Below are 288,358 nucleotides of genomic sequence, written 5' to 3'. Positions count from 1 at the left end.
GGTACAAATGAAAAGTAGCAATAAGCAATACTAAATAAAAAAAAATCTAAGAAAAAAATGTCAAGGTTGTAGCTTAGAAAGACAAGGAGATATGAAAGAGAAATTAAAGAACTACAAAGAGACAGTATTTAGAGAGATGGTAACAAGAACTTTCCAGACTCTAAAAAACAGAATGAGAAGAAATGTTTACTCAGACACTGAAACAAAATTATAGAGCGCTATAATAAATTTTAATTAACAGATCACACTTTATTAAAATTATGAAAAAGTCCTGTGCAAGAGATGGTTAAGAGAGTAAAGAAATAAGCCATAGAATGGGAGAGAATATGGGCAAAACATCATACATCCACTAAAGAACAAGGCATCATTAGGATGGCTAAATCTTCCAAACTGACAATACCAAGTGTTAGCAGGAATTTGGAGTGGTAGGATCTTCTCTCTCTCTCTCTCTCTCTCTCTCTCTCTCTCTCTCTCTCTTTCCCTCCCTCTTTCTCTCTCTCTCATAACTAATTAGAAGAAAAATGGTACATCGCTTTAGAAAGATAAAACTGAATATAATTTTTACTCAACTGACTAGAAAGCCTATATGTGCACAAAACATCTACAGCTACAGTATTCCTGTTCACAGCCACTCAAATAAAACATACAAGATGCCCCTCAATACATGGATAGGTAAACACATTGCAAGTTTGGCTTTAAAACATCAAGAGAAAATAGGGAAAGTGGTTAAATTGAAGTAACCCAATTGATGTCTTATCATATGGCTTTAAAATTATTTCTAATAATATGTAAAGATTATGAAGCAAGGATCAAAATATTTATTAAGATGAAAATTCAGGTTATAAAAGTAACCATAAATTACAACAATGTTTTTTTCAAGTCTTTAAGAGAAATGTTTAGAAAAATTACACAAAAAGCTATCAATGCAAGTCATACTATCAGTGATTGGTATTATTATTTTTCTTATATTACAAAAATTCCTCTCATGGACAGAGGTGGGGCATGAATCGAATAGTATTCCGTATTCACCAGCATCATATCTCTCTTCAATTCTTCTTTCAGTTGTCTCATGGGAAGAGAACCTTATCAATGAACATGTCTCCCAAGAAACATAATGCATCAATGATTCCACATAGAACCTAGTGCCAAAAAGAGGAAATTGCCCAAGACTGTTTATCAAGTGCTTTGCATTTCTGTTATTGACTAAGATTGCTGTGGATTTCACTGTATATAATAAAAGCCCATGTATTCAAGGGAAGTGTTATCACACTTACTCCTCAGGATAACCTGCCAAGGGGGAAATGTATCAAAAATTTCAGATGACAAAATGGGGAATATAAATATCTTGACCAGTCATACAATCAGATAAAACCCTAATTCAAATGAAGCAAAGTGACTCTCAATCCATTACTCGAAGCTCATACATGAGATGAGCGGTCAGGGGAAGTAAAATAGCTTAAGTGCCTTATGTGTGGTCATTATTCAATCTTTTAGTACTATTTTTTCCTTTCAGAAGTCATCAACTGTACTTTTATTAACATGGCTCCAAGAATAGCTAGAGAGAGAGGTAACATATTGAATAGATGCTTTTGCAATAAGGTAGAAATAGCCCTACTTGTCTTTGTCCCTGTCCTCTCACGAGATTCCATGTAATGGATAATTTTTCATCCATGATTCTAGAGGCAAGGAGAGGGTACAGTATCCAAGGCTGAATCTGAAGTTTGAACAGTACTTTTTATTCTCTAGTAGACCACTGGACCATAGCATGAATCCCTTGCAATGTCCTCTTCTGTTTCAGCCAGAGAATTACTTAGCAATCTAGCCTTCAATAAATTCCTAGCAGCACAAAATGGCCTTTTAAATCAATAATTTAATATTTCTATGTAGACTTGAAGTATGTGCATTCATACAAAGATTTTGTGTACTGGCTTTAGTTTTACATACAATTTAAATATTCCATGGAGGAAGAGGAACGCATTAATTTGTACGTCTCAACCTATTTTCTAACCTAATTGGTGGCACGTAATGTAGTATGTTTCTATTTATGCTGAATGATATACATAATGACTATTTATAATATTTCTCAAAAGAACTCATAAGAGAAAAAAATCGTTCTTAAGTTTCAAGTTTTCCTTATCAGCCTCCTGTAGAGCCCACACAATTCCCTCTAAATGCAATTATTTCACAAGTGTATGTTGCAATAACCAGTTAAAAGTAGTACACAAGTTGTTATTAGTGAGCCAGAGAAAGATAAAGGCCCAGAGCAGCCATCAGCCTCCTTTGTTTCTCTGCAATCAGGCCCTCCATATCCCAGGTAACAATGACAGGAAAATTTCTCTGCCATCACTGCCAGGTCTCCCTCAGAGGCTCTTCCATTCACAATAAAGTCCCCATCCTCAGAGGCATCTATATAGTAGCTTGCAGAGTTCAGGTGGAGGTAATCTGGGGCTTCCCACACCTTCCGTATGCACCTCCCATTATTCCTGCATAGGTGAACACTGCATACCTCAGCCGCTCTGGTCACATTGACTATGTAACTCCCCAAATCAGAACTCACAAAGCGCTTCACTTTTGTACAGTTGGCCTGGAAAAGTAAAAACATATGAGTTTTAGTGCCTCTTCTGCTACTGAGCTGAAATTCTAGACCCATTAGGTAGCTCTTTGGATATGACTGAAACCAGACCTGCTTGGTTTCAGCGGGTGAACTCTTAGGCTCCTGGACACCATAATCATGGCTTCCAGATCCGAAAAGAAGAGAAGATCAGGGACAAGAAATAGAGAATAGTTGAAGTCTAGCAACTGAACAGGCAAATGATCCCCAGAGGACCCACGTAAAAGTATAAATTAGAGGAAGACAATGTCTTTCTCCTTCAAGCTTACATGTTAACAAGTGTGAAAGGAAAGAGACAAATTCAAATAAGAAATTATGCCAAAGCTGGTGGACTTTATCTACTTATCAGATATGTGGCACTTTTTATGGTTATGTCAGAATCTGAACATCCAACTGTAGCCTTAGGAATGTTCTTGTCAATTGCGCTTCAACATTACCTTTGCTATGCTTGTATATACAGCTGGAATTCAAGAAAACTTAAAAAATGGCTGTGTGTGTGTGAGTGTGTGCACGTGAATGCGTGTGCACATCCTATCATGTGTTCTAAACTGACCCCAACTACCTCAAGCATACTAATTCATGATGAAGTGTTTCTCATAAGTCTCATGGGGAAGGAAGTCAGGAATTGAGCTTCTCAGTATTTATATTATTCATATAGGTAGACAAAAGCATATCACTTAATGAATATGTCTTTATAGCAATAAATCGAACTGGTGACACTAAAAACAGTGTCTGATTATTGTGGACTGGTAAAAATTTGATTTAATATTATAATTCAAGACAAGATGTGCTATACTGTACAGACACACAAGAACATCTGGAAACACACAAAACTTTGTGATTAATATGGATTATGGAAAATAAGAAAGATTCCTTGGAATATACAATATTCCCGCTGAGTGAAATTTAAGAGACAAATTTTGCTTTAAATCCTATTAATTTTAAGATAATTTCTCTAGAAAAATAACTTCAATGTAATGGCCAATATCCATCTGTCTCTGCTTCTCAAGTAGGATATGATTCATTTCATGTTGTGGTTCAATAAAAGGGCTCCAGTGTCCAATTATCTTTGGTAAATGCCATTTCCACCACTAGCTAGCCTACATCACTCTTACTCTGTTTAATTTCTTTTCTTGTGTCCCCTGTCTATAAATGAAAATGTTAGTCCTTCATATGACCAGCAATCGAGCAAAACCTAGACAGCCACAGAAGATCTCTTAGCTGCTTTCTTAGGTAGCATAAAGCAAATATACAGTCAATATCAGTGTTATAATTACAACATTTATAAAAGAAACTACATGTGTGGGGTTCCATCTATGTAGTTGGCACTGATTTGGATTTTGGTCCTAAAACTGGTTTGCTGTGGGGGTCATACGTCTTTGATTAGAGTAAACTCTATAGGATAATAAAGCAAGTACTTATATAAGTAATCAAAACACCTTCAAGATCCTGCCTTACCTCAGAGGATGTTAAGTTCATATCTCCCCAAATTACAATGCCTGCAGCTCCCAGGGCAGCACTTTCTCCTATGGTACTAATTAGATCTTGCTAGATGGAAGAGAAATCAGTTCACCATTAATTTTAATATAAATCAACCCATCAGTGATTAGAATTACAGGACATGCTTATGTACTCCACAGAAATTATTCTTTACTTTCTTACAGTAATACAAATCGCGGTTCAACTCTATAATCTATCATCATATGTAACAGCATAGAATTTTTCTTCAAAAATCTAAAGAAAAATTGACATTTTGTCATGCAGAATGTTATATTGATATAAGTAGACTGTAAAATAGTCATCAGAAGTTATTTATTTAAAATTGATTAGAGCATATACACATAAACTACCTATATGTACATATCCACAAACAGAACACTAATGTTTTTTCCTTCAAATACAATCATCTTAGTCACTTTTCTTATCTGTTTTTCAATATGACCCAACCTCCACAGTGACTAAGAGAGGCTACAATCATTTTGATTCCCAAACCAGATAAAATGATTCTGATTCATATTTGATTTCTAAAATCAAGTATGTTTAATTTTGAAGTAGTTGGTTTACTATGCTTTAGGACACAGCTAACAATGGCAAAGCCACCATTATTTTTCCTAATATGGTTAAGATAAACAAAACAAGATTTCAGCAAGAGGATTTGGGAATTTTCATTTTAAAGGTTATTGTGCATGAGTGTGTGTGTGTGTGTTTAAAGGTTATCATGAATCTAGAGTATTTTAGGGATTCCTAAAATACTCTGAGTGTGCATACCTGCTTATCTACTTTATTAGATAATGATATATTCTCCTTGCCTTTAGGATACAAAATGTGTGTCTCCTTTACTACAAAAAAAAATGAATTTCTCCCAGGTAGAAATGGTAATTTAGTAGAAAACAAGAGCAAAAACTTTAAATAGTACTGTGTCTTGGCCACTTCATCATAATGTCAATATTGAGAGGTGAATTTCCTTTTCTAGCACTTCTGTGGTTCACTACTCAAATTAAAGGTTTACATTTCCAATTTTTAAACTTCTTTTTTTTCTGGCTATTGTTCTGGTAATTTTCAAAAGGTGGAGAGCTTTGCGGTTAAATTGATTTTCCACTCAGGTTCACATCTCTTTTCATTTCCCAGGATCATAGTGCTGGCTGAGAAATGGAAGGTCTGTTGAGGTCCAAATGACATGCTGTAAATGAAAGGATTTTGAAATTTGTCAATGGTCTGATGAAAGGAACTGGAGGAAAAGGAGGAGAAGAGAAAAAGTCTACTCAGACTGCAGACCCAACAGTCTGTATCTATCAACTCTACAAAGGCAGGAGGGAGCAGAAATTCTCCCTCAGACCATTGATCCAGACTCAGCAAATGCGGAAGCTACCATTGTTGTGATGAACAAGAGGCCCACTGTGGGGTGCTGAGTCTTACTAATGAGCTTCCTTCACATCTTACCAAGAGGAACACTGGTTAATTACAAGAATAAAATCTTAACTCTCCAGTGGGGAAGATCTCTTCATCATCACCATCATCATCATTGTTGTCGTCATCATCATCCTCACTCTCATCATCAGTGTTGTCATTATTATTACTTGGCAGTAACTGAGTTTGAACTCTAGGCTTTCCACCCTTGCTGGTACTCTGCCTGGGCTTAGATTGGTTATTTTTGAGAGAAGGTCTTGCAAACATTTCTGCCCCGGCTTTCCTTAAACGCCTATGTTCCTGACTAAGAAGAATTATAGGGTGAGCCAATAACATCTTGGTAATGTTAACTATTTCATAAAGCCCGTATTCTGCATTTATATGTAGGTAGAATAGGTAATTTCCATATAGAATGATGCATTAACTGCTCCAGTGTTTGTTGTTTCCCTCAGGATATAGCTAATGTTTAAAATTCTTAGGTATCCTATGGCTAAATTCAAGTCTTTGGTACTGTTAAGAAGTGATGCCATACCACGTATATTTCTTTAGTACCTTAAATTTTTGTATGCCTTTTCTCACTTGCAATTCAAAAGCTTCTGCTAGGGCAGATAAAGAAGGTAATACAGTCTATTTTTCATATTAAGGTCTTGAATTCCCATGAGAACTGCTACTTACTGAACCCTTTTCCTAATCTGACTGTGCGTACTCTTAAAACACAGGCATTTCTGAGAAAAGTCAGATATGAAAGCCCTCAAGTCATTTAAATTGGTTAAAAGTGAAAGTCCAATTTTTCTAAATTTCTGTGGCAAATTTTTATGGTGGATAGAATTCAAGGATGTATTCCCTGGTCTGCTAAAACAATTGGAAAATACGTTGTCTTCCACAAGAATATTAAGAAGGAAATGATGCACAAACTTGTTTCTTCTTTCCTCTGACAGAAGAAAGGCATGTCAGCGGCTATCACTACTTTATAAACAAGCTGACCTAAGGTTTGCAGAATGTACTCTGTCCCTTAAAGTGACTTATTTCTTGCAAAAGCAAATTTTTATCACTAAAAAAAAGAGAGAGAGAAGTCATTTGAACTCTATGAAAGAAAAGAAGACTCACAGACAAAGGGTGTAATTAACTCTCAATGCTGGAGTCAAGATTTAAATACTTTTTTAAAAAATTCTAGGCCAAGTGCCAGTGGCTTACACATCCAATTCTAGATAGTTGGGAAGCTTGAAATGAGAAATTGTGGTTCAAAGTCGGTCTTAGCAGAAAAAAATTCATGAGACCCCCTTCACAACTCATAGCTGAGATTCATGGCATGTACCCATTATTCCAAGCCATGTGGGAAGCTGATATTGAAAGGATCATGGTTTCAAGCCAGCCTGGGCACAAAAATCCAGAAGACTATCTCAATGGAGGAAAGCTGGACACAGTGGTGAGCACTTATCCCACCAACTACCTGAACCTACAGAGGACAGTTTACGGTCGAGGCACACATAGAGGCCTGAAGACAGACTTTATTCTAAAAATAATCAACAAAGGCCAGCACCCATGGCTCCTGCCTGTAATCCTAGCTACTCAGGAGGCTGAGATCTCAGGATCATGGTTCAAAGCCAGCCCAAGCAGGAAAGTCAAAGAGACTCTTAACTCCACCTAAATTACCCCCAAAAAACAAAACTGGAGCTGTGACTCACATGGTAGAGTGCTAGCTTTAAGCAAAACAATTGCAGGGAAAATGTCCAGGTCCTGAATTTAGGACCCAAGATCAGCACACACAAAACTAAAACAGCAAAGAAACAGGGCAGGAGATATAATTTAGTAGATTGTCAGCCTAGCAAGCTTAAGGCCCTAAGTTCAAAGTTCAGTACTACCACAAAGGAATAAAATATCCAGACAGTACTGGTTGCCTATCATTCTTCAATTCCATGTGGCTGACTTTTGGTGTAGTATTGAATGTCACATCACAGGGAAGGTGCATCTTTCCTCATGAATAGTGTCAGAGGTCACATTTTGCACACCCTACAGGTGCACTATTTTCCTCTCTGCTGACCAGCCTCATGTCTGTGTGCTTTTGCAAATACCCACTGGTCACAATGAAGTCTACACCCATGGGCTGCATAAGCTGCTCTTTAGGATGCCTAGTACTCAGAAGGGCTGTGCTTCTGTTTTATCACAGGCTGGTAGAATGGTGGGGGAAACAAAGAAGGTATGGTTGTTAAAAATATATTTAACTTACAGTGTAATATATATCTTCAGATGCTACTGCATTATAAATTTAAAAAGCCTGAACAAATTTCAAGTCTTATCAATGTAGGAAATTTACATGCAATTATCTAAGTCCAAAGATTAGAAGGTCCATTACTTTGACAGAAATTTTATATGCTGAAGTGGCTTGAGTAGAAAGGAGAAAGAAAATCTGGTTGCGCATTTGCTAACTTCAATGTATGGTGTTTATGAAGTCTAGGGTAGTATGTATTAGTTCACTAAGAGTAAACAAGCAGAATAAATTTTTTTATTTGAGAGTTTTAACATAATATCTCGAATCTATCTACTTACAATTTAAGAATTGAATTTAGGCTGGGCGTTGGGGGCTCACTCCTATAATCCTAGCTACACAGGAGGCTGAGATCTGAGGATCATGGTTCAAAGCCAGCCTGGGCAGGAATGTCTGTAAGAATCTCACAAAACCAGAAGTGGCACTGTTGCTCAAGTAATAGAGCACTAGCCTTGTGTTAAAAGAGCTGAGGGACAGTGCCCATGCCCAGAGTTCAAGCCCCACAACTGCCAAAAAAAAAAAAGAAAAAGAAAAAAGAATTTAGAAACCCACACTCATCTACCAATATTCCATCAGCGTGCCCATAAAGGCTACAATAATCCAGATGGCTTATGAGTCCCATGTACTTTTGTAAAAAAATTAAAAACATAAATAAATGTGATAAAATCACAAACATGAAATATGCTATCTTAGTCATTTTTAATGGAGAACTAGGTAGCATTAAAGATACTGACATTGTACTCCTCTACAGGTTTTATGAAAGCCCTTATTATTCATTTAAAAGAAGACCCTTATTTCCTTTCTTGTTTGATAGTGAGGACAAAACAACAATATTTTTCATCGAACTTTCACATGCTGGAATGAAGAACTCCACTTTAAAATAGCCTCTCTGATTTTCTAACCTGCCCACTACCAACCACTTCAACATTATACAAGAGCCCTATTTGCTCAATTTAAAGATGTGCAATCAAAGTTAGAGAGCAGAAAGTAATTGCTGGTATCACACATTAACCCCTTCCTGCCTTTTTATGATCTTCAGATGGAAAGTAATGATTATGACTAACATTTGACTATTAAAACTCAATTTTGCAGTACAGCATAGTGGTACATGCCTGTAATTCCTACACCCAGGAGACTGAAGCAAGAGGATGGAGAGTAGAAGGTCAGCCTGGGCTATATAGTTCTTATCTCAGCAACAATCAGTTTGCAGCAATATGCTAGCAGGAACTCTACACAACAGCCCATTAAGGGTTCATTCATCAAAAAAGTATAAGTAACAAAGAAAGGTCCCCTTTCAGAATCCTCCAGAATTAAGTAAGGTGTTTCTTACCTTAGAAAGAAAAAATAAAGGTTCTTCTCTGTATCCCAGCCTTGTGTAAACAAATACAGGCAGGGCATATTCATGGGATGTCATGGTAGAAATTCTCAGGGATTCGTGTACCCGAAATTTTGAGAATCGCAAAATAGTCTCACTGTCTCCAAAGGATCTCTTGACACCAATAGACGGATATAACGCAGTACTGCTGTTCCAAAGCCAAGATAGCTCATTGTTCCTCAAAACTTCCTCTTCTGGGCATGATCCAGTATAATTGGGAGCATAAACATTGTAATTGTGGCAATCTGGATATAAATAATAACCCCAAAGACCCTTAGGACGACTCTTAATTCCCATTTCAATAGTTTCCTTCATGAAAGCCTTAGCACTTTTTTCAAAGGTTGCTCTAGCTAAGTATTCCATATCAGTAGCTGATAAATTCTCTTGCATATCAGCAATGAGCTTCCTTGATTTCTGTCTGTAGACATCTTTCATGTTCCAGTTCCTGGCCCACTGCGGACGCCAGTATTCCCAGTCAATGACTGCTAGTCCACTGAAATCTTCAGTAGGAATGTAATGCTTAATGTCTTGATCAGCTTTTTCCAGATGGACTTGTAAGCTTATATTTTGGGGGAGACCTCCATTAATGGGAATCCCTTGTGATGTATACCACGGATAATATCCTAATCTGTTGACATAAAATATAGTGACATTTTGGCCTCTGGCATTGGCCAGTGGACTTCCAATTACTTGAAACATTTTCAAGTTCAAACTTAAATTATATTTGATCAAGCATTGATCTGTTGGAGCATTCCAAGCTGCAATGAAAGGTTTTCTTTGATAAATTGGAAGTCGAGCAGGTTTTAGAGAAGAGATAGACTTCAGAACAAAAAGCATGAGCAGCCATGCCATAAAGTGTATTGGTTGAACAAAACAAAGTCTTAATTGTCCTTCAGGTAATAGTTTCATGATAGGGCAACAAAACTTATGTTTAGTATGCCCTCAGAGACCTGTGGAGAGATTTGATTTTCTATTAGTGATTATTCTAAGGAAAAAGATTCAAACATTGAATGCATGTCATTATTACATTTCAAAAGTCCATTTGACATAAAATTTAAAGAGAGCTATAAATAAAGTGACATACAAAAAAGGTAGTGATTAGCCTTCTATCCAGAGGTAAGTATGAAATTTAATGAATGTTTATGGAGTACCAAACCCATGGTCCTTACCTACGAGGAACTCATTTGTGATAATTAAGCAAGGCTTATCACTGACGGCTCAATACAATTTTTTTTGCAACCACCACACAAAGAAATGATTGTGTTATAAATCAGCAAATCCATTCTGCCAGCTTGGTCTTAATTTAGATCACAACTCTAAACTCGTGGGCACTTGGTGTGATCCTTTATACCAGTGCAACAAGGGTACTGACCTTTAAGATTAGAGCAAATATTCAGAGAGATTCCTAGGAGCATCAACTCCTAAACTGACATCAATTCATATTCTCCTTAAACTGTGAGGATTTAAATAGATACCCTAAAGGTCATAATCCATAAGAATTCAGTAGAAGCAATGTTTTATTTCCAATCCCTTAAAAAGTATGATAAAGTGATCATTTATGGCTAATAATAAAAATATACTCACACCTATTTATCAGAAACAAATCAGAATCACTGAAGTCAAATACAAGAGAACTAATTGTTAATCTACATTCTAATAAAACGTATTAGAGCAATACAAATAAAGACACCTTTTTATTTCTGATTGATTTCTTCTCTTCTGAAATATCAGTGCTCACTGATTTTTTTTTATTTGTGAACATACTGTACAGAGGGGTTACAATTACATGGGCAGGATAATGCACACATTTCTTACCAAGCATTGCAGCCTCCTCCTTTGTTTACCCTTCACATCCCTTCCCAGCCTCCCCCCTCCCCCCCCAATCCCACCCAATCCTTCTCCCCCCCCCCAAAGTTGTAAAGTTCGTATTGGACATGACAACTTGTACTTCTCATTGTTGTAACAGGTCCACCTGTATCCTTAAACGATTTGTTTTTCCCCATCTCCTCCACAAGTTATACTGACATCAAATATAGTGAAAGCAGGGGTTATACTGTGGGGGAGGGACACACAAAGCAACAAAGAAATAATCTTATAAATGCATTAGAAACACATGCATGAAAGAAAAAAACATTAAAATACATATCTAAGGGTTCATTTTCCTAACATCACATTATCTGACCTTTTCCGCTTGACTCAAACATATACTAGATATTGCAAATAAGGGAAACCATGGGACCTATGTTTCTTTGGGCCTGGCTTACTTCACTTAATATAATTTTTTCCAAGCCTTTCCATTTCCTAACAAATGGGGCAATGTCATTCTTTCTGATGGAGGCATAGAATTCCATTGTGTATATATACCACATTTTCTTGATCCATTCATCTACTGAGGGGCATCTGGGTTGGTTCCATATCTTAGCTATGGTAAATAAGGCTACAATAAACATAGTCGTGCTGGTAGCTTTAGTGTGGTCTTGTTTGTAAACATTTGGGTAAATGCCCAAAAGTGGGATTGCTGGGTCATAGGGGAGTTCTATGTGAAGTCTTTTGAGGAACCTCCATACTGCTTTCCAAAGTGGTTGAACAAGTTTACATTCCCACCAACAATGAAGTAAGGTTCCTTTCTGTCCACATCCCCTCCAGCATCTGTTGTTGTTAAAGTTCTTGATTTTTGCCATTCTAACTGGGGTGAGGTGGTATCTCAATGTTGTTTTGATTTGCATTTCTTTTATGGCTAGGGATGTTGAGTGCTCACTGATTTTGCTTTATGTTCTCCAGATGAAACAGAATATTTGACAGTCTCATACATATATAAAAACAGAACTAAGTAATTTGAAGAGATGGGTTGCGTTGGTGTAGATGTGGGGGTGAATGAAGGAAAAGATAACACTGACCAAGATGTGTTGTACTCATAAATTGACATGTTGAATTACATAACTTTTTAAAGACAAATAACAAATTTAATATTAAAAAGTAAATAAGATTTTTAAAAATTAAAAAGAAATAATAAGGTAAGCTCCTCTATTGGATGTTCCTACAATTTTTATTAAAAACTAAAAAACCTATGGTTTTGTGATATAATTAAGTCCCATCATTCATCATTAGATACAAATGTTTCCTTAACTATTTCAAGTCATTATCAAAGAATACTAGAGTCTCTCCATTTGAACAAATTTTAGGACTACAATATAAATATGGCAGTTCAAAATTGCATCCTTGCCAGTCTTAAAACTAAGCTTAAGTTTTGCAAATATATGAAAGTATCTATTTCAGGGTCACTTCTGTGAATGGAAAATTTATGTCATCCAAGGTAAAAGGCTATATTTTCATGAAACAAAAACAGTTCGTATTTTAGACTAAATCTAAAAGGAGATATAAGTCATATAAAATATATTTTTGTCTTTGTCATATTTTTGTTTTAGGATTTAGAATTTCTTGCATCCAAGATCGACAGCTTTCTGCAAAAGCATACAAAGTCTTAGGACCTGAGTGGTACACTATTCTGAAACCTGACAAGCAAAAGCCCTTTTCAGGAAATAAGGACTTCATTCTCTTAATTGAAGAGAACACCACCAACCAGAGCTTTGTAATAGAGCACTCTATTCTGGCACATAAATATGAAGAGTTAAACATGTGTGGAATAAGTAATTATGGGAAAGGAAATCTAACAGTGGTTAATGACTTGGTAGGAATTCTGTAGGAATACTGATTATAGTCTTGGAGAAATTGATTAGTATTATGCACTACACAACAGATTGCACAATACCAGTATATTGTTTGTTCCAGCTAAAAAATATGCCATAGAGTAAAAGTTCTTCTCTGGCTGTAAATATGGCAAAACTCTAGTTAAAAGACCAAAATATTTGGAGGCATTAAATAATGGGAAAAGATGCCTTGGTAAGGCTTTTTCATTTCTTGTCTATATTATTGTTAGTGATTTATCCAATGTCTAAGAACAACTAAGGAAAACAGTCAGCTCATCAATTTCAGATCACTTGGATTTGCTTAACCACTGTTACTTAATTGCATAATCTAGTTACACAAACCCTGTAACTCAAAAGCCATAAAAACAACTTATAATCTCCTGTTGTAGTTTTGAGAGAGCATTCTAATACAGTATAGAAATTACAAACTGATTAAATCATAAATCTTGGGTTGGACTATGTACCCCTGCAATAAGTGTTTTGGAATGTCTATCTCAAAAGCCATTGCAATTCAACCAGATAAACATCAGTTCTTAACTCAGTCAATGCATTGTCTTAAAGAAATATAGATTCTTGAAGAATGGGATACATAATTGTTTTTCAAATTCACATTTTATTAGGGAATATGGAATTGTTTCATGTGAGTCTATCCTAAATATTAGAACTGGGCTTGGTGCTTGGGAAAGATGATTTATTCTGAGAAAAAGATAACTAGAGATTGGTAGACAATCACAATATCTGCAATTCTATTATATGCAGAAAAAAGTCAAAGAGTGTGCTAACCCAAGGAGACTGGGGCTTTAAAACACAAGTAATTAGGTAATTAATCCTAGCTACTCAAGAGGTAGGCTTAAAGCCAGCTGGTGCAAGAAAATCCCTAAGACTCTTCTCTCCAATTAACCATTAGAAAATCAGAAGTAGAGCTATGGGTCAAAGTGGTAGAGAGCCTTCAATGAAAGAGCTCTGAGGGACAGCACGCAGGCCTTGATTTCAAGCCCCACAACTGACACAAAAAATGTAATTATAGATGTAGATGTGTGCATAGATATACGTACATATATCTTTACTGAATTTTTAATGCAGTTCCCAAAGAAGAATCAATTAACAAGTTTATTGCTAAAAAATTTTGCATATTACTCTCAAAAAAGTAATGAAGACTGTACATTGAATATCTACACATGAATTTTTGTTTTTGAAGTTCTCCCAACTTCCTCCAGGTAACAATTTTTAATTCTTTCCTAGTTACTACTTAACTGTTGACTAATAATCAGTCCTAATCCATCCATCAACCAGGTGAATTGTAATTTATATGCAAGGGAGAAATCAATCATGTAACTAAGCTTCCTTGAATGTTATATAGTAAAATCACGTTCATCTGTAAGTATATCAAATAGCAGTGACTTTAGTATGTATCCCACCTAAATAGAAAAACTCCAAAGGCTATGAAACAAACTTGGTCAACCAGTATCATTCGAATTCTAAGTAAGAAGGATGCTGCTAAAAGAAACTACAAAACATCTGCCAAAAAATTGATTAACTACTTGTAGAAAACTAAAGCTAGATCCTTATATATCACCCTGCACCAGAATCAACTCCAAATGGATCAAAGACCTCGAGGTCAAAGCAGACACTGAAAACATTACAGGATGGAATAGGAGAAACCCTAGGTCTCCTTGGCACAGGCCGAAATATTCTGAATAGAGATCCAGAAGCACAACAAATCAAAGAAAGGTTGGACAAATGGGATTGCATGAAATTGCAGAGCTTCTACTTGGCAAAGGACATAGCTAGCAAGATCAATAGAAAGCCCATGGATTGGGAGAAGATCTTCACTAGCCATACAACAGACAAGGGTCTCATATCTAAAATATACCTGGAACTCAAAAAATTAAATCCCCCTACAACAAATCTCAAAGAAACAACTGCCCAATAAGTAAAGTGGGCTAAAGACTTAAGGAGAAACTTCTCTGAAGGAGAAAGAAGGATGGCCAATAGACACATGAAGAAATGCTCAACCTCTCTAGCCATAAAGAAATGCAAATCAAAACAACATTGAGATACCACCTTACCCCAGTTAGACTGGCTATAATCAAGAACTCTAATAACAACAGATGCTGGAGGGGATGTGGACAGAAGGGAACCTTACTTCATTGTTGGTAGGAGTGTAAACTTGTTCAACCACTTTGGAAAGTAGTATGGAGGTTTCTCAAAAGACTCCACATAGAGCTCCCCTATGACCCAGCAATCCCACTTTTGGGCATTTACCCAAATGTTTACAAACAAGACCACACTAAAGCTATCAGCACGACTACGTTTATTGTAGCCTTATTTACCATAGCTAAGATATGGAACCAACCCAGATGCCCCTCAGTAGATGAATGGATCAAGAAAATGTGGTATATATACACAATGGAATTCTATGCCTCCATCAGAAAGAATGACATTGCCTCATTTGTTAGGAAATGGAAAGACCTGGAAAAAATTATATTAAGTGAAGTAAGCCAGGTCCAAAGAAACATAGGTCCCATGGTTTCCCTTATTTGTAAAAACTAGTATATGTCTGAGTCAAGCAGAAAAGGTCAGATAAGGTGATGTTAGGAAATGAACCCTAAGATATGTATTCAAATGTTTTTTTTCTTTCATGTGATTGTTTCTAACACATTTACAAGATGATTTCTTTGTTGCTTTGTATGTCCCTCCTCCACGGTATAACCCCTGCTTTCACTGTATTTGATGTTGTTATAATTTGTGGAGGGGAAGGGAAAAAACAAATCGTTTAAATAGGGATACAGGTGGACCCATTGCAACAATGAGACATACAAGTCATTATGTCAAAAACGAACTTTACAACTTTGGTGGAGGGGAGGAGGGTTGGGGAGGGGGGTGGGGGGAGGATGGGAAATCAACAAAAATAAAAAATTAAAAAAATTAAAAAATAAATTACTCATTACCTTGCTCATGTAATTGTTACCCCTCTGTACAGTATTTTCACAATAAAAATTATTTTTTTTAATTTTATTTTATTTGTGAACATACTGTACAGAGGGGTTACAATTACATGGGCAGGATAATGCACACATTTCTTACCAAGCATTGCAGCCTCCTCCTTTGTTTACCCTTCACATACCTTCCCAGCCTCCCCCCTCCCAATCCCAATCCCAATCCCAATCCCAATCCTCCCCCCCCTTACCCCCCCCCCCCGCACCAACGTTGTAAAGCTCGTTTTGGACATGACAACTTGTACTTCTCATTGTTGCAACAGGTCCACCTGTATCCTTAAACGACTTGTTTTTCCCCATTTCCTCCACAAGTTATACTGACATCAAATATAGTGAAAGCAGGGGTTATACTGTGGGGGAGGGACACACAAAGCAACAAAGAAATAATATTATAAATGCGTTAGAAACACATGCATGAAAGAAAAAAAACATTAAAATACATATCTAAGGGTTCATTTTCTTAACATCACATTATCTGTCCTTTTCTGCTTGACTCATACATATACTAGATATTGCAAATAAGGGAAACCATGGGACCTATGTTTCTTTGGGCCTGGCTTACTTCACTTAATATAATTTTTTCCAAGTTTTTCCATTTCCTAACAAATGGGGCAATGTCATTCTTTCTGATGGAGGCATAGAATTCCATTGTGTATATATACCACATTTTCTTGATCCATTCATCTACTGAGGGGCATCTGGGTTGGTTCCATATCTTAGCTATGGTAAATAAGGCTGCAATAAACATAGTTGTGCTGGTAGCTTTAGTGTGGTCTTGTTTGTAAACATTTGAGTAAATGCCCAAAAGTGGGATTGCTGGGTCATAGGGGAGCTCTATGTGAAGTCTCAAGCTGATTCAAAACTTTGGCAAAGTAGCAGGGTATAAAATTAACCCCCAAAAATCAATGGCTTTCCTGTATGCCAACAATGAGAAAAGTGTGGCTGAAATTAGGAAAGCAACTCCATTTGTAATAGCCCCACAAAAAATAAAATACCTAGGAATTAACTTAACCAAAGAAGTGAAGGACCTCTATGATGAAAACTTTAAAATCTTGAAAAAGGAAATCAACACAGAACTTAAAAAATGGCAAAACCTCCCATGCTCCTGGATTGGAAAGATCAACATCGTGAAAATGGCAATATTTCCCAAGGCTATCTACAAATTCAACGCGATACCTATCAAAATTGCAACCTCATTCTTCAAGGAAATAGAAGAGGCAATCCAAAAATTCATATGGAACAATAAAAGACCCCGAATAGCAAAAACGCTCCTCAATGGAAAGAACACTGCTGGAGGAATATCAATACCAAATTTCAAACTCTACTATAAAGCCATAGTAATCAAAACAGCTTGGTATTGGCATAAGAACAGACCTCAGGACCAATGGAATAGAATTGAAAAACCAGAAATGAACCTACAGACCTATAGTTATCTAATCTTTGATAAGGGAGCTAAAACAATAGAATGGAAGAAAGACAGCCTCTTTAGTAAATGGTGCTGGCAAAATTGCTTAACTACTTGTAGAAAACTAAAGCTAGATCCTTATATATCACCCTGCACCAGAATCAATTCCAAATGGATCAAAGACCTCGAAGTCAAAGCAGACACTCTGAAAACATTACAGGATGGAATAGGAGAAACCCTAGGTCTCCTTGGCTCAGGCCGAAATTTTCTGAATAGAGACCCGGAAACACAACAAATCAAAGGAAGGTTGGACAAATGGGATTGCATAAAGTTGCAGAGCTTCTGCATGGCAGAGGACATAGCTAGCAAGATCAATAGAAAGCCCACGGATTGGGAGAAGATCTTCACTAGCCATACAACGGACAAGGGTCTCATATCTAAAATATACTTGGAACTCAAAAAATTAAATCCTCCAACAACAAATCCTCAAAGAAACAACTGCCCAATAAATAAGTGGGCAAAAGACTTAAAGAGAAACTTCTCTGAAGAAGAAAGAAGGATGGCCAATAGACACATGAAGAAATGCTCAACATCCCTAGACATAAAAGAAATGCAAATCAAAACAACATTGAGATACCACCTCACTCGAGTTAGAATGGCAAAATCAAGAACTCTAATAACAACAGATGCTGGAGGGGATATGGACAGAAGGGAACCCTACTTCATTGTTGGTGGGAATGTAAACTTGTTCAACCACTTTGGAAAGCGGTATGGAGGTTCCTTAAAAAATTATTTTAAAGAAAAGAAAGCCCTCATTACTGCTTTCAGAGGACAAGAGTAAGCAATTAATAAATGTGATACAATGGTCATTCAGTGTAAAAAAAAAAATCTACCAAAAGCCTCTGGGCCAGCCAGCTGCGGGCCACAGGGGCCAGGCAGCTCAGCAGGGGTCTTGCTCACTGTTTCACTTTTCACTTTCTTGTTTGCCTGATGGGATATTCCTTTTGTAGCAAAACTTTTGTAGCAAAAAAAATCTTTAGACACCCAGAGTTTGATTGCAGTGGGTCACTTGAGGTAAAGTGTGTGCTGTGACCCTAAATCTCTGTTTGGTCAGACACACGTAGCTAGATTACCTGTGAGATGTTGCCATCTGGGTGGAGCAATAAGGCAAAAGGCAAACATAAAGAGAATCCAAATCGGAAAACACTCCCTCTTCGCAGATGATGCCATCCTATACCTAGAGAATCCCACTATATCCTATACCCAGAGACTCCACTCCCAAGTGACTTGACCTGATCCAAAACTTTGGCAAAAGTAGCAGGGTATAAAGTCAATCCACAAAAATCAGTAGCTGTCCTCTACACCAACAATGAGAAGAAAGAGGCTGAAATTAGGAAAGCAATTCCATTTGCAATATCCTTAAAAAATAAAGTAAAAAAAAATAACTAGAAATCAATGTAACCAAAGATGTGAAGGACCTCTCCAATGAAAACTTTATAAATCTGAAAAAGGAAATTAAAGCAGACCTCAGGAAGTGGAATAACCTTCCATGTTCCTGAATTGGGAGGATTAACATGGTGAAAATGGCGATATTGCCAAACTCTATTATCCATCAATATGACAACTTCTTTCTTTAATGAAATAGAAGAAACAATCCAAAAATTCTTATGGAACAACGAAAGACCCCAAATAGCAAAAACAATCCTTAGCAGGAAGAACAATGCTGGAGAAATTTCAATACCGAACTTCAAACTCTACTACAAAGTCATAGTACTCAGAACAATATTGGCACAAGAAGAGTGTTGAGGACCAATAGAATAGGTTTGAAGTCCCAGAAATGAACCCTCAGACCTACAGCTACCTAATGTTTGACAAGGGAGACAAAAAAAAAAAGGATGGAAGAAAGACAGCCTCTTCAATAAATGGTGCTGGCAGAATTGGCTAAACACATATAGAAAATTAAAGTTAAAACTCTGCACCAGAATCAACTCCAAATGGATCAAAGACCTCAAAGTAAAAGCAGATACTTTGAAAATCTTACAAGAAAGAATAGGAGAAACACTAGGGCTCCTTGACACAAATCAAAATTTTCTTAAAAGATCCAGGAACACAACAATTCAAAGAAAGGCTGGATAAATGGGATTGCATTAAACTGCAGAGCTTCTGCACAGCAAAGGACATAGCTAGCAAAATATATCAAAACCCCATAGGCTGGGAGAAGATCTTTATCACCCATAAAACAGACAAGGATCTCATATCTAAAATATACTTACAACTCAAGAAATTAAATTCCCCCAAAACAAACCCCCAAAGAAACAACTACCCCATTAATAAGTGGGCTAAAGACTTAAAGAGAGACTTCTCTGAAGAAGAAATATGAATGGCCAAGAGACACATGAAGAATTGCTCAACATCTCTGGCTATAAAAGAAATGCAAATCAAAACAACATTGAGATTCCACCTCACCCCAGTTACAATGGCTATAATCAAGAAATCTAACAACAACAAATGCTGGCCGGGTGTGACCAAATGGGAACGTTACTACACTGTTGTGGAAGTGCAAACTTTTTGAACCACTCTGGAAAGCAGTGCGGAGGTTCCTCAAAAGACTACAGATAGAGCTCCTCTATGAACCAGCAATCCCATTCACCCAAATGACCATTAACAAGGCCCCACTAAAGCCACCAGTACGACGATGTTCATCGCAGCATTACTTACCATCACCAAGATATCGAACCAACCCAAATGCTCCTGAGTAGATGAATGGATCAAGAAAATGTAGTATATAAACACAATGGAATTCTATGCTTCCATCAGAAAGATTAACATTGTTCCATTCATAAGGAAATGGAAAGACTTGGAAAAAATTATATTAAATGAAGTAAGCCAGACCCAAAGAAAAGTAGGTCGTATGATCTCCCTCATTTGTAAGAACTGGCATTTGTATATGATATTCTTAATAGGAGCTCTCAATAACCCAAGTGCTTAGAACTATATATAATGAAGCAAATTAACAGGAACTCCAACTTACGGAAACAAGAGATTCTCATTAGACCTTGTATGTAGTTCGTTCTTTTTTCTCTATTTTTTTCTTTCTCTGTTTCTATTAGTTTTTTTTTGTAACTCGTGTTTTGCATAATAGACAATGCAATATGTGGAAAGGAAAAGGCATCACAGAAACAGCAGGACAACAGATGAACCACAGCAACATTGATATGCTCTTGACATGTGGGATATAAATATTATAACGGGGGTGGGGGGGCGGAATAGGGAGGAATAAGTGGGGGACGCAAGAAATAGGGAGGAGTAAGTCGGAGATAAGGAGGGATGAGGTCACAATGATTGAAAACAAATGTACTTGCTGTGCACCTGCTGGCTCACGCCTGTAATCCTAGCTATTCAGGAGGGTGAGATCTGAGGGTCACAGTTCAAAGCCAACCTGGGCAGGAAAGTCTGTGAGACTCTTATCTCCAATAAACTACTAGAAAACCAGAAGTGGTGCTGTGGCTCAAGCGGTAGAGCTCTTGCCTTGAGCTGAAAAATGCAGGGACAGTGCCCAAGCCCAGAGTTCAAGCCCCACGACCGACCAAGTAAATAAATAAATACACACAAATGTACTTATTGCCTTAACTATGCAAAACATATGAGAGTTATAAAAACAAAAGCATTTTTAAACAGATGGGAACAGAGGCAAGGTTGTTTGCTTGTTTTTTAATATAAAACTGCTGTTTTTTAACATGAGACTACTTTAATATGACATGTTTGGGGAAAAGAAAATGCATTTGCTGGTTACACAAGACCTGAGAATGAGTCTGAGATATCTAGTTTTTACTGCCTAAATTATCTTATTAAACTGTAAGTTTTCAAATATTTCACTTCATCTCTGATAGACAGCTACCAAACTACATGGCTTTCCCATCACAAGACTTCTTGACTTTAACCTTTTCTTTCACAAATGCATTCTAAAATTTAAGGATTAGCTTTCTAATCTCAATTTGATATTTACTCTCTCTCTCTTTTGGGGGGGGGGGGTCCTGAACTCTGGTCCTGGGCACTTTCCCTTAGCTCTTCAGCTCAAGGCAAGCGCTCTACCACTGAGCCACCTTCCCAGCCTCTCTCTCTCTCTCTATTTTGCACACAGTTCATTGCATGCATGGTTATGTATGTATCCCCTTCCCCAAACAAGTGATTTTTTCTTTTCTGAAGAGCCTATTAAATACCATATCTAATTTTACAGTCACTTTATTAGTATTTGGGAAGAAATTTTTAATTGTAATTATATAAACAAACTCCCTTTATGTTTCCTAAAAACTGAAATGTCCATTCTTCATAGCAGTCTTCTCATATTTTAATCATAGGAAGCATAATAATGCTAGAGAAAGTTACTAAACACATTTCATTAAAGATCATGCAAAAATAATATTTGAAATGCACTTATACCATAGTATAAAACATTTATTCCTGTAACATTAACTTGAGGTAATCTACAGAATTCTCCATTATAATCATATTAAAACTATGGTCCTCTCAGCGAGCCATATGTTCCTATGACTCGTTTGTAATTACTTAACTAATCTCTGTGGAGTGGAATTTTTATGTGCAACACATTTTCATCTCAGTTAAGTATTAAATTATGTCAATCCAACATATTACACAAAGCATCTTTTCAGAGAAACTGTGTGTAGAAAAGAAAAAGTTTTAAAAGAGCCTTTAAAGTTTAAAAAAAGTGCCAAATATAAATTTATAATACAATTTAATTGATAACATCACTGGGATTGACAAACATTTTTTACAGTGCTGAGTTCATACAAGCAAGCTCACATTTTCAAAGTCACTACACTTGAGGAATAAAGTTAGGCTAGAAAAGAAACTGAAATACTCAAAACAATGAAAATCAGTTTTCTTTTAATTATTTAAAAAAACCTATTTTCAAAACAATCTTTTGATTTTTTCAAACAGGAAAAAATTCCATACTTACCTTTGCTTTTGTTTGTTGCTGGTCCTAGAGTCACCTGATGCAAAGCAGAGGCTGAGCAGAAAGGATGCCCGGCTGAGTCTGGGAACCTGTCATTACTGAGTGACTCAGTCATCCCTGCTAAACTGGAGGCTTGCATTAAATCTCTTTATAACCAAAGTCAGACTCCCTTAAAAGCATCTTAGCATAAGTGACCATTCCTTTCTGAAAATACCTAATTTAACTTCACTGACTTAAGGAAAAAAAAAATTGAGACTTCAGTTGGAAATCAGAGATGTAAAGAAGACTAAGTACCCAAGATTTCCAGATTAAAGAAAAAAGATAGTCAAGTACTTCATATTTTTAAAATAGATTCTAATATGCTAATATGGATGATAGTGGAATAATTGCCTCTTACTGGGGAATTAAATATCATTCCAAGGAAAAAATAAATTAGCAGTTTACTAGAACCAATGGCTCAAGATGGCGAGCTAAATACCTCTATTTACCTATTATGCCATTTCAGCACATATTAGCTAGATACAATATAAAGCTGAGAGCAGGAAAGGTTCTGAAGATCAGAGAACAGGTGAAGTAGGCAAAAGAAATGTTAGAAAAAACAAAAGAACAAACAAACATATAGTAAAAAGTCATAACACTTTTTTAGAAATGGAAAGAGCGAGCTGGCTAATTATTGAGGGTAATCCATTAGGATATCTGCAGAAACAGATAGACAATTCAGCTTTCCAGGAATATGTGGACTGTACAGATATCTCACCTCTGAATGTTTAAATAGCTCTTCCTATGAAGGATCAGTTAGTATACTGGACCAAACACAAAAGCACAACTAAATGAACAGTCTTCCTGGTGGACACACAAGGGATAAACAAGAATAAGCTATTGAACTCTTGGGAGAATTACGTTCTTCTCCCATGACACTTTTCTCCTTACTGTCATAATTATAGTGGTTCCTAACAACCTGCCTCTTTGCCACTCACATACTCAGGATGGAATCTTACTTGTCCATAAGCCAGGACCCCTTTCAAAGTGTCCACTCTCCCATGCAGCACAAGAATTCGGTTTGGTAAGTATTCTGAAACAAATATCAAATCCCTATGACAGATTGTTCAGTCTCTCCTGTTCTTCATATATATATTTGTATATATGATCAAGAATTATCAAATATTTAGTACTGAACAACAGTATTAAAGAGAATGAATTAGCAAAGGGAAGAAATGGACTTCCGAGAAAATGAAATAGTATGAAATATGTCACAGCAACAACAATATAAAAGAAAACTAGAGCCAACAATGATGGCAAACCCTCTAATCCCAGGACTAGGGAGACAGAAATAGGAAGATTGTGAGTTCGAGTTCCTGGCTCAGAAAACCAAAAATGTAATCAATTAATTAAATATTAAAATAACATTTTCAGGGAGATTGAAGAAACTGGTGATTCTACATACAAAAACAAGGCTACTGCCAAACAAGGCTATTGTTTCAAAGCATTCTTTTAAATAGTAAGAAGTAACTAAACCTTGGAGAATGAACTAGCATTCTTGGAGAGGGAGGAGTGAACAAATCTATAGTACAAAGCAAAACAAACAAACAAAAAAACCTTCAGAAAGACACACAGAGTTCTGCTGTAAAAGAAACAGGAGCTACTTAATACAAGTGTCATAAGGATAGAGAAAATGAAATTGTTTGTAAAAATACTGAAAGAAATATTAAAAAAAGATTGTGAGCCATAAAGCTTTGTAAAGAATATCTTCAAATATAAAAATAAACATGACATTTCACAGATTTAAGAGGATCCAAAAGTACACAATCAAATTCTATTTGTGAAAGGGGATGTACATTTTCTCTGGTTAAAAAGATGAACAAAATTAGTAGATGATCAAAAGTTTATGCTTAAATAAAGGGTGCCGTGATATTTGAACAATTAATGGGAGGTAAGAAAGAATATTGCCATCAGCAATAGGCAAATGGTCATTGGTTGGGTAATTCCATGCAGAGATGAGCCCTCTTTTTTCTAACAGCCCTACTTATCTTAGAAGTTTATTTCACATCAAAAGTAATTCACATCAAAAGATAGCTTTCTTACAGATGAGGCCTCTGTTTACTTTCTCTCAGAAATGTTACTTAAGCATAAATTTTAATTTTTAATTTTAATTTGTTTTTAAATTTAATTTTAAATTTTAATTTTTTATTTAAGAAAAATGGAGATATGGGTTTATATATAGTAACTTCAATGAGACAGTAGACTAATTGTATGGTCTTAAAGCCCCAACTTGCACAAGTAAAAATAAATTACCAAAAACCTGAATGTTTTACACAATGTTTTAATTTGAGCAAATTATTTTTTATTTTTCTGGTCCTGGGGCTTGAACACAGGGCCTGGGCACTGTCCCGGAACCTCTTTCTGCTCAAGGACTAATAATGCTCTTCTATTCGAGCCACAGCACCACCCCTGGCTTTATTGTGTAGTTTATTGGAGGTAAGAGTCTCACATCAAAGCTGGCTTCCAACTACCATCCTCAGATCTCAGTTTCCTGAGTAGCTAGGATTACAGGCATGAGCCACTGGTGCTGAGCAGATTATTTTTACAAACTAAAATTTGAAAAATCCACCATTAGAAATGTATCAGTCTCTTCCATTTTGGCTTCTATATTTCCCATTATAATCTAAGTGAAATAAAATTTAATATTTTATTTTAAAAACTATTTACTGTTTTCCCCTGTGTATTTGTTATAATTTCCCATTTTGTTCACTGACTTCAATTTGTCTTTTGTTCTCATTATTTTGAGACACTACAAGTTTCAATAGTTAACTAATGTAAATTCTATTTTCAATAAATTCATTGATGATTAGAAATATTTGAGAATGCCTCTTCAGTCATTGCATCTGTTTTCTTCTTAAAATGGTGATAATATTTAATGATATTTGACTTATTTTACTTTACTGGAATATTTTATCAAACTCCTAATGTAAGAATGGTTGAAGAACTTATCATGTATGTAAGGATAGAAGGAATCATTTTGTTTTGTTTTTTACTTTCAGTGACTTTAAGGCAACTGTACCAATTATAAAAATCTTCTCAGGGGGCTGGGAAGGTGGCTCAGTGGTAGAGCACTTGCCTTGCATGCCTGAGGCCCTGGGTTCGATTCCTCAGCTCCACATAAGCAAAAAGAAAAAAGCCGGAAGTGGCGCTGTGGCTCAAGTGGTAGAGCGCTAGCCTTGAGCTGAAGAGCTGAGGGACAGCGCCCAGGCCCAGAGTTCAGGCCCCACGACAGAACTCCCCCCCAAAAAAATCTTCTCAGGAGGCTGAGATCTGTGAATCACAGTTCAAAGCCAACACAGGCAGAAAAGTCCGTGAGACTCTTATCTCCAATTAACTACCATAAAACTGGAAGTGGCACTGGGCTCAAGTGGTAGAATGTTCAACTTGAGCTGAAGAGCTCAGGGACAGTGCCTAGGCCCAGAGTTCAAGCCTCGCAACCAACAACAAAAAAAAAAAATCTTCATGCTTGGATATAAGAATCTTATTCCTAAGAACCACATGGTTATCTCAATAGACGCAGAAAAAGCATTCGACAAGATCCAACACCCCTTCCTGATGAAGGTTTTGGAAAAATTAGGAATCCATGGAACATTCCTCAATACAATAAAGGCTGTATATGACAAACCTACAGCCAGCATTATACTCAATGGTGAAAAACTAAAGCCATTTCCCCTTAACTCAGGAACAAGACAAGGATGCCCACTCTCTCCACTTCTCTTCAATCTAGTATTAGAATGCCTAGCTACAGCAATAAGACAAGATGCAGACATAAAGGGGATCCAAATAGGGAAAGAAGAAATAAAACTCTCCCTCTTTGCAGATGACATGATCTTATATTTAAAGAATCCCATAGACTCCACTCCCAAATTACTCAAGCTGATTCAAAACTTTGGCAAAGTAGCAGGGTATAAAATTAACCCCAAAAAATCAATGGCTTTCCTGTATGCCAACAATGAGAAAAGTGTGGCTGAAATTAGGAAAGCAACTCCATTTGTAATAGCCCCACAAAAAATAAAATACCTAGGAATTAACTTAACCAAAGAAGTGAAGGACCTCTATGATGAAAACTTTAAAATCTTGAAAAAGGAAATCAACACAGAACTTAAAAAATGGCAAAACCTCCCATGCTCCTGGATTGGAAAGATTAACATCGTGAAAATGGCAATACTTCCCAAGGCTATCTACAAATTCAACTCAATACCTATCAAAATTCCACCCTCATTCTTCAAGGAAATAGAAGAGGCAATCCAAAAATTCATATGGAACAATAAAAGACCCCGAATAGTAAAAACGCTCCTCAACGGAAAGAACACTGCTGGAGGAATATCAATACCAAATTTCAAACTCTACTATAAAGCCATAGTAATCAAAACAACTTGGTATTGGCATAAGAACAGACCTCAGGACCAATGGAATAGAATTGAAAACCCAGAAATGAACCTACAGACCTATAGCCATCTAATCTTTGATAAGGGAGCTAAAATAATAGAATGGAAGACAGACAGCCTCTTCAGTAAATGGTGCTGGCAAAACTGGTTAACTACATGTAGAAAACTAAATAGAAAACTAAAGCTAGATCCTTATATATCACCCTGCACCAGAATCAACTCCAAATGGATCAAAGACCTTGAACTCAAAGCAGACACTCTGAAAACATTACAGGATGGAATAGGAGAAACCCTGGGTCTCCTTGGCTCAGGCCGAAATTTTCTGAATAGAGACCCGGAAACACAACAAATCAAAGAAAGGTTGGACAAATGGGATTGCATAAGGTTGCAGAGCTTCTGCAGGGCAAATGACATAGCTAGCAAGATCAATAGAAAGCCCACGGATTGGGAGAAGATCTTTACTAGCCATACAACGGACAAGGGTCTCATATCTAAAATATACTTGGAACTCAAAAAATTAAACCACCCAACAACAAATCCTCAAAGAAACAACTGCCCAATAAGTAAGTGGGCGAAAGACTTAAAGAGAAGCTTCTCTGAAGAAGAAAGAAGGATGGCCAATAGACACATGAAGAAATGTTCAACATCCCTAGCCATAAAAGAAATGCAAATCAAAACAACATTGAGATATCACCTCACTCCAGTTAGAACAGCAAAAATCAAGAACTCTAACAACAACAGATGCTGGAGGGGATGTGGACAGAAAGGAACCTTACTTCACTGTTGGTGGGAATGTAAACTTGTTCAACCACTTTGGAAAGCAGTATGGAGGTTCCTCAAAAGACTTCACATAGAACTCCCCTATGACCCAGCAATCCCACTTTTGGGCATTTACCCAAATGTTTACAAACAAGACCACACTAAAGCTACCAGCACGACTATGTTTATTGCAGCATTATTTACCATAGCTAAGATATGGAACCAACCCAGATGCCCCTCAGTAGATGAATGGATCAAGAAAATGTGGTATATATACACAATGGAATTCTATGCCTCCATCAGAAAGAATGACATTGCCCCATTTGTTAGGAAATGGAAAGGCTTGGAAAAAATTATATTAAGTGAAGTAAGCCAGGCCCAAAGAAACATAGGTCCCATGGTTTCCCTTATTTGCAATATCTAGTATAGGTATGAGTCAAGCGGAAAAAGTCAGAGAATGTGATGTTAGGAAAACGAACCCTCAAATATGTATTTTAATGTTTTTGTTTCTTTCATGCATGTGTTTCTAACGAATTTATAAGATTATTTCTTTGTTGCTTTGTATGTCCCTCCCCCACAGTGTAACCCCCGCTTTCACTATATTTGATGTCAGTATAACATGTGGAGGAGACGGGGACAAACAAGTCGTTTAAGGATTCAGGTGGACCTGTTGCAACAATGAGAAGTACAAAATGTCATGTCAAAACCAGCTTTACAATGTCAGAGTGGGGGGGTGAGGGGGGGTTTGATTGGGTGGGAGGGAGGGGGGAGGCTGGGAAGGGAGGTGAAGGGTAAACAAAGGAGGAGGCTGCAATGCTTGGTAAGAAATGTATGCATTATCCTGCCCATGTAATTGTAACCCCTCTGTACAGTATGTTCTCAAATAAAATTAAATTAAATTAAAAAAAAAAAAGAATCTTATTCCTGCTATTGCAGCTTTGGTGCAACAGGTCAACAAAATAGCCTTCAATTTCGTTTATTACATCCCATCACTCCTTTAGATTTTATCTTTCCTGCAAATAATGAAAGAATAATTCATGTGGAAAAACAAATAACTCAAAATATAAATCTGAATGCAATATCTATGCCAGCATGAGGTGCATATCATATAGCAATGTTTGAAGGCTGTTTCAAATACCTTCTGTAACTTAAGGAGACAAGTAACAGGTAATATATTATAATTCCTTTGTAAAAGATGGTGTTCTGGATCAAGGCAAGAATCCATGTGAATTTTCAAGTGGATTACCATACACTGAGGACTGATAAGTTGCCTAGGTGCAATGTGTTTCTGTAAATCCAGTATTCCCAAAGAATTTCCAACATACCTTTCATTGTATAGGTGTCTAATGGGGCTTATGACATTGATGAGCCAGTTGAATATCCAAGGTAACTTTGGGTAAAGTTAAGTCCTGTAAAAAAAATGTAAAAAGTAACTTTTATCTCTATAAACTATTCTAGAGTTATTTGTATTGTTTAGGGATTCACAATTACCAAGAAGTATAGAAAGCTCTTTTTTTCTTCCAGTTCTGGAGCTTGAACTCAAGGCCTGGGCATTGTCCTTGAGCTCTTCTGCTTAAGGCTAGTTCTCTACCACTTTGAGCCACAGCACCACTTCCAGTTTTCTAATGGTTAATTGGAGATAAGAGTCTCATGGACTTTCCTGGCTGGGCTGGCCTTGAGCCTCTGTCTTCAGAGCTTAGCCTCCTGAGTAGCTGGGATTAGAGGCATGAGCCACCAGCACCCAGATATTTTCTTTTGATTCACTTTTCTTATTCCAAGAACTTCCCCCAGTAACTTACTCCTCTTGACATATGGTCATTTCACAAAAAGGCCACACTGTTTAACCCACTATAAAATTTCTGGTGCTTTATCATACTTTCTAATTCCTTATATACTATTTATTTGATTTATTAATGTTCATTTCTCCAAATAATTTAAGATCCCCAAGAACAAGTATATTAAAATCCATATCCTTATTGCTTAGCATGAAGTAAACATCCAATAAGTAATTGCTCTATCAATGAGTGGAATCAACAATTGTATTTTATTTTTTACTTTAACATGAATATCCTAGGATGTTTGAAGGAAAAGGAAAAGGAGTCAACAGTTTATAGTCTTCAGTATTTCAGGACAAAACTGGAATAAGAATAGGAAATAAAAAATCTTTAGCAGAATTCCAGATAAATTCATTCCAAGAAACACTTGTGAGTTGAAGTCAGTGTCAGGAGCTTTGTTCTTTTGACTCAACAGATCCGGAGAGCGATATTGGCAGGAGTCTCCGTGCCAGCCATAGTAGCAGTGACAACCAAATCCATTCTTCATGTCTGTGATTGTTTTCAGTTTACTTTGTTTTGAAGTGACAAACCTGAAGCTCTTGTTTGGCATGAACTTTTTATTGCTGTTTCCAGGCATGTGCAGATAACAGGAGGCTTCGAGGGTTTTTCGAACACATCTCCCATGATTGTTACAGAGACTTTCACTGCAGAGTTCTGCCGCAGACGTGACATTCACAGCATAGGAACCCAATGGACCTTGAACGGATTGCTGCACTGACAGGCAGGTATCCTGTAGGAAAACAGACATCACCTGAAGGCACTTTCCAAATGTGATTTTGTTATCCAGGAGGTATGAAAGATTAAAGTTTCCGTCAGAACTGCTGACAGCAAAGGCTCTTTCAGTGATTTGATGTTTTAAATGAGGATAGGTCTGTACCCATGCACCTGGATGATGAGACATACCATTGACCAGATTATGATACAACCGTTATCTCATCATTTCCAGGGGAAGATGATCCTGTACTATCCTATTAGAGAATGTTCTTGACTGCCTACAGGAAATATGTAGCAGCTTTTTAAAATAACCATAAATATGGAATAGCATTTGGAAACATTAACTTCTATTGTGGAATGTTTTTAATGTTGATGTAGGATATATGTTATCATTAGGATGCCTTTCTCCAACACTGGAAAGTCATCCTGTTCTCCTTCCCACCTCTAGTTGGTGAGTTTTCCGTGCTTACTGTATTTTACTAGGTATATATGTATCCCTAATATGTGTGTGTGTGTGTGTGTGTAATTATGGAAATTGGTTTTAAACATTAATGTAAGTGCATATTATATGGGATATATTCTACACACCTTAATTTTAAACATATCATATTAAATGTTGATCATGGATACATACATGTAGCTCTGTTTCCTTCCCTTTAACTGCTAGTATTTCATAATGAAAATATACTGTAATTTACCAACCATCCTATTTGTAAGTTAAAATATAAAAGATCACTATCGACAGCTAAATGCCTAAGTCATTTGTACAAGGATTCAGAATGCACTGATAGTATCTTTAGGAAAGTCTAAAGTCTGATATTGAGCATTTCATTGATATATTAACATATCTTCAGTTCTTACACTTTACTTATGTTCTCAAATGTAGTGCTTCTATGGGACACTCTGGATAAAATGACATTGTCAGCTAATCCTGAAAAGTCAGGTTGTCTTAGTAGATTTCTGCCTTGATCTACATAAAAAGAATCATGACAAAAACTATGAAGATTAATTAGTAAGTTGGGTTCTCATTGGCATAGAAAGTATTCTATCAATATCAACATGAGTAAATAACAAAACCAATTAACTTACAACAGTGGAGCATTTTTCCAGTGAAAGGAGACCTCAGAACTATGAATCCATGTATTAAAAGTTTGGGAGATTCAAATGGAAAATCCTTAAGTAGCATAAATCTCTTAATGACAGCTAGTTGACCAAGGTAGTCCATTGGGAAATAGCAAGTCTAGAATGTGCTGTGCACAACATCATTTGTGCCAAGCATTTTCAGTCTGGGCTAGCCTCATGCTACACTTAGAAGTAAATGCTATTCTTAGTCAGGAAAAGACTACACACACACACACACACACACACACACACACACACACGTATATTCTATATATGAAGAAAGCATAAATTTGTTTATAAAAGTTGTAACTAAAAGTTCTAGTTTTATACATATTTAAAATATTTTCCCAAGTAAAAATTTAGTCGAAGAATTAATTTTAATATAATGCCACATAAATTTGAAAAGTTAGTTAAAATACTACATATAGACTGGCACTGGTGGCCCATGTCTATTATCCTAGCTACTCAGGAAGCTGAGGACTGAGAATTAATATGCAAAGCCATCTATCTGTACAGGAAAGTCTGTGAGACTCTTAGCTCCAATTAACCACCAGAAAACCAGAAGTGGAGTTGTGGCTCAAAGTGGTGAAGCACTGGCCTTGAGCAAAAGAATTCTGGGATAGTTCCCAGTCCCTGAATTCAAACCCCATGGCTGACAAATAATAGACAACCAAAACCAAAACCTACGTATAAAAATGTATTGATAACAACCAGAGTAGTTTTAACATTAACTCCTTTGTTAAATGTCATAACGAGTTAAGTGAATCCACCCTTTTGTAATTTTGTAATTTCACATTCTTTTACTTTGTTACCTATATATCATGACATGCAGCCTACTAAAGTTCCTGAGTAGTAAATACAATTTTAGTGTGAAGTTTTAGATGGAGACATTAGAATTCAGGCCCCAAATCACACCATTAGCCTGTAATATTCAGTTTCTCGTTTCAGGTTGCCTGGTTGGAGACTCCGCTTTCTCCACTCTCTAATAACCAACATGGCTGGTATACAAGAGGTGCTCACACTATTGTAGTCTCTGTTCTCTGAAGCTCACTAAAGTCAAAGGCACAGGTAATCAGAGATAGTTGTAAGGGCTTTATATTCTATCTGGAATGTATGGAGAATGCTGAGAGGAATAGTGGCTTACCTTTGAAGCAGAATATTCATATCCTCCCCATAATATTACTCCCGCTGCCCCCAGTGCAGCACTTTCACCAATTGTATGCACCAAGTCCTCCTGGAAAAGCAAGTATTAGATATCATTTATCATAAGTCATTCATGAGGCTCAGACTCTCAGCTATGATAAACAGCACAATAGTATTGCCACCTTTGTTCTTGAAGTGAAGGTCTATGGCAGAATTTAGAAAGGTGATTGTGTCGATGCATTTTTAACTTGCTTGGTACAGATACATAAGATTACAGGCAAGTTTGTGAACATTGAGACTTATTTCTTCACCCATTTCCTTTGAAGATCAATTGTAATTGCTTGGATTATTATAATCTATTGCATCAATTATTTTCTACTATTGGTATTGGTGGTATTTTTTCTTACCTATTGTAGACACTCAATAATAATTGGATTGGATATGTTTGAATAACTTAGTCTTTTCCCCAAACAGGATTTGAAAAGTGACACAATTTGAGAAATCTGTCACTTGAGGAATATCATACTGAGGATACTTTGGTACCCACAACTAATCTCTTAAAGTATTCAGTGTAGCAGCTTTTGGGGAAAAAAATTATTTGCCACACTTCACCAAAAGGTAGAATTAGGAGCAATTGTATGAAATTATCCAGAGGCAAAGTAAAATTCAACATGTTCAAGAAATTTCTAGGAATAAATATTACCAAAATAGTAGTTTCCCTTCTGATACAGGAAGTACCCCTATCCAAAATTGCTAAATTAGAGACCAATATGGAAGTTCAGGCTTCAGAGGGAGATGAAGAGGAAGCTGTTGATATTGCTCAAACATTTTGCCATTGTGCTATGACAGTTTCTCCCCTAAACTTAACAAATAAAAAGTTCCTTTTCATTAAGAGTAATCTTGCAAGGACAAAAATGTCTGATTTCATCAGTGATATTTGAGCCAAATAGAATTCATTTTGAAATAGTTTAGTAATAATTGCTACAACTTTTAAAGGCTCTTACCTCAAGCATAAGCGGTCAAAGGTAATGAATTGAGTATGATCCAATAGATAGACTACTTACATACTGAGAAATGAAATTGAATTGTGGACTGTCACATATAGAGAAAGATTTAAGGATTTTCTTATGTAGCCACCTGTTAATGATGGCACCTTTACAATAGTCCAACGAATACTTAAAAACTTCCATTATTTTAAAATTCACTTTTTCCATGTAAGTTCATCCTTACATCTCTGAGTCTCCTACATTGAGATTACAGATAATATCTGTTTATATAACCTACATTTAATCTTTCAACAATAACTGCTAGAACACATTTTTCCACATAAGGAAATATCAGACAAAACCTATGCCATCTTGCCAGGTATCAGTGGCTCACGCCTGTAATCCTAGCTACTCAGGTGGCTGAGATCTGAGGATCAAGCTTCCAAGCCAGGCCGGACAGAAAAATTGCCATGAGACTTTTATCTCCAATTAACCACTCAAAAACTGGAAGTAGTGCTATGGCTCAAGTTGTAGAGTGCTAGCCTTGAGCTCAGACGCAACAGAGCCCAGGCCCAGAGTTCCAGCTCCACAACTGATAGCAAAAAACAAAAACACCTATGCCATCTTTTCAGTTAGTCTAATAAAGGGAAACAGAAAAATGCAATACAATGTACTTGGTTGATAATTTACTTTTAAAAAATCTCTATATTTGTATGTTTATGATTTGGAAAATTGCTGCTGTAGCTGATAGCTAAAATTAATCTATATGTTATTTTAAGCCAAGTTTTATAATTATTCTTTTTTTAATTGTGAAAATAACATACAGAGGGGTTACAGTTACATGAGCAAGGTAATGAGTATATTTCTTATCAAGCATTGTAGACTCCTCCTTTGTTTCCCCTTCCCACCCCTTCCCAATTCCCTCTTCTCCTCTCTCATCCCCCCCTCCCCCTGCCCCATGCCAAAGTTGTAAAGTTCATTTTTCCACATAAAGACTTGTACATCTCATTGTTGCAATGGGTCTACCTGTATCCTATTAAAACAATTTGTTTTTTCCCTTCCCCTCCACAAATTGTACCAACATCAAATACAGTGAATATTATAATTATTCTTAAAAAAAAATTGTGAATTCTAAGCTAGCAAGATTCATTATCCAAACTCTGGATGCTGTCTAATTGTCAATGATTGAGAACTTCAGAATTGGTTTGACATTTGAAGAAACATAGTACATCTTTTTTTTTTTTTTTTTGTCTTTTGTGGGCCTGAACTCTGGGCCTGGGCACTGTCCCTCAGCTCTTCAGCTGTAGACTAGCACTCTACCGCTTGAGCCTCAGCCCCACGTATGGCTTTTTCTGCTTATGTGGTGCTGAGGAATTGAACCGAGGGCCTCATGCATGCAAGGCAAGCACTCTACCACTGAGCCACCTTCCCAGCCCCACACAGTGCATCCTTTTAACAATAAAATAACCTGTTATCAAGGAGAAATAAATATCTTGAACACTTCTTTCTGTATTTCCTATATCATTCAACTAAATTTTCTTTTTTTTTTTTCTTACCTCTGACAGAACTTCAATACTATGCAAATAAAATGGCCTGGAAAAAATAAAAACTGGCAAAACATAGTCATGTCTAGCCATTTCAGCAATTCTCATGGCTTCCCTGACTCGATGATGAACAAATCTCAGTGCATTTAAACTTGACTTTAGTACTTTACTCAAGTATATTGAAGGATAAAGTGCTGTGCTTTTCTCCCACAGCCATAGGAGCTGGTCATTGCGGAGAATTTCATCTTCTGGACAACTACCTGTGTAGGTCGCTGGATTTATTATGTAATCGTAATTGTAGCAGTCCGGATAGAGATAAAAGCCCCATAAACTTTTGGGTCTCATTTCTGATGCGAGGGCAAGGGTAACATTCATAAAACTCTTGCCAGCACTTTCAAATTCCTGTCGGGCAGCTGTTCTCACTTCTGAATCCGACCAATCGGGATGCTGGCGTCTGGTGAGGGCTAGGGAGTGGTTCTTGAATACTATTCTATTGCCCCAATTCCTATCCCACTGGGGCTTCCAGTTTTCCCAGTCAATGACAATCAGTCCTTCGGACCACCACGAAGGAATAGCTTTTGCAATGTCATTGGCAGCTTTCTGAAGGTGTTCAAAAAGGCTCGTGTTCTGTGGTATCCCTCCATTAAAGGATTTTCCGTTTTGAGAGAAATAAGGATAATATCCCAATTCATTTGGATAAAATATGGTAACAGTTGATCCACTTTGTGTCTCTAAAGGGTTTGATATAATGTTAAATACGTCAAGATTCATATTCACATTGAAGAAATTCTTGCAGTATATTGTTGAGGCAGCCCAGAAAATGTTGAAAGGCTGATCGTTGATCACTGGAGGCATTGCTGGTTTGAAGACTGATTGAGCGGCCATGATAAATAACAGTAGCTCTCCTAACCACGGGACCCATGGGTTACCCATAGCTGGTAAGTTTCAGCATTCCAGCAACCTGCCAAAAATAAGAAAAAAGAGCACATGATGTAGTCAGACAGATGTCTTTAATTTTCAGATACATAATGAATAAACCAAATATTTCAAAGACTTACAAGTTTTATTAATATGGTGACTTTATTTGTCGCTCCATCTCAACACAAGAAGAAATAAAAAGAGATGTTGCCCCTCTTTGCAATGTGAATAAAAAGCCCAGTGAACAAAATCTATAAAAAGTTTCATCCAGAAACAAACCTGCTATACAAATTCTACCTGCTACTTTTTCTGAAGTAATATTCTGTAACCACATACACAACTCAAATTATCGTGCAAAGAAAAGCCTTTGGCTAAAAGCTGAACTAGGAAAAAGAGTCTGAATGGATTGCTATACCTTCTTATTAATCACTCCAAGAGTGACTTCCCTGTCAGGAATTAACAAATGCTGACATTTTCAAACAAATATTAAATGAAAGAATATCAAATTGTACTATCAGAAAGTGATATTTTGTATATAATTTGAAGCACACTGGCCTGAGAGATTTGATTGTTCTTAAAACAGCGAAGTTACCCTTGGAATAGCATAGGATGAAGCAGAAACAGAGATGTCAATTATCTGCTGTTGGCTATGGATTTGGGTATTATCTTCTCTTGGCTACATAAATAAGTCCTAAAACCTATTAGCTATTTAAGTCCATTATTTTCCCATGAAGAAATTGAACTCTATTTTCAGCAATTAAACTCTAAATAAAACTTGGCTGTCTAATCCCTTCTACCTAGTCAGTTGGGACAAAAACTGCCACAGAATTCTCCCAGAATCTAAGGGTTATCTAATAGTTGATGCATTCTAGCCAATAAGATCTCAGCCTAAAAGCAATATGGCTGAAGTTCTCTATATCAAAGCTATTTTCTCATGTATTGTACATTTTAAAAATAAGGGAATCACAGGTTTTATTTGGATGTAATTAAGTTCAGGCTTTGTTTAGGAGGTATGCTTTACTTTGTATGTAATTATTGCTATCTTTATTTAAATTATCTTTATTAAAAGTGAAAGGAAAATAAACATTAACCAAAATCATGTTCATAAAATTATAGGCTCTCTGTATAGTGGCTTCTTAGATCAACAAATGTGAATAATTTGCTGTTGCATCCATTAGGTGCTATTGTTGTAATAGTTGGATTTGTGTGTAATTTGTATTATTTGACATATTAGCAGAAAGTGGCTTTCTTCCCAGCCCTCTCTACAAACTTTGAAATTCTGTCCATAAGAGACGCAAGGAATTACTGCCATCTGGTGGTAACAATGAATGGTGACCTAAGAGAATCATCTAATTTCAAGGCATTTGTTTTTCAGGGCATTTTGTTGAATATTGTTATCATACACGATTAGACTTCTACATAAGAGCTTCTTCTGAGAGCTTTGGAGTTGGGAAATGTGAGGCTAAACCTTTTTTCAGAAAACCAGGATAAAAGGAAGGCATACGAGTTTTCAAGTTACCACTTGCAATGATAGTTACTCAGATAAAAACAGGCTCTGGTAGTGAGGTGATTGACTATTTACTGGGATAATTCTCACTAAAGACCCAAGTTCCTTGACAATATGAAGAGAATTTACACATGCCAGGCCAAAAGTAAGCCCTTACTTCCAATTCACTCAGCACTTACTAGTACATGACCAGCAGAGGGCCCTTCACATCTACTGTAGGCCAGTATGGCAGGACTTTATTCTCTTAGTTGACTTCTTTCTCAGAACTTGAAAAATTAAGTTTTGGAGATTTAGGTAGCCATTTTTTTTGAAAGTTATCCTTGAAGCAGTAATAGGCTAGTTCTGAAATCTCTCCCTGGTGCTCCTCCAGCATCTTCTGTGATGCACAAATCAGAAGAGAGAATGGCACAACTTCCATGTAGGATGGGAAGGTATAAGAATAATCACAGCAATACATGCCCAAAACTTCCCATGCTATTAACTGATCAATGATCATTTAGCCACGTTAAGGCTCACATCAAAGCACTTCTACTTTACTTCACCCAATATAGTTACTGAAAGGTATATACTTAATAGTACCCAAGTATACACACCAAGAAGTTCCAGTGAATCAGTTTCTGTGCCCAGGTTGAGAGCCCAGGCTCTCAAACTAATTGCCTTATTTTATTTTAAGGTGTTTTAGGGGACTTTAGTGGTCTTGTTACTCATTTAGCTATTATTTCACTCCTGTTCAAGGATCATTTCTCCTACCTAGTAACAAGGTATTTCTTTCATTCTAAGATGATTTTCATTCTAAGATGATTCCAGGATTCTTTTTTTTTTAATTTTATCTCTCTGTTTGCCTCCAATTAACACAGACTAGTTAGCAAATCACCAGCAACTGATATCACTTTTTTTTTCTCTGTAGATTAACCTGGTTTTGCCATTTTGGATAAATAGAATCCTAAGTTATATTACCTTTTGTGACTTGTGACTTTCATTTAACACAATGTTTTCAAGGCTCATGCTTGTTGTATTAACATTTCATTCCTTTTCCTGAAAAAGAAATTAACACAACAGAATATTATTCTATGTGTGTACTATGTATGTGCTTATCCATTCATAGGATAATAAGAATTTGGGTCATTTCCTCTTTGGGCTACCGTAAATTATACTCGTATGAATAGCATTGCGTACATTTTTGTACAGACACGTTCTCATTTCTGTCGAGCATATACTTAGGAATGGGATCACTAAGTCATACGTTAATTACTAAGTCGTATGATAATTGTATGTGTAAGCAGATGTTAGCTTCTCCTTACTGAGAAGTAACTGAGTTCTTTTTTAACGTAAAAGGAGCAAGGATTATGGATCATATTTTCGGAGGTTTCATGGATTTTCAACCCATGGTCATCTGGCTCTGGTGCTTTGTATCTGTGGTGGCACAGTTGGCTTTGGGTTACAGCAGCCTACAGAGAAGACCTGGTAGCCTGACGGTAGACAGGAGGCAAAGAGAGACCACAGAGGCTGGGATACTAATATCCCCTTACAAGGCACACCTTCAACCTCCTAGCTAACTGCCCCTCACTTCCTGAGGATTCTACTGCTTCTTAACAGCAACTCGATTGTTCAACACGTGGGCTCTGGGGCTAGAGCATCAGAACACCTGAATTTTAACCCTAGTTCCATTGCCTCTTGCATCTGTGTTCTTAGGAAAGTTATGTCTGAGTTTCTTTATAAATAGAATCAACGACATCTGGCGTGACAGTAAACTAGTTGAATGATAATTTGGAAGGTTCTTAGCATATTTAACATACCACATAAATGTTTATTCTTTTAAATCAATTTATATATCTTTTAACTTAATAATTTTGTGAGTTCTTAAAGTAGAGAGGTGAAAGGAGCCTTCTCCCCTGTGCTGTTTCAGCTCTACTAATCATTTCCTGTTCTCCCTTGGTCTATAACTTTCACTGTTAAGTCATTTAAACTATTGCTTTTTACCTTTGCCTTTAGTGCCTTATAAATAGTTCTGATCTTTACCTTGAAAAAGTTCAAAGTTCACCTAAAAACAAGTTGTTGGGTTGTTGTTGGTCTTTTCCCAGATATTGATGAGCTTTTCGTTGGAGAAAGAAATAAATGTTCAGGTTTCATACCCTATTTTACTCACCTCAGGAAAGATACTTAGAAAGAAGGCCTCAGCAAGTACAGGGGGCTATTGTGTGAAGACTCATCTTAAAAATGTCAAGGAGGCTGAGGAATGGTGGAAAGAATGTAGTTCAAAGACGTTATATTAGCTTCCCATGGCTGCTGTAACAAAGTCACACAAATTTGTGGCTTAAAATATTAGGAATTTATTTTCTGAGAGCCTGGATGCAAAACAACTTTCTGTAGAGGCTTTTTGTCCTTTCAGCATAGTTTACAAATATTTGGCTTGTTGTTTTCTTAAAACAAACCCTTGGGGAAGGTTTAATTTCTGGGCACTATGCTATTAACAAAGCGTCCTATCCTATGTCTCTGTCACCTCCGCACTCAAGGAATCAGTGTTATTCTATTCCAGTTTGGTTAAAGATCTCCTGTTTGTATGGATCCCATTGTGATTCAGAATCATGACTCTTTCAAAGTAACTTACACATTCCACTAGGAACAAATCTGACTAACCTAGGCATATTTATAACTGAGCAATCCATAACCATAGCTAGCTCCTATGTCCTGAAATTCTGAATGTTATCAACCCAAACCCAGCTACTTTGAATCTCAGATCCTATTACTGTGAAAAATGCTTGGAATATTATAACAGCAAAATATAGAGTCTTTTCTAGCAAATAAATCAAATTGTTCTTAAGTAATAAAAGACAAAAATAAATTACATTTGCTGAGAGCTTCCTGTGTGCGGGCTCTATTTGCATTAAGGAATTTGGACCAGGCCAGGTTTGGAATATTGCATAAAGTCTTCTATGTGTCTTAAATAGTACAAGTATTATTAAAACACACATACACACAGACACACACAGACACACACACATGCAAGGTTTCAAGGAGCTATTTACTATTTATTCTTTTATATAGATAAGCCACTTTTTCCATATAGCACATTACCAATATTCTATTATCACTTTATATAAAGATAACAAAAACTGTATTCCAAACTTGCCAACTCCATGAAAGGCATTGTAGTATAGATCCTCCTCAGTCCTTGAAATTAATTCAACAAGTTGGTCACTACAAGCTATATAAACAAATTGTTACCTAGAATAAACAGGCTATAAGTTATAATTCATTCTTTTAAAAACATCCTGATATTCCATTGGACATAGAGCTCATAAATAGTCATGTTTTCAGGTAGATATAATTTATATAAATGAAAATTTTTTGTACCAAGTTTCAAGAGAAAGCTGCAGGTAATAAGGACTACTGGAATTTGGTTTGTAGTTAATGAATGGTACAACAGGAAGATCATTAGATAATATGTCAGAAGACCTCTGTTCTAATACCAGCTCCATAAACTTCAAGATTCTTAATTTTTCTATGCCTTGAAATGGTTGATGGTAACATGCTCCCTCACTTCCTTCATATTCTATATCTATATGAAAGAATGTTTATGAAACATATATGAATTAACTAAATAAAAACTGTTTCCCATTCCCCCTTTCATTAGTGCCATGCCTTCAAGATTCCTTGTGTGTATGTGTGTGTGTGTGTGTGTGTGTGTGTGTGTGTGTCCAAGGTTTACATTTTCTCATTTATTGATGCTATAACAAGCACCATAAGTAATTCTTATAAGAGTGACTATAATTTTTCATGGATGTCAGTGGTCTGCTGGGGATATTCATTAGGTTACAAAAGGATGAAAACTAGCAGCATGAGCTTACACTGCCTAAAGAATGACCTTGAATAGTGTCTTAAAACAGTATTTTAAATAAGGAAATTGATGAGCAGAAGTAATAAAGTAGCACAGGGTTTAAAGGGTTCATTGGTGGCTGCACTGTAATCAGGAAAATTCCTGGTTCTCACATAAAATGTTCCTGATATTTATCAATGAATGGTTAACTTTGTAACAAAAGCCAAGTATAAGGATCTGTGTACCCACCAAACATTTCACGCTCAAAGATAATTCAGTAACCTCAGCGAACAGTGTGTACTTTTCCATCTAGATTCAGAACATTTTACTAACTTCACAATATGTGAAAAGACACAGTGGTACAGAGAGATAGAACAACTTCTCTGGTGTAAGAAGCAGAATCCAGATCTATTTTAGATCCAAGAATTTTTAAAGTCTAATTTCATATTTTAATAACCCATATTCTTTGTGCTTTATCAACAATGTGTACTTTTCCATCTAAATTGAGAACATTTTACTAAATCTACAATATGTTGATAGCCATAGTGGTAACCAAAAGATAGAACAACTTCTATCTTCTGCTTCTAAAAAGCAGAATTTCAATCTCTTTTCCATGTGAGAATTTTAAAAGCCTAATTTAGTATGTTTAACAACCCATATTCCCTGTATATCTGGAGGAAGATTCATGAAAACATTATGCTTGGAGAGTAGAAGTGTTCTTGAGCTCAATTCGCTAGTTTCATAATTTAATTAATCTAAAAAATTCCTCTGGACAGAATTGCTATAGAAAATGAAACCAGTAACTCACAAAATAGTTCATTGAGTAAATATTGATTGCAAATGACATAATCTATTCTACCTAGTGGGGGTTCAAGGAATAAGAACTGTAGCTTCTTCCTCAGGAAGACCAATGGGGGTGGGAGGGTGGAGAGGGAGTAAAAGTTCACACCACACTAACTGGAGTTCTCAGGATCTCTCTTAGTGCCATGACTCATCATAGTAAAATGAAAAGGCAAAGTTTATTCTCTCTTTCTATGGCAATTACCCCCTCAACACCCACTTAACAAACACAAAACTCTTCATGAAGAAATGAAGATGTCTGTGATTCCAGCTCATTGAGGAAAATTGCCCTTCCTAATCTGGGAAAAGGAACAGAAAGGGGATATTGTTTGGAATTGGAGAGAGGGGTGGCTGGGTCCCAGCAACTAGATTCTCAAGGTTGTTAGACAGGTTTCATTCCTACCAAGAAACCCAACAGAGGACAGGACATTTGAAAAGGAATACATTAAGAAAGATTCTATACAAGCCACAAGCCAGATTACTTTCAAATAGGCAACATAATTTGAATATCTGGCATGAGAATGAAGCAACAAAAATAAACTTCAAGAAGCCCTTCCTTCTTACCTTCCTCCTTACAGGATGAACTTCATAATGCCCAGGAAATGTGAGCAATAACAATCAATTGCTGTCTAGTAATTAATATTATATATGCCAAAGAGAGAATTCAGAGTAAATACTGTGTCAAGAAAAGTGGTGCAACTTTTTTATCCTGTAACTTCTACCCTTTATAGTTAACACATTTCTGATACGTACTAAAACAGAGAAAGTGCTAGAGTTTTCTTTAGAAGCAAATGTCATCCTGTTTCCTGAATAATAAGACTTTTTGATTATTATTATTTTAGCATTTCTTAACTGGAACATGTCTTAAAACTAATGCATGTTTTTAATATACTATATATTTTTTCTTTGCTTTAAAAATCAAAGCTTTAAACTAATTAAAGCTTTAAAAATCAGAAAGTAGGGGCTGGGAAGGTGGCTCGGTAGTAGAGTGCTTGCCTTGCACTCATAAGGCCCTCGGTTGGATTCCTTAGCACCACATGAACAGAAAAAGCCAGAAGTGGTGCTGTGGCTCAAGTGGTAGGGTGCTATCCTTGAGCTAAGGAGCTGAGGGACAGCACCCAGGCCCAGAGTTCAGGCCCCATGACTGACAAAAAACAAAAAACAAAAAAATCCGAAAGTATCCTAGTTTTCTGAATTGAAATAAGAGGGGAGAAAAGGCATCAATGGAAGAATTGATTATTTTAGTTGAAGCAAAATAGGAGTAGTTAATAAAGCATAGTAAAGAGATATGTGGAGGGTGAGATATGAGAAAAAAATTATTATGGATGCAGGAGGACCCGAGCATTATTGACAAACAACCATCTAACACAGCTTTCAACAAAAATTATTGTCGAGTATTTATTTGGATGATGTGCACATTTGTATTAATGAAAAAGATTTGAAAAGGAACAAATTCCTTTACTCATTGGTTTCTACAGGGCCAAGGCAATGCAATCATTACATGGGAAGTATATTCATTAATCAAAATTGCAAATAAAAAGATGAAGCATGTCTCTGTTGTAGGCATTATAGTTGGCCTTTTGGACCCTGGAATTTTTGCAGTTTGCAACTACTTACATTTTAAATGTAACCCAGCAAATGAAAACCAAAGCATATGTGGTTTGCAAATTAAATATAATTCAATTGAATGTAATCTAGCACTTTCTTTTGTAGGTTGGCATCCAGCTGAGATTGCCTTAATCTAGCTCAGTTCAATGAACTTCAAGAAGCAAAAGGAGGTAGAGATATGTTTGTACACAGGAAATGAAGCAGTATAGCACATTACAGAAGTTTTTTGTGGTTATTTGTTTGTTTGTTGGCTGGTCCTGGGGCTTGAACTCAGGGTCTACACGCTATCCCTGAGCCTCTCTGTGCTCAAAGCCAGAACTCTACCACTGAGTCACAGTGCCACTTCCAGCTTTTTCTGAGTAGTCTACTGGAGGTAAGAGTCTCATGGACTTTCCTGCCCTTGGCTGACTTCAAACTGTGATCCTCAGATCTCAGCTACATTAACAGTTTTAATGAGATACTTCAGCATATAACACTTCTCTTGATCCTCCTGTCATTGTGATGTAAGTATCATCATTCTCATTTTGAAGATGGCAAAACTGAATCTAAGGAGTTAGCCTCCCTTAGATAAGGCTAATCAAATAAGCAAATAAGTAGAAAATTTAGTGCAGATCATCAGAATCCCAATTCATATACTATTCTCTAATCTAAATATCAAATACTCTAATCCCAGTAAGAGTTTGTTGAAAGAAATAAACTTGTCTGATTTTTAACATTGTTTATGGAAAGAATATTAAAACAGCTAAGCAAGTATCATTTATCCAAGTGGTTTACTTTAGGAAAATCCCATTTCTTCATTGCTTGGTTCTATGTAAGGGACTCTAACACAATTCACTGGCTTCTAGTTGCTGATGAGGGAGGTCACAGCTTAGTATCTTGACTTATTCCAAGATCAGTACTGTAACAAGAACAACAATCACATAATCTAAGCCTGGGACTGCCAAGGCTTCCCACATCCTGGAAGCTCCTGTTTTCAGTAGAGCTGGTAACCATACAAAACTGACAAACGAAAATAAAGCACATGTGGTTTGTAAAGCTCTTTATAGAGTTAAGCTAAGCAAATTTAGTTGTAGCAAAACACATGCAAGGAACAAAAGTCCTTTGGAATAAACATTACTAACTAAATTTGCTGAAACACTGTGGATTTTTTTAAACCACAAAGTAATCCCCTACTAATCAGTTTTGAATGCTGACAGACTTGTTTCTTCCTGGTTTCCTATTTCTGACTTCTCTAATTCCCTGCGTTAGCAACAATAAGAATATTCCAAACTACTTCTTTCCAAAGACTCTTGTCAGCAGCCAGGAAAACTCTAAATGTCTATTTTCCTTTGGCCACTCATTCAGTGAGGTCAGTCTTGGGCTTATGTCACAATTTCTAGTTGAAATGAACAGCTTTACAACTGGTGAAACGTAAAGTTCAAGAGTAATGAAGGCCAAATTTACTGAAACCAATTACATTGTTACTGTTACAATGTATATAGAAAATCTATGCTGAAATTCTAGCTAAATACTTAGAACTCATTTATCTGACATTTTATTTTTATAAATAGCTTCAAATTAAAGTTTGAAAAAAATACAAAACTCTAGTATGCTAAAATTATTATGCAGATGAAAAAATAAAAGACATTCAAGCCACATAACTAAACTCTTCAAGAAAAATATTTTGTTGTTAGTACATTACACACATTCAAATACACACACACACACACACACACACACACACACACACACATACACACACACAAGCACAGCTGCTGCTGCTGCAGCAGCCAAGTACTTTCTGGCAGAAGTTCTTACTAAAATACTGTGTGACATTTTATTGAAAGGGTGGATCTAAAAGCTGTTGTGCATGGTGGTGGTGATTCAACATACTTTATTTCTTTGCTACAGACTTAACACATCTATCAAAGTTTCTCTTTAGGCACTTACAGAGTTGGTGGTCCAACACTGAGATGTTCTTAACTATATGCCAAGTGATAGCAGTTAAAAATCATGGGTCATTTTTTTTTAATTTCCTTACATGAATTTTACAGAGACTTTCAATCTGATTCTCAATTATCTTTTTAAACTTTTGTTTGACTTTATGTTACCTTAAACTTCCAAGCAACACGGAACATGGTATTACATGGACAAGTCTGGTAACACTTTTTTCTACAAACTCTCCTTGGAAATACACATACCACTTTTGTCCCAGCATTTTAATTTTCTTCGTGGCTCTACTTATCTAGCTCTTCCTCAGGGAAAATCTATTTTAATAACCCTGGGAGAATTGAGCAATTCCGTGTGTGTGTGTGTGTGTGTGTGTGTGTGTGTGTGTGTGTGTGTGTGTGCTTAGCAGATAAAACTTTGTTTTATTTCAATGATTAATCAATGTAATCACCAATGCTACTGTGTACAGAGGCAAGAGGTGGAGTTTGGGTCAAATCTTCCTTAACAAGCTGATGTTCTTCTTCTCAGCCTGCAGGCAATCTGTTCTGGTTTGAATCTGGATTGTCTCTCTAGAACTGTGTGATTAATTTACACAATGGCCCCTGAGGGTGCTACCCTTATCAGTTGAGAGGTTCACCCTTGAGGTATTTGTGGAGTAAGTAGATTACTAGGGCAAGCCTTTCAATGGTATATCTTACCCTCAGCCTTTTGTCTCTTTGGTGTCTCTCTACTAAAAGATGAGACACTTTTACTTGACTGTGTACTTCCTGCCATGGTGTCTGCCTCAACTTGAGCCCAAAGACAATGACACCAGTTGAGTATAAACTGCAACTCTGAAATCATAAGCAAAAATAATCTTTTTTGCTTTAATTTCTCTGTTATTGTGTCATAGAGACACAAAGCTGAATTTTTTTTGTTCTCTCATTTCTTTCTTTTCTTTGGCCCAGACCACACTATTTGTAGCCTAATAAGTCCTAGAACTTGTAATCCTCCTGCTGCAACGTCCTAAATTCTGGGATCAGAGGCATATATTACCATGCCTGGCTCGACCAGGATATTCTTCCTGGCTTTGACTGCCTTCAATGTATTGATATATTCCCTTAGAAACCCATAGGGCTCATTCTCATTGTTTGCCTAAATATTGGCCAATCTTCTTAGAATTACTACCTCCTTCACAGCCAGGTTATAATTTCCTGCTTTAAGCACTGGACTTATCTTTTCACTCACCTAACACTCTTGTCTTTTGGAGCCAAAGTGTTCTACATATATCAAAACCAGGGTGTGCAAATGGGATGATCAATTCATGCTTAGTCAGTTTCTGATGCTGTTAACAGGATTGGCTTTGGGGAGTTCATTATTGTTTCCTTGGGATCACCCATTTGTTGGGAATGAATGCAACTATTAAGGGCTCCTTAGTGTACTAACATTGAATGCACTTCATTTATTTCTATTTTGTTAATGAATGCTCTACCACTGGATTATACTGGCATTAATACGATGTCAATAATAAGGCAAGAACTAGAAATGCACTTATGAAAAACAACTGATAAACCAAAAAGTGGGGAAAAGTCCCTACACAGAGGGGATAAGCCAACGGACATTTATTTGTAACCCGAGAGTAAAGATCATGTTTAACTACTGACTTTCATGTGATCAATACTAGCCCTTGATTAGATATGTAGAAGGGATAGAATAAATGTTTATTAAAAAATAAGTAAAATAAACCCAAATTTTATGGCTAAAATTCAGATTTACTGATCATGAAATAAAGAAAATCATTTCCTTAAGTAGATATCTGATAATGTCATTGCTACATTCTAGACCAAGAGAGAGGGTTACAATACAAATATTATATATTTACTTACATAATTTTTTAAAAAAAATTTCTTTTTGGTCCGCATGGGATCTGAACTCTGGGTGCTGTCCCTCAGCTCTTCAGCTCAAGATTATCAATCTACTACTTGAGCCACAGTGCCACTTCCAACTTTTTTTGCTTATATGGTGCTGAGGAATCAAACCCAGGGCCTCATGCATGCAAGGCAAGCACTCTACTACTGAGCCACCTTCCCAGCCCATCTCTTCTATTCTTAAGGTAACTAACTAATTTCCCCAACAGAAAATTAGTAGCCAAAAGTCTGACCTTGAAAAATTCTGAGTAATAACTGTTTTTAAGTATGTTCTATGGAACTTTAATATGTATTACAGATTTAAAAAATAACAAGAATTTCATCATGAAATAAATTTAGGAATCACTGATCTAAGTCAATCCAATAAAATGTCTTCTTTGGTTTTCATACATGTTATTAATTTGTTTTTGTTTTTGTTTTTCCAGGACTTGATTTCCCAATTACTTGTTGAAGGCACCCCTTCCACTGGGAGCTACTTGGGAGTTTGGGGTATGGCTCAACTGTTATAATGCTGGCCCAATAAGTGAAAGGGCCTGAATTCAAACCCTTTGAACCCCAAAAAATGTTTCCTATGAAGGGTGATCTTATAATTTACTGCCAAAACTGGGACAATTTTGGAGTGCAAGAGAGAACTTTTAACTAATTATATTAGGCCAATAAGTATAAACTCAGATTATGCCAGACAAATCATGGCGGGTATGTAATAACTTTACTCTCATAGCGGGTATGTAATAACTTTACTCTTAAGGCTAATTTTGAAAGGACTACATTGATGTTAATTAAGAGATAAAACAACTTTGTCAGTCAATATATACAGTCCATATAAAATATTACTATTTGTGCTGACAATAACAATAACAGGAAGATCACAAAGGTCATTAAACCTAATTACGTGTTTTTATTTTTCTAACACTAGTGCCTTTATCATAGCTACAGCTAAGAAAATTACTAATAAATGCAATCTTGTCTGAAAGCCTTCCCACTCAAAATATTAGGCCTGCATCAATCAATATCCTCTTCTTTCTTTTATGAGTGATGACAACAATGAAAATGATTTTGAGGAATGGTTACAATAAGGGCTTTGATGCAAGAAGGAAAAACTTCATAAAGGAATCACATTTAAGGAGTAATCTAAGTTACAGACTTGCACTGCTCATCAAAACGTGAGTGGCCTTGAGAACTTAGGAATTTTTATTTTCTAAGCAGATATTCTACTGTTTAAACTGCACACCCAGCTCTTATTGCTCTTGCTTTAAGAGGGTCTCACTTTTTTCTAGGCCATCTTGGACTATGATTCTCTTATTTCTACACAATCTAAAAGTAGCTCAAAGTTTTATGGAAACGGTATTTTAAATTAATTCAAATCAGCAAGTATATGGTGAAATCTATGAAATACTGGCAGATGCACTAAGCACCTGGAAAACTAAAAAATAGAAATGTAGAACTTATCTTTAAAGAGTTTAGAATTTTATATGGCTAAAAATGTTTACATTCATGAGCTAAAAATTCAGTTAAATGGATATGGCTTAGTGTGCAAGTGTTAAGCATGAATCAGTTCTGTTCAATGGGAGTATAATGCAGGCCATATATGTGACTCTTAATTTTCTTGAAGCCACATTAAAGTAAACAGAAGAAATATATGATGCTAATTTTGTAATGTTTTGTATAATCCAATATATCCAAAATATTACTTCAAAGTTAATCTGTATAAAACTAATAGTATTTTATATAGTTTTAATACTAGATGCTGAGATATCTGACGTGTATTTTATACTTAATTCTGAACAACTACATTTCAGGTACTCACAAACACATGTAGCCAGTAGCTACTATTTTGGACACACAAAGTATAAGTCGTTGTAGGAGAATTTCTTCCATAAAAATGGCACAATGGCTTAGAAATTGCATCTTTAAAGCCCTTTAAAATATAACCCAAAATTTCCATGTTATCATCTTGTGAATACAAAATGAGCTTTTTTCTTTTTTTAAAAAAAATAACTATTTAAATTAGACTAGTTCTCTTTTGTACTTCATGGGACAAAAGTCTGTTGTGGAGATTGAACTTGGGCCTGGGCATTGGCCCTGAGCTCTTCAGCTTGAGGTGAGCATTCTACCACTTGAGCCATAGCGTCACTTCCAGTTTTCTGGCAGTTAATTGGAGATAAGAGTCTCATGGACTTTCCTGCTCAGGCTGGCTTTGAACTACAACCTTCAGATCTCAGCCTCCTGAGTAGCTAGGGTTACAGGCGTGAACCACTGGTGCCCAGCCAAAATTTGTATTATTTTATTATAAAGGTGATGTATAGAGGGGTTTCAGTTACATAAGTAAGGTAATGAGTACATTTCTTTTCAAACAGTGTTACCCCTTCCCTTCCCTTGCTTTCTCCCGCTTTCCCTCCCCCCAGCCCAACCCCTCTCCTCCAAGTTGACAAGTTCATTTCTAACATAGTGTCTAGCTAGTATTGCTGTTACAGAGGTTCACCTTTTGTCCCACTGTTTCTTTGATTCCCCTTCCCTTCCCCATATTAGATAAACTTATCTACAAGACAAAAGGTACTGTAATCAGAAACAGTAACTACAGAGAATAAACCGGAAGAAAAGAAAAAATAAATAACGTCACACAATACACTAAGAAAAGAAAGAAAGAAAGGAAAAAAGAAAGGAAGGAAGGAAGGAAGGAAAAAAGAAAGGAAGGAAGGAAGGAAGGAAGGAAGGAAGGAAAAAAGAAAGAAAGGAAGGAAGGAAGGAAGGAAAGAAAATTTCCAGAAAACCCCAGAAATCTCTTTTTTCCATATCAAGGAGTTCATTTTATTTAGCATCATTTTATGTGGTCATATGTACATAGCTATTGAGCTATTGTGATCCTCTGCTAGGACTATCTACACATACACTAATTATTACAAATGAGGGACACCATGGAGCCTGTTTCTTTGGGTCTGGCTTACTTCACTTAACATGATTTTTAATGGAGCGATCTCATTCTTTCTGATGGAAGTATAGAATTCCATTGTGTATATATACCACAATGCAATGTGATATATATTTTCTTGATTCATTCTTCTATTGAGGGGCATCTGGGCAGATTCCACATTCTAGTTATGGTAAATAATGCTGCAATGAACACAGTTGTGCTGGTAGCTTTAGTGTGGCCTTGTTTGTGATCATTTGGGTAAATATCCAGGAGTGGGATTGCTGGGTCATAATTTTAAGAGTCTTGAGGGATATGTTATTTATGCTCACAAGCAATCCTTTAGGTAACCATGGTTGAGAAGCCACTTAAAGGGATACATCATCACTGAAAAAAGCTCATATACATATCAACCCTGCAGGTAAAGGATCAAAACTGATACTACAGAAGCTAATCACTGGTGGCTCACATCTATAATCTTAATGGGATCACAGTCTAGAGCCAGACAGGCAGACAAAAACAAGAGACTCTTATCTCCAATGAACCAACAAAATATCAGAATCTCAGACTGGCTCAACTGCTAAAGTGCCAGCTATGGGGGCAAGAACATAAGGCTTTGTATTCAAGTCCCAGTATCCGAGTGTGTAGGCATGCATTCGCGCATGCGTGCACACACACACACACACACACACACACACACACACAGATAGTACCACATTCCTGTGAAAAAGAAAAATAGCCTTGTTTTAGTTGTCACTTGAAGTTTAACTACTCATGATGTAATAATAAGAATGAAAAGATGTTTTTGGAAATAGTATAATCTTTTAGAAATACTGGGTTAAAGCCCAACAAAATTAACACTGGGAAATGGGTACAACCAAGAGGGAAGTGGGAACAAGGGGAGAGGAGTACATGAATGAAGGAGGATGGAAAGAATGCAGTAAAGAATTCATTGTATATGCCACAAAATTAAGAAAAGTAGGAAAGGAGTGGGTCAAAGGGAATGACAATGTTGAAGGGGTGACACTGACCAAGCAAGGTGCATTGTATTCATAAATTGCTTTGGTACATGGCATTTCCTTTCTACAACTACTTAAAGATAATAAACATTTTTTAAAGAAATAGGTCCTCCCTTTAGTCTACCCTTCCTGAAGCATTTAAATCCATTAGGCCTACTAGTAGTTTTTCATCGTCCTTACAAACTCTATGTCTTCCTCACTCTATTGATGAAATTACCATTATCTTTTGTTTCTTCGTTCTCCTTGAGTACTACACCACCACATAAGCCCAGTAGATTGATTGCTACATCCTACTAATTCTATTTCTAATATATGTAACTCATTTATCTCCTCCTTTACATATCCCAAATCTGTCTTCCTCTTACCCTTCTTAGATATTAACAATAGATTCATAAAGAAACACAGACTCTATGCCATGGGAACCACTTTCAGTACATGAGATATATGAAACTTTTTTCCTAACCTATTTCTACTAAAGTGTAATTCTGATCATTAAGTTCTTTGCTCAAAAACTTCTACTACTTCCCCACTGTGTACAATCTGAACCTACTAAACTCTAGTTTCAAGTTTCAATGCATTCACTATTAATCTCTATATGACTCATGCTCCTCGTGGACATTCCACTGTGTGATTGTAGCCCCATTCATCCCAATCCTATGACTTGGCCTACACCCTTTACTCACCCAGAAACAACTCCCTGACTCATCATGCTACCTGTCTTTCCAGAATTGTCCAGCTTTAAAGTGACTCTTTCTATAAGGTCTTCCTTTAAACCTCCATGATGACTTTATTTAAAAATACCATTAGGGAAATTATTTCCAAATGCCAGTCTACAATCTCTAGGTAACAAGCTATGGAATAAATATTTATCTTGTGATAAAATGTGGTGAATTTTTCTCCTTTCTTCTGTATTATATCCAGCCTAATAATAGAATTAAAAGCCCTAGTTTTAATTTTTTTTAAAAAGTACCCTTGTCTGAATATCATCCTTTATTTTGTATTTGTAAGTGATCCAGTTTTTTTCAAAACTTCTTTTCTTTGGAGTTAAAACTCCAAAATTATTTGTAAAATGTTTATGCAAAGTAGGCAGACAGATCTTTGTATCTCTTAATGTCATGTACTAGGTGAGTAACTGTAGTAGATCCACCCAGAGCTTGTTACTCCAGCTTGATACTCTGAAGGGCTGTTGGTAGATAACCTTCAGTATCTGGCCCCTTCACAATTCCTCCAATTGCAGGTAGATATCTCAGTCAAGGTCATGTCCCTTCTTGGCAGCTAGCATTAATAAAAATAATCATCAATATCTTGGGAATATCCCGAAAAGCCATTCTAGCTCCAGAGGTTTTCCTGGATGGGCCAAAACCATTGCTGCTTTTGGTAACATTTCAACAATTCAACTTTTCTTCACCTCGCTCCTATTTCTGTCTCTTCTGAAACTCCCATGGATGTTCCTGTATATGGCCAAACCACTAAACTCCACCTTAGAGGTGATTTTCTAGAAGCCCACCACACTGTATTAACTCTCTGAAATTAAAACGAAAACACACACACACACACACACACACACACACACACACACACACACACTATGCTCTTTTGGGGGATGGGGCAAGAGACAAGCACCAGGGCTTGATCACTATATCTTACACTTGTTACTCAAGGGCCTTTTCCATTCAGTCACATCTCCAGTCCTGTTTTCTCCTAGTTATTTTTCAGATAAGGTCTTGTTTCCTGCCTGGATTTGCCTAGGTGTGATTATCCTATGTGGGGAGTCCCTTCATAGCTAGGTGCACATCACCACATCCAACTCTTCATTGAGAAGGTACTAACAATATTATTTTCCTGTGCTGGCCTTGAACCAAAATCTTCCCAATTTCAATTTTCTAAGTTGCAATAGTTATAGGCATGAGCCACCAGCACAGAACCCAAAACTATGTGCCTAATCATTATATCCTCCCAAGAACTTTACATTATATCTTGAACATAATAGTAAGGTTAAGACTGGTTAACTGAAGAAGAGCCTCCTCTTAAAACCCATAATTCTCCTTGGCAGGAGGGGTGAGGAGATATTAAACAGATATAGATAATACACTAATTATTTATGTTCTTCTTATTGTAATCATAGCACAGAAATTCTGCTTCAATACTGATTGATTCTTATGTTCAGTTTATAAGCTGGCATGAAGAATGTAATTTAAAATGTCAAGGTGATACAGTATCTACTTTTAAAGGCTTGATTCTAAAAAGTGAAACAGACTAGAAGCTTCTAGAGAGATATAGTAGGTTGTACAAATCTTAGCATAAAAATGAGAGATACTTCCTTTGTTGGGTATCATACTCAAAGGAAAAAAATTATGTATACTCTCCCAGCTGGCCACCGTCAGAATGAATCAGATCCTTCTAATACAGGTTTCAGGGAGTGACTGTTTGCTGGGTGAACTTGGATCTCATTTCTACCTGTTTAAAGATGGCAAACTCCTAAATTGACAACCTTACCAAGATTACATGCAACAGAAGCAGAACTTCACTTGCCAACTGAAGTGCTATTACTAAAATTAGAATGGTGCAGATGCACACTATGTACTGATGAATCTTCCTGCTTAATACAAGTCTGCCAGATGACATAGGCAAAGAACATCCCCAGACTCTTGATCTCTGATTCAAGAGTATTGTGGCAACTGTTGTCCAAAATGCAAATCAACAACCAAAATGTTCCAGATAACTTTGTATTTTCACAAGTGCTAAATAAGTGAAGTAAAAAATATAAAAAGAAACCAGGTGCTGGTGGCTCATGCCTGTAATCCTAGCTACTCAGGAGGCTGAGATCTGAGAATCACGGTTCAAAGCCAGCCTGGACAGGAAAGACTGTGAGATTCTCATCTCCAGTTAACCACCAGAAAACTGGAAGTGGCACTGTGACTCAAGAAGTAGAGCACTCGCCTTGAGCTGAAGAGTGCAGGGACAGCACCCAAGCCCTGAGTTCAAGCCCCACAATTGACAAAAAATTATATATATATATATATATATATATATATATTTATTTATTTATTTATTTATTTATTTATTTATTTATTTATTTAGGTTATAACAAACCTATGAAAATTAAGTGTGGTGGAGGTGGCATTGCTTAAATGAGGGAGATCAACTTTGTTTTTGAGCATTGAAATTTGATTACAAACATATTTTCTTTTATTATGGAGATGCAGTATTTACATGACCCAATTCTGGTTAAACTAACTGGCTGTCTAACATGAAGTAAATTATTTTTCTGTTGCACCAAAGTTCACATTAACCTTACATGTTTTGTTCTTCTTTATTGAGTTTATTTATATGCCTTTGTAGTTGGGTTGCCGGGGAAAAGTACAAATACCCAATTAAATCCGAATTCCAGATAAATAACTTTTTACTATAAATTGTTCCAAATATTGCATAGGATACATTTCTACAAATCATCCTGGTTCTTCAGTCTTCTTTTCTTTTTTCTAAATCTGACAATCCTATTGGTGATTATACAACTGATATTTTTGGTGGTCTGTCATTCACTATCACTATGGCTGGCAACCACAGCTCTCTTTTCCTTTAGAAAACCATCTACATCACTAAAGGTATATGTGGTATGGGTGGAACTAATGCATTTTCCCAGGTGTTTGGCTCAAGGTTGATTATTCAGAGCACTGTAAATGCCATGCCAGCATGATCAGGGCAGTGACTTCAGACTTTACTGTAGAAAAAAATAGGAAAGAGGATTTTTTGCTTTTGTATACTTTGTTTTATTTGTTTTCAATGATATTAGTGATATGTTTGCTGGTAATACAGCCTGGAGCTACAAGGAACTAGCACAGGGCGAAAGCCTAGCTGATTATGATGCTATGCACAAGAAGGCTGACAAGTGAAGAAGAAAAGACTGAGGCCTAATATTTTGAGCCTGCATCCAATTAAGTTTGAAGAAGTGTATCTTGAGTTTTTCAGTTATTAGTTAATAGACACAGATCACTTTTCCTTTCAAAATAAGCAAATTATATGTAGATTTCTACCAACTATAGCCATGAGTCCCTTTGACAAAGATGTTGTAAGGAGATAGAAGTTATATACAATAATGTTACCAAGTAGAAAATCAGAACCAAACATGGGAGGACTAAATATGCCAGTCTTAAAGGTGAACAGTTTAATATTTTCCAATGAATATGTATTCTACTGATAGTATAAGAAATGCTTATAAACAGTACACAAAAACTAACTTTTAGGTTAGCATTTTAAGCTATCTAAAAAATATATCTAACACGTTAAACTTGGTGTTCTTTTTAAAAGGTATTTGTAACCAAGGACAGAGATTCAAGCCTATATTCTCTACTACTTGGAAGGCCTACGTCAGGAAATGGAGGTTGAAGGCCAGTAAAGGCATGAAAGTTCGAGAGGCCCCATTTCAACCAATGGCTGGGAACAATTGTATACAACTGTCATCCCAGTTACTGAATGTTGCTAACTGTAACCCATGACAGCATGACAGGATACCCGAGCCAAAGTAACCTAGAATAACACAGAGACACAGACAGAACAATAGCAGAACACTAGGGGTTCCAAGGCTCTCTGGCCCTTGGGCCTCAAGTTCACACAAGTAAGCATATTTATTTGAGTTTACCATGTATACATGTAAAAATAAAGCATCTATATTAATATGACAATCTGAGTCAAAACAGAGTTTGTGAGAGACACTGGTTCCCTTATTCTTTTGAGACAGGAGACTGCAGCCCAGGGAAAGTCCAGATATAAAGTTCACCTTATCTAGCATCCCAAGGTTATGCTGGCAGCTCTTTTGTCCAGCCTTCAAAGTCCCCAGCACACAAGGTCCTCTCAGCCTTTCCAGACCTAAGGATGGGGGCAGGGGAGTTGGCATTCCAGTCTCTTAACTCTCTCCAGAGCTGTTTTAACCCTTCCATGTCTGGCTCTCAGCCTTCCAGCCTCTCAAACCTTTTCCAGGTTTCACAGTTCAGCTCCATAGTTCCCTACAACTGAGAAAGCACAATAGCTGGGTATAGTGGTCACCCTCAGTAACACAAGTAGGAGCATTGAAGCCCAGACCTATCTCGAAAATAACTAATGCAGGGCTGGGAAGGTGGCTCAGTGGTAGAGTGCTTGCTTTGCATGCATGAGGCCCTGGGTTCGATTCCTCAGCACCACATAAGCAACAAGAAAAAAGCCGGAAGTGGCACTGTGGCTCAAGTGGTAGAGCACTAGCCTTGAGCTGAAGAGCTGAGGGACAGCGCCCAGGCCCAGAGTTCAGGCCCCACGACTGGACCCAAAAAAAAAAAAAAGAAAGAAAAGAACTAATGCAAAGGGTCTGAAGGCTTGGCTCACGTGGTAGAGTGCTCGACTAGAAAGTCTGAGTTTAATCCCTAGTACCACCAAAAGAAAAAAAAATGGGTATTCATTAAAGTAAAAAATAATTTTATTGGAATTAAAACATAAATTATTTGCCTGGAAGTATGAATATGTTCAACATTGTAAAGGTGTTACAAAACGTCCAAAATTTTGATAGCACTGACAAAGTTAATATGATTGTGTATCAAAAAAATGGTAATATATTATAAAAAGCAATCATGTCAATCCTTCCAGTAAGCCTATTCTTTCTCTGCAACTAAATTCCAAAGGAATATCTTATTTAGCACTTTTATGGAGACTATTAGCTTATATTACTTAAGACAAATATCCTCAGCTATACTTTTACAATCAAATAAACTATTTGGCATAAAAGTGAATTCCTGATGTTGTATTATAAAACCTTCTATTAAAGTCAAGAATGTTGAAAATATAACTTACTGCATTTGGTTTTATGAGACTTCCAGGACCTAATTTAATCAAGAAATGAACTTAAGTTCCCTAGGGTTTCCAGTGTAGTGCATTTCCATTGAAGACTTTTGTAAGTTCTTCATCTCTCACTGGGATTTGATAGTAGTTGAATAGCGAAAATTAAGGATTATGCTTGGAATAGTGGTGTTTTATATTGGTGGGTGAAGACAAATTCATTTGCTTTAAAAACAAAAAGAACAAAAAACAAGTACTGTTGATTGCAGAAAGAAAAAACATGTAACAATTCAGAGTTCTGCTGCAGCTACATTTAACCACCTTTTAATTGGCAGGATATCAGCATAAAGTCCCTCAGAATTGAAGTTGTTAAAAATCTAAATGCAGTAGGACTTTCAACCAGAAAGTATACAAATAAAAGCTGGAGAGAGGGAAAATAAGAACTTCATTGTTATCAAAAGAACATGTGATATAATGAACAATAGTAAAGGGGAAGTGAGAGAGAAATCAAGAGTTGGCCTTGTAAGGCACATCTTGGGAAGGAAATCAGAATCTCTTAAGAAGAGTACAGTAATAATAAAACCTAAATAACAGGAGAGTGTGATAAACATATCTTGAGAATAATCATCCTTGGGTTAATGTTTTGCCTCATAAGGAAGCAGGAAGCATATATTGTTAGCTATTTTTAGGTAGATTCAACCATGGCCTTGGTTTTAGTAAATGTGAAAAATGAGATAAAAACCTACTGTTTAAAAAAAAACTACTGTTTTAAAAAACTGTCTAAGTAAAGAATTGGTTAGAGAGATGTTGAGTACAGAAAGGTAGATTACAAAGCAGATGATCTTTGAACTTTCAGTTTTGATTTTTTTTATTTTATTCAATGTTTGCCTTCTAATGAATTGTGAGAAGATAATTTCATTGAGAAAGTTATGGAAACTAAGATGAAAATTAGGCACAATTACTAGAATAACAGTCCCTTTCTTATCATGTTCATAAAATCAGCAGATATAAATTACTGACAAAAGTAGTATATGATCTGCCTTATGAGTGATTACCTTTTAAACACACTTACAAAATCTGTAATATAGAATTAATCATATACTGTCTACTTTTCTCCTTATATATACTGACATGGCCCATCCTTCTTATCCTACATCAACTTGCTTAGAAAAGAAAAAGATCGAAAGGCATTTAAATCAATATACAAGACAGATACATACTAGCTCACATTTCTTGAAGTTCTATTTACAATAGCCAAATGGTGGGGGTCAACTGAGGTATCCAAAAATGGATGAATATATAAAGAAAATATTTCATATATATCATGAAGATTACTCAGTCATAAAAAAAATGAAATTATGTCATTTGCAAGAAAGTGTATAGAGCTGAAGACAAACATATTAAACAAGATAAGAAAGCTCAAAAACCCAAGTATCATGTGTTATTGTTCATTTGAAGAATTCCAATCTATAAAACATGAACTCTAACTGTGGGACTGTTAGGAGGATTGGGGTAGGGGAAAAGATGAAAGAAAATGATGTAAGATGAGTAAGATTAAAATACATGGTGTCTGTGTATGAAGATGGCATAAAGAAACCTCACTGAAAACTATTGAACAGCAGTGGGATAGTGTGGACAGATATAGCAAAGCATCAATGAGGTTAACTTAATTAAATCAATGTCATAGACACATGTGGATTTCCATGATGAAATTTTCTTTTCACAATTAATATATTCTAAGACAAAAAATATATCAGGAAAGTAAAACAAACCTTGTTGAAGCTTTGGTACCAGCAGAAGGTAGAAAAACAAAGAACGTGAATGAGAGTGAATATGTCTAAAGTACCTTATATTCATGTATGAAAACAAAACAGTGAAACCTATTGAAATTGTTTTAAGAAGAGAGGAGTATTGGGGAGAGAAATGGAAGGGTAAGGCTGATGGGGTACATTGTATGCATATATAGAAATGTTGCAGCTTATACATTAAATATATGCTAATAAAAATATCTACAAGAAGAAAAGGAAAATGTTGTCTTATATAAGCAAACTATAATCTTGGTTGTCATCTTTCTTTCTTTTTTGGGGGGGGTCCAGTCATGGGCCTAAACTCTGGGCCTGAGCACTGTCCATCAGCTCTTCAGCTCAAGGCTAGTGCTCTACCACTTGAGCCACAGCGCCACTTCCAGCTTTTTTCTTTTTTCTTATGTGATGCTGAGGAATCAAACCCAGGGCCTCAGGCATGCAAGGCAAGTGCTCTACCACTGAGCCACCTTCCCAGTCCCGATTGTCATCTTTCTTTAACCCTCAGAGTGATAGTCGGTTTTGCCATTTATAGCTCTACTAAGTCACAAACTTTCACAAATATATTTATTTTTACTTGAGAAACTGTTATGTTGATTAAATGTATGTTTCAAATGATCAATTAAATATTCAAAGTAGCTTCTAAGTAATGTTGCATTTCTGCAATAGAAATGTATTTAGATTACTTACATATGATTAGTTATTACTAGGCAATATGGAACATTCAGTAACAGTTGCCATTTTCAAAATAAAACAGATTAAGTATTGGATGAAACCAAAATTGGAGAGGAAGCAGTAACCAGAAAAAGATTGTCCAATAAAGAAGAGGGAAACTGAAGAACTTACCTGGCTCCACAGATAACTTTGACATTTATATCCAAGTGGATGATAAGAGTATTCTCAGCCATGATTCAAATATATAGCATTTAGAGCTTGCTAAATACCTAATGTTACTTTGCAGAAAAGGAAAATAGAGAGCTACCATAAATCTTGATTAGTTCTTAGAATTCTGAGTAATCTTGCCTTTGTGCCTCTTCTTTCCTCTTTTCTTGTATGCTTCAAGCATTAGTCAAAATTCCTATTGAGAATTAGTGTTAGCCAGTGTAGTAGCATAACCATGAAAATTATATATGTATGTTCATAAAAACACAGGTCTATTTAGAGACAAATAATGAAATAAATAAGTAGAAAGAAGTTTAATGGTCTTTCTTTAAACTGTGAAGCAATTCCAAGTTACAGTGTGGGCAGAGAGGAATAAGGAATAAGTCCTCTGGGAAATTTACAGAAGGTTTCTCAAAAGTAGTGTTGACTTGACCTAATTATTGAAGGAAATCTTGCTTGGCAGAAAACAGGGACAAAAGAGAGGATATTCTAAGCAAGAAAAAAGAGGTGTGGGAAAAGGTGGTCAGTTCAGAAAACTTCCAGTACTGGTGGAAGGTCAAGTGTCAGGAGCTGAGGTAGGAGGAGAAATTTTCAGAGAATGGGGATGAAGAGGTCAGAAGGGACTGATAATAAAGGACCTTCTATGTCATGGGAAAGAAGTAAAATCTTTTATCCTGTAGCAATAAAGAGCCTCTGAAAATTTTGTGTTAGGAATAGTAACATGCATACTGATAACAAAGTACAGAAAAAAATGAAGGCTGGATAAGGAGACTAAAAACAAGGAGTGTAGTCAATTAGTCCGTGATGTTTAGAGCATGAGAAAGAGCAATGAACAAGAGATACTGATAAAAGCTAATATGAGGTACAACTGGTAGGATGTGGGGATTGGAGGCTGCAAGATAAGACTGAGTGAGGAAATGAATTTGGAAATATGGACTCATGGTGTTAGCTCTGAATTACATATTGGCCCTGGGAACCTAGAAAGCCAAATAATAACAAACTTCTAAGGTTATTTTAATAAACGTTATTGTACCTGTCCTTGACTGTGTTATTAAAAAAACTTCTTACTTTGCTCTGATCTTTCTGTTCTATCCCTTCATTTTACATTTTCCAACTGACATCTGGCTGGATCAAGCAGGCTACCAGAGGATCTGAGAAAGAATTCAGGAAATATCTCCCCTTCTCTAAGATCATTTGCCTCTTGCCTGACCACTCCATATAGACCAGCTATGCTTCTATCACCTATTGAATGATTCCAGTCTACTTTCTGTTTTTGTTCCTCTAGCCTTGGTTGCTAAAACGTTCTCTCTTTTTTTGTTGTTATTCTGAGTTTCTTCATGGTCTCTGAATTTTCAGCATTCCTATCACGTGTAAGTGAAAGCAAAAGTTCTGGATTAAATTCACTGTTTTACAAAGTATTATTTGATTTCCTAGTTCCTATCCAATTCAATAGAAACTTTGAGGAGTTTTTGTTTTGTTGTTTTGACACTACTGAGTTTTGTGTGCTAAGCATGTACTCTAGCACTTAAGCAACACCACCAGTCTTTTTTGTTTAGCTTTCAGATGGAGAGTCATGATTTTTGCTGAGCTAAGGCTCAGACCTCTATTCTTTGCCTTTCAAGTACCTAGGATCACAGGTGGGCATCAACACCCCTGGCTTGTTTGTAAGATACAGTCTTGTTAATTTTTGTCCAGGAGGGCCTACAATCATGGTCTTCCCATCTCTGCCTCCTAAGTAGCTGGCATTATAGGCTTGTATGACCACACCCAGCCTCTTTCAAAGGTTTTTCTGATGTCTAAGTTTCTCTAAAGTCTCATGTACAACATTAGAGCTGAAGGTGATGACCTAAGCTTAAATGATCAAGAAGAGACAAGAGATTAAAGAAACCATTTGTATTCATGTATTATTTGTCTTTAAACATTTGTTGGCATTGCCTTCCTTTTGCTGTTGAAAAGTTGCTAGGACCCTTTACGTGCATCTGAGACATCTATATTATCTTTAGTTTACTCAATGATTTTGTAAGATTTAATAAAAGGTGTTCTCTTTGTGATTGCAGGCTCATGGTTTGGCTAAGAGAACGTGAACCATATTCTCACTTATAAAGTCTAGCAACTATCATTTGGCATGTTTAGAATGCAAAGAAACAATGAATCTAGAAACCTTCCAGTTAAAGAAGCTACACTATGGTTGTTCTTGATCTCCTTAACCAGCACAAATAACCCCTGCCCAAACTGTGCAGAGTTTCTTGTCAATGGCTCACAGTTGCTGCCTGCTCCACAGATATGGCATTGCCTCTGGTGAATGGGAGCAGCCATCAAAACTGTCCTTTCCCTCCCCACGAAACCAGTAGCCAAGTATGTAATATCAATCACATAAGCAAGGTTGATCCTCTTGTCTCATGATGTTTCTGTGGAGTAAAGTATGACTCAGAGCCCCTCATCTTCTTGCTAAACAGGCTGAGGGAAGAATCCACCATTTCCTCTTCCTAAACTAGCTTCTCTCATTTTCTGTTGCTTCCTGAAGAACATTAGTTCAATAATCACCTGTACCTGCCTTAGATTCTGTTTCTGAGGAACCTGATTGAAGACAAGTTCTAATTATGACTCTTTATCAAAGGAGAAAGACAATAGTAATTTAGAGTTATGTTTGGTAATCTTGTATTAAGATTTAGAGACCCAATCTTAATATTCTAATTTGTAATTACTAATGAAAGTATGTATGGGTACTTGAATCTCAAGAACTGAAAAAAAAAAAGCAAGGAAATGAGTTGTAAAACTTGTTATTCTATAGGGTCTTCTGGTTACTTATGTATTCAAAGTACATAGGAATATGGATTATGATTTAACATCCTGTAAATGTTGTAGGGAATACTCTTGAATTTAATTATATTTAGTAATCGCAACTACTATTTACTTCCCACAACTATTTCAAAAGATAGATTTATCTCTACAGTAATGATAAACAACTGAGGTTTATGGAAAAATAATTTTACCATTCAACCCAGGTTTGGTAGATAATAATGCATGCATTATTTTCTTTACATTGTGCTTTGTTTTTGAATGAAATTTTTAGACACATTTAACCAACAGCTGTTGCTATGTAACAAACTAAATATATCCACATATTCCTTTATACTTTTCTGTCTTTTCCATTTTTAGGCATAGGTGAATAAGAAGTTTGAACTACATAATTGCTAAGGTCTGTAGCCAGCTCCAAATCCATTGTTTCTAAATAAAGATGTTGAGGAAGAACAAGGAATAAAGAACTTATTCTAATGTGTCTACTGACTCTAGCTGAATAATTTGAATGCTCAATTTTTTCCTTATATATAAAAAACAAAAACTTTTAATAATGAGTTACCAATGATTGAATGATTATCAAGTATTATATAAGCTAGTTTTGAATATAAATGATATTCAATTATTCCATGAAACCAATGACTAAATACCCATTCCTCTGGCACTATAGTAATCGAAACAGAATTTTATGTTCATGGGATTGTATCGTACTTCTCCTCCTTTTTCTCCTTCAATAGAGGCAAGCTTATTATAATACTTACATATGCATTTTTAGACATTCAAAAGGTATTTGTAATAATGTAACGTTGCATATATTCCCTTATGCACTTCATTTTACCAGTTACATTTTAAAATTCTGGATGTTTTTTAGATCTAAAAATCATAAGACTAATTATATAATTTTGAGCCAAAGATGATTTAGCCATTAGTTCACTCGTTTCATAAATGAGAAAATAGAAGCTTGCAGAATTGAGTGGCTTTAATAAATTATACAGCAAATTACTATCTGAATTCAGATTAAAACAGGTCATTCATGGTCACCCTAAAAGCTGCTGTGCCAGACCAAGAAGACATTCCTGACAAGAATAATTTCACCATTCATTATGAATTCCCTTCTAAAAAAGTAATACAATTCAGAGAGACAGAGAAAGAGACAGAGACAGAGACAGAAAGACGGGGGGGGGGGGGGGAGAGAGAGAGAGAGAGAGAGAGAGGGAGAGGAAGAGAGAGAGAGAGAGCTGGTTTAACAACATACTCTATATGTTTGAGAAAGGGGAGAGGGTGATTATTAGTGGTGGTAAATTTAATCCCCTGGGTGTTTTGAGTTCAGTTCATCAGAATCATCAGATGGGACTTCTTAAAATCTAGATTGATGAGTCCTAGTCTTAGAGTTTCTGATCCAGGCTGATGTTGGGCATAAGAATTTACATTTCTAACAAGTTCATTTGTTAGATAATGATGCTAGAGGACCATACTTTTTTTTAATCAAATAATCACATTTATTACTTTTTGTAGGTATTTCTACTCACTGTGACATTTAATTTTATTCATCACAAAGCTCTCTATAGAAGCAGCAAGAGTGAAAAGATAAACTTTAAAAAATTTTTAACATTTATTAGTGCAGTACTATGCTTGGACTCCTGAAAGTTCTGTTCAGAGATGTCAATTTTTTCTTTTTTTTTTTTTTTTTTGGTCAGTCATGGGGCTTGAACTCTGGGTTTGGGCGCTGTCCCTGTGCTCTTCAGCTCAAGGCAAGTGCTCTACCACTTGAGCCACACGGCACTTCCAAGATAAACTTTTTTAAAAGCAATTTTAAAGTGGATCTTTATCCAAGTACCATAAAAAAGTAAAATGTTCACAAACATTTTCACTCATGTCAATATCATTTTCAAACTCATGGTTCTCCTACTAGGATGAAAAGCAAAGTGGGAAGAACTCTAACTTAACAAGCTATACAAAAAGAGACAATTTACCTCAGGAACTCACTATACACTGAAATATATTCAAGTGGTGAAAGGCTATCAATTTATTCAAAATTGCCATTTTATCTGACTGTCAATAGGGTCTCGAGTAATTATATTGAACATATTACTACAAAATATGCTAAGAAGTAGAGAATAATACTGTATTTGTGAACTGTAAATAACAAAGCAGAGTAGAGGACTGTACGTTCTGAATGCTGGTCTATTTTCCCCAATTCCTCAAGTGTCAGTCCACTGACTTTTTGTCTTGGTTCTTGTTTCATTCATTTTCCAGTAGTCCTGGCTAATGAAGTTACTTCCAGATGCTTTCAGAGCTGTTTCTCAGCCCCAGCTTGTAATGTTGACTTACAAGCATATCATGCTAAAAACTAATACCAGAAAACCATAACAATATTCTCATAACTCTCTCAGATAGGGCCTGTAGGCACCTGAACTTGTTCAGATAAAAATCATTTCTTCCTCTGCATTTGAATTACTTTGCGAGCCATCTCAGGAGATCAGACATTACTTTAATGTAGTCACAATCCCTGACCTGCTTTTAGTTTGTGTGTAGATTTGGTGTATATATTTTTTCTCTAGGTACACACATAATAGTACATGCTTAGTACTGTGTGACAGTACAAAACTGTAGCATCTTGTTACTTGATTTCAGAGCCTGTGTAACTAATTCAGTTCCTAATGAAAAATATATTTATTTTTATGTGAGCCAGAATAAGTAATTTGATCGATCTATCTATCTATCTATCTATCTATGTATCTATCTATCTATCTACACTAAGTATAGCATAGGCTAGATATTAAGAACATATAAAAGGTGAGTAAGGGAGTAAGGCATGATAGTGGCACTCAGAGAAGTTCCAGGCTAATGAAAGCACTTACAAGTGATAACACTAGTCTATCACTGGCACTGACAATATTTTATGACACATGAAAATGAGTTGTTTGCTTTAAATAGCTTTCACAGATAAATGACATGTAAGTGTCTGAACTTATAATACCAATAATTGAGTAATTACTAACTTTCAAAGGACAAGTAAAGTAGTTAATATGGGAAGAAAATGTTAATTTCACTGAACAAAAATGAAATAAGGTCATTCACTTCCCAAGGACAAGTTTTACTTGTATTATGTCTATGATATGTATATAATGCACTCGACAAACATCAACATCTTGATAAAACTGGAAAATAACCATCATTTATGTTTGATCTTCTAGACTTACTGTTTCATGTTTAGACAGACCTCCTCTCAAGTAATCCAATGAGGATCTTATGAATATCTATCTCCTGTTTGGAGAATTTCTGCTTTAAGAAACAGTAAATCTCTAGAGCTGAACCTAAAATTTCAGGCATTCAGACAGAGAACAGGTCTGTGGCTTTTCCCTAAACAGACACATTCATGGTTAACTGAGATTTGAAAGCTCATAAAGACACAGGTACCCAAAGAATTCATGTTGCTAAGATCATAATATAAACATACAGCTTTTAGATACTTGAAGAGATTCTGGTTTCCAGTGTCCAACATTAGTAGTGGATTTACCACCAACATAAGAATGTAGAGCAATCATACTGCAATATTAGCTAATTAGGGAATGATATTTCATTCTGTATGATAATGATTTAAACAAGAGAATAAACTGGAGGAGGAAAAATTGGGAAGTGTACTTTCTGAGATAAATTCTTTCATAATAGGAAGTTAATAAAGCTTTAAATATTCAAATAAATAAATCAATATTAAATATTCAAATAAATTAATAAGTCACATAAATAAATCAAAATATTCAAATAAATAAATCAATATTAGAAATTTATTTATAAATAGCAGAAGAAAATAGTTCAAAGGGCTCAAAGTAGATATCTGAGGAGAGCTAATACATACTGATGAGGAAAGATGAGCTTCTGCCTTATATTTGTATAAGTCTTGTACTCAGTAAATTTTCAAATTATGAGCATCTATCACTTTTTATAAAAGTCTGAATTGGCTTTTTAAGGCCGGTATGGCTGAAGAGACCATATCCTTTACCCTATTACTATCAATCAATGGGAACCTGCAGCATCTTCAAATTAGCCCTAGTTCCCAAGTTGTCAACTCACCTTGAGCACATTATAATCAAGAAGCCAATATTTCCACTTTCTCTTTGGAGTAATTAAGCTAATGGCTATTAAATATTCATTAAAGTTAAAGACCCTCAGCTGGAACACTACCAGGAAGCAGCATCCTTGGTACTATAAAAACCTTGGTGCTTAATATCACTTCCAAATAAAGGTATGTCTTGGGCATCTAGAAACTATACAGTAACTATTATTGGCAATTCACTAGTAAAATAACTCAATTTTCTCTTAATATCAGTATCTGTATGGGTTGTAAGCTATCCTTTTAAAAGTAAGTCACAAAGAGGTATTGCTCTTAAGATGAATTTCAAAGGAAAAGAAAATTTACTCTTTAGCTTCCTTTCCAAGAATTCTGATGAAAAATAAACCCTCCAACATTTAAGTTGGGAGACAGATTCTTAAGCACTATTGTATGTAAGATTTATAGCAAAGTGTGGAGACATTTTACAATGTAAACATTTTAAATCCATGACACTTGGCAGTTGCATGAAAGATGTAGCATTTATCTTCCCTGCTGTGGAAAATTTGACGTTGTTCTTGCCTCTATATCCATAACCAGGCAACATGTCAGTACCAGTAATAATGGCCACAATAGCTGCTGAATGGCATGGATCCCTGTGTGCTGCTACTTGCCCGTTCCCTTACAGTGAAGGGTGTCATTCCATTTCAATTTTATTAATATTAGCCAGGAGAATCGCATGTTCTAGAGGACTTTCAACAGTACATAAACAATGACATTTGAAAAAAATACAAAAAAGGGTAGTGATAACAGCAGAAGATCAGAAAATATGTTCTCACATCTATAAATATACTACCCCAATGTTTTCTGTCAAAACCTAGGATCTCACCTTAAAGAACATAGCAAAGATAGAAAGAAAATGAGGATGGAGAATAAATTCTAGTTTCAGCAAGGAAAGCCAAATGAAAAACTTACTCCAAGAAATATCTTTTTCTTAGCTGTATTCATGCACATTTTTAGCTAGCATTTGTACTTTATATGTATATATGAAGATAAAAATTTCTAGTCTTCCTAGCCTAACTTACAAAGTTTAAGATATCAGGTTGAAAGAAAATAGAATAGTGTTTTCTGGATCAAATTCAATCTCTCAGACTGGGCAAAAAGAATGAGATAAAAAAAAAAAAAAAAAACAGCTTGCCAAAGAAAACATAGTGAAAGATACCTTGTTTTCTAATGAAAAGAAATTATTCTATCAAGAGTAAAAGATAGAAAAGACTCGCTAAAATATTGAAACTAAAATGTCCAATACTTCCTATATATAGGTGAATGTGGAAAAACAGTAACCTTGATCAATTACCCCAAATATTGCCTGTCACATGTTCAAAGCCGTAAGGAATTTGAATTTCCAGTTTTCCACACTTTAAAAAGGAATTGGTCACCTCACTCCAGTTAGAACGGCAAAAATCAAGAACTCTAACAACAACAGATGCTGGAGGGGATGTGGACAGAAAGGAACCTTACTTCATTGTTGGTGGGAATGTAAACTTGTTCAACCACTTTGGAAAGCAGTATGGAGGTTCCTGAAAAGACTTCACATAAAACTCCCCTATGACCCAGCAATCCCACTTTTGGGCAATTACCCAAATGTTTACAAACAAGACCACACTAAAGCTACCAGCACAACTATGTTTATTGTAGCCTTATTTACCATAGCTATGATATGGAACCAACCCAAATGCCCCTCAGTAGATGAATGGATCAAGAAAATGTGGTATATATACACAATGGAATTCTATGCCTCCATCAGAAAGAATGACATTGCCCCATTTGTTAGGAAATGGAAAAGCTTGGAAAAAATTATATTAAGTGAAGTAAGCCAGGCCCAAAGAAACATAGGTCCCATGGTTTCCCTTATTTGCAATATCTAGTATAGGTATGAGTCAAGCGGAAAAGGTCAGATAATGTGATGTTAGGAAAACGAACCCTTAAATATGTATTTTAATGTTTTTTTTCTTTCATGCATGTGTTTCTAACGCATTTATAAGATTATTTCTTTGTTGCTTTGTATGTCCCTCCCCCACAGTGTAACCCCCGCTTTCACTATATTTGATGTCAGTATAACTTGTGGAGGAGATGGGGACAAACAAGTCGTTTAAGGATTCAGGTGGACCTGTTGCAACAATGAGAAGTACAAAATGTCATGTCAAAAACAAGCTTTACAATGTCGGTGTGGGGGGGGGGGAGGGGGGGAAGGATTGGGTGGGGGGGAGGGGGGAGGCTGGGAAGGGAGGTGAAGGGTAAACAAAGGAGGAGGCTGCAATGCTTGGTAAGAAATTTATGCATTATCCTGCCCATGTAATTGTAACCCCTCTGTACAGTATGTTCTCAAATAAAATAAAATAAAATTTAAAAAAATAAAAAGGAATTGGTAAAAAGTCTAGAAAAAACAAAATAACTTAAATTGCAATTTTGTAGATAAAGTAATACATTTAAATTTTAGAGGAAAAACTAAAATAGTTTGGGCCTCAGGAGATAAAACCTGTGATGGTAAAAATTTTCAATCTTCAAGTTCATAGGAAATAGAACAAGGTTGAATTAAAAAAATGCATTCTAGTAAGTTTAGAATGTCAAGGGGAAAAAAAGAAATTGCAGCACTAAAAGCCTAGGCTAATAAAAGGTTGTAAAATGATTAAAACTCATTAGTTCTCAGTACAGCATTATTCATCAACAATACTATCATCCCATAGAGGTTCTTTTCCCCATAGCTCTCATCTCGCTTATTTAATTTTCAAAATGGATGGTCTACAAGTTCTTAGAGGTGGCTGGCATTTCTAGCACAAAAAACGCTACGTATCATTTTTTAGAGGGAGTGGAGATTGAATTTAGGGCCTGAAACATACTAAATGCACTAAGTTATGCCTCCATCTCTGTCATTTTTCTTAAAGTGGATTCCAACTCTAAATTTATAGTATTAAAAGTTTGTTATTTTGGCATACTGAATAAATGCTGCCTGCTCAACATAATATATATTCTAGTCAGAAATTCTGCCAGGCAAGAGACTATGCTCCAACCACATCAACATGTATTTGGAGAATTATGTGTGGTTATGAAGTTAAAGGACAGTTTTTTAAAAACCTGCCTTTAAAACAAGCAAAAAGGATAAGTGACAAAATTCATGTAAAAATTATGTTATCAACTACTTTATATGCCTGGTTTATTTTTTAACTTCAAGGTAGGTATAATTATACCCATTTACACTGCAGTTTTGTGAAACAAATTCTTTCTAGCTTTACATAGGAGGAAACAGAGAGGCATCTTGTCCATGATTCATAAGGTTTTAAGACGCCTTGCAGGAACTTTAATTTTGGTCTATTGGAAGCCTATATTTTGTTATGGTAGTTGTCCACAGGTTTGAAAATAAAAGGGCTGTAATTTCAATTCATTTTCAAGAATTTTAATGCTTTTGTCACTGTGCTTTCAACGTCTAAGAGCTGTATTATTCTTATTTTTTGCTAGTCCTGGGGCTTGAACTCAGGGCCTGGGCATTGTCCCTGAGCTTCTCTTGTTCAAGGCTAGCACTCTACCATTTGAGCCACAGCACCACTTGTGGCCTTTTCTGTTTATGTAGTACTGAGGGCTTCAAAAATGTTAGACAAGCATTCTACCGCCCCAGCCCCTAAGAGCTTTGTGTTTAAGAAGTCTTCCAGCTTTGTTAGCTCTTTAATTCCAACACCCCAACTCTACTTCCCTCCTGTTTCTAAATCTATGTATTTCAGAGTTGTGTTGCTTTGTAAAACTCCCTTTTTTTCAATGAAGTTTAATTTTGAAATCCCCATGTTCTATGTGAAGACCGATGACTATTCTTTCGTTTTCCTCTGTTGATTTATTCCTGCTTACTCAATTTCATTAAGGGTGACTTTAATTTTACATTTTGGATGAATTTCGAAGTGCATGGTTAATGGTGTTATTAGTCTACTTAGTTCATCAGAGATTTCTATTGGGCGCTATCAGAGACGCTTTTAACACAAAACGCCTTTACCAAATTTTATCACAAAATATGTCATAAATTTAACACAAAACTTTTGTTTGATGAAATTAAGCAAGCACGGTGGTAATAAAGTTCAGATGTTTATTTTGCAATTCATTGAAATCTATCACTCTCATATTCTCCAATTTTACAACAGTTCAGTATATACTCAGCAAAGGAGGTATATCTGAGGTTAACTTTTAATATTCTAAAATACGCATTAAAAAATAATCTTGAGGGATTTGCTTCTTAAAGACCTGAGGATTAGAGACAAATTGGAGGGAGGGGGAGAGGGGAGAGATAATTTTCCAATCTAGGAGAAGAAAAAGGGCCTCTGGATCACTGTCCTGTGGCTTGGATGTGGACCACACTTGTGGCAGGTGACGTGTCTTTTCTAAGCGAGTTTTTACTGTTTTCTGTGCCATCCACCAGGCTCTTGGAGCAACCTGTTGGGTCCAGCTCTTCATCTCCTGCAATGCCCCCAAACGTGTCCTGCGTCTGAGAACGTCCAGGCGCCAGTGGCCCAGGCGGAAACCAGGGGAGCCAACTACCCGCCTCACGTGTCCTCTCGATTCCAGAACTTTCTGACAAGAGGCTCGAACATCACACAACCAGGCCAGAGAAATTAAGGGACACTGAGGGCGGGGAGGCCCCGCCAAGGTGTACGCCCACAGAAAGGAGGCGCACCGGCCCGCCGAGACCAACCTCCAGTCTGTCCCGCCGCCGTAGGCGCCACGCGCGGCCACCACCGGCCGACGACGCGCGGCGACCAGGCCTCACTCAGGTAGTAGCCGGAGACAAGGCCACGACGTGACGTGCTCAGACCGCGCCTCTGCCGGAAGTGGGCGTGGCCTCCGGCGGGCGCGCTCAGGTCGCCGCGAGCGGAGGGGGTGGGAGGCGTGAATTCCTCTCGGGCGTTTCCGGCGCGCTCCCTCACTCCCCTGCGGTCCTGCGTCTCGTGGTTTCGTCCGCCCCCGCTGCCATGTTGGATAGTGCGGCTGCCGCCGCCGCCGCCGCCGGAGTACCGAAGGAGGGGTTGAGAGTTTAGCGCAGTCGCCGAGAGTGCCGCGGAACCGGGAGCATCCGGCCTGCGCCTCGCCGGGTGGCAGCGCGGCCTGCCGTCCGCCCCGCAGCCCGCGCCCGCCGCCGCCGCCTCCGCCCGCCTCGGAGGAGCTGCGCGGCGATGCGCCGCTGAGCCCCCGCTCCCCGCCCCTGTCACCGCGAGGGGGAGACCGCCGCCCGCCCGCCCACCCGCCGCCCTCGGACGCGGCCCCGCACGCCCAGCCCCGTCGGCGACACCATGAGCTCCGGCCAGCAGCCGCCTCCCCCGCGGAGGGTCACCAACGTGGGGTCCCTGCTGCTCACCCCGCAGGAGAACGAGTCCCTCTTCTCCTTCCTCGGCAAGAAATGTGTGGTCAGTGGCCGAGACCCCCTCCACCGCCCCCCCCCACCCCCCGACGTGCCCTCGCGGGCGGGCCCGGACCCGGGTGCAGAGTGGGAGGGAGGAAGGGGGCGGGGGAGGAGGGGTCCTCCCGGACGCCCCGGCCTCCTGCCGGCCCGGGTCCGGGCCCCGGCCCGCCGCGCTGCCCGGCTCCTGGGTGCGCGCCGGCCGGACGCCGCCTCCCGAGCGGCTGGAGAACAAGGGAGTGTCACCTCCGCCGGCCTGCCTTTTGGAGCCTGGCTTGGACGGCCCCGGGTCTGCGTCTGCGCCGCCGGTCCAAACTTTTACACCACAAGGGTTTCATCTTTCGTGTGTTCGTTCTCTTGCACAAGCTGCTTGATCGCAGAACCGGACCCTCGCACTCGCCCTAGCGTCACCTCTTTCTGCTCGGTCGGGGTAGCTTCCTTAACAATGCCAGAGGTTGAAAGAGCGAATAGAACTAGGGGAAAGTGCATCGTTCATTTAATCTCCTTTTTAGTATTTCCAAGAGAGGATGAAACCGACTGCACGTTATTGGACACTCCAGAGTGCGATGGCAGGAAGGGATCGCTTCTGTCCCTCCCCAGTGCAGAGAAACAGTTTGTTTCTCCAGCAAACACACCTAGGCCCGGTCGCGCTTTTTTTTCTTTTTGCATTTGTGGGAGGAGGGGTGCAGATTCTCCCCCAGCCCCCAGCCCTAGGCAGGGAAACCTCAGTCTCTAGTTATTCTTGCCCTTTGCGGGACCAAGAAAGAGTCTTAGGTTAGTTCTGGGCGGCCAGTTCCAACCCCAGATGGCAGGTTGGGAGCAAGCCGTTCTGCTGTGGGAAGGGAATGGGTGTTGTTTAAGGAAGCATTCATTACATTGGCTGCAGGCGCTTCTGGGGGTGGGGAAGTTTTGTTCGTGTTGTAGGCCTTGAGGAGGTCCCACTGAGGTGACTGGGTTGAAATGTGGCTTGTTGGAATTGTGACTGGCTCCCTCTATTTGCTTGCACCTGCACGTTATGCACCACTGGAACCCAGGAAATATCCAGAGAAGTTTGAGCAGCAGTGCCATTTTATAAATTTCCTTAGTAATCTTACCTATGTCAAGCAAGACTACGCCTCCTTGTTTAAGAAGTTAAGATTAGACAATTTCTGGAAAGTTACCAACCTGTTAGCTGTATATGAGTCTTCTGTTTGCATTTTGTGTTGTCCCCTACATATGGAATCATTCATTCAATTCACGACGTGTTTGTTACTTAGAATTTGAATTGAAGTCTAGAACTTGGTTAGAAGACTCAAACATCAGAATTTGCAAGACAACTTTAAAGAAAATCAAGTCCATTCCCCACATATACAGTTTTTAAAAAGAGAAAGAGAAAATAGCTATTGAGTCCCAAGTTAAACAGCAGTTTAATAATGTGACTGGAACTAGAAAACCATCACTCCTGAAGTAGAAAACCAGTACTGTGCCTGTATGTCTGTATTTTCCACAACATCAGGTTGTTTAGAAAAGTTTTTTTTTCCGCTTACTGAGTTATTTCGGAAAAAGGTGTTAAAGGAATAACCATTTCACTTTTACCAGAAACCTATAAAATGAAAGTATATTTTTAAAGCATATTTTAAAATATATCCGGTGGTTTGAGTGCTAGCTATCTGCAAATGGAAAAAAAAAAAGTCAGTTTTGCTGACAGTTATATTTGGTATGTGATTTAAATGAAAGGAAGTAGCTTACTGTTTTACCTCGCCGACAGATGCACTTTAATGAAAGAAGGGCATAGCATTTATACACTAGTGTATGGATTGATATTTTACCAATGTTTCGGAAATGACAAGATGAGAGAACATTATGACAAAGATAGCATTGCTCACCAGTTAGCCTCAGTGGATTGCCAAACGGGCCTTGTGTATTCAGTGCTCGGTTTCTTTATGTCATCTATTATTAATCAACTTTACCTTTTGAATTTCAGCTATTTAAAACCTCACTGCTATGGTTGCCTGCTCTTGTGGGATGAAACTGTTGTGAAAATTACCCTGAAAATTTGAAGTCCTCAGTTTGATAGATTGTAATGTAGGAATAGTATTTAAAAAAAAACGCACAACTATGCAGCTTTTTTTGTAGCTTAAACTGAAATTCGTTGTCTCATGTTGTCTCATAAGTCCAGCTGTAATTTTACAGATAAATATGTTTGGTAGGGAGTACAGTCAGAGCTCTAAGAAGTCAAGAACTGAAATAAATAGTCATGGTACCAGCTGTTCAGGGGCTTATTACTCTCTTTTAGTGAACAAACATGTATTAAGAAACTAAATGTTGATGTCAAACCCAGGGTTGATACCTGCCCTCAGGGAGCATAGTATGTCTAAAGAGGGAAAGAAATGTGTAAACTGATGAGTAAGTCAATACTTCAGAGTGATATGTAAGAGGCTGTTAAGTCACTGTGGTAAACACCATAGCTTTTGTCATCAGTAATTGTGGATTCAAACTAAAGGTCACTTAGGACAGGTCTCTTACCTTCCACTGCTGGGTTTGATTTCTCAATCTGTAAAATAGGGATCCTATTTTATGGAATGGTTGTATGGGTAGGAAGACCGAATATAAATATATGTAAAGTTTTTAAAAGGTTTGGAGAATCAAAGGAAAAGGTTGTAGGAGAGGGGATGGGTAACATGGGCAATATTTGAATATTTCAGACTTACACAAGAGATGTGAAGCAGTTTGAAAAGTTTGGAGAACTAATAGTTTTCTGTGGAACAGGTACTTAGGAAATAAAGATTGGGAGGATTGTGTTTCAGGGCTAACCTGTGCAAAAAGTTAAGACCCTATCCCTTCTAACAAGATTTAAGGGTGCATATCTGTATTCTCAGCTACATAGAAAGCATAGATATCAGTATTGAGGTTTTAAGCTGTCATGGAGCAAATAGTGAGACCCTATTTAAAACAAAATTAAAGCAGAAAAGGACTAGGGTCATGACTCAAGTGACAGAGTACCTATTTTTCAAGCATGACGCCCCTGAGTTCAAATTCCATCTCTTGCAAAAACAGTAACTTGAAAAAACCCTGCAGCAACAATGAAAATCCCCAAGTAGTTTTAGTACAGCATTTATATGTTCTTTTAAAATATAGGGGTGCATTTCAAAACTGTGTAAGAGGAAGATACAGATAAGGAATTACTGTATTAAAGTAGGGAACCAGAGATCAGATTTAACTTTTAGGATGTGAGCGAAGGGGGGGGGGAGGGTTGAGGATTGTGGGAATGGAAAGCAAGAGAGATCAGATAGGTAGGTGTTCATAGAAGTCCATGTGAAATATGATAAGGACCGAATTAAACTGGTTCTAATGGGAATTCAAGTATAATTCAAAAGAAAAGATTTTAATCAGAACTTGGTGCCACTTAGATATAGAAGGGCAGGTAAGAGAATTGTATAGTAAAGCTAAACCTTATAAGCACCAACAGAAATTATGTAAAAACATACATATCTCACTAATTGGAAATATGCCTTAATGTTAATGGGACTCTGGTGATTGGTTTTGTAGAGGAGGAGAATCATTAAGCAAATTAATTGTTTTTCTAAATATTTTAATTGGGGTTTCATTTAAAGTTATATGTAATATATAAATATGTCTCAGGAATTTTTACATGAAGTTCTGGTGCCATTTAGTATGTAGCTGTATTAAAGTAGAACAATTTTAAAAGTTTACAAGTAATAAGTTTTGTTTTGTAGTTCTGTTGACTTGCATGTAGTATATTATGTAAAAACTATGTTCAGTCTCTCTAAGTGGAGATTAATATGTATAATCTGATAAATAGATTAGGAAATCAGAAAAATACAGCCTGAATCTAGTCCTCTCCAGTCATCTCTGATCGGAAAGATTGGGGTTGATAATGTTGACCATTATCCCTGCCATATTTACCAGTTTTGTTTTTCCAGATTAAGTGATATTTAAAAATCTTTTACTAATCAGTGTTAACCTTCGTTTTCTTTAATTCCTCTTCAGTTGTTTTAGCTTGCTCGAATTCTTTAGTTAAATCTTACTTGTTTTCTCACTTCATACACAGTTCCAGGAGTTATGCTGTATTCGGTATTATTGGTAATTTTTTATAATTTTGTATCTATCACAGATTAATGAGTACTTTTTGATTGAATAATTCTGACTACTCACTTGTTTATTCCATAGGAGCCTCTCTAGTACTTCTCATTACTTAATCAAGATGTAAAAATCTCCATTTTCTAATGAAGATGATATCTGGACTTTGGTCTTCATTTTATTCAGAGAACAAACTGTTTTAATTCTGCTGCCAAACTACTATAGTTGGTAGCAGTAGCTACCAGCTTTTTGTTGTTGTTGTTTTGTTTTAAATCAGATCTTCTGAGTAGTAATTCTAAGTAAGTTCAGAGGAAAAGATGTACCTAGGGTAATTCTTTTGCTCCTTTTTTTCTATTCAGGTGTATTGGCATTTTCAGTGGCCTGACAGTTCCCAGCAGGCACTGTACCAGTTTGGTTCTCTTGAAGGCCTTAAGTATAAAGTATTACTGGTGGCAAGTTAGGGCTCACTGTGTATTTCAGTTTGAGTAGTAAAGAGAGAAAATCAAATTCAGAGTTGGAATATACAAAGGTAAAAAGTTACTCTTGTCTACTATAGAGGAAAAAAGCACAAAAGTCTAATATAGGAAGATTCAGAAGAATCCAGTGGGGATGGGTTATATAAATCTTGTAAATGGTCACAGTTAACTTAGTAACCAACATTAACCTTAGGAAATAATTTCAAGGGATAATAATTATGTAAAGCACTTAAGAATATTTGACATCTACAAAGTATCCTGGGAATTTGAAGAAGCATATGAAAATTGTTATCAATGCTACTCAGTTTAACACTCAGTTTTAAGTTCCCAGTATTGACAAAGACATTTCACAGTAAATTTGAACTCTAAATTGCGTTGTTTTGATTTGAGTAAATCAAATTAAAGTCAGTGAAGTATAGTATAAGTTGAGAACTACATATAAGTATAAATGAATAGTAGTATAAAGAAACAGCTTGAATAAGTTTATGATGCAGTTTTTTAAACCTTTCTGAATTATGCCACCCTTGTTCTACTGCTTTGAGCCATTTTATTTTTCTTTCTGTTATGGATAATAGTAGTAGGGTTTTTTTTTTTTTTTTTGGGTCCGGTCGTGGGGCCTGAACTCTGGGCCTGGGCGCTGTCCCTCAGCTCTTCAGCTCAAGGCTAGCGCTCTACCACTTGAGCCACAGTGCTACTTCGGCTTTTTTTTTTTTTTTTTTTCTTTTTGCTTATGTGGTGCTGAGGAATCGAACCCAGGGCCTCATGCATGCAAGGCAAGCGCTCTACCACTGAGCCATCTTCCCAGCCCCAGTAGTAGGGTTTTTTAAATTTAAAATAAACTTTGTTAAAAGCGTCCTTAATGTAAAAACATTACCTTTGAATAGTGACAAATTGTCAAGTCTGTAAAAATGTTAAAAAGTCTATAGTTTGCACATTAGTCTCAGCCTACTCAAGTGTTAGCTGAAGGACTGAAGAGAGAGCTGGGTTCTACTTGTACTAAGTAACTTCTGCCTTGTGTCTCAGCATTTAGTCTCAGCTTGATTTTTAAAGTCAATACAAAAACGGCTAAGAGTTTCCAATGAAATCCATGTTTATAGTAGACTCATTTTTCTGTACACATTCCACTGGTTTCAGTGAATTATTTTAATGGTATGTGATTGTAACTTTTTCTAGTTTGAATAGAAAAGTCTGTCCTAAAGGAGCATATAGGGTTGAAGTTTATTGTGCATTATTTTGTCTCTGTCTGGTAGGCACAGGTTTGCTCTCAGATAAAATGCTAACATTGTTAATGAGCTTTTTATTTTTACTATAAAGGTTTTGTAAATAAAACAAGTTTATACATAGTAATTCATAGTAATACAATATACATTGTTTATAATTCATTCTAGCTTATGAACAATTTTCGCTTAGTAATTAGATATTTCCCATGTTGGACTGTATTCATATGTACAGTATAACAAATGCATTCCTTTTTAATTTATCACATCTGTGTCACTTTCTCAGTTGCAGAAAACATCACTATAATGGCAAAATAGAAGAATGAAATTAAATAGAAAACACCAATTTCACTATATAATTATTGTGTAGTAGATAAATTATCACTTTCTAGGATCCAAAATAATTACTGTAGAGTAATGGTTGAAGAGAGAAATCTAGAAAAGACCCCTTTTATCTCTTTAATTGCCATATATACTTTATGTACCAAATATACTAATTTATATCTTAGTTTTAGTAGTGAATTTTAACATTTTTAACTTGACTTTAAGATTTACTGTACAAACCTGTCTGTAAAAGAAATATTCTGCTGGGTTGAAACAAAATAAGGTTAATATTACATTTCTAAAGTAGGAAAGTACTCCCAAAATTTAACATAGCAGACCATTATATTTAGTAACTACACAAAAATTTAAGATCTGTACAATTACCACACCGCCAAAATACTATTATCAAGATAAAGAAGCTGGGTGTCCCTGGCTTACGCCTGTAATCCTAGTTATTCTGGAAGCTGAGCTTTGAGGATTGCAGTTCAAAGCCAGCCTGGGCAGAAAAGTCCATGAGACACTTTCTTCCAACAAAGCACCAGAAAACCGGAAGTGGCGCTGGAGCTCAAGGGGTAGAGTGCTTGCCTTGAGTTGAAGAATGCAAGGACAGCGCCCAAGCCGAGTTCAAGCCCCACGACTAACAACAACAACAAAAAAAAAAGATAAAGAATTATCCAAAATGCTACATATTTCTAATGCATTAAGAGTTCGGAAAGTACAGAAAGTGTTCTAAGAAAAGGAATTAGTCTGAAAAAGATGTAGCAAATAGATATGTAAGATGTAAGACATACAACATGTAAGATGTTCATTCTCACTGAAAAACATTTTTCTTGCCAATAGAAATATGTATGTTTTTAAAGCAGTTACAGCTGGACAGAAAACAATTTTCAGAAGGCTCAAGGAATTGGATTTTCTGTATTCCTCTTACTTCCTCTAGTTTCCAATAGTATAGTGTAATTTTCTTTTAAATTGGTGAAGCATTATTGATACAGGATTAAATGCGTTAAGTATACATTAGATTTAACTATTATATAGGCTTACTGGTTTTGTTTTTCACAAATGGACACCATATCTATACTGGGGAATTTAACTACTTGAAGAATACTGTTTGCTCCAACTGCTCATTCTTCCCCTCTCCTCTGCAAACATCCACTTTAAAAAAAAAAAAATTCTCTATTATTTTGCTTTCTCTATAGTATCAAATAGTTGTTGTTTGCTCTGTGGCCTTTATGGACTGGCTCCCTGTTTTTGCTGTTCCATATCCCCCATCAGCCAGTGTTTGGAATTTTACCCAGATTACTAGTTTTTGTTGTACCTTGCTCTTTTCATTTGCAATTCCCTAATGCCGTATGATGTTGAATATCTTTAAGGATCTACAGATTTGTTTTTGTGTTCCATGTTATTTGCCTTTTTCATGGTTGGGGGAGTTTGTTGGCAATTGAACCCAGGGTCTCATGAATGCTAGGCAAGACCCACATCTTCTATTTTTAATTGCATCATTTGATTCTTATTGCTGAGTTTTAAGAACTCTTTCTCTACTTTGGAACAAAGTACTTTATCAGATACATGTTTTAAATTTGTCTTATCTCAGTCTGCAGCAGCTTTTCAATAATCAGTGTCTTACAAGTTTTAAATTTCATGAAGTCCACTTTTATAATTCTTTTATTTCATGGAACCTGTGTTTTTGCTCTGGTGTGTAAAATGTCATACTAATTTCAAGATTACTTAGATTTTCTTTTATATTATCTTCCCTTAGTTTTATAGCTTTGCATTTCACAGGCTGCTTGATCTACTTGAAGTTAATTTCTTAATGTGAGGTTAGTATGTAGATGAGTATACTCTGGGTCCTTTTTTTCCTCTTCCATTTGTTGGTAAGATTGTCCTTTTCCAGTATCTTTGCTTCTCTGACAGCAATCATTTGACCATTTTGTATCTATATTTCTCTGGGCTTTCTCTTCTGTTCCACTGGGCTTTTTTGTCTCTTAGCAATGCTACTCCACCGACTTCAGATCTATTGCTTTATAGTAAATCTTGAGGTAAGGTGGTACCAGTCCTTTGACATTATTTTCACTATTTACATTGTCTTGATTCTGGAGCTTATTTTTTTCTTTTCATATAAACTTTAGAATCACTTATTGATGCTCATAAAATAACTTTCCAGGGTTTAAGAGGTTTTTTGTTTTTTGTGAGGAGAGCTATTACTGGGAGTTGAACTCAGGGCCTTGAGCTTGCTAGGCAGTGTGCAAGAAGGCTTCGGTTGACTTTACCGCACATGTGTACAATGTACCTTGATCAGATTCACCCCCTCTGTCACTCTTCCTCTCTCCTTTTCCCAAACTAATCTTTTAACAAGCTTAATTGTTCTATTTTCACACATGTACATACATGAAGCATTTTCTTTACTCTTCACGTTTTTTTGTTTAGTCTCTTCACTCCCACCCATTATAGTTTCCTTTCATTTTGGTAAGTATATTCTAATTGTTCACAAAGGTTTCACAATAATATTTCACATGTATGTATTCAGTATTTCAATTAGATTGATCCTCCTTTCTTACTTTCATGTTCCCCATCCTCCCATACCCCTATTATTCTGTAGCTTTCAGTAAATGTCATTTTCAGTCCTCATCCAAAGTTATTTTAGGTCTAGCATCTACTATGAGAGAAAGCATGCAATCTTTGTTCTCCTTAACCTCATTTACTTAGGTTTCATGATGATATATATCCACTTCTCTACAAAGGAAATAATATTCTTCTGTGGTTAAATAACACTCCATTGTGTATACATGCCATATTTTCTTGAACCATTCATCTGTAATAGTGTATCTAGGCTGTTTTCAGAGCTTGGTTGTTGTTAATTGTACTGCAATTAACATCACTATTCAAGTGCCTCTATTGTATCCTGGCATATATGCTTGAACGGTCATATTGCAGGTTTAGTTTTGACTGGTCTATTTTTAATTTTTTGAAGAACCACCTTACTGATATCCATAGTGGTGATTAATCCTAGTTGTAATATGGATAATCATACTGTAGTAACTTCCATTCCCATCAATAGTGTATAAAGCCCTCACAATTATTTTTCAGAGATGGTCTTGGGTTTGCCTGAGGCAACCCTTGGTAGTAATCCTCCTGCCATCTATGTAGATAGGATCACAGGCATGTACCACTGTGTTGAGATTACCTCTTAGTAACTTTGACTAGGGTAATTTCAAGCTGCAATCTTCCCTTCTTTCCTCTTTCCTCAAGTGGCAGGAGTTATAGGCATATAACACCATTCCAAGGACTTTGAATAAAGTTTTGTTCAATCTGTAGATGGATTGATAAAAATAGACACTGATCCTGAGCATCAAACATTCAATATCTATTTATTTATATCTCTGATTCCTGATACTTGTTAGATTTTTAGGTAGGTTTGTCTGTCTTCCTCACTTTTGATGTTGCAATGGCTTACTCATTTTGAAAAATTATTTTCTTCTGGACTGTTGCTTTCTATCTTTATTTTTTGGTTGTGGGGCTTGAACTCTGGGCCTGGGTGCTGTTCCTGAGCTCTTCAGTACAAGGTGAGAGCGCTCTACCTCTTGAGCCACAGAGCCACTTCTGGTTTTCTGGTGGTTAATTGGAGATAAGAGTCTCCGCGCACTTTCCTGCCTGGGCTGGCTTTAAGTCGTGATGCTCAGATCTCAGTTTCCTGAGTAGGATTACAAGCATGAGCCACCAGTGCTCAGCTGGATTGTTGATTTTCTACTTATATATTTATGTCATCTGTGAAGAAACAGTTTATTTTAATTTTTATTGTAAAGATGATGTACAGAGGGCTTACAGGTACATAAGTCAGGTATTGAGTACATTTCTTTTTGAAGTGTCATTCCTTCCCTCATTTTCTCCCAGTTGAACAGTTTTATTTTTTCCTTCCCAGTCTATACCTTTTAGATTATTCTGTTTATTTTCTAGGACTTCTTGAATGGTGTTAATTATTTTATATATATTTTTTGTTACAGTTACATGAGCAAGGTAATGAGTCCATTTCCTATCTAGCATTGTTACCCCCTCCTTTGTCTTTGCCCTACCATTCCTTTCCTCCCCCCCTCCCCCAAAGCTGTAAAGTTCATTTCAACATAGTGTCTGGTACATCTCGTTACAATTCATCCTGTATGCTTATTTCAGTATTTTGTTACAGTAAGGAATAATATTGCTTTGTTACCAGTATTAGGAGATTAAAGTATTTAATCTATTTTTTACCTAGTAAGTTTAATACTAGTAGAGTGTTATTCTGTGTTTTATGTATGTATACCTATGTGTATTTATGTGTGAGTAACTGGAAGTCAAACCAGTTCTTCATACTTGCCGAACAAGTGCTCTACTCTTAAACTAAACCCCCAGCCTAGGTTATTTATAGGTTTTGTTTTTCAATCCTGCTCTCCTCTTAAATTTTCATCATGAATGAGTAATGAATTTTGTGGAATGCTTTTGTTTGCATCTATTGATATGATAATTTTACTTTAATGATTTCTGAATTTTGAGCCATATGCACATATTTTCAATAAATTCCACTTACTGGTGTTTGTGTTTTTATGTTATTGTTGGATTTGCCAATACGTTATAGGGAATTTTTGCCTCTATATTCATGAATGATTACTACTTTATAATTTTCCTCTTGGTTAAATCTTTCTTTGGTTTCGAATTAACATAATTTTGGCCTTACAGAAGAGTTATGAAGATTTTTCTCAGCTTTTATCTTTGAGAAAGATTTTTGAGCATTTATTTAATTTATTTCTTAATATATTTCTGAAATGCTTTAGATTAATCAATGAAACTATCTGGTCTGGTATTTCCTATTTGTCAAAATTATTATTGATTCAGTTTCTTTAATAGTTATAATCACATTTGGATGGTTAAATTTTCATGTTTTAATAATTTGTCTTTTAAGGAATTGGTCGTTTCATCAAATTACTAAGTGTATTCCATAAAGCTCATCATAATATTCCTGTGCTATAGTTTAATGTTCTACAAGGTCACTCTTTCATTTGTTAGGTTTCTTATGTTAGCAGTTTGTGTCTTCTGTATTTTTTTCCTTGGCAGGCTGGCTAGAAATTTATGAAGTGTATTATTATGTTTGTATTTATTATATTTATTGTGTCTGGATTTTTAAATTTTATGTTGTTGTTGTTTTTTTTGGTGGTTTGCTATTTGCTGTTGATTTGTTAGAATTGCTTTCTATGCTCCGGACACAAGGTTATTGTTAGAGATGTGTACATCTAATATTGTCTTGCCAGGTTTTTTTGTATGTGGTATGTATGTGTTTGTATGTGTGTGTTTTTCTGTGGATTGAACCTCGAACCCAAGGTGTTGTGTAAGTGTTCTACCACTTGAGCAATATAACTCATTCTGCCTAGTAATTGGGACCTTGGGTATGCGTTATCGCATCCAGCTTGGTATTTTTAAAAATTTATTGTTATTATAAAGGTGATATGCAGAGGGATTATAGTTACATAAGTCAGATAAAGAGTACATTTCTTTTAAGAAAATGTAAACCAGGGGCTGGGAAGGTGGCTCAGTGGTAGAGCGCTTGCCTTGCATGCAGGAAGCCCTGGGTTTGATTCCTCAGTACCACATAAACAGAAAAAGCTGGAAGTGGCACTGTGGCTCAAGTGGTAGAGCACTAGCTTGAGCAAAAGAAGCTCAGGGACAATGTCCAGGCCCTGAGTTCAAGCCTCAGGACTGGCAAAAAAATGGGGGGGGGGGGCTGGGAAGATGGCTCAGCACTAGCCTTGAGCTGAAGAGCTGAGGGATAGCGCCCAGGCCCAGAGTTCAGGCCCCACCACTGGACCCCCCCCCCCCCAAAAAAAAAGAAAGAAAATGTAACCCCTTCGCTTGCTCTCTCCCAGTTTCCAGCTTATTTTATTGAGATAGGTTCTTGCTAACTTTTGCTTGAGCTTGCTCAAACCATGATCCTGAGAAGTAGCTGAGATTTCAAGCATAAGTTACCATGCCTGATTGCCTAATACCTTTTCAAAATAAGAATTGACTCTTAAATCCCTTGGCATATGCAGTAGTCATGCAGATACTCTTGGAAGCTTGTAGTTCTAATTTTTATGTTTAGATCTGTGACTGATCTGGTTGTTGGTTTTTTTTTTGTTAATGGAGTGCAGAAAGGATCATGAAATGATGTATAATTTTTTTCTTTTAAAGTTATTTTTTTCTTATTGATCACCTTGATACAGTACCATTGGTTTAAAAACAAAACCTTTTATTATTGAATTAACTTGGAGCTTTTTTTATATATATTGACCATATATGTTTGGATTTATTTCTGGACTCTTTATCTTTTCCCATTTGTTTTATTCTGTATCCTGATGCCAATATATTAGTGGTTTGATGATGGTAGACGTATCCTAAATTTTGAAACTCAGGTATGATGTGCCGTCTTCTCTTTACAGTTGTTTGTCTCTTCCATGTCCACTGAATATTCACCTGAATTTTAAAGTGAATTATTCAAGCTTCTTTCAGAAAATCTGCTAGAGTTTCATTGGTATTTTGCTAATGTACTGCTCAGTTTAGGGAAGTTAATATCATAATAATAATTGAGTTTTCCACATGAACATAACATTTTCATATTTATTTCTAGGTGCTTATTTTTCTATGCTATTTTAAGTGGCACTTTGCTTTTTTATTGCTGATATATTATATATATATATATGTATATATATATATATAGGGAGAGAGAGAGAGAGAGAAAGAGAGAGAGAATATTATACTGTGCTGACCTGTGTCTCCCCTTGAAAAATTTAGCAGTTAGTTGAAGTAACTTTTATTAGATCATGTGTTTTTTTCTGACACAACCATGTCTTCTGTGAATAATGAAGTTTTCCTTCTCTCATCTTCATGTCCTTTCCTTATTGTCTTCACCTTATTTTCTCTGCATTAGACTTCTATTACAGTGTTGAATCTTAAGTAGTAATAATCTTGATATTATGGGGAAAAGTAAGATTTAAATGTCAAGCCATCTTTGCATTCCGGAATAAAAGCCCACTTGATTATGATTATTTCTTCAGACTTGTTGGTATTTTAGGATTGTACATCCATATTTATGAGGGCTATTGTTCTAAGACTTTATAATATTTTTTAACAAAAACAGTTGATGTTAGCTTTAAATGATCACTAAAAATATTCATCAGCTCTCTAGTAATATGTAACTCTGAAATTATATGTTTATCTTCCTTTCTTTTGACCAATATTAATTTTTAGAAATTCTTATAGACTTAAAGTGGGAAGGAATTACAATCCCAACTCCCCCATTTAGAAACCAAGAGGACATCAAATTTTAATACTCCTTTATCAGGACAGATTCTACAATAAGGCTAATTTGAGCTTAGAACCCCATGTAACTTACATGACCATTTGCTAAATGTCTTTTAATTTCCTCATGTATGATGTTAATGCCTTTTGGGTTTATATTTAAGTAAGGAAATAGAAATTATTGGTCTCAAGAATGGTTTAGTTTTCATTTTAAAAATTAAAAATAGAAATATTTCAGAAGTGTAAATGCTTTTTGAAATTTCATGAGCTTTAATTATCATGTTTGCATATCTATAATTTTCAAGTTACTGCCTTCTTTAATGAATAGGACCTTGTGTTTAAGTTTTAAAGTTCGTGTTATATGATTTTTTGACACAGGGAGCAATATTTAATTAGGGTACTTAATATAAGTCCAGCAGTTAACTAGGAAATGACATTTATATACAGTGTATGCACTACAGCAATGTGTAAAGAAATGCCATATTGTCTGTTTCTAAGACTGACTTAAAATACAAAAAAAAAATTGTTGTTTTAGTTTTAATCTTGTGTCCTGAAACTTACCTCCTTTTACTGTACTTATCTGACTGAAATGGCCTTGGCATGCTTTGAAAATTGATGTGAAGTACAGTATTGTTTTGAAAAATTTTGATTATGGTGTGCGTTTGTGTTGCGAGTCTTTACCACTACCTCCCCTTCCCACCCCTCCTCCTCCCACCCACCCTGTGATATCAGGGAAGCTGTGATAGAAGCAAATTTCTGTGGTTTGTGGCATTTAAAGTATTGGGAATAGAGAATCTATATAAACACAGGTGTTTCATCATGTTATATAGATTAATGATTAAAATGAAATACCAAGAAGAGAAGAAATGTCATTCTTTCAAAATAATTCTAGTATCACATAGTAATTTCTATCATCTGGGACTTTCAGATAATTTTGATAATAAAGCAGTGTCTAATATCACAGAGTAGTAATTTCTATCATCTGGGAATTTCAGATAATTTTGATACTATAGCAGTAATCTATATTTTAAGAATATACACCCTTTACACCCTTTGAATTTAAGTCAGAAATGACTACAAAATGTGTGACTAGTGTGGCTGAAAACTGGTTTTTTAACTTTATCTAAATTTACACAGTTCTGTGTGGCTAGTGACTATTTGATTAGTGAGTACAGCTGGAGAGAACAGAAAAGAGATCTGAATCTAATAGAATCAATTCTTTCTCCTTTGCACCCTCTGTCCCAGACATTAGTGCTTAGTAACATTGTAAAAGTGATTCATAGTAAAACAGCTCCCAAATAATTTATAAACTTAATGAAAATAAAGCAGTTGTCATTAAGTATGTCCATGGAATCTAAAAGTTACCCTTTCTATTTAACTATCAACGTGGCTCTGTGGCTCAAGTGATAGAGCAGTAGCCTTGAGCTGTAAAGCTCAGGGACAGCGCCCAGGCTTAGAGTTCAAGACCCCACAACTGCCAAAAAAAAAAAAAGAATATCAATTTCCTGTTTCTGCTTTTATAGTCTATAATTGGTTTCATAGACAAGTTTACATAAAATCCTTACATTTTTCCTTTAGTCCTCTGCATTACTGATTGGGCAGGGGGAGGACATGATGCACCTTATATTTTAATTCACTGCCTACTCCTTCATAAGAGCTGCTATTTTGCATGTTCACTGAATTTCAGTGATGATAAATGCCAGGTGGAAATACTGATTCATGAATTTAGAATGAAAATTGTCTTTTGAAAGTAGTACTATCAGCTTTTTGAGGAAGCATAAAGCTGTTCATTGAATAATTTATTATGCAAATTATTGACTAGTTCATTATTGTACACTTCAGATAAGGTTCTTAAATTGTAAACCTTAAAATACAACTTCAAAAAGATCCTTGCTTATTTTTTCCCCCAGTCTTAATTCTTATGCATAATATATGAAAGAGTTTCAAGTGTTGTACTTGAAAGTCCTTAGTTAGGTTTAATGTTGAGTTTAAATTCTGTTACCTGTTAAAAAAGAAAAGAAAGTCCTTATTTTACCATGTCCAATTTACGTTCATATCTTGTTCATTTGCTCTCAAGTTAGCCTTCCCTTTGCTTGCCCTTCCATTTACTGTACATATGTAAGTCAAGAAAATTAAATATATATTTAACTATATATATGTACCTATTTTATATATGTATATATGTATGTGTATCTGTAGGTATATCATTATGACTCTCTCTGAATGCATGGATAATTGAGAGTTGCAAAACAGTGATAAGTATAGAAAACAAAGGTAGTTAATTTTGTTTATTATGATTAATTATGTTTGATGGTTTAAATGGCTCAGAGAGAAAGTCTTAAAACAGTCATGGACTTTGGTCTTCATTTTACACTAGGCCATCTTTCTTTAGTAGCTAAAGTTTGTTTTTTGTTACTGTAAGCCTCTAGAAACCTTAGCATGTTAGTGAGGAATGCTCACTTTTAATTTTTAAGGGAAAGGCTTAAAAGCTACTCAGAATTCTTCTAGGTTACAGTTTCTAGGTCAGAAAGATGATCTTTCCTTTTTCCAGACTCATTCTTTTATGTGACTTGAATAGGTCTTTTTCTGTCTTTTGTGTATTTGCAGATGATTATTTTTGACTAGCTAAAATACTCACATTATGTAACAGTAACTTTGTGTATATAAAATAAAACATTTCTTTTTTCTATCTTACATTTGCTAGGCCTTTTCTTCCTTCATAACACACATACAAAATCACTAAGTAGGCAATCTTCTCTGTTTATTTCTTTTCAGGCATTTCTGTGCTTACAAAAGCAAATGCAAGTTACTTATTTCTGCTTTACTGTACAAAGGTTAGCATACTCTACTCTGCATTTACATCCTGATTTTTTCATATAACAATATATCCTGTCCATTTTTATCATTAAGGAGCCTCTTTTTTTTTTTTTTCTTTTTGGTCCTGGGGCCTGAACTCACCTGGGAACTGTCCCTCAGCTCTTCAGCTCAAGGCTAGTGCTTGAGCCATACAACCACTTCCGGCTTTTTTCTGCTTATGTGGTGCTGAGGAATCGAACCCAGAGCCTCATGCATGCAAGGCAAGCACTCTACCACTGAGCCACCTTCCCAGGCCCATCCTCTCTTTTTATAAAGCAGCTGTATAGTAGTATCCTATTGTATAGCTAAACTGTGGCATATTTAGTGAATTGATGGGTGTTTTCTTGATGATCTAGAAAAAATCCAGTTGCCTGAAGAATTTTGTATCATTTTAGTCTCCTGTAGATTTGAGTCAGTAAGTGTAACATCTAAAATCCTCAATTTTGATAGGCTTTTAAAAAGTGTTATCTCTTAGCTCTGGTAAACACTTTACTGAACTCAAGTGTTACATGAGAAGCTAAACTGTATATATAAACATTTTAAGTAGTGTATTATTTTTACAATGCAACATTTTTTTATTCCAAAATCCTTTACTTCTTCAGCTCTCTCTTCTGAATTTGATCTTTTTCTAGCCATGGTAAAACTAGACTTTTAGAGTTATAACTAGCCAATGTTAGCTCTCTTTCTTTCATACTACATGTTATAATTCTGTAGTATTTCTCATCAGAAACTTACTGTTACTATTTCATATGAGCAGAGTTTGAGTATATTTGCTTGTATTTTCTGAAAGTCTAGAAGAGGATTATAATACTCTACTATTGAGGAAACAATCAATTTGGTTTCCTTCAAACAGTTATTTTTAGTGTCTCTTCCTCACCTCCTCAGGAAAGTCCTTAGACTGGCTATGTCAGCAACCGTAACTTTTCCTGTTTAAAGACCCCCCCCCCCAATGCTTACTTTATCTTATTTACATTTCTTATCTACTAAAAAAGATGTTTAACCATCATCATTTATATAGTTTAAAACAACATAATTCACAAACCATTAGTCTATTGACTGTTTTGAAGACCATCTTAGCAAGGTTCGACGAAAAGAGTAACTGCATCCTCTAGATATCTCATGATTAAAGCTGACTAAATATCCTTATAAGATGAAATTGTATTGCTTATCATCCTATTAATACTTTTCTGAAGTTCTTGGGATCAACCCCAGGGCACCAAGCTTCATCCCCAGCTCACTTTTCTTTTACTTTTCATGATCATAATCGCATACTCTTGTGTCTGCCATTGTGCTCCCTGAATACAGAAATAGGACAGACCCCTCTTATGGAAGTGAGAAGACCTAAGAGAAAAAAAATGGTTATATATAATCTTCTGTAATGAAGATGCCCTGGGCATTGTGGGAGCTCAGTTGGATAACCTATACCAGACAACAGGAAATGAGCATGTTCCCTTTGAGGAGCACTGGCTTTGAAAGGGTAATGATTTTTGAGATCATCTTTAGTATAGAAAGTTGCAGATAAAAAGATGATGACACATACATTTTTTTATTATCGTTGGAAACAAATTATTGCCTGTATCATTTTGCTGATAAATGTGCACTAATCAGACCATACATAAATTATTCATGCCATTTTCATATGGGTGACCAGATCAATAACCGGGCTAGATAAGAAATAATCAAAAATAATTGAGCTGAAAAGAAAGAATCGAGCAGTAGAGCTGTTGAGGACAGAGCTTTAGTATATTTTTGTGGAAGTGAAAATGTCATTCCACTGCACAGGAATGAGAAGCATGCTGTAATTATAGGAGGCTCTCTAGACAGACATCTTCAGTTTTGCCTTTTTGTAGCTACAGTAGCTGTATGTCACATAGCAATTGCTGAACAGATAAGTATTGTATTAAAATATTAATTGCTGCTGACTGTTACCAGTATTGTGTTATTGTAATTTTTTGTAGATACTGGGTGTTAATAACCAAGTTCTATGTGTGCTGGTATTTTCTAGTCCTTCACTACATGTTAGCTGATTCTGTAATCAAAGAAACACTTTTTTATCTGATTACAAATTCTTTTTTTTTTTTTTTTGTCAGTTATGGGGTTCGAATTCAGGGCCTGGATGTTATGTTATTCCTGAGTTTTTTGTGTTTTTTTTTGGTGGGGGCGGTCTGGTCATGGGGCCTGAACTCTGGGCCTGGGCGCTGTCCCTCAGCTCTTCAGCTCAAGGCTAGCACTCTACCACTTGAGCCACAACACCACTTCCAGCTTTTTTCTGTTTGCTTTGTGGAGCTGAGGAATCGAACCCAGGCCCTCTTGCATGCAAGGCATGCACTCTACCACTGAGCCACCTTCCCAGCCCATTCCTGAGCTTTTGTACTCAAGGATAGCACTTTGGTTTTTTTTTTTTGTTGTTGTTGTTTTAACTTTTTTGAGTGTGTGTGAAAATACCGTACAGAGGGGTGACAATTACATGGGCAAGGTAATGAGTCTTATCAAGCATTGTTGCCTTCCCCCCACCCCCCAGTCAAAGTTGTAAAGTTTGTTTTTGACATAACCTCTTGTACATACCATTGTTGCAATGGGTCCACCTGTATCCCTATTTAAACAATCTGTTTTTTCCCTTCCCCTCCACAAATTATATCAACATCAAATACAGTGAAAACAGGGGTTATACCGTGGAGGAGGGACATACAAAGCAACAAAGAAATCATCTTATAAATATGTTAGAAACAATTGCAAGAAAGAAAAAAAGCATTTGAGTCCTTATCTTGGGGTTCATTTCGCCTAACATCAACTTATCTGACCGTTTCTGCTTGTCTCAGACATATACTAGTAATTGCAAATAAGGGAAATCATGGGACCTATGTTTCTTTGGACCTGGCTTACTTCACTTAATATAATTTTTTCCAGGTCTTTCCATTTCCTAACAAATGGGGCAATGTCATTCTTTCTGATGGAGGCATAGAATTCCATTGTGTATATATACCACATTTTCTTGATCCATTCATCTACTGAGGGGCATCTGGGTTGGTTCCATATCTTAGCTATGGTAAATAATGCTGCAAGGATAGCACTTTGAATCACTGCACCATTTCCAGTTTTCTGTTGGTTAATTGGAGACTAGAGTCTTATGGACTTTCCTGCCCAGGCTGGCACTGAACCATGATGATCAGATCTCAGACTCCTGGGTAGCTAAGTTACAGGTTTGAGCCACTGGAACCCAGCATTCTTTTGACTTTAAATGGCATGATTGTTGCAAAAATATAGGGTGCATTTAAGCCATAGAAGTTCTGCATGTTTGTAGTAAACCGTTACTTAAGATAGGACTCCTTTTAACAAAATTGTCATGGAGGAGGTGGGAAATATTTGTTCTCTCTATTGGATGTCTTTGTAGTAGTGGCTAGTATATGTAGAGTAGTAATTGTTCTAAGAAAGCCAGTTTTTTTTTATTTTGGAATTCTCTTGTGAAAGGGGCAGAGTTTCACTTGCTCTTTAAGTTTTTATTTTTATAACAATTTCATACTTACAGAAAAGTTATAAATACAAATAATTCTTGGATATCTTTTAAAAATAATTTTATTGTTATGATTAAGGTGTTGTAAGAGGGGTTACCATTTTATATGTCAGGTAATGAGTACATTCCTTTTTTTGGACTATGTCACCCCTTCCTTCCCCTAGTTTCCTCCTCTCATTCCTGCCCACAAGTTATATAGGTAATTTTCCACATAGTATATACTGAATAGCATAATTGTAGTTGTTCACACATCCTCCCTCCTTTCTGCGCCTCCCCCCATTTCCCCCAGAAGGAAAAAAAAAACCCAAAGCAAAAACAAATGCCTCCACCAGCAGCAGCAACAACAACAACAGCAAAACATATTTCCATTTAAATGGTATTTAAATGTCCAGAGAAGTTACATCTTTGTTCTGATATATCTTTTATGTAAATTTGCCACATGTTTAGAACATTTTACTTTGGTTTTCTCTCTCCCTAAGTACATGTATATTCTTTTTTTCCTCCCTGAGTAATGAAAATAAGTTGCAGGTATATTGCCCCTCCAAAATAATCAGGGTATATATTCCAGTATCACCGTCTTCCTTGTATTCATTGTCATGCTATCAAAGTCAAAACATATATAGCTTTTAATTGAATAGATATTTGTTTACTTAGGAACGAAGTATTGGTGGAATGAAGTGTGTGTATATATATATATATATATATATATATATATATATATGTATGTATGTATGTATGTATGAAAATGGCTTAAGGGACTTATAGTCTTGTCTAACAAGCCAAATAGAAAACTACTTTAGAATAATATCTGTGACATAGGGGTAACACAGATTTAAAAAAAAAAAAGTGCTGGGAAGCATGAAGAGAAAGTAGTTATCATTTCAACCTGGTTGTTTCAGAGTTAACCCTAAAAAAGTGAAAGTGGTCTTCCTTAAGGTCAATGGGAGGGAACTCCCTTCCCAGAATACATCCTTTTTACCCTTGACAATCAAAGTTCTGGGGCTGGATTTGTTATTTTAGTTACTCAGAACTGAAATATCTGGAGCACATAAGATATGACAGGCCAATTTCTACAAAATTTGATGCCATACTTTCCCTTCTAATAGATTTTATCCTTAACATTATTGGGCTTTCAAGAAGTGAGGTTTCCTTCTGAAGCACTTGTTAGGTTGTTTTTATTAATATCTTCTTGGTAATGAAAGCCAAGAAGTAACAGTGCTGATTAGCTGTTAGTACTTGAAAAGAATGGAAGGAATGTTTATAAAAACTTAATTAAGTTACTGTCAGTCGAGTTCAAGGGGTAGTTACTGTTTTGTATTATCTAGATATTAAATGATATGTGTATATATACAAGCACTTTTTGCATTTTTTTGTATTAAAAAGGTTTAAGAAAGTGCTATGATCATGTTCAGACTTCACCAGCTTAAATATGGCACAATTGAAATCAATGCATTTTGTGTGTGTGTGCCAGTTCTGGGGCTTGAACATAGGGCCTGGGCATGAGACATAGCTTCCTTTCCTGCTTTTTGGTGGTTGGAGATAAGGATCTCACCAACTTTCTAGCACTGCTGGCTTTGGACTAGCATCTCAGATCTCAACCTTCTGAGTAACTAGAATTATAAGCATGCGCCTCAGTGTTTGGATTGAAATCAACACAAAAACTTTATAAGATAGTAGCAAATGTTTGAGAATCTGTTTGTAAAAATTGCATATGAAAATTTACTTTTCTTTAGTATTAGAATGTTTATAATACTATTGCATGTCTATGTGAAAAATTACAGAATAATTGAGTATTTCTCAATCAGATGTTTTAAGTTTTTGTTTTAAGTTCATGTAAATTTTAATTGTAAATGCTTAGGTTTTTTGTTTCTTTGCTTTTACATGCATATGTTTTACAATGTTTTAACATGTGCAAAAGATTTTTGATCATAGAATTTCAGATATAAATAACTCATTTTTTCTTTGTTTATTAACATTTTTTAATTATTATCTTTAACTAGTTGTACAAAGAAGTTCCCATTCTACAAAACAGTATATGAATACAAGGTGTTGCTTCTTGTTTCTGATCAAAAACTAAGGAAAGTTTTTGGTATATAGGTTTTTAATTGCTTTTCTTTTTAGAACTTCATTTTGACAGCAATATACATAAAAGGGCAAAAATGTATATGAATTTCATTACTTTAGATTTTCTTATCTGATTTTAAAATTTTTGAGTCTGAAAAGGGGTACCTTTAAATGGCATACTATGTATTTGGAGACCAGTCATATTGATTTGTTGTAGCAGAATTAGGGTTTAAATTTATACTTACTAGGCACATGCTCTGCCATCTGAGCTCTGTCTCTAGGCCTTCAAATAATTTTTTTTAATTAAATTCCTTTTTTATATTATTGTGAAAATACTGTACAGAAGGGTTACAATTACATGGGCAAGGTAATGAGTACATTTCTTATCAAGCATTGTTGCCTCCTCCTTTGTTTCCCCTTCCAATCCCTTCCCATTTTCCACCCCCTCTACTCCCCCCTCAAATAATTTTTAATATCCTCAGTGAAACTTTTAAAATCCCCCACCCAGTTTTTTTTTTTTATCATTTTGAAAAAAGGAAACATTATGATCTATCTCTATAATGTTTAAATAGGAACTTGCTTTCAATTTTGACTTAGTTCCCTAATGTCATTGCTTAACTATTACTACTACATTCCTGATAAATCCACTTTATGAGATTATAGTATACTATGAGGATAGAATATAGGATCTGAAGTCAGATTGCAGTTTGGGCTGCAATTTTAGCTGTCTCACTTAGGTGTATGATACTGCAAAAATTATCTTTTTTAAGTGTTGCGTTAGTAAAGTTATCATAGTAATAACAATTAAGTGGGATTGTTATTTACAGGTGGTTATATATTTCCTAACTCATTCTTGCATCAATGAATGTTAATTTTGTTGCATAAGTTATTTAAACCAGTAGTGGCTTAAAATTATAATAAACATCTATGGTCTTTTCTTTGTAGAAGTCAGTAGTTTAGGAGCACCTTAGCTGGGTAGTCCTGTATCAGATGCATGGAATTGGGGGTAAGTGGGGTTATTTTGAAGCTAATGGCTATAAACTTTATTTTGCAGACTATGTCTTCAGCTGTGGTACAGTTATATGCAGCAGATCGGAACTGTATGTGGTCAAAGAAGTGCAGCGGTGTTGCTTGTCTTGTTAAGGACAATCCACAGAGATCTTATTTTTTAAGAATATTTGACATTAAAGTGAGTTTTACTTTGATTTCACCTCAATCTAATTAGGTTTTCTGTCATAGTTATAATATGAGATATTTAAAATGAATAAGAGAATGATGATATCTTTTAGATACTGAAGTATACAAAATAGGCACATCTACTAAGGCCAAATAAGAATACTGTATTGTCTTCTCATCTACAGTTTTGCTTTCTGGAGTTTTGGTTATTGTGGTAAGCCACAGAACCAAAATATTGAGTAGAAAATTTCTGGAATAAACTTACAAGTTTTGGATAGCTATTTAAAGGCATATTGTTGTGATTGCTATAAGTTTTATTGGGATAATTTGGAAATTTTATCCTATTTTTATAGGAAAAATTATATATATATATATATATATACATATACATATATATATGATCCAGTGGACATCCATGGGATGTTTTAGAATATAATTCTAAAAAAAAAGAATGTAATTCTGTATTTTTTCTCTTCACTGCACTGTGCATTAAAGATAATGTTTTTTAAATTACATTTTTCTATCTTGGACTTTCTCCCAGTTTCTTTTTTTTTCTAGTAATGTACTTTTATTCATTTTGCTTACTGTAGACAAGCTTATATCATCCTTTCAGGATACATCAAAAGACTATTGTCTGTACTTTATATATGTACTGTTACTTGCTTGAGCCCAGGTTTATCTCTAAGAATGTATTTGCTGCTCATTTCCACCTTCCCAGTCCCATCTAAAAATGTATTTCCTGCCTATTCTTCTTTATACTATTTTTATAGATATATTTGGATTGTTATAGCTTTATGATTCCCACTCAATTATAAACCTATCTTGTCACAGAATATATGCCCCTTGTAAGCTATTTATCACCTAGAATGCTCCATTATGTCTTAAAATTTTTTTCTAGATAAGCCTCCCATGGTTAACATTTGTATATGACAATAAACATAGTTGGATTTACTTACAAAATATTAAAACAGGTGTGGTGCCGGTCTTTGAGGTTCTTATCTCCAATTAGCTACTCAGAAAAAGCCAAAAGTGAGCACTGGCCTTGAGTAAAACAAAAAAGCTCAAGGACAAGCCCCAGGTCCAGCACCTAAAGAAATTAATTAAATTAAAACTGGCATTGAACTGGGCATTAATGAGACCAGCTAAGTTATAGTCAAACTTATTTACAGTTGCCCACTTCTTTAGTGGTTAAATAGGATAATCATTGGGGTCTATTACAAAAGTTTTTTATGAGGATTAAATGAGATATGTTATTATACTTTATAAATGGGTGCTTCTCAGCATGTCCTTCTGAATATCTCAAGACAGCTGAGAGACATGGCATGCTATTGTCACTTTCTGGCTTACTATATAGCAGTGATTCTAGGAGATAGGAGTATATCCATAGTTCCGAAGAAGTGCTTTAATAATATTTGTCATCACCAACAAGAACCACTATTTAGAAATAGAATATCATACAATTCTACTAACAATAAAGGAATCCCATTATCGGGAGCCTACTATGTGTATAATGTATTTTACATCTTATGTGTTGGATTTAGGTAGAATTTTGCATTATTTTATTTGCAATAATTGTATTTTTCCATCAACTGGATATAATCATGGGTGACCACTCATAATTAGGTACTTTAATAAAAGCATTAAATTATGTGATTTTATATGCTAAACACACATATAAAATACATGCTTGTTTTTATTAATATAAACAATTCCCTTAATATGAGATGCCTGCTTTGTGTCACTCCTAGAGTTTTTGGCTGGTTTTTTGTTTGTTTTGGAAGCTCTTATTTGATTTTATTTACTTCTTTCTAGGATGGGAAACTATTGTGGGAACAGGAACTATACAATAATTTTGTGTATAATAGTCCTAGAGGATATTTTCATACCTTTGCTGGAGATGTAAGTCATTTTTCTTGTTTAATTTTTTACATTGCTTGCCCTTTCTAATCTGAATTACTTATAGAATCCTATTGAAAGATCAGACTCAGTTTACTGCTTTTTTTTGAAAGATAAAGTATTCAGTTTATTGATTTTCTGCTACGTTAAACGGCTTTTCTAATAATTATCTTCTACTTTACATTTTCTAAGCATTCCCCTTCTTGTTAATCAGATCATAAAATAATTTCTTGTTTGCCAGGAAAATTAACCTTTCTCCTTTAGAAATGTACTTTGTTTATCATGATCACTTTTGCAACATAAAGCTAAATTCATGCATTTTATTGTTGCCCTTTTTACTGAAAATATTTTAGACTTGTCAAGTTGCTCTTAATTTTGCCAATGAAGAAGAAGCAAAAAAATTTCGAAAAGCAGTTACAGACCTCTTGGGCCGGCGACAAAGGAAGTCTGGTAAACTCTTCTATTTTTTTCTTCTTCTTTTTCTTTTTTTTTGGTACATAAAATGAGCCAGCATACTCAGCTTGGGAAAAAGAGATGTGGCTCATTGGCTGTTATTGTACATAAAATTTTATTGAAGCTCAGCTATACTCATTGACATATTGTCTGTGACTACTGTTTTGACATGGTCAATAGTTAATGTAGTTATGACAGAGACCTCAAACCCTAAAATATTTACTGGATAGCCCTCCCTTTCCTAAAAGATGTTTGATGATCCTTACCTCAAAAGACATTTTTTTTTTTATTAAGACCGTATTTTGTTTTAACATTACTATAGAACTTATTCCAGTAACCATTTTTGTTGGTAAAATTCCATGTATGCTGACTTCTAAATTTGCACTGTTTATGTCACTGTTTGTGACAAATTTTTTCATTTTTGTAAACATTTTAGGCAAGCAATTAAGTAGAAATATAAACAAGATCTACAGCCATCACCTTGTTTCTCATTTGTCCTTAGAGTTGCATATTGTAAAACCACAAGGAACCTAATTTAGTACAGAAGAGGACATTAATACATAGAAAAAAATTTAGGCTCATATTGAATTTAAATAAACTGCCATAGAGCTATTGTTTGACAAAGCTAGCAGGCCTTGATCTAGTACAGAAGAGTGATTAGGAAAGTTGATCAACTCTAAAATCGTTACCTCATGTATTACAAAGCCTTTTTGTACAGCTGAAAGATCACTGGGAATGCAGGGAATCTGGAAGTTGCTCTGTAAAAGCAGGAATCCCATTTTATGGGTCTTTATTGTTTTTTAGTGAGTTTTAGTGAGGGGGAGGTAAAAATAAATCAAATTGTTACCTCACTACTGCCATCTTAGTGTGTTCCACTTATTATGGGTAAATAGGAGAATTATTAGGACCTACTACTTTTTGGAGCCAAGAACCATTTGACTCAATAATAGGAAAGTTTTTAATACTATTTCTAAACCTCAACATTAGGAGTCATGGTTCAGTCACTGTTTCAATGGTGCTGGACCAAGAGCTTTCTGGAAGAAAGTCAGAATATGTGATAAAATGAGTCAAAAATACTTTTAAAAAAATAATTGATGTTAGATGCTGTTGGTTCATGCCTGTAATTATTAGCCCCTTGCTAGTCAAGGGACTAATATCTGAGGATCTGGGTTCAAAGCCAGCCCAGATAGGAAACCTTTTGAGACTGTTGGAGACTCTTGTCTCCAATTAACTATCAGAAAACTAAAAGTAGAGCTGTAACTCATTTGGTAGAATGCTAGCCTTGAGTGCAAAATTGATTTTGAAGCTGGTATATGAGTTAGAATGCCTTTAACCTAGCACAGGAATTCTCATGTGTAATGGTAGTTCGCACACTTTTAGGCAGTATTTCAATAGCACAAAGAACATGGTATTAGGGAGGCAGTTGAATTACTGCTAGGTAGCTCTTCATTCTTAGTTCTTTTCCTCACTATATAGCCATCTAATTATTTCTTTTTAAAATAAGTTACTGTTGGACACATTAGCACATATGTAGTTTAACTATGACTGATACTAAACCATCCTTAATACTGTTCCAGTAATGAGCCTAACAAATACCTCATAGCATTAGCTATCATTGTGTGTTCAACTCAGTTATTCTCACTTTCATGTGAATGGCTCAAGCAAGAATTACTTAGCTCAAGTTAAATAATTGTTCCTCAGATACATTCTGAACTTTTATAGTCATTTACTTTGTTCACCCACTGATTTAAGAAATACTGCTGCTTTTTTGTATGAAGAGATAGCAGACCCTTAGAAATTGAAGATTGACTTTCTTGGACATAGAAAGGACTTACTTTAAATGTTTGACAAAATTATTTCATCATAAGTTTGAGTTCCTATTTTTATTTGTTCACTAAAGAGATTCTATTGACTTGTGATTATTTATAAACTAAAATTACATTTGTTATATATGGATCTTCTACATTTCAGAAATTTTTTTTTAATGTGGAAATTACATTTGTTTATAATTCCTTGAATACTTTTGAAGTTTCTTTCTTTTTTTGCGGGGGGGAGATCCAGTGGTGGGGCCTGACCTCTGGGCCTGGGCGCTGTCCCTCAGCTCTTCAGCTCAAGGCTAGCCCTCTACCACTTGCCACAGCATCACTTCTGACTTTTTTCTTTTTGCTTATGTGGTGCTGAGGAATGGAACCCAGGGCCTCATGCATGCAAGCCAAGCGCTCTACCACTGAGCCACCTTCCCAGCCCCTTTTGAAGTTTCTTAAAGCTGAGCTAGGTTTTTTTTTTTTTTTGCTCTGAACAAACCTGGTATGTAAAAACATAAATGCAAATTAGTTTCTTTCTCCTATTTAATTGAATATAACTTTTTAGTATTTGCCTGTCCTGACACTCTCTGTATGCTAAGGACTCCCTAAGTTTTGCCTTCCAATTCTGACTTCATGCTATCCCCTTAAGTTAATGTCAGAACAGCCTTCAGACAATGTATTTGAGCAAAACAGTCTGTTTTCTCTGTTGGAACCCAGTGATATACAGAATACATGGATAGTGGGCTCTTATAAAATGTCTGAATTCTTCTCACTTCTCTCCTTGCACTACTCATTCTCTTGGTTCACTCTAGTCCATTCCTTACCTGGTTTTGTACCTTCCTTAGGTCATTGGGCCTTTCCCCACTTGATATTTAGAATCTTATTAAATGTCAATTCTCAGAAATATCTTCCTTAACCTAAACCTGTTTGTCAATGGGAATGAAACAGTGTAAGTGAATTTAGTTTTTTGTTGAGGTTGTGTTCTTAAGCCTAATAATATTCCAATTTATTTTCTAACAGAGAAAAGGCGAGAACCTCCAAATGGTAAGCTTTTTATAAGTATCAACCAAAAAGATTTTAAATTGTGGTTTTGTTCTTGTAATATGTACCTAGTATTTAGAACCTGATATTACAGTACTATGTTTTATTATGTCCTTGCTTAAAATTAATGAATGTTGGGTGAGATTTATGAAACATGGTTTTGTTTTGGTGTTTTTCCGCATGAAGGAAAAAAATACATAAGATGAAGGTGACTGACACTTCCTTTAAATTTACAAATTGGACAATTTTAGAAACTACATTTTATTCTTAAAATTCACTCAGTGTCTGAAGCAGTGAAGATGAAGAATGGGAATAGGTTGAAGGAATGAGTTTGTTGTAAGTGCACTGTGTACATGCATGAAATATCACAGTGCATCCCCTTCATACTACAGATGTATGGAGTTGACAATTTAAAAATAAAATCTTTTCTACAGGCATTACATTTTATCTTCCATACTTGTTTATCTTAAGATATCTAAGGTATCTTTTTATTTCAAAATATTTCACATTTGTTCTATTTTTATGTGCAGCCCCTTTAAAAAGGAACGTGTGTTTACAAGGTGTGTTTATTTGCAGCTGCATATAACCTCTTTGATTTAGTATTGAACACCTTCAGTATGACAGATTCACTTAGTTCTTTATTGGGGTGTTGAATGCCAGATGCAAAGAATAGCATCTCTGACCTGTAGGATCCTTGACCTGTCATTCTGGATCTCTATGGCCTTTCTGAAGCTATGTGATAAGTTTTGCTTATATTCTTTTCTCTGGAGAGGCTCCTTGGGTCTCATCACATTTGAGTGGGGTCCCTGACCCTACATTGCTCCAGGGACCTTTATTTTAAAAGGGAATGCAACTGGGACAGTCACTCATAATCAAATGTAGTATCTTCCTCAGATTGCATTTGTTTTTATTCTGTAGCTTTATAGTTTAATCATTGGGTGCTATTGTCTCAGGCCTTTTTCCTTTAAATAATATTTTTTATTATGTTGTTAAAGATCAACATTATACAGTAGATATTGCCAATATTTTATTTATGAAATATATATAAACATTACATTTCTGGATTACACGCACCTTAAAAAGTGAAGTAAATACTTGTTAATACAGATTTGAATTCATTTTTCTTACTCTTGCTCTCTCATCAGTGGAGACCACTATTTTTGAGCAGGATTACATTATTTCATATTGGGCATTGCCACTAGGTGGTAGCACATATCTTTACCATGTTCACAGTGTCTCAGCTCTTCATTTAGATTTTAGGTTTATCAGATGTTTTCATATTATAAGTATTAGTAACACATTTTACATAGCAGTTACACATATATTCTTAAATTCAGCTTTGTTTCTTCCTTCCTAACTCCTAATTTCTGTATTGGTCACATTTTTCTTTCCAATGGTTTGTTTTTACCTTCATTGGTTACTTCTATTCCTGTTACTGCTCTTCACCTATTTTTCAACTATGTTATCTTGGTAAAGTTGTATGCTTCTAATGAAATTAAAGGGAAACTTAAATTTGTTCTTTTAGGTATAAAATTAACTAGAAAGATGTGTTACTTACAAGAATATTCAAAACTCTTTTCCTATAACATTTGTTCTTAATTTATTATTTGACTATTTTTAGATAAAAGAGGAAAGCAGCCCTCTCTCATATATTTACTTAGATGATATTCTCAGAATGAATTTAATTTCATAAAGAGAATAAAATGAGACAACTGGAGATGACTTGTATCTTTATTACCAAATTTTGTCTTAAGTTTAAGATGACTGTGCCTTATAGACATGACCGTCTTTTTCTACACTCACTTTTAAAACAGATAAGTAGGGTTTCAAACCATGCCCAGGATTTTCATAGGGATTGTCTGCCTAGTACATATCATGATCCCAGATTCCCACAAGGAAAGCAGATATTGAACATAATACATGTCAATAGCATAAAGTTTAGGTATAACGAGTCCAATTGAGCCAGGGAGCTGTCTCAAAATCCACATGCCAGTCTCCTCAGCCTTCCTGTGTTAACTTTTCTTTAATATGTAGTTATATTTATATATAATTTGAAGCTTGTTATTAGTGCAATAATCTTAGAATATTATGAAGTGAGATTGTGTGAAATTTGCATGTTAAAATAGGATGCTTAAGGAGCATGTAATGACCTTAGTACAATTTGTAAGGAATCTTTAATTGCCTATTTTGTATTCAGTCTTGACTTTAGCAGAAAGAAATTTTTTTTTTTAAGTTGGTCATGGGGCTTGAACTCTGGGCTTGGGCATGTCCTTGCGCTCTTCAGCTCAAGGCGAGTGCTCTACCGCTTGAGCCACAGCACCACTTCCGGTTTTCTAGTGGTTTATTGGAGATAAGAGTCTCACATACTTTCCTGCCTGGGTGTGATCCTTAGATCTCAGCCTCCTGAGTAGCTAGGATTACAGGCTTGAGCCACCAGCGCCCAGCGCAAGAATATTTTTGTGAATTATAAGACAAGCTGTATGTTACAGCATTTAGAATCATTCCTGAAGATTCTACTGATAATATTTGAAGGTGCCTGAAATATATTTACAATTATCTTTGCATTGGCTGAGTGTGTTTGTTTTTTCTATTTTAAGTTTCTGAGTTGCATGCTTCTTGATATGTACTTAAGAGGAAGATATTATTGGACATAAATCTGTCAGCTTTGGAAAAAAATAGTAATAGCAGTTTTTTACTTGTAGACTGATAAAGTTATAACAAAGAAGACTAGATTTCTTTTTTTGTTTTTTTTGTTTTTTTGTTTTTGGGGGGGGGGGGGTGGTACGGTAGTAGGCCTGAACTCTGGGCCTAGGCGCTGTCCCTCAGCTCTTCAGCTCAAGTAGCGCTCTACCACTTGAGCCACATCACCACTTCCGGCTTTTTTTTCTGCTTATATGGTGCTGAGGAATCGAACTCAGGGCCTCATGCCTGCAAAGCAAGCGCTCTACCACTGAGCCACCTTCCCAGCCCCCTAGATTTCTTTGTTAAAAGTTAATAAAGCAAAGTAGATCTATTTTCCTTAAGTGTTACATATCCCATTTACCAATGAGTATTATTTTGATAATAGGCTATTATTTTCAAAATTTAAGTGATCAAACCAATTAAGTATGTTGACATTCATATTCATGAGGCTTAATTTTTTAAAAAATATTAATTTTGTTTTAAATAATTCATATATGCTAAGGCATTTAAAATTTATAGGCATTAGAAATTTAGGTAATACATTACTGTAAAACTATAAGCTTCAGTTTATAGTAATATGATTCTCTATAAATTACACAGCTATATAAATTATACAGTTTGATTGTAAATTACTGTTTTATTAAATTAGATCCCTTCATACCATTTTGGTCTTACTTGTAGGTCCCAATCTACCCATGGCTACAGTTGACATAAAAAATCCAGAAATAACAACAAATAGATTTTATGGTCCACAAGTCAACAACATCTCACATACCAAAGAAAAGAAGAAAGGAAAAGCTAAAAAGAAGAGATTAACCAAGGCTGATATTGGAACTCCAAGCAATTTTCAGTAAGATAGTTCTCTTGTTCTTTTATTATTTGAACAGGTCTTACTATACTTCTCATCATGTTGCTTTTATCTCTTGAGCCTCTCAAGTAGCTAGGGTTACATTTACCACTGTGTCTGGCCTTCACTTTTGATTTATCATTTCGCTCATTTTTTTAACCTGTTAGAAATTTTTGTTTTCTTTTGTAGCATTGTATATATTCATTACTTTTTGAAAACTATGGACTTTGTTGGACTTGTGTTTGTTTGGGGTTTTTTTGTGTTTGTTTGCTCAGTAGATGTTCTGTGAATCTTTTAATCTTTTTGAAACAAAATCTAGCCATGTAGTCCAGGCTGCCTCAAATTCTTGATTGTACTATCCCAGCTTCCTAGTGCTAGAATTGTAAGCATGTGCCCCCATGCCCAACTTGTTCTATAGATTTTATGGCTTACTTTTTCATGCATCAAAAAAGAAAGTTATTTATCCACCAAGTTGTTGAACATTATATATCACTATGATATAAAAGTAGTATTTGAAAATTGCATTATCAAAAAGTATTGTCTTAAGGTAAAATAGACTGGCTAAAGGTAAAACAAAGCCTGTGATATTAGGTTTTAAAGATCCTGTATGAATTTTATTTTTCTATTCTAGGCACATTGGACATGTTGGTTGGGATCCAAATACAGGCTTTGATGTAAGTATCTTTTCAAGTACTATTCATTATTACTAAATTTTGGAAGGATAGTATGGTTTCCTTTAGATTTTTATTACCATTTTTTGGATTCTGATGTTTATGTGAATGTGCTTTGTGTTTACGTGTATATACTACTGATATTTGAAAATACAATATTGTTCTCTCTTTGCTATTGTCTAAACTTTATAGTGAGTAGGTTAAATACTGTGTTTTGATAGCTTAAGAAGTGTTTTTTTTCTTATAACTAACTTCAACGGAGTACATCCAGATTATGTGAAAATAGTATAATTAAATTGGGAATAATCAGGTATATAATTAGTTAGAGCTTTTCTGTTTATTTTTTTTTTTGTCATTTTAGTAATTTGTTATTTTAGGCGAGGTACCAGTGGTTTATACCTATAACCCTAGCTACTTAGGAGACTGAGATCTGGAGGGTCATAGTTTGAAACTAGCCCAGGCAGAAAAGTCCATGAGACTCCATTTCTAAAATAACCAGTGAAAAAATGGCCTGGAGGTAGAGTACAAGTGATAAAGAGTACTAATCAAGCAAACAGGCTCAAAAACCATGAGGCTCTGAGTTCAAACTCTGGTACCAATCCCCTGTCCTTCCCCCCACAACATTTTATTTTGTAGTATTATGAGAGCAAGCTAAGTAAAACAACAGGCAAAGAAAACCAGCTAACAAACAAACAAAAAAATTGGAATTTCAATAGTCTTACTTTTTTTTTCCTTTTTCTTTTTTTGTACTGAGAGCCTCTAGCTCTTTTAGCTTGCTTGCCCAGCTAGTGTCCAACCCCTTCAGACATAGAGCTAGCCCAATTTTTTGCTGTTCATTTTAGAGATGGAACTACTTTAAAAACATCATTTGTGATTTGTATCAGCAAAACTTGTGGTTATATAATATAATGATAATTCTAAAAACATTTTATACCACTTTGTGTTACCTACTGGACAAGGAGGGATTTAAGGAAGTCTTTGTCCTCACATTTCCAAATTGATTTTTTTCCATGTGTTTATTCATGATAAACAAATCTTATAAAGGCAGAGTAGGTATATCAGAGTTGTGAATGGGTTACTAGAAATCTAAATTAAAAACTCTATTTGTAAAGACAGGCAAACATGAAATAAAATAGAAAGTCTCTTTAGTTCTTATTTGTTCAGGTTCTTTATAGAAATATTTATTATTTCCATTTAAAGGAAACGTTTAAAAAATTTATAAACAAAATCATTTCATAAGGACACCGATGAGTATTAAATGTCATGATTGAAATTATAACCAATTTTTTATAGTTAGCAGTTATTTTATCTGTTGTAGCTAAATAATTTGGATCCAGAGCTAAAGAATCTTTTCGATATGTGTGGAATCTCAGAGGCCCAACTTAAAGACAGAGAAACATCAAAAGTTATCTATGACTTTATTGAGAAAACAGGAGGTGTTGAAGCTGTTAAAAATGAACTCCGAAGGCAAGGTAACTTATTCTGATTAGTCACTTTCATATCTTTATTTTTCCCCTCTGAATTTTCTGAGATTAGCTCCTTTTTTGGGAAAGGAGAGCCCCTCAGATTAAACTCTGGGCTTTGTGTATATTAGGAAAGTGATATTACTGATTTATGTACATCTGAGCTCCTGAGATGTTTCATAGCAGGGTGTGTGTGTGTGTGTGTGTGTGTGTTAGCAGGGTGTGTGTGTGTGTGTGTACATTCATGTGTACCCCTCCCTTTGCAGAATGCTTGAAATTATGGACAACTAATTTTGCCCAGCATATTATATCTTGTATTATTCTGATAAAATTTTAAAACTTGACAAGGTTTATTTATTGCTTTTATTATTTTTTCATATTAAATTTGTGAAAATCTATGTAAAAATCTCCTAGCTATTCTAAAAAGTTATAATTGCCTATATATTTTGCCTAATGAAACAGAAGCCATTAAAGTTATTATAATTCAGTAATAATAATTTAAATATAATCACTTTGTAATCACTAATATCAACGTTTTCATAATACAAACAAGGTAAACTTTTTTACTAATTTTGAAATACAAACTCTTTTTAATAAGTTAAAATTTTCTTTTGGTTGAGAGTACAAAAATTTCACTGTCTTTTAAGATATGAAATTTCACTTAAATCACCTCATGTTTTAATGTGTCTTAACAAGTATGACAGCACAAGGCAAATAAAATAAAATTTTCAGCATGAAAGTCATCCCTTTGCTACCTTGATCTTTCAGGACTAATTTTCTTTTTAAATACCCATTACAGTGTAACAGCAAAATCGTCAGATAATGTGTTCTTAAATTTTTCATTTTAATGTATATATTTACCTTTTTGTTTTTCCCTGCTGATGTTTTGATTATGAATCATTCGTTTACATATTTAGTAAACATTATTATTCCTAAACTAGTCTCAGGATATTTAGACAGTTTATCTTCTTAGAAGTCTTACAGTCCAGTGCAAGGTCATATTGCAGTTGTGGAAACAAGTGTTTCTTCCACTAGCATGATGCTCCATTTCCAAACTGTGGATTTTAAACAACACATTGTAGGCACAGCATAACATTATTTCTCTTTTGAGCCTGTCTTCAGGCTTACATTCCAGGCACTGCCCCTGAGCTTTTTTGCTCAAGGCTAGCGCTCTGCCGGTTGAGCCACAGCTCCACTACCATCTTTTTGAACCTAGGAATCTCACAATCTTTCCTGCCCAAGCTGGCTTCAAGCTATGATCCTCTAATCTCTGCATCCTGAGTAGCTAGGACAGGCATGAACCACCCTCCTTACTTCGCACCATTCTTTTTAATACATTACTGGCATGCTGAGATGATGGAAAACCATTATGGTCTTAGAGAACCATAATGTATCTCTCAGAGCTAATTTTTTTCCCACTCTCATCACCTGTGCACACCATACCAGTGATTTTGAACATTTACAAGTAACTCTTGACCTTATTGCCATCTGTGCCTCTGCATTCTCACCTTCATGGCTGTAACCAATAATGAAGAATATCAACTAAATTGAGTTTTTAAAAGCATTTATTAAACTGTTTCTTATTTTACGTGTTTTAAAAACAGGCAGGTTTTTCTTAATTTAGTTTCTCTAAAATAAGAAATCTTAGACATTGAAAAACATACTTTGAGAACAGAATATAAAAACAGAATTTATTATATTCAGTAACTTGAATTTCAATGCAGAACTTGTTTTAAAAAAGAATGGTTTTATGTAAGATGGATTTTTAATGGAATAATAAAAAGATGAACAATTTATTAAAATTTTTGTGAGTGAAACATAATTTAATATTCATAAATATAAAAGAAGAGAAGCTAATTAAGTTGTCTTGAAAATACATCTTGTAAAACTGACTGAAGGAAATCTCTTGATACTTATTTTATAAAGCCTGTAGTCATGATTGATAAAACAGCTAGACTTGTGATTTGGTTTGTATAGTTGTTTAAAGTTCATTAACTCATAGTATGTGTTCTATAGGTCCACCACAGTGGAGTGGTATGTATATGGAAGATTGAGTATGTGCTTTATATGATGCATGCTGTGCTGTGTTGATTTTTCAGAAAATGTAGTTTATATATTCTGCCTCTGTATATAGTGGCAGTGAAATTTTCAGCTCTAATCTCAAACTAATGGTTAGGATACACTTAAAAATTAAAAGAATATTTCTGTATTATTCAGAGTTTAGTACTTTATCTAGAAACTTACTGGAATTTTCTAGCTTTATGTAACAACCCTTCCTGGCCAGAAATAACCTGTTGTTTTAATTACTACTAATTATACTTATTATTTTGTGGTTGCTTTTCATATTTGGCATTTTTTTCTATAACCTGTACAGAATTTACATTTTTATATTAACTTGGATGAGAGAAGACAATTAACAAAAATAAGCACAACATTTTATAAATGTTTACTCAGGGACTTGTCAGCATTTCCATAAACTTAAATTTTTATTAAATAATTTTTTTTGCTTGTTTTACCTTCATGAAAGTACATGGGATCAGTTGTTCCTGAATTCTATGATTCTGTATTTATTTGTTTTAAGTAATTTTTTGAGGAGATAGGATCTCACTGTAAAGCCCAGGCTGACCTCAGACTTAGTGCCTCACACTGAACTAAACGTTGTGATCCTCCTGCCTTTGTCTCCTGAGTGCTAAAATGGAGGATATGTGCCATGGGCCCTAGCAGTCTTACCGTACTCTTAATATTATTGTTGATGAATGCGTGGCTATTTTTAAGTATATCAACCTTTTTTGTATAATACTTCAAGATAAGGGATTTTTTAATATAAATTTTATTTTTCCTTTAATTTTTTTGATAAAAGGAACAATTTTCTTTTGTGGTAAGTTTTATTTCATGCTTTCCATTGTATTCCACAACTGTGTTTATTGCAGCATTATTTACCATAGCTAAGATATGGAACCAACCCAGATGCCCCTCAGTAGATGAATGGATCAAGAAAATGTGGTATATATACACAATGGAATTCTATGCCTCCATCAAAATAAACGACATTGCCCCATTTGTTAGGAAATGGAAAGACTTGGAAAAAATTATATTAAGTGAAGTAAGCCAGGCCCAAAGAAACATAGGTCCCATGGTTTCCCTTATTTGCAATAATTAGTATATGTCTGAGTCAAACAGAAAAGGTCAGATAACTTGATATAGGGGAATGAACCCCAAGATAAGTAGTCAAATGTTTTTTTTTTTCTTTGATGCAATTGTTTCTAACATATTTATAAGGTGATTTCTATGTTGCTTTGTATGTCCCTCCCCCACGGTATAACCCCTGTTTTCACTGTATTTGATGTTGGTATAATTTGTGGAGGTGTAGGGCAAAAACAAATCGTTTAACTAGGGTTACAGGTGGACCCATTGCAACAATGAGATGTACAAGTTGTTATATCGAAAAACGAATCTTACAACTTTGGTGGGAGCTATAGGGAGAGTATGGGAAGGGATGGGAAGGGGAAACAAAGAGGAGGCAACAATACTTGATAAGAAATGTACTCATTATCTTGCCCATGGAATTGTAACTCCTCTGTACGGTATTCTCACAATAAAAAATAAATAATAAAAATAAAAAAATGAAAAATTGTGGTCTTCATGGTAACTTAGAGTTTTGAAAATCTGTATCAGAACTTCTTGTACTTATTTATACTGTCTTGAAAGATATTTTTGGGCATGTAAATCTAACTGCCATCTTTCTCGTCTGTTGAGATAATACAGTCTATAAATAGTGAATATTGTTAAGGAGTTTTTGTTCGTTTAAAGAAATTAATCACTTTTCATGAAAATAGAAGTGATGGGTTTGTACTGCACTAAAACTGGATGTCAGTTTGTTCATTATAAATGAAGACTCCCCTACTCTTTTTTTTTGGCGGAGGGGGGGGGGGTGTGGTCTGGTCGTGGGGCTTGAACTCTGGGCCTGGGCGCTGTCCCTCAGCTCTTCAGCTCAAGGCTAGCGCTCTACCACTTGAGCCACAGCACCACTTCCAGCTTTTTTCTTTTTGCTTATGTGGTGCTGAGGAATTGAACCCAGGGCCTTGGGCATGCAAGGCAAGCACTCTACCACTGAGCCACCTTCCCAGCCCTCCCCTATTCTTGAGCAGTGATTTTTAGACTTTAAAGAAGTGTACCTGGATCCCAGTATATAAATTGAATGCATTTTCAAAAGAGCTTTAATTTAAAAGTTCTTAGTGGAACCATGGGAAATAATTGGTTATTTAGCCAGGCACCAGTGCCTCACGCCTGTAATCCTAACTACTCAGGAGGCTGAGATCTGAGGATCGCAATTCAAAGCCAGCCCAAGCAGGAAAGTCCCTGTGAGGTTCTTAGCTCTAATAAACCACCAGGAAACAGGAAGTGGCACTGTGTCTTAAGTGGTAGAACGCTTGGCTTGAGCTGAAGAGCTCAGGGACAGCACCCGGGGCCAAGAGTTCAAGCCCCATGGCCAACAAAAATAAGTGCCAATGTAGATAGATACTATTACCATTTGAAATACAAACTTTGTAGTTTCTTATTCAGGAATGTGCATAGTACTATACACCTATACCATTTTCTACCTTACTTGCAATTTGGTTGAAAATGCATTAGAAAAGTACTATGCTTTTAGCAAGTGTGAGGACAGCTTTAAAACAAAACTAATCTTGGCATCAGGAGCGGCCTAGCACCCAGGCAGCAGGGAACAGCCCAGTGCACATCCATCTCAGACCCAAGTCTAACCTTTCCGATCCCTGCTGCAGATCTGATTGAGCTCCCTCCAACTAGTTTGGGGCTAAGCACACGCACAGGTGTTTGCTGGCCTGGGGACCCAGTGTGGGCTAGGTTACTCTATGTGAACCAAGGCAAGTGAGGGCTGCCATTTGTCAGGAGTAAACAGATCAAGCCACGACCATGGCCCTGACCATTTCTGAACCCTGCCTAAATCACAACAAAAGATTACAAGATTCATGAGCAATCAAGACAACAAACCAAATCAAATAGCCAGTAACACTCCAGGGAAGGACTCCAATGAGAATGAAGAGATGGAAGACAAAAGAACCATTAAAGAAACGATGACAGAATTGGTCAATAAAATAAAAGGGGAGATGCAGAAATAACTTCAAGAGGATAAAGAAGAGATGACAAAGAAAATCCAAGACTCCCAGAAAGATTTATAGAGAAAATAGCCATGCTGTACACTGCATTAAAAGATGACACGGATTCTATGAGAAGTGAGCTGGGAACTGTAAAAGGTTCAGATTCCACAGTGCAGACAACAGTGGAATCTATAGTTAACAGAATAAGTAACATGGAAAATAGAACTTCAGAAGTCGAGGATAAAACAGAGTAGCTAGAATAAAAACTCAAAAGTATGGAAAAAACATTGAGAACCTACCAAAGAGAAGTCCAGGAATTGGCAGACTCAGTTAAGAAATTAAATCTGTGTAAACCTTGGGCTAGATGAGGGGGAAGAATTTAAGAGGCATCGAAAATCTATTCAGTGAAATAATAGCTGAGAACTTCCCCACTCTTTTCTGAAGATTTGTTTGTTTGTTTGTTTTTTTATTGTGAAAATACCGTTCAGAGGGGTTACAATTACATGGGCAAGATAATGAGTACATTTCTTATCAAGCATTGTCGCCTTCTCCTTTGTTTCCCCTTCCTATCCCTTCCCATCTTCCCCTTACCCCCCTGTTTATTTATCTTTGTTGGTAATGGGGCTTGAACTCTGCGCCTGGGTGCAGTCCCTCAGCTTTTCAGCTCAAGGCAATCACTCTGCCACTTGAGCCACAGCTCCACTTCCTTCCCCACTCTTAGAACCCTTCCCCACTCTTAGAAGAGAAAACCTTACCTGCTTAACAGAAGCATGTAGAACCCTCAGTACACTGGGTCCAAGAAGAAACACTTCTAGACACATCATAGTGAAAACATTAGACATGAATAGCAAGGAACAAACTGTCACAAAATTAAAGAAGGAGCTATATTATAATGGAAAGAAAATTAGAGTCGCTGCAGACTTCTCCACACAAACTCTCAACACAAGGAGCGCCTGGAATAATAAAATCCAACCAATGATCCAATCCAATGATTACATTCTGTTTGGTGGTGGTGGTGGTTGTTGTTGTTGTTGTTGATTTTGTCCATCATGGGGCTGAACTCTGGTCCTGGGTGCTGGCCCTCAGCTCTTCAGCTCAAGGCTAGTGCTCTACCACTTGAACCATACATAGCACCACTTCGGGCTTTTTCTGCTTATGTAGTGCTGAGGAATCAAACCCAGGGCCTCATGGTTGCAAGGCAAGCATTTTACCCTGGAGCCACCTTCCCAGCCTGTTTTGGGTTATTTTTTAAATGATTAAAGCTTCCACTAGTTAGGATATACGTCTTTTAGTATAAACTAAGTTATAATAGGAAGCAGCCCTGTTACAAAAAAAAGAAGAAACACAGTCCCAAAATAGGGTCTTTCTTTTCTCCACAAAAAAGAAAAAGGAAAAACTGAATGAACTTTAGGTTTAACACTCAGACAGAGCTGTAGTATATACCTTGAGCATAAATCATAGGAATGCCCTATTGTGATGTCCTACCTGCTACTTCCAGCCATATATTAGTAGCAATTTGAAAATGTATATGACTAGAGACAATAACCATGTGAGTTTGTGTCTTTCTGTATGTTTCAGTTAGTGTTCCTGATTATGTTTGGTTATAAATTTTGTAGTATGTCCATAATTTGTCCAAATGAAATCTAAACTATCATTATATTCACTTTAGAAGTAGGCATCTACTCATTGTTTAAAATTAAGGTGGGTACTTACAACTGAGTAGGTGACTAGGAATATTCTTAGTATCAGACTACACTTCATATAGGTAGACACAAATAGCTATTAGATTACAAAATTTCTCATAAAATAGTTTGTTTTTCTGTCAGTCTTTAAATGAATAGAGAAATAATGAAGTATGTTACTTGTGAATGTTGATAAAATCATAAATGATAAAATACAATTTAATACTTAAATATTGTATTCTCTGATATATTTTGATGTTTCTGTACTTTAGGATTTATCTAATAAATTTTTCTTTACACAGAATAATAATTGAAATATTATTGGGATAAAAGTTATTTTTATTAATAACTTTAGCTTATAAATGTCTCAATTTGTTAATAATCAGTTCAGATTTCCCAAGTAAATAGAACAACCTTCCTTAATACCATTGCTAGACATTGTATTATAAGATAAAAATTAACATGTAAATTACATAATGAAGGTTTACTTTTTTTTTTTTTTTTTTTTTGTCGGTCTTGGGGCTTGAATTCTGGGCCTGGGCACTGTCCCTCAGCTCTTCAGCTGAGCCACAGTGCCACTTCTGGCTTTTTCTGTTTATGTGGTGTTGAGGAATCAAACCCAGGGCCTTATGCATGCAAGGCAAGCACTCTACCACTGAGCCACCTTCCCAGGTGTACATTTTAAAATAAAAAGTGCTATGTTTTTATTTTTTATTTCACCAGTTCCTGGTGAAATACTGTAATCCTAGCTACTTAGAGGCTGAGATCTGAGGAGCAATTCAAAGCCAGCCCAGGCAGGAAACTCTATAAGACATTGCCAATAAACTACACAGAAAAAGCCAGAAGTAGCACTGTGGCTTAAGTGGTACAGCACAAGCTTTGAGCACAGAGAAGCTCAGGGACAGCGCCCAGGCCCTGAGTTCAAGCCCCAGGTCCGACAAAACAGAAAAAAATGAATAAAATTAGAAGATACCCTCTGCTCAAATGTTTGTAAAGTAAAAATGCAAATGTGAAACTTTCGGTATTTTTGTATCATATATATTAACGTGAGTTGTCTTATTAATATGTTGTTTATGGGGGGGGGAAATATGATCTTCTTTTTTTTTCTTGTTTTCAGCACCACCACCACCACCACCATCAAGAGGAGGCCCTCCACCCCCTCCACCCCCTCCACACAGCTCAGGGCCTCCTCCTCCTCCTGCTCGTGGAAGAGGTGCTCCTCCCCCACCACCGTCAAGAGCTCCCACAGCTGCACCTCCACCACCGCCTCCGTCCAGGCCTGGTGTGGGGGTCCCTCCACCCCCACCAAACAGGATGTACCCTCCTCCACCTCCAGCTCTTCCTTCTTCAGCACCTTCAGGGCCTCCACCACCACCTCCACCCATGACAGTGTCAGTGTCAGCATCAGTGGCACCACCCCCACCACCTCCGCCTCCGCCTCCACCCGGTCCACCACCGCCCCCTGGCCTCCCTCCTGATGGGGACCATCAAGTACCATCTCCCGCAGGAAACAAAGCAGCTCTTTTAGATCAAATTAGAGAGGGCGCTCAGCTGAAGAAGGTGGGGCAGAACAGCCGACCGGTGTCCTGCTCCGGGAGGGATGCACTCTTAGACCAGATACGGCAGGGCATTCAACTGAAATCTGTAAGTAAGATGCCTGTAAATGATCTTGAGATCATTTAACATCATTGGATTCTAAGGTCTTTTTTTTTTTTCACTGAAGAAAGACATGTTTTGAATTTATCTTTTTACCTTACTCTATTTATCTTTGTTTCAACCTTGTAGACTTTTTTTTATATAAACAATGATACGCCGAATTTTAGTTCAGTTTTGTTTCTTTCTGGCTTTTTGTTTTGGTGGTGGTACTGGGGTTTTTGGACTCTGCTTGTAGCACTTGGTAGGCAGATACTTTGTCACCTAAATTATACCTTGAGCCCTTTTTACTTCGTTCTTTTTTTGTAGAAGTCTAGCACTTTTTCCTGGGTTAGCCTTAGACTGTTAGCCTCCTACATATACCTCTCCTGTAGCTATAATGAACAGAGATGTACAACCTGGCCTGGCCTTTGAATTAGAATCTTACTACATGCTGAGTCTTGCTGGTGCTAACCTGAAACCACACTCCTTAGTAGCTGGTTATTTTACATGTGAACCATCACACAGCAGTTTAGATAAAAGCCTGTAGATGTGTAACCCACATTTCTGTATCAAGGTGTAGACAATCTACAGTTTCTGTATTCTAAAATTTAGAGTAGTAAAAACACCAGACTCCAGAAAATTCAGAGTTCTAATAGAATTCTTTTTCTTTTTCCTGTTACTGGAATTTAAACTGAAGCCTTCATACTTGCTGTACTGGTGTTCTATCACTTGAAACATAGCTCCATTGGACATTTTTGCTGGTTAATTGGAGATGAATAGGATTTTCTTCCCAGTCTGGCTTCAAACCATGAGCCTCCAATTTCTCAGCCTCCAAGTAGCTAGGGTTACAGGTGTAAGCTGCCAACACCCAGCACTAATAGAATTCTTGAGAGTAAAAGCTGATAATTCTGAATTCTCTGAATTGGACAAGATGGTCATTTGAAACAATACATACTTTAATAATAGAGATGAGAAACTTTTTTAAAAGACCAGATAGCATATGTTTATATGTATATGTGTTTATAAAATTCTGCAATAAAGTAGTTTCAAGGTTTACCATGCTAATACCTTAGAGACTAGAATGAATAGAAGTAGTCCAGCCATAAGAGCAAATATTTTTCAGGAAAGATATTTCTGTATAACTTGTTTTGCAAATGTATCGATGACTTAACATATTATGAAATAAAGGAAATCAGATCTCAATAATTCTTCTAAGATAGCAGTTGTTTTTTTCTTAATTTAATCCTGTTTTAGGCTTGCACATTTGCTTTCTTTTTAATTTTCTCCTGTTATTCTAAAAAGACAGTATTTTGATGACAAAGATTCTTTGCTAAGGATGTATAGTTGAGCTTTGCTAATTTTCTTGTTCAAGGTGTCTGATGGCCAAGAGTCTACGCCACCAACGCCTGCACCCACTTCAGGAATTGTGGGTGCCTTGATGGAAGTGATGCAGAAGAGGAGCAAAGCCATTCACTCCTCAGGTATGAGGGACGCACGCATGGCATGCGTGTGCGCACTCACACCAGCCTTAGATCTTGAACTCCTAGCCTCATGCTGTAACACAGCTTCCGTTCACAACTGGCACTCTTCCAATGTAACCACATCTCCAAGCCTAGCTTTTTGCTGGTTAATTGGAATTTTGTGTACTTGTTTGCCCAGGGTTCCTTTCAGTCCTCATTTTCAGATCTCGCCTCCTGAATAACTAGAATGATAGGCATGAACCACTAACACCCAGAATAAAATTGATTATTTGAAGTTCTCTTTTTCTTTTATTTTTTTATGACTATCTTTGTTACTATTTTCTCTGCTGTGGGACATATTTAACCAAATTGCTGCCCCTAAGAATAGTCTATTTGTTCTATAACAAAAAATATGATAGAATCTCTGGCCAGCAACCTGAACCTTGAACTCAGAACATGGGCACTGTCCTTAGCTTTTCCAAGGCTAGCACTTTACTACTTGAGCCTCAGCTCAAAAAGTATAGTTTTTGAGTAATTACTTAAAGAGTCTTATAAATTTTCCTAAGCTAGCTTTGAACCACTTTCCTCAAATTTCAACCTCTTAAGTAGCTAGGAATACAGGTGTGAGCTGCCAGCACCCCGCAATAAATATGCATTAATTATTTGTCTTGGTAATTTTCTTCCAGATGAGGATGATGAAGAAGATGATGAAGAAGATTTTGAGGATGATGATGAATGGGAAGACTGATCTATATATATATTATATATATATATATATATATACATACATATATATATTTTTACGGTGAAATACTAAACACTACTTTCTGTCTATGGATTCTGTAAAATTATCATGTAAATGTTCTACCAATTTGCTGTATATTTTTGTTGCCTTTTTGCTTTTTTTTAATTAATCTGTGCAATACCTCATTTAATCTGTAAAGGTTTGTCATAATCTACTCCCTGTTATTGTTGCAAGTTTACACCAGAATGCTCACTTATTGTGAATATTTTTCATTCCATCAACAGAGGAGTTTAAATATTATATGTGAGACTGACAATAAACCTTAATGTAATTTAGTTATAATGCCAGAAGGAAAACACTATTTTCATACCCTCCTTTTTCTGTACCTAAATTTTCTTATTAAAATCTAGTATAGCACTACATTCTTTTTAAGGTGATGTAAACTTCAATTTCTTTAGCCCCGTCATTTTGAACACAATGCTACATATGAATGTTGAAGCTGATACATTGCACAGTTCTCTAGGTATCACTACACAGCAGTTTTTCAAATTTTAGCAATATTCTCTGCATAAAATCACTACAAAAATACTAATGGAGAAGACTGGTACACTCTTCTTAATCATAATGCCCGTCATGTTTCAGCAGTGGTATTTGTAGGCTGAAATCATAGGAGCCCTCACATACCTGTAATTGAGGTTATTTTTTATGCTATAGCAAATGTGGCAGGCCCCTTTTGGCAAAAAGTTGAAATATATTTTTGGTATTCTGAAAAGTTATTTAATTGGAGTTTTGCAGGTTTGGGAATAGTTTCCTGCTTCATAGCCAATATGATTACTTCCAGTGTTTGATTAAAAATGTTAGCAAAACATTATTTTAATAGTATGGAAATAAATGCTTTTATTTTACAGTTTGTAAAACTTGAGGTACTCAGAAATACCAACCATAGAGAAAAATACGTTGGCAAAGGTATACACTATATAAATAATTTTTGTTTGGGTAATTTCTCAAGAATTTTGTCAAATATCAGGTGAGGTATTACATTTTTATTGAAAGATTAATGGTCCCAATGTCAAATTTATTGGAACACATAACTGATTTTAGTAGATTTTTTTTAAATAAAATTTTACAACCTACCCATTTGTTATGCATACTATATGGTGTGTTAAAATTAGGGTTTCCTTGTCGTTACAGTGCACTAATCTGCCTAATGGTGATTGTCTGATATTTATAGTGCTAATTATCACATCTACCTACTTTTAGTTTGAGGTAGAAAATTATCTGATTTAAATACAGACATATTTTTCTCACATTGAGTCATATGCAGAATGTAGCTTCAAATGTATTTCATTATTATAGTCACACTATCCAACTAAAAAATATGCTATATAGAATTGTACCGACCAAAACCCAAGTATTGGCATGATCTTGACAGGCTGGACCTGCAAGATGTGGCTTGAATTTTAACCAGTTTATCACATAATCTCAAGTGATCATACGTCTAGTTATCATAAAAAAATAATTTAAAAGGTTTAGTTACTGAAGGAAGTGGTACAGTAAAATAGTTTTAAGTTATTCAAGGAATGTTACCTTCCTTGAAAGAGTAATTTAAGCACATGGGAAAGATTCTAGATTTTTGTTTCCTGTAAAAACAGTGCTCTTTGCTGCTAAAAACTATTTTCCGCGTATTGTCACCTTTATTGTGGCTTGAGCTCAGTGACTCTTGTGTGGATGAGGCTGGACAAATACTAATCAGTAAAATTAGGAGTGTGTGCTCATGATGATAGGACATCATAATTACTTTAAATAACATGAACTACTTTTCTATGTCACATTATACAAGATGTCTAAAATATCCTACAGTGTCTTTAAGATAATGCCAATTTAAAATGTCTCTTCACTTACACGGCCAAGGATTCAGGATTTTCCAGCTAACTTTGGGATTTACCAGATGCTTCTCTGAGGACAGGATGTCAATTCTTTGAGTTGGAAACCCCACTTATAATATTTATTGCCAAAGATAATTGAATTTGTTCTTTTTCCTCAAAGTAGAAAACACGTGTTAGTGCACAGTCTAAATTACTGTTAGTTGGAGCACAGTAGCTCTGGGGTTCAGTCCAGGCATGAAGACTAAAGCGCTTTAGCAAGTAAGATGTAAGGTTGCATGTTCCAGTCCTCCACTGCCTTGCACTCGGGGTGGCATCATACCTGTGCTTTGTCTGAAAGCCTCCCACATATACTCCACCTAAATGATTGTCTGGTAGCCTTTGCATTTAACAGACTAGCATGAGGCCTTTTCTATCTAAATGCTACGTGATAGACAATTTTAGCTAGCCACATATTGTATGTATGAGATTCATAAAGATTTTCAATCATTTCCATTTATCAACTGAAATTTTGTTTAGTATGTGAATTTTTTTTGAAATGTATAGTGAATAGGATGATGCACTGGTGGCAATTCATCATAGAGCATAATAAAATTAATTTGACCCAAATAGTACAAAATAGTGTGTTTTTATTTATATGTTGAGAGAGAAAAATGTTTACAAACTTAAGTCCACAGCATGGAGTTTCCAACAGACTGTCTGCCCTGAGAGTTAGGTGTGCCATTGAATACACATAGTAAGCAAAGAATGTTACACCCTGTTCTATTGGGAAGTAGAAGAGCTGCTCAGCAGCTCCTGGGAAGCCACTGCTGGTGTGCGGGGCACTCACACTGCAAGGTCAAACTGAAGCTCCTCCTTCACAAACCAGAAATGTTGATGGTTGCCATATTACAATAACAGGACTTTATTGGTAGCTTCAGTAAGTGCCAAACATAGTGTGACATAAAGTAGCTTTTAATAAACAATCATCGAAGATGGTGATCACTTTAAGCAGGAAACGCAGTTTTTGATGAATAGAACCTTCTGTTTCACTGACCCTGGCGCATGTGGGTGTCTGGAGATCAGTTACGGAATCCAGAGTGTAGGATGCTACAGAATTTCTTGAAGAGCTTTCGACAAATTTAACAGACATTTCAAGAATAGTATGTTCTGTTAAGAAGTCATTTCTGTTGTCCAAAATTGTGCACTTCTAAGAGTGTATTAAAGCAAACTTAAGGAAATTTTAAAGAAAAGGCTGCCTCAGACTTGTGCCATGGCATCATACTTCTCTAGTCAACAGAGACTCATGAAATGACTTTGCTTTAGGAACGAGCTCTGAAGGACAAGTGGAGTGTTTAGGCCTATTTATAGTACAATAGAAAATCTGCAGTGGAAACATTTTACTGACACTATCACATTTTGTCTCTAAAGCCTAGCATTCTCCTAGTCTTGGTTATTTGATGCCTATATTAAAACTACTGCCTTTTAGGGAAACCATTGGGAAAAGATGTGGTAGAATCACCTATTAGGAATGTGATGTGAATCTTACTTTACAGTTAGTAAATACTAAGATATCCTTCTGGATGTGATACATATGCTCACTCCCATGAGGAGCTATTTAAAAGTTTAGAACAAAACAGGTGCATCTGCCATGGCTTATTGTAGGTAGGTAGGTGGAGAGAGAGAGATGGAGGATTATACTATTCTCATTGAATATTAAGTACATTTAACCACACCAAAACTCAACAGCTAGTGTGGTGATACCTACTTGTAAACCTTGTCTCCAGAAGAGGCAGAAACTGTAGGAGTCCAAGCTAGTCCAGGAGAAAGTTAAGACTGCAGTATGGTGGTGCATAAAAATGTGTATGGTCCCGGCTCCTGGCTCAAGGCTGGCTGGGGCAAAATTAGTATGAGACTATCTGAAAAACAGAAGGACTAAGGGCAAGGCAAATGAGACCTGGAGTTTAACAATGCCACAAAACAGAAAACTATGCACACACTAAGATCCAATAATATATTCAAATAAGATAGGCCTCATCTGTACTTCACATGTGAATCTGATGTATACATTATTTGAATATATGTTTTACAATTGAAAGATGTGTTTGGGAGACCATTGTGTTAGAATAGGCAGATGTGACCTGCATGAATCAGTCCCTTCACTTTACAGAAGAGGCACCATGCTGAATTTAAGGTGATCATGGGTCTTGCCACTGAACAGTGAGAAGGATCTCATAGACCTAAACTCTGTTCCATGTACCGTAATGTATCCTTGTTTTCTTTTTCTTTTTCTTTTTTTTTCAATTGAGAATAACCCACCAATTTAGTTTGTTTCTGGAAAATTTATGGTAACATTTCTCCCTCTCTCACATACCATCTGAGTGTTGATAGAAGATACCAGTATCCTGAGTCCATCACTGCCCAGAAAAGCTGGCTTACTCTGAGGGGTCAGCCTCTGACTAAAACATGTGACATCACCCAGCACTGCCCAAGCATTTGGCCATCATGGGATACGTCTGTCATTTAGTACTGGGTTGGAATAAGGTTGAACTTTTGATGGTTACATCTAAATCATTTCATTAATTTTTTCATTGATGTAACCAGGTGTTATCTTCGCTAAGCTTTAAACATTTTTGTATATTACCATCTTAACTTGCCTGATTGATTTGAGAATAATCTCTGCATAATTAGTCAACAGCTGCACTAACAATTTAAAGCCTAGGAGTTCTTCCAAGGAGAACAAGGACAACATGAACACTTTAAACTTAACTTTTTAGTTTCACTGTTGGTGAGAGAAGGGAGATTCTAATTTGGCTGCATGTACTTCATCCTCATTAGAAAATAGGCAGGAAAATAAAATGTGTATCTGGAAAAGGCACCATTGGGTCTGATTGACTACAGGGAAAAAAGCAAAGCTTATAATGTCCCAAATCTACAGTTGTCTACAAGGCAAGTATAATTAAGCCCATGAATCAGTTAGACCCAAAAAGAACTTTTCTGTGTTTTTAGCTGTAGTACAGGTCTTTAAACTCCTCATTTGTATTTGTAAGGGGTTTTTTTTTTTTTTTGGTCGGCTTGGTTTTGCTAAAGACGTGATTGACTGAGACAATTCTCAGGAAAAGTGAGAAATGTATTCGCATCTGTTTTGAAGAATGGAAATCAAAGAGAAGCTGATACTACAGAATTTGTTTTTGTTGTCTATTGAGCAAACATGGCAAGGTAAAAGGGCCAGCTTTCTTAGTTGTTACCAGTTGAAGCTTCAACTATACTAGGCCGTACTCTTATAAAGAGGTTTGTTTGTTTTGCTCTATTTTATCTTAAAGACATTTGAACTTTGCTCTGAATATTTGCTAAAGATTGTGATGTGATTACAATATTCACAGTTAGACGATTATGAGACTAATAAGCAGTCTCAAACATTGAGCCACTTTCTTTGTAAGCTGCCTATGAACAGAGCACACTATGGTTCTGTTTAAGGCCTTGCTTTTCCTTGCTACTAAACGAGGTATGTTTGAACTAGTTGTTTAGAGAGGTGTTTCAACAGTTCAAGTACATTCTGAACAGTGCCTACAAATCCTGCAGACCCTAAGCCTTAGCCCATACGACCAGGTTCACGCCAGACAAGCCATGTGCAAAGGAAAGTTTCTTCACCCCTGAACATTTCTACATCTCTTCTTTTTACTTAGAAATTCTTGTCACTTTGTTTTTATAGAACCCAAACAGCAAAAAGCTAGTTTTAAGGGAAGCAGGCTAAGTATTTTTTTTAAACATACGTTATTCTAGCAGCTTAGGACCTAGAAACATTATGAATTTGAATTGTTTTGAATTTGCAAAGGTTATTTCACTAATTATTTAATGAAAAATGAGATTTGGCCACCTTGTATAGAAAAAAAATGTGCTTGCTCTTTCTGCTGCATGTTTATGCCTTTCTTTAGCGTTGTCTTTGGATTGTGGTTTTTTTGGTTGTTTTGTTTGTTTGTTTGTTTTTTGGGTCCGGTCGTGGGGCCTGAACTCTGGGCCTGGGCACTGTCCCTCAGCTCTTCAGCTCAAGGCTAGCACTCTATCACTTGAGCCACAGTGCCCCTTCTGGCTTTTTTTTTTTCTTCTGCTTATGTGGTACTGAGGAATTGAACCCAGGGCCTCATGCATGCAAGGCAAGCGCTCTACCACTGTGCCACCTTCCCAGCCCTCTATCATGGTTTGTATTGAGCTTCACAGAATTTTCTATGAAAATGAGGCTTGAATAAAAAAAAATATTTATTGGGAGTTTTTCCCAGGAAGCTTTCAAATATACTAAAGAGCACTGGTAAGCTGGAGAATGAAGTCAAAAGGAAGGAAGTGTTTTCCTATATCATATTCCTGATTCTGCAAACAATTCCCAAATGTCTGATTTGTTTTCAAAACCAAAGATAAATATGCTTGAATGCAAGTGTTATTATATTAATGTTCTAGAAATAAAGCCAATTTAAAAATGATTATTGTTGGGCTGGGAATATGGCTCAGTGGTAGAGTGTTTGCCTTGCATGCATGAGGCCTTGAGTTTGATTCCTCTCCACCACATAAACAGAAAAAGCGTAAGTGGCACTGTGGCTCAAGCGGTAGGGCTCTAGCCTTGAGCTGATGAGCTGAGGGACAGCACCCAGGCCCAGAGTTCAAGCCCCACAACTAACAAATAATGATAATAAAATGATTATTGTTACTATACATTGGGAGTGAGCACCAGAATAAATTTCTTATTCCTTATATTAATATATCCCTTAAGATTAGAGCTATTGGGTGAAGTATGTAGCCACACAATGCCAACTTCCATTAAGTAATCTTAACTGTTATTTTCCAATCTCTAACACTTTAGGATGTTTTTGCAATTTACTAAATTGCCTTGATACAGTCAGCTTTGGAATGGACAATGTGCCCATGACCAATTAGGTAGACATGTCAAAAAGGTATGTCTTATTGAAAAAGTATGGGATGTCTCATTAACATTGAACACTAAAGATAAATTGGTATGCTAATCTATATAATTACTATATCAACATAAATGAGATATCAACTTAAAAAGTAAAATGTGTTTTTGAGCTCACAGTTTTAGAGGCGTCAGTCCACGATTGTATGGACGTTTTCATTTGGGATGTCTGGTTGCCCTTAATGGAAAGCATATGGTGGAGAAAACTGCTCATCTCCTAACCAGAAAACAAGAAAAGAAAGAAGGTATCTGGTCCCATAATCCCCTACAGATCCTGTACCCAGAGGCTTTAGTACATCCTACAAGACTTCTTCTACTAAAGGCCCATAGTACCTCCAAAAAGCACCACCTTGGGTACCAAGTCTTTAATACATGGAACTCTTGGGATGTCTAGCATCCAAACTATACAAAATGGTATATAAATTAAGGTCAGAGGCCGTACTGAAAGGGTTGCTCTAGCAGTTTACTGGAAATGTTTTAGTCTTCCTTTTGTCACAACAGTGTGTTTACCAATTCTTAAATGTTTCTCTAACCACTCCTCCCAGGGCCCACTGTGTTTTCTATTCCCAATATAGACGCACTTTGATGCCTCCCAGTGATATAGTCCGACCCTCTCTCATGACTGAGCTCATCACAATCCCAGACCTTTCATCATTAAGATGGCTTGCTCTGAAAAAAATCAAGGGACTGCTTAAATGTTGGATATGTGCAACATGAGATGCTTTATATGAGAAAGATATCTCAATTTTCCAGCCAAGGTAAATGAATCTTGAAGAGATTCAATAACTGACACAAGGCTAAATAGCAGGCGTTTTTTTGTTTTTGTTTTTTTGGGTCCGGTCGTGGAGCCTGAACTCTGGGCCTGGGCGCTGTCCCTCAGCTCTTCAGCTCAAGGCTAGCGCTCTACCACTTGAGCCACAGCGCCATTTCCAGCTTTTTTCTTTTTGCTTATGTGGTGCTGAGGAATCGAACCCACGGCCTCGAGCATGCAAGGCAAGTGCTCTACCACTGAGCCACCTTCCCAGCCCAAATAGCAAGTTTTGACAAAGATAAAATTCTCACACTCAAGTCTGTTCTATTATAAACCCTGTGATTTCCTGCCCACCAGATAACATTAGAGATCAGTGATAATCTAAGAAACACAAGTGTTACTTTAATATCTTTACTTCAAAGAAAAAAGACCTAAGATATTTTTTTCTACTTATGTATACATGATTTGTTCAGTATGTATATATAAAGAAATGTTCCCATGCTGTTTACAAAACAAAAATGTAACAGAAAGGAAGATGTATTATAATCATGCAGCTAAACCAGCAGCCACTAAGGCAAATCATGCAAATTCTGAGATGAAAACAGCCCAGATTTTTTAAGAAGGTGATTTTATTATTTTTAATAATTTCTCCTTGGTTTACTCATTCTTGACCCACATTCCCAACTCCATCAACATTAAAATATTTTTCCTATTTGAAATAGTAGATTAGGTAACTAGTATGGCTGAGTAATCCCAAATGCATAATAAATGATTACACAAAAATTCATTTGGAATTACCTCAGAGTTCTCTCTGTGAATTTAAAGTACTCTCTTGCCAGTATGTCTTCCAAAGTATTTCCTGTTTCATTTCATATTTTTAGCAACTCAGTGTGACGATAGATAGATAGGTGATACATAGATTTATTTTTTTATTTCAACCAATCATGACTTTTAATTTGTAGATGTCAAGAAGTACTTTGATTTATTTGGGTTTCATTTCAGGGTTTTGTGCACATGTGTGTTTTTTAAAGCTTGCACTTCTTTACAGGCCATTTTTATTAGTGGCAGCTTTGACAGAGAAAGGGTTTAAATCATTCTGAGTTCCACATACCAAGCTTCCTGTATCTCACAGTCACCAAAAATTCCTGGCAGCATTGAGAGAAAAATAAATAAAATGTTGGTGAGTAGTCCCTTGCTTCTCTGGAATGCGGTATTTTCTTCTGTCCACTGGCCTCCTGCTTAGTATGCACAACTCCCAACTGGAGAATATTGAAAAAACAAAAGCTGCAGAAGAATAAAGCAACTTCTAGAAAAGCATTCACAAATAGATATAAATAAATGGGCTTTCCTCCTTAGTATAATTTTTAAGCTACATTTTCCAAATCTGACTCAATATCAAAGATGATTTGGAGCTGGTAATTGTTGGACCATTTGTTTACATAAATGTAGTGATTTTAAAAAATCGAATTTCTGACACACTCCCATCATAGAGAAGAATTATTCCATGATAGATTCACAAAAGACAACTTGCAAATTGTAACGCATACGAACTAGATCATTTGTTATTGTACTTTTTAACAGTGCATAATATGTATCATACATGTATCAACAGTGAGTAATCTGAGATTTCATTCTGCAAGGGAGAAATTAAGCAATTGTGCTGGTGACTGAAAAATTTTGGTAAGAGGAGATTGGTATACTTCTTAATTACATGCCTAACTAAAAAATGTAAACATATGACTGTAAAATAGATTTCTAACAAGCTGTTTAACATATTGTACAGATCATGTGACTAATTGTAAAACAAATTGATTATTTAGCTGCTGAAAATTAGCGCAAAATACCAGTGTGTCAACAGGTCAAAATAACAACCACATTTTACACTGGGCATCAGAGATTCGTGCCTGTAATCCTACCTACTCATATTTGTAAGATCAGAGTATTCAAAATGCTGAGAACTGGAGGATCTCAGTTCAAAGCCAGCCACAACAGAAAAGTCTTTGAGTTTCTCCAAAGTAACCAACAAAAAATAAGGAAGAACATGTGTCTCAAGTGGTAGAGCACCATCAATCGACAAAAAAGACAGCATACAAGACCACCTACACAAAATGTATATGTATGTATGTATGTATATATATATAATACTCATCTATTATTTCTTGTCTTGGAAATACTTTATCAACATGATCTTTTTCATGAATTTCAAAATAGGTAACAAATTGGGACATTTCTCATAGCTGTACAATATTATTCATGTAATGTCTAGTGATTGCATGAAGGAGAAGTAACCCATATCTGGGAGGAATATTGCAAGAATTGTATTCTGATGTCTCTTCATTGTTGCTGAGAGGCTAATTATCTCCATCTATTCAAATACCTGCACCAAGTCCCCACTACTTATAAAAGTTAAGCACCTGCACAATCAAAGCACAATGCAGTCATAATAAGAATAAAGTTTGAACAGAGGGTTATGAAATTCAGAAGAAAAGAATAGAAAATGTCAACAGAAATGAAACCTGAAAGATGAGTAGTTTATTGACTCCAGGAGATGGAGAAAAGGGCATTGTAAACTGGAAAACAACGGAAAAACCAAGAAAGTAAGAAGCCAGGAATGTGGTTAAGAAGCAAGACCTGAGATCTGAGTTTCAAGCTGTTGAAAGTGTTGAATGGTGTAGCCTCTGTTTAATATCAGAAATACAAAGCATCTTATCACAAAGACTACACTACAAGCAAGGTGTATTTCCTAGGGGGTCATTCATTCAACCAACATTTACTGAATGGATTTGACCTTGGGACATTCGTAAGATCAGACATGCCTAATGTCCTTAAAAAGCTCATGTAGAAAGTGTCATCACTAATGTTCAATCTGGAATCAAAGAGCACTAACTCTGCCCATTGAGAAAATGAACACTGGGGATAGAGAAGACTGTAAGACTGGAATACAACAGGAACAAGTTTTCAGAGAGGGAAATGGTTTCAACGTTAAATACATCATGCCTGAATTGCATTTGAAGGTGTGCATGGATCTAGAATCCTACCAGTGAGGTTTGTGCTAGAGTTACCATTGAAGGGTCATGTGGGGTAGCATCGGGTCACACAGCTGGGGATGTAGAAAGAACATAGGTTCTTTTTGAAGGATTCAGGTAGGATGGATTGTGAAAAGGTATGTGTCAAGAAGGGGCATCTTTGATCACCAACTGCAAGTGTTTGCTAGGCTTAGGTCCAGAGAATGTGAGCATAAGTCATTGAAAATGGAAGCAGAAAAATAATTAGGATCATGTGTGTTATGCAAATGGATGACAACTTTATTTTGTCAAATACAAATAACTACTGATAAACTCTAAGCAGGCAAGTGGTGTGATCTGAATTGCCATTTTGGAAAAAAAATATTACTGTATCAAGTTAAAGACAAACCAGGAATAAATACAATGAAATCTGATAATACAGTTAGGGAGCAAAAGGCAATAAATTGTGAGTGACTCACCAAGCATTTTTGTAGCTGTCAAGGAGAGAAGGTAGCTTTTTTCATAGGGGAAAAAGTTATTTTCACAACTAAAGTGGCTCCTGATAAATAAAATGTCCTTTAGATCTGTTGGCCCTCATTGACCAATTTTTTTATACATAGGTATTTACAAACTAGAATCATGAGAAAGGAAGATGAAGGAAATTACAAACTAGCCAGAAAATGTAGGCTATAATGAAGGATAAAATAGCAACTAGGCAAAAAAGAAAAAAAAATCTCTGGTGGCAAGTTAGTAAGAGGGTTCATTATTATTAATTTATTTGGAAGTTATGGGGTTTGAATTCAGGTCTTCATGTTGCTAGACTGGTTGCTCTGCCACGTGAACCATACCTCCAATCCTATTTTCTGCTGCTATTTTTGAGCTAGAGTCTCATGAGCCTTTTTGCCTGGGCTGACTTGAACTATTTCCTTCTACTGTCAACCTCTCAAATAGCTAGGATGACAGAACACGGGCCACTGTCCCCTGGTGAGCCAGAGGATTTTAAATAGAAAGCATTGCATGTTTAATTTGATGTCATTGGTGTTGCTGAAGCAACCGCCTCACCTTCATTTCACAAATGTTCATACAATATAAAGTCTACAGAAATTAAGAAAAAAACTTGATGGGATATGAAATGCAAGCATTAGTCACAGGTTTGTAAGATAAATGCAGTTTGGAGCCAAAAATTATCATAGGCAAGAAGCCTCTCATCCTTATACCTCCACCCTGAAACTTTCTGGTGCCTTCCAGAAAGTTCTGGGCTGTCACAAGTAGAATCAAGTTTCCAGTCAATTTTATCTGGATCTTAGATATAAGTTTCTATTTTTCTACCTAAGATAGATAGACAGACAAAGATGGATAGATAGATATGCAATCAAATGTACAAGCAGGAATGTTTTCTGAGAGATCAAACAGGCAATTTCCTGTGTGAATTTCATACCAGTAATTGTGTAAATGAAAACAGCTATGACATCACTAGAAGATATAATCTGATGAAATCACCATTGCTAAGGGGGGTCTGTCATTGACCAAAACATCATCATGCTGATCACTGTATTTGTGTGTGTGTGTTTGAAAGAAAATAAGATGAGCCATTTTTATACAGTCTTTGTAGACTCTCTGACTCCACCAGAATAGCAAGTTCATTTTTCCCAACTTGGCTCTAAGTTTCTGCTCTGGGTGAGTTATGTCACTCTATTGCTGTAATCTGATTTCTATCTCTGCTGTCCTGTATGAACTAGCTCCCACAAAGGTCAACAGTTCAAGGAGACATTTTAAGAGGTAGAACTTGCCAAGTCATTTTACTGTATGGATTGCTCCTTTCTTAGCTCAGCTCTCTGCTTTGCAACATTTCTTTTTCTAATTTCTTGCTTTCTTTCTGGTCATACCATCTTTCTGTCCTCTCTACTCACCTAGGAGGAGCTCATCAAAAGCTCTACTATTAAATACTTCTCATGCAGTGTGATCTTCAACACAAATTTCGTCTCCACAATTCAGACACCTCAGATAGTGTATTTTTAGCTTGACTCATGTTGCTTGTTCAATAATTCTTCATGCTAAACTCCCTATTCCATTTCCTGACGTGCTAAATTGCACAGCCAGGAATGCAGTAGTCAATCTAGACTCTTCTCTGATGTTTTCTCTTTCCTCCTCCACCTAACTAATAACTGAACTTTGTAGAGCTTATACTTTCTTTAGGCTCTGTTTTATTTGTTGGCCTGTGCACCCTTATACAGCACAGTCTGCATTACTTTATTCATAGGTCATTACAATGGGCCTTTCTAACTCATCTTCCTGCCAACAGCCTGAGCCCTACTAGAGCCATCCTTCTCTGGATTGCACAATCACACCATTTGCCTGCTTAGAGTTCATCAGTAGTTATTTGTATTTGACAGAATGAAGGTATCATCCACTTGCATAACACACATGATCCTAGTTATTTTTCTGCTTCCATTTATAATGACTTGTGCTCACATTCTCTGGACCTAAGCCTAGCAAACACTTGCAGTTGGTGATCAAAGATGCCCCTTCATGACACACCTTTTCACATCATGCCGCTACCCCTTCTACAATCCTTTGATATTCCTTCTGGGTTTTGTCTGAATCTAAATTCCTTAGTTTGTACTTCTTATTCAATTTAGGCCCCTTGACTCAGGTCATGCCTCCTCTTTCATTCAGATATAGAGACTTCTACCATCTTTTTTTAAAAATACTGTGTAGTTAGGCATATAATGATTTCACTATGAAAAACTTTGTAAATTGATGATTTGAAACCTAACTGCTAGTTTTGATGTGCCACAATGATGCCCACAGCATTTAGTTTATCTAGGGACAGGGTTTTTTTTTGTAGCCAATTATTTCTATGTGGGCTTTTAGGCAAGTTAAAAAAAAACAAGGGATGAGGTGGAACAGATGAAATACTCACCACCCAAGGAATAATAAAATAACCTAAGTGACCAACAACTATTGAAGTTGCTTAAATTTTGTGTGTTGCAGGGTGATGTATAAGCTGCCTTCCAGTTCTGTATAAAAATAGCTATACATGTGTTCAAATATGCACTAATAATTTTGAAAAAAGATGTACACTATAAGGTTTTCATAGTTCTGGATGGAGAAATTATGAGGATGGCCTCCTCATAAGGGATTGTACTATGTCCTTAGTTGTAAGTCTCCATTCTTTTTTTTTTTTCTTTTCCTGGTCCTGTTGCTTGAACTCAGGACCTGGGTGCTGTCTCTGAGCCACTTTGTGCTCAAGGCTAGTCCTCTACCATTTGAACTACGATGCCACTTCCAGCTCTTTCTGAGCGGTTTATTGGAGATAAGAGACTCAAAGGCATTTCTGCTGTGGTTGGCTTTGAACCATGATCCTCAGATATCAGCCTCCTGAGTAGCTAGGATTACAGGCGTGAGCCATTGGTACCTGAAAAATCTCTAATCTTTAAATACCCAAATTAAGTGTCAATCTCCTTGAGAAACTTTCTTTTACTCTATTGTTGCTTTAGTTAGGGTCTATGGTAAAATGTGGCTCAGCAGCAAAAGCTACCCAATGCTTATTCTTGAACAGCTTGGAAACTAAGGGTCTTTGTGAGTCTGGGAGGGTTGGTTTCTTCCCCACTGCGTGAGGAAGAAGACATTTTTTAAGTCAACTTGGCCTCCCAAACTGGAACAGAGTGCTTTTTTATGACAGGTACATAAGGAATGGTGTCAACCTCTTCCTTCCATTGTGGTATCACTTCTGGAGGACTGGGTTTTATCTCCTTTTTCACTCAATGTATCTCTAGTGTCTGGAAGAGTACCTGGAACACAACAGGAACTCAGAAAGTAGCTGTGGAGGGCTGGGAAGGTGGCTCAGTGGTAGAGAGCTTGCCTCGCATGCATGAGCCCCTGGGTTCGATTCCTCAGCACCACATAAGCAGAAGTGGCGCTGTGGCTCAGGTGCTAGAGCACTAGCCTTGAGCTGAAGAGCTGAGGGACAGAGCCCAGGCCCAGAGTTCAGGCCCCACGACCAAAAAAAAAGTAGCTGTGGAAGTTAACTACACCAATGCCTGTGCCAGATTTCTGAGGTTCCTAAGTCTTAGATCAAGTCTTCTATATCATGCTACATGGTGATTAATGGAAGGAAAAAGTCTACCTTAAGAGGCTCACAGGGTTTGGAAAAGGAAGTCGTTTGAGGGGCTTTTCAAGAGCATAGGTTTGCCCCACCCAGGAGAGAGCCTCTCGATAAAGATATTGCATCCCCTCTCCTTTCCTCACTGGTAGCCATAGCTCAAGGTAAGTGTTAAATCAAGATCTTGCTGACCCTGGGTTATTAAATACCTGTGACAGCAGGGCCTATGAACCCGGTAAGGCACCATGCTGGCTCCATATCAAGATGAGATATATTTCCAGAGATTGACGTACACCTATAAATCATAGCCTAACACATTTCATCTAGTCTTGGATAGGTTTTCTCTCAATGAGTTGAAAGCTCTTTATAGAAGATGAACTAATTAGTGTTTATAGTAGTGTGTGAGTTTATAGGCATAGTGTACTAGGATCCCTGTTCTGGTTTGCATAGCGATGATTGTAATTCCTTGAGTGTTTACAGTACTGAATTCTGAAATAACATACTGTAGATGTGCCTTTCCTTAATGAAAAATTCACTTAATCAGTATCTGACCATATAATATCTGTCTCACTTTAGGCATTATAATATTCTGTTCAGTGGATCACATGTGCACATCCATAACTTCATTTAAATTTTAGCAAGAGCCCACTAAGTGAATTTTGCAGTTTCTTAAAGTACAAAATGCTTAAGCAAAGCAGAATTTTTATAATATAAGTGAGAAACAAGTCTTTTAGTCACTTACTTAGGTCTGGCCAGTGTCCCCAGCCCAAACCAGCTCCTGGCAGCTCAAGTACTCTGCTCCTCCTTACTCATTCAGGAGGACCACACACCCTTGGTCTGGATCTTTATTGTTGATATGGTTTCTTGGCAAACATTTGCTCTTCTGCCTCAACAGAATGGAGTTTAAAACTGTTTACTTCCCACTCTTCTCCTTTGGTACACATACACAAAGCTGAGGAGAAAGAAGGTCTGTTTTAGCTCTCTGCTCTAAATTCACACACACACACACACACACACATACACACACACACACCTTTTTTAAAAACTACCACTTCGGTTTTTATTTGTTGGAGTGACAAGAATGAGCTTGATTGTCAACTCTAATGGGAAGAGGTAAAAATAGTGAAGTCACTCGCGAAGGAAGCAGCAGCCTGCATTGTGTTTCTGAGAATGGAGTCTTCCTGTGGAACATTTGAGTCTGATGGAGACGGTACAAGGCATTGACAGAGGAGGCCTGGCTTTGAAGTCAGAGATACCTCATTTCACATGTTGGTGAGCCTTTCTGCCCTTGGGAGGATAGCATGCTTTATTGTTGTAAAGTGTACCTAATGTAACTCAGTTCATAATATATCACTCATCTGGCACCTAGCTCCCCACCCCTGGAATCCTCATGCTATGATAGTTATCATAGTTGTTCCGACTGAGCAAGAGAATGGATGGGCAGTACCAGTAAACTAATGGAAGCAGACCCAAGAACCATCAGAGATAACCATAGAGATCTTTCTCCTGGAACATGCTCACTGGAAATGATACAAAGTTCTGTCGATGAAGCACACAATTATTGAATGTGTGGCCCAGAGAGTTTGCTAAGGTCACTGTAGGACACAAAGAACGCATTGTTAATCATAGTTAATACAAAGAACTTTAGAAGGGATTTACAACTTGCGCAAATCAGAGTGGGGTGAAATTTGCTGGTACATCTTTCTCTTATTTGAAGTCAGATATCTCCTGAATTACGGCAGGAAGGATGGAATGATAGCTGGAGACAGAAAATATACAAGTCCGTGCCCTCAGGTGTATGTTGTGGTTGGTTGTTGGCATCAATGAGGTTTGAGCAGGGGAGAAGGGTAGACTCAGTAGACTAAGGCTTGTCTGAGGAAAATCAAGGGAGATATGAAAGGTGTATCGTTAGCACCAGCCACAATATAGAGCTCTGAATTTGAGGTTTACCTTCTGGGCATTCTCCTAGAACTTCTTCCTAACCAAGAAACTTCCTAAATTTACACTTTTATTCCCCACAATAGTTGATATGAATAATAATAAATGTGCGGAGTTATCTGACAGGAATTGCTGCTGTCATGTAACATTATTGTCCATGAATCCAGGGTAATGGTCACACTGGGGTCTTTTCCAAACCTTTTATCTCACTGCTAAAAGAGCCTTTTTTTGGGAAGTTCTTGATTTCCAGTCTTTTAGAAAGAGAACTGGTCAGATTTTCTTGGACACGAGAAAACAAAGAAAGGCAAATGTTATGGACTCAAGCCCTTTTGGAGTGAGAATGTCATATTTTTAATATTCAGTAATGTTACGTACACACCTCACAGAAAAATATTAGTTTCTCTTTTTCTTAAAAAAAAAAAAGGAAAGGAAAACCGCAATTCAAATTTATTGTGATTACAAAAATAACAGCACATTTCTTTAACTTATTACAACTCAAAATCTCCATGACAGCCAGAAACAGGAAGAACATCTTTAATCTCTTCCTGCCCATACAAATCTCATAACATAAAAAAGGTTTATTTTCATATTTACAGAAGAAAACTGCTCATCGTTTCTTAAAATTCTCTTTGGAATTCTGGGGTGAGGCTATCTTTAAAGTCAGGGAGCATTTCAAATTACAGAAGATATTTGCGAAACATCTCACAATACATTTCTTTGAACACCGCTGAACAAAGACATCAGTATCCTCTTCTAGAAACTTTTTTTTTTTTCCTTACCGCAGAGCTTCTGGAACTTCCACCTACAAAAACAGAGGTTTTCTTTCAGTGAAGCAACACTAATGATAACATAGAAAAGAGTGTTTGCAGGCCTCTGTCTAGCAGTATTAGTATTCTCTGGGAAGAACTCAAGTATGGATTATTGCTGCATGATATTCATTTCGAATTATAAATTTGCCAGTGAATCACTTGCCATTTTGTGTGACGTTGTTTTTGACAAGGGATTAATCAACCTTCTGAAACGTGGATTATTACTCCCTGGCTTCTGTATTTGGGAAATTATATGAAGATGGCCCAGATATACCTCTCAGAAGGAAATGTTCTCAACTGTCCTGTGCCTGTTTCTCATCTTTCACACTGTCTATGCTCACTCGTTCATGTTAAAATATTCAAAATATAGCCAGATACCAGTGGCTTTGCGCCTGTAATCCTAACTACTCAAGAAGGCTGAGATCTGAGGATTGCTGTTTGAAGCCAGCCCGAGGAAGGAAAGTTTGTGAGACTCTTGTCTCCAATTAACTCCCCCCCCCCCCAAAAAAAAGCCAGAAGTGGAGCTGTGGCTCAAGGGGCACACCACTATTATTCTTGAGCACAAAAGCGCAGGGACAGAGTGTAAGCCACAGGACCAAAAGCATACTAAAAGATAAGAATAGCCATGTGAGTAAGCGCTTGGAGAGCTGACTGGGGCCTTGAACTGGGCCTGGGGTCTGCTCTGGGGGGACTCACCCTTCGCAGCTGGCTCAGGCTGCTCCCCCGAATCGCTTCCATGAGGTTCTCATGAGCCGATCTCTGTGGCGTCGAAGGTCGAGAACTTTCTTCCGTTTTCTTCTCTTGCACGGACCTCAGGGAATTCTTTATTTCCTTTAGGATGCTGTTGGGCTGTTTCTTGGCCTTTTTGCCTTTTTTCTTTTTCTGTCCGTTCTGCAGTGCCCGCTGGGCGCTCTCCTGCTGCTTGATGACTTCGGCGATGTTTCTGGTGATGAGCTTTTTCTCCGAGGGTGGAGGCGGTGGGGGCGGTGGCGGGGGAGGGGGCAGCCTGTGGGGCGGGGGCGGGGGCGGGGCCACGGGGGAGGGGGGCCGGCTGCGCCCCCCGGTCTGGACTTTCTTGGGGAGTTTGGGGGAGGACCAGGGAGAGTGCCTGGGAGACGCGTAGGGAGAAGAGCCAGGGGTTCCTCTCTGCCAGACGTGGGTCCTAAGACTGGATCCGCCATCGATCCCCTCTTGCTGCTTTTGCTCCTGCATCCGCCTCTGCCTCTGTTTATCCATGTTTCTGGTGAGGATGCTCGTCATGCTCATTCGGGGTCCGGGGAGCTCAAAATGGTAGCCGAGCCTGAGCAGCGTGGTGTTCTCCTTCAGCAGCTTGGCGATCTCCATCTCCACCTGGCTGCCCATCAGGTGCCTCTGGTTGTGGAAGCGCAGCTCGGTGAGCACCGCGTTGCGCCGCAGCGCGCGCATGAGCGCCAGGACGCCCTTGCCGGTGATGAAGTTGGACTCCACGTTGAGGCTGGTGATGTGCTGGTTGACCTGGAGCAGGTCGGCCAGGGCCAGCGCCACGCTGTCGTCCGCGTGCGTGTTGGCCAGGCTGAACGTCTTCACCACCGTGTTGCCCTTCAGGGCTTCGGCGAAGCGGGCCAGGGTCTGCGACGTGATGTTCTCTATGTTGTTCAGGTTGACCTCCACGGTGTCGGGGTCGTTGTTCCGAATCTTCTCCAGCGTGTCCTCGATCACCGTGGGATTGCCGCAGGGGTGCGGGGGCGCGGGGGGCGCCGGGGACCCTGCGCGGCTCCCGTTGGTTAAGTGGATGGTTTCCATTTGGCTCCTAAAGGTCTGTGGCTTGGCCTGGTGGGAACCGACCCGGCTGGAGTCCACCGTTCCGTTGACACCCTTTGCAGTTTGGATTGTGGACTCTTCCTCACTGTCCTCGTCGTCGTCCTCCTCCTCCGACTCCGACTCCTCCTGTCCCTCCTCCTCCTCCTCTGTGTACACCTCCTCCGACACCTCACTGTTGCTCTCCGTGAAGATCAGCTCCTCCTCGCTCTCCTCCTTGTCGTCTTCTGCTACCTGCGGAGGAGGGAGACAGCCATCACCAGGCCGTGCATTGCATTCATTAACTGAATCGTGAATGCAAGGCTAACCGTCCTTTGTTTCAAGTGACCAACGTGAACATTTCAGAGTTTAGACATCAGCATCTTTTTCTACAACCATGTGCTTTCTGCTTAGCATCCACTATTCATCCAGTATTGATTGGGATTTTTTTTTTTTTAAAGGACCTGGTTTCCAGTTTGATTAAGAAAGTCAAAACTTGGGCTTTGGAAAAAAACGTGGATGAATTTTTCAACATCAGATTGCCCTTCTTGGCACCTTCTCAAATGCAAATCTCCTGTCTAGAATCAGCCTTCATCCTCTCCTATTCTCCCACCCCTAACAAATGGCAACAGATATCTACAGTATCGTCATGAGTTCCTTTTATTGACGTTCAAAAATTCTTCCCCTGATGGCACAAGCTTGTAATGCCAGCACTCAAGAGTTGGAAATAGGAAGATCACGAGTCCAGGTCAACATGGACTAGTGAGACTACACTTCAAAAAACAAGCCAAAACAAATTGTCTCACCCCAATTTGCTGCCAGTATTACAGACAGAAGCCACGTGCTCTCGGCTCCATTTGTCTCAGTGGTGTCAGAAGCAAGGACATGATTTTCTGCTCTAGCATTTATCTAGTTGTATGGTAGAGTGCAGCACAGAAATGCAGGGAACCCATAGCACCAGAAAGCTATTGCTTAGGACAGCAAGGAGTCAAAATCTAGCTCAACCTCGAACAACATTGAGCAAATCAACTGAAAACCTCCAGCGAGCTCAGGGCTAAAGGAAATGGCCTGTCAAAGGCCAGGTAGGAAAGATAATGACTTTAGCCATCATTTGATTTAAACAAGCAATGAGGATCAGCAGAGAAGAAAAAGCAAGTCATTGCCTAACATGGTGGTTTTAAATTATGTAGCGTGTATCAATGATGAAAAATTTTCAGATAAATACAATTTTATTCTGTCTTTATTTTTTACTACTTATAAAACTCTAAAAAGAAGCCTAAGAAGTCCCTTCTTTCTCTTTTTCTTGTTACTTTTCATGGTTAAAAAAAGAGCTTAGAATATGCAGCCAGAGTCCAGTTTCTTCATGCTTTCTCGTTAATCCATTGTTTGTTTAGTTTTTTGTTTGTTGAAACCTTCTCTCTGCTTGTTTCCAGAGCCCTAATTCTTCTCTCTACATTGGAAAACTTTTTTTACTCCAAGGACTGCTGCTGCCGTCTGAGGTATATGGATCATGCTTTGGAAAGCTCTGCATTGGACTCTAGGTTTGTTTGTCCAGTTGCTATCATAAAATAGCCTCCAATTGGGGCTGGGAAGGTGGCTCAGTGGTAGAGCGCTTGCCTTGCATGCATGAGGCCCTGGGTTCGATTCCTCAGCACCACATAAGCAAAGAGAAAAAAAAAAGCCGGAAGTGGCGCTCTTACTCAAGTGGAAGAGCGCTAGCCTTGAGCTGAAGAACTGAGGGACAGCGCCCAGGCCCAGAGTTCAGGCCCCACGACCGGACCCAAAAAAAAAAAAAAAAATAGCCTCCAATTATACAGTGGTTTGGAGTGGCAGTCACCAAATGATGGCCTGGGAAGAGGTCAGCTACTCCTAGGATGACTTGTTCAGTCTTAATTTTCCCACATCTTCAGGAACATGTGTGTGTGTGTGTGTGTGTGTGTGTGTGTGTGTAAATCTTGACCCAAAGACAAAAATGAATCTAGTTCTAGTCAAACCTCTTAACATAAATGAAGAGTAAGAGGAAGTCTTTTATGTCCAGCAGTGGAGTAAATGGATAGTTAGAAGAATAATTATGGAGTTCTCCTCACCACCACCTAAAATCCCTTTGTATCTTTCCTTATAATTTCAGTTCATATCAGCTAGCTGTGTACATGTGATTGTGTGTGTGTTGAACTGTTTTAGTACTTGAATACAAGGACCTTTCTCAAAAATCCCAGGTATAATTACCTTTTATGCCACCATTATAGTTAATATATTTAATCTACTTTGTTTTTGTTTCCTTTATTCCTTCCCTCCTCCCTTGTTCCCTCCATCTCTTACTCCCCCATCACTTATTCTCCCCCGCCCCTCTCTTTTTGCCTTGAACTCAGGGTCTGGGCATTGTCTCTTATTTTTCACTCAACACTGGTCCTCTACTACCTAAGCCACAATTCCACTTCTGTTTGTTTGGGTTTTTTTAGTGATTAATTAGAGATAGTGTTTTATGGACTGTCATGCCCAGGCTGGCTTCAAACATTGATCTTCAAATCTCAGCCTCCTTATGGACATTGTAAGAAATCAAAGGGAAGTGGGGCACTGAGCCATTTCTCCCTGGGAAGAAATGCACCTGGGAAGATAATATCTGAGACTGTTCCCTGGCAGTGTGAGTTGTCATGTAATCTCTAAATGATTCTCTTCCAGAAAGCTTTCTTTGACACCCTCTAAAATTATCCTTGCAATGCACTCCCATAGCTTGTCCCCCTAGTATATCCTAGACTCTGGATAAATATTTGTTTTCTGAATGGATCCAAGATGACTTTGGTTAAGAGTTAGAACAATTCCTAGGAGAAAGTACTGATAAGGTTGGGTAGGGTAAGATGATTTAGTGTCTGGAGCCTGAGTGTTTTCCCAGGATGAAGGATTCTTCGACATTCTTGAGCAATCTGAGAAGGTTAGTCACCTCAGGTGGTGAACATCTGGAAAGACCATCAATGGATACAGGATATTAGAAGGGCATCAAGAGGGGGTAAAAGACAAACCTTAGCTCCTGTCTAGATTATTCATAACCTGGGGTTACGTAGCTCTCTGTACGCTAATACTTTGGAGCTAAACTTGATCCTTTGGAGAACAGAGGAGGAAAGGTGGGCATAGGGAAAGAGATAAGTAGAGAGGTGATGACCATTTCTATACTTAAAGAATAAGTAAGATTGTGAGGAGACAGTGGCCAGCTATTTCTCCCGATCACCTCTCTGGCATCCTTACGTGAACAAGCAGGGCAGGGACTTAGCTTTCAGTACTGGTTTTGTTTTCCCTATAAAGAACTGGTTGTCTTTAGACAAAGCATTCAACCTTTCTTAGTCTCAAAGCAATTGCACTAGAATTGAGCGATGTTTTACTGTCAAAATTTATTCATGTGTCTAAGCACCTGGAAGACTTGTAGACCCCATGTGCTTGAGCACCTTCCCTGTAAATTTCTTGTTCAGCAGCTGCCAAGGAGCCCTTGAATGTGCAGCTCTCAGGAATTCCCAGGTGACGCTGCTTACTCCTGGAACTGGACCCAGACCCTCAGTTTTGAGAAACATTCATTATGCTAACAGCACTGAGTTTGAAGTTCAGTTGGACTGTTATCCTCAAATACATTTCCCTACTCCAGGGAAGTAAGAAGGAAATGAGATAACGTGGAAGCCATCGACCACCTGTGCCTGAGATCCAGCAGCTACCCAATCAAGGACAGCTGGACCACTGCACATAAAACTTCCTCCGGAGTTCGACACGGCCATACATTTGTGCAAACCCAGGTGGGCTGCAATTCAACAGGTGCTGGCCAAGATTTTCAGAATCCTTTGCAGAGTTCCTTCAGGTCCTCTGATCCTCCTCATTCTTCTTTCAACTCTGCCCTTCATTTACCAAGCTGTCCTGCTGCCCTTCCCCCCACAGCTGCTTTAAGAGTTTTCCTGTGGTGGGAATGGATTTACACCCTTGGTCTGTAACTTTCTGCTAGCACTCCTTGTGACTACAGACAACTGGCCAGCCCTGACAGCGTAGTGGGAGAAAAATTAACCAGCCGAGAAAGGAATCAAAGTTCATCAACAAGACAGCCTCTCTAATTGGGCCGATAAGCCATTGGCAAAGAGCAGCAAAACCTTTGGCAGCATCAGACTGGCTTCATCAACAGCTGACAGCAGGCTTTGTCCTTTGGTTCTCGCCGCCCTCCTGACATTCTGCCATTAAAATGCCTTTGCTGGTTACTGCCAGGGTGGACTGTGTATACGTGTTGGCTATTTGGAGGCAGTTGAATTCTTTTTTTGTGAAAGCGATTCTTTAATAAAAATGTCATTATGTTTGAAATGAAATGAAATATGGCATTAAGTTTCATTAGATTTTCACGCACTTCAAAGAAACAACTTTAAAAATTATAGTTGTGGGGAAATTGACCAGTCTAAATCCTCTGTGTGTGCGTGTGCCTGTGTATGTGTGTGTGTGTGTGTGTGTGTGTGTGTGTCCCTGTTACTCCCCCTTCTAGTTACTCAATACAGATAGCCACAGTGACCTAGGCAGACCCTGGCCCAGTCCCAGTGTCCCTTCCTACGATGATTGACATGGACAAAGCTCACACATATCTCGCTGCAAAAGCAGCCCACACACTTATCATCAAGATCATCCAGCAGCTCCCAGATTAGTTCTGTGGCAAGCTTACTGCTGGCTTTAAGCCATTTCCACTTTAAAAGATTGCAGTGGAGCACAGGAGTTTAAAAATGCTCCTCTTGATTTCTGTTCTTCTACAAATTCAAAAACCTTTCTTAAATAAATATTTTATTGCAATGATGAGTAGTCTTTGACATGTCTTTCCATCAGTAACTTAATAGTAACTTTGAAGTAACTGTTTCCTGAGCAGTACACACAGCTTAACAGACATGACCTAACCGATGCATGACCTCTCATGATGGTCTCAGAACCATCATTATAAAGTAGAAAGTGTCTTCAAGATGATCTGCACAAGTATTTTTAATTTCAGCAGGGTTTCATTATTTTGAAATTCTATGCAAAAGTGTGTGTGCAAGTGTTCATTTTCTTGGGAAGGTCTAGAACATTTCAAAATATTCTTATTTCACCAAAACACTGCATTGAAATCCTTCAATGCGCAGATGGAAAGGATACCCTGAAGTCACTCTCTGAGGTCTAACAATGTAAGGACTGAGTAGGACTAGAAATAAGGCCCCCAGTTCCATGTATGAGACCTGCAGCACAGAACATTGGAAACACAATGATTTTCCTATCGCCAGCCACTATTACAAGAAAAGAAACAAAAATAAAAATACCTAAGTGGGGAAAAATTGTATCTGAAAACAGACATTATGCTACACCACCAACTTATAAGTACAGATAATAAGGCTTTGTTATTTGGCAAAACAATTAAAGCCATGCCCTGACTGTGAACTATTTTTTCTCTTGAGGTTTCCTTGTTCCGTCAATCAAAAAGCTCTGCTGAGAATCTTTGCTATTATGATTCATTTACTATTGGTCACAGAAGTTACAGGACTATATATTTCAGCCTGAGCAATGTTTCAGTAACTGGTACAAAAGGATTGTTAAGAAAGTTGAAGTGATGAGAACTGAGAGGTTAGATAAAGCAGAGATTTGCCGTGGGGCAGCCAAGTAAAAGTCCAGAGAGCCTACCTTTCCACATTCCCCCAGTCTCTCCTTCTCCAAGAGCTTTTGGGATTCCTTTTCCCAATAGGCCATCAGCGCCTCTCTGCTGAAGTTCCCCGTGGGGGTTTTCTCTGTAAGGCTCTTCTGCCTTAGCCCCACAGGAAGGTTTCGGTCAGGTTCAATGTCTTCCAGTTCCCTCTCTAGCTCCTTCAGCTCCTCAGGTGTAAGGGAAGCCAGGAGTTCATCCTCATCGATGGATTCATATTTACTCAGTCCTCTTCTATAGCCAAACGTAGACATGGTCCCTGGTTTGTCAGACCCCCAAGGCGCTGGAAGGACCAGGCATTCAAGACAGGCCAGGGCAGGCAAGGAGGCAAATGGGCAGGCTGGTCAACAACTGGTGCTGGGAGTGGCTGCAGGAGCCTTTTAAGAGTGATGATACAGGGCTGTGACAATGTGGACAGGGTGAAAGCATGGGCTGTTTTAAGCATCAGACGTCAGCTAGATATTTGAACACAAAGAATGTCACATCGGTGGTGGATGGAGGTCTCAGACCCAGTGGGGATTATTAACACAGTGGCCAGGGCCATATTTAGCTGAGCCTGATAGCTCTGAGGACAAGCAGCGTGTTTCAGATAGGAGTAACACAGCTCCTCTCACTTTGCCTTCAAACAAGGGAGTTAAAGTTACTTTGAAAATGACTAGCCATTGCCACCATGCTATGAAAATGTCTTAATCCCTTAAGGGTTATCTCAGATGACGATGGGTGGTTATTCTGGTTTTTCTATAAACATTCTGTGGGTGGTACAGAAGGAGACAGGTCATAATAATATTCCACTTTATAAAGTTATTACCGTTTGCAGTTTACAAAACACTTCATGCAATTTTCCTAATTAGAAGTCCTGTGAGATGAATATCATGGATCTCATTTACAGCGTGGGCATTTGAGGTTCTGAGAATGAAAAAGTTAAAGGCAGGGAGTGGAAGAGCAGAAGTTGCTTTCTCCACAGTACCAGATGGCTTCCTTCTCTTCCCATGAGTGTTAGTAAAAAAGGTAAATAATACTGGGTAAGATTTATTTGGACCACTACTAGTATGCCAGGTTAGTGCTAAATATACATAAATCAGTTCAAGCTTTGGGGCTTGAACTCAGGCCTGGGCACTGTCCCTGAGCTTTTTTGCTCAAGGCTACTGTTCTACCACTTGAGTCACAGCTCCACTTCTGGCCTTTTTAAATGTATATGTGTGTACTTACTTGGAGGTAAAAGTCTGATGGACTTTCCTGCCCAAGCTGGCTTTGAACTGCAATCCTCAGAGCTCAACCTCCTGAGTAACCTGGATTACAGGCATGAGACACTCCTGTCTAGAAATTTATATATTATTATTTAATTCCATAATTGTATGAGGCATATTTTATTTTTTATTGCTTTAAAATACATTTTATTGCCATTGTAGAAGCAATGTGCACAGTGGTTGATTACAGTTATGTAAGTTAGGGAATGAGTACATTTCTTCTTGAGCCAGGGCATCCCTTCCTACGAGGAATATTTTCTTGCCATATTACCTTATTAGAGACAGTGAAAAGTTAAGCAGCTTGTGGAGCACGGAGCTAACTACCAAGTCTACACTTTGAACATCAACTTATATATGGGCTGAAAACTGCAGAGATACAAATTTGTAGTTGTGCATACATATATTTTCTTGTAAATGTTAAAATATATACAGGACTTTATAGTTTATGGCTTATAGGACATCATCATAATGTTATTTTAATATACAGACACATAAATATCTATTAAAGCTGTGCGTAGAAACAGCCACCATTACGTATATATACATCAACAATGTACAATATTTCATTTATACATTCACAATCAAATATTTAGATTGATTCTAGTTTTTGTTAGGGAAGATGTTGGTATGAATTTATGTTCCAGGTTTTGAATGTCCATGTGTTTTCATTTCTCTTGGGTAAAATATATAGTAGTACAAATACTGGGCTATAAGATGGTAAATTCACTTCTTTAAGAAGTTGTAAAACTGTTTTCCACACTTCTTGCAGCACCGATACCTTCCCACTAGTGGTAGAAAAGAGTTCCATTTTCTCTGCATCCCATGGGTCATTGTTTATCTTTTTGATTACAGATGTTAGTGAGTGAGAATTAGGAGTTTTATTTTTATTTCCTCAGTGACTAGTGAACATCATTTCCTGTGTTCATTAGTTCTATTTTCTTTGATAAAATTTTATTCAGATTTTATGCTTATTTCTAAAGTGATATATCTTTTTATTATATTGTAAGTTATTTTTATATCACTGACACTTGTTAGATATGTCTTTTGAAAAACAAATATTTTATGTTTTTTTTCTTTTTGTTGGTACTGGGGTTTGAACTCAAAGCTTTGTGCTTGTTAGGCAGGTGCTGTACTACTTGAACCATGCCTCTAACTCTTTTTGCTCTGGTTATTTTTTGAGATAAGGCTTACTTTTACTCAAGCTGGCATAGACAGTGATCTTCCTATAATGCTTCTTACGACCACTGAGATTGCAAGAATATATTACTGTGTCTAAATTTTAGGTAAGATGAAATCTCACTAAATTTTTGCCTAGCTGGCTTTGAACAGTAATCCTCCCAATTTCAGTATCCTGAGTAGCTAGGACTCCATGCATGAGTACCAAGAGCTCAGCAAATATTTTCAAATTTGAAGATGTCCAACTTACCATTTTTTATTCTACTGCTTGTGTTTTGTGTTAAAATTAAGAAATCTTCTCTTAGCCCATGGCTAAGGAGAAATGTATTCTTATAGTTTAAGAAATTTACTCATAGGTTTAAAGTCTCGAGGTTTTTGTGTTTAGGCATATCACCCATTTAGACTTAATTTTTGTGTATGTGAAGTGAAGAGTTTAGATTTAGCTTTGTGCATGCAGATATTCCATCATCTCAGCACTGCTTAACAAAGAGATTACATTCTCCTCTATTGAAGTACTCTGGCATCTTTATAGAAAAGTAATTAACCACAAGCATAGGATGCATTCTGGGCAGTAATTTCTGCTCTATTAATCTATGTGTCTGCATGCCAGTACCATCTATTCTTGATCACTGTAGCTTTGTAGCTTGATCAGTGTGGTATGTTTTGAAGTTAGGAAACGTAAGTTCTCTAGCTTTGGTTTTTGCAAGAACATTTTTGTCTAGATACTTTGATGTTAACTTATTTTATTGTATTCTGCCTTCACAAATAACTCTGAGGCTTTAGAGATAAAGATGAAATTAGATCCTTTGAGTTCACTTTTTAAAATTAATTTAACTTTTGGAAGGTATAAGACATTTGTTTATAGTTGTGAAGTTTGAAGTAATACACCAATTTATGTACACTTTTAGTAATGATCAAATTAACATAATTGTTTTTAGATACTCTGAAGCATGTAGTTGTTTAGCCAGAATGGAAATATGTCCTTTTTATTTTTTTGAAAACAGCTTTGACTTTTGTTAGAGACGTCACGTGATGGTTGTTAAACAGGGTGAATGAAATGAGTTATTCAGTTTTATGATTACATTTTACATAAAATGTGATTACATGTATGTAAAAATTGATTTTTCAAAACACCTAAGAATATATACATAGATTATACTATATATAAAGTATATTGAGGGACTGGGAAGGTGGCTCAGCGGTAGAGCACTTGCCTTGCATGCATGAGGCCCTGGGTTTGATTCCTCAGCATCACATAAGCAAAAAGAAAAAAGCCGGAAATGGGGCTGTGGCTCAAGTGGTAGAGCACTAGACTTGAGCTGAAGAGCTGAGGGACTGCGCCCAGGCCCAGAGTTCAGACCCCACGACTGGACCCCCTCCCCCCAAAAATAAATAAAATATATTGCACAAATCAATTCTCTCAGTAATTCTTAAGCACATATGATATACTGACCACTAACGTAGTCTTTAGTGTTGTATAATTATGTAAAAATAATGAAATTGTTTTCACTTCTTCTGTATCTAATTATTTTCAATATATAGGAGACTAATTTTCATTTTACAACTTAGTAAACACACATTATATGTCAGATTCTAACTTCATTGCTGTTGTTAGAGGAGCCAGCAAAAACAACAAAGTCCTTTCCCTTCCAGAGAGACTACATGCTAGTTGGGAAAATCATAAAAAACATAAATACAGAACATATCATAAAGGTGTTTTATGAAAAAACAAAGAGCAGGAAAGAGGGAAACATGAAGACTGTGGGGTGAATTTCATGTTGAAGAGTTCTGAAATAAGGAAACATTTGAACCCATATCTGGAGAAGAAAAGACATGATGCACACAGGTAATCATTAGTATTTAATGTGTCTCCAATGACTCAGATAACCTTACAGTCACAGCCTCTCAGATTTTAAAGAACAATAGGATCCCTCTATCCTTCCTACCAATGTATGTCTGCTTCACCACCATCAGTGAAAATAGTCTATCCCCAAAGTGTATTCCATTACTACATGGCTCAGGTCTGTGCAAAGTTCTATCATGTTGAAACTTATAGAAAATTCAGCCCATATACTTTTTAGTTTTCTCAGCAGAACTATCAAATAAATATAATCTCATGTGTATTTCCACTGCCAAATCTTAGGTGTCCTATGCATGGCTCTGAAAGTGGTTGCAAGGGAGATATTTCCCACATGGGAGCTTCATTGAATGAACTCTTCCTCTCAAGGACGTTGACTTAAGAATTGTTGGTCATTGTTGCAACAATGAGAAGTACAAATTGTCATGTCAAAAAGGAGCTTTACAATGTCGGTGGGGGGGAGCGGGGGGGGGGGGGGGGAAGGATTGGGTGGGGGGGGAGGGGGGAGGTTGGGAAGGGAGGTGAAGGGTAAACAAAGGAGGAGGCTGCAATGCTTGGTAAGAAATGTATGCATTATCTTGCCCATGTAATTGTAACCCCTCTGTACAGTATGTTCACAAATAAAATAAAATTAAAAAAAAAAAAGAAAAAAACTCAAAAAAAAAAAAAAAAGAATTGTTGGTCATGTACATCTCCTCGTGTATTTATTACACAGCACTGTATTTATGACAATAATACAACTCATGCACAACTCCAGTTCATGAGATCTGCCTATAAGCATTATGGACAAACTTTTAAATCAATTGTCTAAAATTCTGCTGAATTCTGACCTTGCTTTTGGCTTAAGTATGATGAATAATTTAGATTTCCTTGGAACCTTCTTTACATCAAAGGAAAAAAAATCCATATGTGTTTAAAAAATCAGCATCTTTTTTATTTTTGTATTTCTACTTGGTCATATTGTGTTTTTATGCATGTTCAGTACAAGACAATATTACTGGTGTTTTGAAGATTAGCACTTACTATTTTAATAAAGTAGTTACATAGGAGAAGAAAACATTTTTGTAGTTCTTGAGTCCTAGACCCACTTAGATACATCCAATCTCAGTATATTGGCCATTCCCTTTTGGGAGAAAATTGAGACTTCTCTTCAATTTTTTTCCCCTTTGATTTTGTCTTGAAAATGTTACATGTTTGTTTGGTTCAGCTCACATTTACCAACTACTTGTAATGAGATAGGTTTGTGCTGGAAGCTAGGATTATGAACAGAAATCGATCTAGTCTCTGCCCTCAAAGAGTTCATACTCATGGGAGAGAGCAGACAGCTGACAATAACAGCAAAGAGCCACCCTGGCCAGGCTCCAGGTTCCAGACCTGGGTAGAGAGCTTTTCAGCCAGAGAGAACTGCTTGCCTCTGAATAAACACATAAGAAGCAGTGTAAGGAAACAAAAACTCAAGTTTGGTGGACCTAGGAGTCAGAGTAGAGATGATTCAGAAACTGGCCCTGATTCAAATAAATTGCTGTTGTACCTTGCATTATAAATGGTGTATCATTTTATTCAGATCAAATTTTATCTTCCAGCTTTAGAATGTTTTATAAAAACTATCCAGACACTTCTATCTTGGTGTCCCAAGTTGTCTCAAATCAGCATCGTGATTTGTTTTCCCCACCCCTCTCTCAGCCTTCCAGATTCTGAACATAGTGTCCTCGTCTACCAGTTGCTGAAAGCCGTCTGTCTCCTGTGCCTCCTTTTCCCACACCAACCCTAAGACCTTGGGTCCTCTGTACTAACTCTTTAATTCCAACTTCATTTCTGGTTAGACTCCTGGTTTCAGGTTGATTCTAAGTTACTGTCTTCATTTTTTTTTGGCTTTTGGCAACAATGGGCTAAAAGTCTCCCACATACATTGTTGATTCCTTCTTTCCCTTCTTTTGCCATATGGCTAGAGGATCTAAAACCACAAATCTCGCTAGGTCCTTCTCTGCCTTAAAACTCTTAAATGACTACTATATCCCTACAGAACCTTTTTAGCTGTGTTATGGCTCTTTCTGCTCATATCTCCAGCTCATAGGCCATACTTGGCTGAATCTGAATGACACAGGGCTGAACGTGCCACACTTTGTGTACCTCTCAGCCATCAAACTCACCTCTTCCTTTGTCTGGAAAGCCTTTGCTTCTTTTACTCTCTCCAGACCTAGCGTAATTATTAGGTGTTCTGGATGTAGTTTCCAAACAAACAAAACAAAGTAGAGGAATTGTTGGGAAGGCAGATCTTGGTGCTAGGAAAGTCAAAGATGATATACTACTGGGACTTCTTTAGGAATAACAATACAAAATTGCAAGTAAAAAATTATGAAAATGAAGTTGAATTTAAAACAACAGAAATCATGACAAACAACTCTCTTAAATGATCCTGGTTTCATTGTCTGATACCTTGTGGGTATTTTTGTGGTTCTCACAATCAAACCCAAGACCTGTATACTAGGTAAGCACTCTACCAATGAAACCACACCCAAGACCCTAGATCTGTAGAGCAAGCTTATCTAATTGTAATATGGTTTCCTTTGTCCTCTCCCTGAAACTCTGTACATTGAAATTAATACTTGCATCTGTCCAGAAATTACTATAATGTAATTATAACTTATTAAAAATTCATTCAAAATTATTAGAACCCATACATTATGGTCAGTTACATCTTAGTGTAATCCTCAAATGAGTGAATCAACCCAGCTGGCTTCAGGGAGCTCCTACCTCATAAAGAATTTTGTTCATTTTCAGTATGCTTTTCTTATTTAAGCAGTACTCAGCTAGCTTCTAAGGAAATGAAGAAATTAGAAATTTCTCCCTTTTCAGAAATGTGGAGGATCTACAGTTTGCAAACCATCCCTAACTTTTTTCTTTTTTCCTCTTTCTTTCCTAATCTCTCTACCTCTAATAAGAGTTTGCTTTCTGAAACAGACTTAGCACATTTCTCTCTTATATAGAAGGAACTGGATTCTTCAACCATTTTTTTTAACAGATAATTTGTTACAAGGCTGCTGAGCTAATGTGGTGGCTCGTAAGGAAGTGAAGCTTCCGACTTTGCTCAGTTTGCTGGGAGCTTCTCAGATAACTGGAGAGAGGCTCCCAGGGGAGAATGTCAGGGAAAGGTCAGGCTCTGGAGAGACAACCACCAAACAGATCAGAAGAGAACTGGCAATTCCCTGTTCAAGTCCTCACTCTCAGAAGAGGCAGCCAGGTCAATCTTCTAGCTCAGCCAAGTTGTGGCAGACAGTATGAGTCAAATTTAAAATTATTAGAACTATATATAACAGCCTCTCACAACTGTTTACGATTCAGGATTTGCAAAATGTTTTCTTTTAGGTAGTGAGCGTGTGCTAGGTAGTATAATATTACCTCTACTTAATAATCGTTTATATTAATTCTATGTATAAGGCAGCATCTGGAGGAATACATTATTCCACTACATTTTGCAATGTGAAATGAACCCATATGAATATAAAATGAGTGAAAGTGTGTTTGGAGAGATGAAGAAGTCTCTTCAAGCAGATTCAGCTAGTAAGTGACAGATAATAGTTGTGCTATCAGGACGCCAAGCTACTTTTTACGCTGGTGTTAACTAATTTGCTCTTTCAAAATACATCCAATTGAAAGACAGATGGGATGAAAGCGAGAGATCTGGGATAGAGTGGTTTACAGTCACGTGCATCGTCGGTCAATGTTCTGTGTTTAAATGATTCTGGCTTAAATGTAAGAATGAATGCTATAAACAGTTTAAAAGAGAAAAAGGAAGATTTTGGGGGGGATACCCAATAACAGAATTTAACCAATCAAATTTTTTCGTATATATGGACCTTGAGGAAAGAATTCCACATCTGATACATGAAACAGATTTGACAGATATTATCTAAAGTTTTAATAAAGGAAATCATACTTGAAGTGGACAAAAGCAACTTTCTCTAGATTCAGCAACTTTCTGAGTGGTAGGTCTGAGTATTGGTGAGTAGCCGCCATTAGCCATAAGCTATAGGGAAATGCAAAGGAAATTAAAAAATGGAGAATGAAATCCCAGTATCTCTGAGAGAAGTTATTACACTTTAAATCCCTGTAATTTGGACCCTAGGGATAGGAAACTCTCACAAGCAAGCTCAATAAATCCTCAAACCTCCAAAAACTAATTAAATGATCCATTATCCATCTATTGGAAGTATATTTGCAACAAGTATTTCTTTTTTTTGGTAATAGGCACTCTTTTTGCTTTCAGGAATAAAAAAGTGGGAGAAAAAAACCCTGGGATTTCCACCTCCATTTTGTATTTTTTTTCTCTAAGCTTGTTCTCTCCATAGTCATTTTGCAGTCATGGTGAGTTCCAGGAAAGATTGATTGAAAACATCTTTATGACAAGGGACTGAAACTACCCCGCAGGAGCAGAGTTCCTGACAAGACAGACCACCTCCCAAATGAGGATGATCACCTGTCATGCAAAAGCTGTAATCTGGAGCTGGAGGAATTGTCTCCTGGGAACCAGATTGTCCTTCTCAAGTGAGGACAATGGGAGCAACTTCTGACTTTACAGTCCATTTTGGACAGATTTGGTCATGGGGGTGTTAGAAGGTATGACAGAGAAAGTAGAGAGTAGACTTCTAAAACATGGATTTCTTCCCTTGTGTTCATGGTCACTGTGCACTAAAAAAAAAAATCTTCAAGCCTTGATGGAAATGGTATCTGAACAGGCAGAAGAGGTAAACGGATGCTGTACATACAATGGGTAAGGTAAAATCAGCGTCAGAGTACAGCAGTGTGGGGACTCAGTGTGCCTTGTGGTAGGGCTCCTTGAAAACTACTAGCCCTGACTACTGTACTGTACTACTATACAATATTAGCCTTGGAAGCTTGGGATACTGAGTTTTCATTTTCAATTTTATAATGAAAATCAAAGGTACTACCTATTCAGCTCCTAGCTGAATAGAGAACTCTGTGTTTTTCCCAGTTTTGATTCCTACAGTCCCACATTTCTCCTTGTTCTTTCTGGAACTGGTTTTCAAGGGTGTTACAAAAGCCACACCCTGCTAGTAACAAGAGCCTTTGCTGATTCATGCCCTTCAGAGGACAGGAAGCCTCCACTTTAACATCTTCAATCTACACGATGTTGTGCATTTGTCTTTGTTTGTGAAAGTGCAAGTTCGTTTTTTATTTTTTTGTGAGAATACCATACAGAGGAGTTACAATTATATGGGCAAGATAACAAGTACATTTCTTATCAAGCATTGTTGCATTTGTCTTTTAGGTTAAAAAAAACAAAACAAAACAAAACCTTGGAAAAAGTCCTGTTACCTCCAACGTGAAAATGTCGTCAGTCGGCAATCAGAGCAAGCTGCAGAAGTTAGTTTTGAGGACCAGTAAACACGGTAAAGGCAGCTGTCGGAGCTGTCCCTGAAGGCAGTCACCTTCTGCTTTTAGTGGTCTTATCAGTAGAGCAGAACTGATAAACCAGGAACTGCCAGCTCAAGAACACAGCACTGCCTCTGGGAGCCAGAAGATTCCATTGTTCAGCGGAGCCACTTCTGTGGGGGTGGTAAACGTGGCCCCAGCTAGTCAGAGACCCTTGTGTAACTGATTCTTTTTAAGTGAACTTTGAGTTGCAATGCATGAACTATAAAATTCATCCATCATAAGTGTAAACTTACCAAGTTGTGCAACCATAACACACACACACACACACACACACACACACACACACACACACACACACACACACACACACAACCAACAAAAACAATTTTACAATATTTCTGTTAATCCCCAAACATCCCGTATGTCCATTTCAAGTTAACTCTGTTCCTAACACCTGTAATGTCCGCTCCTGGAAGGTGAGCACACTCCACCCTCCTCGCAACAAAGTCTCCATCCAGTACCTGTGTGACCTAGGCAACTGGCAAGGCTAGAAGAGGTCACATCTGCATCTGCTGAGGTCACATCTGGATTTGAGATGTGGCCACACCTTTCCCGCCCCTTCCCTAGTTAAGGCCTAGCTCAGGGCCAGACGCTCTCTTTCCCAGGCTTTTCCCTGGCATTTCCCAGCCGTGTCGAGTGCCAACATGGCCTGGTGCCAGCCAGAAGGATGAATAAACCTACCCCTTACCTGAATACCACATGCGTGGTGTTGTTATTACGCGGCCATCTCTTTAAAACTTAACTGTTCCTAATACCCAGATCCAGGAAACCATGAATCAGTGTTCACTATGTATACATTAGATTTGTGTGAATACTGTAGACAACTAGAACCACACCATTTGTGGTCTTGGGCCTACCTTCTTTCACCTCACCTATTTTGGAGTTCATTTATGTTGTAACGTGCTGACTAATCACATTCTTTTGGATGTATGGGTTACTTTGTGTTTATACCACTGATGGGTAATTGGGTTATAACACTTTCTGGGTATTTCTGGCATTTATAACCTTCATTAACTGTAAGATTTATTTCTTCATATAGAGAGAGGAGAGGAAGAAATGTATGCCTTCTCTGCTCTGCTCCAGACTAATGTAAGAATCGATTGAGACAGTGTAAGTGAAATATAGGAGAAATGAAAGACATTGTTATGAAGGGAGTCATTTCTGACCGGTTAAATTGTATTAGATATTTCTCACTATTCTTTCCATATGTGTGGACCAAATAAAGCCTGTGGACTCTTGAAGAAATCTGTATGTGTGTGTGTTTTTCCCGTGTACTTAGGGCTTTCATTCTTTTTTTCTTGTCAGGTCCTATTAGTCAGAGACGTTTTAATATAATGTCTCTTCAATGTATTTTTCTTTCTTTATTGTCAAGGAGATGTACAGAGGGCTTACAGTCATGTAAGTTAGGTAATAAATACATTTCTTGTCAAACTTGTTGCCCTCTCCCTCATTTTTCTCCTACTTTTCCTCTTCCCTCAATTCAAATGTATTTTTCAAACTGTATTTTCTACTGTTAAAAGTCTTTGTTACCAATTAAGCCAAGTTTTTCCAGAAACCTGAGATTTTTTTTTAAATTAGAAGTATACAACTCAGTAGAATTGATGCTCAAATTTAAACAAGAAATTCTCCAACTCACACACATCTAGCCTCCTGGATTCCTCCTGTGAGGTGGCTGGGTGCAGGTCAAAGGGTTCCAACGAGCCGAAGCAAAACCTGAATAAATGTTATTATCTTCCTGTCAAAGGTGATTAAAATTCCCACCTCACTGAAACAACTTTAAACCAAATAGGTACTTAGATCTTTAGGGCTATTCAAACATTCACAAACATAGATCATTGACCCATTTGCCATGCCTATTTAACTTTCAAAAGCATTTAAAAAATAGTTTCTTTGAGACGACAGTGACTCCAACACAAAGAACTGGATACTGATATCATACACCCCCAAATAAGTATCACATTTAGCTCCCTTCATAACTTCTACCTCATTGAATATTATGGACTGCTTCCAAGATGTTTTAGCTTAAATCTCTTTAAGAGAACCATCATGGAAGACCTATGGGGCAAGAGCAATGGGCTCTCCCATTACTGGAATCTGAAGCACAGATTCCTGTCCAGTGCCTCGGTAAAATCGCTCACCAATGCAGACTTAGAACTCGGGTGCCCAGATTCAAATTACTAGACTTGACTCCTTCTGAAACCAGCAAATCCCCAGACATCTCCAGCAGTCCCTGAGATTATATAAGGCAGGACACAGAGGTCAGATGAGTGTGTTCTCTTCACACATCTTTTCCTCTGGGAAGTTCTTTCTTCTTTGGGTAGTTATGGTAGATCAGGACTTCACAAAGCAGAAGATGTGGTGCTTTTTATCTGGGGAGAGTTTTCTGCTAAGTTTTCATCCTATGAATGTTGTCAAAGAATTTTAAGATGAGAAGGAGATGTCACCCCTCCCCCTCAACATCTTTTTTTTTTTTTTTTAATGGTCATATGTCATCACAATTATCTCTGAAGCCTATTCCATAAGATCAAAATTTTTCAGTTTGAGCCTGGGTGCTGGCACTGACACTAATACTGGTATAATGAAAAATTGGGTTTTATATGCACATATTCCATGTGGATATCATGCTCTATACTCATATTTTGTTCAAAATGAAAACTAATAATATGCAGAGCCTGGTTAAAAACTTGTTCAAAACCAATACTTGATGATTTATTTTTGTCTCACTTGACATTAAAAGTATCATTTTGTATGTCTTTATGATGTTAGAGTTGACAAAAGTACATATTTGTAGTATAGAACTGATGCTTGGAAATATATTACATCTGTATCTGTATGTCCAACTTGAGCTAATTAGCATATGTCTTGCCTCCAATATTTATCTTTTTTTTTCTGCTGAAAGCACTCAAAACCTACTCTGTACTTTTTAAGTATACATTGCATTGTTATTTGCTAAGGCCATTATTATTTTTTTAATGAGGAATTTCTTAAACTTGTTCTTCCTGGATAGCTGAATCTTTGTATCCTTTGACTAGCTTGCCAATTCCCCCTACTCCTCCAATCCCTGTTAACCATGACTGCATTCTCTGCTCCTAGGTGTGTCTTTTTAGACTGCACAAAGGAGATTATGTCATTAAATAGTCATGAAGTCACATGACATACTGCCATGCAAGTATATATGTATATATGTATTATAATGGGTGCATGTCATATTCATGTGCTTCCTCTATATGTGCATGTCATATACATTTTATACACATATGTAAAATATATATACATGTCATGTATTCACATATACACCCTCATGTTCATGTTGTTTGATTTATCTGAAATGGCTTAGAATTTTATGTGTGCTAAATAATTTCTGGTTTGGCAAGTGGCTACATACATAAGGGTAACATGACTTAAAACCAAAATTAGGATAGGAATTTCTGGTAAAATATCAGTGACAGTAAAAAGGCTTAAGTGTACTTTCTGTGTCCTAAGAGACTCCACCATGTAGTTTACAGGGTGTCTGACCCATGTATACTTTCAAAACTTTGCATCCAGAAGGCATGTTATATCCATAGTATCTACAGCACATTTGCTGCACACAGTACCCTCTGTACTATGATTTGATTGCCTGGTCACATGTTCTGTATCCAATTAAAGATTAAACTATATTCTTCATAAGATACCTTGTTTCCATATGTTTTATAGGATTTTTGTTGTTCCTAGGCAGGAATGGAGATACTATTTGATGATGGGTTTACAGAAAAGCTAAATAAAAATCCTTTGAACAATGAACTAATAGTTTAAACAAATGGATGTCACTAAATTGGAACATGTGTTTTTGGGGGATTGGAGTGAGATCTAGGGGATAGGGGCAGATGAATGGAGAGAAAGGAAGGGTGGGTGAATGCAGTCATAATATTCAATATGCATATATGAAAATAGAATGGAGTAAGTTCATGGGGATGGGTGGGTTGGGAGAGATGGGGAGAAAGAAGAAAGAGGTGACAGTGATTAAGATGCATTGTACTTACAGACCTGTTGAATTGAGATTGCTTTGTACACCTACTCAAGGACAATTAAAACAGCTTTTAAAAAACTGGAAAAAAAGACATACTAAAGCAAAACTTCAGATGTGCTCTTTTCTACACAGACTCTACATGATAAAAACAAAACAGAAAAATCCAGAATTTACAACAGCCACCCACCAGTTGGCAGCATGGGAAGCTGGCAACCAGGCCCCACCTAGTTGGTCCTCAGCGGTAAAACTGGCACCACTGTAGAATGTTTGGCTTCTCCTGGGCCAGATTTGGAGGAGCAGCTGTTGCCCTGTTCGGATAAAGTGGCACACTGTAAGAGAAACAGAGTCCTAATTGGATAAGGATTAATTCATCTCTCCATCTAGCCCTTCCAAAAACAAAACCACTACTAGAAAAGTCCAAAATGTAGTACTCAAAAGATCAATCTGTTTTGGAATATAGTGATTGTATTTTAAAATACAATTTTCTCCTACTTCAAAAATGCCCTGAAAAAACACTTTCAAAAACTGTAGCAATAGCAGTTAATCAACATCTCTATATCTAAGTATTTCTTGAATGAAATTACACAGAAGTACATTAGAGAAAATCTCAAAGTTTTAGTGTAATAAAGTTTAATATCTGAACAGCAGACATAGGTAATCAATATTTTTATTTTGAGTAATATTTATAGGTAACAATATATTTTAAGTACAACAAATAAAGCAATCCAAGAATCATGATACCTGTACACAAAGTATTACAATTCAAATGAAGTATATTTAAGTTTAATTTATATAAAAGTAAACTAGGAAACACAAGAAGTTAAATCTGCAGCCTGAGTTATACAGCTTTTTTATACTTATAAAAACTAATTTAAGTCAAATGCAACTCAAAAAACTTACAAAGCAATTAGACATTACTACTGAAAGATATAATCACTCAAGATAAAATGTAAGAAAAATACATTATTAAAATCTAAGAATAAAATTTAAATACATTACTAAGATCACACCATCATTTAAGAATTCAAAACTGTCAGTTCACCATGAAGTCACTGATTATTTTTGTCGGGTCTTGTGTAACCTTCAAACTTCATGGAATGTGTGTGGCCCTAGGAGACGCTGGGAAACAAAACAAGTCACAAAGCCTGCCCGCAGGGAGCTTCCATTCTACCTTCCCTCACCCTGAGTCTAAGGTAGCCAGGCACATAGACTCTTACAACACAGCATGAGATGCTCTGGGTAGCTTCCATCCTCACAGGAAGCACCATCTCAGCTGAAATTTTCAGGCAAGGAAGGGAGCTAATCATAGAGGAGATGCAGGAGAAGGAGGAAGAGAAAGAAAGACATGCAAAGACGCCTATGCGCAGGAGAATAGTTTCTATAATCAGTGGTTCCTATACAAATGTTTGCAGATATTTAATGAGCCACCGTGAAATTTCACCTTTTTTTTTGGGGGGGGGGGGGGAGGATGGGTCATGGGGCTTGAACTCTGAGCCTGGGCGCTGTCCATCAGCGTTTTAGCTCAAAGCTAGCACTCTACCACTTGAGCTGCAGCGCCACTTTGGTTTTTCTAGTGGTTAATTGGAGATAAGAGTCTCACAGACTCTCCTGCCCCGGCTGGCTTTGAACCTCAATCCTCAGACCTCAGCCTCCTGAGTAGCTAGGATTACAGGTGTGAGCCACGGGCGCCTGGCTGACATTTTACCTATTAATGGGAAAATGAGGACATTGTGTTCAGTCTTTTCAAAGCTAAAGTCATCCAATTCTAAATAACTGGTAGTTTTATTTTTAGCATTCCATTAAATGACCCTTTTTTATGAGATGAGAGTGAGGGTAGAAGTTACGTTTTGTTTTAAAGAAAATACTTGAACCTATTTTAAAAACTAAGGTCTGAGAATCACTGTTGAAAGAATAAACTTCTAGAAAACATAATATGGTTAAAGAGGAGAGAACAAAAGGGCACATAAGATAATGCTTAGAATAAAGAGAAAGATTTCACATCAAGAAGGGCTATGTATAAGCACTTTGGACTTTAGTCTATGAGCAATGAGAATGCATTTTCACAAGGGGGTAAAACTACTTCTGTCTGTGAGAGATCAGAGTGGATGTGTGTGTGCTACGTGTGTGTGGCCGGGCAAGCAAAAAGGGAGGCAAGCCAGATAAGTAGCACTGTTTTACCAGAGGAAAAAAGAGACCAGAGCCAGGCTTAGGGCTACATTGGTGGAAAAAGATGGCTTCAAGAGACAAACAATAGGATGTGGTGAGTGTGTGTGTATGTGTGTTTCTAATGGAGTAAGAAATGGGTGGTTAAAGTTGATGTTCAGTGTTTTTCCCTTGGAAACTGACTTGAGCATTGTGATAACTGCTGAAGTAATGCAAGAGACTTTCTGTGCAGAATGGCAATAGATTTATCTGAGGATATATGGAAATTTAGATCTTTGTGTTCCAAGAGTCTTATTAGTGCATTGTCTACATAAGTCTCAAGCACAGGAGAGAAAGAATTGAGGTTTGGATATAAATTTTGCAGCTATAAGCAAAATGATTATAACTGTACTGAAATTTCTCAGAGAAGATATATTATAGAAGGAGTGGCAGGAGATGAACTATGTAGAAAGAGGCTAGAGACAGGGGAACAAAGGAGGTAGGTGGAGAGATGAAGGAACAAGGTATCAGTATAGTGAAAACCAAGGAAAGAGGTACCACGACGAGGCAATGATATCAGATGCCACAGGAATTCGTAGAAAGAGGGAAAGAAATGTACTCATTGCATTTAGCAATTAGGAAGACTGCTGAGGTAGGGCAGTTTGAGAAGGGCAGTAGAGGCAGCAGACGCTAAATAATAGCCTAAGGACCCTGTAAGGAGGAAGCAGCTCTTTCTACACTGGGGCTGTTAAAGAAAGGAGAAATGGACCAGTAACTGTCTAGACCTAAGGGTTTGAGAAAGTTGCTTATTTCTTTTTTTAAACATCATGGATATTGTAGGAGGCTTTTGATAGGGAGAATTTGAAGACTTGTAGATAGTCAATAGAAATTAAATACAAAATATTGACTATCTTAAAAAATGCGCAAGTCTTGAAAGTTGTGCAGCATATCTTCCATAGGTGTATAATACACCTATCACATTGTCAACGGACTTGAATACACTTGATGATGTACAATGATTCCAAGAAATCTCTGAAGGAATCACTTAACATATTTTTGAGAACCACATTTTAAAATATTCTTTTTACGTTATGGCAATTTCAACTCTTGTCCATAGAGATCATATTCCTTAAATAAGATGTATCTTTGGATAGCTGTGGGTAGCGGAAGCTTCTCCACGGAGTCTGGCTGGCCTAGTCGCTGGAGGCCCATAAGTCTTCGGATTTTTAAACGACATAAATGCTTTAATGAACAAGGGTTCTCTAAAGTGAACAGAGAAAAGAAGCAAAAGTTGCAAACAATATTAGTGACTTGATCTGTAAGAGGGGTAAAGCATCAATAATGTCTATATGGACAACATGTACACACTTCAGCAGCTGGTGATTTTGAGTACAATCCACTATGTAAAGTCCCACAAGGGCAGTGGTATAGTCTATGGCTGTACCAGATGGGCGCTGATGGGCATTCAACTAGAATCTGTTATATAAATGAATGGACTTGATGATTTATAAAAGCAAATGCTTGTAATCCAAGCTCCTCAGGAGGCTGAGTTTGAGGATTGTGATTCCACGTTCAAAGCCAGCTTGGGCAAGAAAGTCTGCAAGACTCTTTAACACCAATTAACTATCAAGTGCTTGCTTTGTGCTGAGTGAAAAAAGTTCATGGAAAGGTCCCAGATCTTGAAGTTCTACTCTCAGTACTGGCAAAGAACAAAAAACAACAACAAAAAACCCAAAGCAGCAGGTAATGCTCATGTCTCTTTGTGCTTATTCCTTTTTTAGAGCTGAATATTATGGAGATATATTTCTTTACTTTCTCTTCTGGCAATTATCTGATAAATAATTATTGAGGAAATATCAATACAGCTTATGATTCCATAAATCATCCATGATTCAACCTAAAGCTTGTGTCCAATATTTAATACCTAAATATTTTATATCTATTTTCCTCTATAATTATAAAACCAGCATTTATCAACTAGTGGAAGGGTAGCAGAGTCCTTGGGCTTAAACAGTGACTCTGCTTTTAGTTAGCTTGGATTGGATCAGTTTTTAACCTCTAGGTTTTAATACTATCATCCCTAAAATGTAGATAAAATAGGATCTACTTCACAGGCTTCTTTAAAAATTAAACAAATTACTTAACATACACTATTAAAAATCTTTAGTGCTTTGTAACTGTTCAATAAATGTTAACTGTCATCAAATTCAATAATAAAAGTGGTTAAATTTTGGCAGTATTTGTTATTACAAACATTCAAGTTATCTATTACTTTCTTTTAAAGTTAAAAACCACATCTCACACAAAAATGTATGGTATTATTTTTGGCAGCTGTAGGTTTTGAACTGGGGTGCAAATTGGGCCTCGAGTTTCCTAGGTAGGTGCTGTACACCTTGAGCCATGCCCCTAGCATGGGGAAAAATTATTATTGACAAAACATTGCAGAGAGCCATGAGCTAGTGGCTCATGTCTGTAATCCCAAGCTACTCAGGAAGCAGAGATCTGAGGATTCCTGTTCAAAGCTAGCCAGGCAGAAAAGTGAAAGTGGTAAAGCACAAGCATGTAAGCCATGTGAGAGCATTAAGCCGAGTTCAAACCCCATCATCAGCACACATACAACAACAACAAAAATAAACATAAATAAATAAAAAGCAAAGAAGTCCACGTTTTTTTTTAAATTTCATTTTTCCCTAACAAAGTCATTGCCTATGTATGTCTGGAAGAATCCTGACATCCAGTGGTTGACCGTGCTCATAGCAACCAATTGATAGACTGGTTGCAGTAATGTCTAATTAAAACAAAACCAAACCAAAATCTTCTTAGCTTTATTCTTACTTGGACTGTCTTTCTAAAGTCATCAGCCTTGGGAGTTCTTTTGCAATAAAAACATTGGCAATTACCATTTAGAGGAAAATTCTTCATTTTCTATGACAAGAGGTACACTGGCGTTATAGAAAGAGCTACAGGCTAGTCTTCACCTTCTCATTTTGTTATCACAATATGAAAAACTAGGCAGAAAAGGGTAGGTATGTTGCTAGTATGGCTAGCTTGCTTCCTGTTATAGGAAAAATATCCTCTGTTCCTTGGAGAAACAAAAATGATACAATAATTTATTGGTTATTTTTATGAAGTTATCAATTCTCAATCACATATGGACAGTATAATCCAACAATCCTACTTCTATACCAGGCCCAAATTTCATCCCATCTGAGATCTATCTTGAGTTTTTCTACATTTAGAATATTGTCTTATTCATTAACTCCTCTAAGATTCTGTTTTAGTTGTTTTACAATCCCCTCTATTATAGAACTTATTCTAGAGGAAAGCTGATTTAGTAGAGTCAGATTACTTAGATATCATGTAATAAGCTATGATTTTTTAAAGCTCTATGTGGGTTTTGAAAGTCCATTTCCTCAAACTCTAATTTTGAAAAAAGAATAATATCTTCTAGTCTATGATTTCTTCCAAGTATGTTGCATTTAGAGTTATTCAAATCTTACTTTCCTTAAAGCTACTGTTTTGTTTTGTCATCAGTCTAAGAATTGAACTCAGTGCCTGTCACATTTTCAGACCTAAGATACAATCAATGAGACTTTTATATTATGATTCACTTCCACTATTATAATTAAACTTTGACTTGGAAAATACAAAGTAAATCTTTGAAGGCAGGATTCTATCAATAAACACCTGAGGGAAAGCATATTTTTAATACTTTCCATTCATTTATTTAGTCTGCAAGAATTTACTGAATACTGTTCATTAGGCACAATGGATAAGTCTTGAAAACACAAAAAAATAGACCCTATCAAAGTCTAAGTATTATATAATGCCAGTTACAAACTATGAGTTCTAGTTTCAATGTTGATATAGCTAACATAACAATATAACTGATTAAGCAATCAATTCAAGAGTTGGAAAACATCAAGAAAATTTCAAATTTTGCATCTTGTAAGAGAGGATGTGTTAAGTATGAGTAAAAAAAAAAGATAATTTTTAATATAAGATAGCTCTAAAAAGGAATCAGAGGAAGACATTAAAATGCTCCTCCTATGTATTTTCAATCACAAAAATGGTAGGTAAAACAATTTTTAACATTTTTACCCAGTATTTGGCGGATTTCTGGCCACTCTCTCTGTATTTCCAGTGCAGACTTCAGCTTAGCACACAGAGGGACGTAATCCATGTAATCTATTAGAATTCGGACAATGCTGCCTACAAGGTGCTTCATCCAAGGAACTGTAATAAACTCACAGAACTGAGGAAATGGACAAAATTAAACTTAGTAGTTTTAATGTACTATATTCATCAATACTCAGTGCATTATGAATAATTACTTGGTCTTTTTATCCCTCCTTGCCACGAACAACAAAGAAAATGAAATTGTTTGCTTGTTTCTGTGAACAAATAGCCCGAGGTTATAATATACATAGTTAGGATGTGATTCTAGTCAATACAACAAGGAAGGATTATGCTTTTAACAGCCTATCTAGTCCCAATGTTCCATCAAAAAATTGTAAATGATTAATCACATTCATCTTTATATTCTACATTTCATTGTCCATTTAAGAAAAAAATAAACAGCATGTTTTTCTTGGCTAATTTTAGGCTTGTATCCCCATATCTCCATAAAGAAAAAAATCATGATTAAGAAAAACATTAAAATAGAGTTGCTGTTTCTTTCTTGCAATATTCTTATAACGACTGAAAGTTCGCTAAGTAATTCATAATTCTTCACAACAGCACATGCAACATACTCTAGGATAGATTACAGATCAGTCGTAAAACAAGATAAATTTAAGAATATCAAAATTATTTCTTCGTTTTCCAAATAGCATGACTTAAATTATGTAATTTTTAAAGGACTTCATAAGAATGGCATAAAAAAATCTTTTTTCCATTCCTAGATATTGGAGAAGTGAGTTACTTGCTTAGAGTCATGTTGCTTATGAATTACTAAATCCAGGACTTCTAATTCCTCTTTTAAAAATTTTACTTTTAAAAATACTGTTTACATTTTTTAAAAGAATTATTCTTAAGGAGTTGTACAAAGGAGTCTAATTTGACATGTCAGTTTGTGAGGAATTATTTCTAACCACAATGATAAAAAAAAAAAAACCTAAGAATCAACACAAGAGATAATTCAGAAACTTTATAACTACAGAAAAAGTACTAGCCTGCTGTTGAGCCTGGAAGAAATTAAAAAGAAGAAATAAAACATTTAAAAACATTAAAGTTAAAATTTTCCTTGAGACAAGTAAGAGTTAGGATTTGGGCCTAATGTGAAGAAGGGCACAACTTACTGAGGTATCTTTTAGTATACAAGATGTCCATCCAGGTAGTATCTCCTCCTCTATGTCTGTCCACACAAATGAATTTCCGAAGATGTTCCCGTGCATGCAGTCAAAGCACATTTCCACTTGGTAGCCATTATTCAGCAACAACCGCATCATGACCTCATCATGTAGGGCATATTGAATGACGCTGGGGAACCGAGTGTCATTCACGTGCATAAAGTAACAGTTGACATTAGCTCCGTGGGAGAGGAGCAGCCTGACAATTTCATGGTTATTGGCCCTCACTGCCACAAGTAGACAGTTGAGGGGGTCAAGGTTGGGGTCTGCACCTGCAGCCAGAAGAACTTCTGTGCAATGAATGTCATTGTTGGAGACGGCAAAGTACAGTGCGGTCTTCCTCTCATCATCGTAACTCTGGGAGATGTGGTCAGCAAGGAGCGTGTTGACATCAAAACCGTTTTCGATGAGGAGTTGTAAGCACTGTGCATTTTGTCCATCAGCTGCTGAGTGAACTGGTGACAGCCCACTCTTCTGGATTGCATTTTTGGATGTAACTGGGATAAGATGTTTCAGAGCACTAAAACAAACAAACAAAAACAAAATAATTGCTCCAATATCCCCATGGCATAAGGTGATCAAGAAACTAAATAAGCCTTCCTTCTCATCAGACAAGTGAGTGTAGTTTTAACTTTCCTTATCCTCTCTAGATAGCTGCATACAAAAATATTTAACTTTTGTCTATTAAGCTACTACTATCTAGTTTTTAGTATGATTTATAAAGTTATTTTTAACGTTACTTCTTTTAGCGGTTACTGATACTTGAATTCAGAGTTCTGCACTTACTAGATGGCTGCCCTACGGCTTGACTCACACCTCCAGTCCTTTTGGGGAGCTATATTGACAATTGAACTCAGGGCCTCATGTTCTCATTTGGATTTTTCACTCATTATTGTTGCTGTATAACTTGTGCCACTCCTCTAGTTCTACTGCCAACAGGTTTGAGATCAGGAGGATCACTGTTTGTGGCCACCGAGGGCAACAATGAGGGAAGACTCATCTTAAAAAAAATATTGGACACACTGGGACACACCTGTCATCACAACTATGTGGGAAGTGTAAGTAAGAAGATTATGGTCCACGCCAGCCTAGAAATAAAAAAAGAAAATCCTATCCAGAGAAATAACTAAAGCAAAAAAGGCTCTGTGTGTGTGTGTGTGTGTGTGTGTGTGTGTGGTTTAAGAGCACCTACTAGCAAGTACAAGGTCCTGTGCTCAAACACCAGTACTGCCAAAGGAAGTGAGAGCCCACAGGAAGTAAGCGTAAGTGACCTGGATATCATTTACTTTCCTTAATGCAAAAGCAAGATGAAGTCTCCAGAGGGAACATGACTTCTCCAAGGTCACACAGCTCCACTGGTGAGAAGAGGGCTAATATTTCACATTACTCTTTCATTGGCTGCTGAGTTGTCTATTCTTTGCCCGTGTACAGCTTATCTTGTTAGAATTTGCAATTGAATTATTAACCTTAAGAAAAATCTTTACTATTCCACCAAACTTATGTGTCAGTCCAATTAAAATAGCTGACCATGGGAGATGTTGCTAAGAACATGTGATAAACAGTTGTGGATTTCGCACTTGACTAACCAACTAGACACTCATGAGAGTCAAAGGCAAGGAGAACTTGATCTCTTGCGCCTAATTCAGAGCTACGTGTGTGAATTTATGATCGCTGGGAGTAAATCCAGGTAAACTTTAACAACATGTCACTTGGCATCAATTATGCATTGCTGGCCCCTTCGCCAATATAGCCATTGAAAATTATAAAGTCTAAATACTTTAAAGTTTTTGAACATATGAAATATATTTAAGTATCTAAAACCACCTTCTCCTGGTGAGACTTTAACACTGTGATTCCTACTTTTTATTAGTGTGCTGATTTTAACAGATTTTGTAGTTTCAGTATCCCCTCAACCATTTGTATGAAAAAAGGAATCTAAACTTATGACAATGCATTTACCATTATATTACAATATCTTGGAAATGTTAAGATGTAATTAAGTAACACATAACATTTTACAAATTTTAATTCTTTGTCCAGGTAAAACTTTTGAGACCATATAGCGTTTTATTGACCATAACTTTTTTTATAACAGAAATACAATCTTAGATAGCTTAGGTAAAATTTTCTATTATAATTATGCCTTGTAAAAGAAAAAAAGAGTGTCATCACTATAAAAGCATTGTAAATTCATTTTGTAGAAGTTCAAAATATAAAATTAAGAAGGAAGGTCAAATAACTTCCAAGCATTTAAATACAGAACCTGTGTATCTTTTATCTACTTCTCTTTGCGTTCTTAAAAAAATTCATCACAGAGAAACTTACAATTCCACTCCGTTAAAACTTTTGTTTTTTTCTTTTAACTTAAAGTGACCATCTCATAATCTCTTACTCACAGATAATGTCCTTCATAGGCCGCTCGATGTATAGGAAGATGCCCTGCTCTGTTGGGCACATTTCCACTCCCTCCATATTCCAGCAGGAGGGAAATGCAGTCAGGATTACCACCTCCTGCTGCATCGAACAACACTGATGCCCCATCATCCGCCAAAGCAAACACATCACCACCTGGCAGTATAAAACACAGGCCGAGCATGACTGTACAGCATCGTTAAGAGTCCCCTTAAGAGTCATCTTGATGTCTTTTCTGGATGGCATGGCAAATTGTGGAAAACATAGTTTTTGACTGCTTTAATAGTTACACAGTATTCTTTAATAAGTCATTATACAATATTCTTCATTTCATTAAAAAAAAAGTCTTAGGCTCACAAAAACACAGGGAAAATGAACAAGCTGATTTCTAGGATAGCTATTTCCAGAAAAAGCTACAACATCAGATTTTTAAACTTAATCACAACAGTGAGTGCTCTATTTCAATTCAACAACTATTTATTGGTACCCTCTTTGTGAAAACAATCTGGGCGACCCTACAATGAATAAGAAGCTTAAAGGGGAAATGAAGCAATCTGTCACTAGAGAACATAAATGATATGACATTGTAAAAACATCAGTACTAGAAAATATTGCAAGGAAAGACTGCATGAACGCGGCTCTGCTGCCCTTTGGGAACTGGGGCAAGCTGTTACTTCTCTGCACTTGCATCTCTGCAGCTGTAATGTGGAGCCATGAAGCTTATTTCACAGAGATGATCTGATAATTAAAAAGGTTCGCCCTCTTCCCCACGGAGGATCCTTTGGGGGAATCCTGTGGTCCTGGCCTTCATTTATAGATGGGGAATCCAGATATTTAAGTAAGTAGACAAGGGCTCACAAAGAGTAGGTAGAGAAGACAATTTAGAAATTTGGTTTCTCCTTCTTCTTTCCATTCCCATTTACCACGAGCATTTCTAAATAAGATCAAGAAACCCAAGAAGAGGTAATGATACTATTTTTTCCTTTTTCTTTACTTTATTACTGGCTAGAGTATATGATATAAGTGGAGTATATGATGCAGTGGAGATATTTTAAACAGTAAACATGATTGTAGCTGTGCTTTAGGATGAGGGAGCAAGCTGCAGTTACATAGCATGGATTCTATGATGGAAACTTGGAGAAGGATTAGACAATTTTACCAGTCCAGGGAAGATGTGAGGGGCTTGACCCAAATGGCAGATTGATGACAAGGTGACAAGAGTGACACTATAGCAGTTTGCAACTCATTGAGTTTGGGAAAGGTGATAGTGAAATTAGAGATAATCCAACCTTTCTGCGCTGGTTGAGGGAAATTATTGATTAGGAAATAGGAGAGGAGGCAGAATTCAGTTTAGGAGGAGATGAGTTCAAGACCCTGAAGAGCCATCTACTTAGAAACTGCACTGTCTTGAGAGCAATCAGTACCAGGCAGGTAACAACACATAAATTGTGGAATTATGGAGACTGTGGAAGGAACTAGACTTGACAGTCTCATGCTTAGTCATCCTCAGAGGAAGAAGAGGACCTGAGAAGGAATGGAGAGCTCAGAAGGAACGGAGAAGAGGAAAGTCTCAAAGGTAGAACGAACCTCAGGAGAGCTTCATTTCTTCTCACGTACCTTTGTGGATTAGATGTTCTAACACATCACAGTGACCATACTCAGCAGCAACACCCAGTGGAGTGACTCCAAATCCGTCTCTCAGGTAGACATTGCCTCCATGCTTTAGGAGCAGAGCGATGATATCTTTCCGGCCTTGCTTCGCTGCTTCATGCATTGCTGACCATCGCTTGACACAGGGTTGGTCAAGGCTGGTGTTATACTTAATCAGAGCAGATACCATGTCATAGGAGCCCTTTTTCACAGCTTGAAAGAGATTTTTAAGTAGGGGTAGCCAACAGAAAGGTGTATTAGCATGAGTCCTTTACATGATATTAAACTTATTACCAAATATGAAACTAGATATCAGCTATTTCTTTGCTTTCTATGAGGGAATATTGTACTTCTCTCATATTGCATTTATTTTTTTAACTTTTTATTTCTTTTCTATTGTAAAGATCCTGTTCAAAGGGGTTACAGTTACATGAGTAAGGTAATGAGTACATTTCTTGTCAAACTTGTTATCCACTCCTTTTTCTCCCACTGTCCCTTCCCTCCCCCACTCCTCACCACCCCCCAAAGTTGCAAAGTTCATTTCTGACATAGTGTCTTGTGAATATCATTGTTGCAATGGGTCATCCTGTGTCCTTGTTTCAGTATTTTGTTATTCTCCTTCCCTTCCCCAAGTCATAAATAAACATATATACGAAATGCAGGGTGCCAGAATCAAACACAGTGCCAAGGATAAACCAATGGAAAAAGGAAAATGAAATAAAATGAGAAGAAAGAACCAGATACAGTACACTGGCTACAACAAGGTTAATAACCAAAAAAAAAAAAAAAAAGACCTGTTGTTTCCATGTCTTAGAGTTCATTTCAATTAACATCATTTTGTATGGTTATATGAACATAGCTATTGAGCTATTCTGATTCTCTGCCAGGGTTATCCTAGACATATACTAGTTATTACAAATGATGGAAACCATGGAGTCTGTATTTCTTTGGGTCTGGCTTACTTTGCATTTATTTCTTACACTCATATTTCTATTGTGGAGTATAAATATGAAAGGCGATACTTTCCTTTAAGGCTCATGGCTTAAAGGTGGGGTTAAGAGCTCCTGGAAAATGTACATGGGATTTTGTATGCACTGTTTCCAAACAGTCTCTTTACCAACAAAATAGAAAATTCATCCACTCTTGGGTTGCAAATCAAATAGGGTACATGATATGGTAAGCATAGTACCAAGTATATAATAGAAACTCAATAAATTTAGTAATATAATTTTATCTCTTGTAAGACTCAGGGAATAATAAATGTTCATGGATTTTACCCTATGAAAACAGGTTTTATTGTTCTTGTTACTATTGTTATACCAAAGACTGCAGTGAATACTAAATGAACTTTTCTTTCTTAAACTTCCAAGGAAGGCTAGAATTGACTCCAGCTTGAATTCTAGCTAGAATTGAAGTCAGCTGCACCCATCTTTCACATTTGACTTCTTTTTGGGATCATTAAATGAAATGGATGGGAAGATGAAATGAGGGCTGGAGTGAAGCTCAGGGAATGAAAGGAATTAGGATTATACAATTTTAGCCAATACATAGTGGTTCCCAGTTAATGCTGATTAAATGTTTATTGTTTGCTTCAAATCGTGGAAGTAATAGGAAAGAAGATTATTTACCAATCAGAAGAGGTGTCTCTCCTTTATCATTTTTGGTGTTGGGCCACACTCCCTTTTCTAGTAAAGTCCTTACATTTTCCACCAGACCAGCTTTGACTGCCAAAGTCAAGGGTGTTTCTCCATCACAAGTCTTGAATTCCCAGAGTGTCTGGTAAGAAGCTGAGATGTGAAAGTATTATGTTCATAAGTTAAAAACATTTATTTAAAGGATATTGCATAGATCATAATAACTCAATGAATATATATGCCATGTTGAATAAAGTCAGTTTATAATGAAGGGAAAGCTAAAAAGAGACAAAGTTGAACATTTGCCAAAAGGCAGTGTGCACAGGGAACATCACTTTAGAACCCTCTGATATGTGGGGATAGGGAGAATATGGGCTTGCTAATTAAATGGACAAATAGAAAAGCAACATTTAAGTTTCAAGTTGCCTTTTTAAAAATGAGTTAACTCTCACTTCTTGCTACTTTATAAAGTAACTCTCCAATCTTTTTTATTTTTAAGTTGCATGAGAAATTGGTTTTATGTCATATGTGACTGAGATGTATGTGAATAAATATATTATTTTGTTAGCATGTGTTAGAAAAGAAAAATGATCCTTAGTGTTTTCTCTGTCTATCTGTCTGTCTGTCTGTCTAGGTATATGGTTCTCTATCTGGCTTGCTTACTGGCTATCAAGAATTATGTATTTTTCTCCCCAAACAGCATTAGCAAGTAATACTGAAGCTTAAAAGAACACTTTCAAAGCCTTCTGCAAAATGCGGACATGTGAAAAACTGAACAATTGTCTTAGAACATAAGATTGGGTTATCACAGCACATTGGCTAATGTTTACATCATGAAAAATTAATGGAAGGCTAAATATTTTACGTACTACTTGCTTTAATATATAGTAACTTTTAGGAAATGTAAAAGTTGAGTTTTTAAAAATGGAGTTCTTTTCAAAAGAAAAAGGCTTTATAGTTTGATCAGTTAATTCATAGAACATAAAATCTTTCATCAGTTATAGGTAAAAACAAATGCAAAGGGTGAGTCCAAAATGTCATAAAATATGTTCATTTTTGTACTATTTGAGTTTAAAATATTGGCACTTCCCTTTCTAAAACCAAACAATCTTTATTTCTGCTTTTTATTTTTGCTTGTTGTATGGCTTAAGAAGAATCACAACTTCTGCATTTCTTTTCTAGTTTTATTTATTTTTTGTTCAAAAGGATATTTTCTTACCATCCAGAACAATCTCAAGAATTTGTTGAACAGGTTGAATGACAGCTTCATGTAATGGAAACCATCCTGCTTCGTCAGCTTCATCCAGAGCATGTTTATATTTCACATACTCTTGGAGCTCAAGAATGTGACCTGAATTTAACACCTAGATTAATAACACAATTCTACCTTTGCAAGGTAGGAGCTCCTATCCATCCCCTGTAGATAACATGCAAACTTACCTTGTCTTATGGCCTCTACAAGCTTTCTGTTTTGATCACTTAGTGGTACAAATCTAGTAGGGAAAGAAAGATAAGCCATGTTTATACTGGTGATACAGTTTAAAAATTGAAAAAGAATTAACTTCTATTGAGTTTGTACATAACTGTAATAACCAAGAGCTATAGGTTTTATGAACTTTGAAAATGTAAATGGATACAAGTAGGATCAGAGTATCCTTCTGATACTAGATCTCTGAACACTAATGAAGATGGGAAAATACAAAATTATGATGCTGTCTTTGAGGTCTCTCTGAGCATTGAGAAAGGAGTGAACAACTGGAATCAGAGAGCTGGGCTTGGGTCAGAGACTGTGATCCTGAGATATACCTATTGCCTCTTTGGCTATTGACTTCATCTGTAAAATAGCATTAAATATGAAGATCTCTTAGGCTTTTTTCAACTTTTAAAAACTCTTTGCTTAATAGACATGTGTTGTTTGGAACATGTGTTGTTTGTTGCTCACTGACACTTACTTGGGACCTTCTAGCCCATGCCATATGTTACAACCTTTTAATCAACTGATCCACAAGTAAAATTAAGCAGATCATTTACTTGACAAACGTCCAGTCAGTATCCTAGTAGGCCATGCATTAAACCCTCATGGCAATTCTCTGGGGTATGGGCTTACTAAATGGAAACAAGAATTTGGTAACAAACTTATTTAACACTATTAAGCAGAAACAGCTGCTACCCTTATGGAGAACTCTGAAGTTCTAAAATCTGTTGAAGATATAATTTAAAAGACTGGAAATTTAAATATAATATGTCTAAATCTTAAAGCTCAAAAACAGTAATTTTGTATCACTGAATCCATTTAGAAGCACTCGTAAATTCCATAATACAAGATTTTAAATACTATAAGAGAAGGTAAACTAATTTTTATTTTATTTTGTCATAAGTATGTGTGTTATTCAAGACAGAAATTATTTTTTGCTGTTTTAGATTCTATACCTATTTACATAATTCTGTAATTTTATGTATTTCTTGATCTGTTCACTCACATAAGTTAGCTGAAATATACAGATTTTTGTTTATCTGTTTCTTGGTTGGATAAACTTGCAAATTTGCTTAAATTATTCATCACCCTTCTTAACTGAGTATTAATTTAGAAACTAAGCAACTATCCAACCAAATTAAACTGGGAATTTCCCGTCTATGCAATTTCCATTTTTCATGGGGGATGCAGATTTGTGAAAAATTAGATTATTAAAGTCAGTGCACAGAGGCTTTTGTAAAGTTGTTAGACTACTTGCTAAAAACAAACAGGTAAGTATTTTCCTAGAGGTAGAATCAGGAAATGGCATGTGTTTTCTCTTAAAACAAAATGAATGCCTTTAAGAAATATTGTTGAAGGTCATGATTAGAATGCTACCTTTCGAAGTGCAGTGCAGGCTGACTGGCTTCAATAGATTCTTGGATACTGAGCTGAATATCATAACTTGTAAGTTGGTCTTCATCAGGATCATAATTAGTATCCATACCTAGAAATAATTTTGAAAGAGGCAACTTCTTATCATCAGCAAATGATGTCAAGTAGCAGGTTGAATTAACATAACAAATGCAAAGGGACAAACTAAAATACTTAAATACAATTAACATTTTAATCCACACAGAAACAAGCTCTACTTTCTTAACTTCAAATACTATAACTGTTAAAGCCTTCATTATCTGACTTGATTGTCTTCATTTTTTCGACTCTTTGCTTTCTTTGTGGAAATGGCTGCAGTTGATCATTTTTCCCCCAACCTTCTGATACATGCTCCTTTGGGCCCAGCAAGTTATTCAACACTTTGAGAGCTTAAAACTCTACCTAAGGGGAAGCAGGTCAGTACACTAAGAGGCAACACCCTTTTATATATCCCTTATGAAACAGAAGTGGTCAGTTAAAGAGATCTGACTAGTCTCAGAGCATCTTTTGAACATGAGAGACAGCAATCATCTTAACTGTAAATCTGTAATCTTCCCAATGGATTCCATTTATTCTCCTGCATGGTTTATTTATTCATTACAAGCCACTGCCTTGTCCCCTCTGATGATATACAGATTGTAAATTATTGTTCATTATTATGTTTCTTCCAAATATCAAGTTAGAAAAGTACTTCTCTATATTTACTATTGGATTAATTGTTTTATTTTACTTAGAAAAGTTAGTTAAGTGTAGAAATCAAAGTAGCTCTAATATTGGACTGCCTATAATGAAATTATCTTTATTTTTTCAAGCCAAAATGGATTCTCTATATGATATTTTACATGGTCATATATCTTTTCAAGGGGGAGAAGCCAAAGCAAATGCTCTTCAGATTTCCAAAATGTAGTTGCTGTGTCATTTACATCTTTCATTCTTCAAAATTAGGTAAAACTTGGGCTGGGAATATGGCTTAGTAGTAGAGTGCTTGCCTAGCATGCGGGAAGCCCTGGGTTCCATTCCTCTGTACCATATAAACAGAAAAAGCTGGAAGTGGCATGATGGCTCAAGTGATAGAATACTAGCCTTGAGCAAAAGAAGCTCAAGGACACTGTTCTCGCCCAGAGTTCAAGCCCCACAACCAACAACAAAACAAAACAAAACAAAAGATTAGATAAAACTCTGTTTCAGCTCTAGACGTGCTGATAGGCAGTGTCTGTAACCCCTAGACAGACGTTGCGGAAAATGAATACTCTGGTTAGGAATGCATTGTTCACTGTTCTGTATCTGTATCCTTGGGACTACAGCAGAACTAAAAAGATTGGAGGGTGTATCCGAGATGGGAGCAGAGCCTCACTGAGCATGCTCCCTCACACTGCTGGCTCAGTTCGGTCTTCTCAAAGGCCAATGCACACTTTCAAGATTCTCTTCTCTAAACAGGCATTTCATTTCTTTTCTTGTTTATTGCTTCTTGTCTGTCTCCTAACTCTAGAAGATACCTACAGAAGAGCAGGGGATGATCCTGAAACCTCAGTTTCTAGAGGAGCACCGTCCCAGGATTCATGGCCTCTACAGGTACAGAGTGAATGAGTGAAGCCTTAATGACTGAACGCTGAAACATAATCCAAGCTCTGCTTTGCTCTTCCTACTGTTGATTTCTCACATGTGTGGAGGATTTCTTTCAGCTAAACAAATTTGATTGTGCCCTCTACGCTGGGCTTCATTTCCCTCATGTCTGGGATTTTATCTCTGCTTCCTCTTCTCTCCCCGTGGTTTCTCAGCTGTCACACACCTATGGCCTAGACTGCCTCAAGCCTGGACCTTCCTGCAGTGGAAGCCCTTGCTGAAATTCCCACATCCTCTGCAGCCTTATCTGTGACTGTCTCCTCTTGCATAATAATTTCCCAGCATTTGAACTGAGAAGCATTCTCGTATTTGCTTTGCACGTTCTTCACATATTTGTCTCCTGTTCTCACTTAGACTATTGGTTTTCTGAGAGAGAAAAAAAAATTCTTTTTTGTAGTGCTGGTGATTGAAATCAGCACCCCACCCTGATTCACAGCCTTCCGTACTTTCTTTTTATTTTATACCATTTTTCCTCTATTCCCATCCTAACCTTTTTAGGATCCTAAGAAGAAAAAAAAGCAGAGTTTTCTGGAAAACAAAATAAAAAACTGTTGGTTCATCACTAGCAAACAAGCACCGAGTCCTTCAGATAGCACACTTAGCTGACAAAGTTTAACCTATGACATTGCCTGATGCCTCTCTTGCTGCTATTAATGTAGTGATAGGGGTTTGCATGGCTCTGGGATTAGTAATGGGATACAAAACCTTGCAGCTATTTAAATCCCCAGCTTAAATCTAACCTCTGCTGAAGTTTGGGCTTTCCTTACATGAGGCATCATAGCCTCCTTTGAGAACTGAGAAGGCCTGGATTAAAAAAAAATTCCTGTTTAACTATCATCAAGATGGAAGTTATCTATATTCTTTATCAGTTTTTCCATAGTAGCAGCAGAGTAAAATGATGGGGAAAACAACCTGGAACAACTCTAATCTAATACAGACTGCTTCCAGCCTTGTCCTGACACTTTGCAGGTAGACTAAGGTAACAGACAACCTGTCCAATGGATGGAAATGGGATAGGGGATAGCAAAATGCAATGAATGAGAAAGGCCTGATGAGAAGTATTGATTTATACTGAAAACTGAATTAAATCTAACTCAGGGGTCACAAGACAATTGGGAATTTATTTTAATAAAGCCCAACCCAGGAGTATGAGAGGCCAAATGATATTTTGGCATCCATTTACACCTATTCTCAAGTGAATAATTTCTCAATCTAGACAAATTGACCTACATTTTCCTAATAATAATTTCCCTGATAAGCAATCAATCTTCCTGTTGGTATTTTCAAAATAATTGGGTTGGTTGTATTGTACAGGTAGTCATTTCATTTAAAGCACTAATTAACTTAGGGAGGGGGAGGAATCAGATATAATGAGAGCTATGGGTTCTCTCTCCAGAGGATATCTCTTCTCAAAACTTTGCTAATAGTATAATAATCATGGATCTTCTGGTTTGTTCTTTTTTTTTTTTTAACTCAAGGTCTTAGCTTTTTTGCTTATGGCTAGTGCTCTACCACTTTGAGCCATAGCACCTTCTAGTTTTCTGGTAGTTAATTGGAGATAAGAGTCTCATGGACTTTCCTGCCTGGACTGGCTTTGAATCATGATCCTTAGATGCAGCCTCCTGAGTAGCTAGGATTACGGGTGCTGGCTGAAGTTTGTATGTGTGTGTGTTCTTTGGTTTTGAAAAAAAAAAGAAAAGAAAAAAGCATTAGGGACAGGTGCCAGTGGCTCATGCCTGTAAGTCCTAGCTACTCAGGAGGCTGAGATCTAAGGATCGAGGTTTGAAGACAGCCTGAGCAGGAAAGTCCCTGGGACTCATCTCCAATTAACTACCAAAAAAGCCAGAAGTGGAGCTGTGTTTGAAGTGATAGACTGCTAGCCTTGAGCAAAAAACCTTAGTGACAGCTTCCTGAGTTCAAGTCCTAGGACAAGCCAGCACACATGTACACACATACACACAAAAGAAAGCTTTAGAATTTCTAAATGCCCATTTCCAAATGTATGATTTGGATATCAGCTTCTAAAATGTCACAATATTGTATAATTGCTCTATATCACCAATTTAGATGAATTGAATTAAACCTTAAAGTTAGAAAGTAGACAAAAGGGAAGTTTAGTGATCGTGTATATTTTAGAACATATTTAATAAGAATAAAAATGGTGATATCACTGAGAACCATAATTATGGAGTACTGGCTTTGTTTCAGGCACCTTGCAGAGCATATGGCACACACTGCCTTAAATCCCCACTTTAATTCCATATTGTAGGAATAATGGATCATTGTGATAAATGGAGAGTAGAACTTCAGAAGGCTCAAAGACCCACCCTGTATGACAGAACTGATTTGCAAAGTTGAACAGGGCAGTGTATACTTCACTTTTAAGGTCTCTCAGGAGCTGCAGCCTGTTCCCTTTAAAAGAAAACACTTTAATCTTGCTCTTAACAGCCAGCTCCTCATGACAATAACTTCCAAAAATAAAAAATACCTTCCAATGACACACACGTAAATCCTTTTCTTTGGCTCAGTGCAATAATGTTTTGTGTTGCTGAAGGTGGTCTGGGGTGTCCTAAGCTTGCCTTCATTCTGTACTTTTTATTTTAGAGTCTAAGCATCACTGTCCAAAAAATAGGATCAACATACCAGTTGGTGCCTGACTGAAGTAGTCAGGAGGTTGGGAAGATGTTGCACAAGTTATGATGCAGGAGTGAGCACGAGTACATGACACCTCCTTACAGCAGATTCTCTGAATTACTTCCAATCTTCCATCCATGCTAATGCCTTACTGTTAAGGTGGTGGGTAAGCTTGTGACACACTTCAGATCATCCTTTGAAACACAGTGATCTGCCATAGTTTGTAATCCTAGTTCTGTTTCCCCAAATAAGAGCAAATACAACTGCATTCTTCATGAATTCTTTAGTTGGCTTACTCCTGATTATCTTCAAGTCTGTGACCTCTGTTACCCCATCTAACTCTCTATTACGAGGTTGGAACCATCTCCATGACTCATAACAAGATTGGCCTTGGGAGTAGGTGGAGCGGACATTGCTAGGAAGGGCTCTGTGTCCATAAACAGGGCACTTCCCTAAGCACCTGTCAGGTCAATGACACCTACTGAGCAAAGGCGAAAGATTCTCTCTTTTAAATGGCATCATATTGACTCCACTGTAGGTTTCTTGGAAGGGTTACTGAACTCTGGGTCTAGGAGGATAGCAGAAGGACCAAGGCTGAGACCTAGTAAGACCTTATAAAAGGGTGCAGTTAAATTTGGCTTTCTTTACAATTTTATCCAAGTACAGGTTTCTGTGGGGAGTACAAGTTTCTGTTGTATGGAATGCAGGATCCTCGTGCACAGAGGAATCTTTCTTTTACCTTGACAATGCGGTAGGTCTCAGTGGGTCAGCTCATCCCCTGAAAGTCCATGAGAGTCATCAGGATTTAGCCTATCAGAGGAAATCAAGAGGAAAATTAGGACAGCTTCCTCTTTTGGTTTCATTAAGAAAACATAATTTTCTTTTCTTTTCTTTTCTTTTTGCAGGGGGGTCCGGTCGTGGGGCCTGAACTCTGGGCCTGGGCGCTGTCCCTCAGCTCTTCAGCTCAAGGCTAGCACTCTACCACTTGAGCCATAGCACTACTTCCGGCTTTTTCTGCTTATGTGGTGCTGAGAAATTGAACCCAGGGCTTCATGCATGCAAGGCAAGCACTCTACCACTAAGCCACCTTCCCAGCCCAAGAAAACATAATTTTCATTGTATATTTTAATTATGTTCATTTTATTTTGTCTGTACTTTCACCATTTATATGTGTAATTAACATTTTGTTACTGTTTTTTGGAGACACATTTTTTTTAAGAGTTCCATACCATCCAGTTGCAGATAAATGGCTTCAGTTCTGACAGTGCTGGTTCCACCCCATTGTCACAGGTAATCACTGCATACAAGTAGTAAGGTACAGGTGTTTTCTCTTAATGATATTGACTTTTTGTTGTTGATGCTGGTTATGGGGCGTGAACTCAGGGTCTGAGTCCAAGAGCTAGGGCTTTATCAGGTTTCTGGTAGAGATAAGGCTATTACAGTGAGCGCCTGGCTGGTATTGACTTTTTCTTATAGAGAAAGCCTATGAATAACAAGGAGACCTGAACTGGTACAAACAGCAACCTTTCTTCTTTTATCTTTTCTTTTTTTTACCTTTGTTTTTTTGTTTGTTTTCCCTTCCTTCCTTCCTTCCTTCCTTCTTCTTTCTTTCTTTCCTTTCTTTCTTTCTTTCTTCCTTCCTTCTTTTCTTTCTTCCTTCCTTTCTTTCTTTCTTCCTTCCTTTCTTTCTTCCATTCTTTTTTAACACAAAGTCTTGCTATACAACATGGACTGGCCTGGAACTCACTATGTAGCTGTGCAGCCCTAACTGAGCTTGAATTTACAGTCTTCCTTCTGAGATGACAGGCTGCATCACCACTCCTGGTTCAAACAGCACCTTTCCTTTCTACTTCTGCCTTTCTACCACTTGAGCCACTCCCTCAGCCTACACAGCACTGTTTTGCTTTTTTCTTCACATCATAGAGTTTGAACTCAAGACCTGGCATGTGCTAGCCAGGCTCTCCACTACTGCACTGTTCTCAAATTGTGATCCTCCTACCAGTGTCTTCCCTGTAGCTCGGACTAAGGTGTGAGTCACAGTGCCCAGTGCCTAAAGAGTATCTTTCTTTTTTTTTTTTTTTGTCGGTCGTGGGGCTTGAACTCTGGGCCTGAGCACTGTTCCTCAGCTCTTCAGCTCAAGGTGAGCGCTCTACCACTTGAGCCACAGCGCCACTTCCGGTTTTCTGGTGGTTTATTGGAGATAGGAGTCTCATGGTCTTTCCTGCCCGAGCTGGCTTTGAACCGCAGTCCTCAGATCTCAGCCTCCTGAGTGGCTAGGATTACAGGCGTGAGCCACCAGCACCTGGCTAAGAGTATCTTTCTTAACAGGACAATATGCTCTTCTGGTACATTAAACACACACACACACACACACACACACACACACACACACACACATACATCTATACACATACACACACATGTACAAACATACCCACACATTCCAGAAAACAAATGTCATGTTTGTGTTTTCTTAAGATAATAGAACCTGGTGACTCTGCAGAAAACAGATGAAAAGGCAAACTGGACCATTTACCTGACGTGTGAGAGAATTTAGTGAGCACTGGAATGAATAATTGAACAGTCACTGCTCTTAAATTGACCCAATGAATAGATTAAGCTTGGGCTTTCTCTTTAGGTCATGCATATGCTTTTGTGAAACTGACTTCCAGTTTTGGGGTCACATATTAATGCCTAATTTCTATTTAAATACCCTTATGATACACTTGTATTGCTAGTTATGCTTATCTCTAGTTTCATATTATAATAGTGCAAATATTTAAATATTTACTCTCTACTCTTGACTTGTAGGTCAAATGCAATTATGGCTTAAATGTAGAAAGACGCATATTAGCTTTTGCAAGCAACACAAAAGTATAGAAAAGGCTTTTGTTTCTGAGCACATGGATTTCCATGAAAATGTAACCATAGAAAAGATTAGTGCAAGAATGACACAAGAAAAAGCTATAAAATACAACTTAATATAACTTACAAAAACAAACTCTATCCTTTATAAGTTTACATTTAGGATATATGTTATAAAAATGACCAGAAATGTAGGGAGGACTTATATGTCCTTAGAAACAACCTAAGGGTCCAATGATAGGGAATGTGGCTAAAATAATAGTGTATGCAGTCAATAGAATACAGTACCGCAAAGTTCACATGAAGACTCTTTAATGCTGGGAATAAAATGCCATATTTAAGAACTATAATCATTTAGTCAGGTACTACCAGCCACTTTTAAGAAATTAAAATAGATTCTTTTCAACTGTTTTATGTAAAGGGAACTAAGAAAAACTACTTAAGGCATATAACTCAATAGTTTGATATATGTATACATTGTGAAATATTTACCATTATCAATCTAATTTTAATACCCATTTTATCATCTACTTACCATTTTATATCATGAATGTATGGGAATTCCTCAAAAAAATTAAAAATAGAAGTACCTTATCATCCAGCAATCTTATGCCTGTACTTTCAGATCAATGGAAATATTACTCACAAGAGTCAGGATACTGAATCAGTGTCAATATCCATTGGGAGTTGAATGGATAAAAAAAAGTCATATATTTACAATGAACTATTATACAGCCATTAAAAACTGAAGGAAATCAGTCATTTGTGACAAGGATGAACCTGGTGGATATTGTTTAATAAAAGTAGTCAGACAGAGGAGAGGGAAGATTGTCAAATTCATAAAATGTAAAAAGATGCTGGTTATAGGATACAAAATTTCATTTATATAGGATGAATAGATTCTGGTGACCTGTGTTACAACAATGTGAGTCTAGTTAACAGTACTGTTAACTATTTTCTGGAGGGTAGATTTCTGTGTGTGTGTGTGTGTGTGTGTGTGTGTGTGTGTGTGTGTGTGTGTGTGTGTGTGTGTTTGCTGGTATTGGGGCTTGATTTCCTGTAGGTTTTCTCCCTCAAGGCTGGTGCTCTAGTACTTAAGCCACAATGCCACTTTTAGCTTTTTGTTGGCTAATTGCAGGTAAGAGTCTCACAAAGTATCCTGTTAATGCTGGCTTTGAACCATGATCCACAAGATCAGCCTCTTGAGAAGACAGGCTTACAGGTGTGAGCCACAAGTGCCTGGCTTTAGAAAAGTAGATCTTACATGTTCTCACAAACAATAAAAACAGTGCTTAGACTGACTTTGCAGAGCCAAGGTTCATACAACCCTATCAAGAAAACTGTCTGCATCAACTCCTTTGGCCTGAGCAAGGCCATGTACCTTGACAACCTTGAAAAGATGGGAAATTGCCCTGATTTACAGTAAAGATGGGAGAACTGAAGAGCTGAGGACAGCGCATGGGCCCAAAGTTCAAGTCCCACAATGAACAAAAGAAATAAAAATTTAAATTCATTATACATATATAATTAAATATATTGTTTCTATAAATATTTGCTCCTGGCCATGGTGAATTTCATGACCTTTTTTCCATCATCTAAGGTCAAATGCATTTTCCACCCCTACAAGTATGGAAGTATTTGTTCACTCAATGAGCATCTTTTGTGTCCTTATGCTCCATTGATGATGATTAATGTTGAATAGAAATCTGTTCAGGACAGAGGCCTCCAGGTTGACATTCATCTGTCATTTAGCACCCTTTGAGAAAAGCTGTTTATCCAGTTACAAATCCTCTTAAAGGCACCACCATCTAATATTTCTATCTCCTTTTTGATAACCTGTCTACCATCAAGAGACATTGCCAAGCATCTTGTTGAAACACAGACATACTCTACCTGCAACATTCCCAACCCTACTGGTCAACAAATTCAAGGGAGAAGTGACCCATTCATTATTACTGATTATTGTTTGGTAAGGATTTTCAGACTATTCTATTCATCCATTCAAAAGTATATATTAAATACCTGCTACATTTCAGGAACAGTGTTAGAGACAACTATATAGAATGTGTACCCTGCTTTAAAACTACATATTCAAGACAACTCCTGGATTTCATCTTCTTTATTCCCTTTTGAAGTTTGGCACTAAAGCATACAGTAGAATCTTAACAAATGTTTGTATGCTGAATTTAATAATGATCATAATTAGCATTTATGGAAATGTTATATACTACGTGCAGGGCATGGATTATGCTGTTTGTTTATTCTTGCGATGCCAACAACTAATTTCAAGGCCTCTTGTTAGCAAGTGCTCTACCACTTGAATTGCATTTCCACTCCTTTGGCTTTCAATTGTTTTGAGATGACAGGTATTTACCACCACATCTGGACTATCTTTTAGTTTACAACACATGTTCCTCCAACTTTACAGATGAAGAGATTGGTTAAAAAATCTCACACATCTAGAGACTCGTAAAGATGCAGCATAATAATCTGATAATAGAAGCAACTAAACTATAGCTGACCAACCAACCATCTACACTGACTGAATTAAGAACAAGTGAATCTCATTCTATAACCTAAAAATTCATAAGCCTTTCTAATAGAATATAAGCAAACAACCAGTGAAATAATCTAACTGCGGTAGAAACATAAAATTTTTAGGAAAATTTTCACTTGTAGTAACATATTCCTATAAAATATCTAAAAGATAAAATTATAATATATGCCTATAATAATTTAATGATCTCAGCAAGAAGCAACGATAGGATTCCATTGCCCACATTATTACTATTTAATGGAAATCCATTTTTATGCAGACATTGCTTAAGAAATCCAGTGAGTGATAGTATCAAGTACATTGTATGGGCTTTCCAGCCTTTAGTATAAATTGCATGAGCAAATTTTTAATTCTTTTGAGTTTGATATTTTTTCAATCTTCATAAACAGGATTTGTTTTCATTCTGAATAGAAATCATCTATCTTTTGCAATAAGTTTTTTCTTAGAAACCAGTGGACAGGAAAGACTCCTTCAGTTCTGCTGTAGCGTGCATAGTAATGTTTGCTAGTAGCATATGCATTCTTGGCCTGTTTTTCTCAATGTATAACTCTTTTATTGTACTCAATAATTACATTGTTTTTTAATTTTTTTTTACTAAATACGATTTAAAAAGCAGTTTAAATTAAATAATTATGGATTTGAATCAAAATTCTGTAAATCAATGAAACAATTCCTCGCTCACTGTAATTCCAAAGGCCCTAGATAGGCAAGCCCACAGGAGAGTAATTGCAAAGAAAATAATGAGTAGCAACAACAGTCTGTTTGGATCTGTGATAAATATTTCCAATACTAAATAAGCTAGTTGGCCAGGTATTTCATAATCTCACCTTTTGGAATGATCATCTTGTCATTGTTTTCCAGGGACTTGCTTCCTAAAGCAAAGGAAATGCCCTGAAGCCAATGTGTTCCTCTGTGTATCTAAAATTAAGTATCCAGTTGGTGGTTAAATTAAGACCTGACCTTGTACAACCGAAACACTAGTGGTCCCTGGCACCGGGTAATGTATTACCCATGACTTTTCTAGACTCTCATCAAAAGAAACACAAACCCATAGAGGTATAATGAGATTATCTGTGTCCTGATTGGTTCAAAAGCTTTCAGAAAACAAATGGATTGCCAATTCAAGTGCTGAGAGAGTTCCTTCTGAAGAAACAAAACCAGACCACTTAAGTAGAATTAGAGCATATTTCAAAGTTTTTTACCCAAGATAAATTTGTGAATTTATGTGTCTGAAGACCCTAACCATCTTTAGACAGATTTTAATGGACATGATTTCTCATTGGTCATCTTTCAGATTCAAGTCAATTATATTAAATACTATCTTCTCATACTAACTTCCTGTCTTTGATTTGCATTTAGTAACACAGAGTTAGCTAACACATTTAGCATCTAGCTAACACACCAATGGAGATGGAGATAGGGCATTCATTTGTTCTTGACATCTATACTGATCAACAATTTTTAGTTTTGTTTGGGGGGGGTTAAATGTTTATTAAACTAGACATTTAAATGTAATATCCACCTGCAGACTGTAAACAAATACAGTATATGTGTAAGGTAAAGATGGACAAATTAGTGGAAAACCTAAAATGCCCTTTAAACACCAGAACCTCACCACACTCTTCTTAGGCCGATGCCAAGGACTCTGTCACAAAGTTAAATGAAAAACCATTAGCTCCACTCCATCTCCTAGAGTGGATTCCAACACCTGGATTTGTTTGTTTCACACTGCAGTAGGTTGCATTTCAGCAAGGCAACAAGGTAAGTTTTTGTTTCTGTGGTTTCTCATCTAAGGATGAGACCCAGGTCTTAGACATTCTTAGCAAGTGCTTATCACAGAACAATTTTTAGTTTGTTATCAAGCATATATAGTCCAAGAAAAGTAAAAAACAAGTGCAAATCAAAGAGGAAAAAAATCAAAATTTTAGAAGCATTGTGGGTTTCTAAACACAACTGCCATCAACAGCAACCTATAAAGTCCATTGTATTTTCTAATGAAAACAATAGGCCTTGACTTTAGACATGGCTGTTGTTGGGTTACCCTAGGCCACTGTCAACATTCATACAGCCATCTAGATTGTCCTCCCCACCCTCCTTGAGAATCTTTGGCTTGCTAAATTCTAGTGTTGATTGACACGCTTCGGTTAGTTATTTGATAAGTTTTCTACCATTGCTTCTTCCCTCATCCTGAATCTAGTCTCTAGGCTTCCTGGAGTGCAGTCATAACACATTTCTGTTTTCCTTCTGATCTCCCTTTGTATTCGGTGTTACTAAATAAGGGTGTAGATTGTAGTGAATTTACTAGTTTGATCTAAAAAGTTTTCAAAGCGTAAATGTGAAACGAGAAGTCCTGTCACCACTTCAATAAAGAATTTAAAAAGGATGCTTGCCAGTCACCCTCAGAGCAAACTCTCAGAAGTGTTTAAGCCATTATTAATCATGTATTGAGAGTTAAGGGTAGAGACTAAATCATTATGTACGTTTTTCTAATAATCTCAAATGGAATTTTTTAAAACAAATTGCCCCCAGTTATTTAATGCTTTAAATTTTATGAAAATTGTTTTTGGTTTTGTTTTTATTGTGGGGTTTGAACTCAGGGTGTGTGTGCTGTCCCTGAGCCTCATTGTGCTCAAGATGAGTGCTTTACCACTTGAGCCATGGCATCAGTTCTGGTTTTTGAGTTGCTAATTGGAGATAAGAGTCTCACAGGGACATTTTTGCTCCTGGCTGGCTTTGAACCACAATTCTTGTATCTCTGCCTCTTGAGTAGCTAGGACTACAGGCATGAGCCACCAGTGCCTGGCATGGAAATATATTTTTAACTTATATTAAAAATTCAAATAAGGCTTTGGTGTATAATGAAAATTTATGGGAAAATTTTTATAACACTTTAAAATATGGTTTGTTACATATCAGTGACATTGTGGATCTTAAAAATAAATCATTTTATGATTATTTTATCCATTCATTTTATAATTATAAATCTTTCTAAACTATACAATATTTAAAATAATGCTTAAGATGACAGACAAAAATGGAAAACTGTGTAGTAAAATGAATGAAAACATGCTACCAAAGACATATACCTATGAATAAATCCTGCTTATCACTGTCTTTATCTTTGGCTCATTATTTAAATATTTAAGATTAAATGTATTTATCCTCAATATGGAAATAAAAATAATACAATAAATGTTAGCCACCATTTTTTCAGGTTGTCAGTTATTGATACACACATAATATTACTGCCTTTGTATAACTGAGATATTTGGAAGATCTTTTTATAATAATAAACATTATTATATTATTACATAATATAGTTTATTATATTACCACTACAACTAGTACTACTACTACTACTAATAATAATCACCTCCATATTTCCCTGCTTTGAAAGCTGGCTTTTCTTGTGAGTTTTCTCATTATGAAAATAAAGTGCCTCTAAGGGTTTTGAACAATGTGCCCTGGTTTGTCTGGTGTGGGTGAGTTTCAGAGAGACCTGTGACTGAACAGTGAAGGACAATTGAATGCATCTGTTCCAATGAAGGTAAATGAGACTGACAGCCAAACAGCATTCCTTCTGTCTATATTTAGGAAGCCAGGCATGTCCTATTTCAAGATGATATTTATAGCAAGTGATATGAAGTCTGAGGTTAGAATGGTTTGGACATGTGTTAGAGGGCCTATTCTTGGACTCACTTTTTTCTTATTTGGAAAATTAAGGAGCTGGCGGGTGGGGGCGGTGGGTGGGGAGCCTTGTCCAGGAATTCTCAAGTGGGAAGGTAGCATCCCAAGGTTCATGGTGAAGGCACCTACAGGCACTCCACGATGCATTCTGCCCACAGGTTCCTTGTGTTCCTAAGAACAAGTACAGGGCCTGCAGGCCTTTGAATATGAAGTTAAAGGTACAGCTTTGCTGTGATTAGTCATACAAACACCTCCATTTGCCTGCAGATCCATTACCATATCACGACTGACTTAGTTCCATTTTTAAATACTACCTTTCCAGAACTAAAGCTTTAGCTCTACCTTCAGAGAAAAATGTTATTCAAACACATTGGAGAATCCTGTTCTGCAGTGTCCTATCAGTTGTTTTTAGTGGGCCACATGATGTATATCTCACTTGGCTCCATTTCTGTGTTGACGGCTCAGACTTTCCTTCATCTCATCCCTCACTTTTTGTCCTTGATGATTATTTTGGTTATAGTGTCTGTGTTGAAAGATGCACATTTGATTTCAGTTGGGTATAAAATGGAGTAGAGATATAGGAAAGAAACCCTTTACTTCTTGTATGTGTCCTAGGACTTTTTTTTTTGTCGGTCATGAGGCTTGAACTCTGGGCCTGGTTGCTGTTCCTCATCTCTTCAGTTCAAAGCTAGCACTCTACTACTTGAGCCACAGCACCACTTGTGTTTTTTTCTGCTTATGTGGTGCTGTGGAATCGAACCCAGGGCCTCATGCATGTAAGGCAAGTACTCTACCACTGAGCCACTTTTCCAGCCCCACATCCTAGGACTTTGATAATCATTTTGGCTGTTATCTAAGATTGAAATTAAATTTGGAATTAAGTGTGTTCTGGTTTTCTTTTCAGCTTTAAAATACACAATGCTATTATTTTATGTTGTATACTCTGAAATTGTTTATGTTTACAGTTTTAGACTGCTAAAATATTTGTTTTTTTGTATTTGTGTTTTCAATATTTGGTTTCTCTTTGCTTTCTCTGGAAATTATATTTGAAATTAGAGGCTAATAGATTACTTTTTTTACTTTGTTTATTGTTATTATAAAGGTGATGTACAGAGGGATTACATAAATCAGGTAAAGAGTACATTTCTTTTTAGTCAGTGTTACCTCTTCCCTCGTGCTGTTTTTCCCTCCCATCACACCCACAAATTGTATCGTTTCAACATTTTCAACATGGTGTCTAGTGAGTACCACTGCTGCATTTGTTCACCTTTTGTCCCTCCATTTCTGTGTCCTCACTTACCCTCCCAAAGACAGATAAACAAACAAACATGACAGAAAAAAAAGAAAACAAAAACCTCGTTTCCATTTCCTGGAATTTATCTTGATAAATATTATTTTATATGATCTGATGCACATAGGTATTAACCTTTGTGTTTCTCTCCTAAAATATCATCCTTCGGTCTTACTGTGTGTAAACACCTAGAGTCCTGTAAAATTTATCATGTCCCTCTGCACATAGATTGCTTTTTTCCCATGATCCTCAGTTATTGTTTCTAAGAAATCTAATAAGATGTATTTTTGTTTAAATAACACTGTGTTCACTTGTTTGCTAAGTGTGTATTATATGCAACTAAGTGTCAGATCTAGTGATACTATTAAGCAAAGCAGTTGAGGGTGGGAGGAAGAGATGGACAAAGGAAAGAGCCTGCTTTATCTTCCAAGAGAGGACTATGGGGACTATAGGACTATATATGGGACTATAGGACTATATATGGGACTATAGGACTATATATGGGACTATATAGGGAAGACAGAGGATTGAGCTAAGGCTTGTAGATTAAAAAATTGTGTTTTTTTCTTGATAATATGAAAAGGGATGGGCATTTTGGGAAAAAGGAATGTATACATGTCTGAGGGCAAATGGCACATGTTCTGGGGGGGCTATGAACACTTGCTGTACAGTCACTGAATGCATTGATAATTCTGCAGAAAATGAGTAGGAAACTTGGATAGGGCAGAATAAGCAGGATGACAAAATCTGAACTAAAGAATTTATGACCTCATTTTATATCTTCTTCTAAGACAGTGGAAGATGAGATGAAGACTTCTTTTGGGAGCTGATCTAAAGTGAGTAGACTACTACTTCATTGGAATCTCCATAGGTTGTGTGTGTAGTAGGAACACCCCTTCTTGTGGAGTGGGGTGAGGGGGAGCATGACCTGATGTCCTCTCCCACCTCCTGTCTTTACATATCCTCCCTTGTACACAGTATTCAAAAACATTGTGAATGAGCCTGTCCCCCAAGGGTCCTGGGCCTGAGAACCATATCAGGAGACCAGGGGGTGCTTACAGGAAAATTGAGGTTAAAATGATGTCATACACAGGCTCAACTCTTTCTCCTGTCTTGATTTAGTAGATACTTTATCCTTAAATGTTGACTTTGGTCCAGACTAGTAAGCACCTTATTAATTTCTGTTCACAAATGAGTATGGAATAGCATCAATGTTTCTCTTTGAATATTTTCTTGCAGCAGTAAAAAAAAAAGTTCTCTGAGGTTCATTCACTTTATTAAAAACTTAAGATATATAGCCTTAAAGGGTTTGCAGCAATCTTTTCAAAAGCATCCTTGAAGTCTCATGTTACCCCTCACAACTTGTCAGACTTAAGAGTGACAGAAAGTGAAAAAAATATGCAAAACACATGTGGTATATTCTTTATTATATGTGAAAAATAAAATTCTCATTTTATGAAGAAATTTGCTAAATCCTTTCTTAAGTAACAAGTTCTCCTAAACATTTTATGTTTACAAATTCTACCAAAAGACACAGCCTTTCTATTGTATAGTGAATCTCACTATTTAGGATTTGGCCCATAAAAAAGATGAGTAGAGATAAGAAAAAAATATACGTAGAACTAAGGTTGAACAGATTCCCTTCCTGAGACCTGGAGCCTAAGTATATAGAGAATAACATTTAAAAAATAATAATTACATCATTGAAAGATCATGTCCTGTGCCCTATCTCACATGCTAACAATGCCTCAGGAGGCCATGGAGTAAAGATATGTTGTTATACTTTATTATTGATGGTTTTCTGCTTTCAAAGTCACAGAAAATCAGTGGAGTTTCTCCCTAGCCATGCACAGACCTACAGTCTTCTACTATCTGGTGAATCATTTCTTCTGGGCTGTATTTAAGGTGCAATACACCCTCCCTCCTCTACATACAGCCAGATGAAAGAACATTGGGAGGAGACAGAAAGTAATCTGGCTATGGAGTTACTGTAAAAATAGAAAACATTAAAAACACAAAGGAGGGGAGGAGGCTGCAATGCTTGGTAAGAAATGTACGCATTATCCTGCCCATGTAATTGTAACCCCTCTGTACAGTATGTTCACAAATAAAATAAAATAATAAAAAAAAACCACAAAGGAGGGGGTAAAATTCTCGACAAGAAAGTAGTCATTACCTTACTTATATAACTGTAACCTCTGTGCAGCATCTTTATAATACAATAAAATTTAAAAGAAGGAAACAAGTTCCAGTGTAAGCCTCAGTTGTGGGCCAGTTCCCTCTGTGTGGGGAGAGACAAAAGCAGGGGCACCTAGTTCACTTTCCAATTCTGTATTGCTCTTTTCTAAGGCTGAGGTGTGACTCCATCTTTTTATAACAGACCCAATCATGCAGTCTCCAACAGAAATTCAACTACATGTTTTGGCGTGATTGCTGCTTAATAATTAATGATGTCTAATATTGATGTGGCTTTTGTTATAAAAACCATTATGCTAAACGATGTCCTCAGGACATGTGTACAGTTGTACACTACACAAGGATGTTCAGATAAAGGAGTGCAGAGACTGAAATCTACCTTCATCTCCACTTATGTGCTCAGAGCAAGGAGTAATATCTACCTGGAAAGAGGATTCAAATATTCTCATCTTTATAAGGTGGTTCTGATTCTATATATACATTATTTCATTTAATCTCCACAGTCTTCCTCAAAGTAGGTATTCTGTTAGTCAAGTCATGTCATTGTGACCATTTTTCAATAGAGAAGTAATGTTTGCCCACAGTCACTTAAGTAGTGAAAGGTGCAGGTAGAACTTTTACCTAGACAGAGTCAACCATTAAGTCAGATGCTCCCAGAAGTGTGAATGTGTTTGTGCACAGGCAATTACAAGGTAGAATCACTATTTCCAGGCAGTAGTGTCTTCCAAGATTTTTGTTTCTAGACATTACTGTGAGTAATCTAAAGGGCTCAAATATTCTATATCTAGAGATACTGGAAACATCTACTAGGTAGGTAGCATCTGTCTTTTCTATGCTTCTTTCAGCTTTCTATGGAGGAAAACTTGTTACTTCTCTTGTAGAGGTATCCTAAGTGTGTTGCACCCTATACTTAAACATATGCCAGAGTCAATTTTTCTCTCTAGATAGTGGAAGGCAGTAGGTTTATAGCCTTCTATGGAGAAACCTCACTAACACTCTTATTCATATAGTCCAACACAGAGGCAGGTTCAGTGCCTTCCTTTTGCCTAACAAGTTTGATTGTGATGATTACTTCATTACCTGACTCAAAGAAATTCAATCATTAGCCCCTCCAAAAATGTATCAGGCATTGTGTTAAAGAACCTCAGCTTGCCATGCACCTTAGGGAGGCATTGGCTGCCTTAGCTTAACTGGTATTCCATCTATGAGCCATCTTCCCTCTGGGCGTTTATTTTCTTTATCAACTGTCTCAAACACCATCCATCTTATTCATTTCTATCTGTAAAAGTCCTTCAGTTCTTTTTATTTTTTAAGACATCCTTCTCTATCTCTATCACTTCCCCTCTTTCTCAAGACTATCTTCTTCTCTCTATTGTTTCTATCATGTTTGCCTCTAATAGTAATTATTCATGTCCATTTGTTACAACCTCTTTGAGGACAGGAGGGGTAGCCCATGAGTGCTACGGACATATGCACAGAAAAAGTCATTCATAGTATTTCTGAAAAACTCACAGAGTTTATTTTGTACAGAAGTGACAGATAAAAGAGAAAGAATTCAGAAATTAGCATATCTATTACAAGTAGGTAGCAATACCAACATTTAACAATTATTATCCTTAAAACATAAATTTAAGGTCTTTATTTTAAAATCATAACTGATGAGATAGTTCTGTGATTTCTCCAATTAAAATTCAAAATTACAAAGGAAAATATATTGTTAGTATGGAGTTAATGAATTCAAACATAATTGACCCACATCATTATACATATTGGGTAAAATTTATTATTATTGTTACTTTCCACTTAACATAAAAATATCTTGTAAACTGTATTAAAATTTACGTTAATGAGAGAAAATAAAAAATATTTCTGATACTATATTAATGAATAGCTTGATTAAAAGCATATATGCATTAACAGGAGGCCGTGCCTCATGTCTCTAACCCTAGCTACTCAGGAGTCTGAGATGTGAGCACTACGGTTCAAAGCCAGCCAATTAGTAGACTCATAACTCCAATGAACCACCAAAAAAGCCAGAAGTGGAGCTGTGGTTCCAGTGGCTCACTTTGAGTATACAAAGCTCAGGGACAGTACCACCAGGCCCCGAGTTCAAGCCCCAGAACTGGCACTACCTCCTTCTGCACCCCCTTCCCCCCACACACACACCAAAAAAAGACACTTGATCTAAGAAAATGACATTTTGGGGTACAAAAAAATGCTTGCAAAGAAAAATATTTATCTCCAGGATAGACACCTGGCTTGAAGGTACTATGTGACAGAATCCATCCTTTTTTGAAGTGACACCCTAATGTCAATAATGACCCAAGTTTAGTGAGCTGGCCAATCTTGGAACGTCTGGGCCTCACTGATAAGAGTATAACAGCAAGAATGACAAAGTATTGCAGGTATCCTGTTAAAAGGGAGCCCTCATCCCTTGATGAATTTGAGTCAAACCTCAACCTCCTTTTCTTCCATAAATACCTGTGACATTAAAGCACTCTTTGAGCCTGTTATTGGATGTGCCACCACCCATGTCTAGGTGGTGTCTTTCTGCCTTTATTTTACCTAGAAACTTTCTTGGTCTCTATCTTGAGGTGTCCCCTAATTATTTATTTGCTTCAACATCTTGAATTCAGTACCCAAGTGCCAGGCCTCCTTCCTTGTGGAGGCCTCCTCTCTGGAGCACTTTGGATCCACTCTCAGCTGCTTAGTGACTCTGCATCAGAATGAGCATCATTGGTTCTGCTAAGAACCAGATGTGATGTCTCTGCAAGACAAATCTACCAAATACTCAGGGGAAAAAAATCTAAGGAAATATGTTTATATTTTGTCAGGTGTCTTTCAAGGAGAGACATTAGGAACAAATATCATGCAATTTGCAAGACGTGGGCCTTCGTTATTTATACATTAATAGGAAAGCTTCCATGAGTCAACAGGAAACCAGACAATATTCCATGGAGTAACTGTAATGAATGGGTTTGCAGAGAACCATGAAAATATCTTACTATGAATCTAATAGTCACAGAATTGTGGGGAATTAAGAGTTATGAGCACAATGTTGATATTATATATTTTGACCGGAAGTGGTGCTGCTTTGGCACCACTTTGGCATCGGAAAGAAAAGTCAGTGGTATTGGTTCTCATTTGGAATATGAAAAATAAAAGCAGATTCATTGAATCGGCCCTAACAATGCAGGTATAAGCACATTTAACACAATGGTTATGATGGTTATATTAACGAAGGCAAGCTTTTACTAAACCAGTAGGAGAAAAAGTAGAAAAAGTGAGGAGGAGGGAGAATATAATGGTTTTATCATTCTTTTCCTACTATGTAACTAATCTGATAGTGTATATAAAAATTGAAAACCAAGAGTCACATAATATTATAAAATTACTCACTAAATAAAAATCCAAGCTCTCCTGAGCACCCAATGAACTATATAATGTTGATGGACCCCATATAAAACACATTTTACCAAATACATAAAACCCAGAACAGATATCTGTTGCATCTTCACATTCAAATGAACCTAACTCTTTAGTGAAGGACAATACTAATGTATTCCATGGTAGATTCTTACCTCTCTTTCCATATTTTCTTTGTGCCTTAATAAAGTCCCAGGGAGCTGGGAGTGGACAGGGTAGGATGCACAGCCAACAAAGTCTTCCAAACTAAAACAGGAAAAAAAAAGAATACTATAAAATACTAGAGAGTATTATGGACTGGAATGATTTAAACTTGTATCGACTGCATACTAAGTAAATCCATTCTTCAACAGAAATATCACTCGATGGAAGCTCCTAAGTAGTATGTGACTTCTACTGTGGAAACCCCAAGGCTGCAGAATGAAGGCCTTGCAGGGACTGTTCCTAGGACTGTCCAGAACTCTGCCATGGGCTCCAGAAGACCTGGCATGGCAGGCTTGTGCCAGCATGGTGACAGATATTGCATCTAAGCTTCCTAATTCTGAGTGGAGAAGAGGACTGAACCTTCTTGGAAGTTGACGGTTGCTTTCTAAGCCACAATCCCTTGGTCTATTGCTAAGACATCATTCAGGATTAGATAATTTGTGAGAAATCCTCAAGTGAAATGTCACAGGAAATGTGTGTCACACACACACATGCACTCACACATGCACAGTCCAAGAAATCACAAAGTGACCTGTCTCCAAAATCAAGGATTTAAAACAAGAATAAAGAGAAAAAAATAGAAACCATTTTATAAAATTTGTGAGAACATAGCAAGAAAACGTTAAACAGAAACAAAAATTATAAACTTATATGTACATAAAACCGGCATGAAATATTTGGTATAAAAACTGGCAGAAGTGCATCGCAAAGGACATAGCTAGCAAGATCAATAGAAAGCCCATGAGACTGGGAGAAGATCTCCACTAGCCATACAACGGACAAGGGCCTCATATCTAAAATACACTTAGAACTCAAAAAATTAAATCCCCCAACAACAAATCCTCAAAGAAACAACTGCCCAATTAATTCGTGGGCTAAAGACTTAGACTTCTCTGATAAGGAAATAAGAATGGCCAAGAGACGCATGAAGAAATGCTCAACTTCTCTAGACATAAAAGAAATGCAAATCAAAACAACATTGAGATTCCACCTCACCCCAGTTAGAATGGCTATAATCAAGAAATCTAATAACAACAGATGCTAGAGGGGATGTGGACAGAAGGGAAACCCACTGCATTGTTGGTGGGAGTGTAAACTTGTTCAACCGCTTGGAAAGCAGTATGAAGGTTCTGCAAAAGATTCCACATAGAGCTCCCCTATGATCCAGTAATCCCACTTTTGGGAATTTACCCAAATGATCACAAACAAGGCCATACTAAAGTTATCAGCACAACAATAATTTTCACAGCATTATTCACCATAGCTAAGATATGGAACCAAACCAGATGCCCCTTAGTAGATGAATGGGTCAAGAAAATGTGACACACACACACACACACACACACACACACACACACACACACACACACACACACACACACACACACACTGGAACTGCATGCCTCCATCAGAAAAAGTGACACCACGCCATTTGTTAGGAAATGGAAAGACTTGGAAAAACTTATATTAAGTGAAGTAAGCCAGGCCCAAAGAAACATAGGTCCCATGGTTTCCCTTATTTGCAATAGCTCGTACACATCTAGGATAATCTTACCAGAGAGCAGAAAAGGTCAAAAGCTATGTACATATGACCATATAAGATGATGTTAAGTGAAATAAACCGGAAGATAGGGACAAAGAGGTTTTATGTTTATCGCTATTTTTTAAATGTACTATATGATTTATTAATATGTTTTTCCCCCATGGTCTGACCTCTGTTGTCATTGTATTTGATTCTGGTGCTCTGCATTTTTCTAATTTGGGGAGGGGAAGGGAAATAACAAAATTCTGAAACAAGGATACAGGTTGAACCATTGTAACAATGAGATGTACAAGATATTATGTTGAAAATAAAGTTTACAACTTGGGGATGGAGAGAAAGGTGTGGGGGAGGTGAGGGAAGAGATACTAGGGGAAAGACAAAGGAGGGGGTAACAATGCTCAATAGAAAATGTACTCATTACCTTACTCATGTAACTGTAACCCCTCTGTACAGTATCTTTACAATAAAAAAATTAAAAACTGGCAGAAGACATTGTACAAGAAATTGTGTCCAGAATAAAAGACCTTTTACAAGCACTATGAGAAAAGACAATCAATGTCATAAAAAGTAAGTGATGTAAACTGGAGAAATTCATAAAAGGGAATTTCTAGTGACCACTACATTTATGAATAAATGCTCAATCTCTAGAAATAGAGATGTAAAAACACCAGGAGACCCATTGCACAAAGGTTGACAATCTTCTAAATGCCAAATGTTACAGGGTATGAACATTGGAACAGTCATGCAGAAAAATATTTGGCAGCACATTATCCACAGAATGTGAAGATGTATCTTACACCACAGCAATTCTGCCCCTAGGTATTAATTCCAGAAAAGCACTTGTCCATAAGCACAGGAAATATGTGCCATCATGTGGAATGAGACTACTGGAAGCAATACAATTTACCATCTAAAGAGAAATGAATACATAGACACATGAAATGTGCCACACTCATGTAATAGCAAATTAGGCTGTAATTAAAAGAAATAAAGCAGTATCTAGATGTCTGTATGTTTGACCTTAAAAACAAAATGCTAACTGGAAAGAGATTGTTGTGGTGTGTTTAAATAATGACTTGTATTTTGACAAATTAAAAATATCGATATCCAGTACTTCAGCTTTATTCATAAAACTTTAAAATTTTGAACAAATATGCAAAAGGCTAACGTTAATTCTGGATCATGGATGTGTGTTATGTGTGTGTGATAATATGCATTTCTCTCTGGTAAGTACACTTGATATTTACCTTTGTAATAAATGTTTCAAGTACATACTTACCAACCACAGGCTATGTGGCACAGTGGATCTCTCGAACTTATCCATATTGCCTAACTGAAACTTTTACCTGTTGTAATTTCCTTACCCCTCTCCCCTTTTCCTATTAGCCACCATGTGGCTCTGCTTCTATCAGTTAAAATATTAGCTTATAAGGGGAATTAAGCAATATCTATCCTCCTGGGTATGGTTTATTTTACTCAGTACAATGTCCACATGTTGTCACCTCTAGCAATAGTTTCCTCTTTACAAAAGCTCAGTAATATTCCTTGCATGTTTAACTCATAGTTTCTTCATTCATCTATCAATATCGTCTGAATTGTTTACATATCTTGGATATCATGAGGAATGCTGAGTTAAACTTGGGAGGGCAGATACTTCTTCAAATTCTTGATTTCAATTATGCCCTGGAATTATACCCAAAAATTGGGGTTGGTGGATCCTAAAATTAACAGGCGATCAGAAACGACCTCAAATAGCTAGCAATCATGAGAACAAACGCAAATCTGGATACATCACACTTTTTGATTTCAAAGTATAGGACAACTGTATAGAAGTAAAATGGTACTGACCTAAAAACCAACACAAAGAAATTGTGTGGTATTACTTTTGCAAAGTCTTTTGCAAAATAAACAAAAATACCACCAAAAGAATGTAGGGGTATTCTGGTCAGGCCCATAATTTATCCAGGCGACTGAGTTCAAGCCTCAGGGGTGAGGACAATGGAAGACAGTTTCCTCTAATCCTTAGTGTTCTTTGTTCATGTCTAGACCATTCCAGAAAAGAGGAAAAAACCATTTAAGTAGGTATCTCATGACTGTTCACAGGAATACTGTACCCTGTGGAAGGGGCAGGCTAGGAGCCTGCCAAGGTAGGAGCCAAGGTCTGAGAGAAAATACCCCCTTTTCCACTACTTAAATATGACTTAAGGTAATAGGTCTAAGTTTCAAATATGGCTGACAAGAATTTAAGCATATCTTTTCATAATGAATTTTTAATCAAAAACATAACCACAGCAATTCTTATTTGCTAGCAATTTCTAATTGCCTAAGTTACTCACACAAAGGCCATTTATAACACTGTAGTTCCCATCATCTTCCTTATACTTTAAGTGGAAAACCAGTTATATTTATTTCACTTGCTTCTTGGTTTCCTGATGAGTCTTTCCATGTGTCCCTACAATCATCACGGCTACTTTGCTCTTTCCAAATTATGTAAATTCCATTTAACGCTCCTTTTTAATGAGTTTACTGGCTTTGAACTGTGGTGGTTATATTGGTTCCACTTCTCAGTTGGACTTTACAGAACATTATCCATCTATCTTCAGCCTGGTCCTTTTCTTACTTTCTCCCCTTCCTCTAGGTGCTGAGAACATGCTGACTCTCCCTTTCCCTTCTTCAGTCTCATATATCCTCAACTATTAAAAAATACTTGAAATGCAATAGCACTTCAACATCAGAGAGGATCTTACACAACCAAGGTTCCCTTATTCTTTCTTATTAGCAAAGACTTTCTTTCCAAATGAATTCACCAGAACAGCTAAAGGGGGAAAACAATAGTAGCTTCCAAGCATAGGGTTGCTGAAATTACTACTGATATGTCTCTTTATTGCCACCTCCTGGTAAAATAGCAATATGGTTTATGCACTATCTTTATCACTGAATGGAAAAGAAAAGGCAGTTTTAGATATTTCGTGTTTCTCAAGTACAGGATTATAATGTAACGAAAAAAGAGAAAATGTTCTAAGTGGGATTCCAGATTTTTTACTACATTATGTGTGTTCTACAATATATCTTGCAAATACAGGAGATCCTGGGAATTAAAATCATGTCAACTATAATAAAATTGAGGGGAAATTTGCCATTATTTACCCAATTCATTAAAGCATATAGCTTCATATGTAGGATGTTACACATTATTTAAAAGAAGTGCTGAACTCCAAACACTACGATACATGATGCATATTCCATTGTGATACCTTTGAACAACTTAGGGGCTGACCATTTTTCTTTTCAGTCATAGCTCCATTTGTTCCTGTCGATGTCCTTCTGCCAATCCCCTAATTCAGGCATCTTACTTTAGGTTCTTTTATTGCTGTTTTATTTTCTGAGAGTCTTGACCAGGGCTCACAGTAAGGGTGAACTTTTCTATTGGCTTGCTTTCCTCAAAGGGAAATCTCCCAAGTAGGCTTTGTTTTGATTTTGAAGGTAGGCATGTCAGCCTAGCATGTGATACCCAGAAGTGGAGCTATACATACCCCAACTGCAGAGATGATATAAAAATCTTTTTACTCAGTGCTTCCATAGCTTTTTTCCCCCTATGGTTTTCAATAGAGGAATGTACTTACTTCAGTATTAAACCTAATCCAAATCCAGGTGAGAGTGTTGGATATCCCTATTATTATATACTGATTAACACACATATAGGGAAGCTTATGTCCACAAAGATAAAACTTAGTAATGGTTTTTATCAGAGTTTCAGCTTGTTTCAGAACAATGCTTATCTGCAAACCAACATAGAAGATGCCCACAGTTGCCTGGTTATGTATGCGTTTGAGGAGTGTTCATAACATAAAGAAGACAAGAGAAACTCCAAATAATTTTGCACATAACTGATATACGTAAAGGCATAAGAGATGAATAATACCCAACTACTGGAATTGGAATTGGAATATGGTAGCCTATTTTAATAACTGACTTAAATATATTATTGTTCATTCTAAGTTTTGGAGAAAGAACACTTTCTGATTGGAGGTTATTTTCATTTTTGTTTTCTGATCATGAAGTGGCCAAGACCTACTAGGTCTTCAGGAATTAGCCTGTCATGCCCTGAGAATCAAGCTGCATTCCATCTTTTCTAGTTCCTGCCCCAGAAATCCAGATTCCAGAGAAACCATTTGATCATCTAATTTTGGTAAAATTCAATCTTTCACAGAAAAGCCTTTCATCACAGAGGGAAGCAGTATAGAATGGCAATTTTCCAGTCACTTACTTTTGGGAAAACAGGAGGTTTCTTATTGAATAGGTTGAGTCCCCAAAGAGCAAATTCCATAAAACGTGAGATCCAGATTTTGGCTCTAAGTCACCTAGCCCAATAATATTATTTACAGGAGAGCTTCTCACCAGTCTTTTCTGAGAAAGACTGGTATACTTACCCCTGTGTAATGGACTGCACCATTCCACCTGAGAATTTAGTGTCTTTCATCATCTTGTTATGCCCATTAAGATATTCTTAAATCCCTTCTGATATCACAGAGGCTGAGGATGTGCCCTTTTACCTCTAGTTCTACTGTCACTACCCATAGAATATCACTATCAAGCCACTTCTATACACAGTCCTGACATTCTGCAAGGGGAAGGGATCAAAAAACATCCACATTTCCCAACACATGGAAATCATCAGTATATAGTACCTTGGCCAGGATCAGCCACGTCTGTCTAATCTTGGCATCTTTAGCTAATATGGTACAGAAAAAGGCATGACTCCAAAGTCATAATGGATGAAAACACAGGCATTTTGTCTAATCATATAATTCCAGAACACATACCACAGTGACAAAATTCTTAGAATCTGGATAGACAGGGAATAAAGACTATCACCTCATAAACTTCAACTCATCTGAGTTTCCTGAAAAAGTGATGTAGTTTGTCTCTATCAATATATTTCACTTTACCATGAAGCTAGAGGATAAATCTGATGGCTAATTCCAATTTCACAGTTCTATTTATGAATGTGTATATATATGCATTCATGTCTATATCTTTTAAGATGTCATTAACGTGCATATCTTTGTTAAAGTATATTTTCTCCAGAATTATAATTATAGATTACTCAAAAACTGGAAATCAAAAATTATATGAGTATGGTAAAGTCTTAGTTTTGGTCATCTGAAATGAAATTATTTCCTTATGTTTCTAAGGAAAGCTATCCTTAAGAAGAGTGGAATTAGATAATCAAACCAATTATTACTCAGTGTATTATTAGTTTGCTAGAATTTTTGTCAACAAAGTACCATAAATTTGGGCTTGATTATCTCACTGTTCTGGAGGCTAGAAGTCTGTGATCCAGTTGATGGCAAAGTCAGTTCACTGTGAAGACTGGGACAGGCCCCACAACCCCACCTGCTGGTATCTTGTCTGCAGTTTTTGGTGTTCTGCATATAGAAGCATCACTGTAATCTATCTTAACCTTTGCACAACAGTTCTCTTGTGTATGCATAGCTGTACCATAAATTTTCCTTTTTAATAAACACCAACCCAGTTGGATGAGATTCTACTCTAATGACTTTATCATAACCACAACGACAACGACTATTTTTCAATCAGGTCACTTTCTGAGACAGTGAGGGAGACTTCAACACATGTAGTTTTGATGGCACAATTTGGATTAGTCAAAGTTTTTCAGAGAAACAGAGGCAATTCAGAGAGATCCCGTTTCTTTGTGCACGTGCTCTTAGTTTGTTACACTTCTGTTCCGCCGTCTCTTCGAGACATTTTTTTTCCCTTGAATTCCAGTCACCTACAGTTTTTGGTTAGTTTTAGTGCATTTCTGCCCGTGCACTGAGCACAAACTTCTATTTGAACACTTACCAAATACATGGTTTATTGATATAGGCGTTTGCTCAGACTGTGAGACAACCACCCACAAATGTCATGTTCTAGGGACTGGGCATGGAGGTGGGGGGGGGGGGGGGGTTAGGGCCTGGGAAAATGAGAACACGATGCACTTGGAGGGGTAAAGGTTAATACACTCAGGTCTGTGCCCGGGTAACGCGCGCGCGCACTCACGGTGCTCAGGCCCACGGCCCTCCTCAGCTCCAGCTCAGGAAGGGAGGTTAACGTGTTTACCAAAGTCGGAAAGAGAGCACAAATCCCCAGCGCGAGCACTTTTGTTTCCTCGGTCTCAGGGCACAGTGTCAAAGGCCCAGCTACAAACCAGTAACACGTCCCTCAACAGGACGCCCGCGGCTCTGGCATCCATCTTTTTCCCTCCGGCAGTGCGTTTCCGCTCCTTCCGGGATCCTGGGGGAGGGCGGAGCCAAGCAGTTTCCAGGGTGACGGAGCGACGCTCTCGGGTGTGAACTGAGCGGGTCTGAGCGAGGCTCCCAGAGGGCTTTGCGGCCTGGCTCCCTTGAGGCGCGCTCCGTCATGGCGGGTGTGCTGAAGAAGGTGAGCCGAGCGGAGGTCACTGTGGTGGCTGAGGCCGCGGGGTGGGGGAGCCCGACATCCCCTCTTCCCGGGGGCACTTGTGCTCTCCTCTCAGGCGATGGCCGGCTTAGCGGCTCTGCGCGAACGCACACGCGCGGAAAGCAAGCCGGATTGAGGGGCCGGGCCGGGGCGGAGAGGCCGGGCCGGGGCGGAGAGGCCGGGGCGGGGGGCCGCGGGGTGGAGAGGCCGGGGCGGGGGGCCGCGGGGTGGAGAGGCCGGGCTGGGGCGGGGGGCCGCGGGGTGGAGAGGCCGGGCCGGGCCGGGGCCGGGCCGGGGCGGGGGGCCGCGGAGTGGAGAGGCCGGGGCGGAGAGGCCGGGCCGGGGCGGGAGGCCGCGGGGTGAAGAGGCCGGGCTGGGGCGGGGGGCCGCGGGGTGGAGAGGCCGGGGCGGGGCGGAGAGTCCGGGGCGGGGGGCCGCGTGGTGGAGAGGCCGGGGCGGGGCGGAGAGGCCGGGGCGGGGCGGAGAATCCGGGGCGGGGGGCCGCGGGGTGGAGAGGCCGGGCCGGGCTGGGCTGGGCTGGGCTGGGCTGGGCTGGGCTGGGCTGGGGCGGGGGGCTGCGGGGTGGAGAGGCCGGGCTGGGGCGGGGGGCCTCGGGGTGGAGAAGCCGGGCCGGGGCGTCACGGGGTGGAGAGGCCGGGCCGGGCGGGGGGCCGCTGGGTGGAGAAGCCGGGCCGGGGGGGGGGGGGGGCGCCGCGGAGTGGAAAGGCCAGATCAGAGCCAGGGGGTCTCCAGATCCAGAAGTCGAGTTAGAGCCTGGGGTCACGGGAGGGGTCGAGAACCAGGTAGGAGACTGGGAGTCCCGGGCTTTGCCTTTCTTGGGGGGGGATGCACACGCGGAAATGGCAGTAAACAGCTTGGTTCCTATTTCGTTTTTGAACAGACCACTGGCCTGGTGGGCTTGGCTGTGTGCGACACTCCGCACGATGTACGTACCTCTGTTTGTCCTGGTGGGTGCCCGAGGGTTCCTGGAAAGACTGGCTACAGGAAACCGGGAATTCACATCCAATCACAGCCCCCGTGAGGTTGTGGATGGAGCAGAACCAATATCGCCGCCCCTCACCCCCCTCTTTTTTTCTCCTTGCCCATGACCTCTTTACTGAGCCACTCTTCCCTAGATTTGTTTCTTGGCATTCTGGAAAATTCAGTTTTACATAATCGTGTAGGTACCCTCCAAATCTGCACCTCCCATTTTTTACCCGTTTCCCCTTCCTCACCCTGTCACACACTTGGGCATACCTTTTTCCTTCAGTATTTAAAAATACTTCCATTTAAAAAGATAATACAATTTATAGAGACTGTGTTTTCCGAGTACCATTCGAAGTGACACAGCACCTTATAAAGAGATGTTATTATCCACATTTTGCAGATCAAGAATGAAGGTCTCTAGATGGAAGTAATTTGTCCAGTACAAGGAGGCAGTGAAGCAAGCCAGTGTGAACCTAGGCAGTGAAGTTCCATTTACCATGCTCTCAATCATTGCTTAGTACTGTCTACTCCAGATCTTTCCTTACTTCTTCCACACACTGATCTGTGGGGTTTATCATGTTATCTCCTTTGTCTTTTCTGAAGAACCTTAGACACAGATTGAGATCCATGTCCAGTTTGCCTTTATCAAACACTACATGGTATAGTACTACACATATATACATGTATATACTAAGTATACATTTTTACTGTATACAATGAATGTTCTTTACAAAACATACTTACAATTTATGTTACAAAACATAATACTTAAAATTATTGGAGTGCTTACAGGATGTCTTGTTGGATGGGTTATCCTGATTTGCACCTAATTTTGGCAAGGGATAAGTAAAAGTGCCTTTTTTTACTGTGTGAAATGTCCCAGTATAGATGATAGAGTAGATGTCCACCCCATTTAGAACATTTATTTCTTTTTTTTATGTTGATCACTTCTGATTCTCATCTGTATTTCTCTAGGGACACATCTTTGTATCAGAAAAAAAAAGATAAAATGTTTTAAATCAGTTTAAGAATTTATTTAAATGTTACATTCTAAATTAATATTTGCATTGTATAAGTTGAGAATAAGAAGGAAAAGTTTAAATCAAAACCTTAAATCAGATTAAAACCTTTTGATTAAGTTACATTGCTTATTAGGGAGAAGAATAGACCATAAATATACCAGATCTTAAGGAGAGAAATCCAATTTTTTTGTTATTGTTGTTAAAATGTTTTCTTGAAATATCTAGGGAAGAGTGAAAAGTATTACAAATGGGTGTTTTAGGGAGATAAAATTGTCTATGATTGTATTTTCTTTGTAACTATGTGTACTGACTGAAGTGAGCACAGATGATAACTGATGACTGTTGTGGAGGGTAGGGAAAGCCACCTGTAAAAAGACTGCACATATGACTGCTAGAGGTCATATCCTCACATAATCCTCACATAAGAGGTAAATGATTAAAACCCATACTTCGTGGCTAAGACTTATATTATCTTTCCCTTGACTAAACTTGAAAACAAACAAATGTGATGTGAAAAACCCACACAATTGTGTTTGTGTGTTATCTGACAAGATTTACATTGGTACAGGCTGACCATTTTTCATCCACATCTGAATATGTCTGTTTTCTGACATAATGCTACAAATGGGAAATCACATCTGACTTCATGTAAAATAGTCAGAATGCAGGCATGCTAAAAAAAAAAAATCTTCTGTAAAATTACCTTTGGGCTATGTGTCTAAAGTTCATGTGTTATATTTTGGCTTTGATCCCATTTCTAAGATATCTCATAATGCAAATATTCCCAAATCCAAGAAAACCTGAAATTCAAACACTTCTGCTCTGAAGCCTTCCAGATAAGAAATACTGAACCTGCTAGTAATATATTCTCTATTATGGAAATTCATATTCAAATAGGTAAATAAGGCTAAATATTTAAACTGCTTTTTAAGAAGTGCAGTTGTTAAAACCTTTAAGGTTTATTTGCATATGTACTATACATGTATATCTGAATACATATACATACACGTGAGAAACTAGCTATTGGCTTCTCTGGGTTTTATATAATTAAACAAAAACAAATTTCAGGTCTGAAGGTGTAGCTAAGTAATAGAGTGTCTAGAATACGTACGTTTCTGAGTTCTATCCCCATCACTACAAATTTTAAACTAAATTCAAATAAAATAACTAAAGCTCATGTGTATTACAAATGAACACCTTTTAGCATGTGACTGATAGCCACACTGAAGTTTAGTTTAGTGTGTTTCACAGTATTCTGTTTCAGTGACTCAGTTCTGTTGCTTTTTCTGTTGAGCCTTTGGTGAAATTTAGCCACTTGGAACACAATTGTAGTCTCAAGCAAAAGCATTTAGTATTATATAATTTAGTTTACTTCTGTCATATCAATGATCTACTTTTAAATCTGTTTAAGTTCAAGAAGAAAAACTGAAAAAGAATTGGAAAGGATTTGCAGTACCTAGCATCTCAGTTTGAGAAATACTGATTTTCCAAATGATTTGATTTCCTAAAAAAGTCATTAGCATTGTTTTATTTTTTTCTTGTTATATGTCTTTGTCTTAGGTAAAACTTATTATGATACATAAACATAAATAACACATTTGTTTCCTAAGTTGCAAAGGATAGAAACAGGATATAGACATGAGGAAGTGGTAGCAAAGAAGAGTTAAAAAGAATAGATGTGACCCCTGTTTAAATTTTTATTCTGTGAAACGTTAAAAATATTCTGCCTAGGGCTGGGATGTAGTTCAGTGGCAAAGCACTTGCCTAGCAAGTATGATGTCCTGGGTTCGAACCTCAGTACCAAAAAGAAAAGACAAAAAAAAAATATTCTGCCTAGAACATTGCAACTCAGAATACAGTAAAGACACTTGCACATCCATGTTCATTGCTGCATTGTTAATAGCCAAGTTATGGAAACGCCCATATGCCCTAGAATAGATATATGAATAAAAAATACATACACACAATGGAAATTCACTCATTCATTAAAAAGGATAATATGGCATTTACAGGGAAATGGATGGACCTAGAACAAATCATGTTACCTGAAGTAAGCCAAACTCAGAAATGGTGCATATTTTCTCTCATTTGGAAACTAGATCTAAAATATAACGACATGATAACCTATACAGGACTTTAAATCATTCACCCATAAACAATCAGACTGAAAGAGGATACTCTTAGGGGAGGAACCCAAAAGCGCAATTCCTCTGAACATTTAAAATACTACTTACTGGGTTGGGAATGTGGCTTAGTGGTGGAATGCTTGCCTAGCAAGCAGGAAGCCTTGAGTTCAGTTCCTCAGTACTACATAAACAGAAAAATCCGCAAGTGGCGTTGTAGTTCAAGTTGTAGAGCAGCCTTGAGCAAAACAGCTCAGGGAGTGCCTCGACCCTAAGTTCAAGCCCCAGGATTGGCAAAAAAATACTTATCAAAACTAATTCTAGGAAATAAAAACATGATTTGTTGTTGTTACTGGTAGTGGTGTTTTTTCTTTCTTTTTTGGGGGGGGGGCAAATGGGAGGTAAAGAAAGGGAGGGAGTGTGAAAGCTTGGTATTCAGTATACACTGGAGAATGAACTTGAGGCATGGCATTGTCTAAAAATAAATTGTACTCATTACCTGGCTTATGAAATGATAATCCCTCTGTACATCATCTTCAATAATTCTATTATAATTTACTAATTACATTTTAAAAGAGAAAATGTTCTACCTAATCTTTTCATTTTGTATGCTTTTTCTTTTCAGAGGCTAACAATATTGTACACAAAGATTCTTGATGTCCTCGAACTACTCCCTAAAAATGTAGCATACAGAAAATACACAGAACAGATTACAAATGAGAGACTCAATATGGTTAAAGCCGTAAGTAGCTATCCAATGTAACATTTAACAAAAAAATTTCAGTAACTTATTTTTCTGCATGTTCTGCCCTTTTGTACGTGTATTCTCTTCTCATCCTACTATCAGTGCTTTCCTTTCATCTTCTACATAGCAAATTTTTGTTTATTAAATGCTTTTTATATGCATGGCATTTCTAGAGTACAGGAGTAAGATCAAGTCCCTGTCCTGAGGTAACCATAAAATTGTGGTTGTATCTTTTTATTTTCCCCAGTATTGAGGTTTGAACTCAGAGCCTTATTATACAACTTACTTCCCTACTTGAGCCATACACACCCTAAGCCCAATTTTTTTTAAATTTTTTTTTTTTTTGCCAGAGGTTTTTCTTGGCCCTTTTTTTTTTTTTTTTGGCTCCTACCTCGGGCCTCCTGGTTAAATGGGTTCACAGGTCTCAACACCACAACCAAACCTTGGTTGAAGAGATCTTGCTAATCTGTTTAGTTTCATTTTTATGCTGATCTTGGGGCTTGTTCTCAGGGCCTAGGTGCTGTTCCTTTTAGATAGTGCTCTACCACTTGAGTAACAGCTTCATTTCTGGCTTTTTTGGGAAGTAGTTAATTGGAGATAAGAGACTCAGGGACTTTCCTGCTGGGTCTGGTTTTGAACTACAGTGCTCAAATCTCAGCCTCTGGAGTAGCTATGATTATAGGTGTGAGCTACTGGCACCCACAATCTTGTTAACTCTTTGCCTAAGAGGCCTCAACCCAAAATCCACCTGAACTTTGCCTCTGAATAGCTAGGATTATAGGTATGAGCTGCTGTGCCAGGTCTTGATCTTATTTCTTCAAAGAAGAACAAAAGCAAGACTTTTAAAGAAACATCTCAAAATAATTACCTAAAAACTTGCTTTATTTCTGGAGCTTGGAAGTCTGAAATTGAAACTCAAGAGTACAAATCAAGTTGCTAGGGCCTTGTTTTGTCTGGCATCTCTATAGTATAAGTTATTCCTTATTTCTTTTAGTTTCTGGTGATATATTTCTTGCCTTCTGTACCATTCCAATTTTAGCTTATACAGACAGGTAATTTTTCTTTGTAATTTTCCTTTGCCTCTGTCTTATCAAGACACTCAAATTGAGGGCTCACAAAGATGATATTCCCATGTCAATATCTTTTTATGCCCAAATCTTTGTCATAAAGATATTTACAGACTCTAGAGATAAATACTTGTACATCTTGTCATTTATTACTCAACCTACTATAATATAGATTATTGATAGTGTCCATTAAGAGTAGAGTAGAGACTGGAAAAAGTCAAAGAAAAAGCTATGCAGAGAAAGCCTCAGCTGGAACAAATCAAAAACTTTTTTTGTTTTTTTCATTTGATTCATGGACCAGTAACAAAAAGCCATTTTGATAATGACAAAATCTTATTTATGTATGTGTGTGTATGTATTTATAGAGTGTAGTTCCTAGCTCTCACAAAGTTCAGTATACTAGAAAATAACTTAAAGGCCATTAAATATTTTAGGTATTATAGTATTCATTTAATTATTTATTTGGTGTTACTGGGATTTGAACTCAGAGCCTTGTGCTTTACTAGGCTGGAGCTGCAATTTGGATTTCTACTTCTCATATACCTGGGGTGACAGACATGAACCACAGTGTCCAGTTGAGATTTCTTTTGAAAAACATTTTAATAAAGGCTGCGTATCATGGTAATCCAGCTACTAGGAGGCAGAGATAGGACGATTATGGTTTGAAACTTGATGGAGTTTTCAAGTGATCACACCATTAGTACCAGTACTCCAAAATGACATTATGATAACATCAAAAGCTTGTCCTCTTTACTAACCTAACAATAGCTATTATTCTGATTTAGGATATTTGGCCTATTTTTTAAATTTTTTTATGTTTTTCTTTTGTTGGTTGTGGAGCTTGAACTCTGAGCTTGGGCCCTGTCCCCGCACTCTTCATCTCAAGGCAAGCCCTCTACCACTTGAGCCACAGCACCACTTCCGGTTTTCTAGTGGTTTATTGGAGATAAGAGTGTCACAGAGTTTCCTGCCTGGGCTGGCTTTGAACCATAATCCTCAGATCTCAGCCTCCTGAGTAGCTAGGATTACAGGTGTGAGCTACTGGCACCCAACTATTTGGCCTGTTTTTCAACTTGTAGAATTTGAATGGTCATTACTTTTTTTGTCTGATTTGTACTTAAGCTTAAGAAAATCATCTGTACTGCTGCATAGTTATCAGTTGTCTGCTATCATTGCCATATAGTATTCTGTTATACCAAATAACAAAACTTATCTGATCCATTCTATTATAGATAGCCATTGGGGTTGTTTCACCTTTTGGGCTATGATTTGTATTGATGTAAACATTGTTGAACATTATTTGTAGATGTATCACATATTTTTATTTAGTATATACCTGGTGGAGGAATTTTTCGGTCATAAGATTTGATTTCAATGTTAACACCCTCAATTGAAATAAAAAATTATAAGAAAGAAATGAATTTTAAAAACTCAGTTTTAAGTCAGGCACTTGTGGCTCACACTTGTAATCCTAGTCAGGCACCAGTGGCTCACACCTGTAATCCTAGCCAGGCACCAGTGGCTCACACCTGTAATCCTACTCAGGAGGCTGAGATCTGAGAATCATAGTTCGAAGCCATTCCACGCAGGAATGTCCGGGAGACTCTTCTATCCAGTAAACTACTCAAAAAAGCTGGAAGTGCACTATGGCCCAAATGGTAGAGAACTTAGTCATGAGCAAAAGAAGCTCAGGGATAGTGCCCAAGCCGAGAATTCAAGCCCCAAGATTGGCAAAAAAACAAAATCTATTTTAGGAAGACTAAATTTGGGAAGTGGCACTGTGGCTCAACTGGTAGAGCGCTAGCCTTGAGTACAAAGAGGATCAGGGACAGCACAGGGCTGGAGTTCAAGTCCTAGCACTGGCAAGGAAAAAAATTTGGCATTATATCTTATATATATTATATCAGAAGTATGTAAAATGTGGGGTTTGAATCAAGTTCCTCAGATCTCAGCCTCCCGAGTAGCTAGGATTATAGATGTAAGCCCCTAGCCCCCAGCTGTAGTTATTCATGATATTATTAAAACAAAAGTAGCAGAGATTAAATAGATTTACACCAAATATTTGGTAATAGCTTAATGAAGTTATAAAAACACATTTACTATTGTTGTCTTTTATGTATGAGCTTTAAAAATACCCATATTTACTTATATATTTATATTCCTTGAAATTACAGGAACCAGATGTTAACAAATTAGAAGACAAACTTCAGGGAGGCCAACTAGAAGAGGTTATTCTTCAGGTAAATTAAAAAAAAAATCTTACATAGAGGTTTTTTAAAAATTTTAATCATTTTATATATAACACAATTTCCTAGAAGGAAATAAAAACCGACTTCATATAGTGTCATACCAAATATAAGATGATGCATTGAAAATGTACTTCTAACATGTGAGTATCAATTAGGTATTTATTAGTGACTGAATAGACAGCCTATTGTTAGCTCTCATTTACTTTAGTAACATAATGCTGTATTTATATTTTTAGACAGAATTTTAAGAGCTTAGCGTAGTTTTACGGAAACTATAGTAAAGTTATAATACAGTGTAGTTATATGGAAAAACAAGCAGATTCTTTGAATCAAAAAACTAAAATAATACTTTTTATTTAGGTTATTGGAGCTTTTGACCAAATTAATAAACTTTGAAAATTTGTACAACATATTTTGAAACCTTTATTTTACATTATTGTCCATATGTTAATCTTGTCAAATCATAATGTTTGAACATAGCACAAAACATCACATGGTACCACATAAAATATGCATGCACAATTTTATATGGTGGTTAAAAGATAAAAGGAATTAGTTTAATGCATATTTCCTGTGTACCTGCTGTGTTTTCCTCCATTCTACAGATCATCATTTTACAAATCCTGGATCTCAAGTAATTATAGGTCATGACATTAGTTAGATGAGATTTAGCCTCCTTTATAAGAATAAATGCTGCAATTACATAATTTGTGTTTTTATTTTAATTATATTTGTGTATTAAGTATACCATGGCAAATATACAGTAGTTCTCCCATATTAGGTTTGGCTCTCTGATTTCAGTTGCTTGAAAATTTTAAATGAAAAACTACAAGAATAAACAGTTCATAAGAATTCCTAAGTGTAAAATTGCACTTTGTTCTGAGTATCTGAACGAAATCTCACATAGTCTCACTTTATCTTGCCTGGGACGTTAATCTTCCCCCTTACTTGCAGTGTAAACTATCTACCCAATACTTAGTAGTTGTTTTCTTAGTTATCAGATTAACTTTCAACCCTTTATTGCTGTTAATCTTAACCTGTGCCTAGTTTATAAATTAAAGCTTAAGAATTTTTGTACGGGAAATTTTGTACAGCTGGGAATGTGGCTTAGTGGTAGAGTGTTTGCCAAGCATGCATGAAGCCCTGGGTTCAATTCCTTAGTATCACATAAAGAGAAAAGGCCAGAAGTGGCTCTGCTCAAGTGGTAGAGTGCTAGCCTTGAGCACAGGCTCAGGGACAGTTCCCAGGCCCTGAGTTCAAGCTCCAGGACTAGCAAAAGAAAAAAGGGGAAAAAAAAAGAAACTTATCACATAGGGTTCAGTCTTAAACATTGATTCACTCATCTACCTGTGGTCTTGGGACATAATCTGCTAGTGTATTTTATTTTTAGCTGTAGGTCATAGGAAAGAATGGTTTGAAAGCCACTGATAAAAATGAAGAGAACTTGTACAATCTAATTAGGATGGAAAATTTACCAACCAAGCTTTGAACACTATAGTTATAGTAAATTCCAATCAATTAGAGTAAGTTAGAGGTAGTTTTTTTTTTAATTATAAACCTATAAGAATTAAGGAATTAGTTAATGTTCAAGATTTGATGTTGAGATAAACTATAAGGTTTTAATATGAAAGTTGAAGCTTTAATAGTCAAATTTCATTGATTTGTTCTGGTCAGTACCCTTTGGATAGTTGAATTATCTTTAAACATTTTTTGTTGTTGTTGTTTTTAACAGGCTGAAAAGGAGCTAAGTCTGGCAAGAAAAATGTTAGACTGGAAACCATGGGAGCCATTAGTGGAAGAGCCTCCTGCCAACCAGTGGAAATGGCCAATATAAGCATCGTTAAAAACCTTTGATGGGCTAATGGGAAACTAATGTAATTAAATGTTCTGTTAAATTAAAAATGTGTCTTATCTTGATTGAGAAAATTGAGACAGGACATGCTTATAAGCCTTGTTAGTGATTGCAATATTAGCAGTATTACCATTTTGTGAATTGCACAATATTCTCTCAGATTATTTCAAAGATTGTGTTTTCTTTGAACAGAAAAGTTGTGGTAAGATTTGAGAGTTAATTGGTAAAGTTTCTACAGATACACTCTATACAGACCATAGTTTAGTACTGTCTTAAGAATATTACCTAAGTTTTTTATTTTAGAAAATAGTCAAAATGGAGTTTCATTATCGTCTAAATGAATTTATTGGTTACTCAAGTGGTCATGAGAGTGAAGATGTTCAATTATGAGAAAAATGTCAAAAATAGTTTGTGATAAAATTTTAAATTGTGTTTAACATCTTTGGCTTTGATCTTAAGTATAAAGCAAAGTTAAAATATATAGATATATATTGACTGTCAATTCCATCATACTTGTAATTTTATTTTAGGCTGACATTTGAATTATTTTATTATTTTCATATTTACTTTATATTTCATTGTTACTCTGCCATCTTTAAAAGTTACCCAGTATGCCTGGCCCTGGTGGCTCATGCCTGTAATCCAGAAAACTGGAAGTGGCATGTGGCTCCAGTGGTGGAGCGCTAGCCTTGAGCTGAAGAGCTTGGACAGTTCCAGGCCCAGAGTTCAAGCTCCATGACTGATTAAAAAGAAAAAAATAAAAATAAAAAGTTACCCAATGATGACAACTCATACAACTGAAATTTATCACGTAAAAGATTTTTCTTAGAAAAGTGATTGGAAAACCTCTTGCATTTGTTCCATTTAAGAAAGTTTTCAGGCCCTTAGCCTTGAATTTTATTAATCAACAATAGCCAGTTAAAATTTCTTGGAAGAAAATACAACTTCAGAATTTCTGAAGTTCCCTTGGTATACTATTAGGTTATTATTTCTAACATTTGATTCATAACAGTATGACTTCAAATTAAAATCACTAACAAGTTTTCATGGTTTCTCATATGAGTGTAGATAGGCATCAGGCAAGAAAATACTGTCCAAGGAAAGAAGTTGGTAAGCTTAAGGATAAAAATAAAAGTTTTATGTCCTAGACTTTCTAGCCTTCTATTATTTTCAGATGCCAGTTAAACTGCACTTCTCACATTTTTTTCACGGCAAATTTGCAGAATGAAAAAATTTGTGATTTTCTTTTTCTCTGCTGTGTTTCTCCCTCCTACAGCTGTCATGTAAATGTGAAGTAAATATCAATTAGACTGAGTTAATTGCAAGAAGGGATGTGGAGAAATGGAAGGGGGAGATTAGAAGTCCAGGGTTATTTTGCAGCTCTGACCCCATCATGAGCTCAGTGACTGAAAATGATAACTTCTGCCTTCAGTTCTAACATTTACTTAGTATACAGTATACGTACTAAAGTCCACACATACTCCTAAAGTAGGATGCTTTCAAGATAATTTTCTTTCTTTTTTTTTTTTATCGTAGGACCTGAACTCTGGTCCTGGGGGCTGTCTCTCACCTGTTCAGCTCAAGGCTAGCACTCTACCAATTGAGCCATAGCACCACTTCTAGCTTTTTCTGCTTATGTGGTACTAAGGAATCGAACCCAGGGCCTCATGTGTGCAAGGCAAGCACTCTACCACTGAGCCACCTTCCCAGCCCTCTTCTTAAAAATTTTGGAGGTCCTATTGACATATAACAAAGAAAATTGATGTGCTATGCCTCTACACTTTCATTTCCATTTCCCCAATGAATTTCAAGCATTTTTTTTTATTTTTATTTTTTACCAAAGTATAATATAGCTATGTTGTTACAAATAGAACTTTACTGGTTGTGGAATAAGTGGCATGTAAAAGTAATCATTAATCTTTTTTTTTTTTTTTTTTAGTTGTAGGGCTTGAACTCAGTGCCTGGGCACTGTCCCTGAGCTGTTATGTTCAAGGCTAGTACTCTACTACTTTGAGCCACAGCTTCACTTTTGGTTTATTGATGGTTGAAATGAGTCTCACGGACTCTCCTGCCTGGGCTGGCTTTGAACTGTGACCCTCAGATCAGCCTTGTGAGTCACTAGGATTACAGGCCACCAATGCCCAGCATCGTTAATATTTTTGAACCTCAAATATGAGTAACATCGTATTAAGGTAATTTCAGTAATTAAATGTACACCACAGCTGAGGGTGTTAATACAAATTTATATCTGCTGCTATAAGGAAAGCAGAATCCATTGAGTTCTGCTGTCCTCAATTGTGTAACATGGAGTACTGGAGGAACCAAGGCAAAGAGAAAGTTAATGTTTTTAGAGTCTTGAAGTGAATTTTGAACCTGGACAGTCTGCACCTCATGCTTCTAGTTAGATATTATGTTATTTTCTGAGATGTTAGGGATGCTGGACTGTATGGGATATGAAAACAAACCTAAAACTTGTTTTTAACAATTGAACAAATAGGAGCAGAAGTAAACTGGATATTACTTTGTGAAAGTCTTCCAATGGTAGACAGTGTTAATAGGTCAGCTACCTAAAAGGCATAAAACAATTTATTCTTTTGGTTTTACTGCCATTCATTTACTTCTTCCAAGTATTTTTTTATATGCTTTATAAACATCCAGATTAGGATTAAGATTTCTGACTACTGCAAATAATTCTGAATATATACCCTTTTTGTCCCACATCTGAACTTGGTGTAGAATCTTTCAATATCTGGGTATTTGTTTCTTTGGGATGAAAAATGGCTTTTATGTACGATAGTCATATTATTTATTATTCTACCTAGGGTGATTATTAAGTGATAAAACAGAAAAAGTGCCACAGGAATTTTAATATTGTAAGGCATCTGCAGATCACTTTTGGTAATTTGGTCCTTGTCACAATATTAATTTTTCCTATCCTGAACATAATTGGAAGTATTTTCATCTCTTTAGTGTCTTCTTCATTTTCATTAAGAAGATCTGTGTTTATGAATCTGTGTTTATGAATCTTTTCTAGATCTACACTGATTAAATTAGTGGCAGGTAGGAGGTTTGGCAATATCAAAATGTTGGTTCTTCTCTCCCCTGCTGAGAGGTTTGTCTAGAAGACCTTTCCTAAGGTGATTTCCCCTCTGCAATACAGTGTGAAAACCAGGATGTAAGACATGCAGGGTGGACTTCATAGTATAGACTTCTCACTTTGTGTTTTCTAAACAACCTCTAATTCATTGTCAGGCATTCCCTAGGCTTTTTATTTTCTTGCCTCTGATGGCAAGTGTGTTGGTATTGTCTTTTCCTTTAAGGTGCCCCATCTTAGAAGCCCATTGTTTCTTTTGTATGTCTGTGTTCTTTATTTCTGGACTTCCACCTGTTTTTGTCTGCTGTTGGTCGTTGCCTTCACCTTTCCAGGCAATCTGTCTCTCTCCATGGCCACATTCCTGATTTTATTTTGTCTCAGAATGGTAGAATCTCCAGCAAGAGCAAGTTGTTTCTTTTCTGCCATCTTTCCTTTCTTATCCCAGTGTGCTAGTACACATTTGTTTTTACTCATATTACATGTTTAGGTAGTGTCACTAGAGTGCTCACAATCATACAAAGGATCCAGACTGAAGTGTGGTATCAACACATACGTCATGATCACAGAGTGGTGGGGAAATAGGAATACTGCAAATATTACATAAAAAACAAACCCAAGGTTAAACATTTGTTTTTAAATGTACCCTCAAACTTACGAATTTAGTTTCCTATGCATTGCTAATAAGTTTAAGTGTTATCTTTAGTTTTATAATAGCAACTAATATTTTATGGCTCCCTTTAATTTGTGATAGATTAGTTTCTGTATTGACTATCAGTTGCAAAGATTTAAAATTTTTTTTAATGATCTTCAATTTAAGGTGTACCAAGCTTTCCTAAAGATGTGTTATTATTTTATTACGGAATGTTGAATTTTTCTCTATTTCTAAGCAAAGAGTGAATTCTGTTTCTTCAGATTATTCACAGGTCTACAATTCTTCACATAAATTTCAAAAAGCTCTGAAAATGTAAACTTTTTTTTTTTTAAATAACACCTGGCAACAAACTAACATTAAATGACATAATGCCATTTGTGGTATTTCTCTCAATATTAGCTGCTTCCCTAAATTCATTGTATTACGTAGTATAAAGTAAGGTAAAACCTTAAACATATTTAACCTATCCAAGAAATTTCAGGAAACTGAGTATGGATTTGTATTTTCATTCTCTTAAGTGATTCAAAAACAAGATCCACACTTGAGTTACAAAGTTCATTTTCAAACATAATCTTTAGGACCTAACTATCCTATGTAGTTATTTTAACAATTTTTCTACTTTATTGCTCATTTGCATCAAGATGGATTCAACCAGTTGCAATGAAGTGGAAATATTTTGAAATGCTTGATTCTTTTAATAGAGCCACTAGGTGGCATTTTTGAAAAAATGGGGCACTTAAAAATATTTAGTGCTGAGATGAACAGAGATGTCTGTGAGAAGTAAAGGTAAGTCACTTGGGATAGCCAAAATGTATGGCTTTATGGTGAAAAGTAAAATAGAAAATGTTAGTCTAAATCGCAGCTCGTATTTACATTTATGTAACCAACTATCTCCGTGTGTGTATGTGCATGTGTATGTATGTGTGTGAGAGAGAGAAAAGTGAGAGATAAGTATTTTTCAGGTGCTAATTACCTTTCTATCTGCATGAACTACCCTACATATTTAAGGTAGCTTCTATTGTAGTGTTGTATGAAGTCAATTTCATAGCAAACTAAAAATAAAATACAACATAGTAGGTATCAAGTACTCAGTGCTCTCTACCACCTAGTCTTCTAAGCCCCTTTCCCACCTCTTTTCCTAATCATAGGGTTTTTATACTATCTCTGATATGGAGGACAGTGAATGATAAAGCTTGAAGAAGAGTCAGAAAAATGAATATTAAATCTAATGGAATTCTTATCATTGGTAGAATTGTGACTTTGGAGATGGGCAGAGGTGTTTGGAAACATCTACAAAAATCTCAGTTTCCTTGAAAGGCCATAATAGTTTATGTGGGTGCCCCTCTTTTTCCTCTGGGTGTTCTTTCTCTTTTTCTTCCATGTATAGAAGTGATTAAAATATATTTATATAACATTGTTACTAAAGCAAAACCAATTTTATCTGAGAACATTTCATATTCTAATAGACTAATAGGTATTTTTAAATACCTCCAGTAACATTGAAATTAAGTTCTTAGAAGCCAACTCTGGTGGCTCCCACCTATAATCTCAGCTATGCAGGAGGCTGATTTGAGAATCAAGGTTCAAAGCCAGTCTAGGTTAACAAATCCTCAAGAGTCTTATGTCCCAATTCTCAAGACCCTTACCGCCAATTAACCAGAAAGAGGAAATGTAGCTTAAGTGGTAGAGGACCAGTTATAAGTGAAATGAGAATGTGAGGCCATAAGTTTAAGTCCCGGTACTGGCATCTTAAATAAGTAAATAGAAAATACATAAAATTATTGGAGGGATCAGACTGCAATTTTAGCAGAATGGTACAGGTACAAAAACATAAAATGATCAATATGAATGTGGAAATTGACTTGTGCTATGTATAACAAAAATGTTAACACAACATTCTTTTAAATTACCAAAGGGGGAGAGGGGCTGGGAAGATGGCTCAGTGATAGAGTGCTTGCCTTGCTTGCATGAAGCCCTGGGTTCAATTCCTCAGCACCACATAAGCAGAAAAAGCCAGAAGAGGCACTGTGGCTCCAGTGGTAGATTGCTAGCCTTGAGCTGAAAAGCTGAGGGACAGTCCCAGGCCCAGAGTTCAGGCCCCACAACCAGCAACAAAAAAAAAAAAAAAAAATTAAATAAGTTACCAAAGGGTGTTAAACATAGTAGCCCCAACTAGTGGTTTAAAATTGTAGGCAGAGTCAGACTACTTGTGTTTAATCCTAACTTCCATATCAGACCTCTGTGAGCTAGTAAAAGTTATTCAATAAAATAGTTTCAATGGCTGAGAATGTGGCTTGGTGGTAGAGTGCTTGCCTACCATGCATGAAGCCCTGGGTTCAGTTCCTCAGTATGGCATAAACAGAAAAAGTTGGAAGTGGCACTGTGGCTCAAGTGGTATAGTGCCAGCCTTGAGCAAAAGAAGCTCAGGGGCAATGCCTGGGTCCTGAGTTCAAGCCCCAGGACTGGCAAAAAAATAAAATGGTTTTAGGGAGTTAATCAGAAATTAAGTAGTTGGTGATGATGCTTATTAGCTGCTATATGATAGCCGCATGAAATTTGTTACTATCTTTGCAAGAATGCTGGTGGTGGTGGTGGGAAGATGGGAAAGGAAGGTAGGGGAAACAATAAGAGGAGGCAACAATGCTTGATAAGAAATGTACTCATTACCTTGCCCATGTAATTGTAACCCCTCTGCATGGTATTTTCACAATAATAATAAAAAAAAGAATATACTTGATCTTTTTCTCAACAATTATTGTGTTTTTTAAAAAAAATTTTCCTAAAGAATGTCATGATGGGATTGGGGAGAGCTCTTGAAATTTAGTATTTAACAAAAGTTTTGCTAATCTTTAGCATAAGGGCAACTATTTCCCAGTTTCTCACTTTTCTCTTTGCTGCCAGGAAGCCAAAAGCCAAGTCCTAGATCAAACAAAGCAAGCACTTAATGATGCGCACCTGTGTTTCCTTTGGCTAATTTCTTGTCTCTTGTTTGATAATTATATTTTCTCTGGATTTTGGAGTTGTTTTTTTTTTAAAGGCTGCAAGCTTAAATTCCTGGGTTTTGTTAGTTTGTTTTTAAAGTATGAGAGAAGTCTTGGAGACAGTTTAGCATCCCAGATCTAGGTTGCTAGGAGGTGACAACCTTGCCTCGGCTCCTCCCCTTTCCCGGGGGAGAAGGGGCCTGTGCAGTGGGCGGTGCCTTAGCTGGAGCTGGAGGGGGTGGCGACGGGCCCGTTGCTAGGATACGGCCAGCAAGCAACAGCGCACTTGGCGGGTGCAGAAGGCTGCTTGCAAGGCTCAAGGAAACTACCTGTCCCCGAGTAGCTGCGATTCTTAGCCAGGTAGGAGGACAGGATTTGGGGCTAGCTTCTTCTGGCTAGAGCCACGACCCGGTCTTGTGCAGGTGACCCCAACTTTGGATTGTGCGAGACCCTAATCCTGCCAGAGCTCCTCTGTCAGTTAGAAATGTTCCGCCCTTCATATGTTAAATGCCTTAGTAAAAGCATCCTGTCTTTCTTGGCTCCTTTCCTAGCTCCTTCTTTCGGATTTGGCATCTGGAAGCAACAGCGGCCAGCTAGGATGTGTACTGCATCGCACAGCACTCGCGATTGCTCCTCTGGCCAATACCGCTCAAGTGAAACTGGGCATACACAGATCCGCCCTGTGCAAACCCTTTCCCTGAAGTTATTCTCAGTCTGTAGTAAATCCATAGCTTTCACACTTTCCTAGACAGACAACCTTCTTTCTCCTACCCATGATCATCACTAAATAACGTGAAAAGAATCAACAGGCCTATTTAGTAGAAGGGCGACTGGATCTGCCTTATATACTAGTATTATAGACGAATCTAGTTTTAAATGGTAAGATAAAAACATGGATAATAGGTGAAAAGGTGGATTTTAAATGCAACGCTAGCACACAGCTTTTTATTTTTAGAGAATGATTAAACCGTGTGAAAGGATCGTACCTTAATGTTTAAAAATTTCAACAAATAAAAACAGAGAAAGCCTTTCTTTTACCCATTTTCCTCCCATCACTGGTTGACCTTCCAGAAGCAGTTTATGCATATACAAACATATAGTTGACCATGTGACATTGTGCATGCTGTTTTACAACATTCTACATCTCGGAATCATCTGTTAGTATTTACAGGCTTACTACATTGTATGTGTATGTGTATGTATGCATGAATATATATTTATGTTTCATTGTGATATGTTTCTAAGCACATCTTGAAAGTAGCACATCTATAAAGTAGATTCCCCAATTGCGAGTATAATTGTAACAGAAGTATTTAATTAAAACTCATAATATAATAATAGGATGTAAGGAAATGTCAAAAGGCTGTTTTGGGGGGCAAAATATGGTATTGTCATTTTAGAAATCAGTTTGATAGGATTTAACAGAAATAAGATTTGCCTGCATTTTATTTATTTACTCTAATTATAGGAGTGTATTTTATAGCATGCTCACACATGTATATATATATTTATATATGTATGTATGCACATTCATCACAGTCTTATTTCTAACATTACAAAACTAGAGACAGCTTGAATGTCCATCAATAGAGTAACAGTCGAATTTAATGCAATTTAGCCCTGAGATGAAATTTCAATGAACTTCTTGGAGAAAAATGTATATGAATGTCATGTTAAAGTAGAAATAAATGTTAAGGAATGCTAAGACTATGCTAAGGGGAAAATAAGTTCTAAAGCAGAATTATAATTTAAATAGGTATAGAAAGCCAGATGCTGATTGGTGATCTCTGCTCTAATCTGTGAGAGCAGAGCTTAATGCTGAATATACAGTTACAGAGGAGCTGGCTGGCCTAGTAGAGCTTCTAATCATTTTTAATGCCAGAGCATAAATACCATGTTAGTTTTATATTCAGCAATTCAAAAAATCCTTTTTTTTTTTTTTGGCAGTCATGGGGGCTGAACTCTGGGCCTGGGCGCTGTCCCTCAGCTCTTCATCTCAAGGCTAGTGCCCTACCACTTGAGCTACAGTGCCACTTCTGGCTTATGTGGTGCTGAGGAATTGAACCCAGGCCCTCATGCATGCGAGGCAAGCACTCTACCACTGAACCTGCTTCCTAGCCCAACAAATCCTTAAGAAGACTAAGAAATGGCAGATATTTTAAAGTGCTTTTCCACATGTTCACTGAATATTGCTCTCATAATTCTTGTCTTGAGGTTCTATTTATATTAATTTTAATTTCTGTTTTTCATTAAAATATTATCAGTTCTTATTTGATGCCTGTCATTAATGCCATAATAACCATCTAATAATGATCAACTTTATAGTATATTATATTCTTTATACCAGCAAAGATCTTGCTAATTGGTGTAGGAACTCTTATATAGGTAGTAAATACATTCCTTTTTCTCAAATTTAGGAACATGTCTGACCAAGAGGAAGAAGAAGCTATTCTGAATACAGCTGAGTCAACAGAGGAAAATGATGAAGCTTTAGAAAATGTCTATACTACAGTTCCCTCAGGAGAATTTCAAGAAGAATATCTAATGGAAGAGCAAGAATTTGAACTTGAGGAATCCAGTGATGAGGAGAAAACATTTGTTCCTAGTGAATACACACTTCCAATATCAGAATCAGAACAATTCCCAGAGGACTTCTCAAGTAAATCCTTAGTTAGCCTTGAACAGCAAACAACCCATGATGAGAAAGAGTCAGAACAAGACTTACTAAGTGATAGTAATCTGACATTTTTGAATAGAATAAAGGCTGCAAAGAAGACTCTGAGCATATCATCAAAGGAATCTTCAATAACAGGTATGTCCTAGAGAACAAAGGGTAATATTTTCTTGCTTTTCCTTGTTTGATCATATGTTTTTGTTTGAAGACTTACTCAGATTTCATGCTACTCTCCCTTGCAAATCAAACTTCCATACTGTGTGTGAAAGGTTCTCTTCTGCAGTATCTATTCTTCTGCAATAAGTGAACATCATTACATTGTAACTTCATATGCAAATATATTTTCAAATGAAATAGGTTTGCTTAAGGACCTAGGAAAATGGCTGGTCAACTCTTGAGTATAACTGAATTTCTATCGCATAATAATTTGCACTCGATTGTAGGATGTATTTAGAAAAAGATGGGATGAGGACTTGATACCAGATTTTCTAGATTCATATTCAGTGTTCATGCCACATTTCGTGTTGCTTTTACATATTTCTGCAGTCTGCCTAGTGTTAACCTTATTTTTAGCTTTGGAAAAAATTTTTATTTTTCATTGTAGGTCAGTTTTAAAGACATATACAAAACAATGTGGAGAGTTTGTAGGCATTCCTACATTGTCGATAACAGAACAGTGAGACCAAGAACAACAAGGTGGTTGGGAAGAAAGCAATTAAGTCATCTTTTCTTTTCCTCCTTATCCATGAGTTCTTAGTGGAACATCATATAACAACAGTAATGTTAGCTTACTTTACTCAGTAAAATGCAGCATTTGAAAATAGCAGAGTAGTTTATGCTTGTGTGCATACTACAAAAAAACAAATGGCAAGGAAGGAGAGAAAAGTAATGAAGCCATTATATAAGATCTGAATATGACAATTTCATTACTCAATGTAAATTTTTTTTGTCAGTCCTGGGGCTAGAACTCAGGGCCTGAGTGCTATCCTTGAGCTCTTTTGTTCAAGGCTAGTGCTCTATCACTTGAAGCCATAGCTCCACTTCCGTTTTTTTTTTTCTGGTAATTAATTGGAGATAGAATCTCAGGGACTTTCTAGCTCAGGCTGGCTTTGAACTGTGACCCTCAGATGTCAGCCTCTGAGTAGTTAGGATTACAGGGTGAGCCAATGGCACCTGGCTTTTTACATAAAACATGCATTAGTATCAACTGCCATATGTTGGCCAAAGAGAGTCTCTCTATAGGAAGAGACAGTCCAATATAATCAATAAGAAAACCATTTGTGAACAGATTAAAAAAGAAATTTTTTTTTTGGTTAATGTGGAAGGAAGAGCAGTACCTTTCCTTAAACAAGCCTCTCAGCTGTGGTGACATGCACAATTGTGCTACACAGTAACTCAGTGCTTCTGAGGCTTGGACCTGACCTGTCACAGCAAGAAAGGGACTTTCTGGGAGTTAATCCAATGTTTGGCAGGTACAAACTTTTGGACACAATGATAAACGAACAGTGCAGCTCAAATCCTCAGACTTGGAAAAGCTCCCAAGCTGCTAACATAGAGTTTTCAAACTGACCTCCCCACAAGGCCATCCCACAGCACCCAGGCATCTCCTGCAGCCACAAGACCTTCAAGCTCCATACACACAATCGTCTTCACAAGGATCTGCAAGGAGGCTGAATGCCAAAAACCAAAGCAAGTACCACTTCCGGAGACCTTGATGGTTCATCTTGCTTGTCTTGACTGCTGGGCCCAAAGGAACATTCAAAATAGGGCCATATTCCTCCAGACAGAGCAATTTAGGGTTCATTGTGTATCAACACGTTTTGTTCACAGACTGAAGGACTTTAAAGAGATTTCATCATGACTGAAAGCTTTTCTCTCAAAAGCAGGGCTTTACATGTCCCACGAGGACCTTCCAAAGCTGTCATTAGAGAACTGGTTGTGGATATGACATTAATACACACACCTATCATTCATGTAGCCAAAGGCTTCATCTGGAATCTCTCCTTACTAAGCCTGTCCTTTGCAAACCAGTCTTTTGTCTTCAGTACAGATTCAGGGGGAAAATAATTTGCTGGAGTTCTAATAACATTTTCATGACAAAGCAATATCAAAATAGGTCCACTTTGGTATAAAGTTATGATAACATGAGGAAATTCAGAGGACTTTGTAAACCATCAAGATTTCACAGGGGTAATGCCGCTCTAGGCAGCAGAAAAGGGAGAAGTGTACTAACAGAATTCACCTCCCTCCCCAAATCCCTGAGAGCATACAATACTGAAAGACTAATATTCAAGTGCCAGGAGAATCATGAGTGAGTACTTACTTTAAATTTATCAGTAATATTCAAGACAAAGTTTTGCTTCCTCAACCCTGGCATGGGTCAGTTTCCCTGCCTATGAGAGACATTTAGGCTAGAATACTGTTAGGTACTGTTATGTAATTCTCTAATAACAAATCCATAGTTACCTAGAACATCTTGGTCCTTACTTTCTGAACATTGTGAACATTTTAGTGTACCTCCCTTTCCCAGAGCTCAATATGCCCCTAGTATGAAAGTTTTAAAATGTTTTCACTAATAACAACATTTAAAACTATTACAACTTTCTGTACCCATAAAATAATTAAAATCACAACCGATCACAACTTTTAAAAACTAATCACAAATTTCTGTACCTGTAAAACAATTAAAATGGACTTCTGATGTTTTAATATCTGTTTAACATTGGACTGTATCCTTTTTGTTCATATAGATTTGTAAGAAAAGTTTTTTGTTTTTTTTTTTTGTCGGCCGTGGGGCTTGAACTCTGGGCCTGGGCGCTGTCTCTCAGCTCTTCAGCTCAAGGCGGGCGCTCTACCACTTGAGCTACAGCGCAACTTCCAGTTTTCTGGTGGTTTATTGGAGATAGGAGTCTCACGGTCTCTCCTGCCCGGGCTGGCTTTGAACCGCGATCCTCAGATCTCAGCCTCCTGAGTAGCTAGGATTACAGGCGTGAGCCACCAGCGCGCCCGGCCGTCAGAAAAGTTTTTAATAAGCTTAAATAATTCTAATCTTGTTAATACATAAGTTTTGTAATGGGATTGATTGTTAATGTATGTCTCATATAGCTTTATGAAAATGTCAGGTTTAAAATCTAGAAATATTATTTTTTACACTTACTAAGCATTTTATGGTCCATGTTAATATGTAGTCTTTATTGATTAAATTTAAAGACTATAGATATAAAAGAAAAAATCATTCTGTAATAGTTTTTTTTTTGTCCTTCTCTTTGGGCTCAAGGCTAGTGCTCTAACACTTGAGCCACAGTACTACTTCCAGTTGTTGAGTGGTTAATTAGAAATAAGAATCTCACAGAGACTTTTCTGCCTGTGCTGGCTTTGAACCATGATCCTCAGATCCAGCTTCCTTAGTAGCTAGGATTACAGGTCTGAGCCACCGGTGCCTGGCTCATAATAGTTTTCTTCTTCTTCTTCTTTTTTTTTTTTTTTGGTCAGTCATGGGACTTGAACTCTGGGCCTGGGCGCTGTCCTGCACTCTTCAGCTCAAGGCCAGTGCTCTACCACTTGAGCCACAGCAACACTTCCAGCTTTCTAGTGGTTCATTGGAGATAAGAGTCTCATGGAGTTTCCTGCCCTGGCTAGCTTTGAACTTTGAACCTCAGATCTCAGCCTCCTTAGAAGCTAGGATTACAGGCGTGAGCCACTGGCACCCGGCTAGCTCATAATAGTTTTAAAGACTATTTCTTTCCTGTAATTTGTGAAGAATAATCATTTGATGATAACGTTTTTATTTTTCCCATTCAAGTATCTTCTTTTGTTTTGTATAGTGAAGTGTAAGGTAGACAATGTCCATGATTGTGTAAAGTGTATTTTATGTGTTGTATTGTATTTTATTGTGAAGGTGATGTACAGAGGGGTTACAGTTACATACATAAGGTAATGAGTACATTTATTTTCTAACAGTGTTACCCCTCCCTCTCTTTCTCCAACTTTCCCTCCCATCCACTCCCTTCCCCCTGAAGTTATAAGGTTTAGTGTCTAATGAGTATCACTATTGCATTGGTTCCCCCTTTGTCCCACCATTTCTGTGATTCCCTTTCCCTTTTCCAAATCAGATAAACATCTACAAGACAAAGGGCAGTGAAATCAGAAACAGTGACCACAGGGAATAATAAACCAGAGGACAAAAAAAAAAGACAAAAGAAATAAACAGTACACTAAAAAAACAAAACCAAGAACAAACAACAACAGCACAACAACAACAACCTCTTGTTTCCATATCTTGGAGTTGATTTTTATTAGCATCATTATATATATTGTCATATGTACCTAGCTATGGAGCTATTGTGATCCCGTGCTAGGACTATCATAGGCATAAACTAATTATTACAAATGAGGGAAACCTTGGAGCCTATGTTTTTTTGGGTCTGGCTTACTTCACTTACTATGATTTTTTCCAAGTCTTTCTGGTTTTTTTTTTTTTTTCAAATGTTTGTGGCTCCATTCTTAGTCACTTCTCTTCTACAGTTGAGTGTGTTGGGGAATGCACCAACCTGAATTCTATGTGATTAATAATCAGCTCATTAGGAGTGAAAGTGTGGCTCAAACGGCAGCACCCTGCTTAGCAAGCCTGCAACCCCATTCAAACCCCAGTACCACAAAGACAAGCATAATAGTTTTCTGTTGTAATCCCAACTATTTAAGAGGCAGAGATTGGGAGAATCACTGTTTGAGTCCAGCCTCAACAAAATGTTAGTGGGACCCCATCACAACAAATAAGCTGGGTGTGGAGATATGTACCTGTCTTCTCTAGTACATGGGAAGTGGTGGGCAGGAGAATCATTGTCTGAGGCTAAGCCTCAAGGGGGGAAAATGGAAACTGCTTGAAAAATAAAGCAAAAAAGGGCCTTGGGCAAAGCTCAAGATCCTGCCTAGCAAACATGAGGTTCTGCGTTCAAATGCTCCTCTCTCTCTTTCTCTCTCTCTCCCTCCCTCTCTCTTTCTCTCTCTCTCTCTCTCTCTCTCTCTCTCTCTCTCTCTCTCTCTCTCTCTCTCTCACACACACACACACACACACACACACACACACACACACACACACACACACACACACACACACACACACACACACACACACACACACACACACACACACACACCTGCCTGTAATTCTGTACCTGATTGTGGAGGGTAAATAAATTGCTGGCACTTGCTTTATTGGACTGCCATTATATCCTTTCTTTTTTTTTTTTCCTACAGTAAAAGTTGTACTTGTTCCCATTGGCCAGGAAATTACAATGTCTTTTAAAGTTGACTGCATGATTAAATACCTCAAGGATCATTTTTCACAGTTATTAGGTATCCCAGCCTATGCACTGCAGGTAAAATATGCAGGTAAGTTTGGAGGCTAATATATTTATCAAGACTTTTCAAGATTGAGCATATGAACAATCTAGATTTCTGATTACTTTCTGATTTCTTTTTTTTAATTTTAATTTTTTTACTTTTCTTGTTTTACTGTGAAAATACCGTTCAGAGGGGTTACAATTACATGGGTAAATAGTGAGTACATTTCTTATCAAGCATTGTTACCTCCTTTGTTGTTTCCCCTTCCCATCCTTTCCCCTCTCCAACTCCTCACCTCTCTCTTTCTGATTTCTTAAATGAAATATTTGAGTATTTACTATTTTAGCATAGTATGGTTTTGTAGTCATTCAGTTAACACACTTCTATCGAAGAGCCATTCTGTTCTAGATACTTTGCTAAGAACCTAAGAATCATGACACATGATTCATGTTCTTAACTTGTTTCAGAATAGTAAGGAAGCATGCAATAACTACCCATAATGCACAAATGTTAAAATGAAATTGGGGCCAAAGAGGAACCTGGAAGATTTTAGAAGTTTTGATTAATTAAATATTCATACTTGTGCTAAATTTCAAAGGGATGAGAAAACCTGGAGCTCTTGGGTAGTGTTAAAAAGTTTCTACTCAGGCACTGGTAGCTCATACCTGTAATCCTAGCTACTCAAGAGGCCACCCTGGGAAGAAAACTAAAAAAGATTCCTGTCTCTAATCAACTAGCAAAAAGCCAGTAGTGGAGGTGTGGCTCAAGTGGTAGAGCATTAGCCTTGAGCACAAAAAAATCAAGTGAGCATTTGAAAATATTTTCTGAGTTTGTGGATGATAGTAAAAAGCCATACTGAAGTTATATAGTCTTGTGTGATGATCATATATAGTCTTCATACCTCTGATAGTAAACAAGACTAACAACTAAATTCTTGTTTTTATAGAATGTGCACAAACAAATCTTCATATTTTAGCTTATACAGATCTGTTACTGACTTATAAAAATGATAACAAAAGTATCCAGAAAGGAAACAATTCAATTTCAAAAAAAAATTCATGATAGTCAATGTATACACTCTTAAATTTAAGATTTATTCAATAACTGATTTGATTTGGAAAACAAGGTCAAATGTAAACAATTAATAATAATAGTGATGATGCATGCTGATTCTAATGATTAGTTTATTGAGTCCTTAGCAGATGTTAGAATTTCTATAAGAGGTCTGTCTTATCACTTAATCCATGTACTGTTCCTCTAGGGTAGGTAGTAGTATCACCTCATTATTGTTGTTGTTATTAGTTGTTTTTTTCAGAAAGAATCTAAAACTGAGGGAACCTCTGTGAAGTCATATGTCCACATTTCAGTCTGAACTGAAAAATTCTTAAAGACAAGGATTGTTTTATACAGCAAGGAGTTAAGCCAATGGAAACTGTACAAGTGGAAATATTTTCCACATGCACAGTCTGAACTGAAATGTGAGGGAATTAAAAACTGCTAGACATTAAATCAAAGCTGAAGTTCCACACTGGAGAGGAAAGAGTTTTCTACCTGGTGATACTTAAGATCTCTCTATCCTTTGCCCTTCCTTCTCTATGAGTACCAGGTATTCCACAGGGTAACACTTCATGTCAGTAGCAAAAACAAGATCTCGATTCTATACCAGACATTCCTTAAGACAGATGCCAAGGGACATCGCTAGGCCTTGAGTTCAAACCTAAGAACTACCTGTCTCCCTCCTCCCTCCCCCCCAAAAGAGGGGGAAATCCTTAGTAGGGAACTTAGTAATTTAATGATCTGGGTTTCTACAAACTCCTTAAAATGAGCATATATAGTTAGCCATTGCTATAGCTTATAGTACATCGTGGTGACTACAATTTAATAACCAGGTATTATATATTGTTGAGTACCAGAAGCTCATCCCTGTAATCTTAGCCACTTGTGAGTCTGGGATCTGAGGATCATGACTTGAAGCCAGCCCAGGCAGGAGAATCTGTGAAGCTCTCTTCTCCACTAAACTACAACATCAAAAAGGCCACAAGTGGAGTTGTGGCTAGTGGTAGAGTACTATCCTTGAGTAAAAGAAGCTCAAGGACAGAGCCCAGGCCCTGAGTTCATGCCGCAGGACTGGTACATGTATGTGCTCTCCCCCCTCAATTCCCCCCAATATATTGTATAACTGAAAATTTCTAAGATAATACATTCTTAGTGTTCTCATCACAAAAGTAAGTAATGAATATATAAATTATTTTGATTTATTCATTCCTCATTGTGTACATGCATCAAAATACCACGTGTGCCATTTCAAATACACACAATTCTATTGCTCCATTAAAAGGAATACCGACAAGAAGTAACCCTTTCTCTGTTAGAAAAAGAAAAACCACTTTAAATTTTCTTTCTTTTTTTAGGAAAAATTCTTAAAGACAAGGATTGTTTTATACAGCAAGGAGTTAAGCCAATGGAAACTGTACAAGTGGAAATATTTTCTACATGCACAGATATATTTCCAATCAAAAGAATAGAAGGATTGCAGCCATTTTCTAAAATCATTTCAGTCAGTGTTCAAACTGGTGAGCTATTTCTTGCCTTTCGGATGCAGCAGTTGAATCCCTTTGTAGCTGCATTTCATCCAGTCTTGGTTTTATCCCCATAGGCACTAATCAGTTCAAGGACATCACTGTGGAGTTAATAAAATCTGACTTCCACAAGCCATTCCTTGGTGGCTTTAGACATAAAATAACAGGAGTGGAATACCACAATGCTGGATCACAAACTGTGCCTAAAAAGATTCCCTATAAACCCAATCGGTTTTGTAGAGATACGCAGGTGAGTGTTTTCATATTTACATTTAGGTTTACATAATTATAAAATCAATAACTGCTATATACTTAGTGATTCTCTCAAATTAAATTCTCCTGTGTGACAGTTAAGACTGTAAAAGAAAAATGGACTGTGTAGAAAAATATTCTCTTAAAAATATATGTATATGGTAGATTCTTTAAATAATTTTAATACTTTGCTTTAGACAGTTACTGAGAGGAAGAAATTACAACAGACTGCAAATACAACATCCACACAAATGACTAAGATCGGTGTGTATGTAGCAAATATGACAGATAAACTGGTCGTTCCAGGGCAATATTTTACAGCAGCACAATACCATCTTCAAAGGTTAAAGGCGGTAAGATTGCTTCCCCTTCCCTCTTCTCCCCTTCCCTTCCCTTCCCTCCCCTTCCCTTCCCCTCCCCCCCTCCCCTCCCCTCCCCTCCCCTTTCCTCTTCCCCCTTCCTTTCCCTTCCCTTCTCGTCCCTTCTCTTCCCTTTCCTGCTGGTACTGGAGCTTAAACTGAGTCTTAAACTTAGTGTGTGTCCTGGCTCAGAATTTTTGCTCACAGCTGATGTTCTGCCACTTGAGCCATACTTCCAGTAAGTACCAAGATAGCTTTTACTTGGGATGAACTCTGAAAGTTAAGTGAGTAATTCAGTGTATAATCCATTTGTTCGCTCTCTGTCTCTGTCTCTGTGTCTCTTTCTTTGTGTCCGTGTCTCTCTGTCTCTGTCTCTGTCTCTGTCTCTGTCTCTCTCTCTCTCTCTCTCTCTGTGTTCCCTAAGCTATATTAGATTGAGAAATAGTCTACTGGAGTGTGAGTCACCTTTCACTCCTGCTGAAATACCTTTCATCTCCAGTATTCCCAGATCAGTAACTGAAACCCTCAATACACCTGATTCTTCCCATTCCTTTGAGAATCTCAAGTCCTTTGTGAGTTGTGGGTTGCCTTTGGCCATCAGTAGTCCCAGTACTTTATGACCCTTACCCTTACTATTTCACAGTAGAAGCATATAGGTAATGTTTCAGAGTAATTGCACCCCAAATAGGAATCCAAGTCTATTTTCTCTTATGATAGCCACTCCAGCACTTATTTTATTGTTTATATGCTGTATCTTTTTTCACCTCCTTTTGTTCTCTTGTAGATAATAGGTATCTCTTAGTGTCATTTATCTTTGTATTTTTAGTTGTAAAGATACTGTAAAGGGGTTACAGTTACATGAGTAAGGTAATGCTCCTGTGGAGCATTGTTACCCCTTCCTTTGTCTTTAGTGCCATTTTTGTTTGGTTGGTAAAGATGACCCAAGAGCAGTGATTTAAATTATTTGCACATATATATTAAGCAACTGGAAATTTGGAAGTAGACTGTTTTTCTAGCCTAATTATCCAACGATATTGAGAAGTGAACTTAAAGCCTATTGATTCTTTAACTTGAGGGAGATGTGTAACCCTGGGGCTAGTTTAAATCTGGTTTGATGAGTGCAAATTATTCCAGTCTGTTTAACTTTGTTAGACTAACCAAACAAGGGGAAAGATGAAGTTGTACGGAATGTGAGGGAAACTGAATTTTCGGTGGAAGTAGTCTCTATGGGTAGTCTTGATGCACAAAGAAGGCTATGTGTAAGTGGATCCGCCTCAGGGTCTGGACTGGGAAGTGGATCACCGTCTGGTTCCCTCGGGAGCAAAGTTGAAAGGCTTGTCGAATGTTGTGTCTTCTCTGAAGTTCACTGAAGTTGTACCTTGGTTGTAAATCAAGGCTGCTTTTCTGTCAAAGCGACTTGGATCCTTAAGGCAAGGGTGGGATGTCGCATTCTTACTGATCTCATTTCAAACAGCAACGTTGTTGACAGCTTATGAGCCTAGAGAACAAGGTTTCTTGTTGAATAAGAGAATCATAGTCCTTCCAAGAATAACATTGCTTGACATTTCATAGCCATAGAGCATTCGTGGGAGAAATATTGTTTCCTGTTCACTTCATTAACTTTGCACCTGACTTAAGTAGCACCCGATTCCAGACTTTTCCCTGCTAATTTTTACTTTCTCGCTGTATGTATTGAGTTTGGATGGTGGCTGTACAGTTGTATTCTGTCTTTCCAGCTCATGACTCTTCTCTCATGAATTTGTTACAATTCAGTGGTAAAATTTCTGACTAAAAAGCACCATCAGGCCAGCCTACTGCAAAAAAAAGGAGAACAGTGTCTTAATGGAGCGTGTCTTAATGTGTACAGCGTTCAAAGGCTTCCCCCAAAGCTTTGCTCAATGACCTCCAAGTACATCTTATTGGTCAGCCTAGTGTCACATGACTATCCCTAGACAAAAGTTTGTGATAAATACATCTTCAAAGTAGCATGTTGCTTCTCAAAAATGTTGAGATTTTTCTTAGAAAGAGAAAGTAGAGAAGATGGGATATTAGGTAGAGAAATAGAGCTCCTAACACCACTTTCTAAACTCCAACAATAATAAAGGGATTTTTGTTTCTTTAGTGTATATATATATATATGTGTGTGTGTGTGTATGTGTGTGTGTATGTATGTAAGTATACACACACACACACACACACATACACACACACACACACATATATATATATATACAAGGACAAAGAACACATGAGACTAGAAAAGAATAAATGTCAGTATAATGTCAGTTGTAAAACAGATGGACAAGTGTTAATTTTACTTAACTAGCAGAAAAGGTAAAATCTAAATGACTGCCAAAGTGGATGGCATCAGTGGCCACAAAGATTTGTCCCACAGAATCTTGGAAAGTAAGTTGGAGGTTTTGTGAGAGGTAGAAGTGAGGAGTGAAGTATAAACAGGGAATAGTCAAAAGGCAGTATGGTGTAAACTTCCAATTAAGAAGTCTTTCTTTCTTCAGTGATTCATTTCTACTTGGGCCATGTTTGCTTTATTCTTTCTATGGCTTCTATAGTTTAGTGCTTAGTATTTGGTTTAGAATTTCCTTGTTTTAGACAGGATTATATTAGACATGAAGACTGGTTTATATGTACTTGATACTGTGATCTAATCATTCTTGTTGATTTTTTTGTTCATTTATCGGCCTTTTCTCATTCTTAATCAGTTTGGTGAAACTTTTTCATGGTGTGAATCTTTCATAGTTTAGAAGTAAGCACCTTACCCATATTTTTCTAACAGTTGCTAATAAAACTTTTAAACATACCTTTGTTTTCTACCAAAATGTATGTCACTGGACTGTGTATTTTCTCCACAGACAACTGAAGGACCTTAACAGACTTTACCTCACGTCTTCCACCATCATTCCTCTTATCTACTGAAGGAATTAGAATTATTTACTATATAAGTACAATTGTAGATCGTTGTTTTTACATACTTAAGATAGTACATGTCTGATATTAAAAAATAAAATATATTTAGCTTAATATGAAAATTTTCCTCACTGCTTTGATTTTCCCTCTTCAATCTATTCTTACTGGAATACACCTCCAGTAATTCTTTCAGTTACTACATAGGAAGTAATACACTCAAATCCATACTAGCTAAACCTAATATGTGTGTTTTAGTTTGAGTTTAGATCAAAATCAAACCAGAAATCTTTTTTCTGAATTACTTTGAAGCTCTTATAAATTGTGAGATGGATATCAATATGATTCTCATTTTTTTGTTTTCTCTTTCTAGATGCTTTTAGGGTCCTTAATTTATCTGGTGTTCTGTAAGAGTGTGATGTGTTTGAGGCTCAATAATAAACCTTTTGCACCTTTGAATTTTAGGACCTGTTTATTACCTACTGAGTAATTTCTGTACTAACTTTCTTCATTTCCTCTGGAACTCCGAAGAGATATATTTTGGAATGTCTGGATAAATCTTTCATATTTCTAGTTTTTCCTCAAATCTTTCTAATTTTTAATGATCTTTACCTCTGTATTCTAAAATATATTCCTATATAACTTTTGCCTATTAATGCCTTCACCCATATAAACATATACATATATGTTTGGCTAGTTCTATGACTAATCATATCTGTAATCTATTTGATCTATCAGATATGCATATCTGTTCTATGGATTAGATAGATGACAACAACTATCTCTCTACTAACAATCATCCTCCCACTCAAGTTAACTTTTACCTGGATTCATGACATATTCAGTGACTCCATGTAACTAAGATCTGGACAATTTAAGAGGCAATGATGTGAGGTACATTTGAGTATTTTCTCGGCAAGAGTTCTTTTTACATCTTCCCTTTTCCTGGCTGGAAAATAATGGGAAGTGGACCAGCCATGTGGGACATCTAAGTAGTAAACAATTTTTTTAACTATGGCAGAGTTTTCTTATGAGCTCGAAACTGCCTGTTCATATCTTGGTTACTACATGAGGTTAATAATGTGTCTGTTATTTAAATAATTATATTTTTGTTCCATTTATATATTTAACAAGGTTAAGAGCACCTAAGCTAATATATAACATATTGACTTTTATACACATTTTAAAAAGTGAGAAATTTTGGTGGCCTTTTAATTGATTGCCTTATACCAATAGCTTTTTCTTTGCTCTAAAAATATTAACTACTTCTACTCTGACCTTGGGTTCTGACTTTGTTATACTTTAGTAAACTGGCCCTAAAACTTTATCTTCAGTATGGATCATTACCCACAATTCTGTGCTCCATACCAATTTCGGATTCAAGAATTCTGACATGAGGCCCGAGAATTTGCATTGCTGTTGATATAGGGTTCCTCTCTTAGAAGAATGTGATTCTAGTAATTCTGCTTCAAAGTCATATCAGTTCTTTGTTGGAGATCTTTTTATACTAATGGTTTTTTTTTTTCACATATTTGGCTATCCTTAAGTACTCACAGAAAACAGAGATTCTTAGTAGACAACATGCTAACAGCACAATATGCCAGAAACACAACCCTGTTGGTTTGACAGTATAACACTATCATCAGCCTTTGGGAATACTACTCACATTTTTCTAACATCAAATATTTCTGCCACTCTTTGCCTAAGTTGCTTTAGAGGTGCTCTCTCCTTTGCAATTTTTAAGTAGCTACCTGGTTAGTTGCTCACCTGGCTCATAGCATCCTCCAGTGTTGGGATTACATCAATTGGAGAGCCACTTCTTGCGTTTCATTAGGCGCAGAATTAGATTACAGACTCTTCTGCCTTCAATTTACACAATCCACATCAAGTATGGATTCTTCTAGTTTCTGTTTCTTTGGAGGATCTCAAAAGTGCCTTCCAGTGTCTCTATTGATTCCTTCTCTACATATTCTCTCTGTAAATATCTGGCATTAGGATGATGAAAGAAATGTGTCAGTCACACAGGTTTGGTCTTCAATCTTGCAGTGACAGCTCTGCAATTATTTATCATAAATCTTGCACCTATGTCATGAACTCTTTGATGGTGTAAGCAATGGCATACTACCAAATATATTACAGTTCATACAGTTTAATACTTATTTGCTTTAACCTCCCTTTTAACCTAATTTGCCTCTGATTGTTTTCACACATATCTTACTGTGCTTAGGAGATGCAGTTTTGCTTGAAATATATGTTTATGCTTCCGGCAATTAAGTTAGCTAGAGATAACTATTTGTGCCATACTGGAGCTTGAGCTCAGAGCTTGCTTGGCTTTTTAGCTCAGGCTAGCACTTTACCATTTGAACCACACCTTCACCCCCAGCCTTTTCCCGGTTAATTGGAGATAAAGAGTCTCCTGAACTTTTCTTCCTGGGCTGGTTTTGAAATGTGATTCTCAGATCTCAGATTCCCACTTAGCTAGGATTACAGGCATGAGCCACTAGCACCCAGCCATACATTGCAAACATTTTTGAGGGCATGTACCAGCTTAGGCTCAGTACTTTCACATACACTATCATTATCTTTATTTTACAGACGAGGATGAAAGAGCACAGAGATGTAAAGTAACTTAATCAACATCAGACTAGCAAGTAGAAGAGAGAAGACTGAAACCAAGTTTTACTTGAGTCTGTACATCATCCTAAGGGCTTCCTGTAGATTTCAAAATGAAGGAGCACTGACATAATTTGTCCATGGATTTTGAGTCTGTGTGTATGTGTGTATGTGTGTGTGTGTGTGTGTGTGTGTGTGTGTGTGTGTGTGTGTGTGTGTGTGTGACATAGAACTAAAACTACACTTTCAAAATTGTTTTATTGCTGAATTGGAACTGAAATAATCCTTGTGTCTTTCTTCATTTCATAGTCTGATCAACAACTTTTCATTTGTTTTACATTTAGGTGATAGTAATCCAGACTTACTATAGACGATGGCATGCTAAAGTCTATGTAGAAGGATTGAAAAGAGAGAAACAGATGAGGCTGGATTGGGAAGTAGAGGAGCAACTAAGGAAGAAGAGAGAGAAAGAAGAATGGATACAATCAGACTACAATCGGAGGCATGATCCTAAACTACACGAAGATTTTGAGCTTCTTTTTAATGCACTGGAACGTAAGTTTGACATGACATAGTCTTTGAAATAAAGTATTTAATTTTTTGAATCTTTTATTAATAAGAAAAACTTTTATTGAACACTAAGAAGATCTTATTATTTTAGGGAGCTGTCTTGGGAATCTGAACTAGAGAATTTAGAGGAATGAATAACATCTTACATCTGAGATGAGAATTAAGGCTAACATGTAATTGGAAATGGTTTTATATTAACAATTAACAATAAACATCTTACATCTGAGATGAGAATTAAGGCTGGCATGTAATTGGAAATGGTTTTATATTAACAATTAACAATAAGTGTGCATATACAATGCTGTGTGAATTGCAAAATTTAAGTGCACTAGTTCATTGGATCTTCATTCATGTGAGATAGAGAAAAAACTACCTCACCTGGTTTTTGAGGCTCTTGACAGTTTGTGAAGCTGGAGTAGAGCAGTTAGATCTCAGCATTCTGAGAATGCTCTTTACAATGTGAAATTGGCAATGCCGTGTGTGTGTGTGTGTGTGTGTGTGTGTGTGTGTGTGTGTGTGTGTGTGTGTGTGTGTGTGTGTGTGTGTGTGGTGGTATATGAGAGATAGAGAGAGAAAGAGGGGGAGGCTTAATCACAGGGCCATGAGCTTTTTACTTTTTGTGTTCTATCCCTTGAACCGAAGTTCTACTTCCAGCTTTTTGCTGTTCATGGAGTCTCATGGACTTTCCTGGGCTTCAAATATGACCCTTAGATCTCAGACTCCATACACAGTAGCTAGAATTAACAGTGTTAGCCACAGGTACCTGGTGGCAATGCCTTTTTAAGGCTGCTCTAATGTTAACGCCATATAACTATACCTTGATACATCCACAGGATGTATAGTAGTCATTGATAAATTGAAAGCTTCAGTTTGGACAAGACAAGAACTCTTTATTCAGAGCAATAGATAAAGTATCCCTTTCTTGGAGCTCTTTCCTTATTGTCCATCTTTAAATCTTAGAATAAATATTCCCCTAATCAAAGGGTTTTTTTGTAAGTAACAATAGAATTCAGATATCCTATAGTCATCCAAGTGTCAAGATAGATACATATGTGAAACTATTCCATGGTAGATGCTTGTTTACAGAATTTCTGTGTTAAAGCAAAACATATTTTCTATGAATCCAGACATGGTTTTGCCTGAGAAAACAAAAAACCAGAACAAATGAAATTTCTTACGCAAGAACCATCTCTCTGTTTTTCCCAGTGCATCCCAAAATTATAAATTAAAGCTTAGTACAATAATTTTTTTTTTTTGTAGTTGAAATCTGGTCCACAAGCTCAGCAATTTATATTCCTTTCTATTTAATATAGTTTTTTTTTTTCTGTTCACATTTGTAACTCCAGTCCTTGAGACTGCTGCCCTCTTGTGGCAAATAGTGACAATTGTAGTTTATATCTTTTAAAAAAATTTTAATTAATTAATTAATTTTTATCAGTTGTGGGGCTTGAACTCTGGGCCTGGGCGCTGTCCCTCAGCTCTTAAGCTCAAGGCTAGCGCTCTACAACTTGAGCCACAGCACTACTTCCTAAATCTTAATTCATGATACAAAGCTTGAATATTAAAAACAAGAGCAGTTAGGAATGGTGATATATATCTGTAATATGAGTAAACAGCAGTCTGAGGCAGGAAGATTGTGAGTTCTATGCCAGGCTGGGTTACATACTAAGAACCTGCTCAAAAAAAGCTACGTATATTATTCAGAATAAAGATCCCATGTTAGGATTTTTTTGGTGGAATTGAGGCTTGAACTCAAGGCTTCAAGTTTGCTTTATCAGGTGCTTTATCACTGAGCCTATGAGCACCTCCAGCTCATTTTTGCACCAGTGCTTTTGAGGTAGAGTCTGACTTTCCACAGGGACATTTACACTGTCTGGGAGCTGCTCATGGTAGCTGAATGATAAGCACTTTCTGCCATACCTGGCTTTTTCTGATGTGATAGAGCTTCATGAACTTTTCTGCATTCGCTGACTCGAACTATGGTCCTCCCAATCTCATTCTCCCAGGTAGTTAGATTACGGGAGTAAAGCACCTGTCCTCCACTTGTGTCTGGCTTTTAAAATTCAATATGGTGTCATGAGCTTCATCTATGGTATCATGTATAGTTTAACTTGGTTCATAGTTATTTCCACAGAGTATGTCACTGCATGAATATAGCACACTCTATTCATTTTACTGTGAATCTTTCCAAGCTTTCCTTCTAGCTCTGCCCCATTTTGGCAAACACAAGCATGTTTTGGTGAAGGTATGTAGGTCAATCTTGGGTGTAAATCTAGGACCTTGGTGGGTAATTTTTTTTTCAGAGATGGTTCCAGTGTATAGCCCTGCAGGAGATGATAAAGGTTTGAATTACCTCATCATCCTGACTCATATTTGGCACTTGCAGTTTTCTGGAGTATGTTCATGACTAAAACCTGCCTGATGATTGACTGCACATCCAGTAGGTGGACTCACAGGATTTCAGCGTCAGTGTGAGGCAACCCCTCTTACTCATAAAAAGTTTTGCTTAGAAATAAGGCAAGCATTCTTGGTCCAGGCAAGAAGATTAAAGACACAGAAAGGGTTAGGAGAGAGGATTTGAAGAGGTCGAAGTGGCTTCTGTAGAGGGAACTATTGCTGTGCTTTTGAGTGACAGGCCGTGAGGGTTGTGATATTGGTTGACTACACGCCTGTTGAGAAGAACTTCAAGACAGCCTTTTTGGGGAACTTTGAAATAAGTTTTCTTTGGGAAACATGGAAGATGAGGGCCTAAACCTTGCCCAAGATTGTAGATTGGGGACTGACTCCAATAAGAAACTAGAGATCTAACAGAGAACTAGATCACTTTGAGATTTTGCTATAAACTGAGACATACATCACTCCGAGATTTTTTTTTTGAGCAGAGGTATCTAATTGTCTTTACCAAACCAAGACTATACAATATAGAGAACAAGAGTAGGAAGAGGTCCTCTCACATACTGTCCAAAAGGCCTACCTGCAGACATGACGAGGTTTTTGTCAGGAATAAGTAGATCCTTGTTGAGTGGCTGTCGGGAGTGGCTGTCTCTGTTGGTCAATGGGGTCAATGGGACTTGAAGGAAGGAGAGGTCAGTTCAAATGCCCTTGGAGTGAGTGTGAATTGCCTGTTAGGTCTTAAGCATGGGAATCTCTCTAGCCAACAAACTGCATTGAGATTTGTGTCTTAATAACATTCAGACAATAGAATTCAAGTATCTCTTGGGCTCTAGAGTCTATTCTGTTTATCTGTCTTTGCCCTTCCCTTTCCTTTTCCTCACTGTCTCTCTCTGTGTATGTATGCTTGTGTGTGTGTGTGTGTGTGCCAGTGTCAGTGTCAGTGTGTGTATGAAATGTTAAGATTGTTTTTAAGTGCAAAGTCTTGAGTTCATTCTTCAGTACCACCATATAATACATATAGATACATATGGCAATTGTATTTTAATGGAACACAATAGGGCTGTCGTGGTATCTGTACTACTGCTACCTAAATTCTTAATATTGGTATTTTTTCTTTTTTTCAGATCAATATAGCTCAGATTTATCAATTTTCTTTTCTACTGACGTTTTGTTTTATATTTCCTTTATTTCTAATATTATTTTTTACCCTATTAATATTTTGCTTAGTTTTGGTTACTTTGCTTTTTTTTCTAGTTCTAAGATGAAAGTAGGGTCATTGGTCTGAGGTCTTTGCTGATATGAATTTCTTCCTAGATTAGCTACATTGCCAAATTCTGCATGTTGAGTTTTAACTTTATTTCAGTTTAAAATACATTATGATTACTCCTTTGATTCTAAAGATTATTTAAAGTATGTTTTTTCAGATATTCTTTTTTATTATTTTTATTTTTTTATTGTGAAAATACTGTACAGAGGGGTTACAATTACATGGGCAAGATAATGAGTACATTTCTTATCAAACATTGCAGCCTCCTCCTTTGTTTCCCCTTCCCATCCCTTCCCATCTTCCCCCCACCCCTCCACCCAATCCTCCCTGCTACCACCCACCCCCTGCACCAAAGTTGTAAAGTTCATTTTTCGACATAACGTCTTGTACATCTCATCGTTGCAATGGGTCCACTTGTATCCCTATTTAAACAATTTGTTTTTCCCCTTTCCCTCCACAACTTATACCGACATCAAATAAAGTGAAAGCAGGGGTTATACTGTGGGGGAGGGACATACAAAGCAACAAAGAAATAATCTTATAAATGTGTTAGAAACAATCGCATGAAAGAAAAAAAAACATTTGAATATATATTTTAGGGTTCATTTCCCAAACATCACCTTATCTGACTAAAGTATGTTTTTTATATGTATCAATTATGAGGAGAAGAAGGGTATTGACTTCTCAGGTCATGATGGTGGATCTTTCTGTTTTTCTCATCAGTTCTGCCAGATTCTGTTATTTGACTATCTCTTTTTAGATGCATAAATATTTAGGGTTGCTTTTAATTCTCTTATTGCTTATAATATTCTTATTCTTGTGGGAATAAACTTTGTCTGATATTAATATAATCTTTCAGTCTTCCTTCCTCTTTTTACTTCCTTCATTTCTACTTTCCCTCCTTCCTTCCTTAATTCCTTTCTTCTGTCCTTTTCTCCTTCCTTTCCTTGCTCCCTCTCTCCCTCATATATTTCTCTCTCTTCATTCTTGTCTGATGTAACATTATTTTCTATATAGTTCTAGAAACTGATAGATCAGACACTAAGTCATTTTGTTCAGCTGTTTCTGAACAGCTGTTTCTGTAATTTTCCCCCTTTCCTTGTTAATATTTGGAACTTAGTATTTTTCTACTACAGTCCCTTAACAATAGTTTTACTATTGCAAACTAATGGAGAGTTTCATCTATTTTAATTTCTTAAAATAAAATGTAAGGTGATATACAGAGGGATCACAGTTACATAAGTCAGGAAATGAGTACGTTTCTTTTTGAACAGTGTGACTCTATCTTATTTTCTCCCAGTTTCTTCCCTCCTGAGTCTTATTCACTAGACACTATGTTGAAAATGAGTTATTTTATTTTATTTTATTTTTGGGTCCAGCCATGGGGCCTGAACTCTGGGCCTGGGCGCTGTCCCTCAGCTCTTCAGCTCAAGACTAGCACTCTACCACTTGAGCCACGTGCCACTTCTGACTTTTTTCTTTTTGCTTATGTGGCTGAATCGAACCCCGAGCCTCAAGCATGCAAGGCAAGCTCTACCACAGAGCCACCTTCCCAGCCCCGAAAATGAGTTATTTTAATTTCTAATTACCCTAGGTAGGTTGCTTTCCTCTTAAATGGTTTAGTAATAATTAATGGAAGTGAAAAACCTGATTACATATGAAAGTAAGTGTATTCAAGCATACATTTTTGTGTATGATTCCAGATTTTCCAAGGATATGTATTTTTACAACAGAACAGTACAGAACAGCTCTTGGAGATTTCCAGAATAGCTTAAATAATGACTTGCTGGACTAAATATATTACAGATTCTAAACCTTTCTCTATGAAACTGGAAATTAAAGTGGTCATACCAATATCGAGAACTTTTTATTTGCTTCTTGGGAACATCTAGATGATTGTGTGAGATAAATACTTTGGTATTATTTCTGCAACTAAGCAATTTTTCTTTTTATTCATGAACTGCCTTTTGTTATATGGATTTTGTCATATTTCATGAAGTTCTTTTGGTTTGTAAAGCAGCTTTTAAATAACAAGCTCATCAATCATAAATTTCCCGGACAAAATAATTTAGCTCTTATATTACAATCCTTTTGCTGAACATAATTTATTTTAAATTTACAAATTCTCTTTCTGGAGTGATCAAACTATAAGTGTTTGAATAATATATTCCTGATGAAAGAGTAGATTCTTATAAAGAATGAAACTGGCAGATCCTTGACCCAGCAGAAAGATTTCAAGTTGAAATTTAAAAGGACAAAGATATAAAGCTGTGAAGACCAGATATTGTGAAAAATTGTGGTTAAACAAAAGAGCCAAACAAACACTTTGTCTTCAAATGTTTACCTCTCAATTCACTGAGACTGTTGTTAAAATAAACCTGCAATTTTCATAGAAAATAAGTAGGTTTTCTAACTATATCATTTTATATAAATATAAATTTATATAATTCTGAAATGCTCCTGCAATGGATCATGTCTGGAATATAAATGAGAGAGTACATGTCTTTGAATCATATCTAGTAGGACAAAGGGACATGGTTTTATGGAAGAGATCTATCCAAAGGAAGTCTATAAACCTACTGGGGGAAATGATGGTTTTGGGGGGTGATTATGAATGAAAAGAAAGCCAGAAATTCTGTTTCTGTGGAAGGATTTAACGTCTATCCAACTAGGGAGGGGGAAGGAAACATGTTAGTTCCTTCAAAAAGGGGCCGTGTCATTCTCATTTTTATATGTGGTAGAGAATTTTGTAGAGTTCCTTTCACATAATAATTGCTCATAAGTGGTTGAGTGCTTTGACATGACAAAGAAATGACAGAATTTTGGCAGGTATAACAACTGCAACAAGGAAACAGATTTTTAAAACTCAGAAAAAATAGGTTCAATTCTGTGGTCCGAACACTGTTCACAAAACTGTAAAATATCACATTGACAATATAATAATAAATTATCCCCATGTAGAAAGAAAGATTTATATAACCAATTAAGTAAATAGCCCTCTATTACTGATCAGTATATATTAAAAGGTCTGTGTACAATTGAAATAATAATAATTATGTGTGTGTGTGTGTGTGTGTGTATGTGTGTGCGCGCACACTAATCCTGGGGGCTTGAACTCAGGGCTTGAGTACTGTCTCTGGGCTTTTTTCTGCTCAAGACTAGCACTCTACCACTTGGGCCACAGACTGATGGTTAATTAGAGATAAGGGTCTCACAGATTTTACTGACTGGGCTGGTTTCGAACTGAATCTCAGCTTCCTGAGTAGCTAGGATTATTGGTATGAGAACCAATGCCCATTGAGAGCATTTTTTTTGCCAGACATGGGGGTTTGAACTCTGGGCCTAGGTGCTTTCCCTCAGCTCTTCAGCTCAAGGCAAGCGCTCTACTACTTGAACCACAGCACCACTTCTGGCTTTTTCTGCTTATGTGGTGTTGAGGAGTTGAACCAAGGGCCTCATACATGCAAAGCAAGCACTCTACCACGGAGTCACATTTCTGGCCCAGAGAGCATGGTTTTTGATAGGCAGGATTGTAGTGGTTAGGAGCATGAGCTGCAGAGCTAGACTGACAAGGTTTGAGTCTTGGCTACACCCCTTGGATAAGTTACATACATTTTCTTTTCCTTAATTTCCTTTTCTGTTAAGTGAGGAATAGTAGCATGTACTTCTTTGGCTTGCCAGAAGATGAAATCATTTCATATGCATGAAGCACTGGGAACAGGGCTGGCACATAGTAAGCAGTACTACATGATATTTCTGATTATTTTATTGAATAATTAGAAAAGAGGAGCTTAGGAACTGAGAAAACAGGAGATAGAAGTAAATATGTGCAGCAGTTAGAAAAGATTTTTCCCCTAGTGAAGCCATAGATCAAAAAAGATAGTTAAGAGAACTATACAATGTATCTATCAGGACAGCAGAGAGGGAGACTCCTGTAAAGAAGAGAACTGGTTTAGTCAGACCGGAGCATTTAGTATAATCTGCTTTGGTGCATTATGATCCTGCTTCTGGAGAGAGTTTTTTGAGAGAAGCTAAAGCAGTTTAACCCTCTGTGGATGGAGTGCAAGGCCAGAGGACGATCAGATCTTTAAAACTAAGGTTACTGCTACATGAGGAACACCTGACAAAAAAGAATTGTGATTTGGGACACTTCATGCATTTGTTCAAAATTGCTCTTGGTAATATTGAAGGAGTCAGGAAGAAGGAGAGCTGCTCCCCTTTGGCAGGAAGTTCCAATGATCACTCAGTGGTTAACTGTTGAAAATATTGCAGGCTTTCCCCCTTGGTAGTGGGGTTTGAACTCACAGTCCCACACTTGTTTGTTTGCTTGCTTAGCTGGTGCTTTACTACTTGAGCCACACCTTCAATCCTGTTGTTTTTTGCTGGCCTCAAAATGCCATCCTCTAGATCTGAGCCACATAAGTGGCTAAGATAATGGATGTGAGTCACAGGGACTTTGCAATGTTATTGGGTTTTTACAAACCTATTCTATTTTCAACAGAAAATATATAAATATGACCATTTCATATTTTAAATATGACTATTAGGCTTCAGTTTGTATCTTTCTTCCTGCTTCCTTAATTTTTTTCTGTACTTTTTGCACAAACCATCATAGTTATTATTTTCTACAGTGACGTATAATGTCAGGAATTCTCCTTAAAGATTTTTGAATACTGTCTTAAGTCCAAGTAAATGCCTAAATAACCACTAGTAGCCCTTTCTCTAGCCCTTAGTTACTTAAATTGAAATATATTATCTGCTGCAATGCTGTTTCTGAGACAACACAATAGTAATTTGGGGAACATTTGTGCACACGTCTGACAATATCTTCCTTTTTATTCAGGAGCCACAGAATAACTAGTAGAAAATCCTCAGGGTTTTAGCAGAAGGGTCCAATTCCTTTCTAACTTCTAGTGTTGTTTCAATCATCACTTTCCTTCCTCCTTTCATATTTCCTATAATATTTTAGTCAGGACGTAGGAGAAGGGGGTTGAGAGATTGTACAGAAGCCTTTACCTTGGCAGAAGCTCAATATGTCACATTTTGAGAGGATCTTGAGCCACGCAGGAGAGGAAATGATGTCAAATGGTATGCAATGTAAGAAGTGTAAGTGTTTATTTCTTGAAAAGAGAAGGTATATATAAATGGGATGTGACATAAGTGGGCTACCTTCAGATGCCCAACAAGATGCAAGGTGACCCTAGAAGTTGACTTTGTAAATGAATACCAAACCAAGGGGAGCCAAGGAACCCTGTCCAAGCTACTGAGAAGAAGATGCTGTTTTAGATGTAGACTGAACAAGTTAATATCTAAGGTTATTTTCAGCCTTACATTACTGGTAAGATACACAAGGTTAGCATTTTTGAAATGTGATATGGACAAGTTTTCCTTCATAAGTTTAGTATGTATGACAAATTGAATGGTACACTGGTTAAGATAGATGTACCTGAGATCCAAAATTCTGATTCACTTAAATTTCAAATAAGGCCTTGTAATCTATGTTTTTATAATACAGATAAAATTTGAGAATATGATATTACTTTATAGGTAGGATGAGTGCATTAAAATATTCTTTTGTGATTTGGTCTTGTGGTTCAGGGGACACCATCTTTATTGATACCAATCAAGATTTAAAATATAAATGTTATGATGTAATGCATTTGAGTTCAGAGTAAATGTGATTATTTTGGCAACATATGGTGCTGTAATTGAGGGTTTTATGAAAAAAAAGGAGAAAAAGTGATACTTAAATGATTGAGGGTAATCACTAAGCTCAACATTTCTACATAAAACTGTCTTCAGGGAAACAGATAGTAATAAGTGAAAAACAAAGGAGAGAGGGAAGAGAGAGAGGCAAAGAAAGTCTTCTGATGGAGATGATATTTGACACAGAAATTGAGAGATTCAAGGAAAAAATGTGGGTTATGGGAGAATCACAAGTTGATAAACTCTCAAGAATGCTAAATCAGCCCAGTGGCCAGCTCTGATTTAACTGACCACAGAAAAGCACATTGTTCTTCTGGTATAGCCCCTCCCTGATACTCTCACGGCTCCTGGTCATTAAGAGCTTTGCCAACAGAGGCTAGCAGCAGATCTGATGAACTGGAATCATCAACTACTTCTGTTTCTTTTGACAAATGCTATCCAGAAGGGAGATATAAGCAGTGCACATCCACGGCAACCCCATAACCCAAGCACCACCTTTTCCCCACTGCTGGGGAGTGTATAAACATACTTGGAGCCACACTTGTGTTGGTTTAATTCTACTTTTATTGCTTAAGTCTCTCAGAGTCCTATTTTCCATGTCTATGTATCATATGAATGATTCTATCCCTGTATATATATATTTTTAAAAACTGACTCAAAAATAAAATTCTCTGTCAGAATATCATGATAAAAATGCTTTGTAAAGATGTGGCACTTTAAAAACTCAATTCTTCCTTTTTATTCCTGTAGTCTGGCGGCAAGAAGAACTTGCACGCATTAACCAATATTTCACTGGAGCTGAAAGGAAAGCTTATTTGTGTGAACTTTTGGACAAAGAGACCCAGCTAATTGCTTCCATTGGGAGACATAGAGACCTTGCTTATAAAGAGAGACAGGAAGCAGGCATACAAGATTTTCTCAATAAGGTTAGTGAAGTAACTATTATTTAAATACAAATGTATGATGAAGTAAAAAACACTGAACAACGATCTGAAAAAGAGACCTATCCTATATCATAAACATTTATAAGAATTTTCTTGAACATTTTGATAATGTATATATATTTAAATTAAACATACTTATTATTTTGATACAGCTGTAAATTAGAATAGAGATTGACAAGAAACATGAAATTAGCACATTCTTTACTAGAGGGATTTGTTCATGAAGAGAAGGTAGAGACATCTTTCCTGTGACTTCCTTTATTTAGATTTAGGCCAGTTACATGGATTGCATGAGTTCAACAGTCTGATAAAATGCAGAGAATTAAAGTTACAGGGTATCTTGGTCTGAGGTGCTCTGTATGGAACGTAACCTTGGGAAATAGCTAGAGATGACAGTAGTGTTGCTTTGGCTCACTGCAGCTTAACTGACTGGAAATTTCTGACAGAAAAAAATATGATTATTGAAAAGCATGAAAGCATGCAATTGGGTGGGGGGGGCCCTGCAGTAATTACTCGTTTGTGGTTAAACTGCCTGTTTGATATTGAATATCCTGTTTCTATGGTAACAATTTTCTTTTTAGAAACTTGGTCTTTCTGAACAATGAGAAGCCAAGGCATCCAGAAGAAAAGCATGAAGGTCTCCAAGCTATTTAGTGATTCTACTTCTATGATGCTTATTTGTTCTTAAACATGTATTTTAATACTTTAAATATTTTCCTCATCTTATTTACATACCCTCCTTTTTGATCCCAGTTTCTCTTTGGTTTTAACTATGGTTCTGCGTTCTAGGTCAGAAGTTTAGGACTCCTCACTTTTTGGGTGTCCCAAGTTATACCTCGAGTATCAGGGCAACCCTATGAGTTACCTCTTTCACCTCCTAACTGATTTCTGAACTCCTACTCACATGACCTTTTTCTATGGGTATTTTGTTGTCAACCAATTGTATAGATACAAACCTGGATAGTAGTCTTTTTTATTTTTTCCTTTATTATTTATTTTAATTAGCTATCTGTTTACTGTGTATTATCTTAATGTTTTACTTCTTTTCTAACTCCACTATCATTGGCTGTCATGAAATGACAGTGCCATGACAGGTTGGCCACTTTGTCTATATCAAATAGGCCATCCGGGCCAAGATTAGAGCCACATATAATTCTAGTTTTGTCAGAATTCCTTGGGGTCTTCCTGGAGCATGGAAGGATGAAGGCTTCGGAGGATCTACAATAGGGGTGTTCCCTTCTATTGCTCCCCTCCCCTCTCTTTGGCGAAGGTCATGAGATAGGACTTTCTTTTTCATGTGAGTGTGAGGGTGCTTGTGCTTGAGCATGCATGTATATATGTTTGAGAGAGACAAACACAGAAAGAGATTGGCACTGATTTAATTGAGTCTGTATTTCTTTCTCATCTGGATTACCTTGTTTCTAAAGCAGACTCTTGCCTGCAGCCTTGCTTCTCTTCTTCCTTCCTCCATCTTCCATACCAGTACCATAAAGACATCACTGAGGACACCTCTGCCTCTGCCCCTCTGCACGTCCCTGAAGGAAGGAAGGTTTCACAGTGTCTTCTCTGCGCACTTTACTCATCACTTTGACCATCCTCCTTCCTTGCACCATACTCTATTGCATCCACTGTACTCTATTACGTCTTAAGAAAGACCATTCACTTTTGAGGCGTTTGTATCTGGAGTTGCCACCACACAGAATATCTTCCCTCTTTCCCTAGTAGTGAGTCACTTATTGAAACAAACTTGTATAGAGGACCCACTGATTTTCCTGCACTTGCCTGTACTATTTGCTCTTATAACACTCTGTCTCACCCCTTATTTTTGTCTTATTTTTTTATTGCCTCTAATTACTTCCTAGATTCTGAATTTGGTAAGGTAGTATCCTCAAATCTTAGCACATCATTTATTCCAGAGTGTCAAAAATACTTGTGGGGGAAGGCAGGGAGGAAAATAAGGGGCAGAAATAATGGTATGAAATTTTATATTATATTTGAAACATCACCAAGAGATTAGGTAGACACTTAAATTGTTGAATTTCTTAATTCTGAGATAAAGGAATCTCTTGGAGAGGAGCCATAATTTTCATAATTATAAGTTGCTCCATCAATGGGAAAGGTGTTTCCATGTGTCTGTTTACTTCACCAGAAATGACTGCATGAACCCAGGACAACATGTGTGTTTCAAAGATCTGGAAGCTTCTAAGTACCCATGGGCAAGGAAGATGGGTAGCACCTGTCTTTCCTTAATTTGTTTATATTTATTTTAAGTTAAAAATATCTTTAAGTAGTTGTACAAAGGAGTTATTATTTAACAAATCAGTTTGTGAACACAATGCATTTGGATCAGTGTCACCCCTTTCAACACTCTCATCCATCTCTCCCAGCCCACCTCTTTCCTCACACTTCTTAATTTTGTAGGATACATATTGAATTTTTAAAATTACATTCTCTCCTTTTTTCTCCTCTTCATTATTCTATGCCTTTCCCCTTGACACCACCCCACCCATCCCTCTTGAGTAGCTACTTCCTGGTATAATGGTGTATACACCATTTGAATTCTCCCTTGAATCTACAATTTCAGTTAATATATTGGTATATATATTTGCATACCCACTCAATGTATTTACTTATAAGTTTACAAGCTAAATTTGGCTTCCTTATATAAGGGAAAACATGCATTCTTTGTCTCTTGGGGCAGATTTTTTCCCAGATATTGCCATTTCTTTACAAATAGTACGATATCATTCTTTCTAATAGATGAGGAAAATTCCATTATACATATATCTATATCTATGTATATCACATTTTCTTGATTCATTCATCCACTGAGAGGCATCTAGATGATTCTACACCTTGGCTATGGTGAATAGTGCTGCAACAAACATGGTTGTGTTGATAGTTTTACTGTATCCTGGCTTGTAATTTTTTGGGTAAATGCCTAGGAGTAGAATTGCTGGATCACTGGATAGTTCTTTTTTGATTTTTTGAGGAAACTCCATACAGCTTTCCAGAATGGTTGAACAAGTTTACATTTTTACCAACAGTCTGTTAGAGTGCCTTTAGGACCTCTCCCTCATGCTACCAGATTACTTTCTATTTCCTGGTTCTACTGTAAGTTCTATTTTTTTTTTTTGTGAATACTTATAAAATATTCACTCTTCTTCATGCCAACACTCTTTTTGAAATTGTATATGCTGAGAGAGTACATAAAGGGAAACCATACCAAATAGATAAATATGACACTGGAAACAGTTGTTCACCATTACCTTTTCTCATGAAATACAGCATGCTGAGGGACAACAGAAAAATGAGATGGACAAATTTTGTTCATAAGATTTCTTATGAGGAAGAAAGATGTGTCTTAAAATTTCTTTTCCTAAATACTTTAAGAAGTTGTTGAAGCTGGGCGCTGATGGCTCATGTATGTAATCCTAACTGTTCAGGAGGCTGAGATCTGAGGATCATGGTTCAAAGCCAGCCCAGGAAGGAAAGTCCATGAGACTCATCTCCAATAAGCCATCAGAAAGTGGGAAGTGGCACAGTGGCTCAAGTGGTAGAGCACTTGCTTTGAGCTAAAGAGCACAACGACAGCCTCCAAGCCCAGAGTTCAAGCCCCGTGACCAAAAAACCCAAAAAACCAAAAAAACAACAACAACAAAAAAATCCCAACCAACCAACCAACCAACAAAAACAATAGAAAAACCAAACAAACAAGAAAACAGTTCTCGAGGGAGTGCTAGAAGAATATGAGATATTGAAAAATTCTGAGTATAGGAAGAATTGCCATGAGTCAGAATGGCAGGGTGTGGGGAGTGGCTGAGTGGTGTATTTGACAAAAATGAAAACGAGAGAAGAGGCATCTGGGAGACAGTGAGGTACAAAGTGACTTTTTGTGACAGAATTCAAAATTAAATAAGTATGTTGCTAAACAAATGAAATATTAAATGGAAGATTGTTTTGTTTTTTAAAGACAGCCAGAGACTCAGAGACTCAGGACAATGACTTTAAGACCAGACTAATCCCTGATACCACACACAGAAAATAAGAAGATGTAATCGTTAGCCACAAAAACTCGTGGAAATTCACAGGAAGGCTTTTTGTGGGTTACGGATTTTAGAATTAGACTTCTAAATGGACAGACTCACCTAGATCATAAATCAGTGTACCTCACCTGTCCCTAAGCTAATTTCAGGTGCATCTGATGCTAGGAAAATAGGGAGATTTTTACCTTAATTGTGGCCACAGTTTCATACTTGGTCATGAAAATCACACCAGAGAATGGAATAACAAATATACTAGGACAATCCTTAGTGTATTTTCATAGTCTAATTAGTATCATCTTTGTAAATATTGTGAATCTTTGACTTTTAGCCTGCATCTAACCCATTGTAGTAAATTAAAAAATTGTTGTCTCATTATACACAATCATTTTTTATGTAACTTTGTGTACATGCTATACTAGACATCTAGAAAACAAGATAAATAGCATAGACTAAATATCTATGTAAGCTGTATTCTTTATGTCCATCTACTTCCCATACCCCATGCAGGCACTACCTTTATTACCTTTAATAGTCAGGGGGAATCAGTGATGACTTTTATAGGTATTGATTAAAGCAAATTATTATCCTCATTTTTCTTGATTGTTGAGGAAAACAGTAGTTTATCATGAATCCCAGCAGCTAGCTAAGGCCATAGATCTTTCAGATATCAAAACTAATATCCAATCAGAGTTATAGTGCAAACTTTATAATCTCCATTAACAGCATAGTCTATAGATATTTAAAATGCTTATATTGTTTCCTAAACTTAGAAATAACTTTGGAGACTATTACTTTAGGTTTAGTTTAAATTCATTGAGTCTAAATGCTGCTTAGTCAATGGAACCAATATTTCCCTTTTTTATCTTCTTTGAATCTAGAATTTCTCTAAATACTGAGCCATGTGATTTTGAGTTTGTCCAAGAAATTGGACTAATAAGTTAGAGTAGTTTCTATGATAAGTTCTCATTGTTAATATGAAGGCTTACTACTAAAGAGTTTTGTAGCATTAAATAGTTTGTAGTTTTAATACATTAAATACTGAGTTCCAAAGGTTATCAAATATTAAAAATTCTCAAAATAACAGAGGTACAGCAAGTTAGGTTAAGAAATCTGAATGAGAAGTCATCAGCTGCTTTCTTTCCCTTTCTTTTCTTTTTTCTCTGTCGTGGGGCTTAAACTCTGGGTCTGGGTGCTGTCCCTCAGCTTTTCAGCTCAAGGCTAGCACTTTACCACTTGAGCCACAGTGCCACTTCCGACTTTTTCTGCTTACATGGTGCTGAAGAATTGAACCCAGGGCTTCATGCATGCAAGGCAAGCACTCTACCACTGAGCCACCTTCCTACTCCCCACCACCCCCATCAGCTGCTTTCTAATATACCTTGGATGCTCTTTATCCAAATCTTGGTTTGTTTTTTTTGTCGGTCGTGGGGCTTGAACTCTGGGCCTGGGCCTGGGCGCTGTCCCTCAGCTCTTCAGCTCAAGGCGAGCGCTCTACCACTTGAGCTACAGCGCTACTTCTGGTTTTCTGGTGGTTTAGTGGAGATAGGAGTCTCACGGTCTCTCCTGCCCAGGCTGGCTTTGAACCGCAATCCTCAGATCTCAGCCTCCTGAGTAGCTAGGATTACAGGCGTGAGCCACCAGTGCCCAAATCTTGTAAAGAAATGATTTAAATTTCTTTAAGAGGTTTCCTTTAGAGCCAAGGTAATTTATTTCTCTGATATACCAGTTCTCACAGTCATAAGCTTAAACACCTACAGTTCAGTTAGGCACTGGTGGCTCATGCCTATAATCCTAGCTACTCAGAAGGCTGAGAACTGAGGATCGCAATTCAAAATCATCCCAGGCAAACAAGTCTGTGAGATTCTTATCTCCAATTAACCACCAGTAGCTAAATGGGATTTATTATGCTCCTATTTTCTGAAGCAATTTAAAGGCATGATTGCTGAAAATCTCTTATGATAGCCAAAGCATTCAAAGAAAAAAGGAAGTAGGAAAGTGAAATAAGCAAAGTTGACATTTTCCTGCATCAGAGTGAAAAACATACCTTAGGGCTTGAAATCAAAGAAGCTTCTCCTTGAAGACCAAACTATCAGTGTTGGCAGAAATACATCCATGTATAAAAACAGCTTTGCTGAACAGATTTCTAAAAAGAAAAAATCTATTGCATGGCAGCCCTAGGGACATGGAGTTTTCAATCTAATATTCTTTGATGATATCATTCAGTTTTTTCTAACATACTAACTTGATTGCTTTTCAGGTTTCGTCTTAGGGACTGACTTTTTTTTCTTCCTGAGTCAAGTGCTTTACAAGCCACTCAGAATTACCTGTTATCAACAGTTATGAACTATAGTCACAGTTTTTTTAATTGTCAAGCTGATGTACAGAAGGGTTACAGTTATATAAGTAAGGTAATAAGTACATTTCTTTTCAAACTTGTTACCCCTTCCCTCATTTTTCTCCTACTTTTCCTCACCCCCCCTCTCCCACCCCCAGGTTGTACAGATCATTTCCAACATACTGTCTTGTATATATCGCTGTTGCATTGGTTCCCCCATTGTCTTTTGTCTCACCATTCTGTTGTTCCCCTTCTCTTCCCTAATTCAAATAAATGTATGTACAATACCAGGGTACCAGAATCAAATACATTGACAAAAGGGGATATACCATAGGGGGAAGAACATACAAAAGAAACAAAGTACATTAAAAATAACAACAACAAAGAAAAACCTCTTGTGTCCATGTCCTAGAGTTCATTTCACTTAGTGTCATCTTATATGGTTATATGTACACAGTTACTGAGGTATTCTGTTCATGTGCTAAGATTATCCTAGACATATACTAATTATTGCAAATAATTTTATTTTAATTACTTAATTTCTAACTTTTACATGCTTAAGATTTGAAAATTTTTAGAATCAGAAGAGTGTTTGTCTACTCAGTGCCTAGACACAGATTACGTAGTAAACATTGTAAATAGTGGTTCAATGAATGAGTAGTATAGGCTCCATCAAACATCCAGAGTTAAGCGAAAAGCGTTTTGGAGGCAATAGCTTTAATAAGCATTAAAACAATTATAGAAAAACTTGGATTCACATATTGTCCCAAGTTATTAAGAAACACTACATACATGTATGTATTTGTATTTGTGTTTATTTTACAAGTATTATAGAATTTGAGGTATACTAAACTGCTTCAAATTATAGTGTTTAAAGGAACGTGTATTGAAGAGGCAGTGTTTGAATTCAGAATTGAAAGATAGGAATGATTTATATGTACAAAGCTTATGATATTACTATACAACGCTGTATTCCACAGGGCTAATATTTTGAAAGGAAAATAGAGTGAAATCAGTATAAAAATGGAAAAATAGAATGAAATCAATAAAACTACTCATTTTATAGAAAGATTATTGTAAGGATTATTACAACAAAATAAATTGCTGTCTGCAGAACAAAAGGTATTTTTCACACTTTTTAGAAAATAAATTATACTTAAGAGAGCCACCCTGAGGAAAATTGCATTCAAAGGTTAAGATACTAGTTGGATTTTAGAATATTATAGTATGAAACCTAGCCTAAGATGGCTTAAAACTTTTGGAAGAGAACTCTGAAATAGACACTGTATTCCAGTAACATTCCAAGACTACCTGAAACCAGTTTGAAACCAGCCCATGCAGAATAGTCAGTGTGCTTCTGTCTCCAAAGTAACAAGCAAAAAGTTGGGCTGGAAGTATGACTCAAGTAGTAAAATGTCCACTGAGCAAGCAAGCTGAGCAAATAGTGCAAAGTCCTGATTTTAAACACTGGCACCCCCAAAAAAGTATGGATATTTAGTCATGTAAAATAATAATATAAATTTATGGTAGACTAATATACAGTAATCACAGGCAATAGCTTCTCAATTTTGGTATTAAATCTAGAACTAAGACTCTTCACAATGTTTATTTTGGCTTTAACTAGAGTATGAAGCTATTGTTTTGAAAATGCATCAAATATTATTTATAAGAGGTAGCTTTGTAGTTCTCAATGTAATTTAGCTAATATGAAATGTATATGGAATGTTATAATGAAAATTCTTCACAATATTTTTTACTAAAATAGTATACTTTTGCTTCATTTAAAAGTTTTCCAATTAATTTTCTTATGTTTTGTTTTAGTGATACTTTTAGTTACAGATGATGTTAATGTAAACAGCAGAAAGAACAAAATTGCTATATTCTAGCACTCAACTGTAATTATAAACAATATTTTTCCAGTGTTCATCTCCAAGGGTATGGAGAAGAGATGATGGTAAAGTAATTCAGATGGATACACAGTTCACTATCAGGGCCAGAGAACTAAAAAACATTTATAAATGTATTATACTGAAAAATGTCTCTCATGATGAGAGGTTGGATGTGTTGTTGACGCTTAAACACACTGTGAAGGTATGTTGGCTTTCTCTTAGATTTGGGGTCAGATTCACTGTTTATAAAAAGTTTATGTGAATACCAAAACAACCAAAGTGTTTTCATCAGCTGATTGTATGTCTTTGAGTGTAGTAAATGAATTGCAAGGCAGGGATATATCTCTGTCATCTATATGCCTATGTCAATATCTAATCATTACACCAATGCCTCATAAATTGGATCCCTCAATAAATAAATGATCTTATTTGGATGTCAAGGACAAATATAGAACCTGAGAACATATTATAATCATCTACAGAAGAAGATAGAGACATCATGAATACATGAGAATAAATTCTGGGGTTGGAGGTTTGGCTTAGTTCATGGAGTGTTAGCCAGTGAGCAAAAACGCCAGGTACCAAGTTTGAGTCATGGATTTGGACCAAGCAAACAAACAAAAAGAAATTTTAAGGGCTAGGAAGGTGGCTCAATGGTAGAGCGCTTGCCTTGCATGCCTGAGGCCCTGGTTTCGATTCCTCAGCACCACATAAGCAAAAAGAAAAAAGCCAGAAGTGGTGCTGTGGCTCAAGTGGTAGAGCGCTAGCCTTGAGCTGAAGAGCTGAGGGACAGCACCCAGGCCCAGAGTTCAGGCCCCACGACCGGACTCCCCCAAAAAATAATAAAAAAAAGAAATTTTAAAAAGAGAATAAATTCCAACAAAGTCTAAGCTCCATTTCAGGAAAGTTAAATTAGATACTCAAGTGTAAAATCAATATCAAATCTATTATGACCTCCCTCAGCTTCTTCTACAATATATCCAGGATGCAGAAGCCCTGATTCAGACTGTTTAATTAGCATGATCAAGTAGGCATTAAGAAGTATGGAAGAGCCTTATTTTACAGATGCTGACATCATCTGACTTTTTCATGCAACTAACTTCAGTTTATACCTCTTACAAAGTACAGTGTTAGTCCCTTAGCCCTAATCTAGGTCATTGTCATTTAATTACATTATTTTTTATTACTTTATTAAAATTTATCTGCAGGATGAAGATAGTGGCACGTACCTAGGTACTAGGGAATTGGAGGCTGTGGATCACAGCTTGAGGCCAACGGAAATAATTTCACAAGACTTCATTTCTAGTAATACACTATGAACATGGTGGTAGAACCTGCCCCAGCTAGGTAGGAGGCATAAATAGGAGGATCATGGACTGGCCCAAGCGTAAAAACCCTATTTGAAAAATAAGTAAAGAAATTACTAAAGAAAAAATAACTAAGAGGTTAGGGAATATGACTCAAGTACTAGAGTGCTTCTATTGTAAACACGGCCTTCAAACCCTAATAGTATACAAAAAATTACTGGCCACTACAATCGATACACAGAAAAAACCATTCGTTTATACTTTAGCAAGTGTTAAGCAGGGCATTGCACACATTTCCTGTGTGCTCTTTACCTCCCCGTTTTCCTCATAGTTCTCCTCTCACATGCTAGAAGCAACTACAACCTGCCTTGCCTTGAGTTCTCTTCTTAGTTTTACGTGCTCTGTGTAAATCCATAAATAACATGGCTTGGTGCTCTTGTTTCTGAATTTTATTTAATGAAATCATAGTGCATGTGTTATTTTGTGCTTGCTTATTTTGCTTAAAATTAGTTTCTTCATTTCCATGAATTAGACTGATTTGCCATTGAAGATGAAGTTGTATATACTTTATTTATATAATCAAATTTAATTATGGCTTTTTGGTTGTTTCTCACTTTTAGCCTCTGTGAACTCTACAGGTACATTTTACTAGAGCAAAAGGATGGAAATTACTAGGTTATAGAATATACATTAGCTATTCTACTATTAGAGATGGCTCAAGTTTTCCAACTGATTTATACTTCTATCAGCATTGCTTCATTCAGAATGAAGCAATGTTTGTTTGGGTGGTAATTTTGTAAGCAGTGATTATTTGCATTTGATGTTGAGTAGTTTTATGTTTTGTTTAGGAACATGAATGCAAGCTGACCCAGGAAATTCTAGAATTGATTGACAGAGAAGTTGACCTTATGATGAGAGGAGTCAAATCTCAAAACCTTGAAGGTCTTAGAAAAAGAATTGCAACACTCTTTTTTCATTATATTAAAACACCTCTGTTTAATCCTGAAGTTGCAAGATACCTTAAGGTACTTAACTTTTTTTTCTCCTGTGTTTCCTTTACAGAATCGTATTGTGCATTGTGTTAAATTGGAAGCATTTTCAATTTTGCTTTCACAATTTATCTGGAATCTATGTGGAAGTCCATTTTAATGGTGAAATGTCCTTTGGATGATCACCATATTTATAAACTGAGCTTACTTATTAACTTCTTTTATGTCTGTGTTTTCAACCTTGAATTCATTTCAATGAATGATACTTTCCAGTTGCATATCACATTACATTGGACGCAGTATGATCTCTCACATCTCCATGTTGTATACATAATCTTTTTCCACCCAGAATGCTATCCTCTATTTCACTCATCCAACTTCCATTATGTGTGTGAGTGTGTGTGTGTGTATGAGAGAAAGAGAGTGAGAGAGAGAGAGAGACAGAGAGAGAAAGAGAGAGTGAGAGAGAGAGTCAGAGAGAGAGAGAGAGAGAGAGAGAGAGAGAGAGAGAGAGAGAGAGAGAGCGCTCAGGGGCTTGCACTCAGGCCTGGACACTGTCCTTGAGCTATTTTGCTTAAGGCTAGTGCTCTACCACTTGTGCCACAACAGCAATTCCAACTTTTTGGTAGTTTACTGGAGATAAGAATCTCACAAACTTTCCTGTCTGGGCTGGCTGTGAATCATAATTCTCAGATCTCAGTCTCCTGAGTAGCTAGAATTGTCGGCAGAGTCACTGATTCCCAGCCCTTTCATTTTGATAGCCTTAACTTCATGTCCACTCCTTCATGAGGACCAAAGAAGAGAGGTGTCTTTCTGTTTCTGAGAATTTACCTTATATATCTTCCCTATATTATTTACCATATAGTCATGATTACAATTTGAACATATCCATATAGACATCCTGAGAGACCTCTAAATGTAACTTGTGCTTAAATTAAACTACCTTTTCTAATTCCAACATACTTAGACTTCATGGAGTTTTACTCACTGAAACTAAGATGACTGCTTTATTGTTTTCTTACTGTGCAAAAACTATTTAGAACACCTTTTCTCAGTTGTGAGGCGTTTGCTAAATAATTATAAATAGTGTTTTGTTTTAATGATCATTTTTAGAGTTTTTATTTAAAAATGGGACAGATATTTGACAACATAAAAATCTCAATATTTGTACAAGAATAATAATGGTCTAATTTTTATATCATTTATTTTATATTAATTTAAAAACCTACTTGTATTGTCAGAAGCATATTAAAGTATAACAAAGATCCAAAAGAAAAGTTGCTCCTTGCATTGTTTCAATTAGTATTTCAATTGTCCAAGCTAATTTCTAGTTATTCTCTATAGACTTATTCAGCTTATACCTACTTGCAGCAATATAAGAGAACTATATTCTACACCTTCATGTAATGTCACTATTCTACTTCGAGTCTGTCCTCTAGCAGCTCATGCTGTTGAAGACTTCATCCCCAACTGGTGGCGCTGATGAGAGGCGGAGGATGCTAATTGCAATGCTTTAAAACCCTTGATGAGTTTATACAGCTGAATGGCCTGGTAGAATGTGGGGCTTTGGAGGAAGTGGATCACTATGGTGATTACATTTTGCTCAAACCCTTGACTGCTTTCTGGCTCCCATGAGGAGTACAACTTTGCTCCCCCTTGCACTGTCCACAGTAGTTTTTTGTCTCATCTCAGATGTAAAACAACAGGGTCAAGCCACTGTGGACAGAAGTTAAATCCTTCCTCTCTTAAGTTGGTTGTCTAGGTATTGTGTTGTAGTAACCAAAAGTGACGAACACAATTATATCATTTTGCTCACTTTTGGAATTTACTTTTCATAAATTTCACTCTTTTGGATGAATTTTGACAATTGCTTAGCCATATAATTTAACAATACAGTCAAAATTAAAAAAAAAAATAGTCCTCTTCACTCTTTGAAATTCCTTCAACATTCCACTTTCTGACTTCACTTACTTTGTGTTTTGTTTCTGTAGTTTTATGTATTTTAAAATCTCATATAAACTGAAGCCTAATATCTCAGAATTCTTTTGGGACTGAGAGCTTTCAGTTAGTACTCTGAGTTTGAGATTCACCCATGTTTTAAGTGTTTCAGTAGTTATCATAGCTGGGAAATCTTCTTATTGAACATCTATAGAGAGTTTTATTTTTACCTTGAAAAGGTAAGTCACAGGGTGTTTTGAGTTATTTCAGAATCTAGGGACTTATGAATAAGTTTGTGATGAAAATTATTAGCAATCCTAATAAAAATGCTAGCAAAATCAATCAGAAACAACCAAGTTTTCTTTTAGAGAAAGGCTAGAGGAAATATAAGATTTATTCACCTTAGAGGGGCTTAAATGGAAATAAATCCTCAAGCACCTGAAAAAAATATGGTTGTGATAAACACTTGGTTATAGGTTTGGGATAAATTGATTAGTTAGGGATAATACATAGGAAGTGTCATTATTGAGTCACATGGTAGACTGCTAAACTTTGTATGCAACTAGTTATACTAGACTACATCCTCACCTACAGGGTGTAAGGAAGTTTCAATTCCTTTCATCCTTGTCAGTACTTGGTATTGTCAATTTTTAATTAAGAAAACTAGGTAGTGATATCCTATGATATGTTAATGTATATTTTCCTAATAACTAAAAATATTGAGCACCATTTCATATACCATACATGTATCTTTTTTGGTGACGTGTCTTGACATATCTTTTGCCACTTGCCTCTTCACTTGCTTAGATTGTTTCTCATTACTACATTTTGAGAAATTTTAGTATATTCTACATATAAGTTCTTTGTTAGAAATGTGGTTTGAAAATATTTTCCATTTGTGGCTTCCTGCCCTTAATAAAAGCTTTAACAAAACAGAAGTTTTAAAAGATATGTTGACAAAGCACAATTTATCTATTTTAAAAATAGATTATTTAGTTGTATTTAAGAAATTTGGTGTACCTATAGGGCACAAAAATCTTCTTCTTTGTGTAGTTCAACTTAGAATTTTGTCACTTTACTTTCACAATAATTTAGTGAGTTACTTTTATGATTTTTAAAGGACTAGTCAAGACTATTGTTTTACACATTGGTTGGGAACTTTTTTTATATTCCTGTATTTTTTTTTATTGTGAAAAATACTGTATAGAGGAGTTACAATTACAAGGGCAAGATAATGAGTACATTTCTTATCAAGCATTATTGCCTCTTCCTTTGTTTCCCCTTCCCATCCCTTCCTATCTCCTCCCCTCCCCTGCCAAAGTTGTAAAGTTCATTTTTCGACAAAATGACGTGTACATCTCATTGTTGTGATGGATCCACCTGTATCCCTATTTAAATGATTCGTTTTTTCTCTTCCCATCCACAAATTATACAAACATCAAATACAGTGAAAGCAGGGGTTATACCGTGGGGGAGGGACATGCAAAGCAACAAAGAAATCATCTTACAAATATGTTAGAAACAATTGCATGAAAGAAAAAACATTTGAATACTTATCTTGGGGTTCATTTCACCTAACATCAACTTGTATCAGACATATACCAATTATTGCAAATAAGAGAAACCATGGGACCTGTTTCTTTGGGCTTGGCTTACTTCACTTAATATAATTTTTTCCAAGTCTTTCCATTTCCCAACAAATGGGGCAATGTCATTCTTTCTGATGGAGGCATAGAATTCCATTGTGTATATATACCACGTTTTCTTGATCCATTCATCCACTGAGGGGCATCTGGATTGGTTCCATATCTTAGCTATGGTAAATAATGCTGCAATAAACATAGTTGTGCTGGTAGCTTTAGTGTGGTCTTGTTTGTGATCATTTGGGTAAATGCCCAAAAGTGGGATTGCTGGGTCATAGGGGAGCTCTATGTGGAGTCTTTTGAGGAAACTCCATACTACTTTCTATAGTGGTTGAACAAGTTTACAGTCCCAACAACAATGCAGTAAAGTTCCCTTCTGTCCACATCCCCTCCAGCATCTGTTGTTATTAGAGTTCTTGATTATAGCCATTCTAACTGGAGTGAGGTGGTTTTGATTTCAATGTTGTTTTGATTTGCATTTCTTTTATAAGTACTGTGCGCTAACTGATTGAGCCACTGGAGCTCCAAGATTTACATTTCTTTTATGGCTAGAGGTTGAGCATTTCTTCATGTATCTGTTGGCCATCCTTCTTTCCTCTTCAGAGAAGTTTCTCTTTAAGTGTTTAGCCCACTTATTCATTGGGCAGTTGTTTCTTTGAGGATTTGTTGTTGGGGGATTTAATTTTTTGAGTTCCAGGTATATTTTAGATATGAGACTGTTGTATGGCTAGTGAAGATATTTTCCCAATCTGTGGGTTTTCTATTGATCTTGCTAGCTATGTTCTTTGCCATGCAGAAGCTCTGCAATTTCATGCAATCCCATTTGTCCAACCTTTTTTTGATTTGTTGTGTTTCTGAGTCTCTATTAAGAAAATTTCAACCTGTGCCAAGGAGACCTAGGGTTTCTCCTATTCTACCCTGTAATGTTTTCAGAGTGTCTGCTTTGACTCTGAGGTCTTTGATCCATTTGGAGTTGATTCTAGTGGATGGAAAATTTTTTTTGTCAAGAAAAATCTCAGATTTATTTTGGGTACCTTGTCAAATAAAAATGATTAATTTCTTCTTCTGACTGAAATGGCCTAACTTGGAACTACTCACTTGCTTGAAATTAAGAACAAGTAGAAATAATGTTTACCAGTAGAAATAATGTTTACCAAGACACTGGACATCAGGCAATAAATGCAAATTAAGTGAGCCTAAAGTAGTCCCATTTTACTCCCTTGAGGAGTGAAACTCCTCCTTGAAGAGGGAATATCTGTATTATGCACAAGAACAAACAAAGCCTAGCTTTGTAGTTGAAGAGAAAGCAAGGCTCCTGTCATCCTCTGGGTCCTACACAGCTAACGTCTGTATGACACAGGGCCAGAAATTAGTGAGTCAAACAAAGAAAGACATGAGATTTGCACTATCCCTTTTATATTTTCAATTGAGTTCTGACCACTGTATATGTATGAGGAAACCCCCAAGGCCAGGGAAAGAATTGCCTTAAAAGATTAAAGAAGATGGTATTTAACACTAAGGTAGGTACATCTCTTATAATTGGAAGTTTACTGAGCTTCTTGGATCTATAGATTGATTTATTTTCACCCCATTTAGAATGATGTTGACCATTATTTTCACAAAATATTTTCTGTGTTCTTTAACTCTCCTCTCGTTTTTTAAACTCTGATTATACACATATTAAGTTGCTTGAGCTTGCTGCATAATGTGGTGATATTCTTCTTAATGTTTTTCATTATCTGTATGCTTGATTTCTATTGTTGTCATCCAGCTCAATAGTTTTTCCCACTCTAATATCTTTACTCTCTTGTTAATTCAGTCTTGTGTGTGTTTCATTTTAGAGTTCATAATTTTCTTCTCATGGAGTTTTAAATACATATTTTATTGCCTTTCCTTAACTTTTAGACATATGGAATAGTTTTCATAACAGTTGTAATGAGATTTTTAATAACTATCCTTGTGTGTGAATTCTAATATCTATGTCAATAAACACTTTTTTTTAATAATGATTTAGCTACTGGCTTTGGATCACATTATATATATATTTGGTCATTTTTTTGCTAGATACTAAACAATATGGATTTTATTTTGTTGCTTTCCCTTATCTGCAATAACTAGTAGATATCTAGGACAAGCAGAAAAGGTAAAAAGCTATGTATATATGAACATATATGATGATGCTAAGCGAAATGAACCCCAAGATACGGCCATAAGAGGTTTTATCTTTGTTGCTGTTGTTTTTAATGTAAATGTTTTATTCCTATTTACTCCTTTTTTTTTTCTGAGAACACAGTTGTTAAGTGAGTCAAAGAGTTTTATTTCTTTAGATCTTGATTTTAAGTTTATTTTTAGAGCAAGAGCAAAGCCAATTTTAATTTAGGGATAATAGTTTCCACTATTGGTTAGTCCTTTCTTGATATTCAGCCAATGACCTGTGAACTTTACATAAGACAGGCCTTCCTAGGCTGAGATCTTGTCTCAAAAAATGTTTTTAACAAGTTTGATATATCAAATTGTTGCTATTTAATCTTTCCTCTCATAGAGTCTAGAAATACTGATGATACACTGTAGATATTGGCTTTTGTAGTCTTCAATTTGTTTTGAAACTGCTTACTCTTCATTCATTCATGAATCTAGAACCAAGTGCTCACTCTTGATTCATGCATCCATTCACAAATCCAGCACCATTGGATTCACAGAATTAACATTTACAATTACTTTCTGATGTAATGCCTCATATTTTAAAAAAATGATCATTAACAATCTCAACTTTATTTTTTTAATAATGAAAAGAAAATAACTATTGGTTTAGTGGGCTTTTACTTATATTCAAAACTGGAAGTTGCCTATAGAAATAATTAATATAAACCCAGAAATCTAAACATTTTTATAAATATAAGAGCTGAGTTTGCCCCCTTTTGAAAAAATTTTATTAGCATATGTCAGTTATATAAAGAGATTTTATTGTATATTCACATATACATGCGTATACTTTGGTCAAATTCAGCACCTTTATTACTCTTCTAATCCTACTTCCCTCAGTTTTTAAATCAAATTTTAACACATTTCATTATTCTATTTTCACGCATGCATATAAATACTTCAATTATATTCTAAGTTATTTACTACATGTATTTAGGAGTTGATGATCATATTATAATAGATTTTTGAAAATAATTTTGGTAGGATAAATGAATGAATGCAGTTTGAAATTTAAAGACAAAACTAGGAATTTTTAAGCTAGCAAGTTCTAAAGCACTCTAATAAAATTTTCCTGCTTTTTAGGTTCCTCAAGATCCACTCAAGTTTTACAATAAGATTTACTTTTGCCACAGTTGCCAGCTATATTTGCCTTCTACCGATTTTTCCATGTCCTGCACCGCACAACGCATTTACCACTGTCGTCAGTGCGTCAGCCTGGAGAATGAGACTCAAAAACGGGAATCATTTTTGAAGTACAAGTGTTTACTTCAAAGGCTTTACAATTCAGAAACCAATTATGGAGATGACTCTCAGATTGCTTTCCTGATGCAGGTAAGGTCAACCATGGCAGAAATGTTTCTGTCTTCTAAGGGGCTACGCAGACATGATACACAGTGTTGCTGAACATACTCTGATTTGGGAAGCATCACCTTTGATGGTCTGATGAGGTGTATGTGTATTTAAGTACTTCGTTGTGCTCTGCAGACAGGTGAGCCAGATCTTATATCCTGCAAAGGAAGACAGACAATAAAAGGGGTGTAAGCTTCTGCAAAAAACAAACCAGAGTGTTCCAAGAAAAAATACTGGGCATCATACAAGTGTTTAAAAGCGCACACAGGCTAATTTGCTGGACAGAAAAGGCTTCCTTGAAGATGTGCCTTCTGAGACAAAAGACCAATGGAGAGTTAATCTGGTAGCCACAGAGAGCAAAGAATCACAGACTGTTTTGAGGCAATTTGAGTCCTGATTCTACTAGTTTTAGGTGAGTCTGAGACAGGCATAGATTTAATGATACTTATGATTGGAAATAAAGATGAGCTTAGAAGTGGTTAATTAGTGTTCTATATCTGACAAAGATTACCATATCTGGAAAAACAACTTAAGGGAGGAAAGATTTATTTTGACTCATGATTTCAGTTCATGGTCAGCTGCTGCTCCCTTTACAGTAGCCAGGAAGGACATGGAGGAAGGACATAGAGGGGGGAAGAGAGAGAGGGGGGAGGAGGGAGGGAGAGGGAGAAGAGGAGAGTGTGGGAGAGAGAGAGAGTCAGGTGGAGAGGTGGAGATAGACTATTCAACTAGACCTCCAACTAGGCCTTACTTCCCAGTTTCCACCACCTCTCAATATCATAAAATTATGGATTAATTCACCCACAAAATCAGAGCTCTTGATGCAGTTATTTTCCCTAAGCCCCATTGACTGGTAGCTAAGCCTGGAATACAGAGCCTCTAGGGCTGTTTTCTGTCCAATCCAGAGCACCCTTATACCCTCTTTTGATGTTTGTTTGTTTTTCTTGGCTCTTTGAAAGAGGTGATGAGATTCATTTCAATACATCTGTATTATATCTTTTATTTTTTATTTATTTTATTGTGAAAATACTGTACAGAGGGGGTTACAATTACATGGGCAAGATAATGAGTACGTTTCTTTTCAAGCATTGCAGCCTCCTCCTTTGTTTCCCCTTCCCATCCTCCCCCTGCCCCCCCCAATCCTCTCTTCCCCCCGCATCCCTGCACCAAAGTTTTAAAGTTCATTTTCGACATATCGACTTGTAGATCTCATTGTTGCAATGGGTCCACCTGTATCCCTATTTAAACGATTTGTTTTTCCCCTTCCCCTCCACAAATTATACCGACATGAAATACAGTGAAAGCAGGGGTTATACTGTGGGGGAGGGATGTATTATATCTTTTAAAAAATACATTTAGGGGAAAAACAAAGGAGGAGGTAATCATTTCAATACATCCATCAAGATTGTCTTTGCAGTTCCTTTTGAAGTGTATTCTATGTGACACTAAATACTAATAAAATATTATTTCAACTATTTTTTGTCCTTCCCTGAAGTAATGAGATTTCTCTGAAAGATATATAAGTTTGTCTTTTTCCAAGAGAATAGAGTGATATGCTAACTGCTTGAAGTGTGTGTGAAAAATGCCATTTATTATCTTTTTATTATCTTTTCAATAGCATAAACTAGGGGGACAACAATATCATTCTGCAGATTTTCCTTCATAAAAAGCAAGTTGAGGGCTGGGAATGTGGCTTAGTGGTAGAGTACTTGCCTAGCATGCATGAAGCCATTAGTTCCTCAGTACCACATAAACAGAGAAAGCCAGAAGTAGTGCTGAGTACTACTTGAGCAAGAAGAAACTTGAGCAAAAAAAAAAAAAAAAAAAAGAAGCTTGCCTTGAGCAAAAGAAGCTCAGGGGAACAAAAAGCAGCAGCTCAGGGACAGTGCCTAGGCCCTGAATTCAAGCCCTGGGAGTAGCAAAAAAAACAAACAAAAAGCAATATTCTATGTTAGGCACATCAAGATAATTAAATCTCAATTCCCCACCCCCACACATATTAATTTCTTATGGGAACTTTGAGGGGTACTCTTCTCTTGTGCTACTAAAGGCATTATAGCTTAGGTATTCTCCCAGCATTACTCTGTTTTCTCCAAAGGGAGAGAAAAAAATGTACAGAGGACGATGACAAACATGATTACCCAAGCTCTTTTAGGACTCTAGGCATGTAGAATTTCTTTTTATGGGTTGTTAGGGGATGATGGGGAGCTGAAAGAGCCACCAATTCTGGTAGCAGTGTACAGAACTGCCTGGAGTTGGGCTGATAACTCAAACATGAGTGTCGTGGGGTGGGTTTCCTGGAGTAGTGTTCACAGAGACAGAAATAGGGCTGTAACTCAGGTTAAAAAGGATGAGCATTATGTTGATCAATGGAGCAAATACTATTGTTGATGAAAGTTATATAAGCAAGATATTGAAACCAAAGAGACTGAATGACTTACAAAGTGATCGGTTTTAGAAATTTTTTTTAAATAAAGAATTTTTTTTGAGATAGGGTCTTATTTTGCAGCCCTGGATAGCCTTGAACTCACAGTCCTCTTGATTCATTTTTCTCCCAAGACTAAGATTATAAGCAGATGCCAAAACAACTGTGCTATAATTTAAATAAAATTATAATTTAAAAAATCACTCTGATTTCACTATTGATGTTCATGTTCCAAATTCTTTTATACCCCTCTATTTATTTTACTTTTTTATCATCTTTATTATAGAGGGGTTTCAATTCAACATGTCAATTTATGAGTACAGTGCATCATAATTAATGTCACTCATTTCATAACTCTCCCGTCTCTCAACCCCACCCATCCAATTTCTCTCTTTAAACAGCTGAAAGGAAAAGTAACATAATCAGTAGTTTGAAATACAGGCTGAGTATCCTTAATCTGCAAAACTGAACTCTAAAATGATATAAAACCTAAAACTTTTGAGTCATGATGTGAGTCTACAACTAGAAAATCTGACAACTGACGTAAAGGGTCACAATCAAAACACATTTACAAATAAATTGTTTTATTACCAATTTCAAGTTATAGCATAAGTGCATGTGAAATGATATCTCATTGACATCTCATTAGATATGTGCAAATTTTCCAAAATCCAGAAACATTTGAAATTGTGAGATATTTCTACTTCTAAGTATTTCAGATAAGGTTTATTCAATTCATATTAATGATTCCTCTATTGTATTATAAAGAGTAAAACTAAACGTATGTTATATATCTTAATCCTAATTTTAATACCCATTTGAATGCACATAGAAATTAATTACCCAAGGTAAAAAAATTATGAACCAATGAATATGATCAAATAAACATCACCCAGGTATGATGGTACCTTATGCCTATAATCCAAATTCTTATTTGTATATTTTCATCTCTTCATTTCCAGTTCATGTGTGAATGTCAAGGCAACTTAAAATAGGATGATTTTGTTTACATGGCAATAATCATTGACTAGAAAAGAAGGAAAGAAGAGTCATGAATAGAATGGGGTTCCAAATATTGCTTTTGAGATTTTTGCAGGTCTCATTAAATATTTCAATATCAAACTTACCATTTTCTCAAGATTAAAGTGAAGGGTTGTATGAATGTAAAACAACTACTGTAACAAAAATATATAATTGAAATTCTCTTTATATGTATGTAGTGTAAGTTTTTCAAGTCCATTCTATACTATGTTTTCCAAAAGGATAAACTGTCACTCATCATATTATCAGAGTTACTGAGCACCTGCTGTGTGCCCAAGCAGTGTTCTAAATGGTGGCAATACAGCAATGGGAAAGAGACAAGATCTTTATTCTCCTAGAGCTTATATTGTGCACACATGATAGGAGCAGATACAGAGCAGACAGATAGTAAAGAAGAAAACATTATGTTAGAAGTCTATCATGACCTAGTAAAGTTGGTGGGCAATGAGTATTTATATTCAGCACATACTGAATTTGAACATAATGGCATGCAAAGTAAAAAAAATGAAAGCTAAGATATATCAGAAATAAATATTTTACTTAAGAAGAAATTGGATATTTCACTGGTCACCCAGTTTTTCTGTAATTCCTACAGATGCCACTTAATACAATAGGTAACCACTGCAACAGTGTCAAACACCACTTACAAGCAGGCAGTTCTTAGCAATGGCCAACCAGATGTAGCATGTGCAAAAGTGATATTCCAATAAACAAAAATGCAGTTTGTACAGTTTTGAAGTTAGTAATAGAATTGATGCGACACAAAAAAGCTCACATATTTGAACAAGGCAACATTTTGAATATAAGTAAAAATGTATGTAATATATTTACCTGCTTTCCTACACAAACTTTTTGAAATAATGGTTCTTTTTTTCAGTAAGTATGCTTTTGTGAAGCTTATATCGAACAATTCTAAATTTATACATGTGGATCTCAGAATAAAAAGTTCATTCTAGGTCTAAGAAGGTGGCTTATTGGTAGAGTGCTTGCCTTGCATTCATGAGGCCCTGGGTTTGATTTCTCAGCACCACATAAGCAGAGAAAGCCAGTAGTTGTGCTGTGGCTCAAGTGGTAGAGCGCTAGCCTTGAGCTGAAGAGCTGGGGGATAGTGCCCAGACCGAGTTCAGGCCCCATGACCAGCAAAAATAAAGTTCATTCTGTGTTGTAGCCATTATGATATAAATTTATAAAAATGTTTCAGTTATTTAACTTACCCATCTTTTCCTTTTTTCCTAATTAATACAGCAAATCCTTTATTAGCATTGAGTAAATCATATCATTTTTATAAATATCAGCTGTCTCTTGCATTGTGGCAATAAAACCCCTGAAAAAAGATTTTACTATGATAGTTAATAAGGGAATTTTCAAAAGTACTTAGTACCATGTATTGTATTTTCAAAAGTACTTAGTACCATGTATTGTATTTTAAGAGACTAAATAATAAGGTAGCTATATAGGTAGCATACTATAGGAAATATATACAGTTTATTTAAGGTTAAAGATGGATCCATGACTTGTGAATAATTATACAGATTAGGCGGAATGAATGTAAGTATGATTAAAAAAGGACTATGTGCCACTGAAATCTAACAAATAGTGTGTACCCAGTGTGATTTATTCGCTCAAGCAGTATAATCATTACATGTGAATTTAGAAGAAAACAAAAATTATTGATATATATATATATATATATATATATATATATATTTGATATACAGCTCAATGATATCCAGTACCTGATCGAGAACATCTGGGCATCCCAGTCAATCCTCAGTGCCTGCAATGACATCGATGAGTTGGTCCTGGTCAGATGGAATAAGTCCATGGAGTGGGCCCCCTGGAACTGCATTCTTCTCACCAAAGATGAAGGCGCAGCTCATCTTAAGCTAAAAAATGTTGAAGAGGTTAGTAGCTGGACTTTTATTTGGATGTTACTTTTATCATTGGAATCAGAGGGCACCTGACTGACTGCATTGGAACACATTCCACAGATAATTTAAGTAATTCGGTTAGATTACAGATAGTAATGGATTAATCGTAAGAAAACATGGGGATGGTATATCTTTCAGAGATTAGAATGAGGTGGGAACAGGGCAATGAGAGATTGGAATATGTAAGTATTACCACATCATGGCATTTGTTTAGTCACTTGAAGAACGTTCATTCCACAAAGGCAAGGATTTCATTACACTTACTTCCATCTTTATCTCTAATACCCATAGGTTAATGCTGCCCCCAGATTAGGAGTTTAATATTTGTTTGTTGAATCAATATTGCTATCATAGGTGTTAGAGAACCCAGAGTCTGTCCTAGCTGGTGAGTCACTAGGAAAGCATACTTATTGACATCATACAGATGTAGCTCCATTTGTTCAGTTGCTTCCAACTAGCTACATACTCTGCCATTTTAGCAACTTACAAATGTGTTCTGGAGACCATGTTAATGAACAAAAATGAGGGGCCCTAGAAGAGTTCCTAAGAGAGTTCCATTTACACTAAGCAAGTCTAGGATCTTCAGTTGACTAAATAACCTTTAATCTCATGCAAGATGTCAACTAAGGAAAAATAAAGAAATGATATCCTGTGGGGCCGTCATTTTGAATGGCACTATTCCCTGCCTATTATTTTTGAGAGAATGGTGGGAGAAGGATGCAAAGGACATAAACTAGTTAAAGTTTTGCAAGAGTGTTCAGAGTTTTCAGGAGCTAGCTTAGGAAAAATTCTACTCTGGGGATTAACAGAAAGCAGAGAAGAAATTGAAGCTGTGATAAATGTTATGTTTGGTAAATTAAGCTGACTCGTAAATATTTAATTACTGGAAGCATAGCCAATCCTAGCAATATCATTTCAACTAAGTCTCATAATGAAACTGAAGTTCATTCCCAAAGCTGATATTCTAGTGCTTCTTCAATTAATCCACAAAACTCCCTTTGTGTATTTAATCAATTTATTGCGGTATCAAATTAAATGTTCTATTCATATACATTTCCAATTTCAGGATGCCAATCGTTTTGAATTTCTGAAAATGGAGCAAAAGTTCTCAATGAGACAAGCTGAAAAATTATTTTTATGGTTTTCAGTTTATGTAATCATTTAAGTATTAATATTCAGTCTAGTTAAAGAAGAGCTTCTCTTTTGCATAAAGTTAAAATGAATTTACTTAATGCCCAGAAACACTTACTTTTCCAATATATTAAACATATTTGAAATTTAAGGTAATTTAAAAATTATTGTTGTTATAGAAGGATGTACAGAGGGGTTACATTTATATGAGTCATGCAATAAGTACATCTCCCTTTATACAGTGTCATCCGTTCCCTCATTCTTTCCCATTCTCTCCCTCCCATCTCCACCCACAAGTTGTATAGTTTACTTTTTTTTTTGCTGGTTGTAGGGCCTGAACTCTGGGCCTGGGCGCTGTCTCCCAGCTCTTCAGCTCAAGGCTAGCACTCTGCCACTTGAGCCACAGCGCCACTTCCAACTTTTTCTGCTTATGTGGTGCTGAGGAATCGAACCCAGGGCCTCATGCATGCAAGGCAAGCACTCTACCACTGAGCCACATTCCCAACCTGTATAGTTTACTTTTATCAATGTCCAGTATGCTCCACTGCTCTACTTTATAGTGATTTTTGACTCCTTGTGAGCTTACAGGCTACAGGAAAAAAATGCCTCTGTGAACTCTAATGAAACAGATTGATTTCCCATAGTGTTCATATTGGCCAAAGCAGGAACAATTGTGGGGAGAAAACCAGCAGGCATGACTCAATTCTCATCCATCTTTTTTTTTTTCTACTAAAATTCGTCAGAGCATTAAGACCTGCCTTTTTGTTTCATAGAGTTTTAGAATATTAGCTAACAGTGTGAAATTAATAAAAATAATGAAACCATCCCTGATTTTGAATCTGAGTCTATCCATTATGGGCTCATATACTAAGTTTCAGTGCCCCAGTTTATGCATGTATAGAAAGGAGATAATGATGTCTCATAATAGGAAAACTTTGCCAATGAAATAGACACCTATTTAAAGTTTCCAAAGTATTGTTTGGCATGAAGCAACCTACGCAGTAACTGTATATATGAAGTACTTCAATTGTATTTTTAATTGAAATAAAGACAGTACATTTTTTGGTAATAGAATGTAAGTTTCCTGATAAACATCAGGAATGTCCACATACTAGGGATGACTAACTTTATTCTGTGGAAGTTATTGAAATCATTCTGGAAATTTTTATGCTCTCATCCATGTCTATTTATCTATCTTTCATCTATCTATCATCTACCATTGTTTCAACCTCTATATGTATACATATTATATATATGTATGTGTGTGCATATGTAGGACTTATTTTATATAAATTACCTGCAACTTGGTTTGTTTGTTTGACAGTAGATATCTTTCCATATTATATTATTCTATGATATACACATATATCATAGAATTTGTATTCTATGTATATCACAGAATGCTTAACTTTTTTTAACTTTAATAATTATTAACTATGGGTTTTTTCAAGGAAATATAAAGTTCTGTGTATGTATAGATGAGTACAGTATAACATAGATATATTATTTTTCCTTGAATGAAATATGGACTAAGAAGTAGAGAACCAAAGAGTAGTGCAAAGTATCTGAGTGTTTATCTGTTACATTTGTCTAAAAAGAGAAATCTTTAAAGTAGATACTTGTATAAGATATAAAACCCACTGTTATTTTTTAAGCCTTACACCTTTCTTTCACCTTAGAGTTGACTTCGTGAAAAAGTCTTTAGTAGATGAATGTCTTTAAGAAAATAAATTTCAGGCAGAAGTCACTTAGTATTTGTGATTTGGTAGAAGAGAAGTCTCACTAAGAATAATAAAGAGGCTAGATAATACTTATTGATTTAACTAAAATTTACTTTTGGATGTTCTGAATACTATGCAAAGGACTTGGGGGGAAATGGAGTAAATATAATTCCTCATTATTACAGTTGCATTCAGACTCAGCTATAGTAACAAGAGGAAAATTATTAAGACTTAATATGATATGGGTTTAGTTTTCTTATGTAATAAGAAGTTCCAAAATTGGGCAGCCTGGATCTTGAATGATATCTCCAGCATGTTCTCAGAAACCTAGGCCCTCTAAGTCTTCCCATGGTGGTCTTTAATCTCTGACTTTCACTCTTATGCTTGGTAGCTCTTTGTGGCAAGATTGTAGCTTCATCTCTTGCATTATGGTTAGTTCCCAGGTTTGGGGAAAAATTAAAGATGCTTATGATATGTGAAACCTTCTTTAAAAAGCATTGTTTTTTTTTAATTGAGGGGATGAGTGGGATTGGGAGAGAGAGAAGAAAATATGAAATGGGTAACATTAATAAAGATGCATTGTGTTCAAAAACTGACATGTTGAATTGAAACCCCCTTGTACTTAAAGATAATAAACAATAAAAAAGTTTTACTATAAGCTTTATACAGGTGCCCAAGGGTATATCTGTGTATGTGTGTATACATTTGTTACTTGTTATGTTGTTGTCTTTACTTAAAATAGAGGATAGAAAGAAAGCTGGTAACATCCTACCAGACATAAACCAAGCCTATAAATCGAAGTGAATGAGAATGATAGGATGTATAGGATTGGGACTCAATAGTGGCTTAGACTTAGGAAGTACAGTGTGAGATTCTGAAAAGGCTTCCAGGAGGAACTATCACAGGAACAGAGTTCTGAAAGAGAATATGCCAAATTTATTCTATGCTAAATGAACTGGTAAACAAAGATATGGAGACATGTCAGCATCTTTATCTGAAAAAAATATCTGAGATTTAATAAAATTTGATATTATTTCTTTCCTTTTTGCAGGATTATGAACAGTTTTTTCTCCACAAGATCAAACACAAACATATCCTGGCTAAGAACTACTTTTCTCAGATTCCTCTGCTTGCTTCATTTATAGTTGATAGTGATGAATTAGAAGAGGTCAGAAGTAAATACCGCATAGACACAACACCTAAAATGATCGAACCCAGGGGGACTTCCATATAGAAGATCCAGGAATATTTGTTTGATGATAAATGTTTGCTCACCACTGACAAAGTAATACAGATGCCGTATGCTATGAAAATGGAACTTAATCTTTTTATTGACTTCATTATTTTTGTTTTTCATAGTTATTACAAGTTAGATGAAGAGAGACTATTCCTACACAAACTCTTCATTATTAATTAGTGTTTGAAGTTCAGTTGTGTTTCTGGAATTAATAGTTCAAAGCAAAGAGGACATATTATTTTTAATATATTTTCCCATTACATTTTAAAAGACACCGTTAATGATTTATAGTGAAAATTCAGCAACCAAAAAAACCCTAAACATAACCTTTAATGTAATGTGCTTAAGATAAAATATAATAGAGTGCTTAGCATACGAATGGGAGGAAGTATAGAATTCTTGAAAATCCTTATAAGTACGATAGGACTGTCTTCATTTCACTATTGAGATTTGAATCTTAGCCTTTTGTTGATGGCTTTCACCTTCCATTTCTCTCAAATCCCAGAAAAACAGCTGAAACCATAAACAACCTGCATTCACATTAGGAAACAAGGATCACTGTGCTATGGGGAAAATAAAAACTTCCTGTGGGGTAATGGTGAAACTCTATAAGAGGAATGAACTTGAAGAAATCCACTTTAACAATAGTTCCTTGTCCAATAAACCAAAGGAATAATCTTGGCTGTATGTCTGTGAGGTATCTGTAATATAGTATAGCTGTCATCTTAACAGAAAAGTGATGGGGTTGGAACTGGTGGCTTGCTCATGCTTGTAATTCAAGCTACTCAAGATGCTGAGACCTGAGGATAGAGTTTCAGAGCCAGCTCAGTTTGGAAAGTCTGCAAGACTCTTATCTCCAATTAACTATTGAAAAACCACAAGTGGCACTGTGACTCAAGTGATAGAATGCTAGTCTTGAGCAATAAAGCTCAAGGAGGAAAGTTCCCAGGCCCTGAGTTCAAGCATGCTCTCTCTCTCTCTGTCTCTCTGTCTCTCTCTGTCTCTGTCTCTCTCTCTGTCTCTGTCTCTGTCTCTCTTCCCCCCCACACACACACCAGAAAACTAAGCCAAACCAACCCCCCCAAACAGAAAAGGAATGACCTACTCAAAATCACACAGAGAAGTATTTATTTACAAAAGGGCCTATTATAATATTTAAGCATGGTACAGAAATCAGAAGTCCAGGATCAGTATCAGATAGGCTGTATATACCCCTAGATGAAACTAATTTGGGAAGGGAAGCCATAGAAAAGGAAACTTAGAGGGTCTGTGATTATCTGTCAAGGGGATAGCCAGCACAAGGCAATCTTATGAACTGAAGAAATAAAAAAATATGATTTCACGTATCTTCTTTTATCAGATCTGCTGAGTAGGTTGACAAAATCTGAAAGGAAAACAAAAGACATAATTCATATGGCTTCATTGCAGGGAGCAGATCTAAATAGAAAGTATCTAGATAGCAAAAGAATTAAACAGGAAGATCTACAATTCAAATAGCATTATTTTATTTACATACACTATTGCAGAAAGCCATTACTTTTTCTTCTAATTTTAATCAGTATTTAATCAAATTTAAGGATCAAGAATTTCAGTCCAAATATTCTATAGACATATTTGACAACATTTTAACAATACATTTTTAGGGTGTCCACAATTTTTCTCTACTTAACAAAAGCACAACACTTGCTAATTGTTCTTGAGAATTGAATATCTAGAAGAATGTGGTCTAACTTTATTCTTATCGACAGTCTAGACATTCTAAAAACTTTCTAAACAACAAATAAGAGATAAGACTAGGGAGAAATTAAAGACATGTGCAAATTTATACTAGATTGCCAGTATTCAGAATTTTAAAAGATAGATCAGGATCAGGGGAATTTGAGAATTCCGAGAAAGAAGTGTTGGGAAGATAGTAAAAAACAGAGAGATAAGATCATATGAAGGAAAATAAGAATTCCTCTAAACAGAGCCTCTGTCACCCCCTTAAAAAGAGCAGCCAACAATTGATGGTCAATTTTCTAAATAAGAAAGAGGGAGATGTCGGGAGCCAAAAGTTGAGTCTCTCAACATGATAGGCTAGACTATCTCACTGGAACATCTTGAGGCTGAGTTTACAGAATCCGACCCTCATCCTGCCCTAAGCAAACATCCTGCAACTAATGACCACCCTTTCCCCCTGCCCTAAGCAAACATCCTGCACTGCTACGGCCAATGAAAAAGCTTCCTTATTCCAAGCATATAAATACCCCTGTGTGAAAAATAAAAATTTGCAGCTTGATCAGAAAAAAAAAAAAAAAAGAATTCCTCTATTGACTCGCACGTGAAGCATAGATTATGAAATCTACTCATGAATGGAAGACTGGAATAAAACTGTGAAAAGTGAATAAGAAAACTGAGGCAAGAAAGAAAGATGAACAGGGAGAGAGGGACATTTATGCTCCTAGCTTCTTCCATCTGCTTCTTGGTCTGTTGACAGTGGCTGTGTTTCCACACCTAAGACCATAGCTCCACCTGAGTAGTCATCTTCCCATGCCTACAGCTCTCCTTGAATTCTGGGAATTTTTCCCTCTGCAGCTATAGCTTACAAGTGAACATCTCTCATTTTTTGTAGAAAAAAATTAAGGCTTGAAGTGCTTTTCTTTTTCTCACTGATTTTCATATATAGTGCCCTCTACTCCGTCAACAGCTCTTTTAGTAAATCCTTGTCAAGTTTATAATATTCAGCAGGTGGTAGCATCACATTACCCAAACTATCACCAGCAGTGACACAGTATGAGGTACAGATGGAGAGGAAAGTGCAAGCACAGCGGTGGAGGCAATTAGTCACTGTGTTAGCCATCTTCCCACCATGGTGACAAAATAGCTGAGAAAAACTTAGAGAAATAACCACTTCTTTAGGCGCATGGCTTCTCAGGTTTTATTTAGTGCTTGGTTACCTGAGCCTGTGGTGAGGCAGTTCATCATGGTGGTGGAGGAGGCTCATCTTACGATAGACACAGCCAGGGACCAATAGAGAATGAGATGGGGACAATATATATATCCCCCCACCCCCACCCCAGGGTATACCTTCACTGACTTACTCCCTGACGTGAAGTGTAACTTCCTAGATTCTACTACCTGCCGGTAATGCCATCAACTTGTGAATCCAGTAGTGGATTGATATACTGATGAGGTTAGAGCCCTCATGAGCCAATTACTTCCCAAATGTCTGGTCATGTGACAAACCAAGCTTTTACCATGACATTTCAGGGGATTTTAGATTCAAGCTGTAACAATTACTGTGATGATAAAGATGATGGCATAGCTTGAGTGTTTTTTCCACCTAGGGTTCACAAAATGGATGTCAGCAGTCTTGAATATCCAACTTAATGTTCTGATTTAAATTTATATATATATATATATATATATATATATGTATATTAGAAGACCTTTATGACCACTGCAGAGAGATTCCTTCTCTTCCGTATTTTCAGGGCAGATGTGATTAAGGATTAATTGGGGGAACTGATTGTAATGTTTGTAAGTTGGCTTGTCTGTTAATATTGTTCAGTTTAGTTAGATATGATGGATTAGAATACAGGTGAGGGAGTGTGGCCTGGGATAAATGAAACTGCGCACTGGGAAAGTTGTAGAATCTTTGAATTTTTTTGTTGGCCGTTGGCCTGGGCGCTATCCCTGAGCTCTTCAGCTCAGGGCTAGTGCTCCACCACTAGTGCCACTTCCCACTTTTCCTGCTTATGTGGTGCTGAGGAATCGAACTCAGAGGCACTCTACCACTGAGTCACCTTCCCAGCCCAATCTTTGCAATTTTGATTCTTAATGAAGAAAGCATATCTACAAGTATATTCTGAGGATATTGGACCAACAGGAATAACATAAAAGGTTATGCCAAGCTGAATTTATGTTCTTGCCTGGCTAGAATGCCAACTGAAACTTAAACATGGCAACATAGCCTGCACCAATGATCTTGAGATGCCAGAATGTCCAGAAAACATTCAAGATCCAACAGTGTGGGTGGCTGGGTTAATTCTATCATGCAACTTTTTTAGACACTTCCAAAAGATGTCTTACGAATGCAAGGAGATTCAGAAATGTCTTAGGATGAGCATGGTGACTCAGGCTTGCCATCTGAGCACTTAGTAAGCAGAGGCAGGGAAATCATGAGTTCAAGTCCCTGGATGGGGTACATGTAGACAGTTCATTAAAAAAGAAAGCGGGAAGGAAGGAAGAAGGAAAAGAAAGAAAACAAGAAAATGAAAGAAATGCTTAAGACCAAATGTACCACCACCTATGACTACTTAAATAAAATTCTTTAGTGAGCTAGTTTGAAAAGGGATCTAGACACCCAACAGTCATTATTGTCACTATGTTATAACTTCACCTGGGATAACACAAGATAGAGAGACAGAGGCAGACAGAGTGAGAGACAAAGAGAACTCTCATGAGGAAAGTTTTAGACAGTAGATCTGGTTATCTTTGTTTTTATAGAATGGAGATAGTTAGTAGTATGTATCTACAGACATCCATAGCAGTGTCTGAAAAGTTGACCAAATGAAAAGAAATGTAGAAAGAATAATATTAGAAAAATGATGTCAAGGAGTTCTGGAGGAGGGTAGACACCCTCCACCCCCCTCATGGAAATGGATTCTATGATGCACCCACTACTAGCGAGATTATTGCTAATCAAAGGGACAAGGGGCTTCTTCCATGTGTCAGCTGTTTTTGCCTAGCCTTCCTAATGTTTGCTTAATGGGACCATTTACAAAGCAACTGTCAGACTGAAAAGAGCTTGTCTCTGGGCTTAATAGAGTGTTCTCTTCACCTCAGCTGAATTTGCTACCATTATAGTTGGGTTCATAATGTAAGCATAGACCAATAACAAACCAAATTTCCTGTGGAAAGAAGTAGGTTATCTGGTGGCTGAGTGCACTGAATCTTTTCCATTATGAAGTGGGGAGAAACTTGTTCTATATGGATAGATACTTGGTATGTGTGTTGATTTTTCTTCTTGGTTTAATGGATTTCTGTCCACACCATCACCCATCAACCTACAGAAATCCCAACACATCTCCATGGTATCACATATGACATTGCATTCAACAAAGGAACTCATTTTACAGGAAGTAAGTGAATCAGTGGCTCTCAGTCAGATTTTCCTGATCTTGTAATGTCCCTATCACTTTTAGAAGTCTGGCTTGATAAAATGAAATGATCTGCAAAAGTATCATTTATGGCACCATCTGGTTGACAACACCACCTTAGTGTTGGACTGTGGAGGTCATGTTTGGCTGACACCACTGGCTGATATGTGGAAGTGTCTTCTTCACACTCCGAGTACAGAGGTTGAGAAATGCTGAATAAAACAGTCTAAGTTGATGTTATCTGTTCTGTCTTCAGAATGCACCACCCGAGGATCAAGCTGAGAGTAGCCTTGTTAGCTACTGTAGCATATAAGCTACATAATCACCAATCCCCATCACTTCAAACTTGGGCTCATTAGCTTGGGAGGTCTTCATGCCTTGGAAGGCATGAAGAACCTTGGGAGGTTCTTTAAGAACATATTAGTATTTCCACTGAAATGGAATTAGGAGCCGACAAAGTAATTCTTTAGAGATCACAAATGGTTAAGTAATGATTTTCCTAAATGAACAGGTTCTAATTTGTATTTTCCACAGGTAGAAAGCAATCTATATCTAGTCAAAAGACTTTTCAATTTTAATAGAATGCCTTATTCTCATAAAATTTCCTTAGTCAGAGTTCCTGGGAAATCCACATGATATTCCAGTTAGTGCTCAACTAGATGTAATGCACCATAGCATTTTACGGGATCTAAGAGCTGTCCATCAGGGAAATAAGCCATTTGATAATAGACATGATGGAGTATCATTTTGAACTGTAAAACTATAACCTACCATATTTTGCAAAATAGTAATATAAATTTAATCACAAGACTATTTCAAAAGGAGGCATGAAAAAAGAATTTAGTTAAGGAAATAATAGGTTAGATGATCTTGGCTTGGTGAGAATTCTGATAGCCTTTTCACCAGTTTAAATGCAATTCACTGTAGATTTCTAAAACCATTTCTTATATGTATAATACAAATAAAAAAGAGGAGAATGTTTTCAATAAATGCCAATTTAAAAATATACCTATACTCAATTTTCACTTTTGGTGATTCAGAAGGAAATATTTCCATAAATATTATGCATTTATACAATCAGCGAGGGAAAACGCAGAGTCAACCATGAACCTTTCAAACATGAACAGTTTGTGATAATGACAGAGTCAATGCCTTCCGTTCCCAAGCATCTTGTGGACAGCTGTTGCAAGAGGTTTGTGAAACATAAACTGAATTTGAATGTCTTCACTCCCACATATAAAAGCAGAATTAAAATACAATCCTCATATGCATGCTAAGAGTGATTGTCTTTAGATTGTAGAGAGCTGACATTTTCATATCGTGTCAAAACAAATTAAGCACATATCAAAACTGAATTCAGAAATGCTTAATCGCTGCTGTCTCAAATGACTTGGGGTGAATGTTATGAGACATGAAGAAACAGTCTTGAACAGAGCATAAAGGTTTTGCACAAGTTAGAAGTCTGGACTTTTCCAACCACAAGAAAATAATCTGCTAGACTTTGGTATTTCATGTCTACCTTTTACATAGTCCTTTTTCATAGTGCTTTGAATTCTTTGTGAATTGAATTATGTACAACCACAAATAATGACAGGGGGTTGGACTTTTTCCTAATAACCTTCAAATAATTGTTAGCATCTCTACTTACAAGTCCACCTCTCTGTTACTAAGAGTTCTCACATGCTGATGTTCTTTACTCCTTCACTGTCATTCTGTTTATTCCAGTTGCATGCAGTATTCAAGATCAACCATATTTAATCTGTTTGTTTACTCTTGTATTCAAAGCATATTTCATGAGATTAAAATGGACTAGTAATTATGCCTTGGCACTGCAATGTCACTAATAAAATACTATTCATATGTTTAAAAAACAGACAGGCTGACAACTGCAATCATTGGTTTCTTCTTCATCTATAGTGTGAGGTTGACAATTCCTCAGCAATAGGATTTTCAAAAGTTAACAGCATATGTAAAATACATGAAACATGAAGTATCTAGTTAACTGAATGAGTACTCTTTTGTGTTTATGTTTGTTTGTTTTTATTTTTTTATGTTGTTTTTGGCTAGTGTTTTTTTATTGTTTGTATAGAGGGGTTACAATTACATGGGCAAGGTAATGACTACATTTCTTATCAAGCATTGTTGCCTCCTCCTTTGTTTTTTCCCTTCCCTCCCAACCCCACAACTACAATCTGCCCCATCCCCAGCCTTAATTGTTTGTTTTTAAAAGACAGTATAGGTTTCTTTCTCTTCTTGTTTCATATGTAGCCTGTTGGTGAGAGACCTATGTGAAATGAGGTTTACTACCAATGACATCACTTTCTTAGTAGCATGTGTGGTTTAAACATAGAGTAATACCATTGAACTGCAGGCATTTGCCCAACCACCGTTGGATTCTGTTTCACCTAGGTGTCATTGTCTATTCCTGCTGTTTCCTTTGAATGTCTATGAAAAGTATGAAGACCGAACTCCGCTTTATAGAAGTTAAATGTCCAGGGTGCACCAAGTCTGAATAGCTAGGGTCCTGGCTTGGCAGTTACAAAACTTACACTGAACTTTCTATGGCACTTCTTTAGAAAACTTCTTCAGCTTCTCAAGATCTTTATCTGCAAGTGAGTTGTTCAGTCTTTCTCCTCCCACTCAGTGTGGCTTCCTGCTAATGCTTCTGTTTAGCAGCTTCCAGTGGGCTTCCTAACCTGTATTTATCTTTCCCAAATTAGAGGCAGCTGGGCAGTTTTAGGGAGACAACAACTCACTGATTCTCTCTTTTCTAATTTGCAAAGCCAGTAATTCTGTCAAACTTCAGAAGACTGATTTGGCTTCAAAACAAAGAAGTGTTATGTTATCTTAAACATTTTAGCCTTTATTGTTTTGCAAGTGCTCTGTAGCAATGTGAAAGTTTAAAAAATGTCATTTATTAGAATGATAAACATTGTATATTTGTGATAACTTTTCTGGACCTACTTTCTAACTGATATGTATCAAAAAACTAAGTTATGCTGGCTTTTACACACATTAAGTAACTAGAAAAGGAGTCACAAGTTAGAAAACACAACGTTTAAGTTGCTTTAGAATAAAGACTATGATATTTTAATATGCTAAGCAAAAATCCATTTTAATAATATATTTTTGTAATAGCTATTTCCTTTGGAGAAAATTCCAGAGAATGATATTAGCTATTTTTAGAACAAATGTACTGGTGACTATGCCTTTTTAGGTTTTAAATTACATTATTACTTGACCTAATTCATCTTAATCTACCTTCATAACTACCTTTTGCAAAGTCCTTTTGAATAGTTCTTCGAAAAAACATTATTATATAATCTAAAATATAGTGGTCAGACTCCCTCCATGAGGTGGAACTCCAGACAAGGAAAAGCAGCCTCAGCTACTTGACATATATGCCAATACTTGATTAGAAAAACATAAGTGAAGGAAGTCAAGACCACAGAGATAAAAGCATGATTTCTCTCAATGTGGTAGTTAGATCTATAATATAAACATATATGAAAATACACACACACACACACACACACACACACACACACACACACACACACACACACACACACACACACACACACACACACACACACATATATATCCACAATCAAACTGACTGAAGTATGTTATATGTATGAGCGCAACTCCAATGGTGTAACTCCTTGGAATGACTGACTGACGACTTGACAAAATAAATACTGAGACCCTGAAAAAGTTTGGTCTGATGGGGTTAGAAGCATGGTAGGCAAACACAGTTATTATATATGTTAAAATGAACCAGGTGTTTGGAGGGAATGGGTAGAGTTGGGATGCTAGAGGTGGTTGTTGGGGAGAATTATGGAAAGTGTGACACTAATCAAGATACATTATACCCTTAAATTGACATACTGAACTGAAGTCCTTCTGTACAATTACTTCAAGATAATTAAAACTAAGTAAAAGTAATGTAGGGCTGGGAAGGTGGCTCAGTGGTAGAGCGCTTGCCTTGCATGCATGAGGCCCTGGTTTCGATTCCTCAGCACCACATAAGCAAAAAAGAAAAAAAAAAAAAAACGGAAGTGGCATTGTAGCTCAAGTGGTAGAGCGCTAGCCTTGAGCTGAAGAACTGAGGGACAGCACCCAGGCCCAGAGTTCAGGCCCCATGACCAACCAAAAAAACAAAATAAGTATGTAAAGAAGCACTATGCATAAATAGACTTATTGACACGAAACTGATTTATACAAGTAATTGATGTCAATAAGAATGTAGAGTCAGGCCATTTTCTGAATACACTAACTAAAATCTCTGGAGCAGAATGTATTGAGTTACCTGAATATTCCACAGGTTGGTGTCTATCAACAGAACCTTGGCCAGTAATGTCAAGGTCCTGGAACACAATGTGGGGGCACTGTGGGAGGATGAGAAAGCCAGAAATTTCCAAGATACAAAAACTGAAAAAAGTAATAGTAGAACGTACTTTGGCAGGCATATTTAAGAAGGAGAATCAAGAGCCCTCCCTCCCCTCTGCTCTCCTTCAATCTTTGAGGTCACAGATGAGAGAGGATGGAGTTCCTGTGTGAAGAGGCTAGGATGTTGCATTCTCAGAATTAGGTCTGAAAACACAGAAGCCAGAAGAACAGAGGAACTGGGAGTTATACCGAACTGCCAGCATCTAGTGCCTGCCTACTATGGCTGGACCTGGAGGGTCCTGTAGATTCTGCTATTCTTCCCAAGATTCATCTAGGATGGGCAAGATACCTGCATCTGTCCCTCTATTGGTCTCTCCATTGGTCTCTGCCTTTCTCTTTTTTGTCTACTGTTTATCATTTCACAGCTTTTCCCTTCATCTTCAGGTTTCTCTCTCTCCAAGAATAGTCACCTACCCTGTCTGTGTATCTTTCTATTTCTATGGTAAGTTTTGTTTGTCTCATGGTTTATGGTGTTGAATCTTCCAATCTGTGTCTTGGGGAATAAGGTGAAAGAGCATTTGCAAGGAGGCACTGGGCTACTGACCAAGTGTATTTTTGTATGTTTTAACCATAAAGAACAAAAAGGAGGAAAAGAAGGTAGTAGATGAAGAGAGGACACAGGAGGAGGAGGAGGAAGAGGAAGAAAAGAACAACCTAGTATATCATCAAATATGGACTCCAAAATGCTTTTCCTAATAGAATCCTCTAACCTGTCACTGTTAAGCTTTTCCACAGTCACTCCTTTTAAGAAATTCCTGATATGTAAATCCACATGTCATTCATATTACACACCTGGTCTACGTCTTGTTCCATTCTCAGTGAAGATGGGGAGTCATTTTTATCTTTTTGCATACAATTTAATATGGGTAAATGACACAGTACCCTTTTAGTCTGACTTTCCACCTCATTTTTATCAATGGTATTATGACACAATTTAAATGCTCTTTTATGTAGGGACACATCATAGAAATCTTGCTTCTACTTTACTCCAGTTTTGTTGTATGGGATGTGCCACAAGAGAGTTTCCCCCAAGGCTCTACCTGGTTTCTGGTGGCAGACAGGCTGCTGACAGGTTCATACCTTCCTTCTACCCTTCCTTGAGTACCAAGTCACAGTCGACTCCTGTAAGTTTTCCTCTTGGAGGCTGATTGTTCGAAAAGACGATCTCAATTTATATGAGGCCAAGTTGTTTCAGCACAAGTAATTTCTCAAACCTCTATTCTACTCATTTTCGTGCAGGCTTTAAAAATTCATAGCAGTGAACTCTGTGGACATTGGATCTATGTGGGCTCATGGTAAATTTAGGTCTTAATGGGGGATGTCACTCACAAGGCAAGATAATTTAAGGATGGTCTCTTTGCATTTGACTTTTAAAACACCACAGCAGGAAGAAAGAAATGTTGCCAGTGTAAATTTATGTAGGGATATAGCTTTGGAAAAGTATCTTTAGAATCAACATATGGGTCACACAGCTCCTAAAATAAGCTTGGATAATGGAAGATTGTTATTTTTATTTCAGCTTATTTTTAAAGATGAATTTATATATTTTAACGCTAAAAAGACCCAAACTATATTTCCACCGGAGAAATAAATTTGATAATCCAAAGGCTTGAAGCCAATAAACTGCTACCAAATTTAAAGTGACAGGGCAGTCTCTTTGACTCGCTTTAGAGAAGCAATATTGAACAGACAACAGTGGCAAAATGAATTGTTTTGTTTTAGCTGTATACTTCTCCTAGATGGGAAGACAACAATACAACAAAGCTTTATTTGGCATATACAGGCAGACAAAATCTATTACTAAATATAGATAATGTTAACATTATTTACCTGAGTGATATGAGCAAGGGACATCTTTTTATATTTTCAAGATTTTTTCTCAATGGTAAGTCCCCTTCCTCATGAGCATGTACTAGTTGAGTCCCGAGGAGTGTTTAAAGAATCTACCATTTTGGATTTGACAAATAATTATGTTAGATTCATCTTGACTGAAATAAAATTAGATTTCAAAATAAAAATTAAAGTAGTAGAAAGTTTTCAAAATTCCTTTAAGAGCTACTGAAGCAGAAACATTGGAAGTTCACTGATTTAGGTTTTCCACCTGCAAAAGCTCAAATCAGTGACAATAGATATGAGACTCAGAGAGGCATAGTTAAGAAGACTGACTTCAAAAGACTAGAAAAGTTTACACATGCCAAGGGATTTTCTTCTAGTGGGAATTCTCTGTAATTGCTGATTTCCAGGGTCAGCAATTCCAAGCCAATAAATTATATATCTAAATAAGGAAACAACAGTTGCCTTATAAGGGAACAGAAGATTTGGTTCCTTCAAGTGAAGATCTTACTAGTAGGATGATCATTGAGTCTTTGCAAGGATGATGTAGAAAATTGTTCAAAATCCGAACAACCACATCATGGTTATTTGCTATATCTTTTTGCTAATGCCAAAGAATGCATATCTACATCCTGTCTAGATTCTAGACAGATCTTTGGGGAAAGGAAGCTCCCTTCTGTCACCTGGTTGGTGGCAGTTGCTTCAATGGTCTTATTTGGTTCAGCCTATGACAAGATTCTCTGAATTTCTTGATCACATTAAAGCTCCTTTGGAACAACTGGCCAATGACAGTCTCAAACATATGTTGGATACTTTTGAGTTAACATTAGAGTTTAAGTAATAGGAAAGTAGCTACTAAGACCTGTGGTTTAGAAGAAAATGAGGGACAGTTAACACTGTTGAAAAAATTTACTCAATATCTTATGTAATTGTAACCTCTCTGTACATCACCTCTACAACAATTTTTTTTAAAAAAAGACTTATGATTTACTTTGAATAGTAGTAGATTTTGTGAAATATCAATAACAGGGATTGAATTTCTGAAATGAAGAAGGGAAGGAAAGGGAATTTTATTCTGAAATAATGACTCTTAATTGTAGAATTTGCTTTAAGAAATATAGCTTTTTTACAGTCAGTATTTAAAAGAAACTAATCAATGAGCTAATAGCAATAATTTGCAATATAATTAGTTGTCATCATTTCTGTGACAATTGCATGCTAGGGATATATTTGTTAGTAAGTCACTAATATGCTTGAATAAGTTTGTTTTCTTAAGTGAATCACTAATTTATTAGGTCATTAATATATTGATTTGCAGTATCCTATTGACCAGCTTTTGGAAAAGCATTCATGTATCTAGCAATGATCAAAGAGCCCAAAAGTTAATTTCTATCATTCCCCTTACCTTGTCCATTGTTCTTGGCATATTCATTCTTTATCACAGTTCATTAGTAATACTTTATGTACACACATAATCAAAGCATTGCAAAGAATATTTTAGTAGCTGATACATTTTAATGCTGTGATTCATTTGTTTGATTTACAGGTCAAGTGTCATTCACTTACCAAAGAAGTTGTTTTTTGTTTTTTATTGTGAAAATACCTAGAGAAGGATTTCAATTACATGGGCAAGGTAATGAGTACGTTTCTTATCAAGCATTGTTGACTCCTCCTTTGTTTTCCCTTCGCATCCCTTCTCATCTCCCCTCCCATTCCCCCTCCCAACCCCTCCAGTCAAAGTTGTAAAGTTTGTTTTTCAACATAACATCTTGTACATCTCATTGTTGCAATGAGTCCACCTGTATCCCTATTTAAATGATTTGTTTTTTCCCTTCCCCTCCACAAATTATACCAACATCAAATACAGTGAAAACAGGGATTATATCGTGGGGGAAGGACATACAAAGAAACAAAGAAATCATCTTATAAATGTGTTAGAAACAATCGCTAGAAAGAACAAACATTTGAATCCTTATCTTGAGGTTCTTTTAGTCTAACATCAACTTATCTGACCATTTCTGCTTGTCTCAGACATATACTAGTTATTGCAAATAAGGGAAACCATGGGATCTATATTTCTTTGGGCCTGGCTTACTTCATTTAATATAATTTTTTCCAAGTCTTTCCATTTCCTAACAAATGGGGCAATATCATTCTTTCTGATGGAGGCATAGAATTCCATTGTGTATATATACCACATTTTCTTGATCCATTCATCTACCGAGAGGCATCTGGGTTGGTTCCATATCTTAGCTATGATAAATAATGCTGCAACAAACATAGTTGTGCTGGTAGCTTTAGTATGGTCTTGTTTGTGATCATTTGGTAAATGCCCAAAAGTGGGATTGCTGGGTCATAGGGGAGCTCTATGTGGAGTCTTTTGAGGAACCTCCATACTGCTTTCCAAAGTGGTTGAACAACTTTACACTCCCACCAATAATGCAGTAGGGTTCCCTTCTGTCCACATCCCCTCCAGCATCTGTTGTTATTAGAGTTCTTGATTATAGCCATTCTAACTGGGGTGAGGTGGTATCTCAATGTTGTTTTGCATTTCTTTTATGGCTAGGGAGTTTGAGCATTTCTTCATGTGTCTATTGGCCATCCTTCTCTCCTCCTCAGAGAAGTTTCTCTTTTAGTCTTTAGCTCACTTATTTATTGGGCAGTTGTTTCTTTGAGGATTTGTTGTTGGGGGATTTTTTTCTGGTTCCAGGTATATTTTAGATATGAGACCGTTGTATAGCTAGTGAAGATCTTCTGCCAATCCGTGGGCTTTCTATTGATCTTGCTAGCTATGTCATTTGCCATGCAGAAACTCTGCAATTTCATGCAATCCCATTTGTCCAAACTTTCTTTGATTTGTTGTGTTTCTGGGTCTCTATTAAGAAAATTTCAGCCTGTGCCAAGGAGACCTAGGGTTTCTCCTATTCCACCCTGTAATGTTTTCAGAGTGTCTGCTTTGACTCTGAGGTCTTTGATCCATTGGAGTTGATTCTGGTTCAGGATGATATATAAGGATATAGCTTTAGTTTTCTACAAGTGATTAACCAATTTTGCCAGCACCATTTACTGAAGAGGCTGTCTTTCTTCCATTCTATTTTTTTAAGCTCTCTTATTGAAGATTAGATGGCTATAGGTCTGTGGGTTCATTTCTGAATTTTCAATTCTATTCCATTGTTCCTGAGGTCTGTTCTTGTGCAAGTACCAAGCTGTTTTGATTACTATGGCTTTGTAGTACAGTTTGAAATTTGGTATTGAATATTCCTCTAGCACTGTTCTTTCTGCTGAGGATCCTTTATGTTATTCGGGGTCTTTTATTGTTCCATATGAATTTTTGGATTGCCTCTTCTATTTCCTTGAAGAATGAGGCTGGAATATTGATAGGTAACACATTGAATTTGTAGATAGATTTGGGAAGTATTGCCATTTTCATGATATTGATCCTTCCAATCCAGGAGCATGGGAGGTTTTTCCACTTTCTAAGTTCTGTTTTGATTTCCTTTTTCAGGTTTTTAAAGTTTTCATCAAAGAGGTCCTTCACTTCTTTGGTTAATTCCTAGGCATTTTTTTTGTGCAGCTATTACGAATGGAGTTGCTTTCCTAATTTCAGCCATACTTTTCTCATTGTCAGCATACAGAAAAGCCATTGATTTTTGAGGGTTAATTTTATACCCAGCTACTTTGCCAAAGTTTTGAATCAGCTTGAGTAATTTGGGAGTGCAAAGAAGTTGCTAATGAGATCTGGAAACAGATGTAGAGGTAAACATATGAATAGCTATCTGTATTTAGATATGTGATCTTTTTTTATTTTTTATATTTGATCTTTTTTGTAATTAATCATGCTGTTAGTGAGCATAAGAATAGATTCAATTTTTATCCCTTAGCAATTCAGCTGTTCCATACTTTTTAACAAAGCATCCTTCCTCCAACTTCAGATGTTTTATACAAGATTTTATATTTCTCTTCACACAAAAAATTACTAAAGTGTGGTATATTCAGGGAATGGGTCTAATGGTGTAACTCCTATGAGCAACTAACTTACAGTCTAAAAATGAACACTAGAGAGCTGGAACATGTTGTTGAGTGGGAGAAATTAGTCAAAAAGCTATGGGCAGCTAAATGAAGAGAGGAAAGGTGGGCAAATGCAGTCATAATATTGAATGTACATAAGTGAAAATGGAACCAGACAACTTAAAGGGATGGGCAGAGTTGAGGATGAATGACAGAGATACATTACACTGACAAACTGACTTGAAACTGAGCTGGTATAACAATTATAGCTGACATGGTGAAATCTCATCTCTTCATATGACTACTTAAATATAATAAAGAAAAAAAGATTTTTATATTTCCTTTTGATCTAAATTGTTGCATTGGCCAATCCATTTATATACTAATTACACACACTTATTTAATAAAGTTTTATGATATGTCTTCAGATTTTTACCCATTGCTTTTCTTCCATATGGGCTTTTTTGGCATAAGTCTTTCTTTTTTTTTGGGGGGGGGGTCCAGTCATGGGGCCTGAACTCTGGGCCTGGGCACTATCCCTCAGCTCTTCAGCTCAAGGCTAACGCTCTACCACTTGAGCCACAGCGCCACTTCCGGCTTTTTTCTTTTTGCTTATGTGGTGCTGAGGAATCGAACCCAGGGCCTCAGGCATGCAAGACAAGCACTCTACCACTGAGCCACCTTCTCAGCCCCATAAGTCTTTATTGAGCTTGAAAGATACTCATATATGAATCCCAATCCCACAAGTAGACCTATCTATAGATAAAAATTCTAAGGGACTTATTACCTACTTCTTCCTCAGAACCATAGTTCACACAGTGAGATTTTCTCTATCTCTTCTCCCTCCCTTCCTTCTTTCTTTCCTTCCCTTTTCTTTCTTTCTTTCTTTTTTTTGTTGTTTCATTCTTTCTGGCTTTGTATCCAGTAGGCAGATTTTCCTCCAGCCTATACTTGCACTAAAGTTGTGGCTCTTCTGGAGTGGGGTGGGGTGGTCCTTATGTTTCTTCCCCTTTCTTCCAATCGTTCAAAAGTCCAAGACCCAGGTTACACCTCTCAGACAGAATGACATTTTGCACCCCAAATTCAGAGATCTTGTTAAACACTCATTTTCTTGAATTTAGTCTGTAATGGCCTTAAGTGAAAAATATTTTCTTCCTAGGGAATTTATGCTTTATTCTGCTATCTACCTGGAGGAACTATCAATTAAGGGAACCCAAGGTGAAGGTTTCAGCTCAGGATATATGGCTTTACATGGAAATAGGAATTCCTCAAATAAAAACCATACAAGTGTCTGTACTTCTTATAAGCCTGTGGTTTGGAATATTCCTGAGGCCATTCCTCTCACCCAATTGACAGTCCTGTCTGAGGCTGCTACAGATCCACATTTGCACTGTTTGATTTATTTATTTTGTTGGTTGTGGAGCTTGAACTCTGGGCCTGAGTGCTGTCCCTCTGCTCTTCAGCTCAAGGCTAGTGCTCTACCACTTGAGGCACAGTGCCACTTCTGACTTTTTCTGCTTATGCGGTGCTGAGGAATCGAACCCAGGGCTTCATGCATTCAAGGCAAGCACTATACCACTGAGCCACCTTCCCAGCCCTGTTCAAGTTTTTTCAATTAGTCTTTGCTTGACTTTTATCGTTGTCCATCAAAGATG

At 36.8% G+C, this 288,358-nt stretch overlaps 7 protein-coding genes across 7 annotated transcripts; 3 read left to right on the top strand and 4 right to left on the bottom strand.

The window, feature by feature from the left end:
- Positions 1-2,182: 2,182 nt before the first annotated feature.
- On the bottom strand, positions 2,183-10,068 carry Hyal4 (hyaluronidase 4). The gene is made up of 3 exons (XM_042695874.1): positions 9,115-10,068; positions 4,070-4,159; positions 2,183-2,584 (listed from the first exon to the last, which is right to left on the bottom strand). The coding sequence occupies exons 1-3, from the start codon at positions 10,066-10,068 to the stop codon at positions 2,183-2,185; spliced, it is 1,446 nt and encodes a 481-aa protein (XP_042551808.1).
- Positions 10,069-29,531: 19,463 nt separating this feature from the next.
- On the bottom strand, positions 29,532-35,708 carry LOC122121764 (hyaluronidase-like). Its single transcript, XM_042695899.1, has 3 exons — positions 34,788-35,708; positions 32,247-32,336; positions 29,532-29,996 (listed from the first exon to the last, which is right to left on the bottom strand). The coding sequence occupies exons 1-3, from the start codon at positions 35,706-35,708 to the stop codon at positions 29,532-29,534; spliced, it is 1,476 nt and encodes a 491-aa protein (XP_042551833.1).
- Positions 35,709-71,809: 36,101 nt separating this feature from the next.
- Positions 71,810-117,407, top strand: Wasl (WASP like actin nucleation promoting factor). The gene is made up of 11 exons (XM_042695905.1): positions 71,810-72,005; positions 94,877-95,011; positions 96,811-96,897; positions 97,248-97,344; positions 100,173-100,196; positions 103,557-103,725; positions 104,354-104,396; positions 105,712-105,865; positions 113,773-114,299; positions 115,663-115,771; positions 116,437-117,407. The coding sequence occupies exons 1-11, from the start codon at positions 71,892-71,894 to the stop codon at positions 116,496-116,498; spliced, it is 1,521 nt and encodes a 506-aa protein (XP_042551839.1). The 5' UTR covers positions 71,810-71,891; the 3' UTR covers positions 116,499-117,407.
- A 16,423-nt stretch (positions 117,408-133,830) lies between these two features.
- On the bottom strand, positions 133,831-141,675 carry Lmod2 (leiomodin 2). The gene is made up of 3 exons (XM_042696062.1): positions 141,360-141,675; positions 134,625-135,959; positions 133,831-133,921 (listed from the first exon to the last, which is right to left on the bottom strand). Exons 1-3 carry the CDS (start codon positions 141,630-141,632, stop codon positions 133,895-133,897), a joined length of 1,635 nt encoding a protein of 544 aa, XP_042551996.1. The 5' UTR covers positions 141,633-141,675; the 3' UTR covers positions 133,831-133,894.
- Positions 141,676-158,356: 16,681 nt separating this feature from the next.
- Positions 158,357-199,465, bottom strand: Asb15 (ankyrin repeat and SOCS box containing 15). The gene is made up of 12 exons (XM_042696064.1): positions 199,351-199,465; positions 191,636-191,726; positions 176,198-176,268; positions 171,166-171,274; positions 169,755-169,807; positions 169,534-169,665; positions 168,309-168,467; positions 166,648-166,893; positions 165,015-165,186; positions 162,568-163,138; positions 161,369-161,522; positions 158,357-158,529 (listed from the first exon to the last, which is right to left on the bottom strand). Exons 4-12 carry the CDS (start codon positions 171,270-171,272, stop codon positions 158,357-158,359), a joined length of 1,767 nt encoding a protein of 588 aa, XP_042551998.1. The 5' UTR covers positions 171,273-171,274; positions 176,198-176,268; positions 191,636-191,726; positions 199,351-199,465.
- A 142-nt stretch (positions 199,466-199,607) lies between these two features.
- Positions 199,608-209,784, top strand: Ndufa5 (NADH:ubiquinone oxidoreductase subunit A5). The gene is made up of 5 exons (XM_042696065.1): positions 199,608-199,671; positions 200,591-200,635; positions 204,447-204,563; positions 207,808-207,873; positions 209,615-209,784. Exons 1-5 carry the CDS (start codon positions 199,651-199,653, stop codon positions 209,714-209,716), a joined length of 351 nt encoding a protein of 116 aa, XP_042551999.1. The 5' UTR covers positions 199,608-199,650; the 3' UTR covers positions 209,717-209,784.
- Positions 209,785-218,882: 9,098 nt separating this feature from the next.
- On the top strand, positions 218,883-271,275 carry Iqub (IQ motif and ubiquitin domain containing). The gene is made up of 12 exons (XM_042695897.1): positions 218,883-219,273; positions 224,392-224,526; positions 226,890-227,051; positions 227,135-227,307; positions 227,507-227,662; positions 233,548-233,758; positions 243,891-244,066; positions 252,386-252,556; positions 254,510-254,686; positions 261,517-261,765; positions 266,968-267,153; positions 271,084-271,275. Exons 1-12 carry the CDS (start codon positions 218,883-218,885, stop codon positions 271,264-271,266), a joined length of 2,370 nt encoding a protein of 789 aa, XP_042551831.1. The 3' UTR covers positions 271,267-271,275.
- Positions 271,276-288,358: the final 17,083 nt, after the last annotated feature.

The sequence above is a fragment of the Dipodomys spectabilis genome, unplaced genomic scaffold (assembly GCF_019054845.1).
Source record: "Dipodomys spectabilis isolate Male_0828 unplaced genomic scaffold, ASM1905484v1 ptg000197l, whole genome shotgun sequence".
Lineage (NCBI taxonomy): Eukaryota > Metazoa > Chordata > Mammalia > Rodentia > Heteromyidae > Dipodomys > Dipodomys spectabilis.
The sequence above is the reverse complement of the archived record's forward strand: the minus strand, read 5'-3'. Positions and strand labels throughout refer to the sequence as shown.

What these genes read in the sequence shown, in the direction of transcription:
- Ndufa5 (XM_042696065.1), top strand. Translation starts at nt 199,651, where the DNA reads ATGGCGGGTGTGCTGAAGAAG. An exon ending in TGGCGGGTGTGCTGAAGAAG is followed by an intron (nt 199,672 to 200,590) that starts GTGAGCCGAGCG and finishes GTTTTTGAACAG; the next exon opens with ACCACTGGCCTGGTGGGCTT. An exon ending in TAGAAGAGGTTATTCTTCAG is followed by an intron (nt 207,874 to 209,614) that starts GTAAATTAAAAA and finishes TGTTTTTAACAG; the next exon opens with GCTGAAAAGGAGCTAAGTCT.
- LOC122121764 (XM_042695899.1), bottom strand. Translation starts at nt 35,708, where the DNA reads ATGGGTAACCCATGGGTCCCGTGGTTAGGAGAGCTACTGTTATTTATC. An exon ending in GTATTGAAGTTCTGTCAGAG is followed by an intron (nt 32,337 to 34,787) that starts GTAAGAAAAAAA and finishes TTGCTTTTCCAG; the next exon opens with GAGGACTTGGTGCATACAAT. An exon ending in ATGAATATTCTGCTTCAAAG is followed by an intron (nt 29,997 to 32,246) that starts GTAAGCCACTAT and finishes GTTTTCCTACAG; the next exon opens with GATACCTGCCTGTCAGTGCA.
- Lmod2 (XM_042696062.1), bottom strand. Translation starts at nt 141,632, where the DNA reads ATGTCTACGTTTGGCTATAGAAGAGGACTGAGTAAATATGAATCCATC. An exon ending in GACTGGGGGAATGTGGAAAG is followed by an intron (nt 135,960 to 141,359) that starts GTAGGCTCTCTG and finishes CCTCCTCCGCAG; the next exon opens with GTAGCAGAAGACGACAAGGA. An exon ending in GCCTGAGCCAGCTGCGAAGG is followed by an intron (nt 133,922 to 134,624) that starts GTGAGTCCCCCC and finishes CTGTTTTTGTAG; the next exon opens with GTGGAAGTTCCAGAAGCTCT.
- Wasl (XM_042695905.1), top strand. Translation starts at nt 71,892, where the DNA reads ATGAGCTCCGGCCAGCAGCCGCCTCCCCCGCGGAGGGTCACCAACGTG. An exon ending in TCCTCGGCAAGAAATGTGTG is followed by an intron (nt 72,006 to 94,876) that starts GTCAGTGGCCGA and finishes TTTATTTTGCAG; the next exon opens with ACTATGTCTTCAGCTGTGGT. An exon ending in AGGGCATTCAACTGAAATCT is followed by an intron (nt 114,300 to 115,662) that starts GTAAGTAAGATG and finishes TTCTTGTTCAAG; the next exon opens with GTGTCTGATGGCCAAGAGTC.
- Hyal4 (XM_042695874.1), bottom strand. Translation starts at nt 10,068, where the DNA reads ATGAAACTATTACCTGAAGGACAATTAAGACTTTGTTTTGTTCAACCA. An exon ending in CTTTATTTTTTCTTTCTAAG is followed by an intron (nt 4,160 to 9,114) that starts GTAAGAAACACC and finishes TCTTCCATCTAG; the next exon opens with CAAGATCTAATTAGTACCAT. An exon ending in TGAACTTAACATCCTCTGAG is followed by an intron (nt 2,585 to 4,069) that starts GTAAGGCAGGAT and finishes TTACTTTTCCAG; the next exon opens with GCCAACTGTACAAAAGTGAA.
- Asb15 (XM_042696064.1), bottom strand. Translation starts at nt 171,272, where the DNA reads ATGGATACTAATTATGATCCTGATGAAGACCAACTTACAAGTTATGAT. An exon ending in CCTGCACTGCACTTCGAAAG is followed by an intron (nt 169,808 to 171,165) that starts GTAGCATTCTAA and finishes TTTCCCTACTAG; the next exon opens with ATTTGTACCACTAAGTGATC. An exon ending in AGAGACACCTCTTCTGATTG is followed by an intron (nt 166,894 to 168,308) that starts GTAAATAATCTT and finishes ATCTCTTTCAAG; the next exon opens with CTGTGAAAAAGGGCTCCTAT.
- Iqub (XM_042695897.1), top strand. Translation starts at nt 218,883, where the DNA reads ATGTCTGACCAAGAGGAAGAAGAAGCTATTCTGAATACAGCTGAGTCA. An exon ending in GGTTTTGTAGAGATACGCAG is followed by an intron (nt 227,308 to 227,506) that starts GTGAGTGTTTTC and finishes ACTTTGCTTTAG; the next exon opens with ACAGTTACTGAGAGGAAGAA. An exon ending in TCTTTTTAATGCACTGGAAC is followed by an intron (nt 233,759 to 243,890) that starts GTAAGTTTGACA and finishes TTATTCCTGTAG; the next exon opens with TCTGGCGGCAAGAAGAACTT.